At 60.6% G+C, this 275,284-nt stretch overlaps 5 protein-coding genes and 1 long non-coding RNA gene across 14 annotated transcripts in view; 5 read left to right on the forward strand and 1 right to left on the reverse strand.

Moving 5' to 3' along the window:
- Positions 1 to 7,901: 7,901 nt before the first annotated feature.
- On the forward strand, positions 7,902 to 23,828 carry PNPLA3 (patatin like domain 3, 1-acylglycerol-3-phosphate O-acyltransferase). 2 transcript variants are annotated; one of them, XM_079140816.1, is made up of 9 exons: positions 7,902 to 8,481; positions 11,181 to 11,413; positions 12,314 to 12,379; positions 13,599 to 13,808; positions 14,548 to 14,608; positions 16,465 to 16,674; positions 17,740 to 17,872; positions 21,045 to 21,149; positions 22,261 to 23,828. In XM_079140816.1, exons 1-9 carry the CDS (start codon positions 7,962 to 7,964, stop codon positions 22,328 to 22,330), a joined length of 1,608 nt encoding a protein of 535 aa, XP_078996942.1. In that variant the 5' UTR covers positions 7,902 to 7,961; the 3' UTR covers positions 22,331 to 23,828. The 2 variants fall into 2 exon arrangements, with proteins under 2 accessions (XP_078996942.1, XP_078996943.1); XM_079140817.1 differs by having other exon boundaries at positions 8,096 to 8,401.
- Positions 23,829 to 28,226: 4,398 nt separating this feature from the next.
- SAMM50 (SAMM50 sorting and assembly machinery component) lies at positions 28,227 to 53,647 on the forward strand. The gene is made up of 15 exons (XM_079143304.1): positions 28,227 to 28,400; positions 30,287 to 30,397; positions 31,059 to 31,160; positions 33,732 to 33,819; positions 36,044 to 36,150; positions 36,590 to 36,720; positions 36,899 to 36,986; positions 38,974 to 39,102; positions 39,977 to 40,048; positions 40,982 to 41,068; positions 43,005 to 43,075; positions 45,222 to 45,289; positions 48,550 to 48,696; positions 49,204 to 49,345; positions 53,464 to 53,647. Exons 1-15 carry the CDS (start codon positions 28,380 to 28,382, stop codon positions 53,507 to 53,509), a joined length of 1,410 nt encoding a protein of 469 aa, XP_078999430.1. The 5' UTR covers positions 28,227 to 28,379; the 3' UTR covers positions 53,510 to 53,647.
- Positions 53,648 to 62,497: 8,850 nt separating this feature from the next.
- On the forward strand, positions 62,498 to 67,882 carry LOC306660781. The gene is made up of 3 exons (XR_013763747.1): positions 62,498 to 65,876; positions 66,130 to 66,215; positions 66,454 to 67,882. It is a non-coding gene; the product is annotated as an uncharacterized lncRNA (long non-coding RNA).
- Positions 67,883 to 68,989: 1,107 nt separating this feature from the next.
- On the forward strand, positions 68,990 to 135,320 carry PARVB (parvin beta). The gene is made up of 13 exons (XM_079141702.1): positions 68,990 to 69,160; positions 103,759 to 103,848; positions 108,579 to 108,649; positions 109,448 to 109,550; positions 114,447 to 114,587; positions 115,618 to 115,733; positions 118,294 to 118,352; positions 120,726 to 120,745; positions 124,837 to 124,898; positions 125,230 to 125,298; positions 127,759 to 127,860; positions 132,329 to 132,401; positions 134,348 to 135,320. Exons 1-13 carry the CDS (start codon positions 69,046 to 69,048, stop codon positions 134,422 to 134,424), a joined length of 1,098 nt encoding a protein of 365 aa, XP_078997828.1. The 5' UTR covers positions 68,990 to 69,045; the 3' UTR covers positions 134,425 to 135,320.
- An 11,850-nt stretch (positions 135,321 to 147,170) lies between these two features.
- On the forward strand, positions 147,171 to 164,617 carry PARVG (parvin gamma). Its single transcript, XM_079140818.1, has 13 exons — positions 147,171 to 147,301; positions 148,865 to 148,960; positions 151,029 to 151,093; positions 152,484 to 152,586; positions 153,282 to 153,422; positions 154,335 to 154,450; positions 155,290 to 155,345; positions 156,793 to 156,815; positions 157,784 to 157,842; positions 157,980 to 158,048; positions 159,585 to 159,686; positions 163,792 to 163,864; positions 164,284 to 164,617. Exons 2-13 carry the CDS (start codon positions 148,882 to 148,884, stop codon positions 164,391 to 164,393), a joined length of 996 nt encoding a protein of 331 aa, XP_078996944.1. The 5' UTR covers positions 147,171 to 147,301; positions 148,865 to 148,881; the 3' UTR covers positions 164,394 to 164,617.
- A 27,764-nt stretch (positions 164,618 to 192,381) lies between these two features.
- SHISAL1 (shisa like 1) overlaps positions 192,382 to 275,284 on the reverse strand; it is a gene marked incomplete at its 3' end in the record, with an annotated part of 108,038 nt that continues 25,135 nt past the window's right edge. Inside the window, exons 1-5 of one of the 8 annotated variants that reach the window (XM_079141704.1) lie at positions 254,557 to 254,697; positions 227,968 to 228,066; positions 225,086 to 225,299; positions 217,062 to 217,358; positions 192,382 to 193,711 (exon numbers count right to left, since the gene is read on the reverse strand). In XM_079141704.1, coding sequence (XP_078997830.1) covers position 193,711; positions 217,062 to 217,358; positions 225,086 to 225,299; positions 227,968 to 228,066; positions 254,557 to 254,605 — 660 coding nt within the window. In that variant the 5' untranslated portion in view covers positions 254,606 to 254,697. Of the gene's footprint in view, positions 193,712 to 217,057; positions 217,359 to 223,101; positions 223,380 to 225,085; positions 225,300 to 227,967; positions 228,067 to 229,850; positions 229,982 to 250,057; positions 250,201 to 250,429; positions 250,718 to 254,556; positions 254,702 to 275,284 lie in introns of those variants that run through there. The other 7 variants (XM_079141703.1, XM_079141709.1, XM_079141710.1 and 4 more) reach the window with 7 other exon arrangements.

Genomic DNA, 275,284 nt, shown 5'->3' on the forward strand with positions numbered 1-275,284 from the left:
CACCATTTTTGCCACATAAAAATAAAATATGAAAGGAATTGATGTTGAACTCATATAATATGAAGCTGCTCCCCACCCTTTACACTGCAGTCATTTCCCCGCCTCCCAGCTTACGACCTAGCTTGTCAGTCTGTGGACATCCTAGCCAGCCACTGGTTCATCAGTCAGCCTGCGCGTCGCCTTCTCGTTATGGTCCCCTTACCCGCGAATTCCACTGCTTCAGAATGGCTCCCCGCCATTTTCTCTCTCTCCTCCTCGCTTTCATGCTTTCCCCTCCTGCTTTTCACTCTCTCTTGCACACACGCTCTCTCTCTCTCTCTCTTCTCTCATTTTCTCTCTTACCCTGCAGGGAGACGCTTTGCCTGTTTGCTTAACAAACTCTCCTGTGTGAGTTCCTGCGTCCGGAGGGGTTTCTGGGTTCTTACATGAACCCCGCCTTATTCTAGTAATGAGGGGTGTTTGCAGATGGAGAATATTTGTGATGATAACTTGGTCCTGAAGGAAAAAAGGGTTTAGCACTTAGGGTCTTAAGATCACAGAAAAAAAATTAATTTCTATTTATTTCTGTGGCAAATAAAGATGGAATGGATAAAAGATTTTTAAGAACAAAACCTATATTTACGTGGATATAAATTACATAAGTGGAACAGGGAGATGAACTCAAGGGCAGGGCTGGGTGTGGCTCGGGGGAAAGCACTTGTCTAGTGCACACCCAGCATCATGCATTTAAAAACACAAACAGTGCAGGTAGGGTGGCCACACCTGTAACCCCAGCAGCTCAGGAGGCTGAGGCAGGAGGATCTCAAGTTCAAAGCCAGCTTCAGCAACTTAGTGAGACCCTGTTTCAAAATAATAAAGAGGTACTGGGGATGTGGTTCAGTAGTAAAGCACCCCTGGGTTTAATCCTGAGTACCAAACACACACACACCAGCTCATCTTCAATAGCAAAAAATGTTTCTTTTTTTTTTGTGTGTGTCCTTTTAAAAACCTGAGGTGCTAGGTTTCAAATCACTGGGGAATTAGATTCTGTGTTAGCTTTTTTGTCACTGTGATCAAAACACCTGACAAGAACAACTCGGAGGAGGAAACGTTTATTTGGGGCTCACAGTTTCATAAGTCTCAGTCCCTAGATGGCGGATGCCATTGCTTTGGGCCTGAGGTGAGGCAGAACATCATGGGGGAAGGGCCCAGTGGAAGGAAGTTGCTCCCCTTGTGGCATCAAGGAAGCGGTGTGTGTGTGCATCAAAGGGAAGATGCACCCTTCCAGGGTGTGTCCCATCCACCCATCTCCTCCAGCCTTGCTCCGCCTGCTTACAGCTCTCACCCAGTCATAGACCCTGGCTGGGTTGGCCCTCCCTGTGCCTGAGGGAGAGCCTGTCCCTGTCTCTCGCAGAAGAAGAAGGAAGGGAATCTGAACCGCTGGCATTGCTAAACTCCCCAGGGCTCTGTCCTTAGTTTATTTCCCTTTGTCCCATCAAGTTTTCCAAGATTTTCCACTTTTTGCAAAGCCTCATAGAAAAACCCTCAGCTCAGTCATGTGTTCAGGTCTCCATTTCCTTATGAAATGAAGGCTCTCACGTCACATTAAAAACTTACTGACATACACCCGTGTCTGTTATTCTCTCCGCCTAATTCAGAGTCCCAGCCACCAGCCTAAGACACTGCTCTGGTCTGAATTCTTGTATCTGCCCCCAAACTCATGCTGAGACTTGTGAACTGAAGTTCTCTGAAGAAGCCTCCTCTGTATTAAGAGCAGCAGACTGACCCTCACTGGCTAAAACACCATGATTGTGGAGAGAGGGAGCCTGAGAGGTCAAGAGCCAAAGTTATCTGGAACCATCTTTAGTTCCTTTTAATAGCCATTTACTGTCAACCTTCATATCTGACCCAAAACCCCCATGGCTACTAGTGAACCCCTTGGAATGTTTCGCTAAGATCCACACATCTGTAGCCTCCCTCAACCAAAAGGCTAAGCGTGCAGGGAGATAACACCCAAGTCCTAGAGAAGAGACTCCCTTGCCTGCTGCAGCCCGCCACGAAGGCCCCATCAACCTGTCTGGCAAATACATTGAGGATTTGTGATTTTCTTTTGTTCTGTTGCTTTAGAAGTTCACGTAACCTCTTCCATGGTGGAACCTGTCATGGGCCATTCCTGGGCCATGGTCACTCATAGTTAGCTCAGAATAAACAATAAAATATTACCCCATTTACTTTAAAGCAGAGGTGTTATTTTACATCAGCAAGATTAATCCCATTAAGGGCTGGGAGGTGAGGGCTAAGGGGGAGTATCAAGGTCACCCAAGGTCACCCAAGGTCACCCTCCACCCTCATGAATGATTAAGGCTGCTGTAAAGGGCTTGGGAGTGTGTTTGCTCTTCTCTTCTGACACATCAGGACAGGCTGTTCCTCTCACTTGCCCTTCTGCAGGTTGCCTTGTGAGGATACAGCAGGAAGGCCCTGACCAGGTACCAGAATCTGGTGCCTTGATCTTGAACTCTCAGTCTCCAGAACTGTGAGGAATAAATTCCAGTTCTTTACAAATTACCCAGTCTCAGGTGTTCTGTTATAGCAGCCCAAAACAGATGAAGACGGGGGAAGAAGAAACTTTATCACTTATCCTACAATATTGACAAACAGGTGGAAGAGATCACACTCTTTTAAGAGTCTTTTGAGCAGGTGCGGTGGTTGCACACCTGTAATTCCAGCTGCTAGGGAGGCTGAGGCAGAAGAATCATGAGTTTGAAGGCTACCTCCGCAACTTAGCAAGACCTTGTCTCAGAATAAAAGAAAAAGTGCTGGGGAGGTAGCTCAGTGGCGGAGCACCTGCCTGGCATGAGCCAGGTCATGGTTTGATACCTAGTACTATTAGTACTATCAAAAAAAAAAAAAAAAGTCTGGATGAGCCTGGGAGTGTTCCTCAGTGGTAGAGTGTTTGCCTGGCACGTGTAAGGCCCAGAGTAATCCCAGGCACTGCAATCAATCAATTTTTAAAAATAGTAATGAAAATAAATAAAAGGCTTTTGAAAGCCAGGAACAAAAATGTTAGAGGATGCATGCAGATGAGGGAGGAGGAAGAGGTACATACTTGGAGAGATCTTAAGAAGGAGAATCCCTGGCCTGATGGCAGCTTGGATACGGTGGTGGCAGGGGAGATGCACAAGGGAGGCCCCTGAGGCTTCTGGGTCAGGACACGGAGGTGCTGGATTGGCTGGGACTGGGAAGATGGGAGAGCCCACAGGCCGGAGGAGTGGACCCATGGCCGCGTACGCTCTTCTCTTCCATCCGTGTGCCCAGCACTACGGCTCCGGAGCGTCAGCATGGCTTCTAGGCTTCCTGCCATGTTCGGGCCTGTGACCAGCTGGCCCCTGGGGGCCTCTGGGTTTCCTTCACACTAGGACTCCCTCCTCAGGAGTCCGCCAGCAGGCCTTGCTGCCCTGCTGATTCCTGGAGCCCTTCCCTCCTCCACTTCTCCCACATGACCACCTGCTGCATCTCCACAGAGCCTTGCCCCGTCCCCAGCTTCTTCACCTGGTGTATCCAAGACCCAAGACTTTTAGCAAGGCTGCCAGAGCAGGCTAGGGAGCGTCTTCGCCAGCGTTTGCATCGCTGTGACCAAAATATCTCACAAGAACAAGGTAGAGGAGGAAAAATTTATTTGGGGCTCACGGTTTCTAGGTCTCGGTCCACGGATGGTCGACTCCATTGCTCTGGACCGAGGTGAGCAGCACATCATGGCGGGAGGGCTCAGTGGAAGGAAGCTGCTCAGCTCATGCTGGGGTCAGGGAGTGGTGGAGAGGGGACCCACAGGGAAGATGTACCCTTCCCGGGCATGCCCCCTGGTGCTCACCTCCTCCAGTCACGCCCCCCGTCTGCAGCTCCCACCCAGTCAGTCCATTCAAACTAGGACGGACTGATGAGCTACAGCTCTTGCAGTCCAATCGTTTTACCTCTGAACCTTTCTGCATTCACAGGAGTTTGGGGGACACCTCATAGGCACATCATAACAGGAAGGTTCCAGAGGAAATGTTATTGGTCCAGAGGGTTGCACAAGGCTGAGCTCAGTCCTGGATGTGCTAGCCTGGAGGTGCCCCAGCACATCTGGAAGAAACAGCAGGGGCTGTAGTTCTATCAGAGGAGACACACCCTGCAGGATTGCCGAGCGGAGGGCCCCGTGGGCATCGCTCTGTGTGGGAAACCCCTGAGCCCTGGACCTACTGATGGCTCTTGTCACACAGTAGGCAGGGGCTTGGAATCCAGACCTTGGCCAGCAGTGGCCACATCTCCTGGGTTGTCCAAAGAGCGGGGTCTTCATGGAGTATCCTGAGGGGCCTGAAAGAGGCAGGGCCTCCTGGGAGGGAGGAGCACCCACCAGCCCTGGCTACAGGAGGGTGTTGTCTATGGCGATGTAGCCTCTGGGATGGAGCAGGACTTGTCCCCCTACCTCTCTGTGACTCAGTGGGCAGCCGCCAGGTTCCCGTCCATCTCCAGCACTCACCCTGCACTCTCCCGGCACGGAACCAGGGGACTTGGGGCTGGGCACATGTACAGGACAGGGGGACATCCTGGGTCTTGGGGATAAGGGAAACCTGGGAGGATCTCATCCCTGAGGATCAGCCCTGGGTTGGAGGCCCCGGGCAGAGCAGGTGCTGAGGGCTGAACTGAGGCCCTTGTGCCTCCTCGGCGAGGGCTCCACCCCTGAGCTGCGCTCAGTCCTTTTTATTTTAATTTCATTTTGAGATAGGGTGTTTCTCAGTTGCCCCAACTGGCCTCAGACTTGAGATCCTCCTGCCCTAGTCTCCCTAGTGACTGGGATTACAGGTGGGCTCCATGGTGCTCAGTTTACCACAAGTTTTAAAAGAAAAAATTTGTGAACGGACTTGGAAGCGGGACACTAGGAGAAGGCTGAGGGGGTGGGGCCAGGTTGAGACAGGATGAGCCGAGTTCCCCACCTGAGGCCCACAGTGAGGGCTGGGAAAAGCTGGGCAAGCTGCATGGAGGTGACGGTCTAGCTTGAGCCTGGGCGCTCTGAGGTCAGCAGTGGGCAGGGCGATTCTCCCGCCCACCCTAAATCTCACGCCTACTCCCTTCCAGTCCACGATCAAAATTCTCCAGTTCTCCCACTCACCAAAAAGTCTCCCTGTGGAGGACCCAGACATCTGGCAGACTGGTTGGGAATCTACGGGCCCCCGAGCGGCAGCCAGGGCCCTGGGTGCTGGGCTCTGTCACTGGGTGAAGGCTGCTGGCACTTGCATGTCCAGCAGCACAGGGAAGAGGCCTGGGGGCAGCTGTGTTCTATAAAGTTATCGCATACCATGAAAATTAATACCAAATCATCGCTCCTAGGGAAGGGACGAGTTCAGGTTTCTGCAAGCCTCTGGTCCCAACATGACCTTGTTTGAAGTAGTTTTTGTTTGTTTGCTTTGTTTTGCTCCCTGTGGAGGGACCCCAGGGCTTGGTAAATGCTAAGCAAGTGATCTACCACTGAGCCTCACCCCCAACAGCTCCTATTTTAAATGTGTGTTTTCTGCTTAAACACACCGTACTTGACATGTGCTGATTTATTAGCATTGAACTCAAGGTGAGGAGCACTCTCTCATGCCTGAATGAAGCTTATTTATCCACAGATTTTCTCAGTGAGGCACATCACAGCCTTCTTGCACTTGGTAACATTAGGTGGCACTTCTGTACTATACTTGGGGGCTATTTTATTTTACTTGTGGGTGCGGTACCAGGAATTGAACTCAGGGGCACTCAACCACTTAGCCACATCTCCAGCCCGATTTTGTATTTTATTTAGAGACAGGGTCTCACCAAGTTGCTTAATTGTCTGGCCATTGCTGAGGCTGGCTTTGAACGTGTGATTCTCCCATCTCAGCCCCCTGAGCTGCTGGGATTACAGGCGGGCACCACCTTGCCTGGCTTGGGGGCTATTTTAAACAGCAAAGTCGCCCTCGATGTGAAAAACATGGCACCAAATAAAACATGAAACGGACATGCATGTGGAGTAGAGAACCCAAACAAGAAGGCTCAGCGTTTAGCCTGGGAATGGCAAAATCGGGCCAAATGTTTATGCTGCTCTGTGCATGTCCACTGATGTTTACAAAGGAGCCACAAGTATTGATTTTGGAGTTACAATTAAATTTCAGCCAAGAGGCAAATTTGTAAACACAGAACCCACTGATCATAAGGGCCAACCAGGGCATTTGCTTCATCCTGAGTTGGCCTCTCCTTCTCTGTGTCTTCTTGTCTCTGTGTCAGTGGCATGACCATCTCCTGCCCAATGGATTAACAGTAGCAAGGATTTATGAGGCATATGATGAGTCAGGTAGATCCACCCCTGACATTTGCAGAGCTGAGAACAAGAGACTTAGGGTTGACCAACTGTCCAGCTTATCCAGGACTGAAAAATTTTCCTGGCTGCAGGAACTTTCAGTGCTAGAACCGGGAAAGCCCCAGACAAATCAGGATGAGTTGATCACCCTCCAAATAATGTGAGAAATACTGAAAAGTTTTTAAACATAAATTATCTAATATAATGGAAGTTAAAGACTTGTTAGATGTTTTTATCACAACAAAACAGTTTGCCAAAAGTCAAGAAAAGGTATCACATGTTCCAGACCTGCAACTTTACAAATTCAAGAGCAGTATGAAGTGCTTTATATGAAAAATGTTCCCTAGCCTTTGCATACAGCTGTTTCCAATCAATGCCACAGTGTATCACGAGGATCATGAATTAGAGCAAGAGTCAGAAGGAAATGGGTGATTTTACCCCTGGGAGAGGGCACTTCATTATGCAAGCATCAACTGCCTCCCCGCCATCTGATGAGGATCTGCCACCTGCCTTCGTTTTTCCTCTTTCCTAAGCGCTTCAGCTGCCAAAACAGTGTCTGTGTGAACACCGGCCGGGCAAAACCACAAGTCTTTGCACCATGGGCAAAGCAAGCACCCTTTGCTTTTTAAACATTTTAATTGTTGCATTACAATCTATACATAATAAGGGGATTCTCACCTTTTCTTAAGGGGAATAGGTCAAGAGATATAGAGAAGTTTCCCTGGGGTCTGAATGGTGAGCTCATGATTGGAGATGTTTCCAATTTAGGCAAACCAGGTCTGGATCTTGATTGCACAAGGGGCCAAAGTGTGGGATCATGGGCAAGAGAGAGTGAGACAGATTCAGAGATACAGGGACCCAGGGCTAAGGGGTGTGCTGGCAGGCACTGTGCTGGGCACTCTGTCCAGCACATTTAACTTCATAATGGCCCTGTCCTCCTCCAGGATACAGATAACTTAAGTGCTGAGAGATTAAATCTTACTCACCAGGTCTAAGGCAGAGAGCTGCCTTGCCCCTTCTGTTTGGATGCAGTAAGAAGGTGACCTCTACGAGGAACACACCTTCACCAGACATGTAATCTGCCAGCACTTTGCACTTGGACATGTCAGCCTCCAGAATCGTGAGAAGTACATGTTTATAAGGCACCTAGCGGATGGCATTTGTTACAGCAGCCTTGAATGGGGCACAGACAGGGCACCAGAAAACATGTAGGCTTCAGCTTTCCAAACCCCCACGACCCTGCACTACCCCCCACACCCATCAGCACCTGTCGACCACTATTTTTACTTATAAGTGACACTTTGATATGGAAACTTAGTCATTGTCATAAATGAAAAATTCCTAACCACTTGTCATGAATCAAGACAATCTACCAAAACAAACGAACCAACCCAACAAAACAAAACCTGCAAGGAAACAAATATACTAAATTCTTTTCAGATGGTGGTGCTTACTTTAGTCTGGTTCTCCCGTGCGATAAAGGCAAATGAGAAAGAGTCATAGGGATGTTAAGGACCCCAGTGGGCACCACCTGCGACTTTCTCCCGGACTTGAACGAAAAGGAACAGAAAAGAGAGCCCTGTTTGCGGGTAACACCCACTGTCCTCCAGAGTTTGGGAAAACTCGGGAGATGGGCACGCCCCGGCTCCGCCCCGGGGAGGAGGGAGGGCAGGCGTCCTGCCCGCCCATTGGGCCTGCCGCCGGCTCATTTGCATGGTTCGAGAGGGCGGGACCGGAGGGTGACGTCACTCAGGGAATGCCTGGGGGCTGCACCCGCTCAAGGCTAGGAGCGCCAGCTGGTGCCGAGTGGAGCTGCCCCGGCCTCCGCCCGACCGGCACCCGCATCCTGCCCGGCACTCTGGCCCCGCTGCCGCCCCCTGCCCATGTACGACCCCGAGCGCGGCTGGAGTCTGTCCTTCGGGGGCTGCGGCTTCCTGGGCTTCTACTACATCGGGGCGACCCGCTGCCTGAGCGAGCGCGCCCCGCATATCCTCCGCGACGCGCGCATGTTCTTCGGCTGCTCAGCCGGGGCTCTGCACAGCGTGGTCTTCCTGTCCGGGATCCCGCTGGGTGCGTCCGGGGCCCCGCCGGCACTCCGCGCTGGGAGGGAGCGGCTGCTAGGCTCGGGTTCCACGGAGGAGCCCGGATTGGCCAGTGGATTCTGCGGGTGCATCTTGTAGGTCCCCTACTCAGACCGATTGCCTCCTTCTTAGTGTCCTTAGGGTGTCGCAGTGTCTCTGGAGGCTAGGGAGCTGTCCCTGGACCCGGGAATGGGGCGCACCCGAAAGAGGGCTTTTCTGACCTGGGAACCCCGAGCGGTTCGGGCCAGAGCGGAGGTTCCCAGAGTCGGCCCTGAACTGGGAACCTGAAACCCTGTCTGGCGCCGGGGCTTGAAGGGAGCTCCCGCCCCCGGGCTGAGAGCGGGGCATCCCGGAGCGGCAGGGAAGAGAGAGAAGGGTCTCTGAGGTCGGAGTTGCTGAGAGGCTGGTTGGTCCTGAATGTGACTAGTATCCAGGCTTGGACTCATGTCCCAAGGTGGGCGTGGATCGGAGGGACTGAAGACACCAGGAACTGCGCACTTTGGGTCTCTGGCCCGCTCTCAGGGGCAACCTTTGGGTGACTCCGAGGCAGACCAGCTGGTTTGGAGTCATAATCACCACGGGGAAGGAGCATGGACTAGGAAAGTTGTTAACTCTCCTCTCCTCTTCAGTGTTTGGGACCCTTCCTGGGAGTTGGAATGGATTCCTGGACATCCCCCATCCCCTCCTCATTTCCAACCCTCCCACCCCAGCTCACTGTCCCTGGCAATGAAATCCCAGACATTTGAATTTTGGCCTGCTGAAATATTTATCCACGTGGTTGATGTGGGAAGGTTTCTCCCCAGCCCAAACTGCTGGGGTGAAACCTGAGCCAGTGGGCAGCGTGTGGGGCAAGTGGCAGCATGGAACTGATGACACCCAAGCATGCCAGGACAACAATGCCCCTGGACAGTTTATCTGGGTTCTTCAACAGTTTACTCTAGGGAGTGTCTTTGGCTCAGTGGGGAAGCTGGTGCTGTAAACAAGCTTTGCCATTGGGTAGGATTAGTGAGGCAGACCCTGTGCTGATTGGGATTTGGGGATTAGACAGAGGCTGCCCTGGCTGTCTGCCTGCTGGCTGTCTCCCCTATGAGGAAGAGGGGAGCAAAGGGCAGACAGTTTGGCCTCTAGGAGGATTAGACTGGCCACATGATCATCTGCACACCCTGGGCTTTAGCAATGACAAAGCCAGTTCTTGTATTCTGGGGTGGTCTCTGGGCCCCTGCTTGGACAGATGTTTAATTGGGACAGTTTGTTTGTTTGTTTGTTTGTTCACTGGCACTGGGGATTAAACCCAGGGATACTCTACCACTGAGCTATATCCTGGCCCTTTTTGTTTTTTCTTTGGGGACAGGGTCTCCCTAAATTTTCTAGGCTGACTGGCCTCCAACTGGTGATTCTCTTGCTATAAACTCCTGCATAGTTGGAATTACGTGGGTGTGCTACCACGCCAGGCTTGGGACAAGGTTTAAATGCACTGATCCAGGGAGGCTGAATGGCACTAACTCCTTTACGGAGGGGGTTCCTAACTGGGCCGAGGACAGTGCAGCCTGGGGCTGTGCCTGGCAGGACACAGGGAAGCTCAGAGGCCATCAAGTCATGCAAAGTGGATCTCAGGTTTTGGCAGGAGCTACTCCCTGGGGCCTCAGGTTCCAGCTCTAATCTCCTGTCCTACAGAAGCCAGCTGCTAAGGAACATTTCCCAGGGCCTGCAACTCAGGCACAGGTCCTGGGGCATCTGAGTGGAGGCTGGGTTTGGCGGCAGGAGATGGACAGACTGCCAGCAGCGGGCAAGTTAACCCCATGGGCCAGTTCAGAGCGCGTGACTGGGGGAGGGGGTGAGTTGTGAGCTGAGTTGAAGTCAGGGTTGGATCAGGACAGCCTGCCTGTCCTTGGACAGCCCTGAATTTATGCCTGGCCTGGTCTGAGGCTGGAAGAGATGGTCCTACATGCAGAACAGAGGGGGCCGGACCAGGCAGAGTGTGAACGTGCTCTGCATCCAGACACCGTCCTGCGTTTCTGGCATTAGAAACTCAAGGTTCAGACTGATTATTAGCCGTCCCTTCTGGGTGGAACAGCTTACCGGTCATACTTTACCTAATCTCTGTCTCTAAAAGGTGGCTGGATCTTGTCCTACATGAGGAAGGTGGTCTGAGATTTGGGCAGGTGGAAAAGTGCCTGCTGAGGTCACTCTGCTAGCAAGAGCTGGGAGTGGGATTCCGACTCTGGCCCGAGGCTGCATTCTTTCTCCTACCCTCTCCAATGTGGAGCGCCCCATGCTGAGCCTGGGGTGCTGCTGTGCTCTGGCCTGGGGTTTTGTGGGTGTTGCAGCAGGGAGCTCTCAACCACATGGGCTGCTGCAAACAGGAGGCTTTTCCTGTGGCTGACGCAGCACCATACAGGAGAAATACACCATAAACCCCACGCGTCATTTCCTGTTCCTGGTGGCCATGATGACAAAAATCAAAGACTCAGTGAAATTAATTTCATTGAGTCCACGCTACTCAAAATGTTATCATTCTAACATCTGGTCAATATAGATCATTATTAATGAGGTATTTCCTACTAAGCCTTTGAAATCCTTTTATATTTTATGTCTCCATTTGGACTGGCCACATTGAAGGGCTCAGTGGCCACAGGGGGCTCCTGTATGAGATGGTGCAGGTCTGAGCAAAGGTCTGCAGCTTCTATGTGTCTGGTTTCTGGTCTTGCCAAACAGGACCCGTCTCCCGGAGGGTGATCTTTTTCTGTGCATTTGTCTCTGGTCCCCAGATCGGACCCTGCAGATCCTCATGGACCTCGTCCGGAAGGCCAGGAGTCGGAACCTTGGTGTTCTGCACCCATCCTTCAACATGGGCAAGTGCCTCCGAGATGATCTGCAGGAGCACCTCCCGGACAATGTCCACCAGCTCATCTCAGGCAGGATCAGCATCTCGCTCACCAGGGTGTCGGATGGGAAGAACGTGCTGGTGTCTGACTTCCAGTCCAAGGATGAAGTGGTGGATGTGAGTGCTTAGCTTAGCAGGGTGTCTTCACCTTAGAAAGCAACACTGAGGGCTGTCGTGGGCCCTGCACAGAGTGACATCAATTCCGTGCACACCGGGCGATGTGGTCTGTAGTGTCTGTTAGCCTCGCATGGCCACTCTGCCCAGGGAACCTCTCCAGCCTCTGTCCCTCAGCTCTGCTGGCTCTGTGTGTGTTTTATAAAGAGGGTGACTTCTCGAGCAAAGCAGGTGGTCTCTGTTCTCAGGGTCTAGCACAGAGACAATAATTTGCGATATTGAAATGCTGCTGATGTCCTCCGAAGAATTCCTTGATAGAATGACTGCGTCGTACGTAACATAGGGCCGTACTAGGGCACAGCCTGGCATGTACAACCAGCAGCCTGGCAGGCAGCTTCCTAACCTTGCTTCTGGAAGCTTTTTCTAAACAGCCAGCACCTGTCAGTTCCTACACATATCCACCTGCCCCCTCCCTCACCCCATGAACCAGAGTGGCATTCATCTCCGGCTTTAGCACCAGGGTCTCCTGGGAGCTTGTCGAACTACAGAGTCTCAGTCCCCACCTGCGACCTGCTGTGGAACTACCTGGGGGCACAGAACCTGAGGCTCCACCAGCTCCCTGGGGATTCTCATGTGCATCAGCACTTGAGAAGCATGTTGCAGCCACTGAGTCCACCCCTCTGTCCCAGCAGCGATGACCCAGGACTGCCGTCCTGGAGACCAAGCACGTGCGGGTGAAGTGTGCAGTGTGGTTCAGGAGCTTCTGCTGTCAGTAGGCCCCAGTGCAGGTGCTGGCTAGTTCATCGCCTGTGTATTAAAGCACCTACTATGTGCAGAGAACATGCCACCGCGCTGGCGTGAAGCCTGGAGGCCGGGCTCACTGCCCCTCATCTGTCTCCGCAGGCCCTGCTGTGTTCCTGCTTCATCCCCTTCTACTGCGGCTTGATCCCTCCTGCCTTCAGAGGTGTGGTAAGTGCGTGTGGGCAGCAGAGAGGCTGCGGTCTGGCAGCCTGTGCTTACGCTGCTCCCACCTACAAGGTGCGAGGTCCAGGCGCCCCAGGACCATGTCCAAGTGCAGATCCCAGTGCCGCTCAGTCCTTAGCTGTACCTGCTTCCAGGCAGCTGGGTGGCCCAACTCCCTTATGTGTAATTAATGCCCTTGCTGGGTGTAAGGCTCGCTGCTGGTCTACCTGATCTGAACGTGAGCAGCACAGGTGGATTCCCACTGACCTTGTTAAGGTGCAGAGGAGAAATGGCCGCCCCTCCTCAGCCTTGGCCAGGGGCTCACGTATTAGACTCCACGCCCCTTCTTGCCCTGAGGCTTCCATGCCCGGCTCCATCTGCCATAGCAATTCTGCGACTGCGTCGGGTGCAGGGCAGCTCAGTGGTCCCCTGCTTGCTGAGCATGCCCGAGGCCCTGGGTTCCATCCCCATTGCTGGAAAGGAAGGAAGGGAGGGAGGGCAGGCATGATGGACAGGCATGACTGCACTTTTGACATCGTCCCAGGCACACATCTGATCAGTGTCGGGCTCAAGGAGACGATCTCTTGCTGGCCCAGGTGTGGCTGAACCTGCTGCCGATCCTTTTGCTTAACCTGTTTTAGGTTGAGCTCTGCTCCAAGGCACCTCTGTTTGGAAGGGCTGCTGGGAAGTCCTCCCTCTGTGGGCTCTGCTGGCTGTGCTGTGGTGATTGTGATGGGATCATTCCAGACTGTTCCAGACGGTGCAGACTGTTCAAACTGTTGGAAAACCTCCCTTCCCAGCTTAGCTATGGGCAATAAGGGTTATGTCATACTCTGTCCCCAGTGCACAGAGCATCTCCAGTTTATGTGACCCCTCTGTGCATGTTCTATGGAAACGCCTATGGGAACCCCCTTGGCCTTGGGACCTGGCCAACACATGGGCTGGACTCCAGTCTTCATCTGCCTCATTGCCAGGTACCATTGTGCAGTACACAACCTGCACAACAGTATACAGCAACCCTGAGAGCCAGCATAGAGCCTGGCCTTTCTATAAAGACCACAGAGGTGCCCAGTAAGCACTGTAGAAAGAGGGCTTTCAAAGCCTGTCTTTCTGCTCTACCAACCTGCTGTGGCTTCCAGGAATTCTCTGCTCACGGTTCTGAAAACATTAAATGGTAGCCGGAAGCTGCAGACCATTTCAATCCTTTTTCCTCCTTCCTTCGAAGCGTTATGTGGATGGTGGAGCGAGTGACAACATACCCCTCGCGGATGCCAAGACCACCATCACAGTGTCCCCCTTCTATGGAGAGTGTGACATCTGCCCTAAAATCAAGTCCACGAACTTCCTTCACGTGAACGTTACCAACCTCAGCTTCCGCCTCTGCCTGGAGAACGTCTACCTTCTGTCCAGAGCTCTCTTCCCCCCGGACACCAAGGTGGGTGGCGCTCCGGGCTGCCGCCCTCCCTGTGCAGGAGGCACCATGTTCTCTCAAGCAAACGAGAACCGCTCTAGGACAAGCTTCTCGTCCCAGGAGCTTGGCAATGACCACCCTGACAGTGGCATCCCCAGGGCCCCACGAACAGCCCCGAGATGCTCCAAGTAGTGTGTGTGTGGGGGGTGGCTCGGGCATTAGGCTTTTTTCTTCTTTCTGCAGTGCTGGGGTGGAACCCGGGGCCCTGCACATGCTGGGCAGTGGTCCACCACCGAGCTCCACGCGGCCCAGGAGTTTTTACCAACCTGAGTCTGACTTACAGCCACCAGCCAGGGTCCCTGGGTGGGGGTATGCCCCCTCCTGGTGGCTGTCTTAGAACTCCTTGCCACGTTCACACAGTGAGGAAGCGGGTAGGGTGTGGGCACCAATGACAGTGTCCCCAGAGAGGAGGGGCCTCAGTGCCTCCCGCCCTCTGCAGGGAGGGGCTGTGTGGCCTGCTGGACTTCCATTTCCTGCTGTCCCAGGGACAGCTGGGACGGGCCCTGGGGTTTGTTGGTGGAGGCTCATCCCATAACCGATGGAGCCCAGAGAGACAGCACCTGCCAGTGAAGTGTCCTTGCAGGAAGTGGCCTCTGGCACATGCCACGCACCGCAGCCTGGAGGGCTCCGGGGCCGGGGGCCTTGAGACCCCGTTCGAGTGAGGTGCTCAGGGCCGCCCTCACTGCTGCTGGCTTCCTTGCAGGCGCTGAGCGAGATATGCCTTCGGGGGTATTTGGATGCCTGCAGGTTCTTGGAAGAGAGCGGTATGTCTGGGCCGGGGTCAGGTGTGTGCTGTCCACAGATTTCTGGGGGCATCTGGGCGGGGTGCTTGACGCCTGCCTGTCTCACTCAACCCCCTCCTCACCCTGAGATGGGTGGGCGATGCCCCATTTCACAGATGGGGACACTGAGGCTCCGAGAGGAGTGTGCCATGAGCACAGCCCCCCCTGGGGTGGAGCTGGGTCGTACCTGGAGCACCTGACTCGGGGGGTCCCCTCCATGAGCCAGGAGCTCCCGACTCCAGGGTGCTGCCCCCCCACAGGGTCCGGAAGGTTCTGACTCCAGGGCGCTACCCCACCCCAGGGCGCTGCCCTCCAGTCCTGGCTCTGAAGGTGCCTCATTCTTTCTGCTTGGCCGCTCATGGGCCCTTGCTGATCAGGGGCTGAGGTCACACAGGGTTTCTGGGACAGGCTGCAGATGAAGCAAGCAGAACTGGTCCTTAGCCAGGTGTGGGTCACGTCCACTGGACTAGTTGGCTCTCTGGCTCTCCTTCACAGGCAAGTGCCCCACCTAAGTTGTCCCAGCTGCCTGGCAGGGGGTGGGGCTGCAGACATACAGTCCCCAACTGCGAAACGTTGGTGGTCCTGTTAGGTGGATGGCCGGCTGGCGTCGTGGCCAACTCAGCCTGTGGGAGTGCCCCAAAGGATGTTCACACGGTGACAGAACTGCCTGGCGTCGGCTGCCCAGAACGTGTCTGGTTGTTAAGCTACTTGTGGCCATATTAGGGGAACTGATGTTAGGTGGTTCAGAACCATTTGTCTTCAATACTAAGAGTTGGGCAAGGTTTGACCTCGGGTTATTCTTCAGCTGAGACCGAGGAGACAATATAAGGACAGAGCTGTATTTATCTGCTCAGAAAGCCAGTGCTGGGCTACATGCTAGGGACACTGCAGTCAGCAGAGGTGGCCTGCCGGGCTCAGGGAGAGGGGAGCGGATAACCGTGTGCTGTGGGGAGGGAGACCTGGCCCCAGGGTCACACAGGAGGGACCTGCAGGACCAGGGCAAGGTGGGCTGCCAGAGGATGTGCCCCTCACTGAGACTGGGACCCGTGGCTGGGAGTCTCAGAGATGACGCCGTGGAGGCCTGGAGCCTGAGAGGCCAGGGCTGCCGGGGGCAGGGGGAGGGAGAAGGACCTGGACGTGACCAAGAGATCAAGGGTGAAGTCCTGGCTCGGCTCCACCTCGGGGCAGGGGAGATGGGGCTCTGCTGATGGCCGGGCCCTTGGAAGGGCCGGGTTTGGCTGGAAGGCTGGAGCGGGTCCTGGACGAATTCCTTGGCATAGACCTCAGGGTGGGGTGCGTGCATGGTGGAGGCGTCCCTGTGCATGCTCCTTGGCAAGTGCACCTGAGCCCTCGAGCTGTGTCCTGCCCAGCCCAGCACCAGAGTCCTCTACGAGCAGAGGCCGCTCGCTGGAGTCCTTGCCTACCGCTCCTCTGAAGACCACGTGATGGCAGCGCGTCGTCCCTCCTGCCAGCCTGGCTCTGCCATGCGTTAGCTGTGTGACTTTGGGCAAATCTCTTGCCTCCTCTGCTTTTGATTCCTTGGCAGGAAGACCAGTGCCTGTAGGTGGGGCTGCCCTGGGGCCTGACCGCGCAGGCTCCACCCGTGGGCTCGGGATTAGAGATGAATCCTCATCCTTGTCATGTGACCCTGGGAATCTGGGTGTCAGGAGGGGGCTGGTGAGCCACTGCGGCAGGAGCTGGTCACCGTCCACTCGGAAGCCCGCGCGTGCCGGCCTCGGGCACCCAGCCGACCCTGGCCTGCGGGCCTGCCGACCTGCTGCCGTTCCACGCTGTGCCCCTGCCGCGCCCTCCTCTCAGCGTCTTCCTCTTCCTGCCAGGCATCTGTAACCTGCCCCAGCCCAGCCTGAGCCCGTCCTCAGAAGAGGGGCAGCCGGAGGCCAGCGCGCCCTGCTGGGAGGAGCGGAGGCTGGAGTTGCCCCCAACCCCGGGGCCGGTGGACGGGGAGGAGCTGCTGGAGCGCCTGCACCTCAGCATCCTGCCCTGGGACGACCACGTCCTGGACACCGTGTCGCCCAGGCTGGCCACAGGTGCGGTCCCGCCAGGGGCGGCAGGAACGCAAATGTGAGAGAGCAGGAGTGATCCTTGTCTCCACGGGGCCGTGGGTCAGCGCGATGGGGACAGGCCGGCGGGCAACACCAGCTCCCACCTCTGCACAGAGCCTCCCTTCCTCCCACGGGTCACGACCAGCAGGAAGACAGACCCCGGCGGAGCCCAGGCTCCCTTCCCGACTTTCCCCGACCCAGCCCCAGCTGTGCTGCTGTCCCAGGACGCCGGGGCCAGGGCCCTGGGACTGGGCACAGTCCTTCAGAACACCTTTGAGGCCCCGCCTCTCCCTGTCCGCCGTCCCAGGCCCCTTTCTCCAGGTCTCCTGGTTTCCCTCAAGTTGGAACCCCAGCCGAGCACTGCCATGTGTCATAATGTCATCGGTGCTGAAGGACAGTGCTGGGGTCCGAGGGCTTTGTCCCCTCAGAGTCATAGGTTGAAACCCTCGTGAGTGGGGTGAGTGCCTCTGAAAGGGAGGTCTGAGGGTCAGCCTCGTCCCTTCCCTGTGGGAGGACGCAGAGGTGCCGCCTGAGCAGGAGGCCCTTGCCAGACTCCCCGACACCAGGACGTCAGCTGGCGCCCTGAGCATGGCCTCCCAGCCTCGGAACTGAGAGAGAAAGGTTGTTTTGGGAGCCGCCGGCTTACGGGCAGCCTGAACAGGTAGGTCGGAGGGCGGGGCCCACAGGCCAGCTTCTGAGTCGGCGTTTGGGGACATCCAGAGGCTGAGCAGGTGCAGTCCCTGGGCTCCAAGGCACTGATGCTCTAGGGGCCGGGAGAGGCAGCTGCCCTGGCTGCGGGGGACCCCACACCTCCCTGTCAGTCCACTCGGTAGGTTACCCGCCCCAGGAAGCCTGCTCGCCAGCTCAAGGGCTGCTCTCCCCCCACGTTCTGGGCCCGGCTGTGGCTGCAAAGGGCAGCCTGACAAAGCCGCCCTCGCCCGTCCTGGTGCTCCTGGGCCCCAGGCAGAGTGCACCGCAGACTCGAGGTCCGCCTGGGTGAAGTGGCCGCCTCTTCACTCCGTGAAGACGCATCTCTGTGCTCTTTCTCAGCACTGACCGAAGCCATGAAAGACAGGAGTGGCTACCTGAGCAAGTTCTGTAGCCTCTTGCCCGTGAGGGTGATGTCCTACGTCATGCTGCCCTGCACGCTGCCCGTGGAGTCCGCCATCGCCCTTGTGCAGAGGTGAGCTTCCTGCCTGCCTCCTGTCTCCCTCGAGGGGCTGGGGTGAAGGCTGAATGAGGGGACAGAGGAAGGCCCCTGACCGGGCCTGGCTCCTGGTGCTGCAGGGGACGGCTCACAGTCCGCGTGTAGTGTCCCGAGAGATGTCTTGCTGTCCCTGGGGCCCCAGCTGCAAGGCAGTGCAAACTCAGAAACCCCAGGAGACTCCTGCAGCTGGCCAGGGCCTCTAGTAGCATCTGGTTCAGCAACTCGTGACCCTCACGGGGAAACTGAGGCCTGGCGATGTTGGGTATAACTGAGGTCCCAGAGCTGGCTGGTAGAAGCTGGCTGGGCATAATGTCCTGTCTGTCCCTTGCGCCTATTTATTTATTTATTTATTTAGTGCTGCTCAAAAGAATCAAGCCTGACACATGCTAGGCAAGTGCCGTATCCCCGACTGTACCCCTGTCCCGCTCTTCCCTTTAAATCACGGGAAGATAGTGGAAAGCAGGGCTCACATCTTCTCTCCGAGTCAGTTTGTTAGCTGATGGAGAGCAGCAGTTAGGAGAGCAGAGGAGCTGTTCCTGGAGCTTACTGACGGGCGCCCTCTGCAACAGGATCCAGCCGGCAGCAGCTTGGCTCTGTGATCACACTGGGTTCAAATCCCGGCTGGCATTTCTAGCACAGCTGTGGACCCTGGACAACTGAATTTACTGCTCTGTGCTACAGCTTCCCATCTAGAAGACAGGGAAGTCAGAGATCACCTAGAGCAGAGGGTGGTCAGAAGACTCAATGAGGGCCTCAGTGTGAGGTGCTGATCACAAAGTAGCGTCCCAAACTACTACAAGAGTAAATCCGGAACTCTTTGAGCATCAGTGAGTTTTAGATTCAGCTGGGCTCAGTGGTGCTCACCTATAATCCCAGCTCCTGGGAGGCTAAGGCAGGAGGATCTCAAGTTGCCTGGGCAACTTAGGGAGGCCCTGCCTCAAAATAAGAATAAGAAGGGCTGGGGATGTAGCTCAGTGGTAGTGTGCCCCTGGGTTCAATCCCCAGTACTGCAAAAAAAAAAAAAAAAAAAAAAAAAAAAAAAAAAAAATTCATATTTTGTATTTTCAGATTGGGTTTGTTCAATCTGTAATAATGAGAGAAAAAATTAACAGAGCTGTGGATGTAGCTCAGTGGTGGAGCACTTCCTTAGCGTGTGAGAAGCCCTGCAGAAAAGTAAAAGTAGACAAAAGACATCCCAGTCCTTTCTATTTAATATTTTGAGACAGGGTCTTGCTATGTTGCCTAGGTTGGCCTTGAACTTAGGACCCTCCTGCCTCAGCCTCCTGAGTTGCTAGTGTTACAGTGTGCTGCCTGGCTCAGCTTGGGTCGTCTTTCTGGCGCTCCTGGTCTGAAATGTCACGAGGCCATGTCTGCTGTCTGTCTTCGTCTGGACACTCACTGTCTCACTCTCAAAGTCACCTGTCTGCCCTACAGCTCTGGGAAGTGGTCCATGGCTACTTCTGCAATTCTTTCTCCTCTATTTTCTTCTTTCCCTCTTTCCAGGGTTCTTATTAGTAAGTCATTTGACTTCCTGGGTTGGATTCCTGTCTTACTGACTCTGTATCTTTTCCATATTTTTCATCTCTCTTTGTCTTTTTGTCTCTGATCTGAAATTTCCTCAAATTTTATCTTCCAGTCCTACTCTGTAGTTTTTAATTCAACAAATATAATTTAGTTTCTAAGAGCTCACTTCTGTGCTTGTTCTTTTTTCTTAACATTTTATTCTTGTTTTTAAAATACTCTTAAAGCTTTATTTAGTTATATGTCATATCCTTTGTTGATTTTGTGATCACAGTAATCTTTACAATAAAATTTGATCTTTTGAACACACTCTAGATGAGCTGAAGTCTAATCTATTTGGGAGCCATTTTAACATGGAGTAAGGTGGGAGGCAGAGTCTTATCCCAGGTAAGGCGGGGCTCTTGACAAAACAATACAACATTTCATCTAAAACTTGAATCAAAGGCTAAGAGAGCTTTTAACTATTTTTTGTAGAAAAGGTGGTAAATGCTTCCATGTTTCACAATGTCACCCTTAAACAGATCAGGCTGTCCTTATTACTTTCCAAAAATACATTTAAATTCCAATTTCAGTGTGAAGAGTAACACAAAACTGTATATAACTTATTGACAACAGGTTACTCTATCTAGCTACGAAACATCAAATGACATAAATAAATACCAACCAAATTTGTTATTTCAGTACGAATCTGGGCCGTTTGCTAGAGATGACTGTAGTTTGTAGAACACCTCTGTTCTTGGTTTACGGGTGTAGTCGTCTCTTGGGATGTTTGCTGTCCTCTGAATCGTCCCTTCTCCGTTTCTCCTTGGACCAGTCTGTTTGTCTTCCTCCTCCTCCTTCACACTCTGTTCCAGCATCGCCTGGTAGCCTCATTCCAGTGTGGACGCCCATGTCTGCACGGCTGGGGTTCAGGTACTGTGGGGGGCTCTGTGGGCTCCCATCCAGGTCTCCTTCCTGTGAGGCAGTGGCCTGCCCCCAGCAGAGCTCAGGCAGGGACAGATAGGCCAGGGGCCTCCCGTCTTCCTCCTCCCTCCCTCCCTCCTTCCTTCCCATTTCGCCGGGTGGAAGGCTCTCACTTCCCTGTTCACTTTCTTCTTGGCAAGTTCATCCAGCAGGTCCTCCAGCCCCTCCTTTAAGTACCCAGAATCCCTGGGTAAACCCCCAGATTCTGTCACTGCCCCCCAGAATCGACTTCCTCTGGCCACTCGGCCTTGCCCTGGTTGTGGTCTCTGTTGGGGGGGTCTATCCCAGCCCGTGAGGTGGGGGCCCTCTTTGTGTCTATGGCGGCTGACCAGCCCCCCCATGACACCCTTGCTACTGCGGCCCGTGGAGCCCAGTGGACCCTGGACAGCCGGGGCTTTTCCTTTTCATCTCCACGGTGTCCCCTGAGCTCTCCACAGCCCAAAGTGGCCTCGCTCTGCTTTAGGTTTAGGTAGGCCTGCCTTTGGAACCTGTCAGCCTGGGTCAGAGGTAATGCCACAGCCTGCCGGGACCGAGGGGCCACCGCGGGAGAAACTGCTTAGGTTCGCTCTTTGCCTCGGCCCTGCCTGGCATGCTGAGCATTTCTGTGGTGTGCACGCGCGTGTGCACTCCTGTGTGCATGGTGGTCTTGGCTTCGTTCTTACAGACTGGTGATCTGGCTTCCTGACATCCCAAATGACATCCAGTGGCTGCAGGGGGCCACCTCCCAGGTTTGTGCCTGCATGACAACGCGTCTGCTCCCCACCTCCAGGTAAGTGGTTCGGCTGAGGGTGTGGGGCCCGAGGCCATTCTGGAAACGCCTATTCACGCCAGACTGGTGGCAAGGAGCTTGCCCTGGGCGTGGGGTCCTGTCAGTCATGCGCAGTCCCTGTGCCTCAGGCCGCCCGCTCAGCCTTTCCACTGGGTGTCCTTTGGAGTCCTGTGTTGATGGTGGGGTGAGAGCCTGATGATAAAGCAGGGGAGGGCACCTGGGCGAGGGGACAGGGAGGAGGTTGGGGCAGTGGGCGGCACCAGGGAGCTCTGGGTCCTCTGGCAGGGAGGCGTGCAGCAGGCAGAGAAGGCAGTGGGCCTAGGGTGGGGCAGGGTGGCAGAGCCTCTCTAGGTGCAGATCCTCTTAATGAGAGTCCCTGTCCCCAGCCAGCCTCTGGGGTGGAGCCAGCAGGCCTTTCCTGGATCCTGCAAGCTCTGATCCAGGGCCAGAGAGGCCTTGCTCCAAGGGTTGGGTCTCATCTAGAAAATCACGGGTCTCAGCTCCTCCTCAGTTCAGGGGGCCATTTCCTGAGCCCTCTCTGCTCTCCATGGGGCTGAGCGCGTGGCATAGTGCTTGGCCGTGGGGGGCACTCAGGACGTGGGGGTCTCTGGGGTCATAGTGGTTGTTGCTGGCAGACGAGGCAGGACTGAAAAGCAGGACCCTTAGGGGGAGGGTCTGATTGTCCTGGGAAGTTGACTGTGGGCTGTGAGGACAGCCTATGGGCCTGGCTGGCAGCAGGGTTCCCAGAGATAGGGCTGTGGCCACAGCTGGGCAAGGCCCAGGAGGGCCCGGGTGCAGCAGATGGTGTGACTGACAGGCTGCCCACTGCTCCAGGACACAGGGAGCAAGACCAAAGGGCAGGGGTGGTGCCAGCACCAGCACCAGGCAGCTTGGAGGACACCGGCAGAACCGCGCGGGGCTGGGGGCGATGGGTGTGTGGCAGGAGGTGCCCAGGCAGCTTGGAGGAGCAGGACGGTGACCTCAGCCTGCACTGAGGTGGAGGAAGCTGTGCTCGGGCCGGGTCACTGCACTGTGCAGGTGTTGGCGGCAGCCTCAGGCATCCTGCTGGAGCAGGAAGGGCAGCCAAGTCAGCCTCCCTCCCTCATTTCAGATTCCGAAGGCCAGCGAGCAGCCAGCCTGCACCCCCGCACCCTGCAGGATGCAACTCTGCTGGCTTGTAGATGGCCTGGCCGTCAGCCATGGATGGGCCAGGAGGGGCCGCCTGCCGTGCCTGGTGCTCCGCCCTCACCACCAGCCTCACCTCCGGCCTGGGCAGCGTGGTATGGGGTGCGAGGGTCGCTCCGCCTTCTGTGCCTTCCCAGGGAAGGAGTTTCCAAGACTCCTGAGGGGGCATCTAGGAGGCTCTCCCCAGTGCTGAGCCTTCTCCCCTTCGGGCAGCCCCCTGAGCGGCTGTTTGGTGACCTGTGCCTGTGACCTCAGGACCTGGCCTCTGCGCAGTGGTAGTTTGTGGGACCAGAGGCAGTGGCTTTGGTCTGACGGAAGCCAGTCAGCTACTTGGGTGCAGGGGCCACCCAGCCCCTGGGGAGACCTACCGTAAGGGTTGAGTGGCTCCATTCATTGGGGGACGGCCCCATGAAGTCCGTTGCAGGGCCACCGCAGGCTGGCTCATGCCTGCTGATAGCTGGATGGAGCCCAGGGTGGCCCGAGTTTGGACAGGGGGCTGGGCCTGGGCCATCCTGTGCAATCCTGGAAGCAAGAGAGCAGCATGATCCCACCAAGCCACACAGGAAGCCATCAGTGCAGCAGGGGCAAGGCAGCCGTCCCCCCAGGGGCCCATGGAGCTGCTTTCGTTCCCAAGTTTCCCTACAGGACTGGCTGGGTCCTTAGCAGACACCACCCAGCCCAGGAGTGTTTGACGATAACCACCCACTGCCACATGGAGGGTGCCTACACTAGTTTGTGATCCTTATTCGGAAGGAAATCTGTTAGAGCTGATGGGATCACGTGGGACTTACTTCCCTTCTTCTTTTGAAAAATTCCCAACTTCCTTTCAATTATATCAACTATTTTTCTTAATATTCAAAGAAAATATGGCTAAATGTCACGACTGGTGCAGTCTGGGTGGTGGCCCGTCATGCTAGCTGTATTTTTCTGTATGTTTTACATACTTCAAAGTCTCCCTTTTCCACTTGGCAAAAGGCTTTTTTCAGCTTCCTTACAATGAGCATATGTTGTATCATTTCTTAAAAATGTGCATGAAGGAAGCGAGGAGGTGTGATCACACTGGAGGAGCGGCCTCCACCCGTGCCTTACCTGCTGCCGGTCCTGCCTGGAAGAGTCTCACCAGCACAGGAAAACGCCCCTGGGTTCTTCCCTCCGCCAGGCCTGCCCTGCCCCTTAGTGCTGGGGGACTATGTCCTCCGGAGCCACCACGGTAGCATAATTGACGTCAGGGAGCAAGTCTTGATTTGGTGCACAGAGGCAAAACTGGGGGCAGAGTGAGCCCAATTTTGCTTAAAAAAGAAATCCGTGGGGGTGTGTACGTGCCTATCCACAGAAAGTCAACGGCAGGGCAGACGCTGGGTGTTCCTGGCGGTTTCAGGGAGCACGTATTCTGGATGGTGTTTTATGCGTTGGCTTATGTTTTCCAAATTTCCATGGTGAACTGTCTCCTTCAGCATCAGAAAATGATTCCTATTAAACGTGATTCTGAACGCGCTCCCTGCCCCTGCCTTCCCACCAGGGCCCCGTGCTTTCTCCGCTCATGGCCACGACCCGTCACGACAGCTGTCCCTGCAGGCCCACACGCTGTCCAGGCGGCCCTGCCTGACTGGGTGGCATCTGTGCTGCCGGCTCTTCCCCTCAGCCCTGTGGCCACCTGCAGGCTGCTTGCCCTCCGGAGGCCCCAGGCTCTCCTTCCCCTCAGTCCCCGAATGGTGAGCACGGCCTGGTCTGCCCGAAGGCCTCGCTGGCTCCCAGGAACCCAGTCTCTGTCTCTGGTGGGGTCAAGTCCACCCAAGTCCCCAGGGCCAGGAACCGGGGACCAGGGCAGTGCCCCCTTGCCCCGTTCCAGCTGGCCTGCCCTGCCCCCATGTGAACATGGAGTTGAGCTGGGCCCCTTCCACCAGCCTGCAGGGACAGCTTCCCCGGGGTCCTACGGCCCTGGGAGCCTTGGACCATCTGACCACATGCTGCTGCCCAGGCTGACTGGTGCAGTGCTGCCAGTGGCTGAGCCCCTGGTCACCTGTTGCCCACCATGGGCCTCTGCTGAGGACTCTTCCCCTGCAGACCTCAGGTGTCATGTGGGAAGAAGACAAGGGCGCAGGGCCCTGGGGAGCCCTGCCATGATGTGTGGTGTCCCCAGTGGCAAGAGCCAGCCCCCAGTCCCCAGGCCAGAGACTTGGGGTTTGATTTCACTGGGAGAAACGCCTGATCACCAAGCTGTGTCTCTGCAGTGGACAGGCCAGCACTTGGCTAACAATTGCCCCTGAAGCTGGTGTCCTTGCAGCTGCCAGGAATTGGCCAGGACCAGCTGGTTATGCTGCATTAACACAAAGCCCCAGAGGTCTCCTTACACCCTGAGCCCACCAACTTGGCTCTTTCAAGTTGTCCTCAGCCCCAGACCCAGCCTGAGCCCACCCACCGTCTGAGGACTGCTGATTCCCGTGGGGTGAAGGGCAATGGTCTGGAAGTTCTCACACGGAGGTTTTCCTATTCCTTCTGCTCCCAATTTGTTGACCAGATGAGTCAAGTGGGTGGGGGCAGGGAGACACAAGCCCACCCTTGCTCAAGAGAGGAGCACAAGGGGCACTGGAGTGGGGCACAGCTGAAGGCCACAGGAAGCCTCAAAAACAAGAACAACAAAACCCCCGATGGTCTTCTGGCCAGTCAATCAGTGGGCTCAGGAAACACTGGGTGAGGCAGGCATTGCACTGCGGGGCCTTCAGAGCTTCGGTGTCACTACGTTCTGCATGCAGGACGGCGGCAGCTTGGGGGAAGGCATGTGACTTTGCTCCGCGTGTGCCTTCTGCCATCCTGGCCACAGCCTGATGTCTGGCTCATGACCCCTGTTGTACTGCAGAGGGACCTCATGGGTGACTGAGAATAATGGTGAGAGGCACATGCAGGAAAGGCTGGAGAAAGGGACGCTGTTCCCCTGGTGCCTGGGGGTGCCACCTCAGCTTGAGCTCACGGGACCCTCCGACTTGTGCCTTAGATCTCTGTCATTCCACCCTGCAGATGAGAAAACTGGCAGAGTGAACTTCAAACACGCGTCTAGCTCGTGTGGCTTGCAATGTGCCCAGTCTCCTAGATGGTCTTTGCAGATCTCCTTCAAAATCTTTACACCCAACATGGGTTTCTGAGCAAGCTGGGATCAGGAGGACCCCGAAGCCTTATTCTGGTGGCAGGAGCAGGTTTCCTGTGCCCTGGGACAGGGGCCACTGGTACTGAGCCCAGAGCACTGGGTGGCCTTGAGCTGTGGCTGGTGAACCCGGTTATGAAATACCCAGCATCACTGGGAGGGTGGCTTAGTGCTGGAGGGCGTGCCAGGCGCACGTGGGGTGTTAGGTTCAGTCCCCAGAAAGGAGAGAGAGAGAAGCAGAAAAAGAGGGAGGGAGGAAAGAAGAAAGCAAACCCTGCGTGCAGAGGGCCTGGCCAGGTACCCAGGAGTGCACGTGGAGATTCGGTGCTCACAGGTGCTTTGGGACGCAGCTTGTTATTGGTACTGGTTCCCCACACAACTTTTAAAACTGTCTAAAGAGGGTCTCCAGGTGGGGGGTCATCTGTGCCATCACCTACTTCAGCCCTCTGTCCGTCCCTGCAGCATGTGGGCATCATTTGGAGGTGGCTTGAGCTTGGGGCTGTGTCCAGGTCAGATGGTCATATCTGACCTGCAAACTGTGGGGCTGAAGGAAAGTTACTTGGTGACTCTGAGCCTTGGTTCCATCCTTAACTAAAAGCTGCCACTTTACTGTGATAGTTAAGTGACACCATTTTTTGCTGAGCCTGGTGGTTACAGCGATGGCTCCTTTTACCCTCAAAGCAACCCTAAGAAATAAATGCTGTGACAGCCTCATTGTACAAGAGGAGATTCACCCAGAGAGGTACAGACCTTGCCCAAGGACACACAGCTTGGCAGAATTAAAACCCAATGGCAGTGGGCCTTGTCCATGGACCCGCTCTCAGAACTGCTAAATGGGAGCTGTTTGGTGTCTGTGAGACCTGGCAGGTGGAGATCCAATAGAGGTTTAAAAGCCTGCAAATGCCCAGGACCTATGACTTCCTAAGTCTAAAATTAAATCAGATTAGAATTAATCTTAAAACTGAACAGTTTTTTATTAAAAATATTTTTAAAATTTCAATGGACTTTAATTTATTTATTTACATGCAGTGCTGAGGATCGAAACCACTGCCTCACATATGGTAGGCAAGTGCTCTACCACTAAGCCACAACCCCAGGCCCCTAAAGAGGTCTTTTATAACAGGTCTTGTAGAACTGTCAGAGTCCTTAGCAATCTCACTGACTTTGGAGACTACTACTGATGGAGAGACATGGAAACAATTTTTTTTTTCTTTTTTAAATGAGAGGTTCTCAAACCTAGAGGGCCAAAGAACAAACTGGCCCACTTCTTTAAAATCCACACAGACAGTTTCTACTTTCTGGAGATTGTGAGTCAGTAGGTCCTGAGGTCCAGGAATGTTGTTTCTTTTCTTTTTTTCCTTCCTTCCTCGCCTGGGATGCCTGCAGAGTGCTCTACCACTGAGCCACACCCCTGGCTCTGGTCTCCAGAATGCACTCAGAAACACTGCTGGGGATGGAGGGCTGGGGCGGGGTGTGACTCTGGGGCAGTGGGTGTAGGTGTGGGCACTCCCGGGCTCTGTGGCTAGGAAGGGTATCTGGAAGCAGAAGGAACAGGTGAGCAAAAGCTCGGGACTCGTGCAGGGCTGCAGAGGGACGTCCCCCTTCCACTTCCCTCCAACATAATGATGACCGCGGACTATTTACTGAGCCAGGCTCTGCTGTCAGTACCAAGAAGGTCAGGGGGTCTGGCGTGCAGGGTGATGGGATCACAAGACACCTCCTGTCCTCCTGGGTCCTCTCCGAGCTACTGAGTCTGTCTTTGGAGAGGGGTAATTTCTGCTTGGAGCTGAGGCTGGCATGCCTCAGTCTGCTGTGCTTTGGGGAAGGAGGGCAGTAACTCAGTATTTAAGTTTTTGCATGGTGAGGCCCTGTGCTAGGAACCAGTCAGTGAAAAGCAGACAGGCTGGGCCCTCACCCTGTGGAGCTGGTGGAGCTGGGAAGACAAACAGGCAGGTCACTCCCAAGGGGTGCAGTGAGGGAAGGGCAGGGTTCTGGCTGGCACTGGGTTCTCTTACCAGGCAACAAGGGAAACGTGGATACGGACATCCAGGGAGGCCGGAGTCCTGCAGCGCTGCTATTTATATGGAAAGGGTGTCAGGGTCTCTGGAAAGGAGAAATGAAAGGAGGAAAAGGAAGTGATTCTCCTGTTACGGGGCGACAGTGGCGATCCCGTTCACATAATTACGTATGTTTCCTCTTTTCTCATTCTCCACCTGTCTTGGTTTTTTCAACGCTTTTATCATAAAATGTGCCTTTTATCACTCACACACATTAAGCGGGGGCGCTTTTTAAATCCCCAAAACACAAGCCCCAGGCTGTCTGTTCAACGGTGTGACTGTCTCCATCCAAACACCTGGCTGGCTCGGTCACCTCGCTCTTACCGACCTCGGGGAGGAGCTGGAGGGTCACGGCCATTCAGGTAGGGGGCCCTGGGATTCCAGGGGCTGGAAGGGCACTCGCAGCCGGGAAAGGACTGGGCACCGACCCATCCGGGTGGTCCGGCTCCAGATGCCGGCGAGGCCGGGAGAGACCTGCGTGACGCCCCGGAGCACCCACCAGTGGGCGCCATCTCCCGCGGACCCTCGAGGAGGCAAGTCCCCACGCGCCCGCAGCCTCGCGGGCGTCACTGCACGTTCTGCGCTTGCGCCGCCGCCAGGCCGTTGGGCCTCCCGGCGTCGGTGTGAGCATCCGGGTCACGGCTCATATCAACCAATGAGCGAAGGCACCGTGAGCCGGGGGCGTGGCGTGGCCGGGGTATCATGGCCGCCCCCAGCGCGCCGCTTCCGGTGGCTTGAGGTTGCGCGCTGACAAGCGGCTCGGCCACCGCGGACGCTGCCTCCGCGCTCACCAGCCAAGCCTTGGTCCGGCCGGGGCAGCTCCGTAAGGCGGCGGCTGGAGGGGGAGCCATGGGGACTGTGCACGCCCGGGTAAGAGGCCCGCTTCTGCGGGGTCCGGGCGGGCGGGCGGCTCGGGGCGACGCTGCCGGGGCTGCCCGGGGTCCCCGGAGAGCGCGCGCCGAGAGCCAGGGCCGGCGGCCGCGGCGAGGTCGTCTCGGGCAGCGGGAAGGCGACGCTGGGGGAGGGTCGTGACTTGCTCAAGGTCATTCGGCGGGACCCTGGCACTTGCCACGGTGACCTTAGCGTCCCGCGCCCCCGGCCGAATGGCCATTCGGACAGCTGGTGAAGTCCGCGGGAAGGCGACTGCCGGGCCCGGGCTGCGCGCCCCGGCGCTGCCCGCCGCAGGTCTTGGCACGAGCTGAGCGGAGGAGTCTGGCCGCACCGACCGAAGAGCGAGAGCAGAACGGAGGACAGACGCTGGGCGCTCCAGGGCGACTTGTCTGTGAAGCACAAAGCAGAGGAGGCGTCCCTCTCGTGCCAGTTAGAGCTGACTCCGAGGCCCGCCGGCCCTCAGCCTTGGCTCGGGGCGTGCGGCTTCAGCACCAGGAACTCCTTGCTGGTTTGGTCTGTTGGGCTGGTGCAGGAGCTCAGCCCAAGCCGCTGGCCTCGACCAGTTTTGTTGAACAGTTACTCGTTGGGTGCTTGGAGCATGTAACTGCCGGTCAGACTGCTCAAATCTTAGCCGAGGGCCAGATAATGAGTAATTTGTCCAAGGTCACACACAGCTGCAGAATGTCCTACAACTCAGACTTCTGGAGCCCCGAGCCCCAACACTAGTTTTCTGCTACAATATGAATTGTTTCATTTGCCCAACTCAGAAGTTTTCCCAGTGGTTCCCAGTTAACATCCAGAAGAATTTAGTATAGAGGTCTCAGCCTGGCTTCCAGAAGTGGAGTTAACTCCCCTTCACATGTCTTTCCTTCAAACCGAACAGGGTTGCTCTTCTGACATAGGCTTTGGACTGTGCTTTGCACTTACTCCCCCTAGTGTCACTTAACTTCCAAACCCAGCTTCAGCCAGCAAAATAGATTCATCTTTAGAACTCAGTTCAAGTTGCTTCCTGCAGAACCGCCCTCTTATCTCCCCCTCATTCGGATGTACTACCACCTCCTTGCCATTTCCCTCGATTGCCATTTATATTTGCCTTATTTTAGCTCTATCTGATTTTTGTCTTACTAGATCCTAGGTCTAGGGACTGTCACTTACTTGGCTTGCATCTGTCATAGCATCTTGAGCAGTGTAAGCATTCATTCGTTTATTCAACTGGTATTTCATTTATTCAACTAGTATTTACCGGTGGCCTACTGTGTGCTTGCCAAAAAACAAACTCAGCTTTTATGGAGCTCTTTTGATGCTAAAATTACTGCTCTGTTGATTTATTTACTGGTAAAAAGTGTCTTCATTCTTTTAATTCAGTCTTTACTCCATCTGGCCAGTGTTTTTCCTCACATTTTTCTCAGGACTCAGTAAGAAAACATTTGACATAGTGTTCTCATGCTTACGTGAAACAAAAGCGTCGAAAAACAGCAACTTACCATTAATATCGGCCATGGGTCACAGCATCTTCCATTTCATTCTAGTCTGTGTCACTTTCAAGATGCTTCTTAAGTCATTGCATTTTATATGCTGTCACCACTGCCTTGTGTAGTACCTGGCATATGGGGCTCATAAAACCTGTTGGCTTATAGGTAGATGGATTGGCTTAAAAGTTGGAGGCCAAATCCAAACTTTTATTTGAATTCATTTTAGCAAATATTTATCTTCCATGCCTGTTCTTCCAGACCCTAGAATAGAAATACCGTGAGGGTGAGGGTCTTGCCTGTCACATAGCAGGATCTTAAGAGTACTGGTGAATGTATGGGCCTCCATTAGCAAAGCAGGTAATTAATTATTTGTGGTTCCTCCCCTCCCTTCAGAGTTTGGAGCCTCTTCCATCAAATGGACCTGATTTTGGAGCATTAGGTGAAGAAGCCGAATTTGTTGAAGTTGAACCTGAAGCTAAACAGGAAATATTGGAAAACAAAGATGTGAGTTCCTAGTTTGATCTTGGGGTCATTATTACTAGGAGTGTCCACTTCCATAAACTGCTGGGGAGGAGAGGGGGTGGTTAGCCTGCAACCTACTGCAGCAAGAAAGCCTGCTGACTCTGAGAAAGTGGTTGCCAGTTGTAGAGGAGTAATTTTCTTCTGCGATTGTTTCTGTGGGTGGTCTAGGCAAACCTTCTTGTGTTTATTCTATTAAAGAAACCAAAAGTTTGTAGAAACTGAGTCTGCCTTTCTGGCTTTTGAAGAGCTGACTTCCCAGTGAGAACAGGGAGAGGAGGGCCTTCTGGTCATGCTGTGTGATGTCGCTTTGAGGTCTGAACACAACACACGCAGTTTTTAGGTTGGGGTCCCAGTGCTCAGGAGTGTGCTGGGGAGGGCTGGGGCCTTGGGACCTGCCTGTGCTTAGGACTGTGGCGTCCTGGGTCCTCTGGCCGAAGACACCAGATCTCCTTTGCAGGAAGTTCAGACCTGGCAATGGTTAAGCCTGAGTGAATGGATCTTTGACAAGGTGTGAGAAATAAGATTAAAGTCCAGGAGTAAGAAATGTGGGTTATTGAACTTGAGGAACTCCTTGAAGTTAGTTTCTGAAACTTGTCTTTTGCCTTGGTAACTAGTAGCTTGCTTTCTGTCTTTGTATGTTTAGGTGGTAGTTCAGCATGTTCACTTCGATGGCCTTGGAAGGACTAGGGATGACATCATCATGTGTGAAATTGGAGAGGTTTTTAAGGCTAGAAACCTCATTGAGGTGAGTGGCATCTCTCCTGGGCATTCCCTGTGGTTCCCTGTCTCCTCACAGCTTGGAGCACCACACCCCCAACCCCCTGCTGAGAGCCGCCGCCTACCTGCTGAGAGGGGCCTTGGTTCCAGTGCCTCCCACAGCACCCCCGTGTCTGTGCTTGTCCTTACCTCCCCTCATCCTTGAGAAGGTGTCTGTCTGCGGCCGTGTCCTGTGCTTTCATAACTTTCCTGCCTGAGGAGCCTGTGGGATTAGGGCTGCTCCTCCCGGGCTCTGTGCTGACCGTACTTCTGGTTGTCCCCAGACCCTGTGGGCAGTTTCTCAGCTTCTCCACCTATTCCCTCGGGTCCCAGCTGTGCACCACACCCTCTTTCTGCTCACTTGTGACTTCCTTCTCTCTGGTTGTGCTTGGGATCACACTGAACATGCCTGGCCAAGGTCACCTGTCCTCGTGACCAGGTCACGCTGGCTCCTTCCTGTCTTCCTCTTACTCATACTCAGCCTTTGAGTAGTGTTTGACACCGGACCATTTCCACTCCAAAAAAAAAAAAGTTGACATTTTTAAAAGACTAAGGCAATATAACATACAAATGTTTAAATTAAAAAGGTGCAAAGAATTAAATGGTGCACAGGGCACTGGAATGAACGGGCACCTTCCCTGCTGCTCCCAGCCCTTTTTCAGAGGTGATGTGGTTGAGGCTTCCCCGTGTGTGGATGAACACACTCGGCCTTTTCACACTAGCTCTGTTCTCTATGACTTTTCCTGCACTGTCCTCATCATCAGAAGTTACAAATAGCACATGCCAGTCTGTTGGTGCCATGGTACCTCACTGAAGGGACTTGTGTCCCCACTGGTGGCCGTTTGCATTATTGTTTTGCTCCCATAGCGGCCTGCCTTGAGCATCTTGTACTTCCCCTGCACACGAGGATGCATCTGCAGGCTCAATTTCTCAAGTGAGGTTGCCAGGTCAAAGGGCGCGTGTGCTGTCACTTAGCACCTGCCACCGCACTGCTCTCCAAGAAGGCCTCCCCATCTGTGCTCCCCGGGCAGCACAGAAGAATCTGCTTCCCAGGACTGAGTGTTGTCAGCTTACGTTCTTGCCAGTCTGTTAGGTGAAAAATGCCCTGTGCCTGTTCCGGTCTGCGTTTCTTCAGTGAGGAGTGAGATCCTCTTTGTCCCGCTCATTGGCTTGTGATTTCCCTCTGGGGAATGACCCTCTGGTGTCTGCTCTCCGCTGGGCTGTGCCGCTTTGTCAGCTTAGGAGAGCTCTTTGCCTGTTGAGTGTCCCTGCTGCCTGTGTGGCATGTATTTCCTGCTTTCCTCCTCGTCTTCTAACATGTCTCCACCTTGCTCTGTTCACTGTCTTCCCTGGGTGTCCCCTTCTGGGTTGCTTGCCATCTTGTCACTGTCACTGTGCGGTCCATGTCAGCATCTTTCCCTACCACCGCCCTTGAGCCTTGCTTCATCCCCCACGTGAGCTTGTCCACACCGCTTGTTCCGACCAGATCCTGAGGTGGGTGACAGACCCACGCCCTGTCTAGCCAGCAGCCCTGCTGAGTGTTAGCCTGGTTGTGCACTGGCCTCCTGACCAGTCATCCACCTGCGTGGCAAATCCGCGACTGTTGTCCTGCCAGCCTCCCCAGGCCCGGTCCTCCATCTCTGACCCCTCTGAGGGCACTGATCTAAGCCTGAGCTGGGGTCTCAGAGTTCGCTAGGTACTCCGTCCACTCAGTGACAGTGGCCTCAGCCCTCACTGTGGGATGACTCTGCCCACCCTGCCCACCATCCCATGCCTGGGCTGGACCCGCTCCACCCTGCTCCCAGCTCTGCCACGGGAGCTGCACACTTCCCCGTCACCAGCTGTCCTCTGCTTCCCAGCAGGACCCCAGATGCCTCCCCACCCAGCTCTTCCTGGGGACCCTGATCCTGCCTCCTCTGCTGGCAGTTCTGACGTCGTGGTCTTTCCCTGCAGGGGAGAGCTGCGTTTTGCCTCCTGCCTGCTTCCCCACCCTGCCCCTTGCCTGTCCTTCCAGCAAGCTCGGCTCCTGGCACCGGGAAGGACTGCTGGAGAGCAAGGGGAAGCATTGAGCAGCGGTTAGCTTGGTCTCCACGTGAAACCACAGACAGGTCTGCGGGCACCAGCAGCGCATCTCCTGCCGCCCGATGTCACCACAGTGCACTCAGTGCCATCCTCCAGGAAGGCTCCTAGGCTGGTGCGCAGGGTGTGCGCCTCTGCTCTGCCCACCTGGGGTCTTCTCCGTGTGCCATGCCCCAGGCCTGGCCTGCACTTTTTATTTTTAACTTAATTTTCATTTGTTTTTGGCAGAGTTAGGGACTGCATGCAGGGCTGTGTGTGCTGGGCCAGTGCTGTCCCCGGGACCCCGTCCCCACCATGGCCTGTGCTTCTGAGCAGGCTTCATCCCCCACAGCGCTGCTGCCCTTCTCATGTGCCTGGTCCTGGTAATTCTCTGCTCTGGGTGGCCAGTGACTTGGTGCCAAGTGGCAGTGGCAGCCTGGTGTGGAGCCACACGTGTTTCTGTATCTTAAAAGGATCGACCTGCTGTCTTTATGTCCGACAGGTGATGAGGAAGTCTCACGAAGCCCGTGAGAAGTTGCTGCGTCTGGGGATCTTCAGACACGTGGACGTTCTGATCGACACGTGTCAAGGTGCGCACTGTGGGGTATCTTTGTGTGTCCCTTCCACCCGTCCTCCAGGGTCATGGGGCAGCTGTGTGGCCGTGGGTAGGGTGACCAGAAGGCTTCTGAGCTAGGTTGTTGGAGCCCGAGGTCCCCGGGAAGGAGCGGTTTTCGTGTCTGGCTGAGGGGGTGGTGAGCTTGAGGACATTGCTGTCTTAGTCCCTGGCTGCACCAGGCTCTGAGAGTGGTCTGGAGGTGGGGGGCCAGGCCTGTCCTGCCACATGCAGCCCAGAGCTGCTGAACCAGCTCTTGGTGGACCCCAGCTGAGCATGTGCTTTAAACAGAGAGTCTGCTGTGTTTTAGTTCTGCTCATTTTCTGGCATGCTCTGTGGCAATGGACAGAGCTCTCAGCTGAGTCTGTGTTTACTTTTACCAAGGAACCCAGGATGCCCATGATCCCACTTACTCAGTAACCTCAGGCAGGAGGATCCCAAATTCAAGCTCAGCCTGGGCAAACTAGTGAGACCCTGTCTCAGAATAAAAGAGGGACAGAGCACTTAGCAAATGCCAGGCCCTGGGCATAATCTGTAGCAGCATAACACACACACGTACGTACATGGAGTGTGCACTTGAGGATGCACACCTGTCCCGGTGCTGGGCTCGGCACTCCCCTCATGTCACTGGTCAGGGCTGAGCCCCACACACCCAGGTGTAAGGGAGGCAGGGAGGTGAGGGCTGGAGGTCCTGTACACAGCTGAAATGAGGCTTCACTGCGGTTGGAACAGTGGCTCTCGGTGTGGCCCTGACCAGCAGGGCCGCTGTCACCTGGAACTCTGGGGAAACGCAGATTGATCACAGCAGGGCTGTGCGGTGGGCCCGCCCTCTGTTGTGCTGATGGTGCTCTGAAGCGTGGCACAGTGGACCTCTGGACCAGTCCAGGGTGAAGAGAGCGGTGCTCACCCTCAGTGTAGAGAGCCCCGGTGCCTGGGAAGACGCTGCGGCAGCTCTTCTCTCGCGCCATCCAGTTCAGGAGTCAAGACCTGTCATATTGCTGATTTTGTTAGCGTATTTCAGCTAGTGAACTTGGGCCCTGAGCAGTCCAGGGAGCTTTCCCAGGTCCCACAAGCGAGCGATGGAATCCCAGCCCCCGAGGCCTGGTCCACCTGGAGGTACTCTTCTCATGGCAGGTACTTTGGCTCTGTCCCCTCCCTGCCGTGGACTTGCTTTGCGCCTGGCCAGCTGGTCTCCCTCTCGGTAGTTCTGCCCCTGGCTGCAAGCTGGGATGAGCCCAGAGTTGGGAATTGCTTAGGGCGACAGAACTACTAGGTGACACTGTGCAGACGTGTCCTTATTCATTTGTCCAGACCCATAGACCATAGAGTGTCCAACACCAGGAGTGACCCTGTTGTAAACTGGCTTGATAATAGCTGTGACTGGTTTATCAGTGGTGGCAGATGTAGCACATGAACGCTACAGGTTGGTAGTAGGGGCAAGGCGGGGTTCTCGGCAGCTCTGCTTTCTGCTGTGTCTTGCTGAACACCCAAGACTGCTCCAAACAATAAAGCCTGTTAATTAAAAAATGACCATAAGGCTCCACCCTAGACCTACTGACCCCTGGGCATCTGGACGTCTTGACGGCAGCCAGATGTCCAGCAGAGTGAGCATTTGCTCTGTGCAGAAGCAAGAGAGGCCACGGCCCCCACACAGCTCAGCCTCCTCTATAGACGCCGCCAGGCCTTGGTGGGTCACGAGGTCACTGCTCCGAGTTCAAATGCAGATCACACTCAGCTGGATGAAGGACAGAAGTATCTCCACCATTTAATAATGTGATAAATGACATCTTGTTTGTTTCTCTTTTGTGTACACTAAAAACCTTATTGTTTTGTGATTCCTTACTGTCACGTTTTAATGTCATTTGGATTGAGACTCCAAATATTTTCAAGGCCCTCCCTGAGAGGAGAACACATTTCTTTAGCAAATATCGATTGTCTAGCAGATGGATGGCTTACAGTGCCATCTCCTTGTAGCACATGTTGGCTGTTCTGGGTATTCTACCACTAGCGACGGGCTCTTTGGTGTGGAGGTGTGTTTCGATTTTGTGTGGGAGCGCTCATGAACTTTACGATAGATGGCATGTTTTTCAGAGATTGTTTATAAATGAACCTTCAGATCGCGGTTTGTCTGTTTCAGCAGTATAACCTAAATAAAAGGACATCTTCCAATTGTCTCTTGCTTGATATTTTTGCTTCCTTAGGTGATGACGCGCTGCCCAATGGGTTAGACGTCACCTTCGAGGTGACTGAGCTAAGGAGACTGACGGGCAGCTACAACACCATGGTCGGGAACAACGAGGGCAGCATGGTAAGCCGCGGTCCTTTTGTGCTGAAGTATGAGCTTGTTAAAGTGTGACTCTGCCCAGGGCTGATGGCAGCTCCAGGATTTTCCTGGTTTCGTGTGCCTGTCTCTTCTTCCTTGTGGCTTCTCTTTAGCCTCCTAGAGTTGATTAGTGTGTGTTCTGAATTGCTGGTGACAGTGTTAACACCAGTAATTAGGGTGACATGGAGAATGTTCGTGTTCAGACTCCTTTAAGAGTTTACAGCCTTGGGTTTCACAGTTGGTGGGTCTGCTCGTGCTTCACACTGATGCGGGTGTACAGCTGCGTGTGTGTGCTTGCTCAGCGGGGGGGAGGGGGGTGTCATAAGGAAGGAAGTTGTGACAGGCGTGGCCCCAGCTGCAGCACGCAGCCGTCTGAGTCTGTTAACAGTTACCATTCCTGCTGCTTTCCCTCTTTTCCTCCCAGGTACTCGGCCTCAAGCTCCCTAATCTTCTAGGACGTGCAGAAAAAGTGACTTTTCAGTTTTCCTATGGAACCAAAGAAACTTCCTATGGCCTGTCCTTCTTCAAACCGCAGCCTGGAAACTTCGAGAGAAAGTAGGAAGCCAGCCGGGCCCCGACTGTAGTGGCCTGGTGTGAGAGCTAGAGGGCTGGCCTGTGAGCGCGGGCAGGCTTGGCTCCTGCCGCAGGACAGGCAGGGCAGCCTGAGTCTGCTGGTGCAGAGCTGTGTGGTGGGTCGCTGGCCCACTGTGAAGCTCTGTCCCTTGTCTCCTAGTCTCTCTGTGAACGTGTACAAAGTTACCGGGCAGTTCCCCTGGAGCTCACTTCGGGAGGCAGACAGAGGCGTGTCCACCGAGTACAGTGTAAGTACCCCCAGGCACCCTGTGCGCGCCTTTGAAACATAGTGCTGGCCATCATCGTTTCCCAAAGACAGCCAGAGGGGGCAGCGGGGTATGGCCTCTGACCACCTGGCTGCCCGTGGCCCGGGCTGTCCTTCCACCCATGTCTGATGGCAGAGCCATGCACACCGCTGCCAGATCCTGCTGCTTTTTCACGCTTACAGTATGTCCGAAGGAGTGTGGCTCACGACCATGGAACTGGCATCGTGTGCCCGTGCCTTGGCTGTAGGAAGAGCTGCTCTCTCCCCTGCGTTCTCCACTTTTCCTTGCTCCTCTCCTTTCAAGGCCTTAGGGAAGGAAGAGCTCGAGGCACAAGCAGTTCCTAGAGTGGGTCTCCTGCTCGGCTCCGTTGGCCTCACCTGTCCGCTCCTTAGAACCACCCAGCCAGGACCTCTGGGAGTGGGCCAGGAAGCTTTTGGCCCGGTCTCCCAGAACCCTGTCGGAGCTCTGGAGACAGCTGCGGGCTTGCAGGGCTTGACTGTCCTGTCCCTGATGGTGTAGCCTTGAACAGTCCTGCCTGCGACGTGTAGGGTGGGGCAGGGCCGGTCCTCAGTGCTGGTGAGGGTCACATGGGGGCCACAGGTGTAGCTCCTAACAGTGTGGCAGTGGCAGGCCCTGGGTAGCCGAGCGCCCTGCCTCTGAGCCTCTGTTGTAGGTTGTGCAAGCCCGGAGCCCATGGGGCACAGCAGGTGCAGGGTGCAGACGGAGCACCCAGGAACGCTGCACTTCCGCCGTCTTCTCCAGGGGCAGCTTTGCCTTGTCTGGAAGGGGGTAGCGCTCAGACACCTGTTGATGGGGTCTCACAGGAACACTGGGGCAAATGCTGTTCTCCCCAGCCCTGGTCCCCCACCAGGTCACCGAGTGAGCCAGCAGTAGCTAGGCACCTGGAGCCTTCTGGTCTTCTCCAGGCCTCTCCATCTCTTTGTCCTGAGCCTTGCTAGAGAGCAGATCACTAGGAAATTCAGAATGCTGTTTTCACTGAGTGGGAGGCCTGAGGCCTGGAGCTGGTGGCTCTGAGTTGAAGGAGTGAGCTCCTGGAGGGAAGGGCTGGGTCATGCTCACTGCCGTGTCCTTGGGCTGCACAGAGTGGGGCTCGCTGCCTGGCCCCCTGAGTTCTGATAGCGCATGAGGCGCATCAGGTAGGTCTCTGAGTGACAGTGCCTTTCTTGTCGAGAGCTTTCTTACGAGGAGATAGGATGATTTACTTAGAGAGCTCTGCGACTCCATAGGCACCTGGCTCCTAGTGCAGGAGTGGCGGGTAGGCAGAGCTGGCTACATGGTGCCTCATGGACACACAAGTGGGCACCTCAGCCCTCCCCCTGCAGGCTGGAGGGGTGTGACCCAACCCCGAGTGGCCTTGGGTTCTCCTGCAGGGGAAGGCTTCAGAGAATGCCTTCTGGGAAGCTTGGGGTTACCTGGCTTCCTTGCAAGAGTCATGTCACCGTCAGACTTTCCAAAGCCACCAGGCACTGTGTTCACTGTTCAGAGAGCTGGGCACTTCTGAGACAGGAGTTCAAGATGGGCTGAGTGGCAGGTGTCTTTTGCCTGGAGCCCAGGCCTCTGGCTGCAGGGAGGCTGCTCTCAGCTCCTTGGGGCTTGGTTTTATGTTCCCCTGTGAGTTGATACTGCTCATACAGTCACCAGGGTTGGGTGGGTCAAGTGGGGTGCGTGTCACATCACCTGTGTATTGTTCCCTCTACCAAGAGATGGGGAAACCGCTACACCTGCTGATTCAGAGGCTCCCCAGCTCTGACCAGTACTGTCCTGTACCTGGTCCTTCTGTTCAGTTCACAGCTTCCTCTCTTTCTCCCTCTGTTCCTCTTTTCCCTTTCTCCCTCCTTCCCATTGTGTGTAAAGTTGATTTCTAGTGAATGACTCAGTGCCATGTTGGCTTAGGGCAATGTTGCGCTGTGAGCAGCACAGTAGGATGTGTCCTCTCCTTGTGTTGCAGTTTCCCATATGGAAGACCAGCCACACTGTCAAGTGGGAGGGCGTGTGGCGGGAGCTTGGCTGCCTCTCCAGGACGGCGTCTTTCGCGGTGCGGAAGGAAAGTGGGCATTCCTTGAAATCGTCCCTTTCGGTAAGGACCTTTCTCCTGGAGTGAATGTCAACGGCCACACTGTACAGTGGGAAAGCTGTGCTGGGGCCCGCAGGGAAGTGCCCCCGCCTCCAGAGGCTGAGAGGCTGGCCTCGGCTTCCCATGAGCTCCAGCTCCGCTCCTTGTGGTGGACAAGCTGTGACTGAGCTGTGTGGCTGGGAGCCGTGGCGTGCACCTGTAATGCTAGCCACTGAGAGGCCGGGGCAGGAGGGTTGTGAGTCCAAAGCCGGCCTGGGCAGCCTGGCGAGACCCTGTCTCAAGATTTTAAAAAAAGGGGGTGGGGCTGGGGATGTGGCTTAGGAGTTAAGTGCCCAATCCCTGGTACCAAAAAATAAATAAAAACAGCTGACCGGATTGTTTTTGGTACTGGGGATTGAACTCAGGGTGCTCTGGCTGAGCTTCCAGCCCTTTTTATTTTTTATTTTGAGAAAGGATCTTGCTAAGTTGTTGAGGGTCTTGCTGAGGTGGTAAGGTCGATCTTAAACTTGTGATCCTCTTGTCTCAGTCTCCCAAGTCACTGGATCACAGCTGTATGTGCCACACACCCAGCTGAAATTTTAGTTTTCAGAAATAACGAGAAGCTGGTTGAGCTGACTTGGGCCAGGCTGTGGGCTCCTTGAGAGGAGGAAGCGTCCAGCGTGGGTTGGAGACTGCAGGAAGCTGAGTAGCTTCCATGGTCATTCAGAGTTCAGCGCACTGCCCGGCTTCCTGGAGTGGAGGCTGGTGGCAGTGCCGCCCTGTCCTTGGCCCTGGGGCACTCAGCTCCGCCCACCTCGGAGTAGGTTCCTGTGCTCAGCGCTCATTGTTCCCAGAGGGCCGCTGGATGCGAAAGTGCCCTGGTGCAAATTTCTTTCAGCACGCCATGGTCATCGACTCTCGGAATTCTTCCATCTTACCCAGAAGAGGCGCCCTGCTGAAGGTTAACCAGGTAGTGTCCCTTGACTGTGGCCTCACGGGGCGGGACCTGTGGGTAGTGGGTCACACAGAGTGGTCGTGTTCCAAAGCATTTAACTTTCGCTTTGATCTAAGTATCGGTCTTTGATACTTTGATCTAAGTATCTATGGCGGGAGGTGCAGGTCCATGCCGGAATGCTTGCCTTGCGCGTGTGAGGCCCTGGCTCCCCGCAGCGTGGCAGAAGCAAGCCGTGCCAGAACTGCCTGCAGACTCCAGCCCACTCATGGACCCTTGCCCTGGCGCTGCTGTGCGGCACCTTCGTTCCTCTGCCCTCACACAAGCCCGAGTTGGACAGGGCCACAATGACTTGGGTGGTGTCACATGATAGGCCAGAACGGGAGGAACGTTGAGGCAGGGGGCCTGTCCTGCGCTGGGGCCAGGGCAGCAGTGGCTGTGTGCCTGGTGCCCTGGAGGAGCAGTGTCCCGTGAGGGCACGGACCTTCCCGAGGGTCTCAGAGCCCGCCGTGGCCTGTCTCGGACTGTCGCTCTTCTGCAGGAGGTGGGCTGCAGGGAGCCTGGGTGCCCACGTAGTGAGGGGCAGGGCTGTGGTGAACCCAGGGCCCTCAGACTGCGTGGCTGTGGCGCAGAGCAGGAGCCTGGAGGTTCAGAGGAGCAGCTGCAGATCAGATTCTCATGTACTGTGGCCCATGTTCCCAGGGCCGGCTGGCTTTCCTCAACACTGTGTGGGCTATGGGCTCGAGTGTCCACTGCTGGCTCTACAGTGTGTGCCTGGGCGGTGTGTTGGTCTCTCACGTGTTGCTGAGTGTCACGTCACTCTGCATTCATGAGGACACGGCTTCGAGGAGAGGGTGTGCTCCTGCTTTCTAAAAAGCACAAGCAGCAGTTGGGTCGTTGCAAAGTCATGGCTTGGTGGCCTCTGCATGAGCCTGTGGATTCTCCCCACAGGAACTGGCGGGCTACACTGGCGGGGATGTGAGCTTCCTAAAAGAAGACTTTGAGCTTCAGTTGAACAAGCAGCTTGTGTTGGATTCGGTGAGTGTCCAGCTAAGACCTGGTCGCCCGTGTTGTTACTGCAGTTTGGAATCTTGCTGGGAAATCTCGGTCCCTGAATAACTAAGCATGTGCTTAGCTTCCTGGTGTGGAGACCTGGAGCCTGCTCCTGCACTTAGCTAATCGAAGGCACCTGGGGAGCAATGGCAACCACGTCCTCAGAAACATCCCATCGTTTTACAGAGGACCATGAGCGGGCCTTCCTCTGTCATCTCAGGCCGTCAGGGAAATGTGGCCTGATGTGGGAGTGTCTCCTTTCCCTTGAAAGGTCACCTCCATGGAGATTCTTTACTGTGTTTCGCCAGGTCACGGGGTTCTGGCTGCTTCCAGGATCTTTTTTTGCTGTGTCCAGTTTGGTAGTTGCCCTGACTGCTCAGGAACTGAGGAGTCTGAATTCTGGTGCAGCCAGTGGGGTCCAGGCCTGCAGGCACTGGCTGATCTGGGGCGGCTGTGCCACTGCTTCCAGGCGGTCTGTGGAGCTCCAGTGCACTCTGCCCTGCTGTGGCCACTCTGGCTAAGTGCCACGGAGGCCGCCGTGTGCCTCTTGCCCAGCTCACCGAGCTCCTTGCTGCTGTCCTTGGCTTCATTGTGTTGTCTTTTTGCCCTTTTTCTGCTCTTGGGGGGCTCTGCCTTCGGGTGTGCTGTCCCCTGGGTTCCATAGCCCTTCCTTTTCTGCCCAGTCTCCCGGGGCCATCTGGGACTACCTTAAATGTGCTTAGAACACTTACTGCTAGCACATGAGGACCTGGCCAGACACAAACGTCACCAATCGGCTGCAGGCCTTTATTAGGAATGGAGTCATGGTTCTGATGGACCCGCTTTCCTGTCGGAAAATGAGCCATTGGCCAAAGGAGGAGCTTGGGCTTACGTAGGTTACACGGAGAGGTGATTCCGTGAGCATGGCAGTTTGGGCCCTCAGGAATTGGGCTTTGGGGTTGGGGGTCGGTGGCCAGCACCTGGAGAGGAATTGTCTTGGAAGAGTTTGTTTCCTAGAGACTATTACTCTAGGTTTGATGGAACACTTTCTCCCCACCAGTGGCCCGCAGCTGAAAGGGATTTATCTTGGAAGAGATGAAAACTATCAACTCATGGCTTTCTTTTTACTCCCTCTCCCAGGCCACACCATTCTGGGGACATTTTCCATGTCCAGTGTTTGCATTAGCTGCCACTGGCAGAGGCACCAGACACAAAGCCTGTTTTGCAGTGAGGTGTGGCGTCCGTACCTCAGATGACTTGCCGGATAGCGTGCGGGAGGGGCTTGCGAATGCGCAGCCGCACACTGTGTCCCCTGTGCCTGCTCTGCCTACACTGCCCTGCTGTCAGCTCTAGGTCTTCCCTCTGAAGCCTCTGAGAAAGAAACAGCCGAGCAACTTTGAAGGACTTGGGGGTTTGCAGAGCAGAGAGGACAGGAGATGAGCGGGTGTGTGGGGCTGGAGCTCCGAGTGGGTCTGATGGGGGATCGTGTGCTGTGAGCCTGGGGCTCTGTCCTGAGGGGAACCTGGAGTGTGTCTTTCTGCCTTGTGATCGTAGAGCGTCATAGCCTGGACTTCCTAAAATGCTGGATCCTTCTGCATTTCAGGGCCAGGACAAAGGCCTGCCAGATGCTGGATTGCTTGTCCAGGGTCCTGGTCTCCCTTACCTGTCAGGCCAGGGCTTGTCTGGCCAGACCTTGCTTCTCATCCCAGAGGACTGAGTGGTCAGAGTGGAAGTAGCTGCCAGGCTCCAGCGTGGCTTTAGTTGCAGTTTGAGGTTGCCTTGGATGAGCTTGCAACCCCTCTGCCTGGTAGTCTCCCTCTGCCCGCTGGAGCCCCAAGCAGAGCCCTCTGTGCCACCTGTGCTTGGGCTGGGGCTAGGCTTCCGTCTGCTGATGTCCACGGGTTGAAGAGACGCATCGAGGTAACTGTCTGCCTTGCCGCAGGTGTTCTCAGCCTCTCTCTGGGGTGGAGTGTTGGTGCCTATTGGTGAGAAACCATCGAGTATTGCTGATAGGTAAGTACCGTGGGCAGGGAATTGGCAGGTGTTTGCCTTGGGTCTTCTGGTTGGTTTCTTGGGGGGTTTTGCTTGTTTTGTTGAGATGGGGTCTTCCAGAGTTGCTGAGGCCGGCCTTAAACTCCCCATCTCCTACCACGCCTCTCGAGTTGCTGGAGCTGCTGGGATTACAGCCGTGTGCTACTGTGCCTGGCTGGTTGATTTCTAAGATGTTTTAGAGGAGTTTTATTATTTAGAAGAGCAAAATTTCAAATTTTACTTTATTTTTTGCTTTGTGTTACTTATTGTATTAAGCGTTTTGCAGTGTTCTTTTTGATTATGAAAGAATGTGGTTCATACTTGTTGCAGAAATTTAAAAGCAGGGACATATTCAAGGAAGCGAAACTCCCAGTCCCCTCGGTGATGAGCGAATGACCCGGGGCTGATTTCTTTTGGTCGATGTGTTGTGTGCTTGTGTGCGCGTGTTGCGTGCTTGTGCGCGCCTCGTGTGTATGCAGTTGCTGATGTACTGTGTTTTACATGGGATTTTGTATCCCTGCTTTTTAAAAAGTTTTGAAGGAATTACAGGGTCATCATTCACCAGGCCTGAGTGTCTTCACGAGCAGCATTTTGACGGCCTGTGGTTCTCCCTTATTCACACATCCCTAATGCTGTAGTCTACCTCATATTGTTGGATATTTCAGATGTTTCTGATGTGATTTTTCTAGAAAACACTGTGGCGAATAACTTCATAAATAAGGTGCTCGTTTTACTTTCTGAGAAGAGCTTCCTGGAGGTGGGGCTGCTGTCCCAGAGGCAGGCTCCTAAGCTTGTTAGGAATATTGCCGGACTCTGCCTTTTAGAGAGCAGGTGGCGGTTCAGCGCTCTGCCAGCGGGGCCTGAGTGGTGGTTGTTGTTTTGAACTTGCCATCATGGGCACAGAACTGTCTTCAGCCTGCATTAGTTAAAATGTTGTTTTAATGTACACTGGCTCAGCCCTTTTGGATGATAATTTGGAAGTATAGAAATTCTGAATTTGTAAACTGTGGGACCTAACAGTTTCCCCATCATGGGTCTAATTTTGAGCCACACTTTTATAAGGACTGGAGATGTGGCCCAGTGGTGCAACACCTCCTGGCATGTGTGAAGCCCTGAATCTGATCCCCAGCACTGCCCAAAACACAAACACCCTTTTGTAACTGCAAGGAGTTATGTTCAGGGATGGCCATCACAGCCTTGCAGGTAAGGAGCCAAATATTTACAGCTGCCTCAGGCAAGTCTGCCCACAGGGCAGTGGTGGAGGCCAGCAGGGCCACCTGAGGGAGGCTGCTGATGACCCAGTTTTCGAGGTAGGCGTCCCTGAGTTAAAACTTGGGATATGTTGAGTTGTCCCTTGCTGACTTGGGTATTGCTGCAGTGTGCCCAGGTGGTGGCAGGTGTAGCCCACCCTGAAGTCAGCCCCGACCTGGATGGCGGCCACCTGTGCTTCCTGGATCACCTGAGTGCGTTCAGAAGAGCAGTGTGGCATTGGTGGGCTGGCTGCTCGTCTCTGGGACTAACGCTCCTGGTCTCGGTGTGGGTTTGCTTGGGGCGGCTGCTGCTCCTTTCCTACTGGGGTTCTATGTTTAGCTGTTCTCATGCTGTAAAGTCCAGTTTTGAAATGTTTGGGTTTTAGAGTGTGGATAGGATTTCTGAGTAAGTTTTAATTCATGCTTTTACTTTTATTCTGATTTTTTAAGAAAGAATAAGATAATCCAGTCTGTTTAGGAACACAGGAGGAATTAACTTCTAAAAATTATAAGCCCTTTTTATCTAATCAAAAATCATTATCAAAAACACAAGAAGCGTGGTCTGCTTCCTGTTCCTATTATTTTCTGAAATGTCAGGCCTCAGCAGCCTGTAGCTCGTGTCCTGCTTTTTACCTTGTGGGGAGAGCGCTCTGCGGCCCAGCCCTGTCCTTCATGGGGGACGCTCCATCTGCCTTTCCGCAAGGCCTTTGGCTGCGTCTGCCCTTATCTGAAACGTGCAGCTTCTGTTTTGCTGTGGGGCTTCTGTGTGGGAGGATGGGGGTGGTTTTGACGTTGGGCACGCTTGCGCATCTTCTGAATGCTTCCAGCTCTGGCGTGGAGCCGCGGGCTGGACTCTGACACGTGCTGTCTTGCCCTAGGTTTTACCTCGGGGGACCCACCAGCGTCCGTGGATTCAGCATGCACAGCATCGGGCCCCAGAGCGAAGGTCTGTCCTTCCCCAGAGCCATGCCCCTTCCAGGTGGTCGTCACCACTTGTCCTTGAAGTCGTGTGTACGTGTGTGAGGTCACGGCAGTGAGGTGTGTTCCTGCTTCCCACCATGCAGTTAGTGCCTGGCCCAGAATGCATCAGGCGGCAGGCATGGGCATTTACTGAGTGGATCCTGGGAAGTAGGAAAATGTGTCTAGGCAAGCAGTGTCGAGAGGCAGCCTGACGCCGCCCCGCAGACGCCAGCGCTGCCACGCGTGTCCTTTCAGGCTTGGATCTGTGTCCTCGCGCTCTTTGTTTGGTTCACACACTGATTTCTGAATCGTTTTGCTCACCACTCCACATAATAACACAACAGTATTTTTTATGGGAATGAATACTGTTTTTAAAAATTTTGAGACAGGGCCTTGCTAAGTTGCTGAGGCTGGCCTTGAACTTGTGACCCTCCTGCCTCAGCCTTTCCAGTAGCTGGCATTACAGGCGTGGCCACTGTGCCCTATAATTGTTTTTAACTAATAGAGTTTATTATTTATTTATTTCCTGTGCTGCTGGGTTTGGAACCCAGACTTTATTTTTAGTCTTAAGTCTACAGAAAAGTGAAGCTGAAAGAGCAGAGGCCCCTCCATGATGGCACTTGGAACCTGGTGCGTTTGTTACAGTTGAGAAACAGCTGACTGTGACCAGTGCAGTCCCTGGTCAGGGTCACTGCTGGCACTGCCTGTTCTTTGGGTCTTGACAAACGTGGATTGTCTGGTGCCCCCCCGCTCTGAAAGTCCCTTCTCCCTCGAGTGCCTCTCAGACACTCATCTCTTTGCCATCTCTGTCGTTCTGCCTTTTCTGGAAGGTCATGGAGCCCGAGTCAGAGGCTGCTCTGCCATGGTGTTGTGCACTTACAGCCCCTCGAGTCTGCTGGGGACTCGCTCGTGTCTTGCTGTCCCTGGATAATATTCCGGTGTCTGGATGCACCATGTTTGTTTATCCATCACCTCGCGCAGGGCATCGTGGTTGCTTCTGTAGACGCAGCTGCCAGGCCAGTGCCAGGAGCGTGGGTGCTTGGCAGGGTGCGAGCGGCTGTGCCCGTGAGGGCCTTGCCGGGGGACCTGCAGAGCACCAGCTGCCTTCTCCCCTGCCACAAGTCCGGCTGCATGTTTGTTTTACTAGAATTTTGTAATTCTTGAAAAACCAGACCCCAAGTTTTGGGCAGTGTGGGGCAGTGGTTATGGAGTAGAGCAGCGCCTGGCTGGCCCTCTGCTCGCTGCCAGGTGCAGGCTGTTAGGATGCTCCTGAGGCCCTGGCGCTCCCTCCAGGGGTGGGCTGCTGTCTCCTGGACCTCTGTCTCCCTGGGCTGCTGTCAGTGATCAGCAACACCCTCTATCACGTTGTGAAATGCTCTGCCTGGTGGCCTTAGCTTTGAGACTCCCCTGCTCCATCTTCACACCATTGTAAACAGTGACTCTGCAGCAGGGGTTTTCGTACAGCATGTAGTTTATTTCTTCTCTCCTGTTTCTAGAGGGCTTTACTAGAGTGTCAGTTTTAGAACTAACGATTTGAAGATTCATTTTATTCCTCCCTTTCCTAAGCAAGTGCCACATGCCTGTTCCGTGGAAGTTTAGTGACCACTTGCCTTGAATGTAGCATGCCAGCTCTTCTGCTGCTGCCTGTCTAAGAGGCAACCGGAGGATCCTGGGGCAAGGATGTCAGCTGCTTTGACCTTTCTTTAAAGCAATCTGATGTGTCAGGAGCCTTAAAGTTTTTATTATAATAACTCCAAGCTGGAAACTAGATTTCCAAATGTCTGTCAGCATTGGGATGGACAGCTGGTGATGCCTTCACAGCATAATGAGGGGAACAGATTGCAGCCACGAGCCAAGCCATGCGAATGAGCCCCAGGAACGTGCAGAGAGCAGGCGGCTGTGCCACTGTGTGCTCCCACCTGCAGCTTGCTCGTGGAGGAGCTGCCTGGGCGTGGGTGGCAGGTAGCGATCAGATGGGAAGGTGGTCTTTAACCAGAAGTAGGAGAGAAGTGGATGACTAAGTGTCAGTACGTTTATGTTCTTATTTAGGCATAAAAGCCTTGTTTCCAAAGAATATCAAACATTAGGAGAAAATACATTAAACTGGGGAAAAAAACTGGATTGAAAACTACATACGTACACACACGTATACACGTATACACCCATATTGGTGTGTACACATGTGTCGTGCATATTGCATGTTATATGAAAAGCTACATTTATTTAGGTGTACGTTATTATTTGCTGGAAGAAAGAACAACAGGGTATTAGCTGGTCGGATGTGAAGAAATGAGAAGCTCTTTGTCTTCCTGTGTTCCTCAGGTTTCCTGCAGAGTGCGCTTCTTCTCTTTCCTCTTCCTTTTCTGCAGTGCTGCAGTGGATCGGGCCTGTGCACAGAGGCTGGGGCTCTGCCTCAGCTGCACCCGGCCCCCTGTTTCTTCTGATCAGAAACAGCTACTTAAGAAGAGAGGAGGCAGCTCGTGGGAGGCGGGAGTCAGGCTGCTGCCGCCATCGCTCCAGTTTCCCTTCCGATTTGAGTGATAAAAGGGACGAAGGGACGCAGGACTTTTCAGTGAATAAGTAGTGCTGTCCTTGGGGCTAATCTTTTTCATGGTTTGTCATTTGAATTAGAGGGAACGAAGATACTTTGTAAATGGCATCTTGTAACGGTGTAGATGTTAAGGTCGAAAGGATTTTGGTGACTTTACTGTGATTGTTTTTATAGTTAAAATGTAGGAGCATTTTTAGAAATAGGAAAAAAGTGAGCAGTCAGGTCTAGGCAAAAGTAACCTTTGTCCAGAAAACCAAAAATCCAGGTGATCCTGATCCACTGAGAGGGGCCTCTCCGCGTGGGGGCTCAGCAGGCCGCTTCCCTGTGGCTGGCACGGTGCCTTTTGACTGAGTCTGGCAAACATTTCCAGAAACGGCAGGACACTGGCAGGCAGTGTGCTTGGATTGCAGGGGAGGTGATGTGTTGAGAGCTGTCCCCCAGGTCCTCTTTAGTCCTGTAGGTTCACAGATGGCACACTTGACCCAGGGCTTTCTTTCCAGAACTCTACTGGCTCCCCTCCCCCCAGTTAAATCAAATTGTAAAAGAAACCAGGAGAAAAAGGAAGGTGATCTCAAACGAGGCCACAGCTGTGGCATGGGCGCAGGTGCCCGGGAACTTGAGTGCTGAGTGGCGTTGGCGGGTGACAGGCAGTCCGCGTTGGGTTTGTCAACCACTTCTCTTCTGCCCTTGGCCAGGGGACTACCTGGGAGGAGAGGCCTACTGGGCCGGTGGCCTGCACCTGTACACCCCGCTGCCCTTCCGGCCAGGCCAGGGTGGCTTTGGAGAGCTCTTCAGAACCCACTTTTTCCTGAACGCAGGAAACCTCTGCAACCTCAACTACGGTGAGATGCGGCTCCTGCCCACTGGACGGGTCTGCGGTTTCCATGTCGGAGAGCACGAGCACAGCACACAAGCCGGTGGCTGTCTCTATATTATATGGCATTTAAACTTAGGGATCCTGCCTTTATTCAAAAAAGCCCAACTACACCTAATACAGTGCCCAGAAGAAAGCTGTCGATTGAATGAACAAGTCATGCGAGAAACAGTTGTACTGTCCAGCGAAGGAAGAGCTCTGGGTGCACACAGTCTGGGGCGTGCAGTCCAGGACAGCTCACTGCAGACGCCAACGTGGGGGGCTTAGGAGCCCCGTGGGAACAGGACCTCCCGGGGGCCAGGGGCTGGGTGGGCAAGCTGTCTCGAGTCAAGTTGAGAAGCCTGGTTCCTGGGACGTGAGCGAGCGCAGCCTGGCTTGTCAACCCCGGGACCCAGGAAGAGAGCAAGCCGGCCGGCTCGTCTGGATGGTTCTGATGTGACCCACACGCAGTTTCACACGTCCTTCTCTCTTCCAGGGGAGGGCCCCAGAGCCCACATCCGCAAACTGGCCGAGTGCATCCGCTGGTCCTATGGAGCGGGCATCGTGCTCAGGCTGGGCAACATTGCCCGCCTGGAGCTCAACTACTGCATCCCCATGGGAGTGCAGCGGGGCGACAGGTACGAGTGGGGCTGTCACAGTCGCGTGCCCCTGGGGGGCCATGGTTTTTGGGTACCGTTGATCGCTGTTTCAGTGTCCTTTAAGAGCAAAGACTTTAAGAGAAATGGAAGTCAGCCAGAGTGACACTCGTGGCTTCCTCCAGTGGGTCTCTCCGTTTGGAGGCGGCTGCCCCTCCTGTAGGTGCTCTGCGCCTGCTGGCTCAGGACGGTGGGAGCCCTCTGGTCTGGCTGGGGGACTGGCCAGGCTTATTGTCCCACTTGCTGAATATGACATGGCGTTTCTGGTGCTGGACTTTGCAGGCTGGGGCTTGGAGGCCTCTGGTGGTGGGGGACATTCCTGAGAGTCCTCTCTTGGTCCAGGGACCTGCCATCCGGCCTCTCTCCACTGCCTCTTTTATGGAGGAAAGATCGTCAAATAGTCACCCTGGTTCTGCCAGGGATTGGTTCCAGGACCCTCACGGAGAACAAACCCACACATGCGCCAGTCCCTCGTGTGAGTGGCGTGGTCTCCGCCCCTTCGGGCCTCCAGTCCTCCCTGCACGTCATACACCCAGCCAGGACAGTGCACAGAGCTCAGCCTGCACTCGGCCGTGGGAAGTTCCAGTTCTGCTTCCTTAAAACTGTTTCACGCATCATTAGGCTCCGGGTGGCTGGGTCTGAAGACGCAGCATCCACTGATGTAGAGGGCGGTACGTGGATGGACGTGCGTGAAGGTCATGGCTGTGGAAGTCAGTTCTGCATCAGGCGCTACTGGAGATTCGGGAAACGCAGCATATGTTGGGGTGTGCATCGGGCACTCGGGCTGCCTCCCCGCGGCTGGTGGGCGGCCTCAGCAGCACGGGTGCCGTGCCTCCAGGGCTGCGGTCCACAAGTGGGGCCTGTCAGAGGGGGTTCCGATGGCAGCTGTCGAGCTGGCAGGGCTGCCTTCCCGCTGTGTCCTTGCGAGGAGGGGCGCGTGCACTCAGGTGCCAGGCGGGCTCACTCTGTAGGAGCTCGCGCGGGAGCTGGGGCCCTCGGTCGCCCCTGGTCATGCTTCTCTTACTTCGTGCTTGCACGTTGGCCCCCCCACGCCCCCTTCACCTTCTCTCTCATTTTCCCTTCTGGCTTAGTTGCTCTGAGGGTTGTCTCAGGTGCTGCGGCCCAGGACCCCAGCTCAGGGTCCTGCCCGTCTGTTCACTCCTGCACTCTTGGCTGCAGGGTCGTGGGGCGGTGCTGCGGAGGGTTGCCCGGCAGCTCTTGCGAGGGTCGAGGCCGGGGCGCAGCTGAGCACCTGCCACCCACATTCTTCACGGTTGCTGCTGCGGAGGAGTGGGCGGGCGCCCCTCACTGGAGGGTTGGTTCAGCACCTGCCCTGTGTCTGCCAGGGCTCCCTGGTGACGCCGAAGCCTCTGGCGCCTTGCAGACAGCCATGGCTGCTTCCTGGACCACCAGCCCCTCTGCCCTCACCTCTTTGTTCTCATGCAAACCAAAGCCACAAAGGTTTAATTGCATGTGCTGCATCTGTGTGTGCCCTGCAGCCCACCCAGGCCCCCTGCTGTGGCCGTGAGACCTGGGGTGAGTGACTTAATCTCTCTGAGTCTCTGCCTAGAGGGTGGACAGTAATGACATTGACCCCTTGCAGTTTTGAGGACTCAGTGAGTGAGTGTACTCCCCCTGGGGTGTTGGCTGGAGAGGGTGGTTATGTTTCCTGTGGCTGCTGCTGCTGGTGTGCCCAACACGCCAGGTCTTTGCAATGCCCCTCAGGAGGCGCTTCCTGTTCCTCCGTGCCATCTTGGGTGCCACTATCTGCTTTCGTGACGTGCCACACAGTACAGTGCCAGGGAAGGACTGTTCTGGAGCCTGGCTGTGCCCGGCAGCCCCTAACAGGTCGCTCACAGCTGGTGTCCGGCACAGCAGCTTGCTGTCCACGCCGCTTTCCACGAGGCTGTGTTCCCACTGCAGATGGGCACCTGGCCCCTGGACTAGCAGCCCTTGTGTGTGCGACTCCCTGCAGGTGGCACTGGAGGTGCTTCAGAGCCAGGAGGCTGTAGTGTGGCCGGTTCCCTCCCCAGTGCCGCCAGGGCGGTCAGAACAGGTTGCGTGGGGAGGCCACTTCAGGGGATGAGGTGCCCTGCCCAGAAGTCCCCTTGGAGCCTGGGGCCCTGCCCTGGAGTCAGTCTCAGGAGGTTGGGGACTGGGGCAGCCACCGCCCTTGCAGTGCCGACGGGGGCCGCTGGGTGTCAGTGTGCTCCAGCAGCGGCTGCAGGGAGCGGAGCGCGGGGCCCTCCCCTGCCAAGCTCCTCCACAGTGCAGCCAGCCCTGCAGCCCCAGCCTCCCCTCCTCTGCAGTGGCTGAGAAATACGCTTCAGAGGCTGATTTCCAGATGTGGCCTCCAGAAGGCAGCAGCGCCTGGCGTCTGGAGGCCACGCAGGGGGGCCCTCTGCCCCACAGTGGCAGCTGTTGCTCTCACGGTGGTGGCAGCGGGTATTTGTGGTGGGCAGCGAGTGTGCAGATCACCTCCCTGGGTGGTGCAGGTGAAGCTTTCCCACCTGAATTGCAATTCCGTGAGGTGTTCGCGCCTGACCTGGGCAGCTGGCAAAGGGGAACGCTGCGTGGTGGCCACGCACTGTCCTGCAGTCGCCCGCACTCTGGTTGGGGACTGAGGCCTGGCAGCAGTTGAGTTGGAAGTGCTTGCTGCACTTTATCCCTGAGCTCCTGGGGCACCGTCACTTCTGGGTGTCTTCAGAGCAGCCTCTGGAGCCGGGTGGCGCACAGGTGCCGACCCGGGAGTGCAGCTCACCAAGGGCCGCAGGGAGAGACCATCTTGGTGTGGGGTAGGGTAGTAAGGGGCCCTGTGGAGCTGGGAGCTGGGCCGGACCCTCCCGAAGGATGGGGGCTGGGGGAGCGCTCAGGCTGGAGTGCTGGGCGGAGGTGTGCAGGCGTGTGCATGGCTGGACACAGTCACTTCTGCAGGAGGGGCGAGATGCTGGGTCAGCAGCGCCCCGCGAGGGGCCTGAGCTTGCCTCCTTTGTCGCCCACCCCTGCCTGCTGGCCATGTGGGCATGTTTCCCTCCGGTAGGTCTTCAGGTCTCAGACCTCGGCTTCCTTTCCACTGCTAGATTCCTGGAGTCTAGAGCGGCGCCTGGGGTATATGAGTGGCAGGACTGGACACCAGTCACCAGTGGGTGGGGCAGGAGGGTGCCCATCAGCGTGACCTTGCTAAAGCCCCAGTGCTGGTGCTGTGTGGCTGGGGACTGCACCAGGACAGTGGCAGGGGCAGGCTGGAAGCAGTCCCACGTGGCCCCCGAGCAGGAGGTGCAGGGCCAGTAGGCCGTCCCGAGGGTGCAGTGAGGGTGCAGGCCTGGTCTGACTGCACGGCTGTCTGGAGCCTGGGGTGGGCGTGTCTGAGCGGCGGCCCCTGCGCTGTGCCTGTGCAGCGTCTGCATGGCCGGAGGGAGCCTGCAGGACGCCGCTGCTCTCTGGGCTAGGCAGCCAGGAGCTGGACTGCAGACTTCCTGGAGTGGACTTAGGCTGCACTGCTTTCACAACCTGATGGTGTGAAACAAAAGCAGGTCATGTGGTCCCCACCAGCCAGGCTGTGGCTCTCTCTTTGCCCTTTGAGGACACTGCGTGAGCGGGGCTTCTGGTCAGTGGCTGCTGCCGCGGGGCCAGCGCCTCGCCCCGTCGGGAGTTGTGCTGCTCAGCCTCAGCAGCACCAGTGTTGCCTGCAGTGTCGGCTGTGGCAGGCGGGGCCTGCGTGACCCTTGCATCTGTCCTGCCCTGTGGTGGAGCAGGTCCGAGAGGAGGCAGGCTGGAACTGTGGGCTGCGGTACTGCCCTTGTGAGCCCGACCTACCTTCTGGCCTGGCCAGTCTCGGGTCCTGCGCCCTCTCTCCCCTCCTGCACCACCCTGTTCTTCCGCCTCATCCAGGCCTGAGAAGTTCAAGGAGGTGAGGAGGGAGCAGCAGGGGGTTTCTATCTCCATTTCTTTCCAGACACTGATTCTGGATCCAGCCGGGGGGAAGCTGGGGGCAGGCGGAGGAGAGGCCTGCGGAAGGCAGGGCTGGCGGTGCTGCTGGGAGCCGCGCCCCGGGGTCAGGCACAGCGGGGCAGCCACCATGACCACTTCCTCTTTTGCAGGATATGCGACGGCGTGCAGTTCGGAGCCGGGATACGGTTCCTGTAGCTGGCGCTCCCTCCAGAGCAGCTTGGGGACACAGGCAGCAGGAGTCGCCGTGCCGCGTGCCTTCCCAGGAGAGGCTATTGAGTGGTCCTGGGCTGCGGCTCTGCTGGGAAACCAGCCAATAAATTTTAAAGACAAACAGCTGCATGGTGACTCTGGTTTGTTTTCACCGGTCACATTCACAACCTGTTCTGCCCCTTCCTGAGGATGCCCTGTGTCCTGCCACCTATGCCCCCCACGACCAGGGCTTCCCCTGTCTCCAGTCCTTTTCCTCCCAGAGCTACAATTGGGCCCCCTCATACCAGATGGATCAGCAGAGCCAGAGAGCGAGGAGGGCCCCCTTCCCCAGGGGACGCCCAGCCCACCATGAGAGGGAGCGTGCAGCCCGGTGAGGCCAGAGGAGGCCATGGTAGGCGTGTGGCCCACAGTGCTGGTGAGTGACAAGGGAGACGGTCATACCGCCTGACACTGGGGACACGAGATGGAAGGAGGCTGCATTGCCTGCAGTGGCAGCAGCCCAGGTGCCGAGTGGTTTCCCTGGCCACTCTCCCAGGTCGTCACACACCATGGCTTAAACAACACAGGCTCACCTGCAGGGAGATCAGAGTCCAGTGGTCGCCTGGGCTCAGGTTAGGGCAGCAGCAGCCTGCAGCCTTTTGTGCACCTGGGACCCAATGCCTGGCCTCTTCTGGTGTCCAGGCCTGCCCTTTCCTTGGCTGGTGGCCCCTGCCTGTGCCTGCAGCCAGCAGCTCCCTCTGTCTCTACCTCTCTGCCCCTGTCCGTGGACCCTTGTGGTGACTGGCCACTAGATCATGCTGGGCGGTCTTGTTAAGGTCTGCTGGTTAGTGCCCTTGACTGTCTGCCTCCGGGCTGCTCCCTGGCCACGTCACACAACATGCAGGCGTCATCCCTGGGTGTCCACTCGGGATTGACTCCCAGCTTCTCATGGACATCAAAGTTCCTTGTGGCCCAGAGTAGTGTTTGCACAGGACCGGGGCATGTTCTCTGTCAACGGTTGTCACAATGAATTATTCAGGGAATAATGACAAGAAAAGGAGAAGTCCACGTGCTCAGGGCAGATGCAGCTTTTGTCCTGAGTGTTTCCCTTCCCAGTCGGATGGGGGTGCCCAGCCTGAGGACTGGAGGGCTGGCTGTTACGTGTTCTGAGGACCAGGAAGTGGCATCTTGGGGAGCACTATTCTGCCTAATACAGCTGGTGCCTCTCAGGTAATGTTCGCGGGATATTCTTGTGATGTAGATAAAGGTGTGGTTTTTATGTTTTATGGGAAACCTCTTTCAAAGTCTTCAAAAAAGGGTGCATATAAAAATGTCTGGGGTTGCAGGTGATGCCCGGGAATCAGGAATGCTTTCCTTTTGGATTTTCGTCCCCACTCCAAGTGGGCGCTGAGTTCCCATCCCTTTTAGTCCTCCCTGTGACCGGTCATTTACGTGTCTGCCCAGTGACGGAGGAGCCTGAGCCCAGGGACCTGCATCATTCCTGGGCTGGGCTCTCGGGCCCTGATGGCCTCGGGCCGTCCCGTCCTCACCTCTCACATGACTGACCAGGGTTTTGTGAGGGAGAAACACTCCACCCTTCCCTGGCTACTTGGTGGCGGGGCAGGTGGCCTCTCTCCGTGAACTGCTTGTTTGGTTCCATGTTCACGCCTGTAGCAAAATGAGCAGCCGTGCTGGAGCCATCCTGACCCCGAAAGTCAGGAGCAGCGGAGACCAGAGGAGCGGCGGCGTGGAGGCTGCGCAGGAGGGAGCAGCTCCTTAGCGAGGCACCGGGCCGTCTCCAGTGCAGCGCAGCCTTTCAGCTTGCAGCCATGCCTTTGCCAAGTGAGGTGACAGCTGGGCCTGGGTAGAGAGGGATTAGGTGGCACAGCAGAGCATCCAGCCGGGCAGCTCAGGAGGCATGTTCACCAAAAGACCACAGTGAGGCAGGTTCACAGGGAAAGTGTGCATAGCTGCCTTGAGGGGCTCGCAGAGAAGACACGAGGACCAGGAGAGCAACCTGCTCCGAGTCTCTGCACACCTGCACGCTCTGGACTGGAGCAGAGTCGGTGCTGGGCTGATGAACCTTTTGCTCTGCTCTGTAAGGCTGGACTGCGAAGCAAGCTTGCAGGTTCCAAGGGAGAACGCGGCCGTTGTGGGGACCCATTGGGTCCGCCCTCTCCCCTGTCACCAGGAGATTGGCTTTCACCACCTCGCCTTCATGACGCCAGGGGCCGGTCGAGGGCCTCCGAATCTCTAGCCGCTGCTCTCCTGCAGTGCCGGGGGCCTCCTGCGTCCCGCCCACTGTCTGCCAGCCTGCCTCCCGCTTGGGAGCACTGTTCTGCTGAGTACTGGTTACCAGGACACAGGACACTGCCTCAGCCACTGCAGAGCTGGTAAGGTGCCACCACCCGGGCCTCTTCCTACAGGGCCTCCCTCCATGCTGCTCTCCCCAGGGCCCAGCTGCTCCTCAGCCTGAGGACCGAGCCTTCCCAGTTCCACTTCTGAAGGCCAGCGAGGCTACCTTTGAGACAGGTGGATGGCCGGACGGCCATGTGCTTAAGGGTGCCAAAGGGCAGAGGGGGTCCCTCACCCCAAACGAACACCAGCTAGCTCTGTCACGGTAAAGCAGACAGTGGAGCCAGGCCGTCCCGCACTCCAGACTCAGCTTCTGCTGAAACCCTGGCTCTGACAGACAGAAGGTCCTGGCTCCTCTTGGCAGGGTGGGCTGGAGCTGGGAGGTGGGGCTTCCTGCCGCTGCAGCCAGCACCCCCAGGTGCTCCTGGCCTTGGGCCTGTGGTCGGCTTTCTGTTGCTGTCATAGGTTCCCGTGATGTTCAACTTGGGAAGAGAAAAGGTTCGCTAGGCTCACCGTTTGACAGTTTCCACCCTGGGCCTGTGGCGGCACCTGGGGGCTGGCTTGTGTGGAGGTGAGATGCTCACCTCCTGGCCAGGCAGCCGAGAGGAGGGAAAGGGTCAGAGACCGCCTTCCCCTTGAGGGCACGCTCCCGCGACTTAGCAACCTCCTACTGGGCCCGACCCCTTAGGGTTCCACCCGCAGTGCCAGGGTGGGGACCACTGGCTCATCCTCCCGGTCAGGAGGGGAGGAGGCTCTGAGCACAGCCAGGGCCCCACGTTGGGTCCTGGCTCTCAGGCAGGCGGGCTGTTTACCAAAGCCAGTCAGTTTCAGCACTGAGTCCACTTTCCAGTGACACGACCCAGGGCCTTCTGGGGCTTTCTGCCACCGGGGTGAGTGTTTCGCTGGTTGAGGACGAATCATATTGGGAGGCAGCCATAGGCCCTTGTCTGTGGTCTGGACTGGACTTGGACCCCTGCCCTGTCACTCACCCACCGACTTGAGCAAGCTGTGCTCACGGGTCAGGGCCGCATTGTTCTCTGGTTGGTAGCAGCTCTGCCCTCGTTGGAGCCTCTTTTAATTAGGGTCACAGACGCTCACGTGCAGGTCTGTGCTTCTGGGCGAGGGGTCTGAGGTGCGGCACGTTCTGGGCCCAGACTCATCTCTCTCCAGAGCCTTTTTCTCAGACTGTCAGCTCCACTCACAGAACATAAGTGTGGTCAGTGGTCCCCATGCTGCCACACACGGTGACCCTTTAAAGCATAGTGACGGCCCCCAGGATCTGGACCCCGGGGATAATGATGAGGCATGCGTTTCTTTGTGTCCTTTCCCACTGATTTCATCAGGTGACCGTGCGTAACAGCGTTTCTCAGGCTCAGGGCCACAGGACCCCTGGCGCCCTCCAGCATTATTGATGGCCCCACGGAGCTTCTGTGTACGTGGGTCGATGTCACTACCTACCCCTGGAAATTAAAACTGAGAAATTTCAAAACTATTAAAAATATCAATTCATTTGAAAACGACGGCAGAATGCGTGTTTGGAAGGTGCGGGACCCTGGTTCCCAGAAAAGGCCAGCCTCCCCAGCCCCGCGAGTCAAACTCACTCCCAACATGCTTACAAACAACACCTTTCCCAAACATAAGACTCTGTGGGAAGTGGCCATGGCTTGCAGATCTCCTCAGTCTGTCTTCCAAACCAGGCGAGCCTCTGCTCTGCATCAGTTTCTTGTAATTTGGATTAAAGTGTGTGAAGAAAAATCTGCCCTTACGTACATCATACTGGAAAAAGAGGAGGGATTTGTTTGTTTGTTTATTTTGGTCCCCGGGATTGAACCCGGGGCCTTACCCGCTGAGCCACATCCCTGGCCCTTTTTATATCTTGTTTAGAGACAGGGTCTTGCTAAGTTGTTCATGGCTCCCTAAGTGGCAGAGGCTGCCTCTGAACTGGTGATCCTCCTGCCGCTGGGCTCAGGCGTGTGCCACCGTGCCCAGTGAGGAGAATGTCCTAATGTTCTTTGGGAATGACTGATTATTTTTGATGATGCATGAAAACTCAGGAAGTCATACTATTCCTTCTTTCTTTTTAATCCCATTTTTTCTGTGGTGCAGGAACGGAACTCAGGGTCCACCACATGCTAGGCAGGGGCTTTCCGCCGAGCCACACCCGCCTCCACAGCGACAGCTTTTTTAAAAATACTTTTAGTCGTAATGGACACATCACCTTTGTTTATTATTTTATGTGGCGCTGAGGACCAGACCCAGCGCCTCACGTGTGCTAGGCAGAGGCTCTTCCACGGAGCTGCAGCCCCAAGCTCCACAGTGACACTTTAAAATGTTAATGGCAAAGCGGGCTCTGCAGCTCTACCAGGACCTTTCACATCCACTTAGGTCAGACCTGCCGGTCCGTCTGGCGCTGTCAGGATCTGACACCCAGGCTTGATTCTGTAACGGCCTACGAGGCCCTTTGGGAAATACCTGTTCCCTGAATTATTCAAACCTTCCAAATGCTGACATATGTCACAATTATGCAAATACAAAGATCACAGTCATTAGCATCAACACCGACGGCATCGGGAAGTCTGGGTCCTGCCTGCTGCCAGGCTCTGGTGGCAGGTACGACTTTGCCCAAACACCAGTGTTGCTGGAAGCTTAGGTTTCACCGTGGGCATCGAATACTGCCGGTCGCTCTCCCTGACGCTCCCTTGGTTTGTTCCTGAGGAAACATCTGCCAGCTGCCCACATCTGGATGCCAGCGTGCCTGTTGCCCTTCAGGCAAAAATGGTGCTCTGCTTGGGAGCAGCCAGGGCTTCCCTCGAGGCCAAGGAGCCTGGGGCACAGGGTGTGGAGGAGAGGGGTGCCTGGCATGGTCCTCATCACTGCTTCCTGCTTAAGTGACACTGGTGCTCTGTGTCTCTTGTGCATGGTGGTGATGGTGTCCACCAGGGTGGCGTGGGGCCTTTGGCCGCCCAAGTGCTAGGGCACTGCGGCTTCTGCATCGCATAGGCCCACGTCGACCCAGCGAGCTCTGGGGAGTGCTTGCCCAGCATGCGCCTGGCCCTGGGTTCAGTCTGCACTGCAAACGGTGATGGCCTCATGGACCCGCTGAGGGAGTGTCAGGGTCCCCAGGGTCTGCAGGACGCTTTGAGACTCGTGGGCCTGTCATTGTCCAGAGCAGACTCTGAGGCTGTGGAGTCCTCCCCACGTGGTCTCTGTTGTTTGTGGTGGTCATTCCCAGCGTTCCAGTAACGTGGGAGGCTTGGCGTGCCCCTGAAGAGGGGTTCGCCCCTGTGCAGAGGGCTGAGCTGGGAAGTGACCCTTTCCTTGTCCGGTACACCCTGTTCTGTGGAGTGGGGTGGCCGTCCGGCTGTGGCGGGAGGCGCGCAGAGTGCCTGACCCTGGGAGCTGGCTCACACGCTGGAGGCCTGGGTGGGGTGGGATCCGCCTCTGCACTGCCAGACAGTCCAGCGAGAGCTCTACTCTGAAGGAGGAGCGTGGGTCTTTCCTCATCAGCAGACGCCGAAAGCTTAAGATGGGCATTAGCTTTGGGATCGAACGAAGGCAGTTTTCCCATTTACAAGGGCAGGTTTCCGCGTGAGAAGGAGCTGTCTGCAGGCTGCTTCCCTGGCACTGCCCAGCCGGCCGTTTCCGCATGAGCAGTGCCCTGCCTGAGACGGGTGGGCTGAGGGCGGTCGTGGCAGCTTGTCTCCTGCCAGAGCTCTGGCCTTATTTGTGGCGTTTCACTGACAAGTAAATGACTGAATTCCTTTGCCAAATCATTAGATAACTTTTAAGAACAAAGGATGCTCATGCCAAAGGAGATGCAGCGTCATCTTCCTAGAAAAGTAAATAGTAATCAATTTTGAAAAGAAAGTACATTCTATGAATTTGACCAACTGCGAAATTACAGCCTCGCATCCCTGCCCCTTCAGTCAATCACCACGTCGATCACTGCGTAGATGTGCCCGTCAATTAAAATATTCCGATTTCATCTGCTTGAGATAATAGCAGGCCTGGAACCATCCATCACTGGGAAATAGAAGGTGACCTCCTTATATTGAGTCAGAGCCCCAAGTACAATTGCCTCGATCTTATTATCATACCCAGAAATTACCACTCCTCCAAATGTAATTTCCCTGAATACTAAGCGGACTGAGCCGGGCACTTTAGAACATAATAAAGAGACGGACATAATGAAGAGACGGTGCCGTGGCCTTGATGTCGACCTCGGGAGTGGAAATGGACAGGCTGCCCTTACCAGGAAGAAGCCTCGGACGCAAACGGGACAGAATTTCCTGAGATGCTGCTGTGCTTATAAAGGTGAAGTGTGACTCATCAGCAGGTTTAAACCAGAGAAGTTAACTGAGGGTTGACGGGAGCCAGCCGCGCAGCGACTCTGGGACTGGTCTCCTATTTAGTCCCAAAGACCCTTCAGCATTCCTGTCTGCAGGTCCTGTCACTGTACCCGCTTCCCCCAGAGCCCCTTCCCCACAGTCCCTCCAGCATCCACCGGAGTCGGTGGCTGGGTCTTCTCCCCGAGTCTGACCCTGGCTGCTCGCTGGCTTGCACAGCCCAGACCAGGGCCTCAGTTTTCCTGCCGTGGGAAAACGGCCCCTCCCTGCCCTTCCTGCGGGGACAGGACACCTCATCTTGGGGAGGGAGGAGCTCGGGTTAGGATTCAGCCGCTGAGTTCTCATTTCACTCTTTCAACACACTTTCCAGGCACAGGGCTGGGTGCAGGGCCCCACGCAGGTGGCGGCCTCCGCCATTCCAGAGTAAAGTTGGCCTCCTATTAGTCTCAAAGACCCCTCAGCATTCCTGTCTGCAGGTCCTGTCACTGTACTCGCTTCCCCCAGAGCCCCTTCCCCACAGTCCCTCCAGCATCCACCGGACTCGGTGGCTGGGTCTTCTCCCCTCCTGTTGGTTTTCGGTCCTCTGCCAGCCGCTGGTCTGAGTGCCTAGGAAAGGACCCCTTCTGCTCCGTGCTCCCTGTGTGAGAGGAAGTCCCACCTTCTCTGGGCTTGAGTGACAGTAGGAACAACAGCCAAACTGGGTGATTGCCACCCTAAGGAGGCCACCATGAGGAGCAAAGCAAGGATACCTAGTGACATGCTGCGAGGCGCGGGACAAGGAGCAGGCTCGTAAGGTTTCAACATCCAGATCCAGGGACCCCCCTCCCGCCAGCTGCAAGCAGCGCTCTGGGGGGCGCCCCTCTGCTTCCCCCTGAGAGTTGCTTCTATCTTCTAGGTGGGGTCATCACTGGCCCTAACTCCTGAGGGGAACTAGGAGCCATTGATCCAAAACAGTCTAAAAATGGAGGATTGATTGGAAGGGGCTCTTCCAGGCTGCTCCTGCTCAGCATGTCCCCCTGCCCTTCTAATGAGCCTTGAAGACTCTGAAAATCTTTACTTTTGCAATAAAAATGGGAAGGTACAATGGCTCTTTAAAAATCAATGGTGTTATTTTTCTAATAAGCTGTTTACTGTGTGCTTTTAGAAGTAGTTTTTTGGTTGTTTTTTCTGTGCAGTGTTGGGGGTGAAACCGGGGGCCTCCTACTACTGAGCTACACCCCAGCCCAGAGGGTTTGTGGCACCATGCTGGGGCCCGGGGCCCCGCTTTCCCTGGTCCCACTCCATAGTCACGTGGAGGCTGGGCTGCTGCTGAGGTGGCAGAGTGCCTCCCTGCAGGCCCCGGTCCTGGCTCAGCGCCCACACCTCAAAACAGATGGATACGTGCGTGTTTGCGTGCCCACTGAGTACACTTCCTGGGCCGTGGTCAGCACACTGTTGCTCACCAGAGCCCCCAGCTTTCAGATGTCCCTAGTTTTTACCTGATGTCCCTTCCTGTCCCAGGACCCCACAGGACACTCGGTCATCACATCTCCTCGGCTCTGCTGGGCTGTGGCCGTCTCTCGCACGTTCCTTGCTCTTGGTGGTGGTGACGGATTTGAGGAATGTCCGTGCGGGATTCTGTAGATTGTCCCTGCCCTGGCCTTCCTCTGGCCTTCTCCTGATGAGGCCCGGTCGCTGGTGCTGGGAAGACCGCAAGGTGCGGTGGCCTCATCGCTCACCTTTGCCTGTGGCTCGGACCGCCCAGCCCAGGCGCCACTTGGTGGGTGTTCCAGGGCCTTGGTTCCAACCCCACAGCACAGGGAAAGGCGGTGGGGGAAGGGAGGGACGGGAGGAAGGAAAAAGGAAAGCATTTTAAAAACAAACGGGAATGGGAGAGGCGTGTGCCCTTTTGTGACTGGTTTGACCCCCACTTGTGCTCATCCTGCGACTTGGATGTTGGCGTCCACAGCTGCGTTTCTGTGAATGATGTCGGGCAGGTGACTTGGAGGAGGAGCAGGGTCTACCATCTGCAGCCCGGACGGAGGGTCAGGGCCAGGGGCACCAGTGGCCTGCGCCCCTCTTGCCTCCAGATCTCCCCGGCAGGGCTACCGGCATCCCCTGGGGCCCGGGTGGCGCTGCCAGGCCAGGCTGGTGGGGCTGGGGCTGGCGCTTTCCTTGCCAGTCCCCTGGTATTTCCTGGGGATGTGAGTGACAGGTGTCTGAATCACTGTGCTACCAGATGTCTGCCGGCCTGTCAGGATCAGAACAGTGAGTGGCAGGCCCAGGCGGGCATCCCGCAGCGCATGCGAGCCTCTGCCCTGTCTGCGCTCCCCACAGCACCCTGCTGAAGGGTCACTACGGTACCTTCAGCTTCAGGGTCGATTTGCTTTGGTCTTCAGCACAGGCTTTTTAGGAAGAAAATCTGTGGTGAGCTACACAGCCTGGAGTGCACCGTTGTGACCAAGGTACACTCTGCAGGGTCATCACACCCATTCACACTGGGGAGCCACCGCCGTTCCCTCCTGCCCGCGCCTGCCCCACTCCGTCCCACCCCGTCACTGTGGATCCGACTCCTCTGGGACCTCCTGTAGGCAGCATCGTGTGCCTGGTGCTCTGGTGCCTTGGGCCCACCACGCCGTGACACTGGCCAGAGCTCTGTGCAGCCCACACCATCGCATCAGGTGGCCAGCCGGTGGACGTCAGGGTCAGCTGCCTCGGAGATGGCGTCGGTGACTCACCTGCTTGCAGAGGGAGGACTCGCAGCCGCTTTCCTCTTCCAGGTCACGGGGAAGAGGTGTGTTTTTGTGGGGGCGTGTCCCAGCTGACCTTGATGACGCGTCACAGCACGTTCTGCAGACCGTTGGCCCCCAGAGGCCCCTGCTGCCGTGGCGTTGCTTGAAAACAGTTGAGCTCGGTGTTTTAACAACTCTTATCGTGACACTTAAGCACCACTGACGTTTGAGCAGCCTTTCCAGACCAAGCATCTTACCGGTTTCCTGCGGATTTGGAAGTTGGCGGCCTTAGGACCACTCGTGGTACGGAGCTGAGCTGTGTGCCCCACACGTTCCTGATTTAAGAGCAGGATTGCTGCCCCACGCCTGGTCCCTGTGGGTAATCAGAGCCGGTGTCTCCATGGGGAGCGAGGTGGCTCACCACCCGCAGATTGTACCGAGTCGTGACCCTGCACGGGTGCAGATGAGCCAGGTTGAGTGGCGGCTGATTATCTGCCTGTCTCAGCAATCGTTTTCTCAATCAGGATGATTCTAATTGGCTTTGAAATCAGTTCTCTTTGCTCTCCATAAGCATCCACTTATTTTTTGGTTCTGGCAGTGGAAAAGCAGAATTCAAGTCAGCGTGTTCCCGTGACAGTATCCGAGGGCCAGGAGTCGGCTTCCAGGAAGACGTGTGGAATGCGTGCGCCCCATGCACTGTGGGGGTCTTGTGGCCCTGGGTGGGTTTCAGCTGCATGCTTCGCCTTCATTCCCTGGACGTCAGAGTGAGCGAGGAGAAGGCGTGGCAGGTGTTTCTTGGGCCCGCCCCAAGGCTCAGAGCCCCAGCGTCCAAGGAGCTGCCTGGTGCCTGGTGGGCCAGGAGTGAGCCGTCGGGGATGCAGGGCTGGCTTCCCTGCCGCACTCCCATCCCAAGAGGGTCCCTGGCCGTTGGTGCCCACCTGCTGCCTGCCCCGCGGTGCGGTTCACTCAGCTGTACTCAAAGGTGCCCACCAGTGGCTGCTCCCGAGTGGCAGGCAGGGCTGCCTGGGCTCAGGAGGCCTCGTGCATAAATTACCAGAGGTGGCGCTGCCGCCGCCTTGTTCTGGGGAACGTTGTTGAGGACACGCTGCTGCAGGGGCTGGGTCCCTGGTTGGTTTGTTGGCAGTGCTGGGCATGCGCCCCAGGGCCTCCCTTGTGCTAGCCAAGTGCTCCACCACTGAGCTAACCCCACGCTCCCTTTTTTAGATTTAATTTTGAGACAGGGTCTCACTGAGTTGCCCTGGTTCGCGACTTCCTGCCTCAGCCTCCCGAGTCCCTGGGGTTGCAGGTGTGGCCACGGGCGCTTCCCGCTGTCTTTCACACACTGGGTTGGGTGGTACTGTCCTCAGCCTCACTGTGACAACCTTCAGGCATCCTGTGCTGTGAATGGAATCAGCCAAGTCCACCAACGCCTGTTTTCCTGTGGCCTGTGAGTGAAGAAGTGCTTTGCATTTTTAATGTCTGCAACAAAAGATCCAGACGTTTTGCGACAAGCTCAAATTAAGTGGAGCTCACATTCTGAGATCATTAGTGAGCTCTTCCTGGCACACAGCCATGCCCACCTGCTTGTGCAGTGTCCACGGTGGCTCTTAGGTCGGGGCAAAGCTGCTGTCAGTCAGACTGACCCCTTGCAGCCCCTGCCACGGGCCACTTCTCCCTGCCCACCCCAGTGGTTTCCTCCTGAGGTGCTTCAGGGGCCAGAGGTCTGGCCTCAGAATGGGGAGCAGCTCCCTCCCTGCCAGGGAGCCCACTGTTCCTTTCTGTCATCCGCAGTGTTGCTGTCAAATGAGGAGGAGGGGAACGCACAGCTCAGCTCGTATTTTGCAGCAGGTGATACATATTTGGCAAATGAACGGTGAACAATTCAGACTGAAGTGCGTCTAATGAGCCTGGCGCCACCCCCAGCCCGAGGCGCTTTCAGGTAGCTCGCTATCTCCCTCCTCCAGGAGCCGAGTGGGTTCTGAAGGGGGTGATCACTCAGGGCGTCACCAGCTCTCCCCGGGGAATACTAGGGATCAGTAACTTGGCACCAGGTTGTTCATTCATTCCTCGTCTATAAAATATTCAAGGGCACAAAGTGCATATATGCATTATAATTTGCATCGTAGGCAGGAAGAAAACCCAGAGGATTACTGATAAATAAAGGTGTGACTTCCCTTGTCCCACAGTTTGCCGATGTTTCTGAAAGCATTTGGGAAGAAAGGCTGGGTCGGTAGGGGACAGGTGAGCGACAGGAGCGTGCGGGCCACAGCTGTCACGTGCAGGCACGCTCGGTGAGGAGCACAGGTGACCAGCAGATCACTAACTGGCAGGCAGTTAAACAGCGCCGTTCAAAGTGCTGGTTTAGATACTACGACAAAGCTGCCTCAGGCGCAGCCAGAGCGCGGCGGAGTGTCACCTGGGGAACGGAGTACTCTCCCCACCAGCAAAGCAACTCAACTTCGCCCTTTCTCCACACACTTCTGACTCTGCTAAAATGCTTGCGGTCTGAAAGTGAGCACCACAGAAGAACATTCCAGACTGTGTGTCTTTAAAGCTATCAGCACCATTTGGTTGTGTGAAAGGGAAGTGAGAACAGCTTCCACTGTTAGGACTCCTCCAGCACAAAGCTGCTGGGCGTTCCGGACACAGGTAAGGTGAGACAGAGGGCTCGGCTGGGCTGGTGGCTGTTCGGTGGCAGGACACTTGCCCCATATGTGCCAAATGAGACCCTGGGGACATGACCCTCAAATTATCCCGCCCGAGGACATGGCTTCCTGACTTTCTTTTCTGCAGGACTCCCATTCGCATACAGCGAATGCTTGGATTTCAGTGTAGGTGTGACGCCGTCTCCCTGGACCAGGATCTGGAACCAGTTCACTGGTGCCCGTGTCCTGGCAAGTCCGTCTGTCCCCAGGGTAGCCTCTTTCAACACAGCAGCGGTGGCCTGGCCTTGAACCTCAGGTGAGTGGATTCACATGGTCCGTACTCCTCCGTGTCTGCCTGGCTTCTCTCCTTCCTGGGGATGTTGGTGATGCAGCCATGCTGTGCTTTGCTGCTCGCAGAAGTCCACCCACGCACACAGCAAGGGTCGATCCAGGCCCGTCCCTCGTCCTCGGGGCTGGCTGTGCCCTGCCTGTGCTGAAGTGGTGACAGGAAGGAGCTGGGGGAAGGTTCCTGATGCGGGTGTCACTGTACCAGCTTCCTGTTGGAACAGGGTCGTGCCCGTTGGCACCACATCCAGGAAGACGCCAGACCCTGGGCCATGCCTTGGCACTGACTCCCAGGAGAGTGGGAGCTGAGGTTGGTTGAGACCGTGCGGTGGGGTTCACGTGGCGCAGTGGGGTTCACGTGGTGCAGTAGGGTTCACGTGGCACGGTGGGGTTCACATGGCATGGGGCTCATGAGATGCACGCTCTGGTCCTTGGTGAAGCTCATGAGGAGCCAGCCTCTTGGGAAGACAGTTCAAAGCAAAGCCAAGCCAGCGGGCTTCTTTAGCGGGGCAGCCGTCTGTAACCTGATTGTCCTGATTTTTCTCCAGTGTAAAATGTATGTGGAGCGATGGTGGTGGGTGTTCTTCGCATTCCAAGAAGGGGAAGACGGAGTTGATGGGGCCAGAGGGAGGCCGTGTTTCCGCCTCTCACGGAGTTATTTTTATTAAAAAGTGGCACCTTCCAACTGGCACTGTGGCACCCAGCTGTAAACCCAGCAGCTTGGGAGGCTGAGGGCAGGAGGATCCAAGATCAAGGTCAGCCTTACAACTTGTGAGACCCTGTTTCAAAATAAAAGAATAAAAAGGGCTGGGAGTGTGGCTCAGTGGTATGTGCCCCTGGGTTCAATCCCCAGTGCCAAACAACAACAACAAACAAAAGATTTAATCTTTATACAAATCAGGTCAACCAAATCCTAGCTCTCAGTGAAGCCCAGGCCAGGCCTGTGTCCCGGGAGCCCTAGGCTGCAGCCGCTCCTGCCTGAAGAACAGGGCCATGTCAGGTTAGGGTACCTTCTAGAGAAACCCTCACGCTGTGATGGATTTTAGAAGTAGATTTGCCCCCTCTCTGAGGCGTTCAGATGAGCAATCACCCATGACAATGGGGAGTTTCCCCCGCTCACCGGGCGCAGCGAGGGGCCGGGGTGCCCCCAGTGAGCTGCTTCCTCCCACCAAGCACCCGGTTCCGGTTCCCACCAGCTCCCAATACTGCCACTGAATTGTGAGTCCCTCAGTGGATTCCGGAAGGACAGGAGGGTCAGAGCCCCGTGACCCAGTCATTCCTGGAGCCCCGCTCTGAATGCTGCAGTGGGGACCAAGTCTTCAGCACAGCACCTGAGCCCGTGGGGACATTCCGGATCCAAGTCGTATCACACACCCCCACGCACACACAGAAGGCCCTGTGGAGACGGAGGCAGAGGTGGCAGATGCTTCTGCAAACCGAGGGTCTCCAAAGACCGAAGACCACCACCAGACACTCAGAGAGGGACGTGGGGCAGATTCTCTCAGAGCCTGTGACAGGACCCAGTGCTGCAGACGCCTCCTTTTGTACTTCTAGCGTCCAAACTAGGAGAAAATAAAGTTCTGTAGTCCTAAGCCACAAGTCTGTGACACGTTGTTATGGCAGCCACAGGACACTCATACTAGACAGTGGGCCCCCACGTTTATGGTTGCATGATCCCCAGTTATCCAAGTCAGCTGTGATCCAAAAATATTAAATGGAAGATTCCAGAAATAATCCGTAAGCTTTAAGTTGTTTATAGGGTGCGATCGGGCACTGCCCTGCTCCGTCCTGGCTGGGCGGTGAGTTGCCTCCATCTGGTGTATCCATGCTCTGTGCTCCCAGCCGGTCAGCAGCATCTCAGCAGACTGCCTGTCATGTCACATTGGCCATCAGGGGAGCACAGTGCTGGTGTCCAGGTGCCTGGATCTTAATTGCAGTGGTGCTGCAGGGGGACCAGGACATAAGACACAGGTGGACGGCTGAGCTGCACGTTCAGGATCCACAGGGGGCCTTGGAAGACACTCCGGGGATTGAGGGCTGTCTCTTTCCTGCCCGGTGAACTTTCTCTCCTGTACTGAAAAGAGGGAAAAGGTTACTGCATCCTTGTCCCAGGCCAAATGGCCCTTCCCTGACAGGCCTCCTATCTCCAAGCCCTGGACGTCCTGACCTGGCCCTTCACTTCCTCCTGCTGGGATCCGTGCCCACTGGCCCCACTGGCCCCTGGCCAAGGCCCCGCCCTGGCTCATAACTGCATGCTGGGCATCTGTTACTGTGGGTGGTACTGTTTTCCTCCGATAGGACTCCAGGAGCGCTAGGCTCTGCGCTTTGCCAGCAGGAGGGGCCTCCCGTGAATGTCCCCTCTTTCATGTGGCCCCGTGAGCAGGCACAGAGGGAGACCGACAAGCAACCTCCACCCACAAACCCACAGGGTTTAGGTGGAGACGGCGCCCCAGTCCTGCCCTCCGATATCGCTATCTCTGGGTGAGGGGCTCCCGTCATCCTCTTGGCCAGCCAGGACGTGGCCTTGCCTCTTCCTCCTCCTTTAGCTCCGGGGCTGCTGCCCCGTAAGCGTCTTCAGGCAGCTCCCTTCTCTCCTGCCCTGCCTGGCACCTCCTCAGTCACCCACAGGCGGCCAGTCAGCTTTGCCCACTCCACAGTCGGAGTCCTTGCTGGCTCCTCTGGGGACAGAGCCCTGTTTCCTGGGCCTCAGAGATGACTCCCCTCCAGTGGCCCAGGTTTTACACCTGGGAAGCGCCCAGGGCTCCCACCACACCTGTTCCAGCAGCACTTCTAGGGGTCAAAGTGCGTGTGGGGCAGCATTGGTCCAGCCCACCCCAAGTTCTGGACCAAAAGGGTCCCCGCAAGCGCCCGGTTCCTGGAAGCTCCACACGGAGGCGACCCGTGTGTGCGGCGCCTGTGCTTCTCCGGCGGCTTCCAGGAGCGCCCGCCGCACAAAGGGCGGCTGTGCTCGGCGCTGGGCGCTGGGTCCCCGGCCACCCTCCGCCCGCCGGGCCGCCCCAGCTGCCTTATCAGCGGGGCTCGGTGGCACCGCGGCGCGGGGCGGGGACGGCGGCGGCCGCGCCCTCCCCGCCCCTCCCCGGCGAGCGAGCAGCGGCGACCAGGCGGCTCGCACTGGGTCCATGTCCTCCGCGCCGCCGCGCTCGCCCGCCCCGCGCGCCCCCAGGATGAAGAAGGACGAGTCGTTCCTGGGCAAGCTGGGCGGCACGCTGGCCAGGAAGAAGAAGGCCAGGGCGGGTGAGTGCGCCCCAGGCCCCGAGACCGGCGCCCGCGCCTGCGCCTCCGCCCGGGTTCGCTGCCGGACGCGACCTTCGGGACAGGCCCGTCCTGGTCCCGAGACCTTGAAGGCGGCTGGGCGAGCCCCGTGCGCTCCGCTCCGGGCGGACCCAGCGGGCTGGCTTCCCCGCCCACCCATGCCGAGCGGCCGATCGGCCAGCATGGATCGTCCACGCGGCGCTAGCGTCCCGCGGATGAGCGCAGCACTGGACGCTCCTGTGCGCAGAGCGCCGGCGGACACCGCTGAGGCCGCTGTGATTTTTTTGCACGAGCCTCTGACTTGGCTGGAGGAGGAGGCAGAGGGGCTCGGGGCTCGGAGACCACAGGCCCCCAGGCCGGCCAGCAGAACTAAGGAGGCCCCCGGCTCCTTAGGCCGGTGTCCCCAAGAACATAATGTGGAAAACTACCTCCCTCCTACATTTTAAACTTTTTAGAGTTGGGAAGATAACAACTCTGGCGTCTGCTGTGTGTGCTTTGAGTGTCCTGCTATCCCCAGGGCCTCTCTCTGGAGCTGTGTTCCCGAATTTTCCATTGTTTTGGCCCTGAGGTTCCAACCTGGGACATGGCCTTAGAGGGCCATTCCAGACAGTGAGAGGTGGGAGGTGCTGGCCAGGAGGGGAGGGGGCTGCTGCGGAAAGGCAGTGGGGGGCAGCCCAGGGCTGCCTCGGGGCACCACTGGGAAGAGACGTCCAGCCCAGGGGTGCAGAGTGACCTTCTTCAGCCCCCAGAGCCTGACTTCTTCCCTGGAAGCTCTTCCTGGGCCTCCTGGGGCAAGTGAACCCCTGGGATGCATGTGCTCCCACGATCTCTGGGACGCCCTGTTCCTAGTGATGTGTGCCCCGGGGGTATAGGCGCCATATCTACTTCTGGGGGAGGTGCGTCCCCCAAACACCCCTCAACCACGGGTCCCGGATTGTATTTTACTTGATAATAGCTCCCAAGCTCAGCAGTGGTGATGCGGGGGACGCAGGGCATCGAACGTGCAGATCGGCTCTGGCGCCAAGGGCCATGCTGCAGGGCATGTAGAAGACACACAGCACCATGAGGGTCTGGTGCCACCTTGCAGTCTGAGGCATCTGCTGACGGTGCCCAGGACCCTGTCCCTGTCCCCAGGGGATGTGTCCCCCCATGCATTTCGCCCCAGGGATGCTCTTGACCGAGTCAGCCCCTCCAGGCACGGTGTCTGGAGGCAGGCCTGTGGCCTTCACTCTGCTCCTGGAGTCTTCCAGGCGAGTTGGAGTGGCTGCTCCCCTCAGACTGGAGGACCCCAACTGCGCGTATTCGTCTCTGGGTCAAGCCTCCTAGCGAGCCTGTGAGTACAGTGGCCCTTCTCCGTCATCCCTTCCTCCCGCGGTCATCGTGGTCCTCGCCAGAAGTCATTACAGTTCCTCTTTGTCCCTTCCACAGTTATGGCGTCCTCTCCAGAATCATTCCAGTCAGTTGCTGTGGGTTTTGAAATAGGGTCTTTCTGTGACCTTCAGCCTGGCCTGGGATTCCTGGGCTCAGGCGATCCTCCTGCCTCAGCCTCCTGAGTAGCTGGGCCTAGCGGCATGCTGCCCACTGCCCCCGCCTGCAGCCCGTTGAACACCTCCTGTGCTCTGGGCATTGTCTGGACCCAGAGAAGTAGAGAGATGAGGGGGCAGAGTGCCCAGGGGAGGCCTGTGAGGGACTGGAGTTGGGTCGAGACCCAAAAGAACCAGTTAAAGAAGTCTTTTCTCAGAGAAGCAAGGATGCGGGATTTTCTGAACTGCTGTAGTTTTTTATAGGCGACATTCAGCTTCTTGCGATATGAGGCACACACGCCTGCGGTCATGGATGGGTCTCTGATCCCAAGGTGAAATGCTTCTCCCTTAGCTCTCGTGAACCAGTGTGTGCCGCAAGAGCCAGGGCCAGCCTGGCGTCACCTGGATGCACACGAACCCCGCGGTCAGAACAGAAAGGCAGTGCTGGACCAGCTGCCGGCCCGCCTCCGTGCTCCAGGGCCGGGCTGTGCCTCCACGCACAGAAGGTCACAAACCCTAATTGGTCTCAGAAGCACGCGCTGAGGAAGGATTGGGTTCGGAAGGGCTTCGTGTCTTCTGTGTGGTCCTCTGGGCAGAGGAGGAGGAGTGGAAGGCCAGGCGCAGACTGAGCAATGAGGCTGAACAATTGAGAACGGGGAGGGGCCGTGCCTGGGCAGCCCCGTTGCCTGGCAACACGCCCTCCCAGCCCTGGCTTTGGATGGTCAGAGTTTCTGCTCATTTGCCTACTGGGGAGTAACCGGGACAGGCACTGGGGCCTGCCCAGCGCCAGCTGCATGGTCAGCTCCACTTCCTTCTTTGTTAGAAAGAGGCGGATTCAGGAGAGGATGTGACTCTATTTCCTGAGCTGAGGACCCTGAGAGGGAGGGGAGTGTTGTGGGAGGGGACAGGATGGCCCTTGAAGTGCAAGGTCCAGGGAGCCTGTGGGCATTTGACCCCACCCCCGACTGGCAGTGACAAGGCAGGGTGGGACCCGGGGACAAAGGTCCTGCCCTGTGTGGGGTGGTGGCCGTAGGAAGCTGGGCCTGCTGGGCCTGGAGAGCTGCAGGAACAACCGGGCGTGATTCAAGCTGGGCTCTGCCGAGGTGGTCATGTGCCGCCCAGGCTCCGAAAAGGGAACTCTGACTAATTGGGGGCATTCAGAAAAATGTAGGGGACGCATAAAATCCCCAGAGCACCTGCCAGGAGCTCTTAGAGGACCACACGTGGAAACCCAGCTCAGCTTCCGGGAGGTCAGAGGAGCCAGCGAAGAGGGACAGACCCTGACTCCCCCTCACAAGGTCCCTGTGACCCAGAGGCCCATAGGTCCCCCTGGCCAGGGGCAGAGTGGGGCGGGGCCCAGACAGCTGCTGTTTAAAGTCCCCAGAGGCAGAAGCCAGCTCTCCGCCTGCCCAGCAGGCCCTGGATGAGAAGGGCCCAGACTGTCAGCTCCACCCATCTGCCAGACGAGGCCCCTTCTGCTCCCTAGGCCCAGGCCTGCGTCCCTGTGCCTGACGCTGGACATAGAAACCCAGACTGGTGACCGGGTCAGGCTTTCTCAGAGAGCCCAGGTGAGCAGAACCAGAGCGGCTGATCCGCAGGCTCCGACCCTCCTTGGAGAAGAGCAGCGAGGAGTTCCTAGTCCTGGTTTCCCCACAAAAGTATAAACCCTCGGGGGCCAGGATGGAGCTCAGTTGGCAGAGTCGTGCCTCCAAGCGCCAGGCCCTGGCTCAATCCCCGGCGCCGCCAAAAATAAATAAACACATAAACACATAAATACCAATGACGTACAAACGCGTGTTCCGGAACCTAACGTGCTCTAGTTTTTAGGGTAGTTCTAGGTGTGCAGCAAGGTCCCGTGGCGAGTGCAGAGCAGTACCCTCGCTCTGTGCTGCTGCCCAGCCTCCCCTGGGAGTGTCCCCAGGTAGCGTGGCGTCCTGTAAGTCATGAAGGGACACAGGCGCTGTCCCACCCAGGGCCCCCAGTTCACGCTGGGGTCCGCTCTTGGCGTCCGCCCTGAGGTTTAAGCACGTGTCCTCCCTGCGGGGGCCACAGCCACAAACCCTCTGTGCTCCTTTTTTTTTTTGGTACCCGGGATTGAACCCAGGGACCCTGGACCCCTGAGCCACATCCCCAGCCCTTTTTATTTTAATTTTGAGGCAGGGTCTTGCTAAGGTGCTTACAGTCTCTCTAAGTTGCTGAGGCTAACTTGGAACCCGTGACCCTCCTGCCCCAGCCTCCTGAGCCGCGGGGACCACGGGTGCGCACCACTGCGCCTGGCTTCTTCTGTCTAACTCCAGGGCTTTAGATTTTCCAGAACGTCACGTAGGTGGGCTCATGCAGCATGTGGACTTTTCAGAGTGGCTGTCTTCGCTCAGCAGCGTCCCCGAGGACCCTCCTTGTGTTTTCGCGGGTCGGTGGTTGGTTTCTTCCTATGCGGGGTGACACCCGGTGGGCCCCTTTGTTGTTCCCCGACTGAAGGACGTTCTGGCAGTTGGGATGAAGCTGCCATGAACGTCTGTGTGTTTTCCTGTTGTTTGCGTGAACACCAAGCAGTGCCTCTGTGGGTCGGCGGCAGACCACGCTTGGGCGTCGGAGCCCTGGGACTGCCTCGCCGAGGCCGCCTGGCCTCTGTCCTCGCGGCAGGTGGTGGCGGTGGTGCTCTGGGCCCGGGCCGTCCTGTGGGGCCTATGGTCGTCTCTGTGTCCCGTTGCATTTCCCCGTGACGTGGACGGGCTGCTGTCACCTGTCTATTTTGGGGGCATCTCTTTCTGACGGGGGCCTTGGTTCTCTGTTGAGTTGGGTGAGCGCGTTGTGCGTTTGGGAGTCAGGTTCTCTGTCTGGTGTGTTTTGTAAGGGTGTCCTCGCACCCTGGCGTCTCTGCTTTGGCTTCCGATGCCTGTGAAGCCTTGGATGAGCAGCTCCTGACTCATGGTCTAGACACCAGCCGTCACTGGATTGCTGCAGGGTTGGATGGAAGGGTGGACCTGCAGCCCGCGCTTCTCCTTGGAGGCTAAGTACCTTCCAGAAGGGAAGTCCAGGCCCTGAGCTGCGCACTGTGTGCGCCTTCCTGCCGTGCGTGGACCCCAGCCGCCCCACTGAGACACCCAGACCCCACTCTGTGGCAGGTACACCCACCTGCACCCATTATCTGGTGCCACCCTGCAAGGTGGTACTTTCTACCTACCGGCAACTTGCCTGCAGGGAGGAAGCCCCACCCAGCTTACAGCTGAGGAATCAGCCTCCCCGGCAGCTTAAGCCCGTGGTTCTCGGCTTCTCCCTGGTCTGTGGCTGTCACTGCCGAGCTGGCACTCCTGGCCTCTGGGGGGACGGAGACCAGGGCTGCTGTGCTCTGGGCCCCCATCCCCCTGTTGTTGGCTGGAATGCAGGACACCCGGGCCCGGTGGAGCCCTGAAGTGACCTTCCTAAGGTTGATGGCAGGTCGAGTGGCCGGCTGGGTGGGAGCTGCCCCCAGGGCCCCACTGTGGACGCCCAGCCTGAGGGGCTCAGTTCAGGTCCTGGAGAGGGAGACCCAGGGGATCCACCAGGGGCCGCAGTTACGGTGCATGGAGGGTGGGGGTCCTGGTGGGGTGGGTTCCCAGACGTGGGGGCGGCTGTGGCCTCAGCCCGCTTGCCCCTCCGAGGCGGAGAGCCGCAGTGGGAGAGGAAACAGAGGACTTCTCAGATTTCCTGATTCTGTGAAAGCTGAAAGGAAACACACCCACTCTTCAGAACCACACTGGTCCTGGGTAGGAAGGGGGATGGCAACTGGCCCTGGCCTCAGGCCCCAGGGGGACAGGTGCTCCTGGCGCTGGGGTGGCAGGAAGCAGGTAAGAGGGGGTGTGGATGGCTGGGGCCACGAGCCCAGGACAGTGGTCAGGACAGGGGGCAGGAGGGGACTGAGACCCATGGGACTGGCCTGGCCTTGGGGCTGGGGGCTTCTGCTGGAGGAAGTGGCCCTGCTGGGATCAGAGGATGGCAGGGGATCATCCAGAGCAGGAGGCGCCCTGCCGGCCTCCAGGGGAGGCACAGGGGCGAGGGCTGGGCTTCTGTGGGGCACAGCCCATAGCGTGGTGGCCGGGAACTGGGTGACTGGCATGGAAGTGGGCGTGGACGTGACCCGAATGGAGGGCCCCTTGGCCAAGGCAACGGCCATGGGCTGACGTGGAGCGTGAGCTGTGCCGTTCACTAGGCCCAAGACGCCTGTCTTTGCCCGGAGTCAGAGTGCGTGTGACAGGTCCACAAGCTGCACCTGGTTCAGAGGACGCAACTCCCGAGTCCCCCTGGGCCCCTGGTAGCCGCGGGTCGGGCGGTCACGGGCAGGCCGGGCGGTCATGGCTCTCTATTCCATGCATCTTGATTTCTGATCTGCGTCACACTCCAGCCACGCGTCCCAGGGCACCGTGATGTGTCCAGGTTACAGAAAGGCTAAGGGGGTTGAGGTGGCCACAGGCCCGGGAGCCGCCCCGAGAGCAAAGGCAGAGAGCAGGAGTTGCCGCGGGTGCTGGGGAGGAACCCGCTGAAGGGCTTGTCAGCGGGCAGCGCCGTCAGAGCACAGGATCCTTCTTGACCAGTCGGGGCATCAGGCAGGCGGTTGCCAAGTAGTGGTCAAGCAGGAGATGGAGCCGAGCTGAGCTTGGGGACAGAAGTGGAGGGTCACGGTGACCTCCTGTGGGCCTCATGATGCCTTCACAAGATGGTGGATGGTGGCGGGTGTGTGCCGACGCAGCCGTCTTGGGGTGCTCCTCCTCTGGTCTCAGGTGAGGGGCTTGCTTCATTGGGTGGCCCCGTGAGTCTGAGCAGCTCGTTGGCCTGGTTTTCTGTTACTGGGTTGAGGTGCCCATGCCGTATATCTGATTTAGTCCAGAAAAATTCCCAGGTGGTCCTTTTTATTAGCACAGTTCCTTCATCGTTTTTGTGCCCGATGGTTGTGCCAGGCAGGGGGTGGTCGCTGGCCTGTACAGACTGCTGCTCAGTGAAACGGAGGCGCTCAGGGCCAGGCCCAGCCTGTGCACTGGGGAGTGACTCAGCAGGGAAGAAGCAGGGGGGGCGCCAGGGGCCAGGCGCACTGGCTTCTAGAATGTTCGGTGGAGAGAGGAGCCGGGAGGCTCTCCACAGCCCTGCCGATGCAGGAAGAGGCAGTTCCCCACCCACGTCCCCCTTTCTCTTGGGTGCTGGGGATAAGCCAGCTAAGCAGCTACTGTCACAGAGCTACGCCCCCGTGGCCCCCTTGCCCCCAGAGATTCTTGGAGCAAAGGCTGCGTGTATCTGGGGAGGGGCAGCTCTTGGCCCATGACTTAACGGTCCAGTTAGGCCGTGTGGCCCCCCGGCTCCGGCATTGCCACACCCTGCTGGGTGGGACTCCCTGAAATCTCTCCTCTCTGTGGCCGAGAGGACCTGAGCGGCCTTCCGAGGGGCTTGATGTGGCCGTCGGGTCTCCCTCCATTCTTGTTCTGGGTGTGATGCTCAGTGCAGCCTCTCCCCAACGTGTCCTGCCAGTATGCTCTGCACCGGCTGCCACCTGCCCTGCACTGGGCCTGCACTTTTGTCGCACGGCTTCTTTGTCTCACGGAATCTTCGTGATAGTGGAACAGGGAGCAGGAGCCGGCCCCGCCCGGCTCTTGAGAGAGAGACCAGCCCGAAGTTGCTCACCTCTCTGGCCCGTCCAGGCGGCAGGATAGTGAAGGGTGTCTGTGTCGCGAGTGGCCCAGGCCAGCCGCGTGTTCCAAGTGCCGCTGTGACTACTTCCGCCTGGCTGTGGTTGGCGGAGGCGGGCACCTTCCTGGAGCTGCTTCCTTCTCTCCAATCATGTGCCGGTTTCCTAAGAAAACTTTTTCCTCTCTGGGCATTTGCTGAACACTTTGCTGTTTGGGTTTCCTGGTAAAAACTGGTTCATCGCCACATGAGTGTGCTTGCTGTCCCTTCCACCACCCGGTGGCCGAGAACCTCTCGGCGGTGTTACTGGCCGTTGGCTCTGTGGTGTTGAGCTGTCTGTCGGTCCTGCCTGCCGTGTACCCAGCGCGGTGGCTTCATTGAGGGGCCTCCCCGGGACACATAGTCCCTGTTAGGATTCCTCCCGGTTCTAAGGAAAGGCGGAATGAACAGGAGTTGCTGGCATCCCCTGGCCTGCTGGGCATCAGCGCCCCAGAAATGAGCTGGTCCACTGTGGGAAGCCAGCTGGGACAGAGGCCGTCTGTCCGGGCTGCGGGCACCGTGCGCACCCAGGCTGTGGGGCCTCACGTCCTCGCTGGTGATGTGGGCAGCTTGGGGCGGTGTCCGCTCTGCCTTTCTGAGTGGCGGCTCTCCCAGGTTCTCAGACACACACCTGCCAGGCCGCACCGCTGGGACTTGGCACCCGTCTTCCCCTCTCCCAGCCTCGGTGTGAGGGTCCCTGCGCCTGCTGCAGGTGGGGTGAGGATGAAACTGCGTGAGGGGTGAGGCCTGGCCTGCGGGGGCACCGCAGAGGCAGGACCCAGGCCTCGAGTGCGTTCCAAGCTGAGTGCACTCAGCCCCGCTGGTCCCACGAGCCCCTGCCCTGGGCTGAGAAGGGCCGCAAGGCTCTGGCCCAGGGACAAGGATGCTGGGACGCACGGGACCTGGCGCGTGCTTGGCGTCTAGAGCTGCTGTGCTTGGGTCATCTCCACCACCTCCTCCCGTGGGAGCTGCAGAGCTAGTTAGCTTAGACCCTTTTAAAACATCTGCCTCGGGGAGCATCGTCCTGAGTCCCTCTGCCCTGACTTGGGAAGGCTGCGTTTCCCAGCCTGTACTGTGCGTCTGAGGTGTGAGGCCAGCTGGGGGGCAGCGGGAGGCAGGGCCGCCCGGGGTGTCTGCGGGGCCCCGTGACCAGCCTAGGAGCCTGAGAAAGCGAGGAAACGGAGAAGGTTCTTGCGCTTGAGTGTCGGGTGAACATACGTTTCTTTGAGCTTCTGTGCAACCGGCACCTGGATTTTGGTATTTGAACCTGACTTTCCCGCCACCCGGAATTCGCAGTCGTGTCGGCATCCCCAGGGGACACCATCTTAGTAACTTACTCTTTCAAAAACCAGCCTGTTCTTTGGACAAGTCACACATTTTCTTACTCGTGTTCATTTGAAAATTCATGATTCCGAAGACTTACGTGGGAAGTTACACAGCCGTCCAAGAGGGCGCGGAGATTTTGGAGCTCCCGGCTGCCTTCCTCGCTTGCTGAAATCCGACTCCCGGAAACAGCTGCTTTTTGAGCAGAGCCAAGTCCCTGTCTTGGTTCCTTCTTCTCAGGTTACTGCAGGGAGCTAACAGCCTCCGGCCACTGCCTTGGATCTGTGGGCAGAGTGTCCCCAAGCAGGAGGAGTCTGGGCCCTGCCTCCTAAGCACGTGGTGTTTTAAACTTATTTTTAATATAAAAGGAATCTGAGGGACATCTGTCCCAAAGTACATTAATATTAATTAAAAGTGTCTTCATCTCTCTCTCTCTCTTTTTAAAGTAAAATTGACCTCCAGGTAAGTCCTGCCTGGTCCATCTCCCTGCATCCCTGCACGCGACCCCCTGAGACTGAGGGAAGCGGTGGGGAAGCGGAGTGGGGCCCACAGGAGTCCCAGACTGTGCCCAGACTGGCACGTCTGAGGTCCCCGTCCCGTGCCAAGCTCCCCCAGCCCTCGGGCCTTGCTTCTTCTGCCCAGTGGGAAGCAGGCCCACCGAGGTTATGCTGTCTTCTCGGGGCGCAGAGAGGGCCAGCAGGTGGGTGTCCATCCAGGGCCTGGCTCTGGATTGCCACTGGAGGAGCCATTCAGCTGGAGTGACTGGTCCCAGTGGCTCCAGCTGAAACCACCCTGCCCCAGGCCAGTTAGGAGGATGCCTGGAGGCGTCTCTGCGACTGGACTCCCAGGTACTGACAGACACAAGACTCAACCGGGCTTCGCATCTAGATGCCCCTGGCTGTCTGTCCAGGGCCTGTCGGACCCCAGCCCTGGGCTCCGCTCTCCCTCAGCCCAGCCACGGGCCTTTGTTCGCTTCCAGTGGCTTCCACAGTCTATGTGCTGGGGGTCCTGGCCTGTGCCCACCTGTCCAGGCCCTTGGGCTTCCGGCGGGTGAGGTGCCCCCTCCGTGGGGGGGGGCTCTGCCCCCTTTCAGTCCCTTCCCGGTGCTGTGTGAGGCTGTTGGCCTGGTGCCTGTCTTCTGCCAGCCTGTTCTGTTTCCCTGGGAGACTGTGATAAGGGACATTCTAGTCACTTGCAGTGGCCTTTGAGTATCTGTGCAGATAAGCGAGAGGCGGTTTGCTTGGCAGCTGGGAGGCCCGTCCGGGGCCAGACTGCACAGAGTGAACCGGTCCTGCGGGCTCTGGGGCTCTGACCTTGCCCGTGTCTCTCCTCTTCTGTAAAGAGTACTTGACTGTTAGGGTTGCTGGGAAATAATTGGGTTATCATGTGCAATGATGTGATTAATCCTGGGCCTGTGCAAGCCACAGAATGAGTGTTGGCAAGACCCCATCTGGTACCAACCCGCTGGCCATTGCCTGCTAGGCTGGGAACGATGCCTGCGACTTCAAGATGCATCACCAAACCTGTGGTGTGCAGACCCCCAGATATCTGTGCCCATGCCGGAGTGCACGTGGTCACCCTATGGGGTCAGTGAAGCCGAGGGTCTGCGGATGGGGTTAGCCTGGCTGTCTGGGTGGGCCCACCTGGTCACCATGGTGGTGTTTGATCTGCAGCACTGGGGACAGCCTCCTGCAAGCCAGGCGAAGGCTCGGCACCCAGGGCCTCTCACATGCCAGGCGAAGGCTCCCCTCGGGGCTGCACCCCCGGCCTGTGTGCAAGGGCCTGTTACAGGGAAGCGGGGGTCACGGTCACAGGTGACCATGAAAGCAGACGTTGGAGCGATGTGGGGCCAGGAGCCAAGGGACGTGGCCCCTGTAGAAGCTGGAGACACAAGGAAGTGGATTCCCACCTGGAGCTTCCAGAAGGAACTGGCCCTGCTGATGCTTGAGTGTGGTCCCGAGCCCCATTCAGGACTTGTGACATCTAGAACTACAAGCTAAGGAATCTGTGGTGTTTTAAGTCCCTGAGTTTGAGATGGTTTGTCGCAGTGGTGACTGGAGACTAATGCAGACAGATTGCTGGGTACGTGCTTTCTCCTTACCGACCGGGAGCTGCTCAGGCAGAACCAGAGTGGGAACGTTTAAGGTCTGCCCTGGCGCTGTTGTCCTTATTTTTAGTTGCTGCAGTGTAGAAGCAACCTAAGATGAGTTACTTGATGAATGGGGGGTAAATGTGGTGTGCCCATTCATGTGGAATACTCTACAGCCAAAAGAAGGGAACAAAGTCCTCATGCGTAGTATAACAGGGCTGAGCCTTGAAACGTGGAGCTCAGAATCCAGTTGCAAAGGACACTTCCGGGGTTCTGTTTACATTTGATACCCAGATCAGGCAAATCCAAAGAGACAGAAAGTAGACCCATTGTGGCCAGGGGCTGGGTGAACGGGGATGGACTGCTGGATGGGGTTTCATCTTGGGGAGATGAAATGATCTCAGATTATAGTAATGGTTGCACGACTCTTATAAATGCTCTAAGAATCGTTGACTTGGACACTTTTAAAGAGCAAAATTGTGTGGAATTCTTTCTCAGTAAGGCTGTGGGGGAGCGAGGCGAAGCCACAACCCGTGTGCTCTGAGGTCGGCTCGGAGCTCGGCCGCGTTCTTCCCGCTGCAGGCTGCCTTTCTCACCCGTTTCCTTGGTGGCTTCTTCACCTGGGGTGAGGATGTGGCATCTTCTCTTGACTGTTCCTGCCGTGGGGACAGTTGTCACATACGGTGCTGGGCAGAGCCGGGCTGGGCGCTGTACTCAGGCTGTGCCGCGGATGACAAGGACAACAGCAGCGATGCTCCTGATTCATAAACACCTGTGTGTTGTCCACGGCCACCCACCCGTGCATGGACCAGCTTCCTCGGTGACGTCTTACCGTCCGGGAAGGACACCAGCGTATCTGTTATGCACCGTCCCTCTCCATTAAAGAAATGTGCTGGCGGCAGCTTCCCAAACCAGGTTCACGACTCACTCGGTCAAGAAAACAGTTTTAAAATGTCGCCTAGAGAAACAGGAGGAGGGAAGCTGAGCGGTCTGTCCGGGACTGTGCGTCGGGGACACTTGCCGGGCTGGAGTCTCCGGTCCCGCCTGGATTTTCAGCTCTCACCTGGTCATCAGGTCCCTCAGCCACAGTCTTCCGGGCTTATGTCCCGAGCGTCCCCCGAGAGCGGGTGCATGGGGGGTGGGGACCCATGGAGCGGGCCTGCTGGACACAGGGCCCTTCCTGGACTCTTGCCTGGACACCGCTGGCCACCACGTGCCCCCAGCGGGTGGCCCTGGCACCTTTGCAGCGTGTGTGTGTCTCTGGATCTGGATTCTGCCCCACTGAGTGCTAGGTCTGTCTTCCCCCGGCCACTGTCCTGGTCACCAGGAGGGCTCTGGCTCTGGATTCTGTCCCGCTGAGCAGTAGGTCTGTCTCCCCGGCCACTGTCCTGGTCACCAGGAGGGCTGTGGCTCTGGATTCTGCCCCGCTGAGCACTAGGTCTGTCTTCCCCCGGCCACTGTCCTGGTCACCAGGAGGGCTCTGGCTTCTTGTGGTCCTTTGAGTTCCATGGGAATTTTAGGGTGAGTGTTTCTATTTCTGTAAAAACTGGGACTTGAGCTTGGAGACGGCTTTGGGTACTGTCCTCTCAGGGCCCAGCCTCCTGGTCCCTGAGCACGGGGGTCTTTGCCCTGTCCAGCCTTCCTTCATGTCCCCTGGCCATGTGTCAGCTTCCGGGGCGCACGTGCCCACGCGGGCGGGCATACCCTGGGGGCCGCGTCTCCATGCTGCTGTGTTGGCATCGTTTCCTGTGTGCCTGCCGCTGTCCGGGCCGTGGCCGCGTTCTGCGCTGCAGGTGGTGTGCTGCCCACCAGCCCGCTTCTGACCACCCTACCTCCGAGGACGTCAGGAGCTGTGACCTGGGTCTGGTCCCTCAGCACAGCAGAGTTGCTGCCCGGTGCCAGGAGACCTGCATGGGGCTGGCCATTCGGATGTGGCCGCCCCCTTTGGGTCGTGCCTGTGCCGGGCTTGCTGCCGGCAGGAGGTCCCTGGGGTGGCCAGGGTTGGGCTCCGCGGCTGCCCGGCACACTTGAGGGGCCTGGGGCCAGGCGGAAGCAGGCTGGTCAGGGACGGCCATCGCTGTGCAGGCCGGTCTGGAGGCGCTCTCTCTGCGAAGCCCCAGTGTGCCTGGTGAGAAGAAGTGCCCTGGGCGCTTTCCGTCCACTGGTGTTAGCGGGCGGAACCCCCGAGGAAGGTTCTCGAGGACCCGCGGGAACCCCGCGGTTCTTGCCAGCTTATCTGCCTCTGCTGGTTTGGGAGGCCTGGGGAGGAGGCTGGGACTTGGGGTCTGGGCGGGATCTGCTCACTGGAGCCTCGGGTCCTTTTCCTCCTCCCCCAGGGGTCCACACGGACTCAGTGCGTCATCCTCGGGGGCTCCGTCCTCAGTGCCCACAGCAGCCCCGTGCTGGGAGCCATTGCAACCCCGTTTCCCAGACGCTGCACGGACTGCCTGGCGTCCCTGCTTCTCGCACAGGACCGGGTGTGCCCTTGGTGTGCCCTGGGTGTGCCCTGGTGTGCCCCTGGTGTGCCCCTGGTGTGCCCTTGGTGTGCCCCTGGTATGCCCTGGTGTGCCCCTGGTGTGCCCCGGCGTGCCCCGGCCTCCAGGCTGCCCTTGCGCCTCGTCACCAGCCTGGGCCCCGTCTCCTCCAACCGCCTTCCGTCTGCAGCTGCGGGAGGGGACTGGCCTGCCTCCCCACGGCTCCTCTTGGATCCGCTCAGGACAACACCCGAGACCCAGGGAAGCCCCGGGCAGTGATCAGGGACCCTGGCTGCTCCAGAACTAAGTTGGAGGACGATTGGGGCGTAACCATGGGAACCCGATCGTGTTCGTAATGATGTGGAAATGGGTCAAGTGTAGCTTCTGCCTCCCGTCCTGCCTTCGGGTCCAGCAGATGTGGCGCTGGGACTGGGCCGGGCAGCCCTTCCTCGGGAGGTCCTGGAAGGCTCGCTTCTGTCCCTGGACCCCTCAGGGACAAGGTGGCCGGCAGGTGGGGAGCCAGACCAGCCTGGCTCGTTCAGGTCGCGCTTGAGCTCAGACTGCAGGGTGTCGCAGCTCCCAGGAGGGCTGGGGATGGGCGGGGCGGGAGGCCAAGGGTGTGGGGTGAGGTGTGTCCCCCAACTCGCATGCTGGGGTCCTCACCTCAGCCCCTCACAGTGTGACCTTATTTGGAGCAGGGTCGTTAGGAGGTAGTTGAGTTATAATGAGGCTGTGAGGCTGGGCCTTTGTCCAGCGTGAGCAGCTTCCTTGTGAAAAAGGGACGTGGGGACACCCAACACAGAGGGTACGGTGAGGACCCAGGGAAGTGGCCTCTGCACGCCCCGGACAGGGCCTCAGGTAGACCCGGCCCTGTGGCCTGGTCTTGGACTGCAGCCTCCAGGTGGGGGCGGCCTTTCGCCCTGAGCTGCTGGGTCTGCGCTCTGCTTGGCCGCGCTGGGCCACCAGGCCACCCTCGTGGCTGAAGGCAGAAGGCGAGGACGGGGCGTGGCCAGGGAGGGCAGGTCGCGCTGAGGCTGGGCGCCTGCCCAGCTGTGCTCACGCAGGCAGGGTCCAAGGACAAGCCCCAGCCTGGCCCGAGCCGCGTGGAGTCCCAATTTCCTTTACCTGGCCTCCTTTTTCAGGTTTATTTATCATGAGGCTTTGCCATGACCAGACAGGAAGAAAGGGGAGCTGACACTCTGGGGAGGTGGCTTTGAGGGCCGGGGTGCCGCGTGGGGCACCTTGGGGCCCTTGTGGGTTCCCCATTGGCCTCCCAGGTTTCCGCGGGGCCACCCAGCTGGTCACCGTGGCGGGTGACGGAAACCGAAGGCGCCGTGCCCTGCGCAGAGCCCGCTGTGGGTCAGGTGGCCGCAGAGCACCGCGCCGCGGGGTGGCTGGGTTTGCGGACGCGTCTTCTGGGGGCCTCAAGCCCTCTGGGGCGTTCGCTGCATTTGCCACGTGGCCCTGGGAGCCTGGCTGCGGGTCCAGGACCGCGCTGCCTCCCCCAGGTAAAATGGAGCAGATGGGGACACGGAGGCCGGGGAGGCGGGAGGCCAGGTCTCCTGCCAGTCGGGCGCCTGGCTGAAACCATTTCCCCAGGAAGACGGTGTGCACGGCCGCGTTGGCGTCACAGTGGACAGCGGCACCGGGATGGGACCCCGCTGGCTGGGGAGGAGCTCCCGTCCCCGCAGGAGCCCCAGGCCCTTCTGGTCCAGCTCCCTGCTGGTTCACTGGGGTTTCCGCACTTGTCCGTGGGCTTAAAGATACCGGCCGGGAGAGAACAGGGAGAGCAGGGAGAGCAGGGCCGCTGCTGAGGTCGCCCGCTGTCTTCAGCCACGTGACAGCCCCTGGGGGAAGTGGCCCCGCGGCCGTGGCGCTGCGTTTATCGGTTTCTATTTTCCTCGGGTGGAAGAGTCCTTCTGGGAAGCGCTGTTTGGAGCGTGTGCGTGGCTTACGGGCTGCCGGTCAGACTCTGATCCGTGCCTTTGAGAGGTGGGGACCCCAGGAGCAGGCCCGCCCCCAGCCCTCGGCCACACATCTGGAGCCCCCTCGTGAGCAAGCCCACGCCCACTTGACCCTTGGGCTTCCGCCCACGTCCACCCAAGGCCCTGGGACGTGCCTGCGCCTGACCCACTGTCCCTGCAGTCTCACGGCCTGGTCGCCCAGCTGAACTCGATCCTCCTGTGGTGGGACCCCCAGTCCGGCGCCTGGTTCTGCTTTTCCAGAAGCTCGACTCTTGTCTTGGAACCAAACACCCTCCTGTTCCTCAGCCCTGGCTCGCGCATCCTTGCCGCAGAGGGTCGGAGAGTGGGTATGTGTGAGGCAGAGTCCCTGCACGTGGGCACTCGGAGGACGTGGAAACGCAGGGGCCACTGGTGGGGGCCCCGGCCCTGCCCCATCCTGGCCGGCGGTCTCCTCGCGCAGGTTCGAGGCACGCTTCTCAACCTTCCTTCCTCCCTTAAACTGTCCTTCAGTGGAAATCCCAATAACCCGGTGCCCACACTCTTCTGCACCTGCCCAGGCCCTCTAGGGACAGGACTGGGGTCCCTTGTGTCCCGCAGGCTCGGGACCTGGGGCTGGGTTCGGCCCTCTCCCACCTCTGGGCCTCCCTTACCTACCTTGGGATTGCTTGAGCAATTAAATTTGGCAAGGAGGAAGTGCGGGCGTCAGGTAAGGGCGCAGCCCTGTCCCTGGGCGCTGCAGCCGGGAGCAGATGGGGCAGAGGTGTGGCCGCGGGAGCCGCAGCTGGGCTGGCCGGAGCGGCTTCCACCTGTGCCCCAGGTGCGCCCCTTTCAGGGCCCGGTGTCTGGCTCGCGTGGTCTGATGCGTCACGAGGTCCCCGGGGAGCCCTGCTGGCTTCTGAGCGCCATCTGTGCTGAGTCAGAGCAGCCCGGAGAGCGCAGATCCGTGACGGCCACAAAATCCTTCTGCCTCTGGGTGGGAAAGGCCTGTCTGCCAGGTAATCAGACTGTGCTCGGGCTGCGGAGGCCCTGCTGCCAGTCCAGCTGGGTCTTCTGAGGCCAGGGGCACAGGGAGCGCCCTGCCTGCTCAGGCACTGGGGGGTCAATCACCAGGAGACCGTTCCGCAGGGTGAACTGCGGCGGCCGTCTGTAGCCCGTAACCCCATCGCTGGGCTCTGGCCAGGCCTCTAGTGAAGCCCTGCAGGCCCAGCCTCCGTAATACCAGCGAGTGACCGGCAGGGGGCAGCACCAAGAGGGCCAGGCTGAGTAGGGCTCAACTCCACAGCAGGGGAGAGAACCTACCGTCCCCACGTGTGCCAGGAAGGGAGGCAGGGCTCCACCCGGGGCGGAGTGTCTGTTCCAGTCCTGATCCCGGCCTCTGCGCGTGGCCTTGTTAGAAGGAGGGTCTGTGCAGACGTGACTAAGATGTGGCTGAGGATGGGGTCACCCTGGACTAGAGTGGACTTCCCAATACAATATGGCGGTGCCTTCCAAGGAGAGGGAAGCACCAGGACCGGGTGCCTGTGGAGCGCTCCCCGTGAAGGCCGAGGCCGAGGCTGCAGGGAGGCCACCACCACCCAGAGCCTCCAGAGGCTGCACACACCCAATCTCAGATGCTGGCCTCAGGGCTGCCGGATGATGTCTGCAGCCCCCTCGGCCCAGGTCCCAGCCTGGGTTAGGCAGCGGGGGGAGAGGAGTCGCCTGCATGTCCTCGCTCTGCCCGCTGCCTGTGTTCTCAGCCAGTGAGGCTGCGAGTGACATCTGAAGCCACAGGTGGAGATCGAGCTGAAAGAATTAGACCGGAGGGCCCACGTGCGCTCCGCCAGCCCGAGTGGGTGGGGGACGATGAACAGAAGTGGACAGAAGCCGCTGGCATAGACTGTCGCTCTGTGGACCCAAGAGGAACAGAGGCCTGCCTTCCCCACCTGATTCTGAGCGTGCTACAAAATGGTGTTCCCGACGGCCCTGCTCCTAGGAAACACTGAGAAGTCGTCTCCTGAAGTTCTGTTCATCACCGGAAGGTCGGCAGCCGCTGCCTGTACGGGTCCAGAGTGACTGTTTTGAACTTTGCAAGCTGCACAGCCTCCGGAAATGGACCAGTGTGCCCTGGTACTCCAAGTGGCCACGGGCAGCCATAAGCCCACAGCCGCGGCTGTGCCCAGGGAAACTGTGTTTACAAATCTAGGAGGCAGCGGGCACAGGGCGTGGGCCTGTGTTCCCGAGCCTCGGGGAGAGGACAGCAAGTTCAGAGCCAGCCTCGGTCACTTAGCCAGACCCTGTCTCGAAATGAAAAATAAGAAGGGTCTGGGATTGTGGCTCTGGCCTGGCACCCCTGGGTCCAACCCCCGGCACCGAAAATGAAGTAAACGAGGCGGTGAGGGCAGGGCGACGCTGGGTGTCAGCTGCGTAGGACTTGAGCCCGGCGCTGGGAGGAAAAGAGGAAGTGGCGGGCCAGGTAGGCCAGCGTGCCGCGCCCGTGGACAGCACCAGGGAGCATCACATCTGAGTGGCAAGGTGGCCTCCTTAGCGCTCTGTCCCAGAGAGGCGACCTTGAGGCTTCTGCTGAGCTCCCAGCCTCTTGTCCTGTCCCCTGGAGGGCAGGGTTGCTGTGTGAGCCCATTCAGGGTGGCTGTCCCGGCTCTTCCCCTTGGGAATGCTTGGCTGAACCCTGGTCCTGGGTTCCACCCCAGTGCTGCCAAGCAAAACAAGGAGGGAAGGTGTGGAGGAGGGGGACGGGCCCAGGGTTCACCAGGGTGGAACTGTTTCATGAGATGGACAGGGTCCTGTGGAGGAGGATCTCACTGGTTGTCCAATAATGAAAATGTAGTTGACCCTGCCACCACCGCACACTTCAACTCCCCCATCGGCCCACGCCCACTGGGGAGGCTGGGACTGGAGGATCACAAGGTAGAGGCCAGCCTCAGCCACTGAGTCAGACCCTGCCTCAAAATAAAATAATAGGTAAATAGAACCGGGGAAGGTAGCTCAGTGGTAGACTGTCCCAGGATCCAATCCCCAGGTTGAAAAAAAAAAAAGAATGAAAAATAAAAAAGCTTGAAGTGGCAAATTTTGTGTTCAATGTATTTTACTACAGTCTAATAAAATGAATAGGTATCGTGAAATACATCACACATACCAAGGACTGTGCGTCGTGCAGTACTGTTTAAAGAGTAGTTTTGCAGAGTACCCGTGGTCCTGTGCCTGCTCCGAAGTTCCTTGTCCCTCCCTGCTGACCCTCCCTACCCGCCCAGAGGCCGTCAGCCCTGTCTGCAGGTTGTGTTTGGCATTTTGCATTAGAGTTCTCTGGAGAAACAGAAGCAGTGGAGACATGTCCATCTGTCTGTCCATCCATCCCTCTGTCCGTCTGTTAGAGTCTGGCTATGCAGCACTCCCCAAGGCCCACCCGCGGACCAGCCTGCCGCAGTGTCAGGTGGGCCTCGTGGAGCAGACCTTGGAGGGGCCCAGACTGCTTCCCGCCTTTGCTTGCTGGTGGTCATGAGCTGAACAGGCCTCAGCCGGAGGCCATGGTTATGACACGCGGTGATGCCACGGGCTCGAAAACGGGGCCACACCCCCCGACTGAAACCGCTGGACTGGGAGCCAAGATGGACCTTCCTCTTGCCAGCATGCGGGCTCGGCATCTGTCATGGCAACGGCAGCTGGACAGTGCGCGGGAACTTCCAGACAGTTGGCAGGAAACTGCTACGTGGTTCTGGATGCTGAGGTGCCCCCTCTGTGGGGGAGGCCCAGGTGGGCCTGTGGTTTCAGGGTCGTTCCGAGGGCAGGAGAACACGGTGCCCACTGGCTGCACCCGCTGGAAGGCAGGCAGGCCGCAGGGGCCTGTCCCTCACTCCGACTCAAGGGCTCGGACAGGCCTGCTCACCCGGGCGGGCGCCCTGCCTCACTCCCTGCCGCTGAATGCTGGTCTCGTCTGGGAAGAACTCCCAGGGCGCCCGCCCGTCAGGGTGCCTTGAAGGTGGCCGCGCCTTGGGGAGCCCTGCTTTCCTTGCTCTTTTGCAGAGCTGGGGAAGGCGCCCAGGCCTCCACCCCTGACCTCCACTCTGCCGGCTCACGGCTTTTCTGCCATGCCCGTGCCCTGCTCCTTGAAGCGGCCTTGCCCCGGCCTGGTGGGCCTGGAGCCTCCAGAGGCCTCTCTGTTCACAGGGAGCCCAGCTTGGGCTAGACCCTCACTGGGTTGCAGGCTCGGATTGGCCTCATCATCCCTGCTGGCTGAACCTGACTGGGCAGGTTGCTCTACCTCTCTGTGCCCCAGGTTTCCCTGTCCAGTAGTGGAGGTAGCTCTCAGGTGGTGAGGGCCACTGAATCGAGTGCCCAGCGTGGCACCTGCTGAGTGCTGGGGAAGGCGGCTCCTGCCTCTCTCCTAGCGCTTGTTCGGGGTTTGGGTGACAGCCGGGGCCGGAACTTGGTCTGCTGGCCGCTCGTGCTGGTCTCTTCTCACTTCTCTGCTGCTTATCTCACCCTGGCAAAAATGCTTGGCTCGCAAGTGTGTGGTTCCATTTGCGGGAAAATTAAACACATTTGAGAGTAAATTAAATTAGAGGATTTGTGATCATTAGCTAAGTAAATTATTTTTTTTAAGTAATGTACCAGGCAGGATCCAGCACACAGTGGCGTGCTCAGTAAATATTTGTGAGCATGAATGATAATTTTTATGAGCTAATTGAGTCGTATATAATGGGATTATTTGGTTCTAAAACTAATGAAGTGACTGCAGAGCCAGAGCTGCTAAAAATAACCTGTGTGTTTGCAAAAACCTCGGAGACAGAAGAGGAGCCTCCACACTGGATTTTAGCCAAGAGCGGGCCAGGGAGAGCTGGGGCTCTGTGCTGGGAGCTGTCCGGGGACCTTGGTGACCTTGGTGGAGATGGTTCTGCGGCCTTCGAGCTCTGGAGCCTGAATTTGTGGGCACTCAGCAGACTGGGCCCCGGGGGCCTAGCGCAGCCCAGAGGCTGGTGGATAAAACAGCAGCACACAGCACACAGCACACAGGAAGTCGGCTGGGCTCCTGAGTCGGCCTGGGCCCTGTGGGGGAGGGGGAGGGCCAGCCCAGCTCTCAGGCCTGCAAACTCGGGGAGGGGGCCAGAGTCCAGCGAGATCGGACGTGGTCTTCAGCCCTGACCCCAGAGGCTTAGGTCCTGGGGCGCCTCTGTGGGGTGGGGCTCCTGGTGTGGGGGGATCAGAGGAGGGACAGGACCAGGGCAGAGGTCCAGCCCCTACGTGGCAGGAACTCCCCGTTAGCCTGGTAAGGCCAGACCCGCCGCGTTGTCCTGCTTGCCACCTACCTGGGGATGCGCCCTGGGCCAGGGATGTGACCTCCCGGACCTCACGAGGAGAGATGTTGGAAGTGGCAGGTGAGAGGCCGCCCTCTGCTGCCTCCTGGGCCTCAGCCGCGAGGCCCCCAACCCACCGGCTGCAGAGGGGACTTCTGCCGGCTGGAGGTCCAGGGTCCAGGGTCCGCAGGCCTGTCCTTGCTGAGGGCTCGGCGTCCCTCCTGCCTCCTCCAGCAGCCCTCCCGCTCAACTGGCAGGAACCCGTCTGTCTCCCCATCACCTGGCGTCCCGAGCGCCTCTCCCTCTCCTCCCGTGACCACCTTACCCCCAGGTCTCCGCGTCTGGGAAGGACCCGAGCTGGGCCCTCTCTGGTCAAGGATGACCTTGTCTGAGCTTGAGCTCGCCTGGCTTCTGAACAAGGTGCCTTCTCAGGATCCAGGAGGACGTGGATTCTGGGGGGACGCCGTTCACCCCCAGGCCTGAGGCTTAGTGCCTGACGCCTGGGGGTCACTGTCACCACCTCGTCTCAATGAGCAAATGGCGAGGGACACGCAGTCAGACCAGCTCGTGGCCTCGTATCGTCACGCCGGGCACCTGGGGTTCGTTGTGCAGATGGTTCTTGCTTCCGTGGGAAGGGGAGGCCCTGTCCCTCTTGGTCAGGAGAGGCCATGAGGCTGCTCTGTGCGTGGCGTCCACAGCCACACCCGCGAGCCCCTGGGGTCCCTTCTGCTGCGTGCTTTTATTCAGTGTCACGCTGAGCCCAGAGGTAAATGGCGGTTTTTCTGACATGTTCTCTCTTAAAAGGGGGCTGCTCGGGTGGGCAGCGTGGGGTCCCCGTCTTGCTCTCGGGCGAGGAGAGGGGCCGTTGCCTCACAACGCGGGTACCAGGCGCTTGCCGTCGGTGGGGCTTCAAAACGGCGTTGTGGGGCGTCTCTTCCTGCCAGTCTCAGGGGACGTGCTTGACAGGTGAGGAGACGTGTCACTAAACACAGGCGGAGTCGCTGTCGCCCGGGTTTAAATAGCGCTCATCACTGTGGAAGCGTCTGCTCGGCGACGGAGGAGTGGGTGTGACAGGCCCGTCTCCTCCTTGGCCTGTCATCCGAAGAAATGTCCTCGCCTGTTTTGGGAAGGGGGAGGACACTCAGAAATCGGGCCTTCTCGTGTCAGGATTTCATGGCCGCTGGTCACCGGAGCTTCCTCTTGTCCCGGGTCAGGCGGCAGCAGCGCTTCCCACAGGGAACCTTCGCGGTCCGAGCCAGGGCAGTGGCGGTGGGAGCTGTGGCTTCGGGTTCCGGAAGTCCTGGTTGCGAGGGCGACGCTGGTGGGCGTCACTGGGTCCTGATCACCTGATCACTAGGCTCTGTTAGGCCCGGTCCCCAGGCTGCTTGGCGCACACCTGAGTTCTTGGGCTCTGCAGGTTGGTGGTGGCCAAGGGGGACGCCAGGAGAGGCCGAGGGGCCAGCTCCTTCCTCCTCCAGCCCCGTGGGGTCTGCTGGTCCCGTGATCCGTGACGCCACAGCAGGTGCCACGTTAGTAGCACTGACCCTCTGCTCCTGGGGCTTGGAGCCTGCTCCCCGGGGCCTCCGCCGCGTTTTTGGCAGCAGATCAAGGCGTGACCTTGCTTCACGCGAGTTTCGGGTCACAGACACGTCACAGGACGCATCGCTGGCGTGCAGCCTCTGGCTCCTGGCCAGCGGCCTCGACAACCTGAGCTGCCCAGGCCTGTGACTGGCCTCTGGGAGGCTCCCGCAGCCTTCCTGTGCTTGGGAGTCCCGGTCACTGCATCGCTGAGCTGGGGCCCGATTGAAAGAAGGAGGTGGCCAGCGGGAAGCTCGCAGTTTGAAAAGCAGGGCACTAAGTGACCGTGACAGGGGCCCTTGTTCCCAGAGGCGCCCAGACAGGCAGGCAGAGTGCAGCCTCCGTGGGGGCCTGTGGCCAGGACGCGGGATCCTGGCCTCGCTGAGCCTGTCCGTGAGCTGCCGGTGCCGCCTGCGGGGCCACCCACTGGGGCCAGAGGGCACATCTGCAGAGGCGGGCGCTGCGAGGGGCGACTCCCTGCCCTTTGGCAGTCACTCCCTGAGCCCTGGAGGGGAGACCCCTCTCCTCTGCCCGGGTCTGCACCCTAACCCCAGAAGTGGGGGTGTCCCCTGGCATCCTCCGCCCTCGTCCACCCGCCTTGTTGCAGTCAGCCTTGGACGCCCCGCGAGGCGAGGGCTCGGTCCCACCCGACTGCCCCCCGCCGCATGGGGCAGCTGCTGCTTCCCACCAACTCGCTGTGGGGGGTTCCCGCGCCCCCTCGGGTGCAGGGAGACGCTGAGGCTCCCGGCGGATTCCCGAGGACTGAACCAGGGCGCGGCGGAGCAGCCAGAGGGGCAGCCAGAGGGGCAGGTGCGCGGGGCAGGGTCCGGAGGGCCCCCTCCCACAGGAGGACGGCCTTGCCAACCAGGAAGCCTCTGAACCCTGCCTCCGGGCTTTTCGGGCTTCCGCCTGCAGGCACCACTGGCTCTCCCGCGCCTGCCCCTCTGCTCGGGAGCCGGCTGGGTGGGGCCGGGCCTGGCTTCTGCTCAGGGCCTGGTTTGTCTCTGTGGTTCTGCTGGGAGCTGAACGGGGCCTGCAGGTGCTGGGCAAGGGCCTACCCTGAGCGGCACCCCAGACGTTGTCTATCTTGAGAACAGGGACTCACTACGTCGCTGAGGCTGGCCTCCATTTGCCATCCTCCTGCCTCAGTCTCCTGAGTAGCTGGGGTTACAGGCGTGTGCCACTTGCCCAGCTGTGGTGTGGCCTTTCTGTCTTGCCTCTAGCTCCAGGAGTCCACCGAGGGTCCACCTTACCAGAACTAAGACCCTTGTTTCTTCCAGGAAATTCCAAGGGCTCAGGAGCTCTGGGCAGGGAACTGGGTCAAAGCTGGCTCTCGCTCCTTCAGGGCCCAGGAGGTGACAGAGGTGTCAGGAGCTCTGGGCGGAGCGGGCACAGGGACGGGCATGTGTGCCTCTTCTTGTTTCAGCCGTGGGCTGCGTCCGTGTGGTGCCTGCCCTCAGCCTCCCAGGGGAGGAGTGGTATGGTGGTCACAGCTGGCCTGTGGGCCATTCAGTCATCTGTGGCCGGCTGGGTAAGACGGGTACACGGAAGGATACCTGCTCAAGGTTGGGGGCCGCTGGCTCAGGTCACGTGGACAGCAGCCTCTGACCGGGCAGCTCAGGTCCCTATTCCAAGGCCATGTGCTCCTGACACGTCCCACGTCGCATCCCAAGCTGTCCCTCTGGGCCGGGGTTGGGTGGGGGTGTTGAGGTGTTAGGGGGACCGGAGGGCCTCTGAGAGGCCCAGAGCCTGGCTGCCTCTTCCACGTGGGGCTGGCGGCGTCCTCGGGTTCCTGGGGTCAGGGCCTTGCTGGAGCCTGTGGAGGGGCCGTTCCAGGGCCTGGGGACAGAGCGTCCCTCTGCTCAGCCACCTGGGGACACAGGTGAGGCTGGGCACGTCGCCGTCTCCTTCCCGCCCACCAGCCCCTGTGCCACTGCCCTTGTGGCCTGGTCAGCGTCCTGCCTAACCCGGGTCTCAGTCTGCATGTGGAGACCCAGGCGGCTGCTTCCCAGCAGCAGCGTCTTGGATTCCTTTTCCCGGTGACATGTTCTTGAGTTTACATGGCCTGGAGCAGCAGCGCCAGGTGGGCTTGGCGTGGACAGAGCAGGAGGTGGCTCAGCAGGGAGCAGAGCTGCCTGTGGACCTGCCTCTGGGAGGTCCTGCTGGTTTCCTGGAGGCTGCATGGTGTTCCGGAACATTCCGAAGCCTCCGGTTGGAGGTCCCACAGAGATGTGGCCTGGGAAGGGGCAGGCCTCACGCCCCAGATGGCCCTGGAATTGGGCCCTCAGAGCTGGGGGCCCCCTGCAGCTTGTCCTTCCTGCCCATTTCCCAGGTTCCACTGGCCTTTGACACCGGGGTTTTGTGGAGAGGGAAATGGCTTTGCTGGGGTCACTGTGGGTGGCGCCAGGCCAGGCCCTCTGAGCGCGGGGAGGGGGGAGGAGGTCAACCCAGCTGCTTCGCCTGCGGAAACCCTGCAGCCTGGGCCTTCTCCCCCCGCCCCCGGTCTCACTTGCTAATTTTGGTGCCTTGTGGGAGACTTGATCCGTGCGCTTCATCTCCCTGTGCCCGAGAGGGGAAGTGGCCTGCCCCAGGGGATGTCCAGGCCCCGTGCTGTGGGCAGCCACGCGGGTCATTCTCAGAAGCCGTCCAGGAAGGCCGTATTGATGGCTTTTTTCCCTCCCTTTAAAAAGGAACCCTTGATCTTTCTTAAAAGCTGCTAAAAAGACATGAAGATAGTGAGACAGCAAGCATTTATTGAGTACCTACTGTGTACTGCACAGGCATCTACTGCAGAATCTACCCCTTAAAAGCCGCCAGCCCAGCCTCCCTCCCTCTGAAGTATTCCCGTCTTTGAAGGGCGTTCACTCTTCAGAACGCAGCTTGTTTATGGGGGCTGGGCCTGGCGGACAGCAGCCAGGGGACAGAGGGTCAGAAACGCTGAATCAGAAGGTAGATCCACGTTTCCCTGGTTTACCGGGTTCTGGGACGGGATGTGCCAGCAGGATTGGGACCGGCCTTGGCTTGGCCGTGGTGCGTGTCTCGGTGGGAGGCGCCCACACCTGCTTCTCTGAGACACCGTGTCCCTTGCTCGCTCCATCTCGACCCTCGGACTGGAGCTCCTGGGGCAGGACCTTGTCCTCCTCACCCTCCGACCCGGGCTCGCGCACACAGTGGGTGTGCAGGGCACCCGGTGGGGCCCAGAGCAGCCTGTGACCTGCCTCCCAGCCTCAGCTTTCTCCTGCTTGGGGGGCGATGCTGAGACCGTTCCCACCTGGGACACGTGGTGCCAAGGGCTGGTGACACGGAGGGCGGGCAGCCCCGGCGCCCCCCTGGACGCTCCCCAGGAGCTGTCCTGGCCTCCGCCCTCTTGGAGGAGGCCCAGCCCGGCAGGTGAGGGCGGGAGGAGCCCTGAGGACAAGGCCGCGCTGTCTGCCTTAGTCCCAGGGGTCCCCAGAGGCGCCCGGGCGGGTGGCCGAGCAGGTTGGAGATGCGCGGCTCTTGCGCACTGGCGCCCGCGTGGCTTCCCGTGGCGCCCGGCCCTGAGTCTGCTTGGCTGCTGTGGCCAATACCTGTCCTGCCCCCGAGCCCTCTGCTCAGGAGGCGGCGCTGGGCGAGGCTCTCCCCTCTGGAGCCCAGGCAGCCAGGGCTCTCTCCCCCTCCTGCCGCCTGTTCCAGAAGCTTCTTTGGTGAATGAGCGCAGGGACGTGGCGTCGGCTCCGTTAGTTTCTGGTGTTGGGTTCCTGTTGTCATGGAAATGGGGTGACAAGTGTCCAGATGAGCATTCACTGCTCCACGTGGCCGACCACCAGGAGCCACGGCTGGACTGTCACCGGCTGCGGGGACGGAGGACCAGCCCCAGGCCAGCCCGCGGCCTCCCCCTGCCTCCGCTGCCCCAGGCCCGGGCTTCAGAGGGGTCTCACTGCCCAGGAGCCAGGGGTCTCCGGCTGCACAGGGTGGCCTGGCCTCCCTGCCTTCCTGTGCTGCGGGCGGAAGAGACGCCGGGTGGTGAGCAGGGCCTATCGCCCACCCCTCCCCCTGCCTTCCTCTCAGCCCCCAGAGGCCTCCTGGTGCAAGTCATGGTGGTCGGTGGTCAGTCCATATAAGGCCAGCGCGCTTGCCCCACTGCCCCTGGTCCAGAGCCCGCAGAGCGCCCTGCCGCCGCACCTCCTCCTGCCAGTGAGTCGCGCGTCTTCTCTGCTTTGCCGCAGAGGTGATGCCAGGCCAGCCTGGGCGCCTGGGGGGGTATTTTATTTTATTTTTGTAAGAATGGACCCTGGACTGACCCTTTCCCAGGAAGGTGACGGGGACGTTAGTGTGAGGGCAACTTGTTGCAGCCCAGGGGACGAGGGTCCCCCGTGGGGCTGGTGGTCTTCCGACCCTGAAGAGTGGCCTGGGGCTGGGTGTCTGGGGTGGCGATATCCCTGGTCCTGCCTGCCCTTCTCACTGGCCATTCTTGGCCAGCATCTGGCTTTTCTCTGGTCAGAAAGTCTTGCTTTGGGAAGCTGCACTCAGTGGGAGGGGCTTTGACTTGGGCAGGCCTGGGGTGAGTCTCGCTCCGTCACATTCTGCACAACTGCACTGGTGCTCCCTGCTGCCTGTACGGTGGGAACAGTGGTGCAGCTGTGTGCCAAGCTTTCTGCGTCCTCCAGACAACTTTTCTTTTATAGTTGAGGAAAATGAAGCCCAGAAATGTTAAGTAACCTACCTGAGGTCACACAGCAAATGGGAATAGTAGTCAGGAGTTACTCTGTGCCCGGGGTTTATGAATGGGCTTTTGCTCTGGCGTCCAAGCTTGCGGCTCTGACCCTGTGCACAGGTGGTTTCTGGGCCCTGCTCTGGCCACCTCTTCTTAGGCCTCACCTTCTGACCCTGGCATTAGGGACAAAGTTTCCGATACATGAACTTGGGGGACCCTTACCCCTACCTGCTCTGTGGTCCCTCTGGGAGATACAGTGAGGGAGGGGGAGACCCAGCAGGAGGCGACCAATGGGGACTTGTCCCCTCCTTGTGGCTCATGGTGGCGCTCAGAACCGGGTGCGTAGGGGCCGAGACGCTGACCTCGGCTGGTGCTCGCTGACCTGGGGCCCGTGAGCGCCATCCTCAGGAGGAGCCGGTGGCTGGGCACGTGTTTGAAAATGCCCAGGCCGCTCCCGAGAAGCCGGGCGGCAGGATCGGGACAGGTCTGTGCGGCTGGGCCGGGTTCAGGGAGGCCCCTGGGCTCGGGTGGCTGGGAAGGTCAGGCGGTCAGCACACCTGGCCGCTCCCTGTGAGCCGCGGCACGGGCAGGCCCCGCAGGAAGCTGGCGGGCGTCCACCTGCCGGCAGCCTTGGCCGGCTGCACCGAGCCGCCCGGAAGCCCCTGGAGCGGGTGGCTCCCCGTCCTGCCCAGCGAGGCTCTTGTTTCTGCAGATTTGCTCTGAGCCGCCCTCTCCTGGCTCGTGTCCCAGGGCAGTGGCCTGCGGTAGCCGTGGGACGTCACGTTCCCCACGGTGTGGGTCGGCCTTCTTTCCCGCTGTGAAGGTCCCCTTGCCCCCGTCACCCAGGCCACATCTGTTACAGCACCTGCTGCCCCAGCCGGCGTCCCACGTGGAGCAGCCGCCCAGGGACCAGCGCAGAGCCCAGCCCTCGGGAGGGAGCGCGGCCTCTGCCGTCCTTTCCAGAGGCTGCGGTGACACATCCCCATGCGCTGGACAGGCCCGCGCACCCCTGCCTCTCGGTGCTGGAAGGCCCTCTCCGGAGGCTCCGCTCCCCTGCCTCTCCCGTAGCGCAGGGGCAGGCGTCCATCTTCAAGCCACAGCTGCCCACCCTCCTGGCCCCCGGCTTCCATTCTCGCGGCCGATCCTCTGAGCCTCTGCCTCTGCCTGCCTCCCGTCACACTGGCCCCCCGCCTGGCCCAGCTGCCTGACCTGGGCCACCCGGGATCCTTCCTTCTCCACAGGGGGCCCCTTTGCCATGGAAGGCCCAGGGTCCTGGCATTAGGACATGGACGTCTTTGCAGGGGGACACTATCCAGCCTGCCACGGAGGCCAGGAAAGATGGAGAAGGTTCCAGAGAGTTCCAGAGAGGCGCGGGAATGGCCCCTCGGTCCAGTCCCTGGTCTGCGAGTTCATGATCTCTCCAGGGAACCCCAGTGGCCTCTGGGCCCACGTCCGCCCAGGCGCAGTGCTGGGGGCTGGGAGAGAGGCAGGCCCCACCCTGCCCACAGAGCTGAGGACAGGACCCAGCCTGGTGCCCGTGGCCCCCACCTGGAGAGGCCGGGCGAGGGAGGCTGCAGGGATGTGCGGGCGGTGGGTGAACCGGCCCTCAGGCGGGGTCTCCGCTGGCTTTCCGGCCCCTCCTCCGGGCAGGGGTCCTGCTGGCGTGGACTGTCCTGCTCTTGTGTCCGTTTGGGAGGGCGGAGCTGCCTGTGCTGGGCGGACCTGGGTAGCGTGTCCCGTGGGCTCTGTGTCGGTGGGACGGAGCTGCAGCCCCTGGGCAGGGCGTCCAGTGCCCTCCGAGGGCAGGGCCAGCTCCCTGCAGGCGGCGGCTGGAGGAGGACCTGCCGCTGGCCGCGCGTTTAGCCGCTGCAGGTGCGGACGGGCCACTAGAGGGCGCCGTGCCCCCGCGTCCCTCCTGCTCGGAGGCCTGCTGCAGCAGGGGCACCGAGTCGTCTTTTAAGTCAGGATTTTTCTGATTTAATGATTCCATCTCCTCATTTTCTCAGTGGGGCGGGCCCTGGGCCCCTGGGCACCTCTGGTCAGAGCAGTTCAGACGCGTCCCGCCGCTCAGGCCCCAGACCTGCTAGCCACTGCGCACTGCCCCGCGGGCGGAGAGCCCACCTGCCGCTGCGGTGGCCGGCCAGGCACCTCCCTCCCGCCTCTGCCCGCCTCCGCCCACCCCCGGCCGCCGCCTTTGACGCCTGGGTCCCCTCCTAGCCCCCATCCCTGGTGGTGGATTTGGGGATGGGGTCCTGCTGCAGGGCCCCTGGTGTCCGGTGAAGGCCTGCTGGGCCTGGAGCCTGCGGTGAGGACCCGGGAGGTGGACAGGGAGGCGGCTGTCCAGGGAGCTGCTGTCCTTCCCCCGAGGTGGGAGTGGGCCACCGCAGCTGGGCCCCCAGGAAGCCAGCACCTCCCCCTTGGCCACTGCTGCCCTGCCCTCCCTCTGGCGTCTGAGGGCCCCAGCCTTGGGCACTGGCGGCCCCCAGGCTCTGCGGGCCCGTGCATCCCCTCCTGGCCGGCTGTGTCTGCTGGGGACTTGGTGCCGCCTGTCTTCTGAAACAGGCGCCGGTGTGCCGAGCTGCCGGCCTGCCCTTCGGTGGTGCCCAGGGACAAACAGGCACCCGGGTTCGGCCATGCCCGCTGTGAGGGGCTCACCCCGGGAGAACTGGTGACCGTGGGCACGTGCCCCAGGGAGCAGGCCTGGGCCAGGCTACCCTGCCCACGGCCGGGGCTTTCAGGGCCGGTCCAGCCCAGTTCCTTTCAGGCGAGCCAGCGTCCAGGGATGACCTAAGTGCCTCCCAGGGTTGCCCGTAGTGCCAGGGGGCAGATGACAGGACAGCAGGGGCAGAGGCCCGCAGCCAACCTCGGCCACTTCTGCACGAATGCAGACCCGTGTGGTCATCCTGGAAGAGGGTGGAGGCGGGTGTCTGCCCAGGTCACTTGGCTGTTCCGTGAGTCACCTCCTGCTGTTCCGAGGACGGTGCCACCTGGGTGGGGTGGGGGAGGGGTAGCTTCCCTGCAGGGCCGGTGGCACAGGTCACACTTGGACTTGCTCCTGCAGGGTCCTAGCAGCAGGTGCAGGACACGGTGAGCCCAGGCTGAGCGAGGGGACGGTGGCCAAGCTCTGTGGTGGGTGGGGTGGGGGCAGGTTCAGCCAAGCGTGAGCAGGAGAACCTTCTAGAAAGATTAGCGGGTCAAGCGGCAGGCGGGGTGTGATACTCTGGGACGTGGACTTGAGTTTGGAGGCAGAGGACTGGGAGGGGCGTGGGTGACTCCCTGGGCCTGTGTTCTGGGACGGGACAGGCTGACGGCGAACCCAGGTGCTGAGACCCACAGAGGCCATGCCCGCCCTCCCTCGGTGTGATCACAGTGTGGACCCTGGGGACTTTCCCTGAGTCTAGGAAGCCAACGTGGCCGGCCTTCTGTCTGAATGACCACACCACTGTCTTCCCTAAAGCCCCAGCACTGGTCAGCAACGTCGTCCTCCGTGCCCTGGCCTCCATGCCCCGGCCTCAGTGCCCCGGCCTCCGCTTCTCAGGGACGCTCATCAAGCCCGACATTTCAACAGCATCTGGAAGCCTCTCTTCTTATTCTTCCCACAGACGATTCATTTTTCTGTGGTTCTGACATTTTCCCTGATCTCCCAGGGGACAGGGGAAGGAAAACTGCCGTCTTTCTGGGCGGAGGGAATCTTCTCTTTAGCCTTGGCCTCTGGGCTTTGGCTGCACGTGGATTTACTTGTTCTGACGCGGTTCCTGCTGTTCGGACCTCGCCCCTGGGCTCCGTGGCTTCTCGCCGTCCGGTGCTCTGTCTTTTAGACGCCTGCTGCGGCGGCTGGTCTGACACAGGCCCCAGGGGCCAGAGCGGCATCCTGGCTCCGCGCTGCCCATCCCGTTGGCCCCGATCACAGAGCCAGTCCTTCCACTGGAGTCTGGAGGCCACCTTGGCGTGACTGCATCACAGTGATTGGGTTCTTGGTGGCCACGACTGCCTGCCGGCTGGGAGCTGGTGGCGGTCTTAATGGAGCCTCCTTTCTGCCCAGTTAAGCAGCCGGCGGTGGAGGGGGCGGGAACAGGCCTCGCAGCCCACTGGGGTCCCCAGCCCTCGGCCCTGGGCCACTCGCTGCTTCACTCCACTGAGGGTTCCTGGAACCCACCTGGTGGCTTGTGCTTGACAGGCCACGGTCAAGGGGGTCCTGGCCACGGTCGAGGGGGTCCTGGCCACGGTCGAGGGGGGTCCTGGCCACGGTCGAGGGGGGTCCTGGCCACTGTCGAGAGGGGTCCTGGCCACGGTCGAGGGGGTCCTGGCCACGGTCGAGGGGGGTCCTGGCCACGGTGGAGGGGGTCCTGGCCACGGTCGAGGGGGTCCTGGCCACGGTCGAGGGGGTTCCTGCCCGCGGACTCCTCACCCAGCACGGAGGTAGCCCCGACTCTGCACAGTTGGGAAAAGGACTTAGTCCTCGTCCCGCGCAGGGAGTGGGGGACACCAGAGCAGCCCCGTGGGAGCCTGGGTTGGTCAGTGTGCCAGGTTTTGTCACCAGGACAAGGAGGTCAGCTTGAGAGAGGAAAGGATCGTTCAGACCCTTGTTCTGCGAGGACTCGGTGTGTGGCCAGCTGGCGCCAGGCTCGGTCAGGGTGGAGGACAGGGACGGGGTGGTGCTCACCTGAGAGGGCGAGGAGGGGACAGCCCTGGGACCCTGGCCCATCCGCTGGGCCCCGCCTCTGCCCATCTGCTCTGAATCCACCCATGCGGTCAGCCTCCTCCTGACCCGGTCTCTCCCCTAGACCCCCTCAGAGCGTGGCTGCCCTGGGGACCCAGCCTGCAACCCCTGAGCCTCGGTGGACGTTCCAGATCCAGTCCACAATGTGGGTGTGCCGAGGACGTTTTCCAGACACGCTGGGAGTGGGCTGGGGCTGAGGCAAGGAGAAGGGTGGCTGCACAAAAGTGTGCAGGGGTGACCTGCGGGAGTGGCCTGGCCCTGCGGAAGGTGGACGTGGAGGTGCAGGAGCCATAGCTGAAGAGACGGGGGCGGGGCCACTCATCAAGAGCCTCTGGGACCACCAAGAAGGGTTGGGTGTGTCATGGAGCTGGTGGGACCCATACCAGGGAGTGGCAGGGCCAGCTTTGAGGGTTGGAAGGACTCCTTCAGTTTGCAAATGACAGAAACCCAACTCTATGTGGCTTAAGAACAGAGTTCCCTGCTACAGTTGACTGAAAGGCCCGGGGTGGTGGGCCTCAGGTAAGGCTGGATCCAGCACACGGTGGTAGCACTGCATTCCGCTCCCTTCTCCTGACTTCTTAGACCTGTTGACTTTCACTCCAGGTTCTGTGTGGTGGTAAGAGGTGGGCAGCTTGAACCTGTGTTACCAGGGGCATCCCGAGGCAGGCCAAACCCTCTCCTGGCGAAAACCGAGCAACACAAGCCCAGCTCTGCCCTGGGGCCGGGAGCGCTGCCTGTGCCGTCTTGCGGTCCACGCTCCCTTCCCGTCTGGCCCGCGTGGCCTGCCACCCTGGCGGCACACACCACCCGTCTGGTTTGTAGTCCTGGGAAACTTGGACTCCTGACTGCTGGGAGGCCCGGGCCTCGCAGGCCAAGGCCCGGGGGTGCGTGATGGGCTAGGAGTAGCTCCCGCAGCCTCTTCCCGTCGTCCGTCAGAAGAGGTGGCCCAGCAGTGTCCTGCCAGCCGCTGAGTCTGCCGAGGCTTTGACTCTTATTTAGACTTTATTTGGGTCTTATTTTAACTCCGCTGAGCAGCGAGATCTTTGCGTGAGGCACAGTTGGGTGTATTTTTAGAGCCGCTCTGTTAAGAAGACCTTCATGGCTGATGAATTTAATTATTCTGATAAATGGTGACTTCTGCGCAGAGCCGACCCTGGATGTGCAGATGCGAGTTGGAGCTTCCGTTGGCAGGAGGCCCTGCCTCGCCCGCCGGGGAGGGGCCGGTGGGAAGCCGCAGGGTCTCCTCATCCCGTCCCTCTGAGGAGGGTGGGCCAGGCGTGGGCTGTCGAGGGAGCGGCCGAGTCCCAGAGCGGTGGCCCTGCGCTCACTCTTCAAGGTCACCCTTTGACGGGGAGCAGGTGGAGAGCGGCCGCGTGGCGGTGGGTTCTCCTCTTTGATGTGGCTCAGAGGGCCCTGAAATCTCTCCCTGTGATCTTTTGTTCCCTGTGAGAAAACCAAGAAGCCTGTAATGGCAGAGAAAGTCCCCGCAGGAGGCGGCGCGACACAGGGCATGCTGGGAGATGGCGTCATCGCCGCTCTGACCCACCCACGCGGCACCGTCAGGCCCAGAGCCTCCGACACGCGTCTGCAGGGCCGCCTCGTGACCCCGTCCTGCCTGGTGGCCGGCCGAGGGGAGGCTGGGCCTCGAGCTGACGGTGCTACCCGGGCGCCCGCCGCACCGGCTCCCTGAGGCGTCGGGGAGAGAAGGAAAGCCGCCTCGACCCTCTTTTGGAAAGAGCTTGGGTGTAAATACATAAGTAAACGGAACCACACCAAGAAAAAGACTAAAAGGAAATCAAAGCTGGACCTTTGGTTTGGCCCGAGGTATAAACGGCGGCTCTTCCTGAGCCCCCTGAAGCCGGGCCTCTCAGGAGGAGCCCAGTGGGCCCCGCCTCAGCCCCGCGGCCACCCCCTGTCTTGTCTGGGGGTGTCCTCTGTGAGCCTCACCAGGAGGACTCAAGCACGTCACTGGCACCATGTCCTCCAGGGACATCCCGCTGCCGTGGCCTCCGGGACCAGGCTGGACAGTGCCCCCTGCACATTGACCGCGTCTTGCCGGTGGCGCGTCTGTCAGCCCGGTCGTCCTGGCCTCCGGCTGCTGGGAACGGGTGTGGAGGAGGGTCCACTGCTACATCAGAGGGGCAGCGTCCAGGGGCTCCGCTGCCACCACGCTTGTGAGGGGCGGAGGGCAGGTCATCCCCAGAGCTGGTGCTTGAGCCTGGGGCTGCAGACACCCAAAGCTTCCTGTTCACCAATCTCAAAGGTCCTGGGGCCCGTGGGGGGGCGCTGGGAGCGTCCCTGGGCCCGGCTCTTGGCTGGGACTCGTGGGCACAGTGTCCTGCAGCCCCGGAGGGCTGGGGGCCCAGCATTTCAACAGTTTACCTGCAAGTGCCACGAGGAAACTGCTCAGAGAGGTCAGGACTTGCCTGGGATCCTCCAGCCAGCAAGCTTGGGGCCACCCGGCCTACCTGCTGCAAAGCCATCGTGCCAGGCTCACCTGTCACCCCACTGGGAGGCCGGGTGCCCAGAGTCTGAAGGGCTCGAGGTAGTGAAGAGGCCGCAGATTTTACCACTGGCTACGCTCCTTCCAGGAGCAGCGGTTTTGGGCAGATTGGCGGCGCTTGTCCGTGGAGGTCATCAGCAGAGTTCATCAGCGGAAAGGGCCAGTTTGTGGTGTGAGGTTGGGGACTGTGTTCCAGCAGTTCTCTGCTGTGAGAAGTGGCAGGTGCCCAGACTGCGCCCGCTGCCCATCATTCCGGGTCTTGGGGCTCGAATCTCATCCAAAGTGTGTTGGGCAGAGGCTGCTGCCCAGGCCACAGAGGAGCACGCTGTCCATCCCATGAGGATTGGCCTGCTGGCACAGCACACAGCCTCTGGGGGTGGGGCCGGGCCTCCCTGCCCCGAGGGCCCTGCTGCTGCTGTACGTGCTGTCTGCACAGCAGCTCCAGGCAGGTCTGGAACCCCTGGGAACATCCAGAAGCATCCAGAAGCTTCTGTGTTCTAGTCACGTGCTCCAGGGAGCAGCAAAAGCAGGCTGGCAGGGCTGGTGGGAGCTGGGAGCTGGGGGCTGCCTAGCGCGGGGACTTGTGGGCTGTGGCCCGTCAGGAGCACCTCCCCTGGGCTCCTGCCGGGCACCCGCCACTTACGAGCGGGTTTCCCTCTGCCCCCCGGTCAGCGCCTGAAGCCATGCTGTTCCACTCGCACTGACCAGCTTTTCTTCTTTTCTCCCAACAGTGAGCGACCTGCAGGAAGAAGGCAAAAGTGCCATCAACGCGCCCATGTCCCCTGCCTCGGCGGATGTCCAACCCGAGGACACGCAGCTAGGTGCTGGGGGCGCGTCCGTGGCCTTGAGTCTGGGTGGGGCTGAGGAGAGGCCGGGCCGCCTGGCCTGGGGTCAGGTCCCCGGTGGGTGGGGTGCTGCGCGGGATGACGCGGGTGCGTTTCCAGACTGTCGGGCGAGGACTCCCGGTGGCCTCCCAGCTGCCTCTTGCCTGCCCGTCTTCACCAGGGCCTCCTGGTTTCTCCTGGAGTGCTGGCCGTGGCGACCCCATGCCAATCTCAAAGGCTGGCTCAGACCACAGGTCACACAGCCAGGGATTTGCAGAGGCCACTGAGGGAGCCGAGGTGTCGGTTCACGTGCAGGTCCCTGCGGTGCCAGGTCAATGCTGGGCCGAGGACCCGAGGGTGGCCCTGAGGTGCAGGTGCCTGGCAGGGGGTCTCTGAGCCGAGTCAGGGTACAGTGGGTGCAGCGGGGAGTCTTCCCTGGGCAGGCTGCTGGGCAGAGGCTGCGGTGTGCACCAGGTGGACCGCAGATGGCCGGCGACAAGGTGGTGTGCTGTGCAGGGTGCAGTCTGAGGTGTATCCTTCCCACCCTGTGGGGCAGGGTGGCCTCATCTGCTGTCCCTTACGTGGCCCTCAGAGTCCACGTGTCCCTGTTCCCTGATGTGATCCAGCAAGTTCACAGGCGGAGCTCTGTGTTGGCACAGGTTACTTTTGCGTCTGTGCCTGTGATCACGCGGGCGGGCTGGCGGGGGGTCCACCTGTACGGGCGAGATGCGAGCCCTCTCTACCTTAGCATTCGTACCCAATGGGGCTCGGCAGGCTGCGGCGAGCCCTGCGCTCTGCATGGGGTCCTGGTCCCGGCCAAGGTCAGGCTTAGAGCGGCCACGGGGAAGGCAGGCCCTCCCTGGCAGGTTTCTGCCCCGTCCTAGGATGGAAGTTTCACTAAGGTCCAGGTGTGGTGAAGCCAGGGCTCAGGGACAGCAGGAGCAGGAGCGCGGCTTGTTCTCTTTGCAGCCAGGAGGCAGGGCCGTGCAGCTGGGCAGGAGGGGCGCAGTGAGGGACAGCCTTGCTGGCCCTGGAACGGCGGCAAGGCAGCCTGCCGGCTGAGGAGGACGGTTTGAATCATCCGGTGGCCCTGGGGCTGGGGGTCTCAGTTCTCGGACACCAGCCTGGGACAGGGAGGTTGGCATGGACGAGGGCCTGTGAGTCCTGGGGCCAGAGGCTGGGCTTGGGCCTGGGTCCAGTGACCTGTGCAGGGCGAGCTCTCGGGGGCCACCTGCTTTCTGTAGGGATGGCCGGCCTGGAGGACAGTCTCCCCGGGGCCAGCAGGGCCCAGGCGCTCAGCATCAGAAAGTCAGAAATGAAGCTGGTGGTCAGCTGGGCTCCCACCCTGCACTGCAGAGCTGCTCAGGCCGGGCAGAGCGGGTGCCCACCAGTCCACTGGCTGAGGGCCTGGGGCCCGAGCTGCCCAGCTCCCCAGCCCCCGGGCTGCATGGCCCCCTCCTCTAGAAGAGGGCCCCTCCGAGCTCGGCTGCTGCTGTCCTCGGTGCTGCCGGCCAGTCACGGCCCCTGGGCCGCTCTGCCCCAGAAGCCTGGTGGCGTGTGGGCCCGGCCTTCCTGCTTCAGGGCGGGTTCCTCCTGCTTGAACCCTGGACCCCGAGGATGCTGAGCAGCCCCCTGCCCCCGGCCCCCACCAGGAGGGACAGCCCAAAGCATCTCCAGACTTCGCCCATGTCGCTCGCTCCGAGAACCCTGATCCAGACCAGCGGGGTGGAGGGCGGGAGGACTGGCCGCTCCTCAGTGGTGTCTCACCGCTGTCCACGCCGCTGCTCTCAGGCCTGGCCGGCGTCTGGCTTCTGTTCCCGGAGGCTCCGGAGACTGGGAAGTTCACGAGCCCTAGGTCAGAGCTGGCCTGGTCAGTGCCTGACATACCCCCTCGAGGGTGTCCAGGCTCCAGGGAGGGGTGGTTCCTCAGGCCCCCGGCCACCATGAGGCTGCTGGGTGTGTGCTCTGGCCACCACCTACAGGACGGCGCCAGGCAGGACCGGGCAGGAGCTCAGGGTGTTCTGGAAGCAGGGCCTACGTCTGCCTGAAGGAGGGACATCACCCAAAGAGAACGCACTTCCTGAGGGCCTTACTGTCCATGAAGTCCTTCACCTATTGGATCTCCTTTGGACGTGACCATCATGGCCAGTATCAAGAGTCTGCTCCTGATGTTCCTCTTCTTCAGTCCCCAGGGCCCTGTGAAATGGGTGGTATCACTGTGCTCACTTTGCAGATGAGGAAACTGAGGCACAAGGAGGTGACATCACTTGTCAAGGCCCCTTGTATAGCAGGTGCCTTGTGCCTGAGCTCCTGCCTTTGGCCTCCGGAGCCTCGTGGTAGATGGCGGCCCCACGCGCCGTGAGCCAGGATGCAGGTGCACCCCTGTCACTGCGGGAAGGCCCCTGCTGTGCTGCTGGGCCTGCATGGGGATGGGGACGCAGGGTTCAGTCCCCACCAAAAAGTTAGGCTGAGACCCGACGTCCTCATCTCCTGCTGAAGTGAGAACAGGCGAGCGTTGGCCCGGCACGTGCTGACCCAGGCCTGCCAGGCTCCATGAGCCCCCGTCTGGTGGCGTGGACTGGGCGGCGCTCCAGGGCTGCTCAGGTGTCCCCAGGGTCGTGAGCGCCTGGAGGGTGGCCAGGTGACCTGCCCAGGTGCAGGGCTGGGGAGGGCCGGGCTCCTGCCGTCTGGCCCGGCTCTGTGCTCAGGAGGAGAGAGCCTTTGGAAGCCCACCTTGTCGCGAGTCCTGGTTCTCCATGCAGCAGTCGGGAGGCCGGCGGGCGGGGCAATGGGTTCCCGGCCCAGGCCAGGCGGGCGCTGCTGGCCTGCCGCCTCCCTTCCCTCCCACTCCTGTGAGCTCTGGGCAGCTGGAGTCTGGGGGCCACTCTGCTCCAGTGGTGGCAGCAGCCCCTGTGGCTGGGGTCACTGCAAGCAGCGTCTGGGTGGGGCTGGTGCCCGGGGTCCGGGCAGGGGAGAGCTGGAGGTTCTGGGCGCTGACAGCCAGGGGCCATGGCGGGTGGCCGCGGGCCCCGGGCACACGTGTTCCTCGTCTGGATCACGCTCGCCTGAGTGGGGCTCCCCCGCCTGGCCTGTCACCAGGCACCCTGCCACACGCGGCCCTCCCTGGGCCCACTGTCTCCGTCCAGGTGGGGTCAGCAGCACAACACACCCATGGGGGAGGTTGAAAGGCAGAGGGCAGCGGTCATGGGAGGTGAGTGGCGATGCTGAGGCTCAGGACAGGTTCTGTCCTCCTGCCCTTGGCAGGCACTGCATGCCCTCCGTGCAGGGTCAGGCGCCCTGTCCTTGCTGGTGGCACCTGCTGACCGAGGCACCCACTGTCCTGGGGACAGCAGAGTGGGCAGTCTGTGCAGTCCGGGGGGTGCCTGGGTGTGGGCTCAGAGCCTTCACAGGGAGGAGGGAGCGTGTCCGGGTCTGTGACCTGGGCGGCTCTGCTTGCTTGTCCTCCACTGAGAGGGGCAGCAGGGCCGGAAGAGGCCGCGGTGGCGTCTCCCATGTGAACCGAGGGCGCTTTCCAGCAACGGCCAGGTGTGGGGGTGGGCTTGCTTCCCGTCCTCTGCCTTCTTTTCCACAAACACATGTACCCCCTGCTCACGAGCTGGTCCTGACTGGGCACCACGGTGCCAAGAGAACCCTGGCTGGAATGGTTTTTGCTCTCTCGAGACACTGGATGGTCCCATGAGGCTCACGTGGCCACCCTGAAGCCTTGTGAAGTGCTAAAGGGCAACGGGCTCTGAAGGACAGGGGCAGGGCAGGGAGCGAGGAGCTGCCCTGGGGGATCTGGTGTCTTTTGGGGTCAAAAGAGGGAGCAGATGTATCACATAGCCTGTGCCAAGGCCCTGTGGCAGGCAGGAGGGAGGCTGGCTAAGGAGTGGGGGAGGCCCAGAAGGGGAAAGCTGGGGAAGTGGGGGCAGGGGAACGTGGAAGGTGCTGATCCCAGGAGTAGAGGAAGGCTGCTGAGGCCTTTGCAGGGCCCCGCGTGCTCCCTGTCACTGCGAGTGTCCCTCTCCATCGCTCATCTGCCTGGTCCACACAGTTTCCCATTTTGTGGATTTGAACATTTCCGCTGGGAAGTTTGCCTCACCTGTTTGGTGAGCGCCCAGTTTCACTCGAAGCCATTGCGGTTGGTGGATGTGGACAGGCCAGAGGCCTCCTCTGCTCCTCCCTGCTTGGTAGCAGTCCTCTGTCCTGACTCTGGTCCTCTGCAGGGTCCTGCTTCCTCCCGCCTCCACGCTGCCCTGAGCTAGGCTGGCCCTCTGCTGTCCGTGGGGTCCAGGGAGCAGCGTTGTCTCTGTGTTGTGTCCTTCCGCCGCTGCTTCACGTGCTGCTTCACGCGTGAGGTGGCCGAGGATTTCCCGTGTGGAACCTTTCCCGGGCCTTCCCGCCATCCCTCTCCCTGACCATCCGGTGCAGGTCCAGCAGGGCTGCGGCTCAGGCCCTGCCACTCCTCCCGGTGGTGGGGTCCGGGCTGCTGGGGAGGGGGCTGGGCAGAGCCCCGAGGCGTGACTCCGCCCCCCTGGCGAGGGCCCCCCCCCCCCCCCCCCCCCCCCCGCCACTCTGCGGTTTGGCTTTGACTTTGAAGGGTGGGGTCCCGGCGGGGGTGTGGGCCGTGGAGCGGGTGAGGGTCTCCTTCCTCGTGAGTGGGGGTGGCCTGCCCTGAGGTCCCGCCACCTCACAGTCGCTAACTGTGGCCCTTCTGTCCCCGGCAGAGGAGAATGAGGAACGCACAATGATCGACCCCGCCTCCAGGGAGGACCCCAAGTTCAAGGAACTGGTCAAGGTGAGGCCTGACGGGTGCTCCTGTGGGTCCTGCTGCGGTCAGGGCTCTCCTGGGCAGAGGGACAGCTCCTGGCTCCTGTGGCATGGGGCACAGCAGGGGGAGGACAGGCCACGGCACTGGGACTGGGGCTCCCCCATGCTCCCCTGGTCTTCCAACTGCCCTCTCAGCTGGGCTGACCTGGGAGAAGGCACCTGGGGGTCTTGGGAGCAGCTGCCGCTGGCCTTCCTGGCAACCAGCTCAGCTGCTGGGTGTTTGTGACCTTGGTGGCCCCTGCAGGACCCCGGGGACCTGCGTGCCTGTGTTGGGGGAAGGTCAGTGACCAAGGTCGGTGCCCGCCAGGTTGCAAAGCAGGTCAGAGGGACAGTGCCCGAGATGGTGGCCTCAAACACTGTGGCAATGAGGGTCCCCAGCATTGCCTCAGGTGTGGTCAGGCTGGGGGCCTCCCGGAACGTGCTGGGACCCGCAGCCCCCGCGGCTGGCGGAGGGAGACAGGTGGAGGCCACAGAGCCGAGGAGACACCGCGTGGCTCCTCCTGGGTGGTGACAGCACTTACACGTGTCCCCCAGGCCCAGGCGACCCCTTGCTGGGAGATCCCCTCTTGCTGATGCTCCCAGAGGGTAGAGGCCAGCCTCCGGGGGTGGGTGTGTGGGCTGCACGGGTTTGAGCCCCCTCCTGCCCTGGCCGTCAGCTGGGAGAAACCCATCTCCCCCAGGCCAGGCCGCTGTCCTGTGGCCGTCTTGGGGTGGGGCCGCTGCCTGTGTGTTCATCCGCCTCCATGTTCATGGCCTCCTCCCCTAGGTCCTCCTGGACTGGATCAATGACGTGCTGGTGGAGGACCGGATCATTGTGAAGCAGCTGGAAGAGGACCTGTACGATGGCCAGGTGCTGCAGAAGCTGCTGGGTGAGTGGACCTGTCCCCCGCAGGGCCACCCAGGCCAGACATCCTGACAGGAAAGGGTCCAGAGACGGCAACCTTCACGCTTGAGGTGGGAGTGGAGGCCATGGTCACCTAGCTCCTTTCTGCTGGCCCCTGGGGACAGTGCTCTGCATTGGTCAGCACCTGGTCTGCGGTCACTGGGAGATAGGACAGGTGGCTGCTGTCTGGTTCCCTGTGGGTCCCAAGTCCCTGGTGACCATCAGGTGCCTGGCCTGGTGGTGAAGGGTCCTGAGTTTCACAGCCACGCGGATCGGGGCACTTTGGTGGGAAACAAAAAGGGGAGGGAGGGGCGATGTGTGTCCGGCCTGCTGGTCCTTGGTGCCACCCCGAGACTGCCCAGCTGTCTGCTGTTGGGCTTTCGTCCTCAGGAAGCTCTGGTGTGACCTCGGGTCCCTGTTCCCTGCGAGAGTCTGTTAACGCGCCTCTTGAATGTCAACGGGGAGCCCAGGTCCCCGCCTGGTGCGGGGTGGGAAGGTCTGCCGCAGGGCCTTCCCTTCCTCTCAGTGCCCCACCCGTGGTGGACCCCACGCAGGCCCATCCTGGGGAGAGCCACGAGCTGGGGGGCTGGTGCTCTTGGGGTAAAGGGGAGCTGCCGCAGGTGGGCTGAGCCAGGCAGGGGCTGGCGGCTGCAGAACTGCTAGTGGAGGCCGGAGAGAGAGCTAGAGGAGGCCAGGGGCCGGGGGCCGGAGCCTCTGCCCAGGGAGGGACAGCCGGGAGCCCCAGGTGGCCTCTGAGGGCGGGGACTGTGCTGTGGCTGAGTCCTCCGCTCTGCGGACCGTCTGGTCTGCTGAGGGAAGGAGCTGACCACACCACCTTGTGGAAGGCCAGGGAGGGCCCTGGACCACACCATGGCTTGCTCTCTAAAGTACATTTGGAGGGGAAAAGGCTGCTTGCTGAGGTCACCACTCCTTGGTCCGTCCAGCAGCTGATGGTGCCATGCAAGTCTAGGCTCCTGAGACACGGCGGGGGGAGGGAGGTCAGGGACGTGCATTCCAGCAGAGTTGGGGCCAGGTACTGAGGAGCAGCGGACTCGGGAGGAAACCACGGAGCTCACTGGGGCGAGAGCAGCTGGGAGAGGTGAGGCGCTGGACAGCCAGGGCCACCACCCTGGGGAGCCGACGTCCTGTGCACAGGACAGGGAGGGACATTTAGGCCAAGGCTTGTCATGCAAGGGGAGCCCCCGTGCTGAGAATCAGTGCGTGGAGGCGGGCAGCAGGGGGCAGCAGTGGGGGAGGCAGTCGGGAGACCAGGCTGGGAGGACAGATGGGGTCAGGTTGTGTCCAGCCTGGGAGCCAACGGCTTCTCTCCCACATGACAGGAGGCCGCTAGAGGTTTTGAGCAGGGTCACAACACGATATCATTTAAAAGGCCACGTGGGCTTCTGGGTGCAGAGTAGATGGGGGGCAGGGTCAGGAGTCGGAGCTGGGCCACCGATCAGGCTGTCTGCTGCGGTCTGATGAAGCAGTTCTGACCAGCGTGGGAGTCAGGGACAGGATTCTGGAGGTGAAGGCCGCCAGAGGAATGGAGGCCGACAGCCAGGTTCGTGCCTGGAACAGCTGGTGAATGAGGGAGGCTTGGGGTGGAGTGTGCTGAGGTCCATGCTGGACACCGAAGCTGGAGTCCAGGTTGCAGCATCTGCGTGGGCTCCCTGTCCTGGATCGGATGGCATCACCTAGAAGAGGGAGCTCCAGATTCCATTTGACTGAGCTCCAGGTGGCCAAGAAGGGACATCTGTATGGCTGAGGCAGGATCCCTGTCTTGGAATAATTCTGGGGTTCCAGAATAAGTCTGAGATGTTAGGTTGTTTATAATCATCCTAACTGTGTCGTAAAGATGTCAGTGGTCGGAGGTCTAATGTTCTGCTGCTCCGCGTCCACGTGCGTCCGCTGACTTCCTGGGCGTGGGTGGTGCAGTCACTCCCAGCAGTCAGCTGCTGGTTCTCTTGAGGGCTTCACGCTGGACGTGTGAGCTGATGGAGACTCAATCGAGAAGTCTGGAGAAGCACATTGACCTTCACCTGGCCCTGTCCTCAAGAGCTGCCCTGCGTTGTCACTTCCCTTCTTCCCACAGAGAGACTGTTTATGATGAAGACTTGGCCTCTTGTTGGCTCTTGGCCTTGGAGAGCTGGCTGCTGGTGGGGATGCTTTTTTATTGAAGCGGTCCCTCTAGTTGGCTCTTTTCTCACTTCCTGAAACAGATACTTCCCAATATTTTCATAAGCAAACTCGAGAGTTGCTCTTCTAAAATTTTTTATTTTTTAAATTATTTATTTATTTTTGCCTTTCTAATTCTTTTGCATGCACATGTGGCTTCACCTATCTGATCTCTCTCTCAAAAAAAAAAGTGTCCCTAGGCCTGGCAGTGTGGCTGTGAAATCCAGTAACTGGATCCCAGGACCACAGGACGGCCTCTGAGTTTGCATCAGCGTCAGCTCTGGTGGTCCATAAACGACACTCGGCTCCCCAGCCCCCGGCCGGCCCTCCTTTCGGGCAGATGTCTGCCCTCTGGCTGAACGTCCTTTTGGTTGCCTCTTCAGTTGGCCCCTGCACATGCAGCTCTTACTCTACAGCTGCTGTAGGAGCGAGTCTTGCTACCTTGCTTTTGTTTTCTGCAAAGTATAGCAGGAGGCTCACTTTGGTTCAGGCAGCCGTTTTATTGTGGAGTGGCTGTGCTATTTGAATGTCTCCAATAAGTACTTGAAAAGGCAATTTAAAAATCTCTTGTGTGTTAAGTGGTTCGCTGTACCACTTGGACTGAAGAGAAGGACGATGTCCAAGGATCTTCAGATGTGAACAGAGCATCAGAGTGCGCACAGTGTCGTTGCCCTGACGAGATGTCTTGGTAGTCCACGTGACGCGAGCTCGGATCCAGGGTTCCAGGAAAGATCTTGCCGCAGGCATTTAACTCATTGGCTACGAAAGGCAAAATATAAAATCAAATAAGGAATTTTGGCTTAGGACCAAGGCCAAAGTTGACTTCCGTGCATCTGTGGTGGAGCAGAGGTCGGAGGCCTGGGCTCTAGCTTGTCAGCCAGGAGAGGTCGGGAAGAGGAGGAGCCAGCGCGGAAGCCCGGCGGGATCAGCCACGGGGAGCGCTGCCCCAGGGGGGATGGGCGTTTCAGGAGGTGGGGTGAGAAGGACGAGGGCAGAGTGGGCCTCGGGATGGGGCCACGTGGGGCTGCTGAGGACGAGGACCCCAGATGAGCCCCTCTTTTTATTCCCGGCCACGTGGAGTGCCACCCCAGAGCCAGACCATGGCTACACCAGGGCACAGCCAGTCTCCACGGTCTCCATCGTGGGCTGGGTTGTGTCCCCTCAAAACTGCGCTAAAGCCCTAAGAGCTGGCCATGGAGTGAGCTGCATGTGGAGAGAGGTTCTAAAGCAGTAAGTGAGTCAATGAGGTGGTGCGGTGGGTCCTCGGCCAACGTGCCTGCTGTCCCTAGAAGAGGAGAGATGAGGACATCGACACACACAGCAGGGCCCCTGTGAGCACTGGGCAGAGGCCGAGTCTGTGGGCCAAAGGAGAGGCCAAAGGAGAGGCCGCGGAGAAGCCGCCCTGCCACACCCGGCCTCAGGTTACAGGACCTGAGGTCCCAGGGCCTGAGGACGGATCTCTGCCGTCCCTCCAGCGTCTGTGCTTTGTTACGCAGCCCGAGCTGTTGATGCAGTTTGCTTCCCTCCTCTTCCACCCCAAGTGACATGGCTGGCAGCGGACAGGAGGGTGTGCCAGGTTCCCGTCTGTCAGACTGGCTGGGTTCCTGGACCCTGGCTCTGCCCTGTGCTAGGTCCTAGGACACCTATCGACCCAGCTTGCTCTTTATTTTCAGGGTGATCCTGGGACATCTGCAGATTCTCCAGCAGGGACTGATTGGATCCAGACGGAGGGGCGGGTGTGCCAGAGCCACCTGGCCTGAGGCTGGGCTTGGGCGGCTGCTCCTTGTCCCTGGGGTTGCCTCTGCACTGCCCGGTGTCGCGTAGTTTGTGTGTCCAGGACCCTGCTTTGGTCATCACCCACTCTGGTCTGTCTCTGCACTTGGGACCGGTTGTCCCTGCCTGCTGAGCACCAGGACTGTGCCTGTCATAAAGCGGTGCTGGTCTTAAACGCCCTCCCGGAGTCGTCTGGTGATGCTTGGCTGTGTGGCGGAGATCTGGTCCCGACACCCAGGAGGGAATCAGGGCTCGCCTTCCACGCTGCCCTCCCCGGGGCCGGGTCAAGTGCCGGTGCCCGTGTCTGTCACCTGCTGCCCTCACCTGCTGCTTGGCTCACTCCCGAGGGAAATTGAAGGAACACAGGCCGCGGCCCGGCCTCCGTCTTAGTAATTGAATCTTGAGCGAATGTGACAGTTGTTCAGGCTCCCCCGGGCGGCTTGCTGCTCACTCCGGGAAATAACACAGTCGTTTATTGTGACTATCTGATCAGACTTCTTTGTGGTGTCAAAATGTTAGGGGGTCCAGAGGGGAGTTGGCGGGCCGGAGGCAGAAGGCTGTTTCGAGACCCTTCGGAGCCCCGTTAAGCAGTGTTTTCCCCGGGAACCCACCAGACGGGCTCCTGGCCGCCCTGCCCGTCCCTGCTGGGCACCTCCTCTGCCCCAGGTCCATCTTCGATGACTTTTCCATTTGTGTTCATAGATCGATCTCAGGGGTCCCCACCTGGTCCCCATCATTCCTTCTGGCATGACTCTGCTCAGGAATGAGAATGACCTTGGACTTCAGGGTTCCTTGCCTCTGCGTCTCAAAACTCCAGTGGTCTTGCGGTCATCTGCTCCACCTGGGGACCTCACTCTGGCCAGGCGACCAGGCTGCTCTGAGCCCCTCCTGCCTCCTGACGCGTAGCCTCTGGCTCTTGTCCTTCTTCTTGCAGAAAAGCTGGCAAACCGCAAGCTGAATGTGGCCGAGGTGACTCAGTCCGAGATAGGGCAGAAACAGAAGCTGCAGACAGTTCTGGAAGCCGTGTTCGACCTGCTGCGGCCCCACGGCTGGGCGCTGCGGTGGAGCGTGGACTGTGAGTGGCGTGGGAGAGCGTGTTCGGTCGGAGCCTCTGTCTGCAAGTGGCCACCCACCAGGGTGCCTGGCCTGCCCTCCTGCCCCGAGAGAGGCACAGTGCAGAGGCCCACGGCCACCAGGCTGGGCTCCTGGGCCTCAGGGGACTCTTGTCAGGGCTCCACTCCAAACCCCCGGGACCTTATTACTAAGTGGGCTGTTTGACTGAAGGCCCCAGAAGCAGGTCCCCAGGAACTTGGGCCGGCCCCTGGAAAGTGTCACAGGGTGGGCTGGCTTTAGGAGGGTGTGACATCACACTGTTCCAGCCCAGGCACTCAGCTAGAGGGGACAGCTGTCCAAGAGAAGCTGGACCGTTCTCCTGGCCCCCCCACCGCTTCTCCATGCAGGGCAGTTGGGGTGCAGAGGCCTCCCTGCTGACCAGTGGCCCTGGGCCCTGGGGAGCCGAGCCCAGCTGTGGTGAGGGACTCCGCCCTGGCCTGGCTTGAGAACTTGGATGGACCCCGCCGGCCCCACGGGGTGCGGGGGTCGTGAGTGGGAGGGAGGGCCTCGTCAGCTGGGAGACCCCGCGTGGAGGTGCGATTGCAGACCTTAGGGCCTGCGCTGGGGAGGGCTGGGGGGGACTGGGGCGGCAGAGGGACTAACCCGGCGGGGTGGGGTCAGCGTCTAGCATCTGCCCTCTACGGCCCACCCCCCGGGACGGGGACAGCCGAGGGCACAGAGGCAGAAGTCACTGGGGAAAGATAATGGCGCCCTCGCTGTGATGGTACGTGGCCGTGACCTGTCCTTCCTCTCACCCCCCGTTCCACTGCTTTAAAAGACAGGATGCTTTTAAAGTTGTTGTATGTCACCTTAGGGCAAAAGGAGGGGAAAAATTAGAAAGCAGAGATGTGTTCACCGGGTGCCGGTCACTCTGTCTTCCAGTCTGTTCTGTCCTTGCCTCTGAGTCCTCGTGGGGACCCAGCCCTGTGGACGGGGCCGGCTTCCCGAGCATCCACCCTGAGGGGTCTCCCTGCATTCCCTCCCTGCCACAGCCATCCACGGGAAGAACCTGGTGGCCATCCTGCACCTCCTCGTGGCCCTGGCCACACACTTCAGGGCCCCCATCCGCCTTCCCGAGCACGTCTCTGTGCAGGTGGTGGTGGTCCGGGTGAGTACGCGCGCGGCCCTCCTGCGAAGCCAGCGTGACTTCCTCTGCAGCTTTCCATCCTTCCATTTTCCCCTCAAGAGCCTACCTTCTATTTTTCCCTCTTGACGAGATTCATGTCTCACCCTGGCTTCGAGATGCATGATTGGAGGGAACAATGGCTCTGATTTGAGGAGACGCAGAACCAGAGGCTACGGGGTGTTGAGGTTTGATTTTTCAGATTTTTGAAAAGAACATTCATTTCTCTCCAGAGCCAACTCGCCGGAATTCAATCCCCTTGAATGTGCTTATTACTCACGGGGGAGGCTGGGACCGCGGCGTGGAATAGATGCCCAAATTAAAGGCTCTGCGTGCTTGCGGTGGATTGCATCCATCATCCCCATTATCTCTGTTTTTGGAGTCATTTCTCTCCATTCACTTGGGGAAGGAACCAGGCCCGTCCTGCTGACGGGGCGGAGGCCCCGCCTCTCCTTCCCTCAGCGCTCGGGGGCAAGGGTGGCCCGGGGGCCGCCTGCGGTTTTGTTGGTGGATGTGTCCTGGGCACCAGCCAGGCCCCAGGGGCTCGCTGGGCTCTTTGGGACACGAAATGAGGAGGACCCCTTGGGCCTGAAGGAGCAGCTGCCTCTGCGGGGGGAGGGCCAGGTCTCCTTGGGAAGCTGGGCGACTCGGCTCCTCACATACTCGAGACATCTGGCTCTGTGCGGTCTGGGGTTTTGGACTTATCCGTCCTGTGGTCTGCCATTCGTGAGGACCTGGCTGAGGCTCTGTTTTCCAGAGTTGTCTGACCCCTCTGTTACCCGGGCGCTCAGGCTTGACCTGGCGGAGGCCCCTTCCTGGCATGAGGCAAAGGCCACCTGCCTCCTCTCCCCACTCCCTGCCTAAGGAGGATGTTTGTGGCCGGCCCAGTGACCTGGGCCCCAGGAGTCCATCCTGCGGCCCCTCGTCTTGGACGCTGCTTGCGGGCAGCCAGCCTGGAAAGGCTTCCCAAGGACGCTTGGAAGCGTGGTTTCCGAGCCCACCTACGTCAGACGTGGGGCCCGGCGCCCTGTGCAGACCCACAGTCCTGGGTGTTTCCTTTCAGGCCCGCACTGGGTCCAAGACAATCTTGGGTTTGCGGAAAGTTTGACCCAAGCAAGTATTCACTAGTGCTTTCTGTGTTGACCAGGGTTGCAGGATTCTTAGGGCCACGCCCAGGGTGGAAGGAATCTGGAGAGGAGGGCTCGGGAGCTGGCCTCCCGGGCCTTGCACAGAGCTGCCTCCGCCTTCCCTGCGCCCCGGCCTGTCCCCATGTCTGGGCTTGCTCAGACCTCGGTTATCTAATCCAAGAAGGGTCCCAGCAAGGCAGGTGGCTTTTCAGGGATGGAACAACAAAGGCCAGGGCCCCGTCCACCTCCTGCAGCATGGCCTTGGCTGTGCCACAGGGTCACTGAGCTGCAGGGGTTCCCCACCTGGCAGATCCCACTCCGAAACTTTACACTACTCAGCCGTATGTCTCCAGTGCCCAGCCTGAGCCCGGCATCTCGTAGGTGCCTAATGTGTGCTTGGTGTGTGGATAAGTGGACAGAGCGTCACTGGCCTCCTGGGAGCACTTCTGAGAATCAATCAGGATGAGCCCCTGGGTGGGCTCGTGACGGGGACAGCCAGCCGTTCCTCTTCAGCAGGAGGCAGCCTCAAGAGCCCGGGCCCGCACTCCGGAAGGGGCGGAAAGCTCGGATCCTGGGTGGGCTCCACAGGAGTGAGGCCATCGCACGAGGGGCCGAGCAGGGGCCTGCCGTGGTGATGGCATCAGTGGCCCCAGGAGTGCCTGCTGGGTGTCCCCGGGCTGCTGGGACAGAGCAGCTCTAATGGGGAGAAGGCAGCAGGCGGTTTCTTCTCTCATGGGAGAGCCAGAGATCTGGAATCAGGTGTCCGATCAGGGGGCTCCAGGGAGGACCCTGCCCTCTGGCCTCTGGGGAGGGCCTGGGTCCCGAGACCCTAGGCTCTGGCGGCTCCATCTCCGCCCTCGCGCACCGCGGCCTCCCCCGCTATCTCCTCTGTCCTCTCAAGGACCCCGGCAGGGTGGAATTCAGGGCTCACTGCAATCCAGTACGACCTTGTCGTAACTATTGTCTTAACTAGTATGTCGTAACTAGTATGTTGTAACTAGTATGTCGTAACTAGTACGACCTTAACAAGGACTGTTTCCAAGGAAAGTCACACCTGAGGCTCTGGGTGGACACGTTTGGGGCCCGTTCAGCCCGGGCAGGAGCTACTTCACTGGGTGTTTCTGGCTGTCACTCATTCCCCGTCCCTCAGACGGCCCTCCAACCTCCCTGCTGCAGGTATAGCGAGTCCCTTTGGGGAATCTGAGCTGGGGGGCTTCTTCCAAGACCCCCTCTGGGGCCAGCTGTCAGGCAACGTGGAGAATGGGGGTGGGGCAGGTCTGGGACAGTTGCTATGAGGTCTCCCCTGCGGTCACCTGCAGAGCACCTGGGCAGGTGGGGTGGTGCTCCTGCCTTGGGGCCATCTGTCCCCGGCCAGTCCCTCCCTCATCTCTTTTCTCTGCTTGTTTGGGGATTTGCAGAAGCGGGAAGGCCTGCTGCATTCCAGCCACGTGTCGGAGGAGCTGACCTCGACCACAGAGTAAGTGGACAGTCCATGTGAGCCCCAGGCGCAGCTTCAGTCAGGGATGGCGCTTCTGAGAGCCTGTCCCCCGTGTCCCTTGCCCTTGGGGCGTCTTTACACGCAGTCCACCTGGCGTTCCTTCCTCCTCACACGCTCCAGTTTGAACTCTGGAGTCGAGCCGCCCTCTGCAGCCCTTGGCGTGGGCGTCCACAGCGTAGGAGAGTGGCAGGAAGGTCCTGAGACCCAGCCCCACTCCGGGCACCACTCCCGGCCCGCTCCAGCCCCTCAGAGCGGCAGCTGCCGGCCTTGCCCCCAGTGTGCCTTGGCGGAGCTTGACTGGGCGCTCCTGCCTCCTGGAGCAAGCCGGGGGCAATTCTTACAGGTCAATAGGCTTCGGCCTATTGGAAGTAGCAAGTCGAATGTGTATTTTGCACGTGGCTCTTCGGACACCCTGTTGAGGGTCTGAGAGTCACTGCCTCTGAGCCTTGTGACTAAACTGCTTTAGCTGAGACAGCAGGTTAACGTCGGGCCACCTCCGCCGGCCCTCCAGCTCCGTTCAGAGTGCCCTGGATGCATGGCAGCCTCTCAGACGCTGGGCCGACCCCGAGGCCCCTGGTGCAGGTGGCGGCTGCCGGGGAGCTGGAGCCTTGCTGGCTGAGGATGTGAGGCCTGCCACGCGGCCAGGTGCCCCACGGCCTGGGCAGGCCAGGAAAGCCGGGGGCGGGGGGACCGGGTGCTGTGCCCGGCACAGTGCCCATGGGCCGCTGGGCATCCGACCGTAGGAAGGCCGCTTGGGAAGAACTGGGACGGGCAGCGTCTTGGAGCCGGCTCATGTGCTGGCAGTTCGTGGCTACGGCTTGGGCGGGGCTCAGCCGGGCAGGCCTTTGGCCAGTCTTGCCAGGGTTGCTGTGTGACTGTGGGCATCTGCGGGCTGCCCTGGGGCTGGGCAGGTCTCAGTGGTCCAGCAGGCTTTTCCCCAGGTGCCCTCAGCATTCGAGCAAGTGACAGGTCTCCCTGGGCCAAGGGTAGCGACAAACCCGACCTCTGGTCAGGAGTGGCCCAGTGCATGGCTGCAGGGCAGGTGTGCAGCCCTGGGACTGAGCGGTGGCCCATTGCCCAGGCTCCACGGGGCAGAAAGGACCAGAGAGGGGATCATGCGCCCTTCAGCCCTCCTGGCTGGGACCAGGCAGGCGCAGCGAGGAGCAGGCAGGGCGGGAGCAAGGCCTGGACACACACCAGCCACAGCTGGCACATGCGGCCTAATGCCCGCCAGCCTGACTGGGCAGAGAGGCTGCTGGACTTGGCTCCTCTCCTGAGGGCTGTGGCTGGGCGCAGACAGAGGACCTGCCAGCAGAACGCAGAACCTGCAAGGGCCAGGTGTGGGGCAGGTAGAGGGGCGCGTCCCTGAGGGAATCTCCAGGGCGGGGGTCTTGCGGCCAGACCCTGAGAGCCAGGGAGCAGGCGGGCTTCTCCAGGGACGCCCAGCGTGTCCTGCCAGCCTCCTCCCTCAGCTGCCACCTTTGGTTTGCTCCCTCCGTCCTCCCAACTCCTATGGCCGCTGAGGACCCACGGGATCATCCAAACCGGAGATGCTGTGGCTGCAGGGCCTCCCCCGGCCTCCGCCAGCCTCCGGTCCACCTCCCAGGCCCCTGTAGCACCAGAGACCCACGTCCAGTTTCTTTAAGGCGTCATGGCCACCAGCTCCTGTCTCAGACCCCCGGTTTCTTTTCGAGGCAGCCGCGAGGCCGCCCCTCGGGGAAGCTCTCCTGGGAGGCCTGCAGCTCCCACCGGGGCGTGTGCCTGTCCCCGCCTCAGCCTCACGCGGTGTAATCTCTGCAGTGTTTAGTTCTGCGTCTCCCGCCTGCACATAGTAGGTGCTTGAGTCGATGTGTATTAGGCAGGATGGAGCCCGGCCCCTGTGTCTGCAGGGACTCGGGGAAGAAGCGGTTGCATTGCGGCCCCCGGGGAGGCCTCCGGAGTGGGTGGGCTGGCACCTTCCGGAGCAGCTGGTGTCCTCATCCTTCATGCCTGAGCTCCAGGCTGGCCTCCTGGGCTTCAGGACCCTTGTCTCGGTCCCCGGAAGCACATGGCCCTGCCCCCTGAGGTCTGTGACCGGCTGTTGGGAGGCCCGCGGGGACAGTGTCCCTCCCACCACCTGATCACAGCCCTGCCAAGGGTGACTTGGGCGGCCGGCGTGCCCCCACGAGGTGCTCTGCTGCCAGTCTCCTGCAGTGCCAGCCACACCAGAACCTCGCCCCTATCAGCGGAGCAGGACAGAGCGGGGCAGGGGACTCGGTCCCATCAGTGACACTGACTGGCCAGCCCGCCCGCCCCGTCGCCTGTGGAACTGTGCCTGCTGACCGGCTGACAGCTCTCTCTCTCTCTCTGCAGGCAGATGATGGGCCGGTTTGGTGAGTACCCTGGGGTGGGGTATCTGGGGCTCATGGGTCATGGGGGGGGACCTTTGTGGGTCTCTCTGCTCCCGTCTCAGAGCCGGGGGTGTAGGCGCCGGGCAGGAGGAGCCAGGATGGGAGGGAGGGGACTGCCCGTCTGGACAGGGTGGTGTGTGGATGTGGAGGAAGGGAGGCAGGGAGGCAGGGAGGCCCTTTTAAAGTCTCTGGTTTTACAGCCCTCCCTGGGGCCTGGCAGCGTGGCTCTGGTCCCAGCTTGTCACCTTTGGCTGCCCCTGCATCTCTGTCCCTCACCAGCAAGGAGAGAGTGAAGGGTGACAGAAAATTGACTGAGGTCCTAGGTGGGTGCCCTGCGCTCCCCACGCGAGGTGATTATTCCTGCTAGCTTTCAGGGCCATCCCAAGGAGGCGCTGACCACTCCTGCCCTGTTTAAGTCTGGGACCATCACCTCAGCGAGGGGCAGCCACCTAGGGGCCAGCAGTGTGTGGGGTTGAGGCCCCGGAGGTGGGCAGCCCCAGTGCTCAGCCTGGCAAAGCTGCCTTGGGGAACATTCCAGAACAGGAGCACTTGGCCCCCAGGCATGTTCTCCAGGGAGGGTGGCCGGCAGCCGGCAGGAGAAGCGGAAGCCGAGGCCTGCCTCTCAAGCTGTCCGCCAGCAGTGGTGCCGCCGCTGGGGTCCCCAGGGTCGGGGTCCCGCCACTGCAGCCCCAAGGCTGTTCTGGGGACCTGCTGGCACATGTCCTGCGAAGGGTGCAGGCAGCTCTTGGCTTCCAAGGGCCCTGAGCTCCAGAAAAGGCAGTAACATGGCCCCTCACACTCCTTCCTCCACCTCGGGCTGTGCGGGGACAGTGCTTGGCTTTTTAAAGAGCGATTAGCTCCTTTTAATGCCTTTATTATTAAAGAACAGATAAAGGAAGGAGGGCAGGAGGAGGGTGACCGTCACTGAGGGGTGCAGCCAGGCCAGCATGGGGCACGAGAGGGCCCACTGGGCCCAGGGCACCCGGCCGCCCGCCCCTTCTGCCCAGAGGAAGCTCAGGCCCTGGCATGGCACAGGCGGAGGGCTGCCCGGAGGGGGCCTCAGGCATTCCCTGGAGTCTGGCAGCTGTGCGGACTCAGCCTGTTGAAGGTCCAGGGAATGGACAGAGCCCATGTGGTTGGGGCTGAGTCTGGGGAGCCCGGGGTGGGCGCGCAAGGGGCAGGGGTGCAGGGTGTGGCCTCCCGAGGCCAGCTGCAGGGTGAGGAAGTGAACCCGCATGGCCGGACACGGGGATGCTTGAGGCCGCAGGAAGCCCTGGGGGCTGTCCTTGTCACTCCACGGTCTCCGGCACCAGCTCCGCTGAGATGAAACAGGCCATCAGCTGGTGACAGGCAGCTCGTCCCGCCCCCGGCCTTGCGGCTCCTGCTGACGCAAACTCCAAGCCTCCTGGAAGCCTCCCGCAGCGCAGGGCCCAGGGAGCGGGGTGGCTATGGAGCACCTCCTCAGTCCCCCTTCAGCCCCGCTGCCCCAGGGTCTGACCACACGCTGCCCCTCTGGGCTGCCCCTTCCGGCAGCCGGTTTCTTCACACCATCCATTTTGGGGTGGGGGGTCCTGAGCATCCCTAATAGCCACCCTTCCTGCCCGCAGCCCTCACTGTGGCCCTGGGGGCCTTGCAGACTGCCCTTGGACGCACCTCCCCTCCTCTGACCTCATGTCCCGCCTGTGGCTACCTGGCTGTTCTGAGGCCCAGGCCGCCTACCCTGGCACTGAGCCTGAGATGCGCTCCCTCTGAATTACTCCCTGGCTCACTCAGCTCCTGGCTGTGTCATCTTCCTCCCATGTCAGTGTCTGCACCGCGGGCCTCCACGTGCCCAGCAGGTGTGGACACGTGAAGCTGCTGCCTCTCCTCCACGCAGGGCTCCTTGAACTGGAAGCGTCCTGCGGGCTGGAGCCGCCGCTTCCTTGGGCTGCATCCTCGGCACTGCCAGCCCCCCGCGCATCTGCCCGTGGCCGCTCCTAGACACCCGGGAGCTTCCAGAGCACAGGGCAGGCCCTCCTGGGACAGCGGGGCTTGGCCAGGAGCCCTGCTCCTGCCTTTCTGTCCCCCCGGGTCCTGGCAGAGGTGGGGAGCAGGCTTTCCCTTGGTGGAAAGGCTTTCCAGGGAGCCCAGGTTGTCTGGTCTCCATGGCAACCGTTGGCTGGTGCCTCTTCTCTCTGGCAGCCGCCCCCGCCCCAGCCTCAGGGCCCTTCCCGGGCAGGGGCAGGGACAGGGACAGGGGCAGGGACAGGGGCAGGGACAGGGGTAGGGGCAGGGTGGGCTTCCTTCACCTCTCCGTGCCTCCTTGCAAACCCTGACCTTTGGCCTCCGGCCTCCCCATTTCTGAGCAGAGCTGGTTCTGAACCTGCAGCCTGATGCCACCTGGGCCGCTGACCGCCAACCTCCCACCCGCTCTGCAGGGCTCTCTCCTGACTCTGGGCTTCCTCTTCCTCCTGTCCACGTGCTGTTCCCTCAGCCAGGACGCCCTTCTCCCTCCGGCCCTGCCCAGCGAGGCCCTGCTTGAATTCAGCGCGCCTCCTGTTGGGCTTGTCCTCTGCTCCCCGCCTCCCTTGCTTCTGGCTCCAGTGGGAAGGGACTGTCCCCTCTGCTTCAGAGCAGGAAGTGGGCTTGGGAGGGAGGTCGTTCACCCAGAAGCCGTGGACTTTGAAGCCGTGCCGCGGGGATCCGACCCGGAGCCCTCATCCCCACGGGCCACGCGACGTGTGCTGGCTCGGGGCCTGGCCCCGCCCTCCCTGCCAGAGTCCCTGCCCCTGAGGTGCGGCCGCCTCCCTGTGGCCCGCTAAACATCCCGGCTGACGCCACACTCCCTGCTCCCGGGGCTGTTCTTCGGCTGCCTTTAAAGAGCGGCCTGGCGGTAGCGCCAGCTCTTTCTGCCTTTGATGGATTGCCTCAGTGAGGATGATCTGACTTCGACGGTTATGAAAGTGATTCCCACCTGCCACCATAGGATGGCCGAGCGCAGGAGATGCAGGAGGGCCGACTGCCCCCAGGCTCTGGGCTGGGCTGGGTTGACGCGGCCTCCCAGCCCCTGGCCTTGGGTGTCCGGGGTGGGGAGGAGGGCAGCCTGCTTCCTCGGGCAGAGCTGGGGCCCCTCTGCTCGGCCTCCCTCCCTGGCTCCTCCCTCTTTGTTGTCCCGTGGACAGGTTGGGGGTGGCGTGGATGCAGGCCCAGTAGGAGGGGCCTCCTCCCTCAGGACTCCCTGGGGTTCCATCTGGGGTTCGGGCCCCAGCCTGGCTGGAAACAGGTCTCTGCTGGCCGCGTCTCCTGCGCACCGACCGCCCAGGCCCCTTCCAGGCCCTCTCCTCCCTCTCCCTGCGGCCTGGCAGCACCTCCCGCAGCTCAGCCTTCATGCCGGAGGCCTCGGCCCTCTGCTCAGGGTCGGGCCACGGGGCTCTCTGTCCCGTGAGCCTCCCTGAGCGCCGCCCTCATGGGCCTGGCCCCCGCCATCCCTGCGCCTTTCCACGTCCACAGCCTTCAGCGGGAGGCACCCAGGGGGCCATCAGAGTGGCTTGGGGCTCTCCTGAGGGGGGAAGATGGCTGGGTGCTGTAGGGGGACGTGGCCTCCATCCCTGAAGCTGTCCCTGTGGACGTGGACTCCCAGGGACTGCCCTTGGGAGCTGCAGTTCTCCAGCTCTTTTGCTCTCTGAGCACCAGCACCAGCCTTTCACCCACCTGGGAGCCAGAGACAGTGCCAGGGACAGACATCTACAGTCCCAGCCATGGGGAGGGGATGGCCCAGCACTGAAGTGCCTCTTTGTAGAAGTTCAAATGGTGGAGGTAGGGAGCCCTTAGAGGTGACCAGGAGAGCAGGACAGTGAGAGGCAGAGGGGGTGGATTCACAGACGGATTTCACCGGAAGACAAAGAGCGTGGAGAGGGAGAGTCAAGGAGGGCTTCAGTCTGCGCTCATGGCCACTCTGGTGCTGTTCGGGGGCGGGCTGAGGTTCCCGGGCTGGCCCAGGGCGGGGGCAGAGTGTCCCAGGGGCCGGGGCGCGGGCAGCGGGTGGCCGTCGGTCAGTCGGCCCGCGGGGTCTCTTTGCATGTGCTGTCCTGCAGAGCGGGATGCCTTCGACACGCTCTTCGACCACGCCCCGGACAAGCTCAACGTGGTGAAGAAGGTAAGGGCGGCTCTCCCCCCGGCTCCTTGCAGCCTGCTGGGCGGGCGCGTGGGGTCTGAGCTGCTGGCCATGAGGGAGGCCTGAGGCCTTTTGACCCTGCGGCCTGCGGCGGGCTCCGGGCAGCTCTGCCGCCTGTGGCTCCGCTTCTGTTCCCTGCCTTACCGAGCCAGCCAGGCTCCTTCCGCGCGGGCTCCAGGCCTCTTGGCGTGGAAATGCTCTTGAGCGCGGCAGCCTGCCGGCTGCCCAGCCTGGTTACTGAGCACTACGTTGCAGCCCGCCCGTGGAGGGCAGCCAGGGGAGCGTGCTGACGCCCCTCTGTCTGCGTTGACAGTCTCTCATCACTTTTGTGAACAAGCAGCTGAACAAGCTGAACCTGGAGGTGACGGAACTCGAGACCCAGGTACGCGGGGCTTCATCCGAGGGCCCTCCGTCCGTGTGTCCGGCAGCTCTGTCCTGGTGGGGGGCGCAGCGGGCGGGCTCCTGGTGCTGCTGGGCTTGTCCTCCCATGGCGGCCTGTGGTCTGAATGCCCCCTTCTGCAAGGACGCAGCCGTGTTGGGTTGGGGCCCGCTGGTGACCTCAGCCTCGCCCTCGTGACCTCTGCAGGGAGGTCACTTCACAGGTCCTGGGACCAGGACTCCAGCGCGTGTGTTCGGGGAGACCCTCCTCACCCTCCGGGCCGCGCCCCACGTCACGGGCCTTCCCTCCTGCCGCTGTCGCCAGGGGACCTGTGACCTGTCCCCCAGGGAACATGTATAAAATATTTCTCCCGCAAAAGGGTCTATAAAACGCACCCCCAAGGTGAAGTGGCACCGTGAGAGTAGGTTTTCAAGCCCTTGGGAAGATGAGGTGCCCCCTCCCCGTCAGCCGGTGCTCGAGCCTCTGTAGCTCTTGGCACAGACGTCGCTAATGCCGCTGATCCTCCCTAAGCCCCTGGGCGATTTCTTTCACCCCTTCCTCTTCCTTTTCTAATTAAAAAAGTAATTCAGGTCCACTGTAAAAATGCCTGAAAATGCAGATAAGCAAAACAAATGGAAATCATCCCTAATCCTTCGCCCGCGAGGGCTGTGCCCAGGGCTTCTTGGGGCCTCTCCTCTACCCCTGGGGCTGGGCGGCCGCGGGTCTGGCCTGGGCGGCCAGCGGTCCATTTTCTAACGTGCATGTTCGTGCATGATTTGAAGATTGGTTTATTTTTGGCAATTTGCCGGTGCTGCGCGTTCACCCTGGACCTCGCTGCTTAGTCGGTTCGGCCCAGAAGCTGCCGCTAAGCTGAAGGCGAGGGTCCTCTCCCTTCCCGCTCCCCGCCGCCGAGCTCTCGGACCTGGCTGGCTCCGGAGGCCGGAGGTGTCTGTCAGGTGACGGTGGGTCCCACGGAGTGCTGTCCCGTGATGTGCTCTGTGGTTCCTAAACACATCGGCTGGGTCTTTCCTCAGCAGACAGAGTGCGTGTGTTCCTGCCTGGGGCCTTTCCTGTCGGGTGCACCTGGGGAGCCGCCCCGCCGGCCCCTTGTGTTGCTGGTCTCCCTGTTCTTGCTTCCGGGACAGGAGCATCTCTGTGCAGGAACTTGCACCCTTGTGCATTTCCTTGGATCGACTCAGAGAAACACAGGCCAAGAGTGAAGTAGCAGTGTGCCCTCCCCACACCCGGTGTCTTCACGGGGTCCCAGCCTATCACTTCTCAGATGGGCCAGCGCCTAGCACTAGGAGCAGGAGCGTCTTGGGCCAGGACTCTGCTTAAACGGGCACTTATCCTTATTCACTCAGTATCTCCCCCTTTTCCCCGTCACCACATCGTGTAGGAAGGAGGCAGAGTCTCATCTGCCCGGCGGCTAGCAGGCCACGTCCTGGCTCCGGCAGGGCCGCGACCCGTGAAGGGCTGTCCCTGGCTCGCAGCAGCCTCACACTGTACATTTCTTAGTGCCAACACTCCTGCCACGGGCCAGGGCCTGAGTTGGTGGCTGTGGTTTCACACTTCACCTGCCGCATCCTCGCCCTGCATGGACCACATGCTGGCCTTGGTTCCTTGGAGGCCATTTCAAAAGATTCCGAGTCCTGCTGCCCCTGGGCATCCTCTCGCCCTCTCGGCTCATTGTTTCCCCTGGAGTCCAGGTCCTCTGTCTGCAGAGACCTGTGGCTCCCGTGTTGGCTTGTGTGCCAAGGGGCCGGGGTTATTTGTTCTAGATTCCCGACCCCCTTGGGTGCCTGGGGCACTGGCCTCTGTTGTCTCAGTGCTAGCAGGAGGGGCCGGGGTCCTGGGGGCTGCAGGCCACAGGGCCTTTTCACGCCCTCTCGTGCCCAGCATCGCCCCAGCTGTGGGTGGCGGGTGTGGGCTGTTTGGGGCCCAGCTGGAAGGGACTCTGGGTGCTGGGTGCACACAAAGGCCCAACACCTCCAGGCCCTGGGTGGATTGTCCTAGCTGTGGGTGCAGCAGGCTGGCCATGCCTAGGTGGGTGGGGAGCGTGAGCCAGCATACCAGGTGGCCCACCTGCCCTGCACCTGCAGATGCTGACGGGGTGCATGCTCCTGCTGGAGCCCCTGCCTGTCCTTGCCTGTCCTCCCTGGAGAGACCCAGTGTCAGTAGCAGGGACAGTTTGAGACCCACAGCCTTAGCCAGGCTGCTGCCCCTGACTCCGGACACTTGCCTCCGTGCGTCTGATCCCTCCCACTCAGATGCGTCCCCTCTCTCCCTCCCGCACCCCTTGCTGGTTAGGAGCTGGTGCCCAGAACTTTGTCCAGGACTCGCCTTGGTTCCTGGCCTGTCCGTGAGAAATGAGGGCTAGATTGTTTCACTATAAAGTATTTTCTCCTCCCTTGAGTTCGTACAACGGGTTTGTCGGAAATGTCACCAAGGATGTCCTTGCAGTTTGCAGATGGCGTGTACCTGGTCCTGCTCATGGGTCTTCTCGAGGACTACTTTGTCCCCCTGCACAACTTCTACCTGACCCCAGAGAGCTTCGACCAGAAGGTGCGTGTGTGGTCTCCCCCCTGGTGGCCCGGGAGCTGCTGATCAGAGCAGCAGCTGAGAGTCCCCAGGGCTCTGCAGCCTGCGGGCTTCTTGAGGGCATGGAGGCCGCCCCGCGGCTGGGAGTGGGGGTGGATGTGGCTCCCGGCACGAGGATGGAGCAGCCGCTGTAGCACGAGGCCCTGAGTTTGGCCTGCCACCTCTCCAGGGCCTTTTCTGTGGCCTCCTGTGGGGTTTGGTGTTGTGATCCTCACGTGAACGTCACTTCTGCCACACGTCCCTCTGGGCTTCCTGCAGCTGTGCCCTCCCCAGGGTGGCTCTGTGGCCCGCGTCGCCTGTTCCCCATTGGGCGTCAACAACGCCTGTCTTTCCTGCTAAAACAGCCAGGCGGCTTCTTGAACATGGGCCGCCATCCTCTGTCCTTAGGAGATGGGTTCCAGGACCCACCAGGACACCAGCGTCCCTGAGGCTGGTCCCTCAGATAAAGCCGCATAGCGTTTGCGTGGGACCAGTGCACAGCTGAGGGGCTTTGGGATCGCCGCTGCGCACGGTGGCACTGCTGTGGAATTTGTGACACTGTGGTGCCCAGGGGACACCTGCCTGAGTGCAGGCGCCTCCTCTGCCCAGCTGTTTTCCGTCTGTTCTTGGTTTGAGCGCGGATGCGGCACGTGTGGATTTATGGGTACATATTGATCTATCCCCATCTGTTTTGTCCCTGTGGCTGTTTTCTTAGGAAAAAATCCCTGAGGACTCTGGGGCTGCTCCCTGGGTCAGGCTGCCCTGCCATCCCTGGGTCCTTGTCCTCCAGCGGGGCTCAGCCCGGGGCTTCCCTCAGCCCAGCCCGTCGGCAGCCCGGGTGCCTGGCCGCGACTCTTGGCGACAGACGACTTGGTGCCTGGCTCACGCCCTCTGTCACTATTTCCCTAAAGTGCCAGACCTGTGAGTCAGGGGGCAGGTGGTGGCAGCAGCCTGGGCAACGGCGGGACCCCGGGCCAGCATGGACCCCTCCGCCTGCTCTGGCACCGAGTCTGGCCGCTGGCCGTCCAGTGTCACTGCATCCCGCCTGCGGAGGTGGCCCCGGGGCAGATGAGAGAGGGCTTGGCCCGCGGGCATCGGGTCGGGAGGGGCAGGGCCGACGGGGGGCCCGCAGGCGAGCTCGGGAGGGGCCGGGCTCGGTGGCGGGCGTGCTCCAGGCCTGCCTGGCGGGCGAGTGAGCCTTGTTTCAGGAGATCTCGGTTCAGACTAACGAGATCGCGGGCAGGAGCCGCGGGCTTAGCGGGACCTGGAGCTGGTCTCCCTCCAAGACGAGGCTTTGTGCAAACGGCAGAGGTGCCACCTCCCCCTCCAGCCTCCTTGCCTTTCTCCGAGTCCAGGACGATGGTCTTCGTCGGTCCCTGCCTGGCCAGGGAGGCCCTTTGGGGAGCCGCAGCTGTCCCCCGGAGGAGTGGCCCGCCACGTGCGGCCCTGGGGCGGTGGGGCTTGCTCCCCAGGAGGGGCCTGGGGTTCTGGTCACTCCTTATCTGCCTCTCTGGCCTCCTGTCCCTGCGTCCCCCTTGTCCTCCTCCTGGGTGAAGGTCCTGATGTGCTGCCCGCAGGTCGCACCGCCATGGCGCATGCGATGTGTCTCCTCGTCCCCGCGGCTGCCTGGGGGCTGCAGCTTGTCTCCCCTAGAGGACTGAGCCTCAGAGGCCGCCTGCGTGCTCAGCTCTGCTCGAGCGGACAGTGGCGCGTGGCCTACCAGTGCCAAGCGTGCTGAGACCTCTAGGAGCGCTGGCTGTGGCCCTGGGGACCTTGGCAGCAGCCCTGCCGTTTTTGGAGGAGGGGCTGGGAGGTTCAGAGAGCAGCGCAGGAGAGGCACCGTGAGCTGCCACCCAGGACAGGCAGCTGGGACTCCACAGGGTCCTGCCAGGAAGTGGGCGGTGCCCTGTGAACCCCTTGGATGCTGGGACAGCCCAGGGCTTTCTGCTCTGCACACTCCAAGCCTTTGTGCCCATCAACCATCCTTTGGGGACACCCCACAGAACCCTCTGTCCTGGAGTGCAGTGTGTCCTGGAGATGTGGACTCCATTTCTGGAAGATTCCAGAGAGGGCTTTGCAGTTTCAATGTGCACCCCCTTTGCCACCTTTGCTGATTGGGTCAATGCTGCTGGAGGCACAGGTCTCAGGGTGACCACGGAGTTAGCAGGGGTGGACCTGTAAGTGCCAGGTTCTGCTCAGGCCGGGTCTTCCACAACCCTCTGCAGTGCAGAGAAAAGGCCACGCCTCTGGCTGGGAGTGGCCAGGTGGCTGATCCCACGGCAGCCGCAGTGGGGAGGGGGCTCTCCAGGCCCCCGGGAGCTGCCTGCCGTTCTGCCTGTCCCATCCAGAGGACGGGCTGCCCGGAAGTCCTACTGGGGCAGGAAAGGTGGCTGGTGATGGAGGCCTGGCCTGAGGGAGGGCAAGCCCAGCATGGTGGTCGCGTCCCTGCTGGCGTTACCTCAGCTGAGAAGGAAGCAGAGGGACGAATCTCACCTCAAAGCCACCACCAAGGGGCTGAGGAGCTGCAGGTCGGGGGACCCAGGGGATCTTCCCCCGTGGACTGTGCTCTCCGTGGGGTGGGGATGGCCAGGTCAGTGTCTGAGCAGCTGGAGCAGCTGCCCCCCTGCAGTGCCCCAAGTCCCATCCCACTGTGCCAGGCCTGAGTGGCACTCCTGCCACCACCTCACATGCCAGGGGCAGATTCTGCAGGCCTGAGAGGCTTGTGAACAGGCACTTAGGAGGGTGCCCGGTTGGTGCCCCTGGGCTTTCCCTGGGGCTCAGGCTGCTGCATGCATGCTGTGTGCGTGACCGGGGCGGGGATCAGATCCCGGTGCTGGCTAGCGCCCGGGGCCCTGGCGAACGGCGTGGACGTGGACCCTGCCGTCCGTGTGTGGAGCCCAGGCGCCATCTCTTCAAGCCTGCGCCTCTCTTGGCAGAGGTGCCCACCCCGTCTCAGCCAGTGCCCTCCTCTGTGAGGAGGACCTGGGCTGCGAGGGGCGCGGACTTCCTGCCAACGTGAGGGTCCTGTGGTGGGTGCTCAGGAGGGCCGCCCGCCCGCTCTTCCTGCCGTGCCTCCTGTCCTGCCTCAAGCCCCTTCTCTGTCCCCAGTGCTGTCCCACCCTTGGGTCCAGCCCAGGCGCAGCCCCCATCCCCAGGCCCTGCTCCCTGTCCCGTGGGCCAGACATCTGACATCCTGTCCTGTTTCCATCAGTTGACTCTGAGTCTGTTCCATAATGGCCAGGAGCCTCCCAGGGCAGCACCTCTGGTCATCCCAGCCCCAGCTGGCCTGTGTAAATAGCCTGCCAACCCGCTAAGCCACACTGCTGTGCCTAGCCGGGGCTGGCATGCTGCAGGTGCTGGTAGACTGCCCCCCACTTAGCTTTCCTGAGCCCAGGCGGTGGGCAGCAGAAGCTTCTCTGAGCCCACAGGTTGGGTGTGACTCACCGATGGTGGTTTTGCCAAGCACCTTTGCCCAGTTACTTACTTGTTTATTGGCCCCAGGGGTGCTAACCACTGAGCAGCATCCCCAGCTCTTTTTATGTTTTATTTTTTTGAGACGGGGCCTCACTAAGTTGCCAAGGCTGGCTTTGAACTCAGGATCCTTCTGCCTCAGCCTCCCAAGTCGCTAGGATTATAGGCGTGGCCACAGTGCCTGGCCTGTTGTTTATTAACTGATGTCCTCAGTAAAATCACCTTTGCTTCTAATCCATTCACCTGGAAATCATAAGAACATCATTGCTGATGGGGAGGTTGGGGCCTGCACATCCTCCCAGCCGAGGGCTGCGAGCCCAGGTTGGTGCTCTCGCAGGTGGGTGCTGGGTGTCACCCTCAGGCACCTCGGAGCCGGGAGGTGCTTGACCCTTTCACCTCAGGGAGAAGCCGTGTGGGGACAGGGACAGGTCTGGGCCAGGCCGGCACTGCAGCCACCATCCCCTGACTTCAGTTCCCACAGGGTCCACAGCTGCTCAGTGCTGAGCCGCCACTGCCCTCAGAGCCCCGCATCCTGCAGTGACCGGGCCATCCCAGGAATGCCCAGCTCTTTGCAGCCCCTCTAGCAGCTAGCCGGGGCCTGCCTTGTGCAGGGGCAGTGTGCCCAGGACTGGGTACCTCTGCAAGGATCTTGTCTCCCCGAGCCTCAGTTTCCCCATCTGTAAAATGGGATCCCTGCCACTTCTCACTATGCGAGGGGCCTGGGGTCAGCAGGCCCAGTGGGCATGAGTCCTCCAGAGCAGGCCCGTGCCTCGTCCTCCCAGCCCCCCAGGTCTCTGGTGTGAGCAGCAGGAGTGTATCTTCTCTCTGCTCTGTCCCCATGTCCTGCCCCCGCCCCTGGGTCCTCGTGGCTGAGATGGAGGCTCTGTCGTTCCCACCCTGTTCCCCTTCTGGTCAGCAGTGGGCAGCGGGCAGGCCTGGGCTCTGGTGGCCGTAGACCCTAAAGCCGGGCTCTTCTTGGCAGGTCCACAACGTGTCGTTCGCCTTTGAGCTGATGTTGGACGGTGGGCTCAGGAAACCCAAGGCTCGTCCCGAAGGTAAGGCCCGCCAGGTCCCTTGGCAGACGCTGGCCAGGTCTCAGGAGGGCGGAGCTGGAGGCGCCTTCTCTGGCTCGTCCCCTGACGGGGACCAGGCGAGCCCTGGGCAGGGCTGACCGGGCTGGCAGGGCTGGCAGGCCCGCTCTTTAAGAGCCACTTGGTGTTGAAGGACGTGGCCTCTGCCTGCAGACTCAGGGCTGAGGGGCCTCGGCCTTGGCAGGATGTCGAAGGCTCACAGATTTAAGGAGGTCCCCTGATGGCCAGCAAAGGGCCACTCCTGAGCAGGGACCAGCACCTTCCCACTCCTGGTGTGCTTGGGGTGCAGAGCAGCCTGAGCCCTCGCCCATGGCCTCACCTCCCTCGGGATGTCACCTTACCAGGCTTCTCCGACATGAGCCAGCAACGGAGTCCCCGGGGGGCTTCTCAAAGTGCAGACTGAGGCTCGAGGGGGGAACCCAGCGGCTTTCCTCGGTATCGAGTTTCTTGGTCCCTGATGCTCCTGGTCTGGGGACCCTACTTTGAGAATCTCGGCACGGCAGTGCCTTGCAGCCTGTGTCCTGGGAAGGGAAGGAGCTGGGAGGTGCCCTGGGGAGTTCAGGCTGAACGGCGTGGGCAGCATGGCCTGTGGCCCTCTTGGGAAGTCACGGGGGACCTGACCTAAGGCACCGAGGAGTCCTGTGGGAAGAAGCCTGTTCACCTGCATCCAAGCCTGGGCCCGGTAGGAGGAGGCGCAGGACCGGTACCACGTTCCCTGCCTGCAGGCACCCCCAACGGAGGCCCTCTGCTGGGAAGGACCTTTCCTTAACTGGGGGTTCACAGGGCTGAGTGCAGGGGCTAGGCGGGGTGGTGTTTGGGGAGCTCAGAGGGGCTCAAGGGGTCCTGAGGGACTCCTGTCCTTGGTGTGGAAGCAGCATGGTCTGGTGGGTAGCAGGGTCTGGTGGGATTTTGAGTACTTTATATCCCCAGAGAGGCTCCTGAAGCCTTTTGAAATCGGATCTGGGGGCAGCTGAGGGGGTGTATGTTCTGTGAACACCCGTGAGGGTGGACTCGGCCAGCGCAGGAAGCAGGGTGCTGCCCCATGTTGGCCATCTGTTCTCTGTGACCTCTGCCCTCCCTTCCCACCACCTATACTGGACTGTTCCGGGCTAGGGTGACCAGTTGGGCCAGGTGCTCTGGGCTCCACAGAACCCTGGTGCTCCCTCAAGCCTGCTGCCCACTTCAGGTAGACAGGCCATTCCCTGCCGCCATCTTGGTCCTCTCATCTGCAGACAGGAGGGAAGGGCAGGAGGCCATGCCAGTGACCCACAGGACAAGGCTGGAACCCAGACCCCTGAAGCCAGCTAGGAGGAGGTGATATATTAGGACCTGACTGCACTGGCTGTTTCTGGCCTTGTGACTAGTTACCCCCAGGGTTAGTACAAGGTGGTCATTCCATGGTGGCCCTTGACCCACAGGGAGTTGAGCAGGAAGGACCTTTAGCATCATTAGGTTGACAAGTGAAAAGGCCAAAGCCCAGACCACCCAAGTCACTTACCTGAGGCCACCAGCAAGTGAAAAGAACCAGGTGCCTAACTCCCAAGAAGGTCCCCTCCCCACCAAAGACGGCAGCCCAGACTTAGAGTCCATGGGGTCCCTGTGTGTTACTGGAGGTGACCTTCCAGGAAGTGCCATTGGCCACCTGCCCACCCGGTCCTCGAACGTGTCCTGATACAGATCCTGCAGGTGGGGAGCATTCTGTCCGCACCGTCCTGTGTGCTTGTCCCTGCAGAAGGTGGTGGCCTGGGGTGGGGGCTTTGCCCCCAGCCTGTGTGTCTGGGGAGGGTCGTGCCAGAGTGTCTTGCACGTGGTGGCAGGCAGCCTTGCCGCTGAAGCGCTCTGCTGTGCAGGTGGCAGCCGGGAGCCAGGAGGACAGGCTCTGCCAACAGTGTCTCTGCTTCCTTCTGCAGATGTGGTGAACCTGGACCTCAAGTCCACCCTGAGGGTTCTGTACAACCTCTTCACCAAGTACAAGGACGTGGAGTGACGGGGCCACCCAGGCTCTCTCAGGGAGGCGTCCTCGGTGCTGCCCGGCAGCCTGGCCCCGTCCCTGCTTGGCTTTGGTGGCTGTTCACCTGCTCTCCTTGTGACTCCGCGTGGTCGAGACCTTTGAAAATGCAGCCCTGTGAACGGGGCTGGGCTCCAGGTGTCCTCTCCTGTCCCTCGGGGCCTGCTGAGGAGCTTGTCTGTGTCATCAAAAGATGACACAGAAGAGCTCAGGCTCAACCCCGGGGGCCGTGCCACTCCCGCTGGTGCATATGAGTGGTCATGGGTCACGGGTGCTCACGTCCATCCTGAGCTGTGCATGGACTTGGGAATCTCCCGGGCGGCGCTGCCCTTGGGGGAGGGGCCCTTTTGGTAAAGGATTTTACAATTAAAAACCTAAACTCCCAAGTCCCACAAACCTTAGGTGTGTCCCAAGTGTCCTCCGTCCTCTTGTCCTGTGACTCCTCAGCCGCTCGCGTTCTTACCGACCCTCTGCGCAAATTCCCAGGCCCCAGGGCTCTGCCACAGGCAAAGGCAGGATTTGCTGAGGACGTTCCTTCGCTTCCTGCTGCGGCTCAGCGTCGGGGTCTGGGGCTGCCCTGCTGGGTTGCCGGAGGCGACTCTGTTCCGAACCTTGTCCCAGAGGCCCCGGGAACGGATGCCTTTTAGAAGTGGCCGCGTGCTCGTTTGCTAGGGCCGCAGAGCAGGCGGCTCAGACAGCAGAGGATCCACGTCCCTCAGCTCTGGAGGCTGAGGCCCCAGGGCCAGGCGCCAGCAGGATGCGGTTCCCTGGAGGCCTCTTCCTTGGCTGGTGCCTCTGGTCCTCCCTGGTCTCCCTCTGCGAGTGACTGCGTGCCGATCTCTTGAAGGACACCAGCCACGCTGGGGCAGGACCCGCCCATGAAGGCCCATGTCCAGATGTGGTCTCACTGAGGTCCTGGGCTTGGGGCTAAGTTTCGGGGACACGATACAGCCCATAATGGGGGCATGTGAAGGGCCATCTCTCTCCTGGTGCTCTGGTGGCATCTCCCCTGGGTGCCACTTATTCAAGCTCTTCCCCCTGCCTGCTTCGGCTCTGGAAAGGAGTGGGGTCCCCGGCTGTGTCTTTTGGTCTGGCCCTGGCCTCAGGGGCTCCTGCTCTGTGGCACGCCCCGGCCACGTCCCCCTGCATGGCCAGCCCCCCTCCGAGCCCTCGGTGCTCTCTCCTCTGCAGCCTGGCGGAGGTCCACCTTCCCGCTGCAGACCAGGGCTGCGGAGTAAGTTGTTAATGCTAAATTGAATGCCGGCGCTCAAGTTTTAGAGAACAGTTGAATGTTCTCCCTGGTTCCACTGTTGCCAGGCTGGCGATGGGTTGAGAATAGCCGTTTTGATGGAGGTAGCTTCCCAGCAGGGGAAAAATAATTAAAACGGCATTACAGCGTCTCCTGTGGGATGCAGTGACATTAAAGACCACAGTGACAAAATATCCATAGCTGGAACGTTCTGTGCTCCTCATTGCACACACAGAAGCACAGCCGCTGGGGCTGGTGGCCCTGGGGCTGCCCGACCTTTGCTCAGGTGGGCTTGGTGAGTGTGTGGCTCTTCCCCAGGACGGAGGGGCCGAGTGGGACGGAGGAGGGGAGATGAGGGTTTGGAGAACCCAGCGTGGATTCTTAGCCCACCCAGGCAGGTTCAGCCTGCTCTGTGCCATCAAAGGGAAGAACACAGTGACCGAGGCGCAGCCCCGGCAGCCCGGCTGGCGGGCATGCCCAGCGTCATGTCAGGGCTCTTGGAGGCCCGTGAGGGGTGTGGGGGGCGTGCAGGCCGCTCGCCTGACAGCACGACCGTTGGTCACAGGCTGAGTTCTGGGGAAGGGGAGGTCTATCCCAGGGTCCCCTGCACCTCTCGTTCTCCTTCACTGCCCGGCCTGGCTGGGAGCAGGGCCGGCCCGCTCTGAGGCCGGCTTCAGGGTCCCTGTGATGGGAGGGGCGCGTCTCTGGCAGGCAGCCTGGTTCCTGCCAGTCTGGGGAGGAGCGTCACCTGTGAACAAGATGCCCCTGCCTCCGGGGCATGCTCAGTGTGGGGCATCTCGGGGTGACTTGCACCCCAAAACAACTCTCCCCTGACTCTCACCGGGGCCCCTTGGAACACAAACACTTCTAAGTTCTTCATTCAGGGAAGTTCTGGAAAGTTCTTGCTGCTTGGGTCCCACAGTCTCATGACTTTTTTCTCATAGTGAGGTGAAGACATGGTCCTTTGTGTCCACCTGTGGGGGCAAAGGCGTGGGCAGCCACTGCACAGAGTGGCGGGGTTCCCGGGCCGCGTGGACGCTGAGCGGGCTGAGCACTGGCCCTCCGGGTGCAGCTGCCCTGGTGCCCCGGGGGTGCAGGCCTGGGCCGGCCCACCATGTCCTGACAGGCTGTGGCGAAGGGCGATTTCATTTTAAAACAGCTGTGTCCTCTCTTCGCTTTGTGTGCCAGTATTTCATTGTCTCTTTAATTGTCTGAAGCAACGCTTACTTTGGATTTCTGGATATTAAATAAAAGCCACTACAGCTCCGGCCGAGCTTCGATCAGACCCTCCTGGCTGGCCTGGTCCGCCTCGTGCTGTGCTTTATTCCAATAAAGGAGCCTGAGCCCCGGGCGGCTGGCGTCTCTGTTCTTTTGGCTGCTATTTTTCTGTTTTGTGCACTTCGCCGTTGCCGCCCAGGCTGCCCAGTGCTGGGCGCGTGTGATTCCACACCACCCACCTGCTTGGCCTTCTGTCCAGAACAGGACGGTGCTGCTGGGCCCTGGGCACAGGCTGGATAAAATGGCCACTGCAGGGAGAGGCTCCCCTCCTCTCCGCGGAGGGGACAGGAAGTCACAAAGCCTCGTGTGCTAGCTAGTGAGTGACCGCCCTTGGCTGAGGGGCAAGGGACCCCTGGTGACCTTCACTGGTGGCCTAACCTTAGTGGTCTATACCAGCCCTACTGCCAACCCTCCCGAGCAGAAGCCCCGGGACACCACAGGGGCCTGGGACTGCTATTACCGTCCCTGTGGCCAGCCCTGTGGGCAGGCAGGGCAGCCAGGCAGCAGGGCCAGTTAAGAAAAAAAAAAAAAAAAACTAGAAACCAGGGACCGTGTCTGTGAAGAACCTGGGCCAAGACACAGGCGGGTCGAGTCCAGGTTTGCCACTGGGCAGCGACTGGCGGGTGGTCCACCTGAGCTTTCCAGCCGGGCTCTGAGGGAGAGTTCAGCCCCCCACCTCAAAACCAGCTGTCCCCGACCATTCTGCCCTCAGGGACATGCAGCAGTGTCTGGGGACAGTGCAGGTTGTCATAGCTGGACGAGGGTGTGCCGCTGATGAGGCCAGCAAAGAGCCACCTGCCCTTGGTGCTGCGGCTGGGAAACCCCTCAGGAAGCCGTGGCTCCTGGGCCGGCCGTCTCCACTGCCTTCGCTGGATGGGATTTACCTGTTGATGTTGAGGAAGACAGAACTTCCCCCTTCTGTGCCGGTCCTTGGAGGTCAGCAGTGGTGAGCGACTCCAGAGACCCTGTTGGCCTGTTCAGCAGGCATTTTGCCCGGAGTCTGCTTCGTCCAAACCTGGGGCAGAACTGGCCCCTTCTCTGAGCCCTGGAGCCTGGGCTGCGTGGGCCACACCAGGTGAACTTCAGAGAAGGAGGACAGGGCGGGGGACAGCGGAAGAGGCCAGCTGGGAGGAGCAGCAGGCGCCAGGGCTCCAGGGCGCAGCAGCAGGGGACTCGAGGCCTGTGCTAAGCTTTCTCTTAAGCCGTTTCTGTCCCGTTCTCCTGGGGGGACACCTCTGTAGTCAGGGCCCTCAGGAGCCCCCGATGCAGCCATCCTCTCATGTGGGGAGGGTCTTGGCGTGGGGGGGGTCCCTCCTTGCCTTGCAGTCAGTTTCTGGGCAACTGTGACCTTGGGGCCACTGGCCCAGTGAGGGACCTGAGAGTGGAGAGGAGGCAGAGACCTCCTGGGTCCCCTCGTCCCCCCTTCCTCGGGCAGGGACAAGTCCACGCTGTTTCTGACCCAGGACCTCGGCCGCTGCAGGGCAGGGAACAGCGACGTGTGGGGAAGCTCAGTTCTAAGTGGAAGCTCAGAACTCGGAGTCCTGATGGATTCCATCAACCCTTGTCACCTTTGCTGGCGGGGGGCAGGCTCTGCCCTGGGGCCGCAGACCGGGGATCCCGGAGCCCCTCAGCAGGAACCCTGGCATTTGCTGAGTATTTATTTACCAAGGACCACACTCGGTGCCCCAGGGGTGCCACGGGGGACAAGGACCTGGAGGGCAGGAGGGGACCGACAGGCAGGGGGAAGCCTGCGGGTGGCTTCGGGAGAGGCGGGAGGGAGGCGGGGAGGCAGAGCTACGGCCCCTGGGCATCTTCGCCCAGCCCTGGGGCGACCCCAGAGCCTGCGGCCACACGCTTGCCACGCAGCCTGCCTGGCCCGCGTCACATCCAAGGCCACAAGGCCCTTGTTGGTCTGCTGAGCTGTTGGACTAGCTCTAGACTTCCCCACGTCGGCTCTTTGAACTGTACTGAGCAGCGAACACCAGGCCTTGTGCCGGAGCGCGGCCAGTGTGCAGAGAATGACCAGAAGGTCAAGGGGACCCCCGGGGCGCCAGCGGCACGGTGAGGAAGAGAGTCGGACAGCAAGTTGACTGCACCCTGCGTCCCCGATGAGGGCGAGAGCAACTTTTTCTCTGTTTTATTTTATTTATTTATTTATTTATTTATTTAATGTTTTATTTCTATTTATTTAATTCAAGAATTCTGTGGGAGGGTACTGGAGTTTGAACCCAGGGTACCCCATCACTGAGCCACACCCCCAGCCCTTTTGTTATTTTTTTAGTTTGAGACAGGGTTCCAATTGCCATGTCTAGCCTTGAATTTGATCCTCCTGCCTCGGCCTCGCAGGTGGCTGGGATTTCCTGCCTGCCTCCGCCACGCCTGGCCTTAATGTTTTATCTATTTATTATTCGGTACTGCGGATTGCACTCAGGGGCACTCGACAACTGAGCCACATCCCCAGCCCTTTTTTATATTTTATTTTGAGACAGGGTCTCCATAAGTTGCCCAATCTGACTTTGAACTCACACTCCTCCTGCCTCAGCCTCCCAAGCTACTAGGATTACAGGCATGTGCACCACTGTGCACAGCAGGACCAATATTCCTGCCCCACTACCACAGTCCATCAGCAACTATAATCAGATGTAAGTGTTGACTTATTTGTAACTAAATATTGGAGATTTAAATGAAATGTCTTTACCTCAATGACTAGTTAATGTCAGCAGTGATGATATTTTTACTATATTTGGATATAACACCAGAAAGCCTACTCCTTGGACTTTTTCCAGGGTGGAGGGTACCAGGGATTGAACTCAAGGACACTCGACCACTGAGCCACACCCCAGCCCTATTTGTATTTTAGCTGGAGACAGGGTCTCACTGAGTGGCTTAGCGCCTGGCTGTTGCTGAGGCTGGCTTTGAACCCGCCATCCTCCTGCCTTTTGTACAGTATCAAACTTAGAGTCCTCGGTTCCTGTGTCACCTAGAGGCCCGTGAATGTCGCCACTGCGTGTGCTCCACACTCTTCACTTTGGATCTCCCTCCCCCTGTGTGCCTCTCTCGCGCAGTACGCAGCGGTGTGTGTTTGTGTGTGTGTGTGTGTGTGCGCGCGCGCGCGCGTCTTCCTGCGGAGACGCTGTCCTGTGACCGCAGCATGGGGCCATGGTCAGGGACACTGATGCGATGGCATTAGCTAACTAACCAGGTCCTTCAGGCCTGGTGGGAGATAGAAGCCGCGCGTTGCCATTGGCTGCGGCAGCCCTCGAGTGCGCCTTGGGCTGTACCGAGGCTTCGTGGTGGCGGCTCTTGGAAGGGTAGGCCAGTCTTTTTCTAGAGTGCCCGTCCGCTGGGACCCGTCTAGCGCTTCCTCACAATCAGATTCAGGTCATGCATTCTCAGCGCGTCATGCTGCGGGGGTCAAACTGTGTTGGTCTTATTAGGACGTCCAGGTCAGTGGCTTCATTAAGATGGGGCCTCAGGCTTGTGCTCGGACACTATCGCACGTCTTTTTGACCAACAAATGCTCACGGGGAAGGAGATTTCAGTTATGGAGTTATCTTCTTCCAGAAATAACCAGAAAACCCAACAGAACATGGGAAACCATTGTTTGAAACATTAACTAAGAGGCAGATCAGGTCTGAGATCCCGAAGAACACGGAGGGAGCAAGTGAGCCACGTCCTGCAAAGCCCTGCAAAGCACCACATAAAAATATGCTGTCTGGCATTCAGTGAAGGTGCCCAGACACACCAACCAGGGAAGCAGACCAACCAACCAAGTGACCAATGGCCAGAAAAAGAGTCAGCCAATACAAGGAAACCAAAGTGTGACAGATGGTGGATTCTACAGCCCAACCAACCAGACGCTTGAAAACTGTTAATGTCTTGAAAGACTATTCTAGATCAAAGGGCTCTAAAGAGTCACGAGGACCAAAGGCAATCACAGGTAGCATGTGGTCTCTGATCGGACCTTTGGGTAATAAACTCAAACACACACACACACACACACACACGCTCACACACACACACACACACACACACAGTGATAAAAGGCATTTTGAGCACCTGGCAAATTTGTATATGAATGAAATGTTAAGAAAATATGCGGACAGCAGTTTTCTGGGTGGGAGGTCCTTGTTGTTAGGCAGTGTGTGCAGGTGAGCGGGAGGACCTCTGGGATTTACTGTAAGATTTTCTAACTGTGGCAGGGGACCCCCGACAGAGAGGGTCACCATTTTTCCCGTCTTCAAACGGGCCACACTCAGCAGTGCCCAGTACATGCGCATTTTTATGCCCCCATCTCCAGACTCTTCAGCAAAATGGAAACTGAGTGCTAGGGACAGAGTTGTGCCCAGCTGGAGGCCTGGGCCGTAAGTCTCCTCTCAGGCTGCAGCGGGTCACCAGCTGGCCGGGCCCTGGGCACTTCCTCCACAACCGGCTCCTCTGGGTGGCCTGGTGGGTTCGGCTGAGCTGGGTTGGAGCTTCCCAGGTGAGGCGCGGGTTGCCTTTGAGATCTGGAGTCTCTGCATCAGGCGCTGAACCTCCTGTTTGGTGGTGCTGGGATCCACCCAGGGCCTTGGGCCTGCTAGGTGGGCACTCTGCCACCGAGCCGCCCCAGCCCTGGACTCGGCTGGTTGTCAGAGGTGCAAGGTGTGGCCACTTAAACTTCATTTGGGAAGGGTCCTCGCGGTGCTGCCAGACAGCTAGGTTAGTCTGCACGTGTCCCCGTGAGACATCTAGAACAGTGCTTCTCACTTTGTCACCTCATGGGACACACACAGAGTGACGGGATTTGCATGGCTCACTGAGGGACAGATGACTATCTGGAGCTCTGACCACCCCAGGCTGAGGGCACACGCTGGGACCATACATACTCGCACCGTGTGGAGGGCTCTGGAGGCACCCGCTGTCCTTGCCCACGGGTCCTCTTAGCTCGGTGGCGTCAGTGCCAATACCGCCCTGGTCTCCCTGTGGAAGGACGATGAGGTCTCCACGCTGAGAGATCTCAGGCTGACGGCTTACGTGGCTCCAGGCAGGAAAGGGCACTGCTCTCCCTGCCGGGCGAGTGTCTCCCGTCTTCTGCGCTTATTTTGATAGAGGAAAATGCACTTGTGAAGCAAGAATGACGGACAGGCGGTTGGGGTGGCTGAGTGACCGGGTAGGCCGGGGAGATAAAACTGATCTGGGTCTGGGAAGAGGGAGGCTGCCTCTGGGGACTGAAATGCCCAGGCCTCCCAAGCCCTCCTCCGCCCGTTACCAAGGTCACCTGCCTCTGCGCTTCCTCCGCAAGGCCTTTCCTGAAGCACCTCCCGGGCTCCTCCCCAGGGATCCCCACGCACGGCCCTGCCCCCTGGTCCGTTGCTTCCCATGTTTTGGGGCACCCCAGACTGTCTGGGTACGCAGAAGGGGGAGGGAGAAGGGGGAAGAGGGCGGGAGAACAAAGAGAGTCTAAAGTCGACACTCCCACTCTCTGGTACCAACTCTGGGTCCCTTCTCTGTGGAGAAGCCCGTGTTACCCTTCTGTAAGTGAAACTGGCTCTCTCCGCCCGCCTCGGCTTTGTCCACGCCCCAGCCTGGGAAAGGAGCTCACTCGTGGTCACTTACTGGCTCAGAGCTGTGTGCAGGGCACCTAGGACTCCTGTGGATGTGCCCTGTTAAGGTGGCCACGTCCAGGCAGCTGCTGCCACTGGGGTCCCCCGACCGAGTTCCGTGTTCCATTTGTCCCCTGCATGGGCACAGGAGGTGTTCCTGCATCTATCACTGTGGTTTTATTATTTTTCCTTTACTATTTGGTAGCGACAGGGAGCTTAGGACACACCTGCTTGGACCTCCCTACTGCCCAGGGGAGCAACCCACATGGGTACCCGGGTCTAGGACTGAGCCGTGCTGTGATTCTTGGTCACAGAGGCTCCGTTCAGGCCTCTGTCCAGCTGACCTAAGTTTCTTCTGGTTTTCATGAGTAGTTCCTTGGTGGGTGGCCAGCTGTTCCAGTCTGGGGAACTCCAGGACCAGCTGCACAGCTGATGGCCTGTGGCCGACCTCTCTGTGTCTCGGTCCTGCTGCCCAGCCATGCACCACACCCAGGAGCCACAGTGTTGGTGAAGGGCTGTGGGATCCAGGGATCCCTTTCCTCTCTCCACGCCCTTATGTGATTCCTTCCCGCACTGGCCCTGGGTTGGCCCTGGGACTTGCTTTGGCCAAGGGGACAACGGCAAGGCGACGCCTGCTGAGATCTGGAGAGGGCTTGTGCGTCTCGGGTCTTCCCTGTGCTGAGACCACCATGGGAAGAGCCTGCGCTAGCCCCCTGGAGGAGCAGAGGCCACAGACACCACGGCCCCTGCTCAACAGCCTGCTGACTCCCAGACCTGGGAGTGGGGTCTTTGGAGGTGACCAGCCACCAGCTGGCCGCCGATGTGCACAGGCTAGCAGAGGGCACCCATCTGTCCCAGGCCAGACCTGCCCAGCCCACTTCAAACCGCAGGCTGAATGGGAAGGCCGTTGGCTGTAGCGCCCGAGGTCTGGGCGGGTTTGTCAACCTAACCGACCCACCCAACCTGCCTGAGGCAAGCGAGCCTGTGGGAAATAGGACGTCCAGGGCTCATGTTCCGAGAGGGGACGTAGCCATAAACGGAGACCTGGGACGTTAGACAGGCCGCTGAGGGGAGAGAGCAGAACGGAAAGTCACCCGCAGGTGACGCACACAGCAGCCCCACCGCCTGTGGATCCCAGGTCCAGGCTCTGGATGGCCCTTGACACGCGGGAGGTCAAGGTGGGTCCGCCTGAGCGACAGGACAGAAACCCCTCTGTTAACAAACGGTAACTTAGGTAAAGAAGTAAGAGCTGCGTGCGCCTCAGAACGCGTGCCGCCCAAGGCGCCGCCGCCGCAGGAGACAGGAGGTGGGCAGCGAACGTGCCCTCCTTGGAATGACCCAGAGGAGAAGGTGGAACCAGGCAGCAGGCGGTCAGGAGGACGGTGCCCCCGAGGTACTCAGCAGGGACCGTGCACTCTGGGGAGAGAGTGCTGGTCGCGAGGCCCTGGGCGCTCCGGCTGCCCGGACGCCCATCCCGCACGACGGTCATGAGAGACTGGCTTTGCCCCCTGCGCCTCTCGCTCTCTGGCTTTGGGCAGCACTGCCCCTTGGCCTCTGCATTTTGGAGTGGCCTCCACCCACCGCAGCCCAGGAGGCCCATTTCGATGGCACATCTCACGGCACCTCCCTGGTGTCCTCTGGACCCTTTCATCCAGGACTCACCATCGTCCCGTCCCTCAGTGCTGGCCACCCTGAGTCCACTTTCAGCCACCAAGTGCCAAGCAGTGGAGCCATCCAGCGGCTGCCCTGCCAGCACCCGGCGCTCCGTCCCCCAGGGACCCAGCTCCACCAGCTCCGCGGCTCCTTCTCACGCCCGCCCCACTGGAGACCGACCCACAGTTTTCCACCTGTTTTGCTGACAAATGAGCAAACGTTTGCAATCGAAGCCACTCTACCTCCAGGCGCGGCTTATTGCGGCCCCCGGGGACAGCCTGGAAGGGAGCGCAGGAGTCCGAGGAGGTCGTGGGGCTGACGGCGTGGGGAGGGGAAGAGCGGGCCTCTCCAGGCCAGGCACTGGAGGACATGGCCGCTGTCCTCCTCCAGGGGCAGGGCTGCTTCTGCAGGGAAGCGTCTTCCTGGCGCAGAGCTGGGACTTCTCTGCAGGCCACGTTCTAATTTCTGTCCCTGAACAGCGCTCTGCCTTTCCACAGAAGGCTCAGCGCGGCTGCGGGTTTAGTCCGCATCTTAATTCCACATCACACGGGATTAGATCCCATGTCTGATTTTCAGCGACATCCTTCCGGCCGCTCCAAGAGATAAGGATTCCTTCTGAGCCGCCATAAAAGCCCCTGGCGCTCAGAACATGCCTCGGCTGAACCGAGAACCTAAAGCCCGGACGGTTCTGTTCTTGTGTTAAGCCTTTGAGTTACAATCAGAAGCAAGCCCGCCCTGCTGTCCTTGAGTCGTGTCCTTCCTGTGGAGGCCCAGCTCCGCCATCAGCGCTGGGATTTCGCCTACTCAGCTCTGAGTGACTGCAAAGGACTGTTTGCCTCCAGAGCGCCTCTCTCTAGCTGCTGGTCCTCACTGCCTCCCGCTGGAGGGCCCACTGCCCACTGCCATGTCTGTGACCAGTCCTGGCTCGGGCTGGATTTGGTGGCAGGTGACTAGAGCCACGTTAGTTGCTGTGCGTAGGAGGGACTCTAATGCTGGAAGCGGGAGGTGGGCGAGACTTGGGGAGGCGGTGGCAGGTCCTCCAGCGAGGACCTTCGCCATGGTGTGCAGAGCTGGCCTGGAGGGGAGACGCCAGGTCTGCACTGGCCCCAGCGTGTCCTCCACCCTCCCGTGTCCACTCCCCACTCTCCCAAACTGCCCCATGGTGGGCTTTCTTGCCTCTGGCTTCCAGCTGCCTCTGGTCAGCACGCGGCCCTGGCAGGAGGTGTGGGAGGAGAGCGAGGGTGGGAGCGAGGTGGGGTAAAGCCTCTGCTGCCCACTGTGGGGGCTCCTGTCCAGCGGCTCCCCGCAGGAGGTCAGCGGTTGTCCCTCTGGGTCTAGGACTGAGCCCCCGCGCTGTTGACCTCCTTTCCACCTTCCCTCACTCCGCCTCATGGCCCCTCCGTCCACTGCCCTTCAGTTCCCGCATTTGAAAGCAGGTGCCTCTGAAGCCGTCTGGGGTCCAGGTTCAGAAGCCGCCAGCAGGCTGAGCCTGCTCCAGACCCCGCCACACAGGTCCCCACGGGGCTGCCTTTCTCCCCGGGTCCTCTCGAGCCCCAGTCCTGCAGGGGACCTGGGAATGGCGCAGACTGATGTGGAAGCCTGGTTTCCTCCCGTGGTGTGAGGCCGAGGGTGGGCCTCCTCCGGGGCGGCTTCCAGGGCGCCTAGAGCCGGCCTCCTCACCAGCGGGCGGTGGGACCAGCAGGCCCAGCACACCCATAACTTCTCACACCCCCACCCTCCTGCTCTCCGGTCTCCCTTGCTCTCCTGCTGCCTGATCTGGCCACTGCTCTTACTGACCTCTTGGCAAAGACAGGGTGACCTGTCTCCTGGTCCCCAGCCCTGGAAACTCACGGCTCACCTGGTCAGGAAGATTCAAGCTGAGACCAGCCTGGGTCGCAAGTGTCCTCCGACAAACCCACTGTGCAGGGGTGTCGCCTGCCCGACTCCCCTAGGCCTCTGCGTGTGCTGCTCCCGGCCTCCGCCATCTGTCCCTGGGCCCCCAGCCTCTCTCCCACGGCCTCTGGCATCTCCCCTGGTCTTTAAGCAGCAAACTCCTATTCAGACGTCAAGGCCCCTTCCCCTCTGGAAGGCCATCTTGATCCCCTCTGGAGTAAGCCATGGGGATTCATCCCATAGCCACCTCGTCCTGGGTTCTGGGCCCTGACACAACCCGGCAGGAGAGAGATGGCCCTGCGCAGAGCCAGCCTCCCAAGGTGGAGACTGGCATCAGACACCAGCCAGTGGCACAGGCTCTGGTGCCGGGAAGGTGGGGCTGGCCACTGAACCTTCAGGGCGCAGGCCGAGTCACAGCGAGGACCCACCTGGGGGAGGAGGGCTTCCTGGAAGAGGGGCACCCAGGTCCAGGTACAGAGCTGGGCGGGGCCAAAGCAGCCAACCAGGAACACTGGCAGAGCAGGAGGGGGTCAGTGGGGCGGGGGTGGAGAGCAGAGAGGTCAGGAGAGGTCAGGGAGGGGACGGAGGTGTGGCCCATAGGCTAGGAGGGACCTGGGGACCCTGCTGTGCACTGCAGAGCTCCCAAGGCCCTGGGCCCTGAAGTGGTGGGGTGTGAGGTGGCCCTCCGGCTGCCCAGGGCGGCAGGCGAGTGAGGGGAGCCCAGGGAGGCTCCTGCGTGGTCCAGGGAAGAGGCCGGGGGCCAGAGGGGAACAGGGACGGTTTGCTGTTTGGGGGTGTGGGGTGCTGACCCCGGGGTTCCTGGCCTCAAAAGTCACCCTTGGGGATAAGATGGGGACAGGGAGGAAGTGGCTTGGTTTTGGGGAGGAGGGAAGAGATAAGAAATGAGAAATGCCGTGTTCCAGGTGACCGTGAGGCCCCGGGTTGGGAGCCTCCTATGGAGGCTTCCAGCGAGTTGAGGCGACCTGGTTCTCCTGGCGCCCTCTCCCCGCCCCACGGTACAGAGGAGGAAGCACCCGCCCCCAGCGGAGCAGGCCCAGAGGAAGTGAGCAGGGCCCTGCCTCGCCACCAGGCCCCTGCCACCCACCCTCCCAGGAAGTGGGACCTGCCTTGCTCAGGAGCAAGACCCTCCTCAGCGGCTGAGGCCTGGTCTCCTTGTGTGCGTGCGGGAGGCTGCCAGGTGAGTCCTCCTGCATCTGGACCTGGGGGAGCCCTCGGCCGCTGGAACCCCGCCCGTCCACACACCTGGGAGCCGGAGGTCACCGAGGAGGGACCCAGACGCCCCATGGGAAGGAGCTCTCCTCCCTGAGGTGGCGCGAGCTGGCCTCAAAGGCCCTAGAGGCCTCCCCACCCCCTCCCCATTTCACATCCCCGAGGCTCCGGGGACCCTGCCCTACCTCTCCCTTGAGCCAGGTGAACAGTTCCCTGGCCCCCTCACCTCTCTGAGCTCCGTGCAGTCACGGGGAGAAAGGTGATCCCGCTTTCTGTGAAGACGCTGAGGCCGGGGCAGGAAACGACCTTGCCCAGGGCTGCTGATCACAAGAGGCAGCTCACATCTGTGTCCCCTCAGCCATCTGTGTCCAGCATTGAGTCCATTACCTCCTTGTCAAGATGCATGAGGACCAGAGAGGGGAGGGGATTTGGCCGAAGTCACACAGCCAGTGTGAGAAGGAGCCTGCCTGGAACCCTGGCCTTCTAAGCCCCAGGCCAGGGCCTTTTCCCCTACTGCAGCCGCAGCCCACAGGCTGGACCTGAGTGTCCAGCTGGAAATGGAAACTGGGGGGCTAGGAGTCGGGCCTGGTGGCTGCCCCCTCCCTGCTTCAGAGCAGGGCAGAGCTTCCAGCTGCTGTGAGCAGGAAGGAGGCTCCAGGGCCCTCAGATCCTCTGCCTCCCCGTGGCGTGTGGGGCTCCCTGCCTGGCCCCCTGCGGGGTGCCCTGCCTACCCCAGCTGTCTGAGAGGGTCTGGAAAGGGGGGGAGGCAGGGGCTGGAGGGAGAAAGGGGAAGGAGGCCGCTGGCACTGAGCAAGCGAGCCCTGCAGGAGGAAGTAGGCCAGGGAACCGGAAGGGGGCCTGGAACCTGAGACTCCAGGACCTGCAACAGGGACAAGCCAGGCGACACGCCTCCCCTGGAGCACCTGCCTGCAGTCCTGAGACCCTCAGCCCCTGAGAGGCCAGGGGCTGGGAAGAGTCTCTTGTTCAGAAATGGGGTGCAGGCCAGGGCGAGGCGCCCCTTCCCTCTGAGCCTGGGCAGAGTGGTGCAGGCCAGGCCCTCTCTGTGTCAGCCTGTCTTGGTCCCCAGGGTCAGGTTTGCGCCCCGCCCAGGCGCTGCCATCTGGGATGTCATCCATCAGGGACGTGGGCCAGCCCACACCAGGCCGCCCGGGCTCCCTGCTGAGCTCACCCAGGGCTCTTCTGGGGCCCAAGGACCGGCTGCAGCTGGCTGCCACCTGGACTGCTGGGGCTGGTGGGCGCCGCACAGGCCGCGGGGCGTGGGAGGGCCACCAGGGAAGGACCCCTCTTCCTGCCATACCTTTCTCGGTGGTGTCTGTCCTCTGTCCTGTGCTTTCTTCCACCCCAGGCCTCCTACCCTCGGGGACCCTGTCCCTTTGCCTGGGCCCTCATGGTGACCTGTCCACCCAGAGCTGAACTCCACACCTCCCTGAGCCTCCTGGGCTGGAGGAAAGGACAGCGGTGAGTTCAGGGCTTCTGGGACAGTGACGCCTCTGTCCCCTGTGTCCTCTAGGGCAGGCCAGAGAGAAGATGGAGCCCGAGTTCCTGTACAACCTGCTGCAGCTCCCCAGGGAGGTGGCCCTGCCAGCAGAGGAGCAGCTCCCGCAAGGTGCCAGCCCGGGGCTGAGTGCTGGGATTGGGCCAGGGCGTGGGGCCGAGTCACAGGGGCTGCCTGCTTTCCAACTGTCGGCTGAGCTCCCAAGCTGCCCACTCGGGCCTGACCCGCTCTGCTCCCGGACCCTCCCGGCACCTCCCACCGTCCTCTGCACACGCCTCTGGGCCCCGTGCTGCTAACCCAGCCGCCAGCCTAACGCCTGTGGGCTTGCGCTGAGGGCTTCTTCTCAGATGTCCTTTGTCCCCAAGAGTGGGACAGAAGGGGAGACTGAGGCACTGGGCATGATGTCAGTGACTCGGCTAGTGGGCGATGGAGCCAGACTCCTGGCACCGCAGGGGCGGCAGGACCCAGTATGCCCACCTCCCGGGGTCCCACATCCCAGATCTGCCCCTTTGCAGACGGGTCTCTTTAAGAGGTGGGTGGGCGTAGGATCCCAGCAACCCCACCAGAGTGTGCGGCACGGCCCCGCAAGTCCCCTCCTGGGAGGCACCCAAACAAGCACAGGCCAGGCCAACAGCACTGCGCATGCCCGCGTTCCCCACGGAAAGCCCCGATCGGCAGACCCGGCCCGGGAGGGCCTGCGGGAGTCACACGCTGACCCAATCAGCAAAGCGGGAGCACCGTGGTGGGGGGTGTGAAATGCTGAAGTGAAACGGCAGAACGTGACTCTCTAGGCCCTGTGAACCCTGCCTTGGAAAGTGGCACCCCGGGAACAGAACACCAGGGCCAAGAGGCCCCTGGCGGCGGGTGGGCCAGGCCCCAAGGAAGGACAGCTTTGTTCCCAGTCAGTGACTGTCTGTCCGATGTCCCTCCCAGTTTATGAGCCCTTGGAGCCTGGAGAACATCACAGGAAGACGGCTGAGTTTGGGTGGTAGGCTTAGTTACGTGAGATAAACATTTACTTTTTGCTTTACAGTTGATTTAGAGATACCTAAGTTCCAAAACACAACGCTGGGGCTGGAGATGATTAAGAATGCCGTGAAGTCTGCTCCAGAAAGGGGAGGCCCTATATTCATCCACCCACCCATCTACCCATCCACCCACCCACCCGTCCATCCACCAATGCATGCATCCTTCCTTCCTTCCTCCCTTCCACCCATCCACTCACCCACACATTTACCCATCCATCCACCCATCCATCCACCCATCCACCCATCCACCCATCCACCCACCCACCCACCCATCCACCCACCCATCCATCCACCCACCCACCCATCCACCCACCCATCCATCCACCCACCCACCCACCCATCCACCCATCCACCCATCCATCCACCCATCCACCCACCCACCCACCCATCCACCCATCCATCCACCCATCCATCCACCCATCCATCCACTCTTCCTTCTCTCTTCCTCTCTCCCATCCGCCCATCCATCTGTCCATTTGTCCACTCACTTGCTCAGCCAAGTACTCATCAAGAGCCTGCTCCGTGCCACCACTTTGGTGATGGTTCTGTCCCTCCTCTCCTCAGGGTTGGAAAGTACAGGAAGGTTTTCGGGATTTCCAGCAAGTCTCCAGATGGGTTGACTGCATTCCGTGAGCTCAGGCAGGGCAGCCCATGGCTTCCCCCATGCATATTGGAACCAACTGACTTTGGAGGTTCCTCAGGCCTCACCTCTTATGGGTTCCATGAGTCTAAAATGTGAGGGAGCTGCTGATCACAAGGCCTCGGGGGGCGCAGGCTGGTCTCAGGGCCGGACACTGCAGGCCAGCCAGGGCAGTGTCTACCATGGCCCTTGGAGCTGGCGACCTTGGCGGTGAGCTGGGTTTTCACGAGTAAAGACTTAGGGCTGCCAGATGACGTCAGGACACCCAGTTACGTTTGAAATCAGATAAACAAGAAATAGCCTCTGAATTTAGGCATGGTCCCAGGACACAAAGCTCGCCGCTTCTGGGGTTGAGCGGGTGTTGGTGAGGGATCCGAGCCGAGAGCATTCGAGGTGAGGTGCAGGGCCAAGTGCCCTGTGGCCCAGGCCTGGTCTGCGGCGACCTTCAGGGAGAGAGCAGTCGGGGTTCCTCTGGGGTCCACACGTGCATCATGCTTGCCTCCGCTTCCAGGAGCAAAGAAGAAATACCTGCCACCCAATTCCCGGAAGGACCCGAAGTTTGAAGAACTGCAGAAGGTAGGCGGCCTTGTGCTCTGGCACCCTGGGCTCCGTCTTCTGCTTTGTCTTCTCGAGGAAGGCCAGGCACTGGCCTCCGCCTGCTGGGGACAGCAGGCCGCCTGCTCCCTTCCTTGGCCTCAGACTGACAGGTGGGGAAACTGTAGGCCCCTGGGAGACCTGTTGGAATGCAGGATGGGCACGTACTAGGCACCAGCTGTGTGCCTTCATGCCCCATCCAGCCTCATGACCTCGACAAGAATTTTTGTCACCTGACTTGTGTGGGTCACCCAGCTTGCCAGTGATACAACTAGGGTTTGGTTCAGGCCCTTGGCCTGTGTCCTGTTACCCACTTGGCCACCCAAGACCATGGAGAGCTGGTGGCCAGGCGGGCATGGGCCTGGGTCACCCAGTTCGCTGTTCTCTGCTTGGCCGTGGCTGCTGGCCCAGCTGGCATTGGTGGGTCTGGGCCTGTTCCCTCTACCCTTCTTTTCCAGTCTCTGCATGGCCTCTGTCACCTCCTCCAGGGAGGCCTCTGGGCCTGCACCACCTTCTGTACTCAGAGGCTGCGTGGGCCCTTTTCCTCCCTCTCCTGCACCCACTCTCCCACCTCCCCATCACCTGGCACAGCCCTGCTGGCCCTGGGTCCTGAAGAAATGTCCTCCTGGGCCCCCTGGCCATCAGCCATCTGGGTTTGGGTCCCGGAAGCCGATCCTGAGTTGTGGATTTGGGAGCAACCATTTGATTGGGGGGTCATCCCAGGTGTGGAAGGAAGGGACCAGCACAGGGAGGGACAGAGGGCCAAGGGGACTCAAGCCTGTGCCCCAAGCCAGCTCAGTGCAGTTGCCCCATGTCCCACCCGATGGCCAGTTCTGCCGCACTCTGACCTGTCCAGCACAGGCAGCGGGGGTGGTCCCCAGGGCCAGCCCAGGCAGAGTTGCAGGTGGCAGCTGGCCAGTGGCGCCTCCGCAGTGGAGCCTGTGGGGGTTGGAGCAGGAGCCCAGCAGCCCCGTGGTAACTTCCCGTGACTTCCTGCAGTGCCGCAACAAGTCACCCCCAGGGACCTCTGGGAGTTCTGGAGGCTGCAAGTCCCACTTGCAGTCTTGTAGGTGTCCTGCCCTGAGGGGAGCCCACCCGTGTCAGGACCCGGGTGCTCCCTGGTGGTGGGAGTGTCCTTCAGTGGGCGCTGTCCCCACCCACCCGGCCCCGACCCTGCTCCACAGGCGCATCCCCACCTGCCCACAGGGCTCTGTGGAGAGAGCAGGGGCCTGTGGAGCCCAGAGCATCCCCTGCATCCCCTGGCAGCGGGCCTGGGGGCTTCCAGAGGAGGTGACTTGGCTAGGCCTTGAAGGATGGCCTGGCAGCAGGTGAGGTCGCAGCCCGCAGGCCACCTGCGCTGTCGTGCCCGCAGGTGCTGGCGGAGTGGATCAACGCCACCCTCCTCCCCGAGCACATTGTGGTGCGCAGCCTGGAGGAGGACGTGTTCGACGGGCTCATCCTGCACCACCTGTTCCGTAAGCCGCGCCCCAGGCCCCACAGCGGCCTCAGGGAGGGGACGCCAGCACCCCGTCCGGAGCTCCCCAGCTGGGAGGAGGAGGCCTGCTCCCCGGGGCAGCCCCGCCACGGGGCCGAGCTGTGGGTCACACTGCCTCTCCAGCATTTATGGGGCACCTGCTGTTTGTAGGGACTGGGAGCCAACAAAGAAACCCACTGTCCCTGCCGTCAGGCTGCCCTGAGCTGCTGGAGAGTACAGGCCATGCTGGGTGAGGTGCCCAGCTGTGGAGGCAGGCTGGATAGGCCAGCAGGCTGGGGAGGGGTATTCACAGCGAGGGCCATCTCCCTAGGCTCCGAGGGGCCTAGTGACCTGTCCATGGCCTCATAGTTAAGAAAGCAACGTGTGGAGGAGGGGCCAGTGACGAGCTGAGAGCATGGGCTTTAACCACTAGGCTACACTGCCCTGCGGGATGAAGTGTCTGCGGTGAGAGGCTGGGGCTGCAGCTGCCCTGGTGAGCTGGCGGAGGCCCGGGAGCGCCGTGCTCTGCTCAGGCCACAGGGCCCGCGTGGATGGGGCGTGCCCAGGAGGCTGAGGAGCACAGCCCACCGGGCTCTGGCGAGGCCCAGGGATCGGCGCCCACAACGTGTCCGGGCCTGGGCTCTGGTCATGGCCCCGGCCACCACCCTGGGCCCTCACCACCTTCTCCTACCGCAGAGAAGCTGGCGGAGCTCAGGCTGGAGGTGGAGGAAATCGCCTTGACGGCTACGAGTCAGAGGCGCAAGCTGGAGGTCGTCCTGGAGGCTGTGAACCGGGCCCTGCAGCTGGAGGAGCCGCAGGCCAAATGGAGTGCGGAGGGTGAGCCGGGCCTCGGTCCAGGCCCGGGGCAGGGAGGGCAGGGCCACCTGTCCCTCCACACTGAGACCTGGTGTCTACCTGGAAGGCCGCGCAGCCCCCTCCCCAGGCTGGGGAGGAGCAGAGGCCAGGCAGCCTGGACAGGAAGCACAAAGTGAGCCTCCTGGAGGAGGGACAGGCAAGGGCCCCACGGGCATCACCACCCCAGAAAGCCCAAGGATGAGTCTCATGGGAGTGAGGTGGCACAGTCGAGTCCAGGGGCCGTGCCACACTGACCTGGCCAGATCCACAGATTTCTTAAGCTCCATCCGCAGTGCCTGCTGGTTCCTCAGGACCTTGGCTCCCCAGGTCCTCCCCACATTCCAGATGAGAAAACAGAGGCTGGAGGAGCCAAGCAGCCTCAGACCCAGTCCTGTTGGGGGCATGCCCTGAGGTTGCCACCATGTCTGAAGCCCACTCTCAGTGACCCATGTTTATAATTTGATGCTGACTGACTGCGTTCAGTCGGTCGGCTTAAATCCAGCGAGTAACCGTCCAGCCAGTCTTGCCATGTTCACGGTGGCCGTCACCCTGGGCTGTCACTGCTGAAGTGGGCCGTGGGTGGCGCGTCTTTGTCCTGTATCTCAGGCGGGGCGGCTGTGTCATCTGTACCCTCAGGGGTGCAGAGCGTGTGGGGCTGCCAGCTCCTTGGGCTGAGAAAATTGTCACGATCAAAAGAGTTGCTTGCGTCAAGCCGCCAAAGCCCCCAGCAAAAATTTAAAAGAGCTGCCTTGGAAGCGGGCAGTGCCCTGCACCACCTGCCAACGGGAGCCGGCAGACTCCTTGGTCTGCAGCGGGTCCTGGCAGTGAGGCGTGTCCCCGTGGCTGCAGGCTCTGGCGGCCCCTGGGCCTGACACCTGCTGCTCTCCCTCCCAGCCATCTTCAACAAGGACCTGCTGGCCACCTTACACCTCCTGGTGGCCCTGGCCAAGCGTTTCCAGCCCAACCTGCCTCTCCCGCGCAATGTCCGGGTGGACGTGGTCACCATCGAGGTAATGGGCCACCCCGGGTATTTGGACACACCGCTGAGCGTCTTGGGTCCTGGTGGCATCCTGAGCTGGGATGCTGCCCGAGGTGCGGTGGACCGGGATGGGTTCCTGGGTGTGGTGAGAAACATCACGTCTCACCGGGTAGCAGGGAGGTGCCGGCTGCAGAGACTGAGCCCAGCAGGAGGAGGCCCTGGCCGGTTTCTGCCCAGGCAGAGGCTGAGGCCAGCGGCTGTCTGGAATATCCAGCTGAGGGCAACCCACAGCACACAGGCCAGACTGCTGCCTGAGGGACGCCTCTCACGGCCAGCCCTGGCTGTGCCCACGCCCTGTGCTCCTCAGGAAGCCTTTCCTCTCCAGCACCAGCCCCGACCACCCCGGGGTTCATGTCAGGAGCTGCTTCTCCCCCAGGCAGGCTCCGAGCACCCCACGGTGCCCGCCTCTCCCCAGGGCCCTGGGTAAGCCAGGCCTGCCTGGTCTCCACCTACCAGGAGGGCCCAGTCCAGCCAGACCCAGTCCTGCTCTTTCCTAGTCCATGATCAGAGTCCTCTAGTGAGCAGCCGAGTGGCTCTGTGCACACTTTGTAAGCCAGAGGTGACTGCTGACTGGCTTAGGCGTTGTCCATGGCGGCCCCTGAGACTGGGGACCTCGGGAAGGAGGCAGTGCCAGTCTCCATCTTCCTGGGTTCAGGACTCGTGGGGAAGGACAGTCCTGATGGGCCCAGTGGTGGGGGGCTGCTCAGGAGCCACCCTGAGGAGGGGCCAGGCAGAGCCAGCTGGTCCCGTGGGGCTACGTGGGATGCAGAGCCAGAGCGGGGTCACTCTGGGCCTCCCTCCCTTTCCTAGAGCACCAAGAGCGGCCTGAAGTCGGAGAAGTCCGTGGAGCAGCTCACTGAGGACAGGTGAGGGGGAAGAGGCAGCCTTGGGGCCGCAGGTGGGCCCTCGCTGTGCCAGCTTCCTGTCGCTCGTACAAGAATTCTGCCCAGTGAATCCTAGTCCCTTGCTGGTTTGAGCAGAGCTTCTTCTGTCCTCGCCACATGGCCCCAGAGGCAGAGGGTCCAGCATGGCCAGAGGGGTTGAACCTGGCTGGCCTGCAGCCCACAGGCCAGCAGGTGGCTGCCTGGTGCCTCCGCGTCCAGCCCCGTGTACTGTCCCCAGGGCCTCCTCAGGGGGTCCTCCCCTCCGCTAGCCTCAGGAAGCTGTGGGAGCCAGGGCCACCCTGCCATGTGTGCACTTCACTCCACTTTTACTGTTCAGGTGATCTCCCTTAGATTCTGTTGTTAGATTTTCAGCCCCACCCCTGCCCCATGGAGCTAGGGTCTCTGCACCCAGGCCTGGCAACCCTGCTGACCAGGGTCATGGGGTTTGGGGGCCACAGAGGGAGCAGGCAGACCCGGAGTCTTCCACAGGGCTGGGGGTGGGCTTCTGCTGAGGCTGGCTCAGGTGCCAGGCTGGTGACGTGCAGCTGTGGGAGATGGCGAAGGTTTCCAGATTCTCGGTTTTGGCTAATTGATGGCTGTGTAGCAAGTTTGCCCGAAACTTAGCAGCTTAGAACAACTGCGAACGGCCTTCCCCTCGCAGCTTCCGCGGGCTCACAGCTTGGGAGGGCTTGGCCGCTGGCCCTGGCTCACGGTCTCTCCCGAGGCTGCCGTCGAGCTGAGGGCTGAGGCTGGAATCTGTAGGCGGCACCTGGGCGTCTGTGCCTGCTGGCCCAGTTGGCCTTGTGCGGAGCCCAGATCTGTGTCCTGGCTGCTGGCCCCGCCCCTGTGACCAGGCTTGCTGTGGTCAGGGGCTTTGGTCTGCCCTGGATGCAGGCACTCTCCCTTCTCTGGGGCCAGGGTGGGGCTGGAAATTCAATAGAATCAGAGAAAAGTCATCCCAAAGCAATAAAAATGGAGAGAAAGAAGCCAGACTCAACAGAAGGCGTCAGGAGAGCCCGCGCAGGGGGAGGGGTCAGGGCAGCAGGCACTCGCGGGCGGGCAGGGGGTGCCCAGCCTGGGGCTGCTCCTCCCGGAGCCCATGTGCCCGCTCCTGACCCACCCTGTGCTCTTTACTCCATAAACGATGTGCCCCACAACAAAATGGAACCACAAAACCGTAAAGCAAGCGTTTCCTGATGCCGAAGCCCAGGGCAGGGCGCAGACCAGGTTTTGCCCTTGGCGTCTGCAAACAGCTACCTGCCACCTGCCCTGCCCACCAGGCTGCCAGGGGGTAAAAGCGGACCCAGGGCTTTCCCTGCGCCTTCCGGTCCCGGCTTCTCCTCTGGGGAGAGTGAAGGTCTGCAGACTCTCTTTTTTAACTAATTCTTTTTATTTGTAATTTGTACTTCTTGCTTTTCTTCCCCTTTAGCACAGACGAGGACCGACCTGCGGGTGAGTAGCTTCATCACGTAAGATGAGGTCGGTTCCCCTCTGCAGATCGGGGTGGTGTCCCTGGTGAAGGTTCCAGGAGATGGCTCGCTCAGCAGCATGGCTGCGATTGCTGATGGGCAGCTTGGGAGGTGTTGGCTGGCCGGACATTCCTTCTTGCACCCCTGCAATTCCTGGGCAGTCGATCTGACCAACTCTCCCTCCACCCGCCCGTCACCTAGCCTTCCTTCCATCTGTCCACCCAGTGTCCATCCATCCACATACCTGCCACCCACCATCCCACGCCCCCACACCTGTCTGCCCACACACCCACGCACACCTCCACCACCTGCCTCTCCGGCACCCAGCCAGCCCCCAGCTACCCACCTATTTATGCACCCACTCGCCCACACAGCCCCGGGGCAAGGGTCTGAGGTCACGGGGCGCCTGCCCTGGAGCCAGGGCCTGAGCCATTCCCAGACCCCAAGGAGGGCCCTTGGCTGCTGAGGCCGCTGGCCTCCTGCACAGGCAGACACTCAGGAGGATGTGACGTCCTCTCACTGCCAGGGAGGAGACTTGGGGGCCTGTGTCAGCACCCACGGCCACCTTGGGGACCTGTGGGTGGGACACGGGAGGAGGGTGATCCAGGTTCCAGCCAGGTGGTCCCAGTGAGGAGGCTACTGCCAAGGACCATGTTCTCTGAGTTCCGCACCCGTCGCCAGGCCGTGTGTGCGTCTGCCACCCACTTAGACTTCTGCAGTGACCCACCTCCTAGGCCTCACCAGCCAGCCACCTGGTATGGAGGACCCACAGAGGCGTGGGAAGGAGGGCACCCCTGGGTGAAACGGCCGGGGAACAGCGACCGCGACCAGGTCTTCCTTTAAGAGATAAGACCCCCACCCTCTCTGGACTGGTTATTCTGAAAAACTTTAGTGGAAAACAGTCCCGGTTTGTCGCTGGGTAATGAGCTGTTTACGGATCTCGGTCTGCAGAGGACGTCTTTGATGAATTATTTAAGCTGGCTCCGGAGAAAGTGCGCGCCGTGGAGGAGGTAGGAGCCGTGGAGGCCTGGGCGGCCCCTGACCGCCCACCCTCGCAGAGTCTCGGGGAGTGCCGGGGTGGGGGCCTCCTGTCGCCCCAGCGGCTGGGTCACGAGCCCGGGGCTGGGGCCCTTGCTATTCCTTGTAGGCCATTGTGAGCTTCGTCAATCAGAAGCTGGAGCGCCTGGGCCTGTCGGTGCAGAATCTGGACACCCAGGTGGGGACACGGAGGGTCTCCAGGGGGAAGGCCCTGGTCGGGGGGGTGCACAGTCCCAGGAGCTCACTGTTCCCAGTGTTCCCGTAGCACAGGGCACAGAGGAACAGCCCCGGCCTTCAGGGTGCCAGGTGGCAAAGGGCCTCGGTGTCCTGGGCTTCGGGCCACCTGCTTCTGCTGGGTGACGGAGGTCCGTGGGAGAAGGTCTGATCTTAGAGGCACCACACCGAAGAAGACCTTGGCCAGAGCCGCTGGCTTCTCGGGTGCTCTCTGGATGGGCATTAGCCAGGGAGGGAAGGGGCTGGTAGCCCGACCAGGGAAGCCCGCCGGAGTCAGGCGCGCTCAGCGTGAACTGTGCGAGCCCCCGATACTGCCCCTCTGTGCAGAGGAGAACCTTAAGGCCCAGGAGGTTAAGTACCCCTCAAGGCCACACAGAGTAATTGGTGGCCCTGGAACGTGAACGCAGGCAGCTAAGTGCTAAGGTTGTGCTCAACTACGCCACACGGCGGCCACATGAAGTCTGTGCGTGGTGTGGCAACGTGGTAGGGTGGAAATGCCAGACGGACCTGTTTCCAAACTGTGTGCCACTGATGCTGCTTGGGCTCCAAGTGCAGCTGCATGTCAGCTGTGTGGCCTTGGGTGAGTTACTGGGCTGCTCTTCTTAGGTAACATGCACGATGCCATCCTCACAGGCGCCATCTGTGAGCTGGCGAGCGTCCGTGCTTAGCAGGTCGCCTGGCTCACAGTGGGCCCACAGTAAATGATTCCTGTGTGGTTTTGTTGTATTTTTATGTATAAGCGGGACGATTCCTTAGGTTCATAGTTCACCTGTTTCATCTTCATTTCTCCCTTGGTAAAATGGTGGGGTTTGGAGAATTACCGCCTGTGTGAGGCTGGCCTTTAGAGACGGCTGCATGCAGTGGTGCCAAGTCCCGGCATCCCACGCGCCCATCCAGGAGCGGCCATGGAAAAGACTTCAGGCTCAACTAATAGCATCACGATGACTGGATCGGAGGAAGTGCCGTGGAGGACGCGAGGGCGGGCTTTCCCTGCGCATCTGATCCAGCGCTCTTTGTCTTTGAAGAGATTTGGGGATTGAATTAGCATATGGCACGCTGGGGTGGCCACGATAGCTTTATCTCTGAACACACAGGGTACGGGCGCAGCAGCCAGCGAGCGGGCCCCGGGCGGGTTCCCGCCTTTCCTGCTGGAATAATTCTACCCTGAACTGTTTCCCCTGCGTTTCCGAAGCTCATGAAACAACATGTCACTTAAAAATGGACATGAGGCTATTCCACAGCAAATTTTGAAATAGCTCTTTTTATTGAGCATGTACTTTGTACCAGGAGCCCCGTAACTACTTTATACAGCTTTACACAACAACCCTGTGCAGTTGGGAATGTCATCCCCATCTCTTGAAAAGGAGCCTGAGGCTCAGGGAGGTGCAAATTCCTTAGGGCCACACAGCCTGCAGCAGGCGGAGGGGCTTCCCTCTGACGTCACCCTCTCCACACAGACCGCCAGCTCTTTCCTTTGTAGTTTGCAGATGGCGTCATCTTACTCCTGCTGATTGGACAACTGGAAGGCTTCTTCCTGCACTTAAAGGAGTTCTACCTCACCCCGAGCTCTCCTGCAGAAATGGTAAGCACTTCCGCCCTGGGTGGCCACATCTGCAGAACTGCCTTACCAGCCTGTGCTGTTCACGTCCAGAAGAAGGGAGGGAGGAGGGGAAGTTCCTCCCTGTGTCTGCCCGGCCACCCCCCGACCCCCCCACCCACCTCCCCACCCCCCAACCACTCACCCACCTCCCCACCCCCCCACATACCCAGATGTCCATCCATCATCCGTTCCTCCACCCACCCATCCATCACCTGCCCGCCTGTCTGCCCAGCCATCGTGGGCTCTGCTTGCCCGTCTTGCCGCCTGTCCATTCAGCTCTCCCCACCCAGCTACCCACCATGCTTCCTTCCACCCACCACCTACCCACCATGCAGCCACTGACCGTCCTCAGGCCCACACCTTCTGTCCCTCCTTCCCCGAGGGCCTGTTCCGTGGCAGGCCCGTGCTGTATGGAACACGGATGCTGTCCGACAGCCCAGGCCCTCCAGGACCACCCAGCCCACACCGTGGTGCTCCCGAGGACCGTGGTCCCCGAGGGCCACTGTGGAGCCTGCAGCAGGCAGGCCTGAAGGAGTGGTCAGCGTGGTGCGAGGGGCCCAGGAAGGTCGGCTTGGCCTGCAGGCGGAGGAGGGACCGGCGCCCAGGGGGCAGCTCCAGCAGAGGCTGGGCAGGAGCGGGAGGTTGGGGTGCTTCGCTGCGGCCGCAGGGGGGCCCTGGGAGGGGCGGCAAGGAGGACCTGTGGCCCTGGAGACTCCGCCTTAGTCCTTGGTCCAGGTCGGGGCTGTGGCCCAACCTGGGAAGAGATGGCGGACAGCCTGAGGGGCGTCTCCCGCGTCTTCCACACAGCCCTGGGGCCTCGGCTCCCGCCTCTGCTCGGCAGCCCCCAGGCCCCTCCGTTCCGCCGCCTCAGGGCTTCGGCTTCGGGGTTCCCCTGCGGGAAGGCCCTTCCCCAGTGGGCCAGCCGGGCACATTTTCCTCCTGGCAAAGGCAGAGGCCCGGGCCGGGCTGGGCCCGGCTTTGGCCTTGGAGGGGTGTGGGGAGCCCCGCAGGGCGTGTGGGCGCAGAGCCGGCCGCAGCTGAGTCCCTCACAGGCCCGTGGGCTGTCGGGGGCTGGGCAACCCTCTTCACAGTGGCCTCTGTCCCTGCGGGAGGAAGCCGGGTTGGAGAGGGGCAGTGACCTGGCTGAGACACAGCCAGTGGGGACGGAGGCCACACGGCATCTGGGCTCGCCATCTCCAAGTCCACGCTGCTTCTCCGATTCTTCCGGGGACCAGGGCGAGCCCCGTGGGAGGCAGAGGGGGCAGGGGCTCGGAGGGTCCCGGGGGCTTGCAGATCCTTCTCCTGGAAGATAGGGTGAAGTGTGGTCAGGGAGGGACACTTGGAGGCTGAGGAGCCCTTGGGGAGCCGTCCATGTTCCTGGGGTCCTGAGGCTTCTCGGGACCACAAGTGCTCGTGCCCAGTGTTGCGCATGCTCCAAACCCCAGTTCCACACGAGGGACGATGTCCAGCCTCCTGGCCTCTTTCACCAGCCAGCTTGCCGGATCCACCGGCCGCAGAACCCGCTTCCGGGATGCACCAGACCAGATGTGGGACGGGTGGCAGCCTCTGAGCTCAGACCCAGGAAGGACTCTTGCGGGCACACCCAGGAAGCCTCAACTGCAGGACCGGGTGCCGCACACGCCCGGGAGGCCGTTTCTGGAGACGCTGGTGACAGCATCCCTCCTGGAACGTGGGACACCTGTGGGATTGTCATCCTGGCAGAGTGGCTTTTTCATTGTCAGACCTTTCGTGCCCGTGGAGTCTGGGAGATTGTCACTCACTGCAGGAACAGAGGCTGGGAGGGAGGGAGAGAGGCCATCATTTGCTCAGCAGGAATCAAAGCCCTGGAGCCGGAATCTGGGGCGTCCCTCCCACATTCAGTTATTTCTCCCTGGGAGGATGTGCCTGCCCCGCCTCCGCCCTGGCCTTCCCTCGCTCCGCGGGGCAGGGTGGTTCTTCCTCCATCATCTGGGACTGCACAGGGGAAGACAGGCCGGGAGAGGTGGTAGGTCATTCTGGGCCCGGGTCGGCTCTTCCAGGAGAGGTTGTTTGGGTTCAGAATGAGCATTACTGAGGGAGAATGTGACAAAGAAGCAAATATGATCATTGTTAGTGCTGCCACTACGATTCCCACAGCCTGACCCCATGAAGGTCAGGAGCTGGTCCGTTTCCAGCCCATTACATGGCCAGCACATAGTAGATGCTCAACAAATATTTTTAAAATAAGTGAATTGAGCAAAGTTTCCAAACCACCAATCCCCTGATGCGCTCTGTGACAAACAGGATCTGTGATCAGACAACCTAGGGAGACAGGCACCATCTTGAAGGGTCATCATGCTCATCGACATGTGCAAGGCCCTGAGAAGTCCTGCAGGAAGAACTTCCTTTTTTTTTTTTTTTTTTTTAGTATTGAGGATTGAACTCAGGGGCACTCTACCACTGAGCTACCCCAGCCCTTTTGAAATCTATTCTTTTATTTATCCGTGACAGTAGGGTGTATTATGACATGTCATACATATATCCATGGAATTTAACTCCCATTCTTGTGGTTGAACATGATGTGGAGTCACACTAATCACATATTCATATATGAACACAGGAAAGTGATGTCCAGTTCGACCTTTGGTTTTTTGGGTTTGACTTATTTCACTTAGCATGATATTTTCCAGCTCCACCCATTTACCAGCAAATGCCATAATTTCATTCTTTATGGCTGAATAATATTCCTTATGTATAGACACCATATTTTCTTTATCCATTCTTCTGTTGAAGGGGACCTAGGTTGATTCCATAGCTTAACTATTGTGAATTGAGCCGCTATGAACACTGATGTGGCTGCGTCATTACAGTGTGCTGATTTTAAGTCCTTGGGGTATCTGCGGAGGAGTGGGATAGCTGGGTCAAAAGGTGGTTCCATTCCAAGTTTTCTGAGGAATCTCCACACTGCTTTCTATAATGGTTGTACCAACTTGCAGTCCCACCAGGAGTTATGAGTGGACGTCTCCCCCGCATCCTCGCAACCTTTATTGTTGCTTGTGTTCTTGACACTTGCCATTCTGAACAGAGTGAGATGGAATCTCGGTGTAGTTGTGATTTGCATTTGTCGAATCGCTGGAGATGCTGAACAATTTTTCATGTGTCTGTCGACCGATCGTGTTTCTTCTTCTGTGAAGTGTCTGTTCAGTTCCTCAGCCCATTTACTGATTGGGTTATTTGTTTTTCTGGCGCTGTTTTTTGAGTTCCTTGTACACCCTGGCTTTACCCACACCCTCTCCTTCTGCCCCAAGCGGAAGGAGAGGGGCTGCTTGGGTTGTATCTGACACCCAAGGGAGAACCAAGGAGGACGGGGGGCAGGAGGTGGGCAGTGGAGCCTCGTCCACTGAGCTGAGGCTCCCACTGGATCCCACGGCACGTCAAGACTTGGGGGAGGCCGCGAGCCCCCTGCAGGGAGCGAGGGGAGGCTGGGCCCAGTGACGTGCCCAAGGTCAGCCTGTGCTCAGCTGGGATTGGACCCTGTGGGCTCTCCACTCTGCAGGGAGCCCTGCCTGAGGCTTTGGCCAGGCGGAGGAGTGGCCACAGGGTCAGCCGCCTGGGCAGCGGTTCCTCCAGTCTCTAGCCTGTGCAGGGTGGGAACAGGGTGCGTCGGCCCTGGGGCAGCACGTTCTGAGGAGCCTGCGGCCACTCTGACCTGGGCTCCCTGACTGCTTTGCGTGAGGAATCCGGTGCTTCTGAGGGGTCTCTACCACCACGGTCCTGCTTGTTCCCTGGCCAAGTCCCCTCACCTGGCAGACTCACCTCTAGTGTCACCTTCGCCTTCGCCCAGCACCTGCTGGGTGATACCCTCTGCACTGGGGGCCTCCGGCTCCCAGCAGCCCTGCCATGGCCGAGACCGACCTTCGGGGCCTTGGGAGGGAGGGAGGGGAGGCCCCGTCCGTGGGGATGTCGGAGAGAGAAGGTGGAAGAGCCTTCGTCAACTGCTCCGGGGGGACGTGAATGGATGCTGGGGTGACCAGCTGGTCTGGTGCCTGCCCAGCGCTGGGCTCAGACCACCTCGTGTGCTGACGTCTGACAGTTCTTGCTGTCTTAGGTGCACAATGTCACCCTGGCCCTGGAGCTGCTGAAGGAGGGGGGCCTGCTCAGCCACCCGGTCAGTCCTGAAGGTGGGTATGCTCTGGCCCCTTCCCTGGGCACCAGCCTTGGGGCGGAGCTGGCGGGGTCCTCCTGCAGGCAGGTGGATGGGGAGCACCCACCGGGTTTCCTCTGAGGGGCTCCGTGGCCACCGCTTCTGCCTGCCCTGTTGGAGGACGTCCTGGGAGGGGAGGGGCGGGAGTCCCTGGGGACAGGCTGTCCAGAGAAGCCAGCTCTCGAGGGGGTGCTGTGTTGGAGGGACAAGCGGGGCATAGGGAGGCCTGGGCAGGAGGAGGACGGGTGTGTCACAGGATGGGAACTGGAACTCGGGCCTTGGGGGACCCACATCCTGGCTCTGCAGCCTCAGCTGACCCTCGGGCCCCTAGGAGACCGGGTCAGTGGGCCGCCCTGCCACCCGGGCTGAGCGGCTGCCTGCTCCTCTGGCCTGCAGACATCGTGAACAAGGACCCCCGGAGCACGCTGCGGGTGCTCTACAGCCTGTTCTGCAAGCACAAGCTCAAGGCCGGCGTGGACGGGACCTCCTGCGGCACCCTGCACTAGCGCCACGCCCCCCAGAGCCACTCCTCTCGACTCGTCCAGGCTCCGTGGAGGCCTGTGCCGAGGGGCCTCCCTCAGCCCAGCGAGCTCCGGCCTGCGCCCCGCTCCCTCTGCTCCGCGTGAACAGCTCTGACCCCACCAGGGCGTCCTGCCTCGAGCCAACCCCGCCTCGCTTGGCGATATCACTACAGCATTTCTGGGGCTTCCCAGCCCACAGGGGTCCTGGGCTGCACGTGGACAGGGTCAGCTTCTCACCAACAGGTCCCAGGCAGCAAGAGCCCAGCCATGCCCACTTCTCCCAGGCTGGAGGCTCTTGGGCGTCAGGACCGTCCGCTGAGGCCCCGGCTTTCCCCACTCTGCTGCCCCTCTGCCTCCCGCTCAGGGCGACGGCCCAGGAAGCCCCATCCGGAGGCAGGAGTTCAGGCGGCTCCAAACCAACCGGTGTGACTCCAGAAGCTAACGCAGGTCCTTGCCAAAGACACCAGGGCCCGGGCCAAACCCGGCAGCTGCAACTGGGTTTTGCCCAAAAGTCATGCAGAAGAAAGTCTGGGGTTGATTGTGGGTTGGGGTCCTCTCTAGTCTGTCGCCAGGTGCAAAGGTCGCCCTTCCCAGTGAGGCTTGGCCTCCTCTGCAAAGGGTGAGAAACCCGCAGGAGAGCCGGGCACAGCCGTGCCACCCGGGGCAGCTTTCCCAGGCCTGGGAGCTGCCATGGGTGGGACGCAGCTGGCTCCTTCCCAGCCTCCCGCCCTCCCCGCGCAAGCCCCGTGGAGGAGCGAGGCTTGGGGCTCTCAGACGGAAGCCGTGGCTCTGGGGGCCGCCTCTGCCCGTCAGCTAGGGGCCCGGGAGAGAGTGACCTGGGGAGCTGGAAAAGGGCCCAGACCAGCTGCAGTGGTGTCCCATGTGGAGACACGAGGGGCTCGCTCCCGTGGTGCCGCTGCTCCCTGCCCCCTGCTCTCCTGGTTCACAGGGCAGAGGGAAGTGGGGCCCGGGGAAGCTCGCAGCCCTATCAGATGACCCCTCTTCATCTGCGTCCATGTTTCCGTTGCTGCTGCCTCTGGGAAATGTCCCTCTCCCATCCCAGGGGCCCCCTGTGTGGAGCCCGCGGCCTCCCTCTGCTAGGCAGCCCTCCAGGGAGACGCTCCCCTCAAGCAGCCTCCCACCCTCCTCACACCAGCTTCACAGTGAACACCCCCAATCCGTGCCCACTTCCTGGGGCACAGGCCTCACACCCAGCAGGCCGGCTCCAAGTCTCCACCTTGCTCTGCTTGACAGCAAATTTAAAAAAAAACCATTATTAAAAGTTAAGTTTTCAGCCAGGCCTGGTGGTATGTGCCTGTGATCCCAGCTACTCAGGAGGCTGAGGCAGAAGGCCAGCCTTGGCAATGCAGTGAGACCCTGCTTCAGAGTAAGAGCCAAAGGGCTGGGGTCGTGGCTCAGTGGTGCAGCGCTTGCCTAGCATGTGCCAGGCCCTAGGTTCCACCCTGAGCACCACACAAACAAAAAACTAAGTTTTCGTGCTTTACTAGGAATGCGCCAGTGGTAAAACCCCCAGTGTGAGTCTGATGAGTTTCGACAAAAGTACACAGTCCCGTAACCACCAGGAAGATGGAGGCATGGAACAGTCCCATCACCCGCCAGAGTCCCTCTGAGCCACCCCCTGCCCCAAGCCAGCCGATTCACCTTGCGCCGCCTTTTCTAGGATTTCTTTGAAGGGCACCAGGCAGGATGTAGGCTTCTTTCCCTTAGCGCAGTGCCGCTGGCTTTATCTGCGGTGTTTCTCGTGTCAATAACGCATCTCTATCTCTGGCCAAGTACCGCACCACAGTGTGGATTTCTTATGTTTCATAATATGTTATTTTTGCTTTAAAAAGTCAATGTCTTTAAGAGACTTTTAGACTCTGAGAATGAAGCCTGGTGGTCACCCACATAGTTACCATCACTGGCGCTTTGGTTTCCCTCTGCCTGATGTAGTCCGCCTCCTGCCGACTTCTGCCCCAGGTCATCTTCAGTCACCCCAACAGAACACCCAAGACTGGGGGACTGATAAAGGGCAGAGACCTATTTCTTACAGTCTGGAGTCTGGAAAGCCCCAGGGGAAGGGGACTCTGTCTGGCAAGGGGTTTTTCGATGCTTCATCACATGGTAAAAGGCAGAAGGGAGAAGCACCCAGGCACGAGGGCAAGACGCGGGCCTTGCAGCCCCGAGCCCGTTTAGGATCTTTGTCGATCCCTTGTGAGAGTGGGCTGCTCGCGGTCTGAACCCCGCCCCCAACAGCGTTCCCTAGGGGCTGAGTTACCAACATAGGCGTTTAGGGGGACACCGCCTTTCACTTCCTGTCGTGCTGGCTGCTGTCCAAGAGCCCTGGTTCCTGCAGAAGTAGATTCAGTTATGCAAGATAATTTCTCTGGGTATAAAATTCCACATGGGCAGCTTTTTCTCTGGATACCTCACGATGCCAATGCTGCTCCTGTGGCTTCCGGCTTTCATAGTTTCCAGGGAGAAGCGGGCTGTCCCTCTCCTCTTTGATCCTCAGTAATGTGTCTTTTTTCTATGGCTGCTTTTACGATCTTCATTTGTCATTCCTTTTCAGCAGCGTGATTATGATGTGTCTTCGTGTGAGGCTGTTTGTGTTTCTTATGTTCTGCATTTGCTGAGTCTTTGGAGTCTGGGTTCATGGTTTTTCCTAAAAGTTGAGAAGAGGCTGACCACTCCTTCTTCAGGCATTTTTGTCTCTCCTGTTTGTGGCTGGTGGAGTCACAAGCCGAGCGATGTCCGAGCTCGGGGATCATCTTACTCTCTCCTTTCCTGTGAGTGTAACATGCTAGGAAAGTTTCCCACGTGTGTGCGCATGTTGGTGCCTGGCCAAAGACCTGGGGGGACATTCTGCAGACCTGTGGACTCCGCTCTCCAGAGCCCGGTCTCTGACACTGCCCAGGGTTGGCTGCCTTGATCGTCCACACCGCAGGTTCCATCTGCTCCCTGCAGCAGCTGGGCCTCTCTCAGGCAGTGAGCGCACATCCCCTCGGGGACGTCCCTTCTGGGCTGCCTGCTGTCCAGCACCTGAGAGCGCTGCTCACAGACATTTTGTCTCCTAGAGGGGGAGATGGGTCCAGCCCCTGCCGTTCCATCTTGGCTGGAGGACAGAGCCCTCAGGTCTCCAGGGCCCAGGCCCCAGCCCAGCTGCACCCTCCCCAGGCATCATGGCCCGGGCCTCCCTGCTCCTCCTCACTTTCTCCCCTGAGTGCCTCTGCCTTCCTGGAGGGTGCTGGCCCCTCCCAGGCCACTGGCCTTTCCTGGAGTCTCTGCCTCTGTGGGCAGGCAGCGCCTCTCTGTGCTCACTCTCCTGTCTCCAGCTTCAGCTCCGTGTTTCTTTATCTTCTGTTTTTTTTTTTTTTTTTTTTTTTTTTTTTTATTTTGGTAAAATATAAACAGCACAAAATACCCCATGTCAACTGTCCAGTTCCTCAGTCCTCAGTGCCTTCCTATCACCCTGGCCCCTCCAGCATCCTGTCTCCACCCCTCCCCCATCTGGGTATCTGATCCGTCCTTTCTGTCCCACTGGCCTCTAGCTCTTGCCCTCCGCCCCTGGCTGGGAGTGCAGGTTGCAGCTCTCTGCCTCGTCCCCTCTGACTCCAGGACTGCTCCAGGGGCTCTTGCTTCTGTCCTGGGGACTTCATTCATGGCCACTCTGCTCTAGAGCTCCCGGCTCCCAGGTCCTGGCCTCCAGGCACAGCCTCCACGGCTGGCTTTGGCACCGTGCTGTCACCCTCTCCACCCTGACCTTTCCAAACTGCTTTCAGTTAGCACTGGAAACCCCAGGTTATCCAGACTCCCTGATATTGTCCTCTCCGCCCAAGATGCCCCCGTGTCACCCACCAAGGGACTTATTCACAAAAGGAGCCAGGGTGTCCCTTGACCAACGAGTGCAGAGGACGTGCCGTGGGAGAGGGATGAACACCTGGGGGTCCCAGTGCTTGGGGGGGCACTGAGAAGGGGGAGGAGGCCCCCCGCCCCCCCGCTGCCTGGGGTCCCCCCTCCTTCCCAAGAGCCCCAACTCCAGTTGAAACTCTCAGGGGACTGGAAACAGTAGGATTCTGGGGGCCGCCCTGGAAGGCGTCCAGGCGGAGAAGGCGCTGGCGGCCCGGGCTGGTGTGCAAGCGGCTTCGAAGTGTCGGGAATGCCTCGAAGGCCCGGCTCCGAGCGGAGCCGCTTCCCAGAATAACCCGGGGCAGCTGTCGCGATTCCGAAACTGGGTCTGGCCGGGAGCTGCTGCAGCCCCGGCCCCGCAGCCACGCTCTGGGACAGATGGTGCTAGGAGTTTTTCTTTCTTCCCCACCATCAGCTGGTGAGCGCACAGCTTGTGTGGAGAAGTGCGTTCCTGCCCAGCTCTCTCTGGGCAACTGGCCAGGCTCCCTGCCGTGGCTGCCTCCTCGGCTTCTCTCCTTGTGAGGCTGGGAGGCAGGCGCCTCTCACCTGGACTCACAGGAGTCCTCAGCCTCGTGGGGTCGTCCAGGGGATGGCTGGGGTCCCTCAATCCTGGGGACCTGGGCTGAGATGGGCAGCAGGTTCTGGGCGCCTGGCGGGTTGGAAAGCAGAAGACAGAAGACGGAGATCTGGCCACCTGGGCCTGCGCACAGAAAGCCCATGCTGTCCTTCACTCGTCCACTGGTTGATCGGCACGCTCGTTGCCTGAAAGGGGTGCATGCCACCCAGGCGGCTCTGGCATCTGTGTGAGCCACCGCACATAGACCATTCCTAGCAGGCCTTCCCCGAGCACCCGCGTGACCATCCAGGGGTGCTGGCTCGTGGTCTCCATTTGGCAAAGAATCTAACAGGACAGAGGCAACCGGCGAGCAGCAGGTTCATTGCGAAAGCCAGACTCTGAGAGCAGGCCCAGAGCGGGGGTCGCGGGGAGTTTGGCCTGACCTTTTTGGGGTCTCAGGAATTTCCTCCTTTCCTCTTCGCCTCACTATTATGACGCCCCCTCTGTCCACGCACCCGTGTTAGTTTTTCTACTGGATCCTCGCTTAGGAACACGAGTGTGGAAGTCCGTCTCAGTGGGACCCACCTGTGTCCACCAGCACTTGCGTCAGGCAGGAAGCCGACCTCACCGGAAGACCCTCTCCACGCTCCTTGGTTCTGGCCCTGCCCCGACCCCTTACTGCCATCTTGCCCTGGCTGCCTGAGCCCTTCTACATCTCCCTCACCGACTGTGAGCAGGCCCAGGGCTCAGAGTTGGGGACAAGAGAGAGCTTGGAGGCTCTGTCCTCGGGGGCTGGAAGCCCAGGGTGGAGGACCTGGAGGTGCAAGGCTTGGAGAGTGGGGCTCGAGTCGATCACTGTGCCTGCGCCCTCTCCTTGCACTGTGACCCTGCAGGCACCTACCTCCTGAAGTCTCAGCACCCTGTCTTCAAGTGGAAGTAATGAGGAATCCCTTCTTCACAGGGTGAAAGTCAGAAAAGAAAATCCATCTAAAGAGCTTGAAATGTTTCTGGGCACACGATATTCAAGGAAATGTTCTGATGTCATCGCCACCACCACCATCACCACCATCACCACCATCATCACCATCATCACCACCATCACCACCATCACCACCACCACCACCACCATCACCATCACCACCACCATCCTCATCATCACCACCACCACCACCACCATCACCACACCCTGCCATTGTGATCCTCCCTGTTCTCCTGTAGACAGTGCTGCACATGCTCCCCCCACGTCCTGACTGCAGGGCAGGTGCAGTGATGTGAGTCACGTGAGGTCAGGGCCTGGCACGCTGCTGGCCCTCGGGTCATGCACGGAGAAGCTAGCCTGGCAGGTGATCCCTGCCGGCAGTCCTGGTGTGCCATCCCCAGGCTCTGCCTGTGGAAACCCGTGTGCCATCCAGTACGCGGGGAGTGTCGGGTAGGTATTTGGGGCCAACCCACCGGCAGGGGCCTCTCGCCTCTCATGACGGACCTGCGTCGTCTGCCAGGCAGATCCAGACCTGCTGCTTCAACTCACAGCCCTGCTGGCGGCTCCGGCACCCGGGCTGTGGAGTGAAGGCTGACCTCCCCCCGAGGCCCCTGCCCGACCCTGCCACCTCCTGAGCTGAGCCCTTCCAGTCACTCACAGAGCACTTGTCCTGGAGCAGGGCTGTGCTTGCTTTTGGTTTTGGGGTGCTGGGCATAGAAACCAGGGCCTCCCACTTGCCAGGCAAGCGCTCTGCACTCGCTGGGCCCTGCCCCCGCCTCCTGAACAGTTTCCATCTTTGGGTAAGTTTCTGTGACAAGTCACCACACACCAGGTGGCTTTGCACAACGGAAGGGGATTCTCTCAGTTTGAGGGGCCAATCTGGGAGCAGGTGCGGGCAGGGGGTTCCTCCCGAGGCCCCCCGGGTGCGGCCCCCGGGGTGCCGCCCCCGGCCTCTGCTCGGGTTTGGGCAGTCCCTGGCCTGCCGAGGCGCCTGGGCCGGGGGCAGGTCACTGGCTTCATGGCGCAGGCAACTGCTCCACCCTCCGCATGTGTGTGCCCCGACCTTCTCTCCTTCCTCGCCCCCAAAACCAAAGCACAAGCAAACTCTTCTAGACCAAGGGACCCTGGATCACGTTGACTCGAAATAAACGGCACCAGCGTGTGACGACCTCCTGAAGGAAAAGGAGGAAAATGGAATTTCACCCCAACCCTCCGCGTCAGAACCGCGCGGCTCAAAGAGGCGCCTGCAGCGGGTCTCTGTGGGCCGGGCTGCCCCGCTGGCCGCGGCCTTGCGCCCCTGCTCAGACGCATTTCATTCCGTGACAGACACTTGATGTCTTTCTGCTGGTACATTTTGATCAACGAATCACACAAAAAGCAGTCGTGATTTTTAAATGAAACTTTCATGGGTTTAATTCAGTCGTTGACGCACGGTTGCGGCTGTGCTGTTCAACTCCCAGCTGTGAGAAAATGTCTGGTTTTAAAACACAACCAAGACAAGATTGCGGAGCCACGGACCGTGGAATACCAGGAAACGGGCAGTGAGTGAGGAGGGCGCGTTTCCGGCACTGGACATTCATTATTTTGCTTTTGTGAAATTGGAAGAAATTGCCCTCTCCAGGTTTCAAATGCTGTGGTAACTTGTCATTTCTTAGCTTCCTCAATGCCACCTTGAATCACTGAAATTAGTGACTTAAAGAATTGATTTTTTTTTTTTTTTTTGTACTAAGGAGTTGAACCTGAGGGTGCTTTATCACTGAGCTACACTCCCATTTATTTTTATTTTTTATTTGAAACAAGGTTCCCTAAGCTGCTGAGGCTGGCCTCCAACTTGTGATCCTCCTGCCTCAGTCTCTCAAGCTGCTGGAATTACAGATGTGTGCCACCACACTGGGCAAGAATTGAAGTTCTTTTCTGGCCCGAGGTGGCCAAGAATGGCCACTTGGAGGGTTTCCTCTCTCCAGAGAGCACGGCGGGCTGGGAGGCATGACAACACACCAGGTGGATGGCTGCAGTGCTGGTCCCGCAGAAGCTACCAGTGACCGAGGCCCTGTCCACCTCCCTTCTCTTAAGAGGCCTCCAGGCGTTAGATTTAGGGTGGGCCTCATCTTGGTCACATCTGCAAATACCCTATAGCCCAACAAGGTCATGGTCGTGGCTTCTGGGAGTTGGGGTGTGGATGTCTCTTTGGGGACGCTCAAGTCCACCGCAGCCTTGGTGAAGGCCTGGGAAGCCCAGGGGTCCTTCCTCAGGTGGGTCTCTGGCAAAGCCACGGGGGGTGAGGCAGGGCTGGGGCGAGAGCTGGGTCCGTCCTTGGGAGGACTCGGTGTCCAGAGAAGCAAGCCTGATGAACAGGGGCCTTAGAGGCCGCAGGTGGGACGGCCAGGCCTGCACCCCAGCTCTGCCCCTTCGGGGGTCCCTGTGTCCTCACCAGCCTCCGATGCCCCTGCTCAGTGTGAGCAGGAGGCCCAGCTGCCCAGCGTTACCCACCTCCGCCCCGGATGCAGGAAGCTGCGCCCAGTGACACCCACACACGCCCCTCTGTGTCCCCTGGCGCTTGGCTCAGCGGTCGGCTCCTCGTCCCCGACATCAGAGCCTGCCACTGATGGTCTGCGTGGGGTCACCACACGCTGGTGCCGTTTGTTTCGAGTCAACGCGATCCAGGGTCCCTGGATCCTGCTACCCTGTGTTCTGGGCACTGCGTGGGCGGCTGCAAGTCTCCCGGCAGCTCTTGGCATGGGTGGCTTCCTGTGGCCTCTCCAGGAGGGCCAGGCCTGGGTCCCGGCCAAGAACCGTGTGTAAACCGGAACTCAGCATGCGGTAACACTCAGGCAGAGCTGGGCAGAGGAGGGGGCTTCCTGCCGTCGGGACCACCTAGCCAGGGGCAGACGCCTGGCGGGAGCCAGCACCTGTCGTGGTGGCCTCTGGGTGGCAGTGCGGTGAGCGCTCCTAGGGTGCCCTCGGGGATGCGTGTGGGCTTGAGCTCGGGGCACCGTGGACCCTTCCCAGGCCTCCAACTGTCCAGCCCCACTCGGGTCCTGCTGCCACCTCGCGGGGACCCCGGGACGCCCGGCCCTCCCTGGGCCCGGCCTCCCGGGTTCTGGAGAAGGAGAGGAGGCAGCATCCATTTGTCTGCACCGCCCAGATGGAGCCGGCTGCGAAGGAAAGACCAATATTTATTCATTATCATATCCAGAAATTAGGCTGGGGAGCCACAAATAGACACTCCAACAGGAGCCCGTCTGTCCTCCGCGGGCCCGGGCGGCAGATTCCGCGTGCTCGTCACGTCCTGCCGCCTCCCTCCCGGGATCAGCTTGAGTGTTTGCCAGGCGCTCGGTTATTTTCTGAGGCGCTTACGGAGGTGGCATGGCCGACCCCACCAGGATGTTCTTTTAAAAGCGGGCGCTGCTCCCCTCGAGGGGCGGGCGGGGGCGGGTGGGAGGCAGGCAGGTGCCCGCCGCTGGAGGAGGTCGCAGAGCTCCGCTGCACCTGGTGGCCGGAGGAGGCGCCCTTGGCTGCGGCACTCGGTGTCCGGCTGACTCCCCCCATCCCCCATGTCCGCACACGTGCCCAGCTGAGCCGGCCTCTGCACTAAGGGTCTCACTCCCCCTGTCCTCCACTGCCCTGCCTCCCCTCTGGATGGCGGCTCAGCGAGAGAGCAAAGCCGCCGGCACACGGATGCCCAGGCACTGCCCTGGAGGGTCCCTCTCTTCCTTGCCACCCTCTCCGGGCGATTGCCCGGCCCTGCAGGTCCTGGCCTTCCCCCCACCCCCGGTCCGCTGAGTCCACCCACCCTCCTGCGCCTCCTCTCTCTCCTTGACCTTGATAATGCTGGAGAGTCCGGAGCTCTGCTCTTGCGGGTGTCTCCTTGGATCAGCGGCTCACCCCCTTGCTGATCTTGTCCTGGCTCTTGGCCACCAAGGTGCCGAGGACACTGCTGCAGGCCTCGGCCTGGACCCCAGTGTGCACTCCGGCCCCTTCCAGCGGCCTCTGGGACGCTGCTCCTCCTGGACTTGGAGCCACCTCAATAGTCGCACGCATGGGCTCCCGGGCCCCGCCTCTTGTCTGGCCGGGGGCAGCCCTGGCTTCCCAGCTGCTCAGGCTGAGAGCTGTGCCAGCCCACACCCCACATCCGTCTGTCGGGAACTCGAGCTGGCCCCGTCCCCAGCTGCTTCCCGAGCCTGACCACCTCTCCCCGCCCATGGCCTCCACCCTGGGGCAGCCGCCATCACCCCTGCAGTCTGTTCCCAGCGCAACAGTGGGAAGAATCCACTGCTCTCCTCAAAACCCTGCTGAGGTTCCTGCTCTGCACCTGAAATAGAAGCCAAAATCCCTTCAGGGGTCTAGAAAGCCCCAGAGCACTGGACGGACTCCGCACCTTCTCCAGCGTGACCTCCTGCTGTCCTCCTCCTCCTCCTGCCTCTGCTTGGACCACTCCACCTTCTTTCTACTCTTCCCACAATCAAGGCACCCTCCTGCCCCAGGACCTTTGCATGCGCTGTTGCCTCTGCCTCAGTGCCCTCCTCCCATTCGCTGGCTCACACCTTCTCCTCCTTAAACTCTGTGACCCATCACTAGCACCTTCCTGGATACGCAACTCCTCACCCCGTTCTCCTTTGTCTTCTTCTCAGCGTGCCCACGGCCTTCCAACACACTGCTGTGTTTAATTATATCTGACTTATATCATCTGTGTGACATGTGTCATCCGTGTCCTCCTGTTAGGATGGAAGCTTCTTCAGGGGTGTATATTGGGTGCTCAATGAATCCTGTTGACTGAATGCATGCCTATTAACAGCTCCGAGCCCACGGTCGGCGTGTGGTCGGTTTTGACACTTCCAGTTACTCGGGAGCCATAGAGAGGTGACGCCTTTGCACTGTCGCAGATTCATGAATGTCCCTGAGTCTCAGCATCGGCACCTGCTGGAGGGGATCGTGCTAGTCCCACCTCTGCAGTCAGCTATGAGGACTGGCGGGCAAGGTGTGAGCGTGCCTGGCACAGGGCTGGGAAGGAGCAGCCTGTGGGCTCTGCTATGCACAGGGTGCTACCGTTGCTACGTTGCATTGTAAGTACTGTCACCAGTGTTGGTCGTGGCGGACGTTGGGGAGAAATCTACACCGAGATAGCTGACCACGTGGAGGGCAGAATGGCTCACGGTCTGTGAGCGCCTTTCTCTGCCAGGCGGGTGGTCCCCTCTCCTGTCTATCAAGCAGGGTACAGAAAAATGCACCTTCCAGGCTGTGACATTACCTCCCACAGACGGCTCAGCCTGGCGAAGGTCACAATTTGGCCTCCTGGGGGTTGTCACTGAAGGTTTGGTTGGGTCCTCGCCCCAGGGTAGTGAGGAGTGAGGGGAATCATGCAAAAGGCATGGGAGGGTGGACGGCCAGCACCTAGAATGTGGATGGGGGTGGACAGATAGGTGGGTGGGTGGACGTGTGGGTGTGTGGATGGATGGATGGACAGACGGACAGATGGATGGGTAGGTGGCTGGGTGGATAGATGGGTGGATGTGTAGGTGGGTAGATGGGTGGATGGACAGACAGATGGGGGATGAATGGAAGGACAGAGGATGGAAGGAAACAGGTGAGCCTGGCCAGGGGCAGGCCACCTGCTCTGACTGATCAGGCGTTACGGAATTGAGAGTGATGGCTGATGCTCTCTGGAGACTTGGCTGGGGTCTGGTCCTTGCACTGAGTTTAGGTATTTCGCCCTCCCTGCTGGCCTCACCCTCCCACTACTGAAGTGAGACTAGGTGCTCACTAACGTCCTGCCAGCTCTGAGTCTCAGGGAGCCTATGGTTCCATGCGTTGAAGCCAGGTTGGACCCAGGCTGTTGCGGTTCGCTGTATTTCCAAAGACAGGCTCCACAATGTTGCCACCTAGTGCAGTGTTGCAAGACGCTCTTGCTTCTTCCTCATCAAAAGCCAAAGTTTATTTCCCCTCCGCCTGAATCTAAGCTGGACCTGTGATCATTCTGATCAACAGAATGTGGCCAAATGATCCAGTTCCCGTCATTGCCTCTTGGAATGCTCCTCCACAGAACCGGGCTTCATGGTGCAAGGAAGCTCAAGCAGTGACGCAGGGACCCACGGGCAGCCCCAGGGGAGCCCAGCTCAGAGAGGGAGTTCCTGTTGAATCCTCAGGCATCCCACCTCCCAGCCAAAGCTACAAGAAGCATAAAAACCATTACTAACCCCACAGAGTGGTCATAGTAAATGTCTCAGTCTGTTTTGTGCTGCCATACAGAATACTAGATACTATAGCAGCATACTAGATACTATAGCAGAATACTAGATACTATAGCAACATACTAGATACTATAGCAGAATACTAGGTACTATAGCAGAATACTAGATACTCTGTGATTTATCATGAATGGAAATTTATTTTTTCATAGTTCTGGAGCCTGGAAGTCCAATATCAAGACCAGCATTTGGCAGAGCCTTCTTACCACATCAGCACATGGTGGGAAGTCAAGGGGAGAGAGTGCGAAAGAGCGAACTCACTCCCAGGAGCGTTAATCTGTGCACAGGGGCTCTGCCTGCAAGACCTGAACACCTCCCTTTAGGCCCCGCCTCCCTGCACTGTCCGGCTGGGACTGAGCTTCCAACCTGTGATTGCTGGGGATGCACTCAAACCAAAGCAGCAATTTGAAGCACTTAGGTGGTTTGTTATATAGCAATAGACAACCTACACAACTGTCCAATTGAGAATTTGGTTTACAATGTATTTTATGACATGAACCAATACATACATTACACATAAATGCCCAAATGTGTTAACATATGCACAATTTGTCTTCCTGGCAGTCTTTCTGCTTCTGTTTTCCTGTTTTGCTTGGCTTCCTCTTCTCCTTCCCACTCAGCTCACCCTGTGGCCCCAAACCAAGCTGATCTGTTCTTCTGAACCCTCACATGACTGCGTATTAATGTACCTAGACGCACACAGAGGTGTTGCCGGGGGCAGCCACTGTGTTACAAAATTGTGATCTGCAGACCGTCCGCATTTTCCATTTTTCATTTGGCGATCCTTTGTGACAAGCTCTCTAAATCCCCTGCAGAGCTCCAATTCATTCCTTTAAATAGTTGCATGAAATTTCGCAGCACAGCCATCCCGTATCAATCAGCCGCCCCCAGGGGTGCTGGAGCCAGCACGCACAGCCTTGCGAGTCCATGACTGATTTTTGAGGAATTTTGTAGGTCGGTTGTCAAATACAGGCAATTAAAAAATTAATTACAAGAACTTCCAATTAAAAACATTATATTGAAAACAAAGATAATGAATATCCAGAATAGTTTATTGGCCTCACTGAGTATCGTGGGTGCCTGGGGCTGTGCAGTGAAGGCAGCCTTCCGTGCCCTGGTGCGAGACCTGGTCTCTTCCCAGGGCTGCACTGGGGTGCTGCACAGGGGTTGGGCGGCCGCAGTGGAAGCGTGTTGATTGGCCAGCGTGCCCACTTACTGTGCTCTGTTGGTCCTCTGGACTTGAGCAAGGCGTGGAGAACACGTTTCGGGTGCCGGGCAACGTCGACCTGAGCACACAGCCTCTGTGGCTACTGCGTGTGGCGGGCGCTGCAGGAGGCACCAGAATGTTCCGGTGGGTTTGAAAACTCCTTCCGTTCAGGAAGAGCTGCTCCTGAGCCCGTAAGCAAGAGTGACATGGACATCTCCTTGCTTTCACTTTTATTTAGCAGCAAAAAATGAAAACGTCAGTGAATTCCCGGGGGACCTACCTTCTTAGGCGCGTTGGCTGCAACCCAAGGCTTTTGGATGACTTTGGGTGACTTTGGATAAAGCAAGGGACGCTGTGGGTGAGGATCGGGTGCCTTCATGGTTCCAAGGAAGAGTGCTATGTCTTCTTATCATCTGGAACGTGTGTGCCACGCATCCTTTAATGTAGTAGTAAAAGTGGACACACGCACACACACGCACGCACCTGTTTTCTGGAGAGAACGGTGCGTTCCTTCCTACCCGCCCTGGCTGGCCCCTGCTGCTGGACGTCACTTACGCACATCTGCAGCATCTGTTTCCCTCACGAGGTGGAATCCACCCCTCCACACTGGGCCAGAGGGTGATTTGTATCTTAATTCTAAAGGACATTTCAGGTTGCTTTCAGCAGGATTATAATCGTTTCATTTTGAAGCAGCGGTGGCAGCTGCTGACTAGACGTGGAGCGTGGCCTCTGGCCAGCCAGCAGGTGCAGCAGGTACGCAGCAGCTCCATTACTTCCACTTGCTCCGGGCTGCGTGGCAGGCTGCGACCTCCTCAGGGTCGCTGCCTCTGCACACCTTTGCTTCTGAGGGGTTGCTTTGTCCCCTGTCCGTCCATTTGTGCCTCCATATGGTGACTAGGCCCCGCATAGCCTTGTTCCCAGTCGCTGGTCAACTGTCCACTCTGTCATACAAAAATCAATTCTCTGTGGCTGGGTTTCCCATTTCCTCCACACCTCAGGGTGTCTGGGCTGGGCTGGGAACACTTCCCTGTGCCCGCGGTTTTAATGGTGTAGGATTTCTTCTTAGCATTTCTATTGTTTACGTCTTGAGTCGAAGCTTATTCCTTCCATGTGGCACAAACAGGGGTCCAGTTTTATTTCCTTCTAGATGGAGAGGCAGTTATGCCCATGTCATTTGTTAAAATTTGTAGTTTGGTTAAAAAAAATCGTGCATTAAGTATTGATTTTCCACAGTAGCTGGGTGTGGTGGCACATGTCTGTAATCTCAGCAACTCGGGGGGCTGAGGTAGGAGGATGGCAAGTTCCAGGGCAGCCTCAGCAACTTAGTGAGGCCCTAAGCAACTTAGTGAGGCCCTGTCTCAAAATAAATAAATAAATGAATAAAAATAAAATAACGTAAAGGCTGGAATTGTGGCTCAATGGTTAAGCACCTCTGGACTCAATTCTTGGTACAAAATAATAATAATAATAATAATAATAATATATATTTAATATTATTATTAATCATTATTAATATTATTATATTAATTATTATTATTTATTATAATTATTAATTATAATTATATAATATAATTAATTATTATATAATTATATATCATATAATATATATTATATAATATATTATATAATATTAATATATATTAATTATATATATTAATTATATATATAAATATATTATATATAATTATATAATCATAATTATAATTATTAATTATTATTAATTATTATATTATTAATATTATTATAGTAATTATTATTATATTATTATATATTAATATTATTATATACAGTGGGAAATAGAAACTATTATTTTACTGTATTAAAATACTACTTTTGTCTTAAATTATCATATATATTCATATATATTTCTGTATTCCAATCTATTCCTATGCAATCTATTCCTACGATAATTGAACTGATCTTAATGTGTTTCCAGTACGCTTGAATTCGGGGCGTTTTAGGAAGGTGCTCTGTGCCCCAGTTCTGGGATAAGGTGATCTAGATATGATTCAGACCTCAGGCATCCTGCAGCAGCCCCTGTGTGAGACAACGTGAGATGATGGGTTATGGGAGCCTGGGCCAGTCAGTGTGTCCGTCCACCTGGGCGGATTCCCTGGTGCAGCTCAGCAGGTGGGGAGGGCAGGAGGAGGGGGCCGCTGAGTGTGCCCTGGGTGTGTCAAGCCCTGGCCAGCAGAGCTGTCTGTTTCCTGGTTGTTACATTCCAAGCCGTTTCCTCCTCCACAGCAACAGGGTCAGCCATCTGTGCACTGAACCTCTAAAATCCTGAGTCAAATAAACTTTTCCTCCTCTAATTGTTCTGTCAGCCTTTTGGTCACAGCAGGGAGAAGGTTGAAACGCCGGCCCCTCTGTGAGTTTCTTTTTCGGGGGTCCTCACCACCAGGGGCTCGGCCTTGGGAATGTAACGCTCTCTGAACGCAGCTGGATCCCTGAGTCACTTTGTGGAGGCGAGCGTGTTGGAGCCTCACCCGATTCTATCATGCTCACATGCAGACTCCAGGGTTCAAGCGAGCTTCCTGCCTCAGCCTCCCCAGTAGCTGGACTATGGGCACGCGCCACTGTAGCCAGCTTACCCTTTGTTCTGATCTTGGCATAGCCAACCCTGACCCCATGATTGTGCTGCTGTATCAAAAAGCTAAATGACATGGCATTAACCTAGTGACTGGCAGGTGCCAAGGCAATGGGTACTGGAGACGGGGGGCAACCCATGCCCTGAACCGTAACACGCTGCATTAGATGGGGCCTCTGAGTGAATCTGTAGCCATGGAATCTGCTACAGTAAAACGGAGAGAGAACAGATGAGTCTGGTTGTTGACTGTTCAGGGGGAACGGAGGAATCCCAGGGACGGGGACTCAGCCAAGTGGGAACGCTCCCAGGTGCCAGATAGCCTGGTAACCTTGGGAACGCCACTCAGCAACAAAGGCCATCCCACCTCGGGTGAGACAGACGAAAAGACCCAGACAGACCCCAGACAGCTGCTCTTCTGTCGTGTGTGCGTGAGATTTGGTGCAAAAGGCAAAAAAAAAAGGGGAATCTATATCTCAGAAAAGGTGTGGATGGACTTGGGCTCACGGAACTTCCTGGAAGCAAAGAAATGAGAAGCTTCTAAGCTCCTGGGAACTGAAGTGCAGGCGGCGCCCGAAGCTTAGGCTGAAGCAAGGCTCTGACTACTTGCTCAGAGCAAGTCTCGGTCCCCTTTTCCCAGGGACCAGCACAGTGGAGGGTCACTGCCATGTTCATCTGGGAGGTGGCCCAGCAGGAGGACAGAGTGACAGCTGGGGCCAGGCAGCACAGCCACGTCGGCTTCTCCCACAGGAGAGTCACCAGCAACCCCCACCCCGATTCCAGCATGGTTCTTCCCAGCTCCTGAAGGGAAATGGGGTTCCTGCCTGCTTTGTCCTGAACTGCGTCAGAGGAGGGATCATTTGTCTCCTTTCCTGGGGGAATCTCCAAACCCAGAGGAGGCAGCTGCAGACCTGGTGGGGCCTGTGCAGACGGCTCTGAGACCCCAGACCAGCCCAGTGCTCCTAGGCTGCACCCCCTCCTTCCCAGGAGTTAGGTGAGCCACCTGACTTCTTGTAACCGATGGCATGTGGGCAGATGTGCTGCAGGACTTCTGGCCAGCGCTGAAGGGCGGCTGCCCTTGCACCGCCTCCCACTATCGTGGTGACTGCAGAGGGCACTTGGTGATGTGCATGTGGACACTGAAAGGCGCTGCTCGCCACCATGTGTGGAGGAGGCTTCTTGTTAACCCACAGTAGACTTTGCAACAGTTTCCTTCAAAACTTAATAAGCGTTTGATTTGTTTCCAGAAAGTTCTGCATGCCCGAATCCACCCACACTTTTGTCTGCCATACAGATTTGCCTTTTTTTGCCTTTTTGTACCCAAGTCACATGTGTGCGCGCGCGCGCGCACACACACACACACACACACACACACACTTTTTTCTTGGCCGCTGGGCTAACTTGTGTCAACTGCTCTGCACTCGCTCCCCACACCCGCCTGACTCCGGGCGGTGACACCCCGTTCCTTCTACTCCACACTGCACCTGCGGCTCCTGGTCTTCCCCGCGCTGTGCCCCTGGGCTTTGGGGGGTCGCTCGCTCCTGAGGGGAAGCAGAGCGCCTCTGTCTCAGGCGCCCCCTCGTGCAGACATGGCCTCCATTTCGTGGGCATCTCGCCTGGGACGGTGGCCCTGCCCTCCGGTCAGTGTCCACGGTTTAACTCCAGGGCTGTTGAACTTCATCGCTTCTTTCCCGTCCGTGGTGCGGATCACGCAGTTTCCTAGCAGAGCCAACGCGGTGCTGTGAGGGCATCATCGCTTCCCCCGCGGAGCCCGGCGGGCTGGGCGTGTTCCCTGCTCCGGCTGGGACCTGCTGGGGGCGCCCATGCCGGGCTCTGCGGGGTTTGGGGCCAGGGGCCAGGGTCGCTCTGGCCTCACACCGAGACCCTCTAGAGCACCTAGAGTCCCTGTTCCCGGCGGCTCCTGGGGGACGCCTGGTTTCTTCCTTCCCTGTTTGGCTGGAGGGCAGGCTTGGGATTTTCTTAGTGGGAAATACTTGGTTACAAATTTAACTTATTTAATCACCCCAGGAATCTCCGGATTCCTATTTTCCTAGTGCCAGTTTTGAGAACTTGTGTGTTTGGGGAAATCATCTCTTTCAAATGTTTAGGAGTTAGTTTTTCCTAACAGTCCAGCAGCGTTGTCTTCTTGGGCTGCCATTTAAAAACAGCCTCAGACTCAGGGGCTTACAAACCACCAAAATCCATCTCCCACGGCTCGAGGCTGGGGGTCCAAGGTGCAGTGGGCCGGGTGGCTGGTGGGGCTGCTCCCTGCTTCCAGGATGGCGCCTGGGTGCTGCGTCCTTGGGTGGGCGCCAAGTATTCATGCAGGGAAAGGGGCAGGAAGGCCAAGGACGTCGGCTGGGTCCCTGTGCGGCAGTAGAAATGGAGGCATGGGGCCTGGCCAGTTCACCACTCTCAGGAGCTCCGAATCCCATTTGCGAGGTCTCCGCGCTGCTGGCTGATCCCCCCCGAGGGTCGCCTCTGGTGCTGGGCACTGGGCCCTAGGCTCCAGCGGGGGAACCTGGGGAGACTCCCAAACCCGAGCAGCTCTCGACTCTTGTGTTTGGCAGACGTGCAGCAGCATCTGCTTCTAACTTCTGATGCTGGGAACTTCTGTCTTCTCTCGTTTTTATCTGTATGGGTTTTGCCAAGGATTTGTCAGCTTTATTAACTCCCCTCTGCCTCTTTCCTTCTGGTCTGCGTGCTCTGCTCTCACGCTGTGTTCTGTGTGGCCGGCTGCTCTATTTTTAATCTGTGAGAAGTCAGGCTTGCTCATTAGCTTGTAGCCGGTTAAGCTAAGACGTCTGGGGAGAACCCACGTCTTTACCACGCACTCCTCCAACCCTGAGCCGCCCCCCCCCCTCCAGGTCTGGATTTCCACCTGGATGTCCCTCCTCAGGGGGAGCTTCTCTCTAGCACTCATGGGCCTGGGTCACCCCGGCTGTTGTCTGTGTGATCTTCTTACGCTCCGGTGTTTTCTGATTTTCATCATGATCTCTTCTTGGGTATTTCTTATATTCCAAACAAGTGAGAATTTTCTAGTTGCGTCTGTCATTCTTCATAATTTCCATCTTATGGTCGCATAATGTCCAGTAAAGTTTTGTCTTTTATGATTAACATAGTTCTTCTTTAAAAAGTATAATCTGACAGTCTCCTTCCCCTCCTCCTTTTTCTTCTTCTTCTTTTAGTACCAGGTATTGAACCCAGAGGGGCTTAACCACTGGGTCATATCCCAGCCCTTTTTATTTTTATTTTGAGACAGGGTCTCACTAGGATGCTGAGGACCTTGCTGAGTTGCTGAGCCTGGCTTTGAACTTGAGATCCTCCTGCCTCAGCCTCCTGAGTCACTGGATTACAGGCGTGCACCAGCATACCCAGCTTACCTTCATTCTTGAAATATGTTTTTGCTGGGTTTAGAATCTCAGGTTGACGGCTACCTCCTCTTATCACACAAAAAATGCGACTACATCATCCCTGGCTTGTACTGCGTCTAGCAGTTCATGGCATCTGCAACCTCTTCCCCTTCCGGCTGCTTTTACGATTGTCTCTTGGCCTTTTGCTTCAGCTTAGTGGAACTTCTTTTTTTTTTTTTTTTTAATTTATTTGTTTTTTTTTTTTTCTTTTTTTTTATTGTAAACAAATGGGATACATGTTGTTTCTGTTTGTACATGGCGTAAAGGCATACCATTTGTGTAATCATAAATTTACATAGAGTAATGTTGTTTGATTCATTCTGTTATTTTTTCCCTTCCCCCCACCCCTCCCACCCCTCTTTACCCTCTATACAGTAGTTCCTTCCTCCATACTTGCCCCCCTCCCTAACCCTAACTCTAACCCTAACACTAACCCTTCCCTCCCCCCCATTATGTGTCATCATCCACTTAGCGATATCATTCGTCCTTTGGCTTTTTGAGATTGGCTTATCTCACTTAGCATGATATTCTCCAATTTCATCCATTTGCCTGCAAATGCCATAATTTTATCATTCTTTATGGCTGAGTAATGCTCCATTGTATATATATACCACAGTTTCTTTATCCACTCATCAATTGAAGGGCATCTAGGTTGGTTTTAGTGGAACTTCTTGAGTCTGCGGCTTGATGTCTTTCATGAGTCGTGGAAACTTGTAGGCCTTTTAAATCTTCAGTCATTCCTCAGTCCCTTTCACCACCCTCCTGAAACTTTCCAGGTTCACGTCTCCTCTCCCTGGGGCTCTGCTGTGTTTCCATCGTTTTCTCTCTCTGCTCTGCATGCTGGATGTTTTCTTCAGCTGTGTCTTCAGGTCCATTGATTCTCCCTTCAACTGCTTCTAATCTACTTTTAAAAAACAATGCCTCTTCCTTTAACTGAATATAACTGAATATCATATGCAGTTGTACGCAGCAATGCAGAGAAATTTCCTTGTTTGGTTTCCCCAGTGGAAATATCCTACAGAATTATATCGCAATCAAGACAGAATATTTCCATCACCATAGAAATCCCCCATTTCCCTTTTATAGCCACATCCACTTGCCTCCTGCTCCACCCCTCCTTAACCCTGACAATCATTAATATGCCAGTCATTTCTAATATTGTGTCATTTCAAGCATGATATATAAATGAATCATGATGTGCTTGGGGGTTGGCTTTTTCACTAAGCATAATTCTCAGATTGTTGCATGTAACCAATAGTTCATTTTTATTGTTGCATACTATTCTATTGTATAGAAGAACCCACAAGTATTCTTAGCCACTTACCTGTAGAAGGGCATCTAGGTTATTTCCAGTTTAGCATGCTCACAAAAAAGCTACTGTGAGCAGTCTTGTGGGTTTTTGTATGATATTAATTTTATCCCAGATAAATGCCTAGAAGTGTTATTTCTGGGTTATATGGTAGTTGCATGTTCTGTTCTTAAAGAAACTGTGAAATTATTTTCCATAGTGGCTATACCATTTTATATTTCCACCAGCAATACATGTGAAATCCACTTTTTCCATATTCTTACCAGTATTTATTATTTTTTAAGTTTTGCTTTTCTGATAGGTATGTAGTGACACTGTGGTTTTAACTTAGATTTGCCTAGTGGGCATAATGTTAAATATTGTTTCAAGTACTTTACAAAAGAAATGTGAAATGTGTGTTCTGAAAGCTGAAAAATACTGTCGAAAGAAATGGAGCAAGATTCAAATAAATGGACAGATATCCCATCTTCATGGATCAGAAGCCCTCGTATGGTGAAGGTAACCATTTTCTCAAATTGACCTATAGATTTAACAACAACCTTATCAAAAGCCCAGCTGGCTCCCTTGAAGAAATTTCCAAGATAATCCTAAAATTCATGTGGACGTGCAAAGGGCCCAGAATAACCAAAACAATCTTGAAAAAGAAGAACAAATTTAGAGGATTCATACTTTCCAATTTCAAAACTTACTACAAAGCTGTGTTAATCAAGGCATGTGTTGCTGGTATACAGATGAATTCATTGATGGAATACAATTTGGAATACAGAAATGAACCTCACGTTTGTCAATTTTTATGTGTGTGTGGGGGGGTTGGGCCTGGGGATTGAATGCAAGCCACTACATCACTAAGCTACGTCCCCAGCCTTAACTTGAACTTCTTTTACTGTTTAGTGTTGAGGGTTCTTTGTATGTTCTAGATACCAGTCCCTGATATGATGTGTGGATTGCCAATTTTTTTTCTTCCCGTCTTTTCCACCCTTAACAGGGTCTTTCATAGAGTAGAACGTTTTAACTTTGATGAGGTCCAGTTGGTCGACTTTTTCCAGTTGGTATTTCCTCAAGTATTATAGTTTTACGTTTGACATTTATATCCATGGTCCACTTTGAGATAATTTTCCCTGAAGGTATGAGACTTGGTACAGAGGCCCGCTCTGCTCCCCGCCCCGCCCCATGCATACTAATTGCTTCAGCACCCTATGTGGACAGGCTATCTTTCCTTCATCAGATTACTTTTGCAAAAGCCAGTGGCCATATTTTGTGGGTCTATTTCTGGTTCTTTATTTTGTCCCATTGATCTGCATCTCTATCCTTCCAATGATACCACAGTCTCCATTGCTACAGCCTGAGAGTATGTCTTGAAATTGGGTGGAGAGATTATTCGTACTTTATTCTTCTTTTACAAAGTTATTTGCCTTTCCATGTAAATGTTAGATAATCTTGTCTGTGTCTTCAAAATAAACTTCTAGAGTTTCAGTCAGAATTATGTGAAACTCCTACATTTATGTGGGGAGAATTGGCATCTTTACTATGTGGGTCTTTCCATCCATAGACAAGGTATGTGTCTTCATTGACTTAGATTTTCTTTTATTTCTTCCAGTAGCATTCTGTAGTTTTCAGCATACAAATCCTATACATACATACATATACATGATTGTAAATGGAACTGTACTTTTAACCTTCTCGTGTTCACCTGTCCATTGCTAGTTAGAAATACAACTGAGTTTTGTACCCTCATCTAGTTTTCCAGGATCTTGTGCTGGGCTTATAGGTTCTTGGTGTCTTTCTGCAGATTCCTTGGGGATTTCCATGCAGCTAGCCTTGTCCTGTGACGGTTTTCTTTCCTCCTCTCACATCCGAACCCTCGGATTTCCCAGCTCCTCCTGCTCACACTGGCTAGCGCTTCCGGCACTGTGCTGACCAGCGCAAACATCCTGGCCTTGTTTCCTGTGTGACCTGCTTTGCATTTCTTAAGGACGGTGCTTCTTGGAGCCGTTGGGTTGACACGTGCTGCCTGTGCGTCTTCTCTGAGATGCCCGTCAGGCCTGTGGCCCAGTTTTAACGAGGTTTCCCTCCCGTACTGCGGAGTTTGGGGCGCTCCGTGTGTCTGAGGAGTCCTGCTCTCGGTGGGTCTCTGCAACGTGACTTCCCCCGTGGCCTGCCTTTCCACCTCTCCACAGCGTCTTACAGAGCAGGACGCGTTCACCCCTGAGAAGCTCAGCTTATCGTTTTCTTCACGGATCCCACACTTGCGTATCTGAAAAGCCATCACCAAGCCCAGGTCCTGCTCCTGCGTCTCCCAGGAGTCCGATGGCCTCACAGAGTCGCCTTCTGTCAGGGAGTCAGGTCTGGGTCTGGACTCTTCCTGTTGGCATGTGGGTGTCCAGCGGTCCAGCTGTCCAGCGTCCTTTGCTGAGACGCCCGCTCCTCTCTGCTGCGCTGCCTCTGGCACTTGGCGGAGGAGAGTCTGCTTCTGGGCTTTGGCTCTGCTCAGCCGAGGCGCCTCTCCTGCCAACTCTGTAATCTGCTTTTATTCCCATATACGAGACTTTAATTTTGGTTATTCTATTTTTTAATTTTGACTGTTTCCAAAAGCTTCTTTAAAGCCTTCCTGTCTCTGTTGATGGCTTTGTTTTCCGACGTCGTTTTGTTTATGTTGAGCGTGTTGAGTTGGAAGATTCCGCGTGGCTTCCTCCGCTTGGGGCCCCGCAGCCCCCCTTCCATCACCTGCCTTCCTCCCTCTCGCAGCCTTGATTGCGAGCGGGCAGCACGTGGGTGACAGATCCTGGAAGTTCCCGGAGGCCCTGAGGGCAGAGCCCTCTGGAGGAGGAAGGGCTTGCTGCTGCCCACCGCCCGCGGTGCTGGCAACCTGGCCCCAGGGCTGCAAGGGCCTGTGCGCCCGATTCTGTGCAGCCGTGGGTCCCAGCCTGAGCTGCCCTGGACACTGCTCCCAGGCTGGAAGCCACGTCCGTCCTCGCAGTGTCCTCTTCCAGTAGCTGCCTGGGCAAGCTCATTGTCCCCTGTCCGTGCCACGCCAGGGACCCTTCAGTGCCTTCAGGTGGGGTTGGGGCCCTCTGTCCAGCACTTCCTGCTGCTCTCCTGGGATTGGTGGGCAGGCCTGGCTGCCCTGGCCAGTGGCGGCTGGAGTGCTAGTTGGTGGGTCCTTCTGTGCATGAACGCTGGAGGAGGTAGCCCCACAGGGCACAGCGATGGGCAGATCTCTGAGCAGGAAAGCACCAGTGCAAGGGAGGGGTACAGGGAGGGGGCACGGGGGAGGGGTGTAGGGGGAGGGGGCACAGGGGAGGGTTCAGGGAGGGGTCCAGGGAGGGGTGCTGCAGAGGGCAAGTCAGTTTAGGTGTCGGTGGTGGACGGGTTTGCTTGTGCCCGAGTGGTTGAAGAAATGACCCCAGCAGTTTTTCTTGGCCTGGTCAGTAGGCAGTGGCCCTGTCCCCTGCCTCCTACAGAAAGACAGCAGAACATGTGCCCCGGGGAGCCTGGCTAGGGCCCGAGTCTGCCTCCCTGTGGGAACCACTGTTGGGTCCACCGTGGCTCAGAGCAGAAGGGATGAGGACGGTGGGTCCTCAGACCAAGGAGCAGCCCGTGTCTCAGGGCATCCAGCGCCACCGCAAGGTGACTAAGGCCTGACCGCCTTTCCCTGCCTGAGGCTGGGTTCCCAAGACGGATCCTGCGATGTCTGTCTTGCCCCGCCTCCCTTCTGCCCACGGTCAAGTTCCGCCAGTCACGTGGACACCCAGGCCTGCGGCCCCCGAAGTCAAACCCTGTACTAGGTCCTCATCTTGCTAGCAGATGGGGCCAGAATTGACCTCATTCTGGGTGTCCCCAGTATGAGGGCCACCAAGGGAGGGACCCACCTTTCAGGAGCACGCTGTTCGCTAAGGGAGGTGCGCTGCTGGGGATGTGAGTGTGCGGGTGCGTGTGCATGTGTGTGTGCGTGTGCACAAGTGTCATGTCCTGACCTGGTCCTTGCCTGGAGGTCGGGGCACAGGAAGACCCCTTGGGCTCTTGGGGGAAGCTCCCTGTGCCCCAAGGAAGTGCTCCCAGCCAGGCTGTGGCTCCTCCCCCTCCCCCTTTGCTTTGGTCCCTCTTCTCTGCTCCAGCCCTAAAGCTGGGGGTCACAGGTGGCTGCTGAGGGGCGGGACCCCCAGGGCTTGGGAAGACAGACTCAGGCTCCGTGGGAGGGAGGAGAGCCTTGTGTGGAGCTGGTGCTGGAGGTCGGGAGGCAGGACCTGGCTGCTGCCTTTTGGAGTTGCCCTGCCCTGGCAGGAGGGTCCAGAGCGACCCATCAGCATGGTTATGGGAGGCCCAGGACTCCGGTCCGCAAGTGAGGAGGTGCCCAGCCAGGCGTCGGGTGGCCTCCATGTGCCAAAGGCTGGGGTCAGCGCTGATCGCTCAGAACTCCTTCTGGGTCAGGTACTGAACTGCACTCGCCATGGAGGGGCTTGGCTCAGGCTGCTTTCTGTGGCTGCGACCGGACACCACAGCAGGGTGACTTATAAAGAAGGCGCATCTACACGGCTGAGTCTGGGCTAGGGCCTCATGGTGCGGCAGAGCTGGGGCCAGCTGGGACGCCTCTTCTGCAGAGCCCCAACGCCAGCAGGGGCCGCCCTGAGGACCTCCTCCCTGGCCTCCCAGGGCCCCGCCTGCACAGGACGCCCAGTGTTTTTGGGGTTTGGTTTCTGAGCCGTGAACTTTGGCGTGTGTGCTCAGGCCACAGCAGGGTGCCTGCTCACGGTGCTGGCCAACCACGTGGATTAAACCAGGGCCACTGACAACGCGGCAGGCGCCTGCAGTCATCCCTGACCTGCCCACGGCCTCTCTATCCACACTGGCCTGGGCCTGCTCCTGGCTCGGCCTCCGCCTGGCCATCCTGTCTGCCCTTGCCATTGAATTCCTGAGGTCTGCAGGACCCATGGACTCGAGTGACCATTTCCCCGTGCCCTCTCCATCCCTTGGCTGAGACCCTGGTTCTCCATTGTCCCCAGCAGAGTGAGTGACAAGCCACCAAGGCACCTGTTCCCGAGAGCACCTGGACCCACGAAAGCAAGATTCACTCGGGAGAGTGGACGCTAGCCACCGGAACCCAGGGAGAGCCCACGCCCGCTGTCTGGAAAGGTGGGAGCCGCGGTCCGGCGGAGCCAAGTCCCAGGTGTCGCGACGCAGGTCCCTGTGAGGAGGACGACGCTGGTTCTCGGAGCCCCACGCCTGCCCCGTGAGGTTGGAGTTCGCAGGACAGAGGACCCTCCCGCCCCACCTGCAGCCACGTGCCCTGGTCGGCCGGCTGTGGGGTCTGCCCCGTGAAGCGACTGACCCTCGGCTCGCGGTCCCGCCAGTTGCTGCCCATCCCTCAAGGCCACTGGTGGGTCCTTGGCATCTCCCACTGGGATGAGGGCTGAGGCACCGGTCCAGGGAGGGGCCCTTCTAGCCACCCGTTGGGGCCCTGTGGTCCTCATGGGGGTGCCCAGGGTGGCCATGCAACTGTAGCCTCCGGTCCCTCGGGCAGGTGAGCACAGGCTGGTGGGGACCCGTCGGCCAAGTCGGAAAATTAAAATAAGCCCATAGACAGTGTCTGAGAGTCTGCTGCCCCGGGAGCCACCCTGCCCGCGTGATGCGACTCCAGCCGGCCTGGTGGGGACCCAGGCGAGCAGGGAAGGGCGGTCACGGCTCAGAGCCCTCCCTGCGTGCCCTGCTGCTGGAAGTGGCTGCAGCTGGAGCCGTCTACGGCTGGGCTCCTGGCTGCCCCCACATCTTCTCGGCTCCGGAGCGGAATTTGCCTGAAGGGGAATGTGGCGCCCACCCCAGGCCTGGCGAGAGGGGCAGACCCACCTGCAGAACCACGGGCACATGAGGGCACAGTGCACACACGTGTGCACAGACGCGGGCCGTGTTTCTGGTGAGGGCGGCTGCACGCTGGTGATGGCCATTGTCAGCCTGGCAGCTGGGCCCCCTGGGCGAGGGCCGAGAGCCAGCGCTGCCAGCTGCGGGCACTGGCGGAATCGGAAACCGCGACCGTCACACAGGCAGACAAGGAGGAGGCAGAGAGCTGCTGGTTAACACGCGGCTCCAGCGGGCAAAGTCCTACAGACGGTCGGCCACACCAGGCAGCCGTGAGTGCCATCTCTGCAACAGACGCGCCCGCCTGTCCTCAGCACTGTCACAGATTACAGTATAGCCAGCAGCTCAGGACGGAGGACACACAGGCCGCGTGGGGTCAGGGTGGGAGTCACTGGAGGCAGGCACTCAATCACTTACTCAAGCTGGCCTCCACCCCGCATCTTGTTCCCAGGGACACCCTGCCAATGGGCAGTGTTTTGATGGTGACCCGGGGTCCATTGGGGTTTTCAGGAGTCCCCGACTCTGCAGAGGGGTGGACTTTGCTCTCCTGCCTTCCACACAGGGTGCTCACACCCACGTGCATCCCATCCCCCAACTCTCCCAGAGACAGCAGGTGCTATGACACTGTCTGCACCCCGTTCACTTGACAGGTGAGGAAGGGGGGCTCAGAGAGGTTCAGCCACTGGCCAAGGCAGCCCAGCAGGCTAGGCGCAGTGCTGCAGGCAAGAGGGCCCGCAGGCTGCCCGCGTGGGGGGCGTTGGCTGAGCGGCCATCTCTGCTGTACTCTGCAGGCGCGAGCCTTCTGCTCCAGCCCCACCGGAGACGCGGCCAGAAGCAAAGCGCTGAGCAGCCCCAGGACCTAAGGCCCCTGGGGGATTTTAACTTTCCTGAAAAGACTCCTGGTGGAGCCAGGGAGCACCCTCTGTGAGGTCGCAACCTGGAGGGACGCGGATCTGCTGTGCCAGATGGCTCTCGTGTGTCACTGTCCTCCGGCATCAGGGCAGCGAGGCCAGGTCACCAGCCCCTTCTTGGCAGAGGCAGCACCTCTGTGAGCAGCTGCTTGAGTGTTTTCTGGAAGCACCTGCTCTGCCTCCTCCCTCTTGAGGGAAACTGAGGCCCAAGGGCACTGACCTCGCCCAAGGTCATGTTGCTCTTAGCAGCAGAACCGATGCCAGAATCTGGGTCTTGTGCCCCACCTCCCTACCCAGGCTTCCTCTGCCTCTTGAGGCTCCCTGCAGGGGATGCAGGTGTGGGCTGATCCAGCTGCGCTGACTGGTGAGCACCCCCAGGATAATCGCAGCTCCAGGTGGACGTGTCCTGGGATGATTGGCATCAAGGAGAAAGGACATGTCTGCTCAGACCCGAGAGAAGGCACTTTACGCTGTGTGTGTAAGATGCTGGCAACCCGGTCTCTAGGAAACTGGCAGGGTGCAAAGCCTGAGGCCTCGACCCGCTGAGTGACAGCTTCTAGGTTCGTAAAACAGGGGGCTGCTCAGAGGAGCCAGGCAGGGTGGGCAAAGCATCACCTCTGCAAAGCTCTCTCTCCTTACCAAGGCGGGGCTGGTGCCCTTGCAGTGACACACAGTGAGCGGTGGCCTGGGCCCCTGGCTCCTCACTGTGCGCCCAGCCCTGCGTCTGTGCAGCCTGGACCACCAAGCCTGTGCCACGGGGGTCTTAGCATGGGCTGCCCCTTGTGCTGGTCCTGCCTCGGGTCCGGGCTGAGATGCCCCAGGCGCCCAGCTCCACAAAACCTCCCTACCCTTCCCTTGGATGGACCCTCGGCAGGACCCCGCCACCATGGCCGCCCTCCTGCAGTGCCTGGCGGGGAAGCCGCCCCAGGGAAGGGCCTGGCAGCACTGCTCTCTGTGGAGCAGATGGACAGTGTCGCGGAACAGGGGCCGACAAAATGAAGAGACAGGCGCAGGAGGGACACACGTTTATTGAGCAGGGCCACCGAGCTAAGAGCTGGGAGGATTTGGCCTAACACTGTGTACGGAGCACGTCTACACGGCAGCCTGGCCCTTGGGGGTCGATGGGATGGCGCCCCGGGGTGGTCTTCCCTGGCTGCCTGGGGGCAGTGGCGGGGCAGGGGTGGTGAGGGTGAGCTCTGTGGGCAAATGTTACAGGTTCACGTGGAAGTCCCAACTTAAAGTGGAGGATTTCTAGAACCTTCTGCCTTGGGTTTCCATGGGCCTTGTCACCCTGTCTGGCAAAGACCATCGTGTTTCCCAGAGACGAGGCCTGATTCACCTCTTGTCCCCATCACTGCCTGGCATGGGGCCCGACACGTGGCAGGTGCTTGACCCGGTGGCCGAGTGAGTGAGACCTGGGCAGCCGTGGGGAGCTGGGCACGGCTGACCACTGAGAAGGCATTGGGAGGTGCTCGGGCCGTGTGGAGCACTGGGGGTCCTTGCACCCGAGGGGCAGCCCTGCTGGCCGTGGGCCCTGTGCACCCTGCCTGCCCAGAGCTGCCCCTGTGGTGTGAGGTGTGCGAGAAAACCCACCGGGCAGCTTCCACACGGCCAGCTGGGCATGCCCTCCTCATCCTGTGGTGGGACGAGCTCCCCAAGAACCAGCCTGCCGCACGTTCCCGTCCCAGTGCCACCCCTGGTGCCCAGCTGGCCTGTGCGGGGCCGGCTCCAGCTGGTTCTCAGGGGCTCACTGCAGCCAGAAGCTTGGGCCCCAGACAAGGACACTGGCGGGAACCCCCAGCCACACAGTGCCCTGTGCCCTCAGAGGACTTGCAGGGGGACCCCAGTAAAAACTAACCAGACGAACACACAGGAAGAACACCCGCACCACACACGCACACACGCACACTCACACCTGGTACCCTGACACCTCGGGCCTACGGGGCCACTACTGGAGGGCAGAGGTGGGGAGGCTGCGGGGTTGGGACCCCAGGTAGGACGCGCCAGCCTGGATCCTTCTGGCTCTAGTCGGCCAGGGTCACTTTGGGTTTGTCACCCGAGTCCACACAAGTCACCCTCAGAAGCCACCAGCCCAAAAGGGAACTATTGCTTGCGGACGGGTGGCTCGGAACCCCTCCTCTGCACCCCTGCCCCCGGCCCTGAGTTTGCTCCTAATCTTAGAAGTCCACGGAAGGGGTTTTGGGCACTGGCGGCATTTCCTCCTCTGCCGCCGCCTCCGTCTCGGCTTTCCCTGGCGTCTCGGTCGGAGTTGTTCTTGGAGGCTGCGCCGGGTGCTTCGGATGTCACCGCCCCCATCCTGAGGCACGGCAGAAAGGTTTTCTGAGGAAATAGAAGGAAACAAAAGATCACCCAGTGTTTCCTCCATGGGAACTTGCTAGGGTCATTTCTCTGGGTCCCAGGGCCAGAACAGGTCAGGTTTTCTCTGTGCACGTGGCCTGTATCTTCTGGGCATTGAGAATCATTTGACTATAATTCTGGAAGCAAGACAAGAAAGTCTGTTGTCACTATCTAGTCTAGTGCGAGAAAGCACTAGAGCCCCTGGCCCACGCAATAAGATAAGAAAAATGCAGAGATAGGATTAGAACAGAACCAAAACTGCAATTAATTGAAGATAATCTACCTAGAAAAGTCTAATAGAACCACTAGGCTACTTATTAGAATAGACAGTGCAGATATGAAGATACGATTTTCAACCTGTGAGACATCAGATCAACATAAGGCTCAGCAGCATTATCTACCTCAGCAGTGGCCAGGATGATAGCGTCTTGTCTTGGGACAGTCTCAGTTAACATAATTTTTAATATTGTTCCCCCACAGCCCTCAAAACTGGTCTGATCTTGATGATAACTTTCACGGTCACCTTGCCTTAACAAACTAAAAAGGATCAGAAACAGATATGAACGCTGTAAGATAACAAGACCCGTGACGTATCTCAGGATCACCCCACTGAGCCTGCCCATGTCTTACAACGTCATGGGGCAGAAAGGAGGGTGCTCCTGCAACACGGGTGGGCTGGGGATCAGTGGGCAGGGGCAGGAGTGTGGAGACAGGCCTGAGGGGACACGCCAGCTTCTACAGGCAGAGTTGGGCTGCCAACAAGACAATCGGAAGCAGAAACACAAGCTCTTCCCACAGGAGGAGCACCAGCCCTGCGGCCAATTGCACCTCCCAGGCTCCCTGGCAGATGAGGTGGTCACGTGGCAGCCCATGCCCTGTAGGCAGAGGTCTGCTGGCTACAGAGGACCGTGGCGACGGCATGATTCTCTTATCACGATAGTGCCAGGGCCTCACTGGCATACAGTAGGGGCTTAATAAATACTTGTTGAATGTGCCAAGAATTTAAAGCCCTGACAAAGCGTCTTTCAATCGTAAAGTCGACAGAAAAGCCTAGCGAATATATTTTTAAATTATAATTCCCACGAGCCCCTTAAATACACTGACCAAGGACACACTCCAACACGGGCCAAATGCTGTCACTCTGGTAAGACAATGACACCGGCTCTCTTTAACTCTAGGACCACGTCTGGAACAAATCTAGGATGATGGTTATTACAGGAAAGAATGAAGAGGAAGGCAAGGAACTGATACTAATAATGGCGTAGGATGGAGAGAGAGGCGGAGAGAGCAATATAAACACACCGTCTTATTCAGGTATCGTTGGAGGTCTAAATAATCATTCAGAAACTGAAGTCACATCAGAGGTGTCAAAGTAAGTAGGAAATAAAATCAACTAAAATAAATTGCTGGGAGAAAATGGGAAGGAAAGTAGACAAATTTAAATTCTGATATTCCTAGTAGGGAGAAAATAAACATTGCAAAGAAATAAAGGATTAAGCATATCGCATCACATTATAATTATGAAGGTAGCCATGGGCTCAAAATACAGCTTTCAAATTATCAGAAGGCATATACACAAAAAAATACAACAAAGAATATAGAGGACATATGGTGACAATTGGCAATCCCCACGAAAGCTATAAAAGCAGAAAGCACATCATAAACTATGACAGAAATGAGACCAAATGCGTCTGCCACATCGGTAACGTTCACGCGCCACACATGCTTGCTAAGCAGGAAAGACTTTGGCTCAATCCCAGACAAGGCACATGAAGGTAAAGAGACTCAGGAAGCTTCCTACTGACACCACCGGACTGTGCAATCAAAAATGGTTAAGTGCTGAACTTTATGTTATATGAGTTCTACCCCATTTAGAAAGAAAGGATGGGCGGAAACATAACAAGCAAATGCAAGCCAAGGGAAACCAAGGGTTCTGATTTTAGGATCAGAGAAAGCTGAAGCTGGGCAAGAAATGGCAAATGAGAGAAATAAAGGCACAGTATGAGGACCAAGGATGAAAGTCATCACGAAGAACCAACAGCGATGAATGCTTTGGTGCCAAATACACAGCTTCATTATTCATAGTGGGAACTACTTGGAATTTAGGAAGAAAAAAGGCATACTGTGCTAGTATCATTGTATTTTAATTCACCTCTCTCAGTCCATTACAGGTGAGTGGCAAAAAGAAATATGAATATAGGAAGCCAAAGACTGTATGTGTTTGTGTGTGTGTTGGGGGTATGTATAAGACAGACGTAATTTTTATTAGAATGCTTTTGAAAATGCACACACAAAAAGGGATTCTCAGGCCTAAATTTCAAAAAGTAGGAACAAAATGACATTCTCTATTACAATATAATAGACTTTGAGAATACTAAAAGCAAACTCACAAAACAAAAAACTCTAGCATCAAGAAGTATGTAAACTCTTTAAAATAACAGTTGAATCAAAGGGAGCAAAAAATAAAAACTGTAAAATACTTAAACAACAATTAAAAATTTCAAAATAAAAAATTAAAAACCATTTTTATGAATAAAAATAACATTTCAGAACCTGGTGATGCAGGCAAAGCCATGCTCAGAGGAAAATTCATAGCCTTAAAAATAATGATTTTATTCATAAACAAGAACACATGGATTCATGTTCCAATTCAAAAAGTTGGAAAAGAAAGACAAAATGAACCCAAGAAAGAGATAAGAAAGCAATAAATAAAGATGAAATGGAATTCAAAACAGCAAAATGAAGGATCTAATAAATCCAGCTGCTGGTTCTTTGGAAAACAATGAAACATGTTAACTCTGGGTAAATCTAATAAAGCAGAAGAGGAAAGACACAGAGGGGAGCCAAGTGCTTGGAAGGCTCCTCTGTGCACTTTCTATCCCACTCTGCCTCCCCCTGACTCCACAGAGTCTGTGCTGCCAGGGTCCCCAACACCTCCATGTTGCTGATCCAGGGGTCGCTCAGTGCCCCTTCCCCTTGTGCTGCCTCGCGTGCTCATCTTGTGCCCTCTCTCCTGCTCCTCTCTGCTTCTCTCCTGCTTCGGCCCAGGCCCTCTGCAGTCCTGTCCACCTTCCCAGCCTCCCCTTCTCTGTCCACCTCTATCATTCTGCAGATCACGTCTCCTCCCACGAACGTAAACTCGACATGTTGATGGCTGTCTGGCCTCGAACCCTCACCTGAACTCCACGATCCTGTCCCATCATCTACCTGACGCTAGCCGGACATTAAGCGACACCTCAGACCCGACATTCCCTAAAGTAAATTCCAGTCTTCCTCCCTGAGCCAGCTCTCCCCACGCACGTCCCGACCTCAGTGAGCACAGCTCCGTCCTGTCGTGTGCGCACGTAGCCATCCCGGAGTCCCCTCTGGGCCTGTCTCACACCCAGGGTCTGTGGAGCCCATCAGCCGATCCTCTCGTGGCTTCCCGAAGCCTGTACCTGCCTATCTGAGGCCCCCCTGCTCCCACCATAGCCGCAGGTGGCAGGGTTCTTGCAGTGGCCTCTCCCTGGTCAGCCCTCGCCTCCTGTACTCAGCTGCCAGGTGAAGACCTGAATCAGGTCAGGCTGGGCCTCTGCTCCCAGCCCACCTGGAGGAGGAGCAAAAGCCTCCTGCCCCTCAGCTTGGTTCTTGGCTCTGCTCCCTCCACCCCGACTATGGTGGCTCACTGTGTGACCCTGGCTGGGCCACTGGTGCCCACGTGGGGGAGTGAACATTATTCTGTGGGTGTCCGTGAGGGAGTCGGGGTGAGATTTGGGCCTGACCAGCAACCTGAGGACAGCAGGGTGCCTCCCCACCGCGGACAGCCTCCTTGTTGGAGGCCTGGACAGAACAACCAGGCAGGGAGAGTCTGCTCATCCTCTCAGCCCTCCTGGGGCCGGGGCACGTCTTCTCCTGTCCTCAGACTTGGACTGGGACACAAACCCTCAGCACCCGCGTCCCAGGCCCTGGACAGACCCAGAGCAGACCACTGCCCCACATGGTCTTCGGCTTGGCCTCCATGTCAGTGCGAGCCACTTCCCCACCAGATGGCTCCTTCCGCCTGTGCCTCCTACGGTTCCCAGAGTGACAACCCGGCCACACCAGCACATCGGCCACCGCGGTGAGCCTTCCAGTATTTTCCGTGGCAGATGAACAGGTACACAGGACTGGACGAGGCACCCACCCTGGACCCGGCGATTCCACTCCCTCCTCCCCAGACTCGCTCATCGGCTGTAGCTACGCTGGCCACTGTGGATGAGGATCCACAAACGTCCATCCATAGGACACTGGACAGAGGCAGAGACAGGGACAGCCGGCGGCTCTGTCAACTGCCCTGGGCGCTGTCCTTAGCTGCCTCCGTCCTCTGCTGTCCTTCCCAGGGACTGTCAGCATTACTGTCACCTCCATGCTGAGACCTCTCTGTTCGGTCTGGGTCTTCCCACCGCCTCCCGGAGGCCCTGGGACGCCCCTCGGGGACCTCCTGTGCCGCCCTCACACCCGCCAGCTCTGCCCTCTGCTCCCGCTCCCTCACGCCAGGTCCCGTCCCTCACCAGCCTCCCCGCCCCACTCAGAACGGGTCTGGAATCCAGCCACCCTGGCCATCCTGCCACCGCTCCTGTGAGCAGGCCCCACCCTCCCTGCCTGAGCTCTTTTAACAGCCACCTGATTTCTCTGCTGCACCTCCCGACGGTTTCTCCTCAGCACAGAAGCTCAGGATGAAGCATGTGGAACAGCTTTACCCAAACTACCTAACTTAAAAAACAAGTGCTTACTAACTCCCTGTGCTCAGACTCCTCCATGGCCTTGGTGCCTCTCCAGGCTGCCCCTGGCTGCCTTCTGACCTGGTGCCCATCACACCTCTGCAACGACATGGCCCCTTGCTGTCCCCTGGCATCCCTGTGCTCGGGCCACACAGGACCTTTGCACCTGCTGTCCCTCTGCCTAGACTGCACCCTGGCATTTATTCAGGGCTCATTTTCTCAGCAACTCAGGTCTTGGTGCGGCTGGCTTCTCTGGGCAGGGCTTCTGGGGATGAGTTTCCTGTGCCATCCAAACCTTGAGAACTTGGGGGGTGCTGGGGAAGCATGTCCCCTCCTCTGTCCCCCACCCACACAATGCGGCCTGGAGAGGACCCACTTAGTGCCGATACCGCTCTGGGCTCTCCACGGATATGCTCATTTAGTCCTGGTGTCAACGTGCCCCCCCCCCCCCCATGCTGGTCGCTGGTGAGCACGGAAGGTGGGGGAGGGGAGCAGGACAGGAAATCTCTGTGCTTTCCACAGTTTTCCCGAGAAAACAGTCAACCCGCTAAGTACTAACGACCACAGAATTCCTAAGGGGCACTGCCACTCCAAGTCCATCGAGCCAGCAGAAACCCGGACGCAGTTCCAAAGGTGGCAGGCAAGTGTCCGTGGGGACGCCCCGAGACCTGAGGCTGGGAGAGGCCGGCGTAGGGGAGCAGGGGGCCCAGCCCCGAGGGTGGGAGGCGGAATGTGCCCCCAGGGCCCTGCGGACAGGCCTGCACCGGCGGACACAGTGACGGGACTGAGCGGGGTCGCGTGAGGGGCCTCTGAGCTGCCTATGGATCTCCCCGCCTCGACTCGGACCTGAGCTTCCCTGGACCTCCCCGTCCCGGGCAGCCTGCAACCAGGCCCTGGCGGACACCGAGGCCCAACTGTAACTTGCAAAGAGCTGCCGGGACTCCAGGGAGACCCACACGAGGGGAGTGGGCAGCCGTGGGCAGCGGTGGGCATGGGCCCGTGGGGGGTCAGGACACAGTCGTGGTCCATCGTGGCCACTGATGCGGAAAGCCCTGGGCCAGGAAGAGTGGGGCCAGCTCAGCGTTCTAGCTCTGAGGTCAGGAAAACCACCAAGCCCGCGGACTCCACCGGGTCTGGGAAGCCACAGGCACAGGCAAGAAGGCCCAGGAGCCAGGGGTTCAGATCCGCCTTCCCCCGCCTGGTTCTCAGGTGGAGATGAAACCAGTGGACACGGGGCATAAACAGCCAGAGAGGCTCAGGGAAACCCGGGACAGCAGGTCAGCAGGGCCTCCTGCCCCTGGGCCTGCCCGTGGCGTGTGTGGCGGGGAAGGGCAGGCGCTACACACAGGGGACGGAGTGGGAGAAGACGGCGGGTCACATGAACAGAAGCACAGGTGACAAAACAGAGGAGATGACTGGAGGTCCTGCTGACCTTTGTGGCCTCCGGAGCACAGCGGCCGGACTTCGGCTTAGGTGGCCTGACTTGAGAACCCACCCCAACCCCTGCTGGGCCCCTGGAGCCTGGAGCTCATCTGGCGCTGAAGGATCCCGGTTCTCAGCCCGGCCCTCCTCGCCCAGCCCTTCTAGGAAGCCCGCCTCCCGCTCAGCTCCTGTCTGCGGTGGAGAGGAGGTGCCCTCTCCTCGGGTGGAGGCAGCACCCCTCCCGGGCCTCCTCTGGCTGCCCTGCAGCCGGGCCTCAGCCCCACCAGCCTTGGCCTTCCTCATGGAACTTCCCTGTAGGGCACCAGCTGCCCAGTCATGCCCGAGGCACAACGCGCTCTGGGCAGCCACGCTCGAGTCGGGTTGGCCGACGATGGGGGCTCTGGACAGACTGGGCCTCCCTGGCACTGGCCTGGCTCTCTCGTGGGGCACAGCGGGTACCGGCTTGGCTTTCTTACCTCATACATTTTATCTACATGTTTATACACACTCTTTTGTACAAAATGAAATATTTCAAAATCAGCCACGTTTTTAAAACATCTCATTCCACTTAGGTTTTTCCTAGGAGGGTGCAGTAGGGGCCTGGGGCCTCTTCCCGTCCTACCTCCACCACGACCTCCACGCCCAAGGCCCCTCTCCAGAAAGCCACAGGCTCTCCATGCTGCTGGGGACTCCCTCGCCTGCTCCGCCCAGCAAGCTCCTACACGCCCTTCTGGCCCCACGCCCCGCGCCCCCTGGCCCAGCTGGGAGTAGTGCTAACATTGGCCTCAGAGTCAGAAGGTCTGGGTTCAGATCCCAGCCCTGCGTTTCACAGGCTGTGCAACCCTGGGCAAGTCACCTGCCCTCTCAGGGCCTTGGGCACTCACCCGACAGCACTTTAGGCCTGCAGGACCCTCCTCACGGTGGACACCCTCTGGCTGGGGACAGCTTTGGCTTGGCCCATCAGCTTCAGCTCTGTCCCCACAGCCTTCCAGAAGGAATCGTTGGCAAATGTCAATTTTGGTTCCGTTTTCATGGCAACCAGGTCCCAGCCCTGCAGGAAACTTGCTTCTGTCATCGAGAGCCCCCGACCCTGCTGCTGGGCTGTCTGTCCTCTTGGACGCTTGCTGGTCAGGAGCCCCTCACTGTCAATCAGGGAAACCTGGCCCTGGGCCATGGCTGCTCCTTCATCCTCCAATGCTGACAGGTCCCACTGGGCCTTCCAGAGCCTGACCTGCTGGTGGCATCTTCTCCGTCCAGGCCTGTGCCGGGTGCTGGGGCCATGGAACTGAGTCACGCCCTGCCCTGGAGAGCGGAGCTGGTGGGGAGCCACCCCAGGACTCCAAAGCAGGAGCAGATCTTGCTGTGTCCAGGGTTTGGGCTCCTGAGAGTCTGCAGGGTGCTGGCCTGGGAGGTCAGGGAAAGTCTCTCGGGGGTGCTGACGCCACACGGCGCCCCAAGCAGTTAGCTGGGACTGCCCTGGGGAGGAGGGAGCCGCCTGGCCAAGGCCATCTGGGGGGTCGCAGTGGTGGTGGTCAGTGGCCCAAGACGGTCCTGGGGGCGGGGCTCTGGGGAGCTGGGTGCAGGTCATCCCTGACTCAAGCAGAGGCAGGAACAGGGCAGCTGTGTGGGGCCTTTTCTGAGTGGGGCGCTGTTCCAAGCCCGTCCCTGTGTACAGTCTTACTCAGTTCCCTCGCCGGCCTGAGAGTGGGGGACCTCGGTCCACACGGCTTACTGATGGGGACCCTGGGGCTCAGAGAGGCCACCTCGTTGGTCCAGGGTCACGCTTCTAGTCAGTGGTGGAGCGGGGTCGTCTGGGCCACTGAGCACTGGCCACGCTGCTGTCTGGCCGGGGCCCAGGAGGCCTACAGGGCGGCGGGCAGGCAGCCCTGGTGAGAGAGGCCGATCCTGGCACCCGGACGAGCAGGGTGTGCAGCTGGCAGCCTGGCTGGGGGAAGCCGAGCACCTGGCAATCTGAATGACAATGGAAGCTTCCTGGACGCGGGGGAGTGGGTAACAAGGGCTCCTGAGGCAGGAGCAGAGGATCACGGCCAGCACGGCTGATTGCCAGGGGAACCGCGGACCGCGCTGACGCCAGCGGAGCGCCGGGGAGCGTTTGCTGATGCCTCTCCCAGCAGCACGAGCGGTGGGGCTGGCCGCCTTCTGCAGAGGGGCAGGCGGCACCAGGAGCTGGAGAACGGTGGGGCCGAGGGTGACACCACCCAAAGTCCAGGGGCTGCGCAGAGGCCAAGCTGCCCGGGCGGCCGCACAGGGATGGAAGGCGCGGTGTGCAGCCACCAGAGGTGCCCCGCGTGCCCACCCTGACGGCCAGAGGGGACGGTGGGCCAAGGCACCTTCAAAAGCTGGGAAAGGAGGGGCAGCTGGGAAAGAAAGGGGGAGCCGTGGCCCAGAGCGGGAAGATAATGCACCTGCTGTTTGAGGCCACTGAGCTGGTGGCATCTGTTGGGCACACCAGTGCAGTCCCAGGGCAGGGTGCCCCGGGGTTGGCCAGCGACGTGGACCACGGTGTTCAGAGCCCCAGAGGGCGAAGGTCCGGCAATCCATCCAGAGACTGTATGGACACTCTCGAGCGTCCCCACAATGGAAGGCCACACACAGTCAACAAGGGCACAGCACGGATAGGCTCAGTGGCCCTGGCATGGGGTCACAGGCCAGGCCCTGTCAGCAGACCGTCCCATCCCACCCCGAGAAGCTCAAGAACAGTCTAACCAGCCGAGGGAGCAGAGTCGCAGGGGCCAGGAAGCCTGGGCATTGGGAAGTTGGGACCTGAAGTGCGTCAAGCTGTACTAGTGTGACCTTCCTGCGGGGCCATGCCGGGCAGAACAGCTTTTGGTCAACAGTGCCCTGCACAGAGGTCAGTGGTCCCCTGAGACCACATGGCCAGGCGACTTCACGGCAGTTTGTACAAATGCACTCTGCGACGCCCACGGTGATGCCTACCGATGCACCCTCAGGACATCGCGGCGGCCAAGCAGAGCACGGGGCCTGCGCTCAGCGCCAAGTGGCCTCGGGGAGGCTGCCAGGCCTCTGCGACACCTTTGGAAGGAATCCGCAGAAGCTGCCACCTGCCTCTCGGCCCCGCCAGCTCTAGTGAAGGACCCTGCCTCGCAGGTGCGCGGCTCCTCCAGGGGCAGAACGCAGCCCGCAGCACTTTTGCCCATTTACAAATGTCTGCGCAGTACCTTCCATCCAAGTCGCCTCCAGGCTGAGGCAAGCGCTGCAGCCCATTCCACAGGTGGGAAGCCTGAGGTCCGTGGGGGCCAGGCTGAACACGCCCACCGCACTCCCCTTTGGGAACCCTTCACGCCTGTCTCCGCCCCCGCCTCAGGGAAGAGCCCTGATTGGAAGAGCCCACTACTGCATCCCACCCCCTGGCACACTGACTGGCCCAGAGATGGGGGCGTGGTCCATGGTGACCAATCAGGACCAGCAAGGCATGCCCGTCCTGTGTCTGAGCCAATGAGGAGCCTACATCAGTTTCGCTGAGGAATTTGGACTCGTGGCCTGTTGCTCCAGGAGCAGGTGGCGGCTGACGGGACCCCGGCTTTTTCCACTCTGCGTGAACTTGGCACGCAGCCAAGCTCGCAGTCAGCCTTTGCTCTTCCTTAATCACCTCTCTGGAGCCTCAGTGGACTGTTCTGCTGGGGGCGGGGGCGGGGTTACAAGGGACTGCGTGTTAAGGCGCTTGTGCTGGAAATAGATGTTCTATTAGGGGGGAGAAAGGCGCGCCTGTAATTCCAGCGGCTCAGGAGGCTGAGGCAGGAGGATCTGGAGTTCAAAGCCAGCCTCAGCAACTTACGGAGGCCCTAAGTAAAATGAAATTGGAAAAAAAAAAAAAAAAGACCAGGGAGGTGGCTCAGTGGTTAAGCGCCCCTGGGTTCAATCCCTGGTACTAAAAAAAGAGGGGGGGGGGGATTTTGAAACGGAGCATAGAGACGCCTCTCTAGTGAACTTTATTGTGTCTGCAGCAAAACGGCTTGATGGGCCACGTGGATGGCGAGAGGGCAGGGGCAGAGCAAAGGAAGGTGGCATAGGCTGGGGGAGACCTCTTGGGACCAGGGTTGGACCTGGGCGTGTCATGTGACCTTCCAGAACCTCAGTTTCCAGACCCACAAAAAGGCAAGAACAGTCGCTCTGAGGAGGAGGTGCAGTGTCCCCAGCCGCCCCTGGGCCCCAGCTACCGCCTGCTGGCCCTCCTGCACCAAAGCAAGGACGCTGTTGCAGGTAAGCCAGACTCGCTTCGTGTCTTAGGGACGCCACGTAATTTTGAAGAATTTAAGGTGAACCCTCCTTTCTCTCTCTCAGAGGCGACTCTGTCCCAGAAGATGCGGAAGTCAGGGGGAGGGGGAGGGGGGCGCGGCCGGTGGGCGCAGCGGCACCCGGATGGGGTAGTGCCCGCCTGCACTAGGATGGACCCGGGTGGACGCGGACTGCTGCTCACTCTGGGGAAACGGGACACATGCAGGGCACTGTGGGAACAGCGGGCAGAGGGGGTATGGGCAGCTCCTGGGCAACCGGCCCTCCCAGAGCACCAGTCCTGAGCCTTGGGGACCCCCTCCCACAGCCCCCTGCTCTGCCTCCCTCTGGGGTGGGCTTCTCGCGGCCCCCTGCCGGTTCCCCTTCCTACAGCCGTGGGGCCTCCGATTCAGGATCCCGTCCTCTGCTGATGCCCAGGGCCACAGCTGCCCAGCATTCCCTCAGAAAGTCGCACCAGGGTCCTCCCGGTGGCTCAGTCCTTGGGTGCCCCTTCCCACCCTCCCACTGCCAGCAGCCAGGCTCGGGCGCCCCTCTCCTTCCTGCCGCTGCTGCCCGGTCCTCTCCAGGCTGCTGACAGTGGCAGCCTATTTGGTGGACTCCAGCTGCCTCCCCTCCCTCCACTTTGCCACCTCGACTTCCCTTCTATGGCACAGATGCCCTGCTCTCTGCCCCTGGGCCTTTACACCCGCTGCTCTTGGTTCCCAGACCGCTCCCCACTTCCACCTTGGCCTCCTCCAATCTGAGAGCATTCATTCCTTTCCATCCTGCAAATCTGAGCACCAGAGAGGAAGGACCAGGCCAGGTGATGTCCGGTTGGCCTGTCCTTGCCCTGCCGGCCACTGGGAGCCCCAGAGGGCAGGAGGCTGCTCCGTTTTTGGGATAGGGGCCACAGGAGCTGGGCTGGCTCCGGGCTGCGTTGTTTGAGCTGGATGGCAGCCTCCTTCAGCACCTCGCCCCCGTGACTTTTGGAAAGAGCCACGTCCCGAAGGTTAATTTTTAATGCCGCTCAGTAAATATTTGATGCCTTTGCTTTAACAGGAGGCTTGCGCTCTGCGCTAAATGCCAGGCCGGCTCCCAGACGCCGCCTGTCAGCAGCAGCCTGTCCACAACACCCCACCTCCTGCTCCGCAGGAATAAAGACTAACGGTCGGAAATTTTCAAAGCATTTTTCGCGTCCATTCTTGTCACCAGCCAGCGGCTCCATCAGCCAGATGGAGGGTCAGAGAGGCCTGTGCTGAGAGGGCCGTGGAGCCCGCAGCCTCTCCGTCTCGCACGGGAGGTGGGCGGGGAAGGCGGGGACCAGCAAGCCAGAGTGCAGACAGCAGGACTCTGTTCCAGCGCGGGACCCGGCAGGACAAGCCCCCGCCCTCCCCAGGCCTGGGAGACAGACCACTCGGCTCTGGCTAGGCCAGAGTGGGCAGCAGGGAGAGGGGTCCCGAGGAGGGAGGAGGACCTGGGGAAGGAGGGCGCCCTGGGCGAGGTTCTGAGGGGTGGGTAGGAGTTTGCCAGGGACTGGCGGGGGGAACCTGGTAAGACGTCAGGCTAACGGGCAGCACCACCAGGCGAGGGGATCTGATCTAGTCTGTCCCCAGCCCTGGCCTGGAGCCCACCCTGCTCTGGGGGTGTCTGCACCTCGTCCTTGATCCTCCACAGCTCTGGTCACATGGGCCCTGGCACCTGCAGGCTGTGCTTGTGGGTCTGGGCTGAGCTAGCCCTGGCCACATCGCTGCCCCTGGCCTGCCCACCCTGGTTCTCCTGCTGCCTTGCACCAGAGCAGGGCCCAACGCAGGCACCGGAGTGAGTCAGCGCCCGTGAGCCCCAGGCGGGTGGACCCACCGATGCTCATGCCCCAGGCTGTGCACGCGCACAGGTACCGCCTCCCACATCTCACCTGGAACTTCAGCCAGGGAGGTGCCATCTTGCACAGCCCTCCTGGGGACCTACCTGTCCCTTCGGGCACCTCTCACCCTCTGCTGGCCTGTGACCTGCCCCTGTGCCTCGCCCCTGGTGCCCAGAGTCCCAGGACGGTCAGTGCTGTACACCGGCCATGCCGAGCCTGCCGCCTCGGCCCCCACACCTCCTCCCCGGCCAGTGGCAACACTTGCCCCTGGAGTCACACCTGGTGTTCCTGGGGTCCTCCCTTCCCTGCCCCCAGGTCCAGGCCCTGCACCGTTTCTGTCCACCTCCAGAACAGGGCCTTGTTGCCAGGCCTCTCCTCTCTGGCCTCCACCCAGGGCGGTCAGCTCTGCCCGTGGGTTCAGGGCTCTCTCCAGACCTCCTGCCGCCCCCTTTTCCTTGAACTCATGGACCCCCGTCCCCCGTGGACGGCACTGCCTAATGGAGTCCTGCGTCCCCTCCCCCATGCCATTTCGAGATGCACCATCGAGTGACCAGGGCTTGGGAGGCCCGTGGTTCAGCTGTGCCTCAGCACACAGCGATGGACACACCCGGAGCAGGGCCTGTGGGCTGACCACGTGGCCTGGGAAGGGGACGAGGGGGCGGCGGAGCCGGGAGCAAGTCAGGGCGGGAGATCGTGGGTCCTTCCTGTGACGGGGGTGCTGGACAAAGACCTCCGGACATTCCTGTAATGCAGGGGCTGCGGGAACTTGGAGGCCGCGTTTGTGGGAGGAGCTGGGCAGTGAGGGTCAGAAAGGGGCCTGAAGGCTCAGAGACAGCAGCCCGGGCACAGTGCGGCCCAGCCCTGGGGCAGCTGGAGCCAGGCTGTCAAAGGGGCTGAGTTCACAGAAGCCTCCTTGGGGGTGTCTCGGGCCTGGGGTGGGCCCTTGGGAAGGAGGGCCGGGGGCAGAAACCCTCCAGGCCCTGCCCAGGCAGAGCCCCAGCGCCCGTGCTGGCGGCTTCCGTCCTCCTGATCCTGCATTGGCAGCCAGCCTCACTGGGAAGTGGATTCTGGGCTTCCAAGTTCCTGGAGTAGCCAAGCAACAGCACTCCGGATACCCCCTGGCAACTGGACCCAGGCCCTCAGCACCCTCCAAACTGAGAGGGGCAGGGGCCGTGCCCAGCAGGCCCCCATTCCCCACGGGGTGGAAAGAGACAGGGAGTGGGGTGACCAAGGCCCCCCGAGATCCTGTGGCTGCTCTCCTGCAGGTGACCATTTGGTTCCCATCCCGTGTGCTCACTGTAGCTCAGAGCAGTCAACAGCTCGCCCAAGGTCACCCAGCGGGGCAGGCAAAACCCGGTGTGCCATCCAGGAGACCCTGCGGCCTTCGTTCTCTCACCCCAGCTGTGGTGCCCAGGGATCCCCAAAGCCCCGGGTCCAGAAGCAGTTTGGAGACAAGTCCCCCGCACCCTCCAGGGAGCCTTGGAAAGGACCGGAAGACGAGGTCGTTGGTAAGGGGGTGGCGCCCTCAGGTCAGGACTTGGTGTCCACGGCCCTGCAGGGAGCCGGGTGCCCAGCTGGGAGACGTTTGCTATTCTTGGAGGGCAAGTATTGTGGCGGTCGAGGCCTGAGTCTTAATGGTGGGGAAGAGCAGAGGAGCGCTCTGCACGCCCCGGCCCGGCAGAGGCCGACGGAGGCCGGCCCTCGCCCCTCGCCCGAGGAGCCCTTCTGGAAGCGGGCCTGTCAAGATCCCGGACCAGGCTGGCGTTCTGGACCGGAACAGCCGCTGGCGCGGCCGCTTCTCTCTGGTGACTCCTCTTTCTCCGCGTCACCTTCGCTGCGGCCCGGAGGGCGATGACCTGGCACTTCCATCAGACCGACACAAAGGGACGCCCTCTTTTCTCATGGAGGGTTAGTGACCCACAGCTTCGCGGGGCACTTACAGAGACGGGTCTTCGTGGGCACCTCACCTGCGGGCACCTCTGTTCACGGCAGTTCCTGGGCCGGGCGCTGTAATTAAGGTGCCTGTCCAGGCGCAGGGCCACCTCCGGGGCGAGGTTTGTCGGGGGCGGGGCCCAGGAACGCAGCTCCCAGGGGCCTGTCCCCACTCTGCTGAGGCCCCCCTTCCACAGACAGGCACGCAGGGACCCCCAAGGTCATGGAAAGGGTGCAAAGGCTCAGAGACGGCCGGGCAGCAGGCCAGGGCTGTCAGAGGGGCTGAGTCCACAGAAGGCAGGGAAGTGTCTGAGGGTCCTGGGGCCCGGAACTGCCCAGAGCCGTGGCCGCTCCACCCCACTGAGCTGTGTTTTGGCCTGAGAGACCTAAAAGTTCTGTGGGCAACGCCGCCTGGCAGAGGAGCAGCGGATGCCGCCCCTTCTGGTTCATTCCAGAGCTTCGTCCCCAGGGGTCTCGCAAGCCCTCTCTGGGGTCTGTCTGCCCTGGCCGCATGGCTGCTGCGTCCAGGCGGCGTCACCACTGGGCGGGGTCCTCGGCAGCAGCTCTGCCCTTTCTGCTCCCAGCTCCCATGGCCCCTCTGGCGACCTCAATAAACGCCCGCTGAACAGCGAGGGCTGAAGGTGCTTGGTGACACCCTCGCCGCAGCACAGTGTCAGGAAGGGTCCGAGGGCACGGCGAGCTGGCAGAGACCAGCGACAGCCCCTGGGACGGGGGCTTCCTGTGTCCAGCGCTCTTTTCCAGGAAGGCCCAGGAGCTGGGAGGGTCAGGAAGTGACCCAGAACCGCTTGCCCCTGCGGCCTGTCTGGGGCGTCCCTCTTCCCAGTGCGCCTAGGAACACGCGAGGCCCACAGACCACTGGGGCAGGTGAGATGGCGCCAGGCAAGCCGGCCACAACTCACGGTCGGCTCTCAGCTCCACGCCTCTGAGGAAAACGGCGCCACCAGCACCTGCTGCCACTCGCCGTGGTGTAAATACCGCCAGGTGCGGCTGCTCGCGCAGCCCTGCAGACGCGACAGCCCGCGCGTGTTCAGCGAGGGGCTCCCTAGTCTCTGCTGTCTGAGCGCTGCTCTTGCGGGTACGTGGAGGAAGCCTAGGACCCCAGCCCACCGTGACACGGCCCAGGGCAGGTCTGAGCTTTCTAAAAAGGCGATGGATTTAAAGTCAATTAAAAATGTGTCACGTCAACAGCTCCAGGCGCGGCAGGACTGGGGCTGGGGAAGCAGCTGCTTTATGGAGTGACTGCAGTTAGGGCCATCGGGGCGCAGGGAAATGAGCGGGACGCTGGCGAGAGAGGAGAGGGGCCCAGTCAACCACGGAAGGCACGGCGCTCACCCACCACCCTCCCGGAAGCGGCCCCAGCCACGCCAGCCACGCCAGCCCCGCGCCAGGCTGGCCCTGGCAGGAAGGGCCGTGGGTCGCCTGCCCCACTCAGGAACGTCCTTGCTGGAACCGTGCGCAGGGGCAATTCAAGGGGCCTCTGCAGCCGTCTCCCCGCACCGGGCCCGCCCCTGTTGTCCATCTAGCGAAACGAAAGTCAGACAGAAACCTCACTGCCTGGCCTCCCTGCTCTGCTGCGGGGAGATGGCGCGTCAGCGCTGTCATTTTAGCTGCTAAAACGACACTGAGGAGCTGAAGCAAGTTCACAGGGCTGGTGCCACCAAGTGCCACCAAACGAAACCAGAGTGCAGAAGTTCTCGCGCGCCAGCGTTGGGAAAGCACACTGGGGGGCAGAGCCCCGGGGCCGGGCTCTGGGGCTGGTCTTCCCTGCGTTGTTCACTCAACCTGAGAGTGACAACGCCACCTCGGAGTGACGGTGACCGGTGTTCTCTGCGCGCCCGCCGCACAGATCCGAGCTCAAGGTCCTCCTGCCGGGCGAGTCTGCTTGTACCCACTTCACCGGCGGGAACACTGAGGCTCGGGGACGGTAGGGGCTTTGCCCTGGGCTCCCCGCTGTCCCAGGACCTGAGACGGGAGCTGGCACTCTGCGTCAGTGTGGCTACGAGGTCTGCGGAGTGAGACTGATCAAGAGTGGGCGAGGGCGTGGCACCTGACTGCTGGGCCCGGGGCCTTGGGTGCTCTGCCCAGGGAGGAAGCAGGCGGAGGGACAGCACGGCTGGAGCCCAGCCAAGGCCGGGGGCCAGGAAAGCTCTTCACCACTGGTGCCAGGGGAGGGTGAGGACCCCAAGGCCAGCGGAGCCCCCCAGGCACCTCCCCCACCCCGGGCCTGGCTGCCCTCAAGGGGCTGGGGCAAGTGGCACCAGAACCAAGCCAGAGGGCTTGTTGCCGGCACCTGGGGCCCAGCCCTCGCGTGCCTTGAGGGACCCACTGGAGCCAGCCCGCAGGTCACCAGGCCACTCTGGGCCTCAGCTTCTCCTCCATAAAATGGAGCTCGGGGCGCCCAGGCTGCAGAGCTGCCCCGTGGTCCTGGCCTTCCTGGTGCCAGTGCCTCCCGTGCGCCAGGCCAGGCCGTCGGGACTCACCCACTCCACCCCTGGTTACAGGTGCCTACCCATGCCAGGTGCTGCTCTGGGTGCGGGGCTCTGCTGACTACGGGACACCCCAGTCCCCACCCTTGGGGGCTTCCCTGCAGTGGAACAGACAGAAGCCAAACAGGACAACCAGTGGTTGTGGCCAACACAACCAAGCTCTAGAGGAGAATAAGGGATGGAGTGATGGGTTGGGGGCTGTAGTTTTACAGACCCAGGACCGCAACGCCTCTCAGACAGGTGACCCTGAGCAGGCACCTGGTGCAAAGGAGGCAGTGAGCCCCATGGGCATCTGGGAAGGGAGCTGTTCAGGTGAGCAGGGGGGCAGGGGCAGGTGCAAAGGCCCTGAGGCAGAACATCAGGGGCCACTGTGGCCAGGCTGACAGGGAGAGAGGGTTTTGATTGATGTTTTAAAGGCTCACTCTGCTGCAGGGAGACCTGGAGGAGCCCTTTGCCTCCACTGGGCAGAAGAAGAGGGCTAAGAACAGTGCTTGGAGGAGGGTGAGGAGGGCAGGTTCTGGACTCATTTTCAAGTCACCACTGGGCGACCTTGGGGAGTGGGGGAGGGAGCCAGGGACAGAGCTGAGTTTCTGTCCTGCAGATGCAGGCAGCAGGGCACAGGTCGCACTCCTGACCACATCTGGGGACATCCAAGGAGCTGCCCAGAGGAGTCAGGCCAGTCGGGTGAGGAGTCTGAGGTGGGCGGGAGTGGACCCCGGGCTGGGCGGGCTGTGGGGGCCCAGGAAGCCCTGGGGAGAGGAGGCGGAGGAGCAGGTGGGGCAGCAGAGGGCCCCACAAGAGCCACCAGGGAGGGGCCAGGGGCCGGGAACAGGAGGGGCGGTGCCAGCACCGGGGTGCCAGGCCTGCTCACCCGTCCTTCCCTCTGCCGGGCTTGCCTGGGCTGCTCTCTGCTCTGGAGCCCCGGATGTGGCCGGGCCTGCCCAGGCCCCAGACGCAAGAGGGGCTAGTGGGAGTCCAGTCCCAAGAGGGGCTAGTGGGAGTCCAGTCCCAAGCTGCCCCCTGTGCCAGCCTCAAATTCACTCCTGGCACCAGGGTGGAGGCCACCGCACAGGCCAGGGCCAGGGTGCATGCGCCGGTCCTTCCTTCTGGACAATGTGTCCTCAACATCCTGTCTGTGGCCTTCTGCCAATCAAGACTCGAGGCCTGGGCCAGGTCCTCGGGTTTGGGTGGCCTTAGGGCAGGGAAAGAGAGGACCCGAGCCCAGGGCCCGGGCATTCTGACCTCCTGTGTTAGCAGCAGTGATTTTGCCCGACTGCAGTATCTTTCCAGGCAGCCAAGCCCTGGACGCACCCGTGTCCCCAGGCAGCGGCCCCCTGCTGAGAGCCCCTCCTCCAGGAAGCCCTCCTGGAGCCCAGGCCGGCGGGGGCTGGGCTCCCTCCACAGCAGCAGATGGCTCCTCATGACTGTCTGTGGCCACATCTGGCCCAGGACAGGCCCTGGGAAAGCGGGGCCCCTGTCCTTGCTGTGAGGTCATCCACCCTGTCCTCCTGCTGCCCCTGGCCTGCTCCCAGGCCTCCACTGTCCCCCGCCCACCCATGGCCCACCTCGCTCCTCCATTCCACCTGGTGGAGGACAGGAACCGGGAGGCCCTGCCCCGTGCCTGCTGCCCGGGGTCCCGGTGGCTGTCATCCCAACCTCGCACCCGGCACCCAGACCAACACCTTCCCTCGCCCCCGACCTGCAAGCTGCCCAGTCCCAGGCAGGGAGCTGTGACCAGCAGCTGAGGGCAAGATGGCGCTCTGTGGGGCAGAGGGAACGGGGGAGCCTGGAGGGACTGCAGGCTTGGGCCTGGTGCACAGTGGGGCCTGGTGCACAGTGGGGCTGTGGGTCCAGGCAGGGCACCGTCTGCCACGTGTGCACAGGCCTCAGAGTAAGGGACGTTCCCAGGGGGTGTGCACTGGGGCAGGGGAGGGAGGAAGGGAACCAACGCCCCCTGTAGCCCTACTGTGTGCACCTCTTTACTTATGGTCACCATCACTGTCCAAGGGAGGCACTGAGACTCAGAGAGGGCCTGCAACTCATCCGAGGATGCACAGAAGGTGCACCTGCTGGTTCTGGGCCTACCGGTCGCCCTTCAGCATGAGCCCCTGGGAGTGGAGCGGTGCCATGGACAGACCTGCTGCAGGTGTCATCGCAGGTGCGTGACCGGCAGAACGCACAGTTGGTGAGGGAGGCGTGTGTGTCCCACGGACCCCGGGCACTAGCTCAGCAGGTTTGTCACCCCTTTGGATGAGTAAACACAGGCCCACAGAGGGCAAGGGACTTGCCCAAGGCCACACGGTTAGTCTGTGCCCAACTTCTACCCATCTCAGGCCGGAGGGGACAGCCTGGAGATGCCCGCCCGGCTGGAGCCCCAGGATCTGAAACCCATCCTGCTCAGGACGTTACTTGTCCTCTGAATTCCAACCACGGAAGCCTCTTTGGTATTTGATGTCATGCCAAGGAAGTGAGACGCTCGGTCTTCTCCCTTTTTGGTCTTCTGATTTTCTGGAATCTGTTGGTGGCCTCCTCCCTGCAGAAACCACACACCAAGGCCTCTGGCTGCACAGCCGGGGAGGGGGTGACGCCTGAGCCTCAGCAGAAGTTCTGGGGTGGTGGACCCTCTGCTCAGGGAGGCTGGTGATGTCTGCAAGGAGCTGGGGTCCTGGGGGGCGAGAGGAAGAGGGGGGCACTGGGCCCCAGCCCCTGAAGTCCTGCAGGCCCAGTGCAGTGGAGCCCGCCCTGCAGAGGACCCAGCTCTAATGGCCCCTCCGCTCCGCCCTTGCTGTCCCTGTGCCAGTCAGCATTGTGGATGCAGAGTGCTGGCCCAGACTCGGGGCGTCAGACATTGCAGACCAGCGGGACCCCAGGGATCTGAATGCCCGCTGGGGTTTGAGATGCCCAGGGGACCCATTCAGGGCCAAGTCGGGCCTTCCCCAGCCTCTGAGTGACCCGAGGGCCCGGGGGCTGGGACCCCTCTCCAGCCACTACCCCACTGCCCTCCCACTGGGCTCCTGGCTGACAGGTGCCCGGGAGGAGTTGAAGGGTGAATCTGAGCTCCCCAGAGTGATGTGAACAAGAGCATGCTGGGAAGGTGTGGGCACAAGGCAGGGATGAGACCGGATGGAAGTGGTTTCGGGTGGGGTGAGGTGGGGAGAGGCCCTTAGGGATGGGGGCCAGGCGTGGGCCTGGGAGACCTGGGCTCAAGCCCACCAATTTACTGTGTGTCCTTGGGCAAGCCACTCACTCTCTCTGGGCCTGTGACCTATGTTGGCTCATCTGTGAAAGCCCTGTTGAGCTTATTCCTGGGGTGACTGTTACCAGGGAAACACTGGCGGGTGTCTAAAGGCCAAGCACTAAGCAGCAGTCCCCCCACACACCACAACATGAGGGATGAGGGCAGGCGGGCAGGGGCAAGCCACCAGGGGCCTTGGCAGCCAGGCTAGGAGCTGAGGGCCTCCGGGGAGGACATGGAGGCTGGGTGAACCAGAGGCAGGTGACCTCGGGTGGGGGCTCGAGGAGGGCCCTGGCCTTGCTGGGTCCTCACAACAGCCCTGTGTGGTCAGGCCTCAACCGTCCCACCCCCAGATGGGGAACCCGAGGCCCAGACAGGGTGGGCTGGGACCAGGCCAGAGGTGAGGAGACAGTCGGGGTCTGAAGCCGGTGTGCAACGGAGCTGCTGCCTGTCCCCAGCACTGGTGACCCCACCGCATGACAGTGGAACCTCCCCACCTGCCCGCACGGGGTGGCAGCGCATTGGAGAGCGCTGGCCCTCGGGCACGGCGGCTGAGCTGGCTGGGGAGGTGGCAGGAGGACCCAGGCCTGAGGTGCCAGCGGGCTCTGCCCAGACCCTGCCCTGAGCCCGCAGCACGACCACACCCGGTGCCACCAACAGGATTCCCCAGGCGGCCCTGCTGTGGCCCAGGGCCACCAGCCGCAGCAAAACTAACGCAAGCGGGACCTCAGCGGGTGGGACGCCTGGGCACAGGAGGGCTGGGGCAGGAGCTGAGCGGGGCGGGCAGGTGGCCAGGATCCGCAAGCTGGGGACAAAGGCGCAGCGGGAAAGGGCTGCTGGGGGGCGGGGGGCGGCCTGTCCCTGGGAGCCTGGCCACTATGGAGGCAGCCTGGTCACTTTGCTGGGGACCTGCCTAGGGCAGGTGGGACAGGCAGGGGCCGAGTCTGGAGGATTCCCACGGATGCCCCAGGCTGAGCTCATGTTGTGCTGACCCAGGAGAGCGGGCTCTTCCCAAGTTCAAGAAGGGTGCTACCAGCCCCCGAGCTCTGGCCCAGGAGGGCTGTGGGGCCCACCTGGCTCCCACCCTGCAGGCAGGACCACCAGGCGCCCGGGATGGAGACGGACGGTGTGCCGTGGGGCAGGGGCTTTGCATCGACACCAGCCCAGTCAGTAGAGCGCAGGGCAGCCGGAGCCTCTGGGCCCAGGCCCAGGGCTCCTGGCAGGGCGAGGGGAAGCCGCACCCAGCCCTCACCCAGCTCCCCTCCGCAGCTGGCGCCGCATGCCCCCCCCGCCAGGACGCGCCCTGAGTGGCAGGCTCGCTGCACTTGCAGTGACTGGGCTGTCCGGGGGTCTGTCCACTGACAACCCTGGGGGCCAGGCCGCGGGGGGCAGGGTCTGGTCGGGTCCCAGACCTGCCCCGAGTCTCCCGGGGAGCCCTGGACGGGTGGACGGGTCTCCTGGCTCTCCACACCCTGTCCCTGCCCTTAGCTCCTCCACCGAAGCGCTAGGAGCAAACCCTGGCGTGTCTCCCCCTGCTCGGTACCTGGGGCTGCCAACCTGCCTTCTGCAAGGAGCCAGCCAGGCGCGAGGTCGCCCGACGGTGGGGGCCACAGGAGCTGTCTCTGGTTTGGACTTGGAGCTCAGCAGGTCCTGACCTGTCCAGCCCCGTCCTGCACCTGTGACCCTGAGGGAGTAGGGCAGAGCCTGCACACAGCAGGCGCACACGTGTGCTCATGGGTGAGAAGCTGCAGGGAGAGAGGGAAGGCCGGGGCAGGGTCCGCCGCGGGGTGAGACCCAGACGTCCCCTCGGGCACCAGGGTCCTCCCAGGCCCAGATGCCACCCAGTGATGGCCTCACCTGCCCAGGTGCACCCTGGAGGCAGAGCCATCCTGACGCGGGTGCCGGGAGGCAGGGGAGGCGCCGGCTGGACGTCCATCCCCAGCGAAGCAGGGCCTCCTGGGGACACCTCCCGTGGGCCTCACCCTCAGACCTCCCTGCTCAGCAGGCCCAGGTCCTCTGGCCGCCCTGGGCTGTCTGAGGCCACGGACCCGCATTTCAGGACACCATGTCAGCCAGCCAACAGACGCTGGCTGTCCCCTCCTGAGGGTTGCCACCTCCCTGCTCCCCAGGATGGGGACCCGCCCTCTGCCCTCCTCCACAGGAGACCCCCAGAGGACCCGCCTGTCAGCTGTGCAGGGCCACACCTGCCTCTCCATGAGGCGGGAGCTGCTCTAGAGCATCCGTGGTCCAGGCATCCACTGGAAGTGGATGGACCTAGGAGCTGCTGACCACGCTCCCCACCAGCTGGCCCGCACCTCCAGAGGCAGCCCAAGGCCAGCTGCATACCTACTATGTGCTGGGTTTAACTGAACCCTCAGGAGGCCCTGGGGAGGGGCGGGGTTCTACCCTTGAGCCCTTCCTCAGAACTGGGAGGTCAGGAGGGTCCAGGATCCCCTGTGGACTCCACGGCCAGGCCCCTGATGGAGCCAGCCAGCCTCACAGTGGGTTCCTGGTCCCAGAGCACGGACCCCTCCAACTCTGCCCAGGGTCAGCGCTGAGGTCTGCCCCACCCCACTGAACCGGGGGCTGGCAGTAGACAGCCTCGTCTGGACAGGCCCTTGGGTGGGGTCAGAGGCTCTGCTGGGGCAGCCGCCCCTCCAGGCCAACCCCTGACATACATGGCTCCTCCTCTTCCCTGCAGCCACCACTGAACACCTGCCTGAGTCACCGCAGGCGCCCTTGTGTGACTCAAGGCAGGTACTGGAAAGGAACCAGGGCATGTGTCTTTTTCCTAACCCCAGACTGAAAAGCCTCCCCCAGGCCCTGAAAGACCCATCCGCTTCCACTGACCAAACAGTCACAACCTGAAAACCATCTGGTTTCCTCTTTCGCCTTGGCAGCTAGGAAACTTGACACCCCATTTAACGTTCAGTGGTAATGACTCTCACACCAGGTGCTAAGCGCAACATGTTCCCAAGCTTTGCTCCTCAGCTGTTTCCACGGCTCTCTTTCTTTTTGGTGCTATGGATCAAACCCAGGGGTGCTCAACCACTGAGCCACATCCCCAGCCCTATCTTATATTTTTTATTTGGAGACAGGGTCTCGCTGAGTTGCTTAGGGCCTTGTTAAGCTGCTGAGGCTGTTTTGAACTCGAGGTCCTCCTGACTCAGCCTCCCCAGCTGCTGGGATGACCCGCGAGTGCCTGGCTCCACCTCTTTTTGACTTTCCTGTCCAGCTACATGTTCGGGGCAGCCTGGCCACTCCAGCTTCTTGGCAAACTAGGAGGAGAGCAAACACTCAGGGAACCCGAGAGCCACACAGGGCAGGAGCAGGATCCAGAGAAGGTGCCCCGGCCCCAGCAGGCGCTTCCGCGGTCACTCACCAGGCAGATGAGCTCTGGAAGGACATCAGCGGTGGGCTGTGGGCGTCGCCCCGCGGCGCGTGCACCGCGCGGGGGGCCGGCGGCAGGGCGCCCGGCGGAGGCTGGGGCTGCGGGGCCCGGGCGGGGTCCCCCCAGCGTCGCGGGTCCTGCTTCATCCACCGGCCCTGGATGCCCCACCGCGCCAGGTAGACCTTGCAGACGTCGTAGTTCATGGCGGAGTAATAGAGCAGGTCCAGGAGCAGCAGCAGCAGCACGAAGAAGCCGTAGATCCACACGCCCAGCAGGGCCGTGTAGTTGCTGCGGAGAGACGGCGGCGGTGAGCGTGGGGCGCAGCCGCCTGCTGACCGCGATCTGCGATTCGCGACCCCCGGGGGGGCCGCACTGGGGTGCTCCCGGGGAGACCCCAGCCCTCGTCCACACAATCCGCCCTGCCCACCGCGCGCTCTGGCCTGCCCCGTGCTGGGCACCTTGGGATCCATCGCCCGCTGCTCAGGGCCTTTCCCCGTGGACACCACCCACCCCACCACCTAGGACAGCGGAGGAGCCTGTCGCCTGGGACGCCCGGGCCACCTCACCCCCAACGTGTCCCTGGAACCCCGCTGGCGCTCTTCCCCCAAGATTCCTGGCCAGACCTGCCCTCGGGGTTCTCCCAGGACCCCAGCATTTGGGGCTCCGTTCAGGGCTCCATCCCACAGCCACCTGCCTTTCTTCCCTTGGTTCCCTTCCCCTTCCTGGGGGCCCTTCGAGCTGGCTGTGTGGTGGGGTCTCCCCCATGTTTCTTATTCATCCGCCAACACCCCACATGCGCCGCCCCACCCTCAGGCCTGTGCCCTCCTCTGGCAGAGGTGAGGCTCCCTGGAGGTTTGAGGTCCAAAGGCTCAGCTTCTGAAGCGGCCCAGCTCTCCCCGGACAGCTGGCTGTTTACTGAGGAGCATGAGCTGCCTGCCGCCCACACAGGGCCTTTGCACAGGCCACGCTTCTGCTGCGCAGCTGTCAGTCTCCCCCCTCCCTGAAGCTGGGGTCTGAGTCCCCAGGGTGGGCTGTCCTGTGCCTGCCACTGCAGCTGGTGCCACCGAGCTCTCACTGGGCTTGCCAGGGACTGCAGCTGTTCAAAGGTACCGGATTATTAATCCCTCAAATGCCACCCACATCTGTTCCCTGCTGCGGCATCTGCAGGGGTGGGTGTGCCAGCAGCGCACAGGAGGACTGGGGTCCAGCCTAGGCCTGCGGTGGCTCCCCAAGCCCCTGATGAGCCCCCCGGGGTACTGAGGACCCTGGAGACGCCACCTAGAGCTGGGGCACGTGTCTGCTGGAGCCAGGGGACCTGGTCTGACTCCGCCTTTGCCCAGCTTTACTGTGTTTCCAGCGAGAACCCCCATCCGTCTCTGGGCCTTGAGGAGGTGACCACTCCCAGTCACTGGGAGGTGACCCTCCCAGTCTTGGCTTTCAGGTGCTGGATCTTTCCAGACTCGGGGCAGCCAGCTCCAGCGGCCTCTGCAGTGAGAAGGGGCTGCTCCTCTGGACTCTCAGGCCCCAGCACGTTCTCTCTGCTCCCAGCCAGGAACGCGCCCCCCTCTCACTCGGCCACTCAGTTCTTGGGCCAAAGACTCAGCTGGGTACCTGGGGTGACAGGGAGGCAGCTGTGTGTTCTGAGCACGTGCCTGGACCACCTTAGGCAGACGCCCCAGGCGTGGTGTCCGCTTGAGAAACTCAGCAAGTCCAGCTCAGCATGGCCCCTTCCACCGACCCGCACCATCTGGGCTTGTTCACACTGTGACATGAGTGACCGACGGTCTGCAGTTGCCTTGCTTTAGGGGACACTAGCTTTTCCTGCGGGCACCGGGACACAGAAGTCCTGCCAAGGCAAAGAGGCCAGCAGCCTGAGGCAGACAGATGTCCACGCAGACTGAGGGCTGGGCCTGGCTGTCCCCTGCGCCCTCCTCCTGCAGCCCCCCCTAGCTCTGAGGCCAGGCTTCTCCCAGGGTTCCGTGGCAGCCGCCAGGGGCCGAGCAGGAAGCAGGTAGGCAGGGCAGCTGCTCGCAGACGTGTCCAGCAGGGTGGCGGCTGGGCCACGGGTGTCCTGGAGCCTCCGAGACGGAGAAACAGCACTGCTTCCCCCGAGCCTGTCCACAGCGACCAGCAGGAAGGCGGCGCCATCGGCCTGAGCCCGGACCACTCAGCCCTGGAGCCCAGCACCCAGGTTCTCGGGAGCGAATGGCGGTGGACGCCTCCCAGTTGGTCCATGCTGCTCACCTGCTGCCCGAGCACCTGGCCCCGCCCCGCCCCCTCCAGGCAGCCTGCCGTGATGCCTGGTGAGGTCTGCCTGCCCTGGGCTCCCAGGGAACACTGTGGTCTTCGCTGTCCTGCGGAACGTCTGCCCTTTGAGTCTGGGAAGTCCCCGAGGGCAGCGCTGGGTCCGCTGGTCTCTGTGCCCAGTGCTGAGCGAATGATCTCACCTGAGCCAACACACAGCGCCATAACCAAGGGTGGCTGGACGCGGACCCTTCGTCAGGGTCTGTGTCCTCTGTGCCACTCGCTGACCCCGAGCAGCAACCCTAGCCACGATGAAGAGCCCGTGCCGCGCGCTTCTGAGTCCTTACGATCCTGTGCCAGGAGGGACAGTCCCACTCTACAGACGGGGAAACGGAGCCCGAGAGACAGTCTGCCGAGGACATCCCGGTGGGTCAGTGCCTGCTCACCGCTGGGACTCGGACCCGGGTCCCTGTGGGCCCAGAGAGGGCTGGATCCAGGGCCAATTCCAAGGTCAGACCGTGGTAGGTGTCCACAGAGGGGCCCCTGCCTCTGCCCGCTGTGCCCACATTCCTGGCTCAGCCTCTGCAGGGACCCAGGGCGGTTCTGCCTCTCCCTCCTCTGAGTGGTCATGGCAGACGGTCACTGTCCTCGCCCAGGCCCCTCTGCTGCCCCACGGCCTGTCCTGGTGGTCGGCTAGCTGGGAGGAGCCAGGCCTCCTCTAATTTTTTAAAATTGAATTAAAGTGTGTGAGCTGGAAGTTAACTCTGTCCAGACGCTGGGCCTTTGCTGTGTGTGAGGAGCGGCAGATGAGGCAGAAGCCAGCCAGAGCGGGGACAGCAGCAGCTGCGCATGCTGGGGACAGTCGCCGAGTCACGCAACGCCCCCATGGAGGAGTCCCACTCGTGTCTCCTGGGGTCAGCCCAGCTGTGCTCAGGCTGAAGCCCAGCCCAGCCACAGGCTGCGATGGAAGCCTTTTCCCCGCCCCAGCTCGAGGGCACAGGAGAGTCCTGCTGGGCCGGGCTGGGCCGGGCTGGTGTCCTGCTGAGCGGGACTGCCTCGGGGCAGCAGGATGGGGCAGGAAACACTGGCAGGCTCAGGAAGTCAGGGTGCGTGAGTTCAAATCCTGGTCTGCAGAATTCTCCCTGTGGATCTCAGAACTGAGCTGCTTCTTCATCTGGGAAAGGGGTAACTGCTCCCTGCTCTGTGATGAAACTCTGGGCTTCAAGGAATATCTCAAGGGCCTGGAAGACAAAGGACCCACTAAGTGCCGGCTTGTGTGATGAAGGCCCAGAGAGGTTGCTGGATAGGCCTGGGCCCAGAGCGGTAAAGAGCTTTGCCCAAGTCACACAGTAGCTCTGGGGCTGTCCAGAGCAGCCCGTGGTGGAGCACGGCTTTGGGCCCAGGTAAGCCCAGCGAAGCAGAGTCTATTCCTGTCACGGTGGGAACCACAGCTTCCTCGAGGGCATCTCAGAGGGTGACAGACTTCATGTGACATGCTGGGCTGGGCACAGTCCACAGTGCCAGGGAGGTGATTTCATAGCTTCCTGTCCAGGGCAGCTGGACACCTGCAGTGGGACTCAGGACGACTCAGGGCCCTCCGTCGGGGCTGGGCACTGTGGTGGCTGATGCAGCAGAGCAGGTGCCCCCGCCCCCAGCAGAAGCCACCAAGCCAGTGCGCTTGGCTTGTCCATCGCCCCTCCACCGCTGGCCAAGGTCACTTCCTCAGTCTGGGCCATGATGCTCAGGGACACAGCAGGAGCCAGAAACAGCATTCGTCCCCAAGCCCCTGAGACTCTGGGTGCTCATCACCCCTGGCCGAGCCCGGGATCCTGGGACAGCCCAAACCCTGCGTGTCCTTTGTGCGCTGTGTGGCTCCAGGGATGTCTTCACGCTCTCTGGGCCTCAGCTATCTGTGGGCGGGCAGCTCGGGTCAGCCCTGAAGCCGGCAGGTCCTGGTGGTGTCCTTCCCTCCCCTGGGCGGAGGGCTTTGGCTCAGGAGGAGGACTGCGGGACCTCTCCTCTCCCGTCGTCTTGCACACGCATGGGGCAGCTTTACGCCCAACAGGCTTGGAGGGTGAGTGACGGACAAGGCAATCTGGTGACTTCTGACCCCGCTCTGGGGCTGGCCCGTGAGCTTGAAGCCTGTTACAGGGGCTGTGAGGCTGCTTTGGGGGACGGGAGTGGAGGCTGAGATGCTTCTGGCCTTGCCTCTGGCATGGGGAAGGGGACCCTCGGGTGGAGGTCTCAGGAGGCAGGGAGAGCAGCTCCTGCCTCCTGCCTTGTGGCCTCAGAGGGCAGAGCTCTTCCCAAAAGCTCCTGGCACCCGTGCCTGGAGCCTCCCAAGCCACCCTGAGAGCTCTCCTGCGTGTCCCCGGCCGAGCCCCTGACGGAGGCCCCGGACGGAGGCCAGGGACGGGGGCCCCAGAAGGAGGCCAGGGACAGAGGCCAGGGACGGGGGCCTGAGTCCTGTAGCGGGTGTCCAGCCGAGTGCCCAGGATGCTGCGTGCACCGTGGCCTCTGCCTGGTCCCAGCAGCCCCACGGCCCTGGCGGGGCTGGAAGGTGGCACCTCCGTGGCGGGCACTGGGAGGCTGCTCCCTCTCGCTCTGCGCTGCCTCTCTGCCAGGCAGCCAGGACCAAAACAAACCATTCTGTTCCTCCAGAAAAACACAAGTAAATGAGGCCCAGCGCTGCTCCGCCGTTCCTGGCCCCTCCTCCCACTGACTCAGCCACGGGCGGGGCCGGCACGCTCCTGCCGCTGGCCCCTCCGGCTGACCGCTGCTCTGGGATGGGCCCCCGGCAGTGTGGGGCTCTGGGCACTGGACTCCAGCCTCTTGGCTGAGACCTGGTGCGGCCCCCAGAATCTGACAGGCCAGTGTTTCCTGACAGAGCCAGGGGCAGACCAGGGCTCCATCCCTCAGCACTGGCTCCAGCTGTCACCCGGGACAGGTGACCCCGCCAGCCTGCACCCAGCCGGGCTCTCTTCCTCCCAGAGCAGCTGCCAGAAGCTGAGTGGACTCCATGCCCAGAGGGCCTGTGGCCACATGTGACCAGGGCCCCAAAGGGCATGGCGGCCACAGCACAGGTGGGCAATGCCTGGACCTGAGGTGCACACGGGCCCCTCCCTCAGCATCCACCACAGCTCCCATGCCGGCTTCCCACCCGAGACCCCTCCAGTTGACCCTCTGCCGCGGGCCCACCGGGGCTCAGCCCAGAGTCCCTGCACCCAGGCAGCTGGATGGGCTTCCTGATCGATCTCCAGATCATCCCCCTGCGGGGCCTATGACGTCCTGGGGCCCCCTTGTCCCATGCGCCATCCCGGAGGCTCGAAGACAGCTAACCACCCCCAGGGCCCTGGCTGTCTTCAGGAGAGGGTCCCAGCACCCGTCCCCCCCAGCCACCTCCTGGCTCCCTGTCACCCTTGAACTTCCTGTAGGGAAGAAGAAGGCTCCCTGGGCCCAGGGCCCCCGCCCTGCCTTGTCAGCACACAGGACACCGGAGTGAGGAGTGGGCGGCCAGCCCAGGCCTCCTACCCATGCTGGGGCGGCATGAGGATGGCTGGGGAGCTGGTGGAGAGCCGTCTAGGTGGGGCGACCTGCACCTGCGCCCTTGGTGTGGCCAGGACAGTGGGAAGGGGCTGCGGCCCCTCGTGGGGAGAAGCCGTTCGCTGCCCACACCCACAACGTGCAGGACAACGAGGAGCATCCTGGCCAGGTCAGAGGGCCCAGCGGCGAGCCTGCCGGGTCTCTCCCTGCTCCATCTGCCTCCAGAATTCCCAGGCCACCACTGGGCCTCACCAGGCAGAAGACTCACCTGCTCTGTGCATGTCTTCCTGGAGTGTAAAAGGGCCGGGGAGGGGCTACTGGTGGCCTCTGGCAGGAGGGAGAGGCGCAGAGCCCGCCTGGGAGGCCGCAGCGAGTGCCCCCTGAGGTCAAGGAGTAAAAGCTCCAGCTGAGAGCCCACTTTCCGCCCTCCCAGCGTCTCCAGGGAGGCTCCACTGTGGTCCAGCTGCTCGTGAGCAGCAAGCGGGGCCCGTGCTGGAAGGGTGGTGTATTCCACGTGAAATCCTGTTAAGTGTGCAGATTATAGAAACCTGTGGGCTCCGGAACGAGGATCCCAGGCGCCAGTCGCCAGCCCCTGCAGAGGCCTGGTTTTCTGCCAAGCCTCTGAGAGACTTGCAGGGCCCCCGCAGCACTTGGGGGTCCTGACCCCCATCCTGGCGCTGAGCTGCTCCCTCACGGATTGGTCCATGTTCTTAGAAAAGGCTCAGGTCAAACTCCAGGCCTGCTTCCAGTCCCACTGTGATGGACGGGGCTCGCTGAGCGACTTCACACACAGAATTATTCTAAGGCCTGAGCAGATGGCAAGATATTCAGGGGAAGCACCGTGCATTTGAGGAAGGCAGGCTGGGGAGCTGGCCTAGGTGGGAGGAGTAGAGATTTGGACCAGAGTCAAGGAGTTTGCATCTCCAACCAAAGGGAAGAGGCAGCTCCCCCGAGTGAGCAGAGCATGACAGCAAAGCCCTGGGAGCCCCAGCATCAGACGGAGAGGTGGAGGCTCGGAGCCGGAACCCACTGCCCCCAGCAGTCCTGCCAACCCCTCAACAGGCACGCAACAAATATCTAGCCCGTTTCTCCAGACCATGAAGACCTACATCAACCTCCAGAATCAGCCTGATGCTAGTGGGAACATACTTGAAGCATCTTGTTGAAGTGCAGAGGAATTATACAGGCTACTTCAAAAGTGCATATGAGAAAGCGCCAGGGGATAAGCCAAGCCTTTAGGACATATCGAAGATCGTACTGAGACACTGGTGTCTGCATAGATCCCTGAAAGTCTCACCCTCCGCCTGACACTCAAATTTAACACGTCACGGTAGATCGCACTTGCAATTCACAGCAGCGGAGAGAAGATGGGCAATTCAGTGAATGGTGTTGGGACAAGTGGCCCTCCCTTTGGAAGAAAATAGTGATGATAAACTTGACTTTTGTCCTATCTCAAAACTTACATCAAAGTAAGTTTGATCTGTATGATAGATTTTTAAAACAAGAAGGTAAAAAATAAAAGAAGTAGAGGACGATGGAGGAAGTTCTAATAATCTCGTCAGGATAATTTTTTCTCAGTGTGATATAAAACCCAGAAATCATAAAAGACAAAATTGGTAATAATGTGATTACATAATAATTAAAATTAAGTATGAGAAAAATCATACAAAGGCATACTGAAAAAATATTTGCAACGTCATATGTCCTTCATAGATAAAGAGTTCCTATAAATAAATAAAAAGACCAAAATGCACTGGGAAAATGGCAAAACACACAAACAGCGAGCTTGCAGCTAAAGCAATACAAATGGCTCTCGACATGTGAGGAGACCCTCGTGTCATTCATCATAAGAGAAACGCACGCTGCTCTGGCCTGACCTTCCGTGCCTTCACGTGGCACGTGTCCATGCTTGTCTGCCAGAGAACTCCTCTTTTCCCAAACCTGCGGTCCCCTCCTGCAGAAGCCTGATCTCAATGTGTCTTGATCACTTTCGGGGAAAGGACCACAGGATTAATCTGAGTCAATCGTGTCGATCAATATCATTGGACAGAGGCTGAATGAACGTGGGAACCCGGGCCCGGAACTCCAGGCCCCAGCACCTTTTACACCTGAAACCCATCTATGCACACGACCCTGTGAGGCCTCCAGCAGCCCTGGAAACTGTGGGGCGGGCTCCAGGCCCCCAGGGGTCCCCGGTGGCACCTGCCCGGTGGCTGGCGGGCACTCACTTGTGCATGTAGCCCTCGGAGCTGGCGGTGAGGTTCGCCGGCATCACGGCCTGGAACTCCGACTCGCTGCAGCAGTACTTGAAGACCGTGTTGTTATGGTGACAGCAGAGGATGAAGGTCTTGTTGTCCGAGAGCCGCGGGCAGTGGAAGCCGAAGTGGTAGCGGCCCTTGTGGTCTGTGTACGGCTCGCAGACCCGGAAGTGTGCGGAGGAGGCTGCAAAGCAGGTCACCAGATTCAGGGGGTCCCTGGCCGCCGTGCCCCGGGCAGAGGGGGAGCCTAGTCCAGAGTCCTGCTGGCCCTTCCCTCCCGCGAGGCTTCGTGCAACCAGAGGCTCCCTGCGCTTGCCCCCCGCAGCCCCGGCTGCTCTCGCCCAGGCCCTGGGCCCTGGACTCCGGCTCCTCGAAGGCAGAGCGTGGCTCCCTCACGTGGCTCCCTCCAGCGGCCTGGAGGTGCTCACGCTAGCTGAGCATCCACTCTGAGGCCCCCGGTGGTCTCGTTTAGTCCACGTGGCCACCCTAGCAGACGGTTTGGGATCCCCCTTCACAGATGGAGAAACTGAGGCTTCAAGGCCTGGCGTGACTCTGCTGGGCTGGGAAGCAGTGGGCGAGCAGGCACGGCACCCAGGCCGGCTTGGATTCAAAGTCCGGGAGCTCCTGTGGTCTCTGTTTCTGGGTGGGGCCACTGACAAGCCCAGGCTGGCCCCGTGGCAAGCGGCGTGGACGAGACCCGGTTCCCCTCACGCCCAAAGCAGCAGCCCCTCCACGCCTGCCCAGCTGCTACCCTACTCTGCTCCGAGGCTGCCTGGTCCCCCTCCCCCCTGCCAAGGTGCTAGCGCCCCGCCGCCCAGGCCCTCCCTCCTCCAGCTCCAGCTCTGCAGGCCCAGGATGGTATTTCTGAGTGGAGCCCGTGGTGATAAACAGGAGTGAAGAGGCCCGAACAATGGAAAAACCTGGAGCCCGCTGTCTCGGCTTAATTAGTATCTTCATAAAAGGGATCGCTGTATCTAATTTGTATCCCTGAAAAGGGGCTTCGCTGGCTGAATGCTTCTCTCCAACCGTGGGGCTGGCTTAGCAAGCGCTCCTCCAGCTAGCTGAAAGCGGCTGCCAGAGGTTATTAGGCTGCAGCCCACACGCAGCCCCAGGCTGTGCCTCAGGGGAGGCCCAGAGGGGCTGGGCTGGCAGGTGGGCGGCGCCCCCAGGCGCCAGGTGCAGAGGCTGGCTGAGGTGGCCTGCCTCAAGTGCTGTGCCCCTTCCCCAGAGGAAGGCACCCTCTTCTGTGGGGTGGGGCTCGGGCATCAGGCAGCCTGCGCTCCCTTGAGCCCTTGACCTTGGGAAACGGGCCTCACGGGCTGCAGAGGTGATCACACATGCCCAGATGACGCGGCAGCTGCCTGACACAGTGATGCTGCCTGACCCAGTGATGCACTGTACAGAGGAGCACGTGAGGCTCCAGGCAGTGGCTCTCCAGGGGTCCCTGGCCTGGCCTGTCAGCACTCCTGGGACTTGTCATCACTCAGATTCTCAGGCCCCTCAGCAGCCCTTCCTGATCAGAAGCTCTGGCCCAGGGCCCTCAGTCTGCCCAGAAAGCCCTCCAGGGATGCTCACGTGCTAGGTGAGGAGCCACATGTCAGAGCCAGAGCTGAGGGTGGAGGTGGGCGGCCAACCCCGCCTGCAGCCAAGTTCGTGGGGAAGTCCTGCGTGGTCTGCTCGCTCATTTTGTGGGCAGCTGGGGAGGGACCAGCCACACCCATGTGCTAGTCAGACTGACCAGCCCAGGCTCTGGGTAGCCCCAGAGGCTGCACAGGACTCAGGGTGGGCAGGAGACAGCGTGGAGGGCAGCAGGAGGCAGGGGCCTTAGCTATCCAGAAGCCTTGGCAAGAGCCAGGGGTATGGGCACAGGGGTGTGGGGAGCCCAGCAGGGTCCTGCCTGCACTAGCTCACTAGCCACCAGGACGCCTACAGCTACCTGGACCTCCGCCTCCTCCCCTCACTGGGGAAGGGGGGCCTTCTAGCCTGGGGCACCCAGGGACAAAGTTTCGGCTTATCCCTGTGGGGCCAGCAACAGTGAGTGCGCTGTCCGTGCCCCTCGGCACAGCAGGCTCCCCTGACCGTTCGGCCCGGGCAGTTCCCTTTCCTTCTCTGGGTCCGCTCCTCATGTGTGAGTGAGGTGGGAGGTTCTTCCCCCCAGGGGCAGTGAGGACCCGAGGAGCCCACCCCCAGCCCCGATGGCCTCCTTATGAGCTGCGCCCAGCAATGGGGCAGAGGCTGGAAACCACCAGGTGACATCGAAGGCTCAGCCAGAGCACCAGGGCTTGCGGAGGTGCAGAGAGGAGACACAGTGAGGGAGACAGAGGGGGTAGACAGAAGAGAGAGGAGAGGAGAAGAGAGACAGAGACAGAGCCAGCCCGGCCCAGGCCAGGCCCCGGCTGGTGTGCTGGGCTGCCCTTCTGCTGAGGGCCAGGGAGGCTTCTCTGGTCAGCCCCAGTTTGTAACTGAGCCTGCCCAAGGTCCCAGCTGGAATAGGGGACATCCTGGGGAGTTGGTGTGGTGGAGTGGCCCCAGTGCCGTGGCTCTGCCCGGCCAGCTGCATTGGCTCAGGCAAGTGGACCCCGCAAGCCAGTTTCCTCATCTACACCTCGGCGACCTGACGGCGCCCCACTGACGGGGAGGGGTGAAGGAGAGGCTGTGCGGAGGCGCCAGCACCCTCGGGTCTCCCTCTGAGCGCCCCGGGCAGGCGGGCAGGGTGCTGTGCACCCTAGGTCCTCGCTGCACAGCCAGGGGCGTCCGCTCCCAGAGGGGCACCAGTGGGGCGGGGCCCACCTCTGGCCGGAGCCTGGGCCAGCGCTGGCCACGCCCCTCCCGCCCGGCCTCCGCGGGTTTACCTGCAGAGATCAGCAAGGACAGGAGCAGGGCGAGCAGGTTCCGGGACCGCGGGCCGCAACTGGTCATCGTTTGGCTTGCATCGATCCGTCCAGCGCCGCCTGTTCAACGAGACCCAGGGAGGCCGGTGTGGGCGGCTGGCGGCCGGCAGTGTCGCCGGCGGGGGACCTGCGGGCAGGGGAGCGGAGCGAGGGGCGCAGGGGCCGCGGGGATGGGATCCAGCCAGCCAATTTCCTCCGAATGAACGGCCTTCCCCCACCCGTCACCTGTCACCTCCTTTCCTCTCACGGCACAATGAGACTTCTCAGAGGCCGCCGCGCTCAGGTGGGGGAGAGAGCGGCCGGCGGCTCCCTGCCGCGTCCCTAGCGGGGACTTCCATTAACCCTCCGCACGCGCCGGCAGGGCGGCTTCCCAGGCATTAGGGACGCGGCAGTGACTGCGAAGCAAACAGAACCGAGCAGAACGGTGTGCCTTCCGGCAGGACGGCGAGGAGCCACACAAACAAATGAATATTTAAAATGCCACGAGGCTCTGGGAGCGCTGGCCCGCGGCGCTGGGGGCAGGACGCTGACAGCCGGCGGGAGCGGCTGGGTGTCCAGGACGGACAATGAACGGCAGAGAGCCACAGAGTATTGTTCAGCCTTAAAAAGGAAAGGACTTCTGACGCATGTCACAGGCAGATGGACCTGGGGGCCTTATGCTCAGGGAGGCCAGCCGTTCCCAAAAGGGTGCCCCAGGTGACCCCACTGGCGCTGTCCCTGGAGGAGTCGTCCCCACAGGGCCAGGGGGCCTGGGGTTCCCAGGACTGCCCCTGCCAGGGGCACTGCCCCACTGCCCCGCCCCTCCCCTGTCGCCCAGAGCAGAGGCCCTGCATTTTCCTGCTGTCAGTCCTCCGTCCACTCAGGGAGGCCCTCACTGAGTGTCCCAGAGGACAGTCTGAGATGAACACACCTCGGAGACCTGGCTCTGGAAAAGGAGGTGGGGAAGGACAGGTGATGCCCAGCCCAGTGCTTGAGCCCCTGCAATGGTCCAGACTGTCCCACGTCCCTGAACCTGGCTCTCGGAGTCAGCTTGGTCAGGGAGCAGAGGGCCAGCAGCTGGGGCCCTGAGGCAGGTGCATCCTGCTCCGGTGTGGGCAGGGCCAGGCCTGCAGGGCAGTCGACAGGGGAGCCACCCCATGAACCTGGAGCTGGAAACCCGTGTGAGGTGACAGGCTGGACGCTCAGGCTCACAGCCGGGCCCCTTGCCCCTGCTGCAAGGCATCATGGTGGGTCTTAGCCCCGGCTGCCATCCCTAGGAGGTATGGTTTGCCAGAAGGGAGTGGCACGGCTGTAAACCCCTGCGTGCAGCCTGGACATCGTGATTCCTGGTGGTGATGTGGGGCTCGGCCGGCCGCCCTGGGGAGAGGCCCTCCTGTCTCAGCACAAGGGCCTCCCTGCCCCCGCCTGCCCTGCTCCTCCCCACGGGCTGAGAGCTGCTTAATTGCTCTGAGCCCAGCCTCCCCCTGGTCTCCCTCCGGGCCCTCCTGGGAGGATGAACAGAGATTAAAGCATTTGAGTGCTTAGGAAAGATTTCCTTCCAGGGAAACCGGAGGATCCGCCCGCCCTGGAAATGGACTGAGCGAGTGCAGCCCTGGTGCCTGAGATGACCACCTGCCAGGGGGCCCACCCTGCAGAGGGGGGGGGGGGGGAGCCGAGGCTCAGGGAGGCTGAGTCTAGTCCACAGACCCCAGGACCTTTAGGGCGGGGCTGCCCCCATTTCGCAGCCCGGGAGCTGCCGGGCATGTAGGGCAAAGGACAGGCCCACCTGCCCAGGGCAGGGCTCCCCCCGCCCCCACTGCTCCCCCTCCCTGCAAAGCCGTTGCTGGTGTTGAGGGGTCGCTCACCCTGGGGCGCCCGAGTCCGATTCTGCAGCAGCTCAGAAGCTGCTTTGACACCAGCCACGTCCTCCAGGGAGCCCACCTGGACTCTGCGCCCGGAAGCCTGCCCCCGCTCAGGCCAGCCTGATCCTTTCTGCCTCCAGGAATGTTCTCCCTCCTCCCTGCAGCCACTTGCCACCTCGGCACAGCCAGGCCCAGCTCCACCCCCGTGACTCCTCCCCACCTTCTCCGTCAGGCCTGGCCAGAGCAGAGGGCACAGGCTGGTAGCCAGGCCTGGTGGGAACCCAGCCTGGCCCTCGGCCTCTCTTTCTGGGACACTGAAATCACAGCCACCTCAGAGCCTGAGGCGGGCCACCTCTGTTCAGGCCGAGCAGGTCCTGCCCACGGCAGGTGCTCCGTGTCTGTTTGAGTCCAGCCCCTGTCCAGCCTGGGCCCTGCTCCCAGGCTCTGCAGGCTGCTAAGCCCCTGTCCACCTCATGCCCGGCCTGAGTGAATGGCAGTCAAAGCTACCACCCTGCTTGCTGGACAGGTCCAGGGTGAGGGTGCTGGTGGGGCGCAGGGTCCCTTGGAGGCTGGACTGTCAGGACTGTGGCAAGTCCCAGGGGGGTCAGGCATCTCCCATTCCCTCTGGGCCAGGAGGTGGCTGCAGACACCCTTAGGGCCTCAGGGTCAGCTGGCCTGGTCCTGGACAGGCACTGCCTTGGGCCACACACCCTGCACAGTCACAGGTCAAAGCAATGTCCTGGGCCCTCCGTGGGCAGCAGAGAGGACCTGGGTTTGGGGACCATAGTGCTGGGGAACAGGGCATGTCACACCATGGCACCCCACTGGGACCTACCACAGGTGATGTCTGCTGTACCTGGGGCTGTCTGCCTAGCCTGCTGGGCCCTGCTCCTGGGGGCTGTGAGGCCCTGGAGACTGCTATACCACGGCTGAGTTTTATGTGGGTGCTGGGCTCCTGACTAGTATTTCAGCTTTATATCAGGGAACCCCCACATCACTGCACGAGGTGGTCATCTCAGAAAGAAAGAAACTGAGGCTCAGAGATGTGAAGTGACTTGCTGAAGCTCACACAGCACTCCACCACAGACAGGAGGCAAAGTCTCTCTACCTCCCAGCACCAAAAAGGTGTCCCAGCCCCGCAGGCCCCCAGGAAGCACAAGCACCGCATAGACAGTGACCTTTATCACCCTGGGCTCCACTTTGAAAAATTCTAAGCCACCTAAGATGGCAGCTCATGGCCAATACTGACCCTTGAGTTGCTGGAGAACACTCTGCCTGGGCGGGACTCCCGGGCGCTCTGACCGGGTCTGGAATCACGAGTCCCGCATGCATCTCTGCGGTCCACCCCTCGGGTCAGCTGGGGACTGCTGTTCCGAGGTTTGAGGGTTATTTTTAAACACCGAATTTGGCAAGGCTAGGGAAGCTGAGGGAGGGCATGCGGGAGGAGCTGGAAGATGAATTACACCCCACGGGGACCAGTGGCCTGTCTGTCCGGCGGCCAGGCCCCACGCGGGGAGGGCGGGACCGTGGGACAGGGCCCACTGCAGGGTCGGGGCATCGGGGACACCACAGGCCTGGCCACCGGCCCCATGCCTCACGCTCTGGCAACCCTGGGGTCCCCTGCGGCCCCTCCTCAGCCCGCCCTGCCTCCTGCCAAGCGCGTTGCTCCTAGCCGGGACCACACAGGGTGGCCAGGCCTGGCGGCTGGGCTGCTCTGCCTGAGGACACATACACGTGACCCAGGTGAGCCTTGGAGACCCAGGGTCCTCAGTCTTCGAAGGGCTCATGCACCCCTGATCCACACGGTGCACCAGAGCCGGGCACAGGGCTCCACCAGGTGTCCTCGCGCTGGCCACACTGCAGAGGTCGGCCTCACTCACCCGGCGGCCTCTGCGTGCTGCCTCACCATCCATGCTCCTCCGGCTTCAGCCTCCAAGAGCTGTGGCACATTCTGTCCCTGGTGGGCGGCTGCCTGAGGCTCTACTGGGGAGGCCACCCCAGGGCTGCCTGGACACTGACCTGGGCCCGGGCTGTGCTGGATACTTGGGCTATGTCCTCTTTGGAAGGCTAACTGGGAGAAGGTCACGTGGGGGCCAGGGGTTGGGAATAAGGACAGGGCTCGAGGGTCCCGGTCCTCTTCAGCAGGAGCACACTGGCCCTGAATGTTCCAGCCATGGGGACACAGAAGGACGCATGGCCAGTCGATGTGGGGCCCCAGGCTCCCCTCATCTCTCCCCGCTGTGCGGAGCAGGAGGCTGGAGGTGGGTGCAGGTGGTCCTGCCCCGGCGCCCTGGACACTGGGCACAGTGGCGGGGCCCCGGAGTCTGGGCCTTTGCCCAGGTGGCCGGCCATAGGCACGCTCTCCCCAGCTGCTGTGAGCAACCCAGACCTGGCCAGAGGCTGCTCCATGCCACCTCATGCCTGGCCTGGTTCCTGGGCTGGGTCCCCAGCCTCCCTGCCCAGGCACAGTTCCTCTTCCGATGCCCATCCTGTGGCCCCCACTGCTCCACCACTGTGGGCCGAGCACGGTACCGTCAAACGGGACAGACGAGTCCCACGGCCACGGGGACAGGGTGGGCGACAGCTGTGATGCCAGCCGCAGGAGGGTCAGTGATTCGACCCGACTGGGTGATCGCGAGATCCACGCTGGAGTCAGGGCAGACTGGCAGCTGAGCGGGCAGCGGGACAGGCAGCAGGCGCCCGCAGGAGCTGCACGGGACAGCGGGCAGGCGGGCAGAGGAGGGTCTGCGCGTGCTCCCCTCCACACCCGGAGCCTTCCTGCGCCCTTTGCTTTCAGGACGACACGTGCTTGGAGGTTACGAAATCTTCCTGAAACGCGAAGTCCAGGAATAAACAGGCTCCAGGAGGCGCACGCTGCCTGAGGCGAGATCAAAGCCTGTCCCTGTGACCCTCTTGTGCTCGTGGGAGGGAACTGGGACACGTTCCTCCCTGGCTGGCGGGGGCCAAGGTGGCCTCAGCACATCTGAGAAAAGCAGACACTGGTCAGAGGCCACCTGGCCACCTGCAATCAGGGCGCTGGGCTGCAAGGCCACAGTGTGGGGACAGGCCAGCACCCCGTGCCCTCGAACAGCACCCGATCCAAGCCCTGCGGGCACCCAGCCCTGCATTGCCAGTGTTCCCACGAAGCTGGCCCTGCCAAGACCGTTCTGCTTTCATCCGTACCTATGAGCAGAGGGCCGCGCACTCAGTAGGCACTTTATAAACATGCTGAGCTGTTTGAATCAACGCAGGCGTGGGCAGCTCTGCTGCTCAGGGAGGCCAAGGGCTTTGCCGGAGCTGCAGGGTGGGGGAGCACTCTGAAGCCCGGCCTGCCCAGCTCTCAGGAGGGACTGCGGGGGTGCTGGGCTGGCACGCTCAGTCTCCCTGGCCCGGTTGGCACATGAGCATTTGCTGGCTGGGTGATCAGGGCGAGTTAGTGCTGGCTTCAGTTTCCTGCCCTGGAAAATGGAACCACGCCCCCCCCCCCTCGTGGGTACTGAAGACAGACAGAAAGGGTGAGAAGCCGCCCCCCACCTCCACCATCTAGGAAGTGCTCAGACGGCCCGGACGGGGTGTGGCCCACTCCTCTGTGCCCAGGGTCATGGTCTGGCCGGTCGAGAGGTTCTGGTGTGCCCCTAGGCAGGTGCAAGTGTTTGAACCGCACCCCGAGGCTCTGGATCTCCCCAGTTCTTCCTCCACGTCTGCTTGGCCTTTAGCTAGCTCTGGGTTCCTTCTGCTTCCCTGTGGGGACACACTCCTAGAGGGTGGGGACCTCCCCACCTGTGCACCTCCCCACTGTGCACCTCCCCACCATGCTTTGCACACAGTAGGTGCTGAAGAAACGTCTGCTGCCTCTAGAGTAGGCGCTGCAGCAACGCTCGTTCCACTTCTGAGAGCAAATGCCTGCACGCAACGGAGGTCCAGGAGCGGCCGAGCCCCGCCTGCTCCTCCTGCCCAGGCGGGGTCCTCAGCCTTCGCTCGTGCCGCCAGGAGTGAGCCCGCAGCCTCACCTGGAACCTGCTGCCTCAGCCAGGAAACCCCTCCAGGGCCTGAGCCAGGGAAGCCGAGGTGGGAGGCTGAGTCCTGCACCTCCACCCCAGCCCAGGGCAGGCTCCGTGGGCTTCTATGGGGGGAGGGGAGCAGAGCAAGCTGCAGCGCGGGGTGTGGGCGCAGGAGGGGTGCAGGCAGCCCCGACTAGAGACCGCTCCTCTCCGGTTCCTCCACAGAACATGCCCGCGGATGCCCCTTCCGGGGCTGGGTCCACCCTGTCTCTATGATCCCTGTTTTGCACCCTCTCCCAAAGCCAGCTCCGTCCCCGTTAGAGCTGTGTGTTTTCTAGAAGGTGAGAGGCGCCATGGCCGTCACCCTGCTGCAGAAGCCGGAGCCCAGCAGAGGGGGCTCCCAGGGCAGCTCGGCCAGAAGGTCCTGGCTGCTCTGTTCTCCGGGGGGCTCCCTGTCCTCCCCCGCTAAAGGGGGGTTGGGCTGGGACAGTGGTGGCCCTTGGCAACTCGACCCCTCTGCCTCTGCCTGCCGCCCAGACCATCCGGCTGCACGGAGGAGATAACACAGCCCTGGAGTCCCAGGCAATCTCCCCGGAGACCGAGCATCACATGAGGAGGGAAGCACGGAGCGCGCCAGGCGGGAGGAGGAAGGGCAGGCAGGATGCGCGGTGGGTGGCCCTGCGGCTCTCTCCTGGGCCTCCCTCGGCACCAGGCCCCCGAGTCCCTTCTTCACAGGGAGAAGAGGAGCCAAAGCCCTGAGGCTCGGCTTCCATCATGCCGGCTACACACCCCCCTCGAGGGGCCAGGAGGGCTGAGAGACGAGGCAGCGCTTCCTCATTCACGAATCTCTCACTCCTCCGTCCACCCGTCCACCCGTCCATCCGTCCCCTCATACCGAGTGTGATGCTGGGCTGGGGTCTGCAGACACTGCCGTGAGCAGAACAGACCCTGCGGAGCCACCAAATGTCCTTATGCCATGCCTCAGGTGTAGGGAGGGCCAGGACCGGGTCTGGGTGGCAGCTGTCCTGGGAGCTGAGGTGGGACAGGGAAGCAGGCCTGGACCAGCCTAGGGAGGCTGGGCCTGCAGTGGGCTCGCACCACCGCCCAGCATGTGCAAAGGCCCGGAGGTGGGACGGGGAGGGAGCCAGGGCTGGAGCCGTAGGCAGGCAGGGTGCAGGTGCTCTGGGCACAGTGGGTACTGGTGGTCATGCCACAGCTCGCGGGGACCACCCATAAAGAAGGGCTGCCGGTGAGGAGGGTGGGGCACAGGAGAAAGGACACAGAAAGGCAAGTGGGGGGGTGCACCATCTGAGCACCCGCTGTAGCAGGGAGGAGGCTCAAGAGGAGTGTGGCCCCCACACACGTGGGGCCAGAGGTCTGTCCCCCGCCTCTGCCTGGCCATGCCAGGCTGGCCTGCTGAGACCCGGAAGAATGCTCTCTGCCCAGGGCAAGAAGGAACCAGGGGTCAGCAGGGCCAGGCCCACAGTGGCCAACCAGAAAGGGCCTGGAGGAAGGACGTGTGTGCTGTGTGGGACTCCGGGAGGACCTGATGCACCCCATCCCCACCGTGGCCCAGGCGTGTCCAGCTGGCCCTCAGCCGAAGCTTTCTGGACGGGCCGGGCTCTGCCCTGCCCCTGCTTCCAAGGCCATGCAGCAGGTGGGTGGAGGAGACCGTCATGACGGGGCGGTCACACAGGCCACCTCCCGTGACACTGTCACCGTGACTCCTCACGTTCTTCCACGGCTGAGGGTGGCTTTGCAGCCTTCCTGGGCTGCTCCCCTAGCCTGGGTCCTGGTCCAGGGCAGGGACCCCGGGGCTTGCTCTTGAAGGGACAAACGTGTGCCCAGAATCAAATACATCTGGAAACTTCTACTGGACAGTCCTTATCGGCCAAGCTCTGTGTCTCAGGTGCCAGAACCCCCAAACAGACACGGCTGCTCTCCCTCTGTCGCCACTGGCCTTTCCCCTGGCTCTTGGTCGCCAGCAACCCTAAGTCCCAATAAAAGGAGCGCAGCGTGCCGGGCCTGGTACAGGCAAGGCAGGGCTGGCAGCTCTCCAGGGCTGCTGTGCGTTGAAGGAGCCCAGCCCTGCTCTGTGGCAGATGGGTCTGGAGCAGCAGTGAGCAGGCAGGAACCCAGCTCCTGCCGGTCAGAGCTGCCACACCCAGGTCAGGTGACTGTGACCCAGGCCCAGGCTCACTGCCGTCTGCACCCCAGCAGGAGTCCCACCCTGCGGTGAGGCAGCCAGAGAGACCTCGCGGGGGCAGATGGGGCTCAGCAGGTCCCTGCATGAGGCCCTCTATACCAGGCACTGCCTGGTGACATTTGCAGGGGACATTCAGCCCCACATCAGCCTCATGAGGAAGAAACCAGAGCCCAGAGTGATCTGCCCAGAGCCCACAGTGGTGGTGTGGTACAACAGCCAGCGACCTCCTGGCTGACCCCTTCCTGCCCCCTGGCCCATCCCCCGTTGCAGAGGGTCCTCTCCCCAGGAAGGGATGCCCTTCCTGCCACTGTGACAGTGTCTCCCCACTGCTGGACTGGCCCCAGGACCTCGGCCTGTGTGGTCACCTTGCCCCTCTCCTGGGCCCTCCACCCTCCGGCAGCCACTCACGCCAGGCCTGGGTGCATCTCAGTCCCTCTCTGCATTTCTACTGTGTCCAGTGCCCTGGGTGGCATTTCAAGCTGGGCCACAAGGAAGCCAGCTCCCCTCCCAGTCCTGAAACACTGCCCATCCTGAGCCAGGCTAGAGATAAACCTCCTCTTTCATCTTTTTTGGTGGACAGAGCACAGTGGCCCAGATGCCCTTATCTAGCCTTGGTCCAGATAGACAGAGGCAGCCAGAGGGCCTGGGGCCGTCGCAAGCCCAGAGGAGCCTTGCCGGGTGGGCTGGGGTGATTTGATCCTCATGACCTAGAGATGAGGACGCAGGAGGGCCAAGCTGCAGGCAGAGCTGGGCGTGGAAGGATGCATGAGAGGCTGTCCCTGCCGAGGGACTGAGAGCTGCCTGGCGAGGTGAGCGGGCTTCCCTCCCCGCCTCCCCCCAGACTCAGCAAGGCCTGGCAGGCCCTGTGCTTGGTGGAGCCCCAGCTGTGTGACCCCCGGCGAGTCCCTGGCCTCTCTGGGCCTGGCGATACGTGGAAGCGCGGACAGCCCCTCACTGTGCTTTGTGTCGCCCTGCGTGTGGGAATCCCTTCTCCCAGGTCCCAGGGCTGGGCCGCAGGAAGGCCAGCTGTGAGCAGGCACCCACGAAGGGGCTCCTGGAGGGCCACAGGGCTGCAGTTTTATGTACCCCCACACACCGTGGCTTTGTATCCCGGCCACCGGCTTTGGGGGCATCACCAATGTCCCTTTCCAACTGGGCAAAGGCCCTGGGTCCAGGGCACCACGCTAGAACGTTCAGAGCAGCATGGTTTCCAAGAGGAAGACCGGAGAGGGCTCAGCGCCTGAGTACGGGGAGCAGCGCGGGGCACCCCTGCCCGGCCTCCAGAGCTCTCAGAGGCGCGGCCACAGCCCAAAGGGACGTCAGTGCCAGGGAAGTGTGTGTGTGTGTGTGTGTGTGTGTGTAAGGCACGCAGCTGGAGCAGGCAAGGCTCGGGAGGAAGGGCCCAGCCCAGGGCACCCAAGGGTGCTGCTCGGGCCCTCAGGCTGAGGGGTGGGTTCCACGGACTGTGGGGGGGATACCAAGAACCAGGAGGAGGGAGGGACCTGATCCAGGGCCTGGTGTCCAGCAAATAAAACCTAAAACCAATGCTTAAAAATATGTATACAGGCCAGGCATGGTGGCCACGCCTGTCATCCCAGTGGCTGGGGAGGCTGAGGTAGGAGGATCGCAGGTTCAAAGCCAGCCTCAGCAACTCAGCGAGACCCTGTCTTTTAATAAAATATTAAAAAGGGCTGGGGATGTGGCTCAGGGGTTGAGTGCCCCTGGTTCAACCCCAGTACCAAAAAAAAAAAAAAAGAAAAGAAAAACATATCCAAATAAGCACAAGCCGGAAGGGGTCAGAGAAGCCCACCGGCAGTCAGCTGGGCCTGCGAGGAATTCCCCCAAATCTCCAGAAGGCTGTGTTCCCTGCTCCTGGACCCGGGCTTTCCGATCCCAGGAAGGACTGGACCGTGGTGGGTTCCCAGCCTCCAGGTGAGTCCCGGGAACACTGCCCCTTTGGGGATTTCCTGGTCATAAACTCTCGGGCCCTCCTCTGTAAATGAGGCCACCAGATGACAAAAGGTCCTCGCAGCTCAGTGCTCAGCTAACTGAAGGACTCCACTTCAGGTAACCCAGAGTCCCAAGAGCACCTCCTACTGGGGTCCCTCCTGCTGGGGACGTGCAGGGGCCCTGTAAGGGCTGCTGCTCCGCCGGCCCCCACACCAGCCCAGGTCTGGGGAGAGGCAAGAGGAACTGCAGATGCCAAGTTCCTGCGCACTCAACCCTGGGCTGTCAGCGGCCTCAGGTGACGCAGAGACCTGAGAGGCGGACCCCTATCCCAGCCCTCAGAGTCATAGGCGGGCTGGTGTGGGTGGACGGGGGCCTCAGACAGATGCAGACCACTGACCTGCTCTGCAGATGTCGTGGGAGAGAGAACCCCACGCCACGCTCCCATCAGCCACACTCCACACGCCAGGGAGGGCCTTTCCATTCAGCGCCTCCAGGATGGCCTGTTCCTGACAACAGGCCCCCGTGGGGACCAGACCTGGAGGAGACCCAAGCAGGTCTCCAGGGGGCAGCTGTGCTCTGGGTGGGGACGCAGCACCAGGCGGCAGAGAGCCGGAGCGCACCAGCATGGATGGGCAAGATGGAGCCTGTGTCCTGCTCTGTCCAGACACTGGAGCTGGGACCAGGAATGTCTCCCAAGGCCCAGGTGCTGAAGGAAAATGCCAGCTGGGCTCTACTGTGAGGTGGTGGAGACAGTAAGAGGCGGGACCTATAGGAAGTCTTCCCTCCGGGGGCCTGCCCTTGAAGGGGACCGGGACCCCGCCCCTTCTCTTCCTCCTCCTCTAGTGTTCCCAGCCATGAAGGGAGCTGGCTTCCTCACTCACACACTCCCACCATGATGTGCTGTCTTGCCATAGGCCCAAGGCCACAGGGACAACTGACCACGGACTGAAACCACCCCAACTGTGGGCACAGCAGCCTTTCCACCTGGTAAGCTGATCACCTGGGCTGTGCGACAGTGACGGAAAGCTGACAAGCACACCAGAGCAGCCCAGCGAAGGCGGAGCTCCTCAGAGGGGCCGCCTGGGTGCCAGGAGCAGCTTACCAGGCAAGATTTCAGCTGCCTCTGCTGGCCCAGAGCAGGCATGGGGCCGGGGAGCTTTGTCTTGCCCACTTTCCAGGGGATTTTGATGTGTGCTCAAATTCAAGAGCCACTGGCTAGGTCAGAGGTTCGGTGACTTTTTCTGCACGTGGCCAGACAATAAAAAAATCACTGGCCCTGTGGCCACCCGGTCTCTGTCACCTCTGCCATTGTAGACAGGAAGTGACTGCAGACAATGTGCATGTTCCAATAAAACTTTATTAACACAAACAGGCAGCCCTAGTCTGCAGGACCCTAGGCTTGTGCCTGGCGACCCAGGGCAGTTCGAAGACCCTCGCCCCTCCTGGGAGCGTGCAGGCTCTGGGACGTCCTACGTGGGAATCGGGGGGTGCTGGCCTGTGAGTGTGGGAGCCCTGGGCCGGAGCACCCACAGGGAGCAGGCGGCAGGCTCCCGGGTAGCGGGTGGTGAAGGGAGGGGACGCTGCCAATGGGTTATAACAAACCAAGTCACCAACCGGCTAATTGGCAGCAGCTGCTGCTCCAACCAGAGACTTGTCAGCTGTGATCAAGTGCCGCTGCCTTCAGGGCCAATCAACTTCAAAATTATGCAAATAGGGCCACAGCGGCGGAGACCACAGGGATGTGCAGAGCCCCCCGTCCCCCGCCCCTCCGCCGTGTGTGGCCCCTGCACCCCGCGCCACTCCTGGTGTTAATGAGACTCCCGCCCACGCGCTGCATAATTGGCACCAAAGTTGCTGAGTGCTGGTGACCCAGCAGCCGCCACAGGCAGGGGGGAACAGACGCTCTTCTCCAAAGGGATGCCGCCCCACCGTTGGCCTTGGGCACCGTGGGCCAGATCTGCCCCTGTGACTCGCGCTCAGGGCTTTCTGAAGGCCGTGGCCAGATGTGGAGGAAAGCGGGCGCTTCTGAAAGCGCAGGAAGGGGCTCCCGTCCTCCCTGCCGAGCACCCCAGCGGGCAGTGCGCAGACGCCAAGGGACGGCCTCCTCCGGGACATCGCATCTCCTGCAGCCGAGGCACCCAAGCCTGACAGGCCCCACGCCAAGCTCCTCAGCAATATGCCGCAGCCCGGGCCCATCCCGGTCAGCAGGCCCGCCCCTCTTGGGTCGCCCCGGAAGACGAGTGTGTGGGGGCGCGGGGCACAGGGGGGCAAGGCAGGGAGCCCCCTCCTCATCTGTGCCCAGACGTAGGATGCCTTTCCCCCTCAGGTGCAGAGGGTCCCACTGGGGCCTCCCCCAGGGTCTCTGGAGACGGCCCCTTCCTGCCATCGTGCCCACCTGGAGGGAGGCGCAGATCTCAGGCCCCGGTCACCCAGGCCCCCGGGCGGAAGGCCTGGACTCTGACCTAACTGGTCAGGCCCAGGGCCGGGGCTGTTCCTGTCTTCCCCAGGGCTGGGCGCCTCCACCCACTGCCCGCCTGTGGGGGTGTCCCTCCTCTGCCGCCCAATGGGCTGCCCATGCCGTCCCTCTGTTGGCTTTGAATCCCTTCCCCGCCCTCCTGGGGCCACAGATCTGTCTGACCGAGTTCACACTGTGGAAACCACAGAGTCGCTGAGTACTGTGCCTGGCGCGTGTGGCCCTGCACCCTGGACCCGGAGCCTGGACCCTCTGATCTCTCCTTCCCTGCGGGCTCAGCCCTGCCCAGCCCTGCCAGCAGGAGGCAGGCTCGGGGGCAGAGCCCTGGCTGGGCACAGGCCACGGGGAGCCCCTGGGCGCCCTGGACAGGGCCTGGCACCTGAGCGGCCCTGCCCACAGCAGAGGCTCCTGCTTTGCCAGCGAGCGCTGCAGAGACACGGGGGAGCTGCTGAGTTCCACAGGCTCCCGGTGCCCAGCAGCGCCTTCGCCAGGTCTCATTAGTGGCTGCTCTGGGGACACTGGCTCCAAATGTTCCTGGAACTGAGAGGTGACATCAAACAGGGCTCTTGAAAGAGCTTTGTCGGCAGAAATCCCAGTGAGAACGGGGGCGGTCGGGGGGTCCAGGGGAGGCGGCGTCAGGCCTGTGCCTGCGGAGGGCGGCCACAGGGACAGGCGGGCTAGCGGCGGGCATGCAGCTGGCCCTGTGGCCCCAGACAGGCAACCAGGCCTTTCCGGGTCTCCACCGACCCGGCCTCACGTGAGGGAGGATTCCACGAGGGGCCCTGCAGCTCTTAGGTGGCAGTTCTGGGACGGACCCCCATGCTGGCCACCCGGGACATCCACGGGTCTCAGGATAGGTGCTCAGATACTCTGGCCCCAAAGGGCCCCTGTGCTGTAGCCGGACTTCCACTGTTGGTGTGGGGACCTGTGGGGACTGCCACTCATGGAGGCAGAGCCCAGACAAGATATGGCAGGTGACTGCCCCCCATGGCGGAGCTGGGAGGAAGACTTTCCTGAGCACCTACTACATCCACCCCATCTCCTCTAGTTTTCAGAAGTGGAGGGGCTCCTGCCCTCAGTATGCAGATAAGAAAACTAAGCCTCAAAGAGGTTGTGATGCCTGTCCATGGTCACACAGCAGCTGAGCTACTGGGATTTGGGTCCAGCTGGTCTGATTTCAAGGCCAAGGTTCCTTCAGGGCTCCAGCTCTTGGCCTTGGGTTTTGTGAGGGAACCAGGAGGAGGAGAAAACTGCCATTCTTGAAACCAGACCATTTCCCATGGCGGACACTTGCCCTCTGCCTCTCAGTGACTGATGGGAAATGGTCATCTGGGGACTGGGCTGGTTCCCCACAGGTGTGACTCCTGCAGACACCTGCTCCCCACAGCCCCAGGGGCCTGTCCCTGTGGGGGCAATTCAACAGACCTTGCAGAATTCGTCCCTTTAAAACAATCAGCATTTGCTCCAGGAGGAGGAGGAGGGGGACATGTGGGAAATCAGGGCTCAGGCGGCAGGGGGCCCCGACCCCACCTCCCCCCACAGGCTGGTGACAGGGCAGGCCACTCCAGCCGAGCCTCGGTGTCCTGTCCTGCTCCTGCCTCCACCCCCCGCCCCAGCTCAGACGGGAGGTCCCACGGAGCACCTGTGGTGCCAGCCTCCCGGGCCCTGGGTGCAGTGGTGGGGCCTCACTGGCACTGGAGGGAGGGAGGGTCTCTGCCTGGTGTCCTGGCCACACAAAGGCCCTGTCGTGGCTGTGACCCATCCAGGGCCTGTGTGGGCTCCCCGAGGCTGCGCCAGGGCAGTGCCTGTCTGAGACCCCGGCTGCCTGGCCAGGCTGTTGGGGAGGAGGCCCGGGCAGGGGCGGGCAGCTGAGGAGGGGGCAGGAGGTGACAGGCCTGGGTTGGCCTTGGGCTTCTGCAAATAAACGCCAGCTCAGCCTCCTCCTGACTGAGCCGAGACAGAAAATAGCTTTCACACTGTATTTTCTGATTTTTTTTTCACTCTTCAGCTTCTAAATCGATCCAGAACAGATTGTCCAGTTGTTTGAATTTCGGGAGCGAAGTCTCCCAATCCTTCGCCCGCCCAGGACAGGGTTCTGCGGGCCCTCTCCTGCTGGCTCCCCTTTCCCAGGGTCCAGCTGGAGGTCGGCAGCCCAGGACTGGCCCACAGACCTGTGGCCTGCACCAGGCAGGGGCTGCCCTGGGCGAGAGGGTCACGCTCCTGCTTGGACACCCACGGGGACATCCCCTCCCTGGAAGGGAAGGACTGAACTGGCCGGGCACCTGGGGCAGCAGGGCCATGCAGGGGTCTGGCGACCTGCCCCCCCTGCCTTTCTCCCTGCCCCCACCAGGAGAGTGTTCTGGATGCCGAGCTGAGTCGCCCACAAGCAAGGGGGCAGCCAGCTGTCACCTCTGGTGTGGGTGGAGGCACCTTGGGTCCTGCCGGGGAGGGTGACTGGAATGTCCACCCGGGCACAGCAGGGGAGGGGCATTCCAGCCACATGGGGTCACCGGGGTGGCTGGGGTGACTTGCCCAGTGCTCAGGGTGGACTTCTGCAGGCTGGGTTTCTGCTCAGTGTGCCACAGAGGCCGTGGACAGCCACGCTGAGGTGTTGGAAGTTTCTGGAATAACTGCCCAAGGTCCCTGTCCACTGTTCCCTCGCCTGGCGTCCCTCTTGGTCCTCACGGTGAAACTGCCCCTCACAGACACCCCTCCCTTTCCTCCTCTGTCATGCCTGATACCTGACTCCTCTTGCGCATCAAGGCAGGACCCACGACTGTCCACGTCCCCAGAGACAGGTGGCCTACCGGGCAAGCCCAGGGTGCCATCCGGGGAGGGAATACACTCTCCACACACGCTGGACAAACGGCTTCCCACTCCCGCCTGACACCTGTCCCTGTCACAGGAAGCCACAGGTGGCAGCAGAAACCAAGTTCGGTGTTAAGACTCCGCCTCCTCCGACCCCTGGGCCAGAGGACATCTGGACACCATCTCTTCCAGGCCCAGCCCTCCCAGGGGGCTGGCCTCCCTGGTCACCCCCACCAAGGACGAGGATCCAGGGGACACTCTCCATGTCCCCCAGCCAGCCTGGCCTCCATGGGGCCTGGAAGGCCTGCTGGGGCCAATCTGCAGAGCACCCCGGCTCTGGGTGCCGTTCTGTGGCTGCCAGTGGCCTGATGCTGCCACAGGCTAGAGGTGACACCACATGGCTCCGTGGCTGGGACCCTCAGGAGGCCGGCCAGTCATCCACGGTCACACCACGGAACTCCACTGCTCTAAAGCCAACCACGCTCCCTACTGCCCAGGCAGGGACGCGCCCAGGCCCCGCCTCCAAGTTCCAGTTCACGGGCACAGAGCGCAAGCCGCAGTCAAAGGCCTGACACGCTCCCAGGGAAGGCAGTGTCCTCCCGGGGCGGGGGACAGAACAGGCTCCCATCGGCTTCCTAAGCTCAAGGACAGGACACCACAGGCTGGACCCCGCTCTGTCCAGAACGAGCTGCTGGGATGCCACGTGGCCTGGGACCCATCCCCATCCACCGAAGTCCACGCGGGGATGAGGTCACTTCCACACAGCATGCTGGTGGGCCTGCAGCTCGGCCCGCAGCTCCTGCCCTTGTGGGGGGAGTTCTGCCCAGTCCTCAGGCTTCCTCCCAGCTGCCCAGAGTCGAGGCTCCCTCCCTTTAGTGACAGTTGACCTGGGCTGGGCGCTGGCCGCAGAGCCGCCCTGCTGTCTCCATTGCGAAGTGCGGTGGTGTGATAAGTGTTTACTGTGCATTTACTGCATCCAAGACTTTGCACCAAGCACACTCCTTGAATCGACTCACTTAATTCTTGTAAGAACCCTGACAGGTGGATACTGTCCCCATCTGTAGAAAAGGAAACCCAGGCTCAGAGAGGGGATGTGGCCTGACCAAAGTCACACAGCCAGCTGAAGAGCAGAATGGGGTTCACGCTCTCTCACTGAGGAGCTGGGAAGCAATGTCACCGATCTGGCTGCAGAAACATCACAGTTCCCACCTCCAGTCCTCATGACCACTTGTGCAAATTACGGTGACGCCAGGATCCACAGTCTTTTGAAAAGGGCAACACGGAAGCTCAGAGGCTGCTCCTGAGAAGTGGCGCTGGCCAGGCGCCCGGGCCGGGCTGGCTCTCCTCCCCTGCTCTGCGGTTGCCATGGCGCTGGGCAGGGAACCCCCACTGCCTGCTGGGTCGTCTCCTCAGTCCCTCGCAGCTGGCCTGGAGGTCCCCACCCCAGGGGGCCCAGGGAGGAGGGTGTGGGTCCTGCCCGGCTCCCAGTGGAAGGATGCCGACACCACCATACCAACAGTGACGTCCGCGGCAGTGCCAGGGAGACCTCGGCGGGCGGGCCTGGCAGGAAGCTCGGGAGGCCTGGGGAAACTCATCTGGTTCCCTGGGTGAGGACACCCAGGGGTCACATGACTCACCCACGGCCCCACAGCAAGCAGCAAGCACAGGGACGCTTATTCAGGTGGAGCCCGGATGCCCCGTGACCCCTGGCTCTTCCTGGGCAGAAGCCCTGGGGGATGGGCCCGGGGGCCTCCCTCGGGCTGTTGCCCTGGCGATGGGCCCTGGCTGGCAGCTCAGCTCATTCCCCAAAGGCCCCTCGTCCCGGGGGATCAGACCCGAGGCACCTCATGGGGGAGTGCGTCCCCACCTGCCCCAGGAGCCTGAGCGATCTGAACAACACAGACGCGGCCCGAGGAGGCCCCTGCCCGGCGGGGCGAGGGCTGGCGGGGCCAGGCCTCTGGGCTCCTGCAGACACCAGGCTCCCTGCAGGTGCATGGAGAGCCTCCACTGCCCCATTTTCTGGGTGCAGAGGGCAGGCTCAGGGCGGGCAGCCTGGGGCAGCACGGGCACCTCCCACAGCTGTCCTGCGGCCTCCGAGGAGGGAGGCTCGGCAGGGAGGAAGGGCTTTCTGGACTCCGGAGTCGGGGCCTCGATCTTTGGTTCAATTTCCACGTACGGTCCCGGCACTGCTCTCCTGCAGCACGGAACCCCAGACGCCAGGCCCGGGGCTTCAGCCCCTGGGGGACCCTGGCTACCCACTGTGGTCCTGAAGCAGCTCTCCGTAGAGCATCGGGCAGCCTGAGGGTGACAGATGCTCATGGGGAGCTGGAGAAGTAACAAGGGAACCTTCTCGCTGAGAACTGAAGAGGCCCCCGAGGCCTCGCCCCTGGAGACCCACAGCAAGCCTTCCTGGGCTACCTCTCGTCAGGACGCCCAGTTGCCCTCTGGGGACACACTCCTACACCCCCTCAAGGTCCTGGATGAAGTCACCTCTTCCAGGAAGCCCTCCCTGCCCCTCTCACACACCTGCTTCCCGGGTCCTCCTGCCCGCCTCTGCGACCACACTGGCCAGCTAGGGCCCTGATCCAAATGGTCCCGACCCCACGCGGCAGGTGCTCCGGGAGCAGGGAATGAGGAGAAGCTGCCCATGTCTGCTATCCACACAGCAGGTCCTCCGACGAGGAGCCCAAAGTGAAAGCAAAACCCAGGAGCGACCAGGCAGCCTCGGCGGAGACTCCTGCGCTGGTTTGTGGAGGGACCTGCCTTTATTTCTAATTTGTGCCAACATCTAAGAAAACGCCACTTTATCCTGAGCCCATCGGGCGCCAGAAGCCTCAGAAGCTGGCGCAGGAGGCAAACTTCGCGGCCCGCTTCCAGGCGGCCCTCCAGTGGCGCGGCGCTTCCCGGGCTGCCGGGGAGGGATAATCCGATTATGTCGCTGGGTTGGGAAGATCGGGGTTCGTCTCATTTTCCAGGGAAGTGTGAACAGAAAAATTTTTTTTCTCCTCCCAGGGCTCTGTTAAGAGCTTGCAGCGCTTAATTCAGTGCTAAATGGGTGTAATTCGGGAAACTCATGCATTATTTCTTAATTTCTCGAGGCGCGGCTGCGTGCATCTGTGAGGTCCGCTGCGGCGACAGATGGGCGGCCCTGAGCGCCGCCCCGCCCCGTAGGTGCTCCTTCATTCAGCCCAGGGAAGGCTTGGGACCGGCATTTGCATTGCAAGACTCTGCTGCTCCCCTGGACGGCCAGGGAGGGGGCGCCCGGGGTTGTGGGGTGCTTTTTCTTGTTGTGCTGTACTCCAGGCGGGGGGCCTCAGGACAGGGCCCCCACACCGGGTGGGGCGTCCTGTGCCCAACTTGCTGTGTGACCCTGATACGCCCACAGGCTGCCCTGGGCCTCTGTGCCCCCATCTGCACATGAAGACGTGCAGGAGCTTCACGCTTCCGCCCAGAGGCCACTGAGGGGCCCCAGGAGGCTGTGTCCCTGTCCCCCTGTCCTGCCCCCACAGAGGCCAGGGAGAGCAGCCCCCAAGGACAGTGCCAGTGCCTTTCTGGTACTTTCAGAGGTCCCATGTCCCCAAGTGGCTGGCCCTGGGTTGTGGGGAGGGCTGCCAGTGAGGGGCAGTTGAGACGCCCCAGGAAGGTGCCCGGCACATTCCCAACCTGGCCAGGGGCGGGGGGGACACTGGCCACCGGGTGGGGGCCGAGCAGAGCTGGGACCTCCAGAGCCCCAGCCAGAGGAGGACTCTCCTGCCACCCTCAAACAGGTGTGAGACCTGGCTGTGTCTAGGCAAGAAGCCACCTGGGGGCAAGACTGGGCCTGCAGGGTCCCTTCCGCTCCCTAGGGGATCACACGAGTGGCCAGGCCAAGGAGAACCCGAGGTCCAGGGAGGGAGGAAGGAGGGAAGGGAAGGGGGGAGGAGGAGGTCAGACCCTCCCCGCCAGGCCCGTGCAGTGACAGCAGCCCAATGTCCCCCCAGGAGGAGCGGGTCACTCTCCCCGCCCACTGGCTGCGAGCGTCCAGGACCACGCCTTACAGACAGATGTGGAGGAAGGAGCCCCGCTGTTTTTAGGAGTTGACTCTTGACTGTTACTTCTACAAGGAACAGCTGGGGAAAGCCACCCAGGGACCAGAGGCTCTCAGAGTCCGTTCTAGTCAGTGGAAATCTGTCACGTGACAACTGCGCAGAGGCCAGAGTCACAGAGGCTGAATTCATAGAGACAGTGCATCCCCAAGCAAGGAGGTGAAGTCTTTCCTCCAAGTGTAAGATGAGCCACACTCTGGGTCAGTTCAGAGGGAGAAGCACGTGTCCAGTAATGACTAGCAGTGAGTGTCCACAGCCCCTCCACCTCACCACGGTGCAGGCCCGCCTCCCAGCTACGGGTAGAGTGTGGGGGTCCGGCTTCTCATCTGTGCCACAGAATCAGCAGTGCTGGGGTTCTGCCCTTGCTCTGCATGGCACCTGGCTCCTGGTGGCCTGCAGGTGTCCGCTGCCCGGGGCAATCCTGCTGGGGCGGGGGCGTAGCTGTGACCCTGTAAGCTAAGTCATCTATGGCAGACAGGACAGCTGAAGCGGCCTGATGTCCACAGGCCCCTGCCCGCTAGAGGCCCAAGGCCTGGACAGCCCTCTCCCCTCCCCTATGTGTACTGTTGGGGGGGGCGGGGGGGTCACTGAGGGTCTAGTCACTGTCCTAGAAAGCTGGAAGCAGACTCCCACTGCCCCGGCCAGCACAGGATTCCTACCTCAAGGCTGCCCAGCCCCAAACCTGGTCCCCTTCTGCCCACCTGCTCTCCAACCACGCCTCGGCCAGGCTGGGGGTCCCTGCTCCAGCTGGGCCATCCCCCCGGCTGTCAGGCCTGCAAGGCCAGGAGGGCCACCCACGCTGTGGCCTGAGGCCGGAGGCCACACGCCCTCTCTATCCCTCCAGGGATGCTGCCCATCCTGCAGTCCCCACTCCCAACGCGCCTCCCACCCTCTGTGGGAAAGGGGCTCGCACCTGCGCCCTGCACCCAATGGCCGGCCCCAGGGGTCCCACCAACCTACTGGCTCCTCGGGCCCCTTCCTCAACTGCTTCCTCCAGAACCTCCAGGGGCAGGCCCAGCGTCCTTGGCGGCAGGCAGGGCCCAGCTGAAGGACAGTGGAGGAGGGCGCGGATGGACGGCTCCCCAGCTCTCCTCCGAGCAGGCCCGCCCACAAAGGTCGGAGCAGCCCGCCCACTCCAGCCCCTGCCGGGTGCAGCCGCCCAGTGAGCTCCAGACTGGGTGGTCCAGGACAGCGACACAACATGCACAGGCCACAAGCCACGCCGTTTCCCTCACCTGCCCTGCCAGTCAGTGTAGGGCCTCAGATGCCTGGGACAGAGCCGAAACCAGGGAGACCAGCGGGACAGTGACATCAAAGACACTGGAGAAGCCCCTGCCGGATGCTCTCAGCTTGAGCTCCAGGGCGCCAGAGCTGGAGAACTTTCTGGTCACCTCTTGCTCCACACCTCCAGCCAGGGGAGGACAGTCACGCTGCTGGGAAGAGCGGTCCTGTGCAGACACAGGCGGGGGCAGGACCCCATCTGGGCAAGCCCAACCGGCATGGGATTGCCCTGGGTTGACACCAAGGACCGAGTTATTCGGATCCAGGTTCTGAATAACATTTCCGACCAACCCCCACAACCTACCTGGAGATGGACTTTCCCAAAGGGTCCACTGGACCTTCCAATTCCTGGGCACATTTGGACAATTGGAATCAGGTGACGGAAGGAGGACCTAGCCATCAGTCCAGGACTGAACGAAGCTGAACTGGCCGGCTTACAAGTACAGTAATCACAGCCCAAGCAAGTCACAGGCCATCAGTGACTAAAGGCATCTGAGACAACCCCTGGTCCAGGCCTTCATTTTACATTCTAAGAAACTAAGGTCCAGAGAAGGTTCGGTGGCTGTCTGGGGTCACGCAGCCATGACTGCTAGGTGGGAACTTCCAGGGTTTTCCTGGTGTGACCTCATAGCAACCTCTGGTGGGGGGAATGACTCTACAACTCTCTAACAGATGAGGAAACTGAGGCTCAGAGGAGTCCAGAGCCTTGCTTACGGTCACAAAGCTAAGGCCACCAGGGTAAGGGCCGGGCGCCTCTGCCATTCCTGGCCCAGGGCACTTTCTGCTCTCTTCATGCACATTTGGGCAGGATCAGTCACTCAGCCGGGGATCACAGGGCCCAGAGAGGCAGGGGAGACACAGGCGCACACGGCTCTCCCGTGGGCTGAACAACCCTTCCCACCCTCTGCCCCCTCGTCGGTGGGCAGCGCAGCCCTCAGGGCCACGGGGAAGGGACCAGCCTGGCCCACCAGCCCCTGGCAGCGCACTCTCAGGCATAACAGTTGGAGGCGACGGGACGCGCTGGCTTTTTCTCCTCCTCTCTTTTTTCTCTGACTGAGTAACAAATACTAATACTAATAATGATAATAATAATTAGAATAAATATAACCTGAAGACGCTTGGGGTCTCGTTTCTATAGCAACTGCTGGAGCTAATGAGCTTCCGAGGCCGCCGCCGGGGCCACCCAACCCCGAGAGCGGGATCAATATTGATTCGGGCCCGGGAGGCGGCGGTGGCTCCGCGGGGACCACGCGGCGGACTGGGACCAAGGGGTACGCACTTGGGGGGCTTTTCCCGTCCCCCACGCCGCCCAGCCCGGACTCCTGGAACCTGCCAGGTCCGCAGCGTGAACCTGCCTGTCCCTGCCCGGCGCACACCGGACTCGGTCCTTGGACGCTGGTCCCCACCTCGGACGCGGATTCCGGTCCCGGTTGCCGCGTCCCAGCACGATGCGTCCCGCACTCTTCCTCCAACCCAGGCCCCTTCCTCTCTCTCCAGGGTCAACGATCCCAACCTTGGCGAGCCCGGGGCGGACCCCAACGCCAGGGCACCGGTTGCCCCGCACGGCTCCGGCTCGCCGGCGGGTCGTCGCCGGCCCCTCTCCAGAGCCCTGGACCCCGGTGCACCTTACGCGCCTCGCCCCGAGCGCCCGCCCTCGCCCGCGCGGCTGGCGCACCCCCGCTCCCCGCCCGGGCCGCAGACCCCGCCCCCGCCGCCCCGCCCCGCCCCCGCCGCGACCCCCGCCCGGCGCGCCCCTCCCCCGCGCCGCCCCCGCTCACCTCGTGCCCGCCGCCGGCTCGCTCCTCGCTCCGCTGCCGGAGCCGGCGCCCGCGGGAGCCGCCTGCTGGGGCGCGGGGGCTGCCGACGCCCCGCCGTGCCCCCGCCGCCGCCGCCGCCGCCGCCGCCGCAACAGTTGTCCGGGCTCCGGGGGCCGCGGGGACTCGGGGCTCCGCGGCTCCGCGCCGCCGAACGCACGGCGCCCGCTCCTAGGCGCGCCCGACGCGGCGCGGCGCCCGGGCTCGGGCCGGGGCCGGGGCTCGGGCTGGGGGTCCCGCCGCCCGCCGCATCCCGCGCGCCCGCCCCGCGCGCCTACTCCGCGGCCCGCGCCGCCCCGCCGCCCGGCCGCCCCGAGCCCCGCGCCGCGCCCGCCGCCGCCGCCGCCGCCGCCGCGCTCATGCCGCCGGCCCGCGCCCGCCGCCGCCGCTGCCCGCTGCGCTCCCGCCGCGCCGCGCGCTCCGCGCCCTCTGCTGCCCCCTCGCCGAGCGCCGCCGGCCGCCCTCGCCGCCCGCCGCTCCTCGCCGCGCTCCCTCCGTCCCGGCTCCCTGGCGCCGCGCCCTCCGCTCTTCCCCTCCGCCCTGGTTTTCCCTGGATGTTTTCTTTCGCGACCGTCCCTTCCTTCCGGGCTCGTCCTCTCACTTTCCCCCCTCCTCCCTCTTACTCCTTCTTTGTTCGTTCCCGTCCTTCCTTCGCTCCTTCTCGCCTTTGTTCCTCCCTCTTTTCCTCCTTTCCCGGCCTCCCCTTCTTCCTCCTTTTTCTCCTCTTTGCCTCCCACCCACCTCTGACTCCGAGTCCCCTGTCCCCACACGCTCACCTGCGCCTCCCCAGCTGCTCCCAGCCCTGGCCTCTGCAGGACGCCCTGCCCCTCTTGCCAGGTGGACAGACCCCTGCCCGGCCGCCCCTCTGCACTCTGCTCCAGGAGGGCCCCTCCCCCGTCACCTCCCTGCCAGACCCTGAGCCAGATGGTCAGTGTCAGGGTGGCGCTGGCACAGACCGGCAAAGAACTCCTCACACCCAACGACACCCTCCTCCCAGGCTTCCCCGACTCTCCCAGGCCAGGCTGGGCTCTTGTCCTGTCTCCACCTCAGCTGACCCCCATTTCATCCCTCCCCGGCAGGAAAGGGCGTGCTGGACTGCCTGGCCTCAAGCCAGTGCCCCTCAACTTCTCCACCTCCCTTGGTCCCTGCCCTGTGGCCTCTGGTCACAGTGGTCTTGTCTGTCCACAGGGGGAGTGCCCAGGAGCTTGTTTTATCCCTAGTCGTTTTGGAGAGAGGGATTTGCGTACCCTGGAGGGCAGGCCTGGAAGGGCTGTCCTACCTACAGTTAACTCCAGAGTCACCCACATAGCTGGGTCTGATTTGTTTTGAGGGACATGGTCCAACCTCACCAGGAGCTTGGCTACATTTTATTTTATATTCCTAACCACAGCACTGGGTGGTGTCCTTCCTACTTCATAGACAAGGCAACCTGAGCTCAGAGAGGTTAGGCTCCTACTCTGAGCCACACAGCTGGCAGGGACAGAATCGGACTCCAGCCTAGATATGTCTGACCTCTTGAGCTACAACCCCTCACTCTACCTGGCTCCCAGGTGCCCTCGCCAGCACCTAGGAATGGCGAGTCTGGGAGGGTGCAGCCCACTTTTGTGTGAACCAGTGTCAGCAAGTGCAGGCAACTTGCCAGAGACCCCAGTGCTGCTCAGGAGAAGCAGGGGTCTGGATGGCCCTTGTCTTGCTATGTTCATTGCTCCTTCCAGGGACAGCGGGGCTCAGGGAGGCTTGGCTGTGTGCCAGGGTGCCCAGCCGGAGGGCAGAGTAGTGCCAGGGCATATGCCCCCAGGTTTCCCCATCTGTCACAGCATCTGTGCCCTCCCCTTCTGGGGACAACCTGAGCAGCGAACCTGCTCCCAGGACAGGTGTAGGCCCTGACCAATGGCCAGAGGGCCCTAGAGACTGAGGTCAGGGCCACAGGGAGGTGGGGGGAGGCAGTGTCCCAGCAGTCAGGTGCGCAGGGGTGGAGCAAGGTGGCCCTTTGTCCCTGATGGCCCTTGGCATGGCACAGAACCTTCCTGTCAGTTTTCTTTCCTAAGGAGAAAGTCAAAGCAGTTCCCCGCTCTCAAAGTCCAAGGATGAGACAGGACAGGCAAAGCCCTTCACCCAGGGCCTGGCAGGCCGTCCCCAGAGGGGACTGTGACCATCCACCTATGACAGAGGCCTGAGGAGCAGAGAGGTGAGGAAGCAGGTGGCGGTCTCAGTGCGCAGGGGCGGGTGAGTCTCAGGTCTGCTCTGGCGGCTGGTCCTGGACCTCCTCCTGCAGGCAGAGCAGACACTCAGGAGGTGCGGGGATGGCTGGTGACAACAGGGTGCGCAGCCTTCTACGGCAGGGACACATGTGCCCCTCCCTCCCTGCGGCTGGCCTCCTGTGCAGCCACCTAGCACCCAGAGATGGCCCCGTGGGCCCTCACGGGCCCGCCCTCCACGGTGCTCCCGCACCCTGCCCCTTGCTTTTCCTCAGCACGGTGTCCCCACAACAGAGAGAAGGTTCACATCAGGCAGATTTGTGATAGCACAGAACAGGTGAGCGCGGTGCTCAGTCCCACCCAGGTCCCTTCTGTTCTTCCGGAGGCCAGGGCTGTGTGGGAATTGTGGGGGCTTTGGAACTGATGGAGTTGGGTATGAATCTTGCCCTGGCCACTCACCAGCTGACTGTGGGCTGGGTCCCTGTCCCAGCCTTGGACACTGGTGCTCTGGGCTGCTGTAACCAAGGACCCGGCCCTTGGCAGCTTAAGCGGACAGGTGTTTGCCCTCTTATGGTTCCGGAGACACGGGGGCAATAACCAGTCCTGCTCTAGGGTATCTGCAGGGCCGAGCTGCCTTGGGGTGTGGAAGGACCCTCCCTGCCCCTCCAGCTCCCAGTGGTGGCCGCAGTGTCCTTGGCTAGTGGCCCCATCGCTGCAGTCTTCCAGGCCTGCGCCTCCACACCCGCTCTGCTCCTCTCCGTGGCTTCCCTCAGGAGGGTCCACGTGATCACCAGGACCACTCAGAGACCCCAGATGAGCTCCCATCTCCGCGTCCTCAACCCAGTCCCGGTGGCGAAGGGCCTTTCCCTTCTTGCCACATAAGACAGCACCCAGGGGCCGGGCCGAGCCGGGAGCACTTCCCAGCTCCCCGTGTGCGCCTGCCGGAGCCCAGACGCGCACAGACCCTGCGCCCGGGCGGTGCGGGGAGGCCCCCTCCCGCCCTTCCCGAGCACCTGCGGCGGGTGGGGCGCCCGAGCCCCGCGCCCCGCCCCGCGCCCGTCCTTATTTACTATCCGGCCTGGGCGGCCGGCTCCCCCGCAGCCGCGGCTCGGGGCGGGCGCCCGATGACTCACGCTGTCTCCCGGGAGCGCAGCCCTTTCAAAGGGCTGGCTGGGGAGGAAGCTAAATTTAAAGCAGGCTTCCCGAGAAGATCACCTGCCACGTCAAAGTCGCTGCCGTTTAATTACAAGTTGGGCCCCGGGCGGGCCACCTCGTCCGCCAGGCCCCGCCCCGAGGGGAGGGCTCCGAGGCCGTGACCGCGCGGGGGGCAGGGGACGCGCCCCCGGCCTCCCCACCCGCCCGCCTGCCCTGGGGGGCGGCCCCGCCTCCCAGGGCCCTCCAGGCCTCCCTCCTCCTCCGGGTCTTGGGGTTTCAACCCCAGCCAGGTCCATGGCCCGAATTCGAGACCAAAGGCCAGGGCCCGAGGGATTAGCGCTCCTGGCTGGCGGGGAGTGAGGCCTGCGCTCTGCTCAGGTTGCTCAGGGGCTCTGCTGGGAAGTGGGACAGCGGGTTCCTTACTGATCCAAGAGGGATGAAGGACCTCGCTGGAGGGAGGTGGAGGGGCCCGGAGGGTCGAGGTCACAGGGGAGGAGATGGAAGCCGAGGCAGGGCCGCTTGGACCCTCCATTCTTGTGCCTTTGTCTGCAGGGGGCCAGCCACCCCCGCAGCTCCCCTGTCCCAAGTGACCGCAGGCACCATGGTGGCGCAGCCTGCTTCCCTGCATCAGTATGCCAGGGTCTGCATACTGAGCGAGCTTTGCGGCGCCTGAGCCCAGGCTGCTCTGCACCCAGGGTCCTCCCCTCGGAGCGTCTGTGAGCTGTGGGCGGTGTGTACGTGCTGGCGGGTTGTGGCCAGCCACATCGCAGGTGCTCCGTGTGCACATGCCAGCTGTCCCAGAGGCCTGGGAGTCCAGGTGCAGGGAGCTGGGCACAGGTCCAGGGAGCTCCTCAGGCCAGATGCACAGGGCGGGAGCTGGAGACCACGCTGGAGACCACGCTCTCAGCACAGAGTTCCACGCAGCCTCGGGCTCACCACCCTGCTCCACACGTGTGGCACAGGTTTCCTCCTCTGGCCCTGGCAGGAGGCCAGGCAGGGTCACTCACAGCCTCAGAGTGGCAGGCAAGGTGTGTGACCCAGCAGCCTTGCCCAGGGTGACCCCCGAGACGCAGCTGCAGGGTGAAAGGGAGCCTGTGGTTGAGTCCAGGGCACTGAGCAGCTGACCTTGGGACAAGGAGGTGGTCAGGCGCCCTGGCCAATCATATGAGCCCTTTGAAAGCAGAGCGTCCCCAGTGGGTAGCTGATATCCAAGAGGCCCAGAGTGAAAGAAGTGGCCGGTGCAGGACAGGGAGACGAGGCGTGGACTGCTGTCCAGCACGCCACCGTCAGGGCCTGGTTCTGTCCACACTGCACCAGAGTGAACTGGGAAGCAGATTCTTCCCCAGGAAGGGTCCTGCCTGAGGATATGCCACCATCAGCCTGTGAGACCTCAGCTGAGGGGCTGCTGTGTCCTCCAGCTTCAGCAGGGACCCTGCTGGGGCCAGCATAGTGCTGACCTGGCCACGGCTCTGCTTCAGACCTCCCAGGGCCACGCCCCAGGAGGAAGCCCAGGGTTCTTCCAGGCCACCATGCAGGGAAGAAGAGACATGGGACCCTGCAGACAGGAGGAATGGGCAGCAAGGGCCTGCCACCTGCGTGGGCAGCAAAGCTCCAGAGGCAAGCCCGGACCCCAGGGTGCCCTCGTGACCTGCTGGCCCCGGGACCCTCAGGCTTAGGACCCTGAGCTGCCCCTAGTCGGCTCACGTGGGAGTGTGCCAGGGGGACCAGGGAGGGGCAGCCACTGAGACCCTGGAGTGCACGCTGGCCGTGGCCTCCCAGCCTGTCTCCTGCATGCGCCACGACCTGAGGGGGCCCACTGGGCAGCGCCAGGCTCTGCTCGCAGGGACCTGAGCTAGGTCACAGTGAGCCCATGGGGTGTCACATCCTGTCCTTACGTCACCCTGGGGACTGAGGATAGAGGTGACATCGAAGCTGGCGGCCCTGACTTCAAGGCCGCCCTGAGCCAAGGAGCACTTGGACCTCCTGCAGCCTCGTGTTCTCGTCTGTCAGCCTCCGCGGCAGAGAGCACCTGTCCAGCTGGACGCAAGCGCCCGCCTGGACCTGGGGGGCACCAGGCTGAAGGGTGCCGCCCTGCAGCCCTGCGTCTGACCCGGCAGCTGGTGGCTGCACCCCATGCCGAGTCCAGACTGGAGCCAGGTTGGGGCAGTGGTCATCTGAGCCAGGTCCCTGCAGCGGCCTGGTTTCCACAGAGCCTGACACCCCCTGGGATGACCCGGGGTGATGGCAAGGACAACAGCGACCGTGGGCACCGCTCTTGATCACCCGCTCATGCAGATGTCTGTCTAACCAAGTGCCCTGCACAGCCACCACATCTCCCAGAAAGGCCCGAGTAGAGGCAGGGCCGTGCCTTCCTCTTGGAGCTGCAGGAGGGGGCCCAGGGAGGTTGTGTAATGGCCAAAGGCCACACAGCTCGTGAGGGGCTGGACTGGGGCCTCTCTGCTGGAGCTCCTCCCACAGCCACCACAGTGCCTTCCCAGAAGCCTCTCTGGGGGCCTGGGGTAGCGACGTTGCTCTGGAGACCAGTCATTTCACTTCTCCCAGGGCAGAACCAGGCAGCCCAGGCCAGAGCAGGGGTCTCCACTGAAGCTGCCTGACTGGAAGCTGGTCACTAACTGCCTCAGGATGGAGACTTTCCTCTTCTCCCTCCTGGCCAGGCACAGAGTGTCGGCTCAATAGTGCCTGTTAGTTAGGGCTTCGGCTCACTGGTGCCCAGTGCCCCATGGCGCCTCTCAGACGCCTCCGGAGTCCTCAGCCACCCCAGAAGTCACTCCCGTGCATTCGTGTTGGTCCCCAAAGGCTGCGTGACTCGCCCAGGGTAGTGGCAGAGCTGGGATTTGAACCTGGGTCTGTCCCGACCCCCCAGGCTGGCTCGGCCTAGAGGCAGCGAGGGTGTCCGGCTGTCCCCTCCAGGCCACTCCCAGATCCCGCAGGCTGGGCCCCGCCGCTCGCGTTGGGTGGGCCGGACGTCGGGAGGCAGGTTATCCAAGGCTCAGGGCTCGGTCCCTGGGCCCAGGCCGGAATCCCAGGCCCCTTGATTCTGCCGAGCGGCCTTTCCCGATGGCGGATCGTTTCGCTTGGCCTCGGAGCAGCCTTCCTTAGTAAAACCTGTGTTTCCACGGAGCCCGGGAAAGGAGGGCCTCTGGCCGAGGCTCAGCCTTTGGAATTCCATTCCGGTGAGGCTCCCAGTGGGGAGGACGGCCGTGGGCTGGGCAGCAGGGCCGAGCTGCAGCCCTGGCCAGGTGGCCCCTGCCTGTGTGGCCGTCTCCCAATTGCAGCCGGGCCACTGGTCAACGTCTGTGGTGAGCCAGAACCTCTGCAGGGCTGCTCCAGGGCCTGACGGGAGCGGTGGGGTCAGAGGGCTGACACAGGGTGTGCCCGTGGCCTGGGCCTAGGACGCCCGCAAGCCCTGTCTGAGGGCTCTCCTGGATGACCAGGGCCAGCCGAGCCCTGCTTCCTTTGGAAGAGAGGAGAGAAAAGCCTGAGTTGCAGACTCTTGAACTGTGCCCGGCCGGGGCTCTGCAAACACTGCCTCACTAGCCCCACCAGCCTGCCACGAGCAAGGCATTATTTTTATACCATTTCAGCTAAGGATAGGGAGAATCAGAGAGGTTGAGTGCCTTGCCTGAGGTCACACAGCTGGCAACTGGAGAACGCGGCCTTTGCTATGTTTGACTTCCAAGTTCAGAACGACTCACACAGCGTGGTTTCCTCCAGGGGAGGAAGCCTGGTACCTCAGCAGGTGGTGTCACAGTGTACCTGTCTCTCGAAACCCCTGCCCAGTGCTGGGGCCAGGCAGGCAGAGAGGACGGTGGCCTCCTGCCCCAGGGCACTGTGGGAATGTCCTGCGCACCCCCCCACTGAGGTGCAGCCCAGAACCCTGACCTGCCAGCGACGCGCCAAGAGCAGTGCCCAGGCCCAACTCAGCCAAGGAAGCAAGATCGGGAGGTCCAGTGACTGGCCGGGGTCACCCGGCGAGGGAGGCCTCCTCGCTGACTCCTTGTCCCCTTGTAGTGTGACAGGTACCACCGCTGCCGACACTTGGCTCTGCCTCGTAGGGCAGAGTGGGCACCTCTCCCCCTGAACCTCAGTCCCCTCCTTGAGAAGGGCCCAGTGGTGCCTCTTCAGGGCCCCGTGATGACCGTCAGCAGAGGCCACACTCGCAGTGCCTCAGGTCAGAGCAGGAACAGAGGGGGAGTCTGCTTAGCTGTCCCCACCTGGCCCACTGGAGGCCAGCGCCTGGGCCTCCAGTGAGGCTGAGGTGTTTCTCTCGTCACATGACAGCCACGAGCTCTCAGGCACCAGGTGCTGCTTAACCACAGGGCCTGTGCGGAGAGGTGTTGAGAGGGGCGGTGGTGGGCAGCCATGTTGCAGGCAGATGTCAGAGCAACCCAGGAGCTCCAGGCCCGGCTCTGCACGGCCATGCTGGGTGTGCCCACCCTGCACGGTGCTCCAAGTGCCATGGTCAGGAACACCTGGCAACCCTGAGTCCAGCAGAGGAACCAGCGGGAGGCTGAGAGCCAGGCTGGGCGAGGCTGCGCTGGGCACGCAGGGTGGCTCCACGGCAGCTCCCGGGGCTGGGACAGGGCGCCCAGCGCAGCCGCCTGCTGTCCCACCCAGCGTGAGGCCCCGCACATGCCTGCAGCACCGGGGCCAGGGACACACTGGCCGCAACATTAGAGGCTGGCATCCCCAGCTCCCTTGCCATCCCCCGGGACTGGCCTGGTAGGTGGCCCAGTGTCCGTGTGGTCTGACTGCAGCTGCTGTCCAAGCGCCTGCTGGCTGCAAGGTGCCCTTGACAGAGATGTGACCCTTGTCACCGCCACACCCACTTCCCAGGGGAGCAAGGGGCCGGCAGTAAAGTGAGGTCCCCTCCTCTCCCCAATGAGGGGACCCTGAACGAGCGTGGGGACCCCAGGGAAAGGCGGGCAGAGGAGTGGGGCAGATGTGCTGGTGGCCGCTCCCGGGCTCTGGGGCTGGAGGAGGAGGGGGTGGCGGGAGGGGACTCGCCCATGCCGGGGCGCATACCTCCCCGGAGGGCAGAGTGGCTCTTCCGCCAAGCCCCGCAGCTCCCCTGGACCTTCCTCTTGGCACCCACGGGTGCCCCTTGGTCCACCCCTCCTGGTCTCCTGCCTGGACCTGTGCAGAGCCAGCCCCGCCTGCCTTCAGGGTTGAGGCCGCCTGGCCGGCCGTCTGGTCCCGCCGCCCAGGCAGCCCAGCCTCTCGGCTGTTGTGAAGGGCCGGCCATGGGCCCCGACCCAGCGCTGCCTGTTCAAGGCCTGGACGCTCCGGTGCCGTCCTGTCCCTGGCCACCCACTCAGGGCCTCCTCTTTCTGGAGGCCGTCTGAGCTCCCGTCCAGGTCCCTGCTTCCCCTGGGCTCCCGCCCACCCAGCCCTGGTCATGCTCGCTCTGCCAGGAGCTCCCGGGACCAGGCTGCTCCTGACGTGGCAGGGCGGTCCCAGTGTCCCCTGCAGGCGCAGCCCGCGGCTTGGCAGTGCGGCCAGCCGGCCCGGGGGCGGGGCGGGGACCCCGGCGCCCCCGCAGGCTCCCGGGACAGGGGCGCTGGTGCTCCGTTAGTGAACACGTCTGTTTGGCACCCGCCTCACCTGCAGAGCGTCCCCAGCTTCAATGAGTCCTCCCCGCCGAGTGAAGCCGCTCCTCCCACGGCAGGTGATGTGTGTGGAGTCACCTGCCGGAGGCGGGGAGGGACCGCTCCAGCTGTGAGGAGGCGCCTCGTCCACCCGGCCTCCACCCCGGGCCCTCCGGTGCCCATGAGGCTTCAACACAGAGCTTTGGTCCACCACGTTATAGAGCTGGGCATGAGCCCACTGCCCCTGCTGGCGGCCCTGTCACCGGGACGATAGCAAGAGGGCTTGTGCAGAGGGAGCAGAGCCCTGGGCAGCACTGGAGCCTGGTGGGTTCCTGCACGCTGGTGAACTGGCTGGGAGGGGACCGCGGCTCAGTGTCCGACCACAGGGAGGCCTTGCCCCAGGTGCAGCTTGCACACCTTTGCATCCTGGGAGATGATGGAGGATGGGGAGGCCAGGAGGTGCTGCAGGTGCGGGGTAGGCAGGTGGGTGGGTGGGTGATGGATGATGGATGGATGGATGGATGGATGGGCAGGTGAGCGGGTGGGTGGGCGGGTAGATGGGCAGGTGGGAAGGTGGGTGGAGGGATGGGTGATGGATGGGTAGATGATGGATGGGTGGCTGGGTGGCTGGGCGGGTGGACAGGCAGGCGGGTGGGAGGCAGCTGCAGGGAGGGATGCGTGAAGGGTTGAGCTGTGGCCCGATGGCAGCGGGTGAGCGGCGCGTGTGGCTGGAGGGCTGCAGGGTGTGGCAGGTGGTGATCTGCAGGCCTGCTCTTCCTGGAGGCAGCAGGCAGCAGTTCCTCGCTTTTCAGTGCAGACCATGTGACTGCAGGAGGGACCGGTGGGTGCTGGCCTGACTGCAGTGCCCATGTCTGTGCCCGTGTCCCCGGCTCCCGCGCCGCCCTGTGGGCCTGCCTGCCTCTCAGTCGCGGTTTAACGGACGGTCAGAAGCCCTCCGAGTGCTCAGGACAGACCCAGCCGAGCTCCAGATGATTTCCCTCTGCCCTTGTTTGGACCCTGGGCGTGGAGCCCGCAGCCGCGCAGGCCTGGGGCGTCCATCCAGGTGCTACATGCTGACCTGGAGCCTTAGCCCGATCAGCCCGTCTCCTGCTGGTCCAGGGAGGGCGCGCAGTCAGGCAGGTAGGCTGCTGGAGAGACGGCTGGAGGGCGAGGGCCGGTCGGAGGTCAGGCGGAGGGTGTGGAGCTGGTGGGAGGAGCCTGGGCACCTGCCTGTGTCCCCACCATGGGGACAGACCTCTCTGTCCCCTAGACACCCAGCTCAGGGAGCTGGATGGCCCCTGGTGCTGGCCCTGCGGCCTCTCAGAGCTCCAGGTGTCCCCACCCCCCGCGGGTCCCCGCCGCCTCTTACTGGATTCCGTCCCTGACTCTCCTTAGCCTTCCGGGCCCCTGGATGACCGCTGCCTGGTAGCCCAAGGTATTGTCCAAAGCAGTCCTTGCCTGTCCTCCTCCAGCCCCAACCTGGGTCTGCTCAGTGTCCCTCCTCCAGGCCAAAGCCTCTCAGTCCCTCCCAGCAGCTTCTCTCAGACCCAGGCGGTGACCCTGCGGGGCCTCTGCTGGGGAGCCAGCCCACGCCCCTGCCCAGCCCGGGGGACTGAGGCCTCCTGCAGCTGCCACCGGGTCAGTGCCCCTCCCCCATGGCCCCGCCAGCCTCGCTCCCGTGAAGAGGGTCAGGAGGGACGGTCCTCCCAGGGCCATCCGTGGGCTCACCGAGGCTCTGTGTGCCTGCCTCTGACCCTGAGGCTCTCCGCAGGTTGACCCCTCCTCCAGCGGTTACGCAGCCCTTCTTGCACACCAGGCAGTGGCCGGAGTGCTGGACGCGTCGGGGGACAGAGGCACTGCTGGGCCTGGCTCAGGTGCCTACCAGAGAACGATGACCAAGTGCTGCGTGCCTGTGCAAATGACAGCCGATGGGACAGGTGGCAGGGCCTCCAGGGCTGCTTGCCGCTGTCCTCTCACCCCAGCCCCTTGCTGGCCCTCAAACCCACAGCCAGGTCCACCGTTGGCTGGCCCGAATCTGTTACTTCCCTCTTGGGGACAGGTGGGTGACCTTGCTCCTCCATGCCTGGCCCCCGAGGAGCTAAGAATAGCCTGAGAAGCCGAGCTTCCTGCTGCCCCCTGCCCCGTGGCCAGCTGCTCCGGGCATCCTGGGACACGGCTGCCCTCTGCCAGCTGTTTGAGGCAGGAGAGAGCAGAAGGCGCACAGCTCCGTCTTCAGATGTGCTGAGCCAGCTCTGCTGCCCCTGAGGCCCCTGCAGGATGGGAGGTGACCTGGCCCAGCCACCTGCCAGTGGGTGACCTTCAGTCTACCTCCCAGGCCTGCTCTGCCCGGCACTCTGGTCCTGTCCTGAGCGTCTGAGGGGCCCTGCCTTGTCCTCCAGCTTGGCGCCCTCCCACTGAGGCTCCTGCCTCCGCGTGCCCAGGCTGGAGTCTCCGACAGCCCAGAGCACTGCTCCAGAGCCTGCCAGCCGGGGACAATCCCAGATCATCTGGGCTTCCTGACCATCCGGGAGTCCCTGGACCTCTCCCAATGAGTCCCTGCTGGGGACATGGTGCCGTGGGGAGTTATGTGTATCCAGTGGTGCATAGCAGGGGCTCCTGAAGCATGCAGTAGGTGCTGGGGGTTGCTGTCACGCTTCCACAGGCTTTGGGGACTGGTATAACAGAGGACCCTAGCAGGACCAGGCTGGGAGGAGAGCAAGTGTCCTGTTCCCTGTCTCTGAGGGCAGGCTGGCCCGCAGGGGGCGCCATGTCAGGGGACTCGGAGGAAGAGCCCGACTGGGAGATCCGAATGGCCCTCTGCAGGTGGAGAGCTCCCCGTCCCTCGGGCCATCCAGCGGACCCGGTCCTCTGCTTCCCGTGGTATCGCGACTTGATCACAGGTGTGGACCAGTGTCCACCTGGAATTTCATGGTGCCATGATCACAGGACAGGCCAGTGTCCACCTGGAGCTTCATGGTGCCATGGTCACAGGACAGGCCAGTGTCCACCTGGCGTTTCATGGCGCCATGATCACAGGCCAGGCCAGCGTCCACTGGCATTCCGTGGTGCTGTGGCTTGTCTGGTGACCCTCTGCTCCCACGGCCCCCGGCAGGCAAAGGTGGGGAGTCGGGAAGTCGTGACGCGGAAGCCCCTGCACACTCGAGCGCCTGGGCCCCAGCTGGCCTGGGAGGAAGGCCAGGAGACCAGGGCTCTCCCTGGGGCGGTGGGCCTGAGCCCAGCCTGTGGCCAGGAGCTGAGGACGGGTCTCCAAGGGGCAGAGAAGACGAAAGACAGGGACGGAAACAAGCCTAAGTCCTGCTGCCCACAACTCGGATCAGGCGGCAAACCCGCTGCTCCCTGGGTGTCCTGGATGGCAGCCCCCACCCCACTCGGCTGCGCTGGGGATCACCCTCACGGCTAGGCAGCGCTCTGCCACCGAGCCTCACCCCCAGGCTGATGACCACCTTTTAATTTATTTGGGGGTATCTGGGGTGGAACCGGGGGTGCTTGGCCGCTGAGCCGCATCCCCAGCCCTTTTTATTTTTTATTCTGAGTCAGGGTCTCACTAAGTTGCTGAGGCTGGCCTCACACTTGCCATCCTCCTGTCTCAGCCTCCGAGCCCCCTGCAGCTGTCTGATTGCTGCCTTGTAGAGCAGGGAGTCAGGAGACCAGCCGGCTGCTCAGGAGGACCCCCAGCCTCATTCATCACGGGGGCCTGTCACTTGTGGGTGGCACCAGACAGGGGTCTGGGCTTGCTCCCTGTGCTGCACAGGCCTGGGAGGGGTGCTGCCCAGCCTGCTTCCCCAGGCGTGCCCTCAGGTCCTGCCGGCTCCCACCAGGCTCATCAGGAGAGTGCATGGGCATCCGCTGCCGGGAGTCACAGGCAGGTGGCGGGAGGGAGCCCTCAGGTCGCATTGTAGACACTGATCCTTCTTCCTCTCTGGGCTGCCCGGGACCCATCTGCATCCCGAGTGCAAGCCCCTGTCACCTGCTGCCTGAGCGGGGACTCTGCCTCCCATCCCCACCCCAGCCATCCGGCCAAATGTCTCCCTGGGTCCCACCAGGCTGACAGTTGTCCTGGCAAAGGTGCCTACATAACACCTGGCTTTGAACTCCAGCTCTGCTTCCTGCTTACTGTGTGACCTGAGGCAAGCGAGTGCACCTCTCTGAGCGAGTTTCCCAGCAGAGCTGCTGGAGGGGTGCTGGCGTGTGGTCAGGAGACTCTGCTGCCCTGCCTTTGCCCTCGAGACCGGTTCCCCTCCTGAGCTGATGCTTAGAACAACCTCTGCCAACAGGCTCCAGCGCCTCCGCCCAAAACCGCTGCCCGGCGTCACAGCTGCCGTGACTCGGGTCGTGGCCAGGAGGCCAGCCTGCGCCCGCGCGCGTGGTCTGTGCGGGTCTGGGTGCGAGGGTTCTCCGCTTCTTTTGGATCCTCCCAGGGGCCTGTGATCCCCAGGGCTCCGGGGGTGACCAGTGCCCAGACCAGGAGACCAGAAAGCCCGACTTTTGGCGCAGTGGATTGGTTTCCTGGAGGAGGGCGTCTGTCCAGCTGGGGTTGGCGGTGAGGGGACGTTGGCCGCTGGCACCTTCCGGAGTGGACGCAGGGGTGACTGTCCTCACAAGTCCCCACGCCGGTCATGGCCCTGACAGGGACCCGAGTCCAGGGAGAGGGGCCACACCCTGCGCCCGGCCAGCTCCCGCCTCCTCTTTCTGGAAGCTTCCAGCCTGGCTCGCCTCTGTCCAGGCTTTTCTGAACGGCCAGCTCCTCCCAGGCCTGGCGCCCCTGCGCTGTCCCCTGCCTGGTCCTGACTGTGTGCCTCCACCCGGCGCCCCTGCCACTGTGCCCCCTCTGGAGTTTTGGTGACGCTGGGCCTGTTGCGTCCCCGGGCCTGGCACACAGCAGGCCCCAGTGAAGCTCCGCTGGGAGAACAGCAGCCCAAGCGGCCATGAGGCTCCGCGCTGCCGCCGGTGGGGTCTCCACTTCTAGCAGCCTCTCTCTCCCTCTCTCCCCGTTTCCTTGCTTCTGGGGTTTTCTCTGTGGCTCTTCCTATGGTGGCCCGATGCTCTCACATAAAGGGACGTCAGTGACAGAAATCACAGGACTTTGTTCTGACCGGCTCGGGAGCCAGGCCTGGTGTGCGGGGGAGGGGACAGCCTTGACCTTACGCTTCTCCTGGCCCCAGGTGGGGAGGTGGGGGGAAGCAGCCTAAGAGACTGGCCCTGGCGGGGGTGCGCAGGTGGCCCAGGTTCTCAGGTCTCCTTCCCCAGCGTCTCCAGCTCTGCCTGCATCCAGCCCTGCAGTGTCCATGCCTCTCCCAGGTCATCCCAAACACACTCCTGCCCCAGGACCTTGGCACGGCTGTTCTCCCATTCTGACGGTCCTGCTGTCCCCAGGTGTCCCTGAGTGCCCCCTTCACCCTCCGCGTCCCTGCTGAGGAGGCTCCTCCGACCTTCTCCTCGACGCTCCCGCCCCCTTCCCCGCTCCCCTCTCCCAAGCCTTTTGTTCCAGCAGGTTATACAGGCTGGATCCGGTTCTCTAGAAGAGACTGTGGGACGGGGTCCAACCTGGGTGGGATGGAGACTCCAGGCAGGGACACGAGGTTCTGGTTTGGGGAGTGGGCTGGGATAGAGCCACTCACCCCATGAGCGGGGACCGAGGGACGCTTCCCTGGGAAACCCCTTCCCCACCCTGGCCCAGGCCCCGCGGCCCTCCAGATGCCTCTGTGGGAGCCCCGCCCCAGGACAGGGTGTGTGTGGGCAGCACTGGCACGGTGAGCACTGGGTCCTGATCCCACAGGGCTGGGTCCTTGGGGCAGGGCAGCGGGCACAGAGAGGAGGACGCCTCAGGAGGGGCGGGAGGCAGCAGGCGGGCCACAGAGTCTTGTGACTGCAGAGCTCTAACCCGGCTTGGCCGCCTCCTGCACGCAGCCGGGGCCAGCTCCACCTCCTCTTCCTGAAATCCAGGAGCGAGGAGGCCTGCTTCCTGGGGAGCATCACAGGGCTCACGGCCTGAGTCTGGCCTGTCACCCAGCACTGGTGAGGCAGGTGGTGGAGAACCAGGGGTCGCAGCCCATCCCTGGGCTCTGCAAGGCTGGCTGGAGGGGAGAGACCTGCTTCTGGGGGGGTCTGCCAGGGAGTGTGTGCAAAGGGCCTGGGGCAGGTGTCAGGGGCATCCTTAAAAGACTTCCTGTTCAGAAGCTTTCGCATCTTGCCTCCTGACCTTTCTCTCACATCCTCAGAAGGACCAGAACCACAAGGTCGTTTCCACTCGATGGACAGGAGCTGAGATACTGAGGCTCAGAGGTGAGGTTGCCACCGGATCCCCCAGAAGGCGAGGCATTCAGCAGAGACTCCTCTGGGCCCTGGACCTGACCTCCCTGATCCCCGTGGGGCTGCAGGGCAGGCTGGGAAAGGCCTGGCGGCAGGAGAGCAGCTGTGGCCGAGGCCGGGAGGGCACGGCCTGTGACCTGGGGGCTGTGTAGGAGGCGGGGCCAGGGAGACCAGGGTGGTGCCCACCACCCCAGGGCCAGGGCTCTTGGGGAGCCCCTGCTCTGCCCTCTCTGGGCCAGAGGAGCGGCCAGGGGTTGGCCCTCCGGCTCTCATCTGACCGCCCCAGAGCAGGGACTCTGGTGCTGCCTGCCGGGGGCCCCGGGGCAGGGGCTGCGGGTCAGAGGCCCGATCAGCCTGGCCCACTCTCTGCGGCCCAGAGCAGGGCTGGGGGCGGCCTTCATGCAGCGGGCACCACGCCGGCAGAATCGGACAAGGACGTGCCAGATTGATGGCGGTGCTGCTTACCCCTGGCCCCTGGCCGGTAGGCACCCAGCCAGGCTGCCTCCAGTTGGAGGAACCGGCAGAAGCGTGAGGGGCTCGAGGCTGGGCCAGCACAGCCTCAGTTCAGTGAGGACCTGTCCCTGCCGGGAGTTTCTGGTGGCCACACGGCACCTGCAAGGCCAGGAGCCGGGCCTAGAGGCCAGCCTCGACTGCAGACTCGGGCCCCAGAGTCGAGAGAAGGTGCTGTCGGTTAGTAAAGTGTCCGCAGCTGTCTTTGCGGCGACTCTGGCTGGCAGGCACAGCTAGAAGCCATGGCAGAGGACCAAGAGGACACCGGAGCCCAGGGCCCTGCCTGCCCGGCCGAGGGCTCCAGCTCCCGCCCCCGCTGGCTGAGTCCTCCGCCCGAGGTACCCACACGCTTCTCTAGAGGAGGCTCCCTGCGTCCCTGGGAGTGAAGCTGGAGGCTCCTTACCACCAGCCGCGTCCGCCTCCAGGGCTGTCCCCAGAAAGGCGTGAGCAGGAAGAGGTTCCCGGTGGCCCTGCCCGGTCACAAAGCCACCGAGGACACCAAGTGCGCTGCGGCGGGTCCGTTCAACAGTGCAAAGCAGCTCTCTCTTGTGGGGCCGCAAGTCGCCCAGGCTGGTGGGAGGGACGCTGCTCACCCGCCACCCGCCCCGGCTGCTGGCCCTGGACAATGGCTTTGATCCGTTCTCTCGCTCCTTTCCTTATCCCCTGAGAAAGGGGGGTGTTCCTATCCCTGCATCACCCAGGAGGCAGAAGGACGTGCTGGGACGGGGCAGCGGTTGGCTAGGGAGCTGGGTTCTTCCCTGGACGGGGGGACAGACGCGTCAAGGCACAGGACCAGCTGAGTGAGCCTGGCGGTGCCCCAGGAGGGCACCAAGCCTTCCCGGCTGGCGAGGGCAGGGACCTAGAAAGTCCCTCTCCAAATCCCGCTGCCCGCCCGCCCCCCACACACTCGGCACAGGGAGGGACAGGAGGGACAGAAGGTCTGTTTCCGACTCCGCGGTGCCCTTGTGATGTCCTCGGCCCGTGCTGAAGGACGCCCTTGGGTAGGTCCCGCCTGCCCCTCCGGGGTCCTTCTCACCTCGAGGACAGGGACTGTGTCCCCAGGTTCCCCACCCCCGCCCCCCAGGCTCCCTCCTGAAGGTCGAGGCAGATGCCTCTGCCCAGCGCCAGCGCCTCCCCAAGCCCTGGACATGTCCTCTCAGGCCACACGCCTGCCACCCGCGGCAAACATGGCTCAGCCCATCTCACAGATGCAGAGGCCAAGGCCCAGAGGGGCTCAGAGCCTGGATGGAGGCAGGCAGCCCAGAGGATGGCCAGCCGTCCCTGCCCCTGGCACCTGGTTGTCAGCTGGCCCTGCCACTCACTGCCCACAGGGGATCCGAGCCAGTCCTTCGCCAGCACAGGTGCTCATGGCTTCCCCCTCCAGGGCTCCGCTAAGGGAGGCCTGGCTCTGTGGAGGGGACACCGCGTGGGGACACCTGCACCCGGGGCCTGGCCCAATGCCCGGTCAGATGGGAGGACCGGGCCTCCAGGGACAGCGGCTCTGCGCCCTCCTTCCCCTTCTGGCCCCTGCAGCTGGCTCGGGCCTGCTCGGCAGGCCAGCGAGAATGTGCTCTGAGCAGCGTCCAGGCTCCCATCCAGGACATGAGGTCATGCTGACCACCCAGTGTGTCCCCTGCCGGGGACAGCCCCAGCCTGACGGCTCCCAGCCTTCCAGATGGGCTGGGCCCAGCCGGGGGAGGGACGCTGGCCGATGGAGAGAGGGTTCCCTGTGGGAGGCAGCGATTCCGCACGGCTGGCCGTGGCGCCTGGACGGCACCCAGCGCCTTCCCAGGGCCTTCCGGGAATCCCGCGCGGGCTCCCGTCTGACGTCGGACACTGAGTCAGCGCTGGAGCCAGCTGCTGCTCTGCGTTGGCCAAGAGGCAGCTGTCCTGTGTCCCTGGAGGGGCAGAGCGTGGGAGGAGCCTGGAGCCCGGGTTGGCTCCCATTTCACAGATGGAGACACTGAGGCCCAGAGGGGCAGTGCCCTGCCTCGGACCTTCCTGGATGCTGCCTGTCAATCCAGAGCCCCTGCTCCTGGGTCACATCCACGCTGTGACCTGTGGTGATGGCCCTCCCGCCTCCTGCCGAGGGAGACTCATCCAGCCTGGGGGAGGAGCAATGGCCCTGGGCCTGGGGGTCGCCACGTGACCACACCCTGGAGGGCCCTGGCCCCAGGACCCAGGAAGCTGGTCCCAGAGGGGCTTCCCTGGGGAGCTTTGGCTAGTGCCAGGCCCCGTCTGGGGACGGCTCTGTGTGGGAGGGGAGGTGTCCAGGCCGCAGGTGGCTGTGGGGCTGGGGACAGTGTGATGTGCTAAGCAAGCCCGGGGCGGGCTTGGGGCCGCTGGACCAGCCCGAGAGGCTGGCCCTGGCTGGTGGACTGGCTCTCAGGCGTCTTCCTGTGCGTTGACCTGCAGGCGGCGGCCACCCTGGTGGTCAGCAGAGGCCTGCCTGCTGTGATGGCCTTGGCCGTCCCTTCCAGCCAAGCCAGGTGGTCTGCAGTGGGTGCAAAGCTACGACTATGTGCTGGCGGCTTCCGGGTGGGCAGCAAACCACCGAGACCTAGGCACGGCCCCTGGGGACCCCTGGGCTCTGGCCTGGTGTCCGGGCTACTGAGGGAGAAAGGGCTCATTCTTGCAGTCCAGTCAGACCCAGAAACCACGGCAGAGCTGGACACTGAGGCAGAGGGAGGCACTGCCCACCAGGGACCCACAGGAGGGTCTGCAAAGATGCCTCAGGAAGCAGCCCCCAGCTCACAGCTGTGCCGACAGGGACACTTGCCTCCCGCCCGGACCAGCCCTGGGGGTCAGGGCAACACCCACATGGGGGACGACCGAGGGAGGAGCCAGGGGAAGCCACCAGCCCTGGCCCTGAGCCACGCCTGGCTGGGTGGCAGGGGCGGGCGCTGCCTGCTATGGGGCCTGACGTTCAGCACGAGACACGCCTGGACTTTGGCCTGCCCACCAGTGGCCAGAGGAGCTATGGGAGCGCTGTCCACCCAGGGCAGGGGGCGGCCCCATGGGGACAGGGAGGAAGGAGGCGGGGCAGTGGGCAGCGGCCTCCCGGAGGCCTTGGTTTCCCCTAGGAGAGGCTCACCCGGTGAACAGCACTCTGCAGGGTTGGGCCTGGGTGACCGTCCCCCAAATCCTCTGTGGAGAGCCTGAGCACTGGGGGCTGGCATGAGGAGCTGGGGCTTTGAAGGACATGGAGACAGGTCGCCCTGTGTGGGGACAGGGCAGGAGTGTGAGCCAGGTGTGAGCCAGGCATGAGCCAGGTGTGAACCAGGTATGAGCCAGCTGACCTGAGCGCAGACTGCCGCCTCCAGAAATGTCTGCTGCAGAAGGCTGGTCCCTGCCTCCTATGGCTCCTGCCCGCTGTGGTCCTTTCCTCCTGCGGCCCCGCCTCCTGTGGCTCTCACCCTCTGTGGCCCCGCCTCCTATGGCCCCGCCCCCTTGTGGTCCCGCCCCGCCCCACCCCCCCACCCCCAGCATTTTACTACAGCAGCCTGAGCAGAGGGAAGTAGCAGGACCCGGGTGTGGGGAGCAGGGACCCCCCCATCGGGACCTGGGGAAGGTGCTGGGCCCCCACAGGGAGAGGCAGTGGCCTCGGGCTGAAGGGACAGACTGGAATGGAGGAGCCGGATTCCTGGCAGGCCTCCCTGCAGCGGGCCAGCCCCGGGGGCGCCCAGACTGCAGCCCTCCTGGCTGCCCGGCCCCCCTCAGTGAAGCTGCTGCGTCTCACCCGCCCCCGCCCAGCCAGTCCACTGGGAAAGGCTCTTTTGTCCTCAAAAGCTCCAGACTGTTCCTGAAACGAGGGCGCCAAAGACAAGCGACTGAGGGAGAGCTGGCGGGAAGCTGGCCACGACGGCTCCCCAGCGCGGGGTGTGCAGGCCACGGAGCCACAGGTGCACACGTGCACGCATGCGCTCACGCACATCCACGTAGATGCACACGTGTGCACACGCAGAAGTACCTGCTCACACACACACACCCACGCCCACACGTGTGCGCACTCGTGTGCACACTGGTGTGCAAGCAGTCAGGAACACACACCCACTCAGGTGCACACTCACTCACTCACTGTCTCCCAGACCCGCAGCTCGTTGGAGGGGCCGCCTCGCCTGCCCCTGGTGCCCCAAACTCTTCCTGTGCTTCTGAGACGTGGCTGTGTGGCCAGGCGACCCGAGGGTGGTCTCTGCTGGAAGCCGGAGATCTGACCTTGGGCCTTTACGCTGGCAGCCAGCCTGCCCTGTGGGTATGTGGGCCAGGTCCTGTGGCCCCCTGTGCGTGTCAGCCTGGGGAGCACAACTTTGCAGGAAGGGCCTGGGGCCTGGTCTCACCCTTGCAGCCTTGGTCTGGCCTCTGGAGCCCCTGCCAAGGTTCCTGGACCTCCCTCCGTCCACAGGCTCCTCAGCCAGTACTGTGGGGACACATCCCCATCCTGGCCCTCCTGCTAGTCCCCTTTGCCCTCCTCACCTGCACGGCCTGCAGTGGTGCCACCTGTCACCCAGCACGGATGCCCACATGCCGTGGCTGGTGCCGGCTTGTGTCCCCCGTGTCACCAGCAGCAAAGTGGCATGTTCACACTGTTCCTGATGGCTGCCACTCCCCACTTCCCTTTCCCACCACCGTGTCCTCGACAGACAGCAACACATGCATCACTAGGCTCCACCGAACGCAGCTGAGGCTCTGTCCCCCCATGGTGGGGCTGGTGGCAGGTGTCGGGGTGGTGCCCTCGTGAAGGGCGAACCCCTCCTTGTGTGAGAGGGGTCTTCCACCTCTCAGGCTGAGCTTCTCACTCTGCTCTGCCCTTGCTCCCTGCTGGAGTCAAAGCAGCTCAAGGCCCTCACCAGACACAGTCACCCAGTGGTGGACTGGCAGCCAGCCACCAGAACCTTGAGTCAAAGCAAACCTTTTTCCTGCACAAATTACCCATTCTCAGGTATTCTATCGTAGTAACAGAAAACAGACTAAGCTAACCATAGACTAAAAATGGCCCACCGTCCTCTCCACCCTCCTTTTCCTGATCTGGGTATTTCCCTCCCACACTGACTGAGCTCAGTCATGTGACCTGCTTTGGTGTGAGGCAAGCAGAGGCTTAGAAAGCCCTGTGCTTTGGGGTTTGCACTCTGACTACCTGGCACATGGAGGTCACCAAGTAAATGAGCCCCAGCCAGCCAGTTGGAGATGGAGACCAAGTGCTCCTCTCAGCAGACACGTGAGCAAGGCCATTCCGGATCGTTTTGCCACCAAGAAACCTGCCCACTGACCACAGTGCAGGAGAGAACCTGCACAGAAGAGCCAAGCCCAGCCAGACCCAGGTCTTCCCAGGTTCCCCAGAATCATGAGCTAAACGCACCATTGTGACTTGAAGCCTCAAAGATTTGGGCTGATTTGTTACACAGCAGAATTGAACTGTTACATCTAACACTGAACGTGGGGACCGTTAGGGACATTGTCTCTAAAAATGAGTTTGGTGAGGGCATATCCTCAGGGAAACATGGCCGAGAGCCCAGACCTGCTCCAGAGGAAGAAGCCAGATCCTGACAGGAAGCCAGGGTTACAGCAGGGACCAGCTTGGGACAGGGACAGTATGGCCCCAGTTTTGACCCAGAGGTGGCCCTGTCAGCTGGGGTCTCCCAGTCTGGTTCTGTTTTCCTGTTGGAGGTGACACTGCACGCAGGGGCCACGCACTACAGGTCGACACGGAGATTTTAGTTAACGTCTGCCAGACCCCACGCGACACGTACGCCCAGCAGGATCTGCAGACACCCGCTTGTTCACCAAGTCCTGGTGGGAGAGCAGCCAGACAGACGTCCAGCTGGCAGGTACGCCCCATTCCACTGCTTGGAGCCCGGTTTCTGCGTCAGGGAGAAGGGCAGCATCCACACTGAGGGTAGAGTCTCAGCCTCTTTTGACTCTTGGGCGCCACACAAGGCACGTGGGAGCCCGTGGCACAGATGAGAAAACCGAGGCTCCGCAAGCCCCGGCAGACGGCTACAACCCGCGGCTGGCGCGTGGCTGGGCTGGGACTCCAGCCAGGCTGAGCCTCTGACCCACGCCCAGCAGCCTTCCCAGCGTCACGCATGCCGCGGCGACGCCACTGGCCCTACCTGGTCTTCTGTGGACTCGTCCTGGGGAGCGAGGTCCAAGGCCCCCGTGGGCAGCAGGAGAGGGGCTAGTGTCCGCTGGAGTCCACTCCGAGAGCTGCAAGACAGCCTGACCTCCGATAGTCCCCTGGCCGATTGCAGGAGATAATCGCCGCTGGCGGGGTGCCCTGGCGGGAGGGGAGCGACCCCATTTTCCAGGCTGCAGCTGCCGGGGGCCGGGCCTGGCGCGGTGCTGCCGTGGCACCTCTCCGCCGTGGACACAGCTGGCAATGGCTTCCAGCCCGACCGATCTTCAGTCCTTGGAGGGGCCTGGAGATCTGGCTGCAGCTGGCTGCTCCCTGTTTCTGGGTCTTTCTGGGCAGAGTGCGCCCGACGTCTGAGTGGCCGGGGTCGGGAGGGGGCTGTGTGCAGAGGGACCCTCCTGGGAGCCTGTCTCCCCAGGAGACCCAGGCCGTGTGCGCCAGAGCTGAGCACCTGAGCCACCCGGCACGTGGGGAGGCTCCCCTGTGTCCGGCCGACAGGCAGCCCCAGGCAGGGCCACCGCGTCCCTATGCAGCCTGGTCTGGCACCGGTGCTCCAGCAGGCCCTCTCCGGACCTTGGCCCCTGCGGCTCCCCTGCCTGCCGGCCCCACGTGGAGCCTCGTGGTTCTTTGTCCCAGGCCAGCCTCGAGCCCCCTGCAGGGCTGGCCTCCTGCACCGCAGCCCCCACCGCCCGCCTGCCTCCAGCTCGTTTGGTTGTTTATTGCCCCACAGATGTCCACTCCCTAGAGGAGTCCCTGGGTGAGCCCCCAGGAGGATGGGCTTGAGCCCCAGGACGGACCTTTCAGGAAGGGCAGTCAAGCCAGGATTCATGACCCCATTTTGCCAATAGGAGAAACTGAGGCTCAGAAATGTGATTTGTCTGATGTCACATAAGAAATAAGAGACGGTCTGCCGAAGCCCAGATCAAGCCAGCCAGCCAGCACCAGGCCCCTCAGATGTTCAGGAGCCTGGGCACGGCAGCAGGTGCCATGCTGGGCAGAGGGGGACACAGAGGAGCCGGCTCTCCCAGGAGTCTGGGGGCCCTCAGGGAAGGACAGAGTTGTCACTAACAGTGTGTGACCAGTGACTGGAGTGCAGGATCCTGGAGAAGAGCTTACAGTGGCTGAGGCCAGCCTGAGCAGAGGACACTCGAGTGGAGCCCACAGGCTGGGCAGAAATCAGCTGGCTGATGGCAGGTTGAAGGCAGCTCGTGCAAAGGCCCTGAGGGCATCTGAGGTGGGGGAGGACTCTCAGAGAGGCGGGGTCCGGAGCGGGAGAGCGGCTGGCCGTCCAGGTCGGGGCGAACTCTGCAGGGCTCTGTGGACCATGCTGGGATGCCTGGCCTTCTCCTGAGGGTGAGGGGCCCTTGGAGGTTTTGCGTGGGATGATGTGCCCAGGCCCCCAAGCTCCGGCCGGTCATTCCTGCTCTCCTGGCCGCCTGGTGGGCTCGGAAGCACTCAGGGCATTTCTCCTCCCACGTCCAAACCAGATGCCGAGGGCTGCGGTCCTGGCTGTTGGTGCGCAGCATGTTGGGAGTTCGCTTCCTGAGCTGTGCCTGGGAACCGCTGCAGACGCCCCAGTGAGGGCAGCAGCACGCACGGGGCCTCGCGGGGGTGGCCGGGTGAAGCCGCGGGTTTGGGACACAGTTTGGATCCTCAGGGGCCAGCCGTGGGCACAGCCTCCCCTGGTGGTCCTGACGCACGGCACTTCCTCTGACTCACCCAAGCACTGGCCAAGCTCCCAAATCGAGTCGATGTCCACCCCCGCCAAGCTCGTGTCCACCCCGAAGCCCAGCCTGTGGCCTGATTTTGAGACAGAGTCTTAGCAGATGTGATTCCTCAAGATGAGGATTAGGATAGGCCTTGAATCCAGTGACGGGCCCTGATGAGAGGCCACGGGAGGCACAGGGACGCACCCAGGGAAGGGCCAGTGGTGAGGGCGACGGACACGGGGCGACACAGCTGCCAATCAAATGGCAGAGGGGCCACAGCCTCCAGGGGCTGCAGGGGGCAGCAGAACCCTCCCCGGAGCCTTGGGGGACCCAGCCCTGCCCGCACCTGGACTCTGACGTTGGGGTCCCACGCTGGGGGAGAACCACTATCTGTGTCTTATGTCCCCGGCTGGTGGCCATCGTCACAGCCACCCTAGAAAGGACTTTAGCTCCGGCTCTGGCTCCCGACCGGCAGCAGACCTCAAATTCCTGTGACGAGCCCTCGGCATGGAACGTGCTGTTTCAGGGCCACCCGGCCACTTGGTGTGACTTACGAGGGTCTCCCAGCAGCCCTCAGGGAGCTTCTCATTGTCCACCTTAGGGGGACGGACGGAACCTCAGAGGAGTGAGGGGCCCCGACAGCGCCAGGCGGGAAGGGCGGAGTAGCGGGAGGGGAGGGTTGCCAGTGGCCAGTCCCCAAGGGCGGATCCACCCCTCCGGTCACCTCCTGCCTCTCCCCACCCCCTCAGGGAATGGCAGCTCTGAGCTGGCCTGCGACCAGCGCTAGGGCCTGGGGGCTGAGGGGCCTGGGGACAGGCAAGGCAGACCGCCCCCAAGGCAGACAGCTCAGGGCCACCAGGGCGTGACAGAAGTTTTGGGGGGCGGAAGGAGCCCAGGGCAGGGCCTGGGGTGGGGCAGGGGCCGCTAGGAGCGCCAGGAGCGTTGGGCGGACGGGCGAGGGCACAGGAGCGGACCCAGGGGCAACTCGCCTGCAGCCGCGCCCGGCCTCCGTGGACAGGCAGGTCCCCATCCTCAGCCAGACACTGTCATCGGCAAGGAAACGGCGGGAGACGGCGCGGGAGGGGGACCGCAGTCTCGGAGGGAGACCTTCCGGCCCGGTTCACAGGCCGGATTCCCGAGAAGGGATAACTAACTCCTCCCGACCCGGAGCCCGTGCA

Source organism: Sciurus vulgaris (genome assembly GCF_902686455.1).
Source record: "Sciurus vulgaris genome assembly, chromosome: 5".
Lineage (NCBI taxonomy): Eukaryota > Metazoa > Chordata > Mammalia > Rodentia > Sciuridae > Sciurus > Sciurus vulgaris.

Excerpts from the sequence above, each read along its gene's own strand:
- PNPLA3 (XM_079140816.1), top strand. The coding sequence starts at position 7,962 with ATGGGCACGCCCCGGCTCCGCCCCGGGGAGGAGGGAGGGCAGGCGTCC. Across the intron at positions 16,675-17,739 it reads GTCGCCCAGGCTGGCCACAG|CACTGACCGAAGCCATGAAA; the intron begins GTGCGGTCCCGC and ends GCTCTTTCTCAG. Across the intron at positions 17,873-21,044 it reads GCCATCGCCCTTGTGCAGAG|ACTGGTGATCTGGCTTCCTG; the intron begins GTGAGCTTCCTG and ends TCGTTCTTACAG.
- SAMM50 (XM_079143304.1), top strand. The coding sequence starts at position 28,380 with ATGGGGACTGTGCACGCCCGG. Across the intron at positions 30,398-31,058 it reads AAATATTGGAAAACAAAGAT|GTGGTAGTTCAGCATGTTCA; the intron begins GTGAGTTCCTAG and ends TTGTATGTTTAG. Across the intron at positions 48,697-49,203 it reads CCTCTGCAACCTCAACTACG|GGGAGGGCCCCAGAGCCCAC; the intron begins GTGAGATGCGGC and ends TCTCTCTTCCAG.
- PARVB (XM_079141702.1), top strand. The coding sequence starts at position 69,046 with ATGTCCTCCGCGCCGCCGCGCTCGCCCGCCCCGCGCGCCCCCAGGATG. Across the intron at positions 103,849-108,578 it reads ACCCGAGGACACGCAGCTAG|AGGAGAATGAGGAACGCACA; the intron begins GTGCTGGGGGCG and ends TGTCCCCGGCAG. Across the intron at positions 114,588-115,617 it reads GCTGCGGTGGAGCGTGGACT|CCATCCACGGGAAGAACCTG; the intron begins GTGAGTGGCGTG and ends TCCCTGCCACAG.
- PARVG (XM_079140818.1), top strand. The coding sequence starts at position 148,882 with ATGGAGCCCGAGTTCCTGTACAACCTGCTGCAGCTCCCCAGGGAGGTG. Across the intron at positions 154,451-155,289 it reads TGGACGTGGTCACCATCGAG|AGCACCAAGAGCGGCCTGAA; the intron begins GTAATGGGCCAC and ends TCCCTTTCCTAG. Across the intron at positions 156,816-157,783 it reads AGACGAGGACCGACCTGCGG|AGGACGTCTTTGATGAATTA; the intron begins GTGAGTAGCTTC and ends CTCGGTCTGCAG.